This window comes from Phaethon aethereus, assembly GCF_964289735.1.
Source record: "Phaethon aethereus genome assembly, chromosome: 1".
Classification (NCBI taxonomy): Eukaryota; Metazoa; Chordata; class Aves; order Phaethontiformes; family Phaethontidae; genus Phaethon; species Phaethon aethereus.
In genome coordinates this window covers 187,494,299-187,751,346 of record NC_138575.1, presented here as the reverse complement: position 1 = coordinate 187,751,346, position 257,048 = coordinate 187,494,299, and the positions used below count along the sequence as shown (strand labels likewise).

Here is a 257,048-nt window from a genome sequence, read left to right as displayed (position 1 = left end):
AAAGCGGGTCTGCGGCCCCCACGGTCCCGGCTGGGTGTCCCGGGGCGTCCCCGGGTGTCCCCTCGCATCACTCTGCTCCCAGCCGAGCCCTCCCGGGGGGCCGGGGAGGCGTCAAGGTCGGGGGCCTGGTGCTGAGGCAGCCCTCTGCCCCCCGCCCCCCGCTCCGGGTTCTGGGAGCGTGGAACCGCTCGTTTTAACCCCCTTGGGGCAGCCTCTTTCCCCACAGAGGCGCCGGGTGGTCCCACAGGTGCCTTAAGACAAGCAGGAGCTGGGACACGGCATGGCCACCCTGGAGAAGACAGCAGGGACGTGTAGGCCGTGTCTGACAAGGGGTGCCTTTCATTTCCAGGGCCGCCACGCCTGCCTTATGGAGTAGCAGGATTTCTCTGCCCTCCATCACGCCTTTTATTTATTTATACACGGTGTGTATACTTCAGTCTTCTCGGTTTACTAGTTACCAGCATAGCCTTGAACACCAGCCAATGTATTACGACTCTTCAAGTGGCTGTTGTATCTCCTACAAACTCAACACTTTCACTCATTTGTTTCTCCCCGCTGTTGCAGCATAACAGGATACGTGGAAGCATAGGACTAGAGGAGGACGTGGGAAAAAGAAGCTCAGCCACCATCCGAAATAACGGTGTTCTTCACTCCCAGTTTTTCTATACTCCTTTTCATTCCAGCCTGCCCTTTTGAATTTGCAGCTATCATGCTTGATTACAAAAAGCGATCTCTGGGTCATCTACTTGATAAGTGCAAACATCAGAAAAGGAGTTGGATTTCACAAGAAAGGAAAAAGGAATTTGTATTTCTAATAGTTTTATTTAAAGATATATTAATTTTCTTCGTGGTTTAAAGCTTTTTCATACCAAAAAATGGCACACTGCCACCTGAGCTCTCGCTTTTGCAAAATACGTCAGCAATTTACAAAAAGTAGCACTATTGCTGAAAAAATGTGAAGTTTTACCTATGCATTTAACCAAGCCTATAGAAAAATCACATTAAGTTAAGATGGTGTACCCCTAAGCCAGGCCCAAAGAAGTGCCACAGCGGTATGGCTCATTTGAGGAACCGAAATTGCTGCATTTCTTCCAGCAATAGAAAAAGGAACTATTTTTGTTGATAGCAAGTTTATCAGCGGTCTGTTGATGAACTGCTTTGATGGTAGGAGTGTAACCTCAGAAGGAAGCAAACAAGATGACTTAGAGCATTTTGCTTTTCGGAAGGCAGCTTTCTAAAGCTGATGGTGAGAAAACAGTTGTCCAAGGATGTCTGGTCTCCTTCCCTTTGTCCCCTGAGTGTGAGATACTGCTGAGGAATGTCATACTCTAAAGGGCTGTACACTAAGAACGAGTGTCAGAGTAAGATTAGTCAGTTCCCCTCCTTTCCTCATGATGCACCGGCGGATCTCACATGATGGTTGTTTACACCTCTCGACATCTGGCCTCCTTAGCCTTGGCCATGCTGGGGCTTTGTGGCGAAAGTGGCCTGCCATGAAATATATGTCATGCTAGTGCCTTGCATTTCCTTGCTTGCTGAACCACAAAAACTGAAAACTCATATACAGGAACTTTGAGTGACTTGAAGTTACTTCTTCAGCTCAAGCACTATACGGACCCTTTTGCCCTGAAATTCAGACTCTTGCTGAGCCTTCAGCCCCGTTTTCTGTTTCATGTGCCCTGAATATTATACCTGTGACTAGATATGCAAGTATGTTCACCTCATTTCGTCCCCTGGAGTTCAAAGCTTGGTTTCCATAAGTGGAAAGCTAGTATAGGCCCCAGAAGATTACAATAACCTACTTAGGTTGAAGGTACGTTTCAAGTCTTGGTGGATAAGGAGGACAGACATCAGCCGCTGCACAGATCCCGCTAGGTCTAAATGAAACCCATGCAATGCAACTTCAGCTCAGCCCTGCCCTTTCGGGCTCCTGAATGCCAAATTTGATGTTTCACTTCTTTCTGTGAAGGAGACAGGTTTTGGCCCTTGCTGAGGAGCCCTGCCCCATATGATTTCCCTGTGTGTGAGCTCTGCTCACCAGGTTGAAGAGCACAGTTTCTGCCGAGACTGAGGTCTCTCTGTTGCTTGGCTGAAACTGGCTGAAAATCATGGGCAAAGTATTTTGCTGAAAAATGTAATTCTGTCAAAGCCAACATGGAATTCGAGGACAGATGTCAGAATCACTGAGGGTTTTTTTTGTTTTGGTTTGGTTTTTGTTCAGGGGCATGCTGCCACATTTACAGAGGGGCAAGGCAAGGATAAGCTTCGTTAGCGAGAGGTAGAGGAGCTGCCTGCTAAAAGGAGGAGTGACTAACTGTCCCCTTGAGAAGATGGGGATGTTGGGTTGGGAGGAGAGCTCACCGGAGGCAGGTCTTCGCAACCAGCTTGGGAACAGACAGTGATTCTCCTAGCTGGTCTACCAAACTCCAACGAAACATCTCCACACAGCCTGGGGGTTGGTTTCATTTCATTCTGTTTTTTTTATTTTGTTCCAAGTTGTGTTGTTTGTTTGGATTGTTTGGGGTTTTTTTATTCTTTTCAAATTTTTCCACTTAGTCTAGACATTTGGGGTTGAATTTCTTGGTAGTCTGCTCTATCTACTGTGTTCAAAGATGCCTCATCTCCCTCTGTCCCTTCTGTTCCCTGCCCTTAACGACTCAGTGAAAACTGATAAAGAAAGCAAATGTTTCATTACTGACTTTTTTTTTACATGAAGTGCATTGAAAAAAGTAACACATGCCAGCCTTTTCTAAGCAAAATATTTCTTATATATTGGACACACTGAAACACACAGATTTTGATGCCAATGCTGTGCTTAGACATTCACAAGCCAGTCCCCACCTCTTTAAGTATTTCCATTCCTGGGGAGGGGAGAGGAGGAACAAGTCTCCATTTTTTTCCTAATTTGAGGTAGAAAGACATTGAAAGACTGAGATTTTTTTACATTTTTCTGTATTTCTCCACCAGCATTGCCTTTAGCATATATCATGTAAAGAGTATACATTAATTTTCATTAATTTATGCTAACATGAAACTTTTTCCTTTTCTTGGCACATAATATGCCAGTCTAATTTGAGTAAATTCTTCAAGGAAATGTTGTTCTTCATTTTCTTCACTGTAAACAAGCCAGTTGGTCTTTTTTTTTTTTCTGTTAAATAATTTTGCATAACGTTTGAAGGTAGGATTTTATCAACATGGTTGCTGGGTAGTTCCTGCCACACAGACAGGTAGTAGCAACACACAGCAGGTCATTAAAATCATAAATGTATTAGAAGCAGAGCAAAACGCACATATTTCTCAACCTGGTAACCCTTCAGGTAGAATTGAAGTCACAGAATGAGTTAAGAAAAACATTTTAAAAATAAAGGTATATTTTTTCAGTAACATTTATACGCAAAATCCTGATAGCTTCCTTAAAACCCAGTACTTTCTGTTTGTGAGAGCATGCAAACTATTGTAGAAATTCTGCATTTCTCCCAGTTTAAAATGCCTGCTGCTTGTGACTGTCTCACACGTGGCACCCGAGAAATGTTTTTAGCCTACAGTTTTTGTTCATAGACTTTCTTTACCATGTGCATTCTCTCTTCATTATCATTATTCCTCTTGTTACTCTAATAGCCGCTTCTGCATGTACCTGTAAGAGTCAGGATGCTTTTAAACAATTCCCTGGAGTTTTGGGTTTTGCAAGGGAGAAATTATTTAGGCAGCTAGCAGAAATTTGTCTATTTTCTAAACGAAGAGCTTTGAGGAAGAGAGAAATCACAGTGAGAACAAAGCCTTGGGAAAAAGTGTTTTACTGGATCAGCAGCAGAGCTGTGGAGGGACAATGCACCAGCCACTTCATTGCCCTCCCACCAATTTTATTTCCCATTTTCAGCTTCCCCACCAGTGTCAGCATCTCCTGCTCGTTCTGTTGGCATGGACAACCACCTCAAGGCCACCTTCCAAGTGGCAGCATCAGGGGCTAACGGGGGCTGAAGTGTGTTTTCTCTTATGGACTTCATTCAGAGACATCTGGGTGGGGTGCGTTTGTCACCCCACCCCTTTGGCCACCCTCACTTGCTGCTGAAGTTGCAACAGGTACCCTGAAAGGCAGCAGAAAAACAACATGAAAGCACAGATGGCTGCAGGTGGCCATTTCTTAAATGGCTGCTAACCTTCACTAATGACCTCTGCCAGTGCCCCTGGCTGAGGGCACGTACTAATGGATTCACTTAAAGACAAGGGAGCAGAACAGAGCTGGCAGATCTTTAAGGATGCTTTCCATAGAGAGCAAGAGCTCTCGATCCCCAAGTATAACAAATCAGGAAAGGAAGGCGAGACACTGGCATGGCTGAGCTGAGACCTGCTGGTCAAACTAAAGGGTAAGAAGGAAATGCACAGGCAGTGGAAGCAGGGACAGGTATCCTGGGAAGAGCACAGGGATGCTGCCCGGTTGTGTAGGGATGAGGTCAGGATGGCCAAGGTGTGGCTGGAGCTGAACTTGGCAAGGGACGCAAAGAATAATAAGAAGGGCTTCTACAGGTGTGTCAGCCAGAAAAGGAAAGTCAAAGAGAGCGTACCCCCCGTGATGAGCAAGATTGGCAAAAGTAACAATGGACGAGGAAAAGGCTGAGGTACTCAACCACTTCTTTGCCTTAGTGTTCACTGACAGTGTCTCTTCCCACACCTCTTGAGGGGATGCACTGCAAGATGAGGACTGGAGGAGCGAAGTTCCTCCCACTGTAAGAGAAGATCAGGCTCGTCACCACCTGAGGAACCTGAACATACACAAGTCTACGGGACCCAATGAGATACATCCCAGATTCTTGAGGGAATTGGCTGATGTACTTGCCGACCACTCTCCATGATATTTGAAAAGTCCTGGCAGTCAGGTGAAGTCCCTGGAGACTGGAAAAAGGGAAACACTGCACCCATTTTTAAACAGGGTAGAAAGGAGGACCCTGGGAACTACCGACCTGTCAGCCTCACCTTAAATAACATCAGCCTGTGTTTGTCCAGCTGTGATGAACATTCTCCTTGGTTGATCATCCTGACCATTAATGAGGATATTGAAACATCCTTCCAGCTTGTATGTTAAGCAGGGCTTCCTCCCAAGTGTGTCATTAGATCTACGAGTTCCAGGGAATACTTCAGCTGAAACGTGGTTTCCTAGGAAAATGCTCCATCAGTGTCAAAAGCTTTAGTAAATCAATGTACATGGCATCTACCCCATCTGCGGGCCTGATGTGTTTGGTATTATTTGTCCTTGAAAAACCTGCATTTGTTACACCCCTCCCTGTTGTCTTCTAAGTACTTACAATTGGTTTATTGGTATTTTGGGGCGAACGGAAGTTTGTCATGGATCAGTCAGTCCTGAGTTCCTCCTTTTTCTTCTTTTTTAAAGCTTCACTTCATAATACAAGAACTGAGCTGATTAAACACAGGATGTATCTTCACCTCATTTTTACATATCAGCCAAATACCCCTGATGGAGTTTTGCACTTGTGGTTACAGACTTTGGGAAGCCTGGCACAAACTTAAGTATCTGCTTCTTTGAATTCATTCAGATCTTGCAGATGCAACTTTTTGACAAACATTTATTCTAAAAGAGAAAGAGAAAGCGTAAGGGTTATTAATGTGATGCTTTAAAATCACATACAATCTAGTAAATTTATTATATCTGAAATGCTCAGATCAAAAGTAAGCGTTTTATTTAAATAATCTCTAAGCCACTAAAGGTTTATAATGGCAAAATTGGGGTGGGGGAAAAGAGCTTTACCTCCCCCTTGACACTTAAAAAGTAGAAAGCAGGTGGCAAAATTATTTGTACGGAAAATGGAAAAAATTTAGCCCACCCAACAACTCGGCACTGAGATGGAGCCATTCCTTTTATCTTTTTATGTGCTCTACTAAGCACAATATTTGGGACCTTTCCAATTACAGCAAATCAAAATGCAAAATTCCTGTTTCGGTCAGTTTTCTTCTTGCAGTTTACCATGGTACATGCTCAAATAAAAATTAAACCGAATCTTTTTTCAAAAAAACCCACCCCTGCTTCATAGGGGAAAGAGAAAGAGACAGACTTATCCCAGTGGAGTTTTTATTGCTTGCATAAGTGAAAGGAAGAAGCAAAAATATGTGTGTGAAGTGGCGGGGGAGCGTAAGTGCAGCTGTGTGGTCATCCCTAATACATAAGATGGACTCGTGGCCATGGTCCTGATCTTCTTTGAAGATGAGCTAAAGAACAGTGAGCGAAATATTGTTGTCATAGCAAAAAAAAATATTAGTTTTCACAAGAGTTGGTGGATGTAGTGCTGAAAACCACAGAGCATTTTTGTGGCCAAGCCAGTGAGGTATATGCTTACTTTTAAGCATGCAGTTTGTCCCATTTATTTCACTCCCAGCCCATGCTGAAAGCACATACTCTCAGTGGGGAACCTTGCAAATTGACAGATTTGAGAAGAGAAATATTTGATCTATAGAAAAAGCGTGAAAGGAAGGGAGAAGGCTATGACAAATAGAGCAGAGAATGAAGGATGTGTCTGTTTACTTTTCTAAGATGATACATTTTTCTGACAGTAGCAAATAAGTCAGTAACTCGACAAATACCAATTTTAAGTAAAACCGATGCTTTTAGTACTTGAGCCAAGTATAACAAGATTAAATTGATTCTTACTACAATTCCTGTGATTTAAATTCAATTATCTCAAGGACAAATTGCTCTGCAAAGTTTTTCATAAAGTCTATTAACTTGCTTAATGTGAGTTGAAATTCTGGCACTGCTCTAATAGTGTTCCCACATTACTTTCATGGGATCCCATCAGATGGTTTGCATAGTTATTTTTACTTTTTAATAAAGAGAGGATGGCATATGACTTCCCAGAAAAGAAATACATTTCTGCTACTTTAACCTTAAGTTGTATTTCTAATTTAAGGAAAGAGTCCTAATCCATGCAACAGCCATAGCGTATGGGAGAGCTCCAAATTAACATTGGCTAGGCATAGCCAAGCCTAGTTTAGATAAATTTAAAAGTAAATAAGAGGGACATTTCTGTGTGTTTTAGATTGATAAATCTGAAATGGACAGGTGTGAATGTTATAAATACTTTTATGGAAGACTCATGGTAAAAATAATATGTTCTGAAGTTGAGGCGTCTTGTCATTTACCGTAGAGGTCACATGTGAATAATGTTCATTTTTGTTTTTAAGGAAAAACATTTTATTGCCTTACTAAAGATCTGCACAGTTAAAATGTTGATATTATTAGTACTGCAATGAGGTGTAATGAACAAGTCTATATTGCTACTAGGGCTTACAGGTGTAAGTAGATTATTAATAGAATTTACCAGTCTGCATTACTGCTGCCAAATAAAAGCATACCCAGGCGTGTACACTTCTCCCTCCTCCTTGGACTTCCCAGGGAGATGAAGTGAGACCTGTCAGATTTTTCCTACAAGAATGGAAATCTCGTGTTGCTGGACGGAAGAAGCAGCGTGCCTGCTGGTGGATCATGCCAGCCCTGCGCACAGAGGGCGTGGGATGGCGGGGAAGGCGTCTTTGGCCTCCCTGTTTGCTGGGAGCGCGGTACAGCTGGGATGCCGCGCAGCGTGGGAGGTAGTTCTGTTTGCTTGTGTCACTGTGAACAGATGCACCGGGCTGTGAAATAAATACCTGAGGAGCCAATTCTTCCCTCTCCAGGAAGGGTGGAGCAAAGCAATGGTGACTAGCAAATGCATTTTTGACCAGATGAATAGCAAAGGAGTAAATTAAGGACGAAGTTTGGAGATGCTTTTTGCTTTATGTTTTTCTGCACTCATACAGTGTAGGAATAGGGATATGATTTACAACCAACCTTTTTTTCTGCATGAGGTTTGTGAAACTTAGAGAGGCTTTCATCTTTGTGACCTGTGGGTGAAGCTATGCCAGGAGGAAAGGTTTGTGGTTTGAATGGAAAAGTACCAACCTGATGAACCTAAAAGAGACCGAGCAGATCCTGGTCAACCAGATTTATTAGGCACCAGTTTCTAAGATGAAAGCATCTGAATCCCATGGAAACAAGCAGAGAAGGAATCAGAGACAGGCAGCCTTTAAGTGATAATATCTACAGATGTCATGAAGACCAAGGGGATGGTAAATCATCAAAAGGGCAAAGAATTGAAAAAAAGTATTTGGATTGGCTGGTGAGATGAACATAAGCAAATATATTTCCAAACAGCCAAATGCAAAGCTGTGCACTTAGAAACAAAGTCTGTAGGAAACGCTTATCTTTATGAGGGATTCTTTAGGGGATGCCTTGATTTTGAAAAGGTCTTAGGGGTCATGGTGATTAATCAGCTGTGTAAGATCTACAGCCAGAACCAAATGGTGAATTGGATTTATGAGTAGAACTGGATCTATGAACAGAAGAATTTCTGGTACTTGTAAGTGAATGATATTGACTCTGTGCTTGGTACTGAGGTACACGCAGCTGTGGTAAGGTATCTGGTGCTGTTGTCCACAGTCCAAGACAGATGATTATTGTTTAGGACGGGTGCAAGGAAGAGCCTGAAAAGCACCTGAAAGACCACAAAACATTCTTTGTAGTTAAAGACTCACGGAGTTTGTTCTGATTAACAAGAGAAGTTGAGAGACGACTTAATCAAAGCTTGGAGGCCCCAAAATAGGAAAGAGGTCAAGGGGGTTCCTCACTCTACGTATGAGCTATCAGAAACTCTACCTGCTATAAGTTTAAAATAAGGGCTAGAAAAAAGACAGATTTTAAAGCAAGGATAAATTAATCATTGGAATAACATACCAAGGTTTGTGGGTCAAAATTTTTAAACAAAAAACTAGTTGTTGTTTTAAGAGTTCTCATTCAAACTCAGGTGTATCTAATGACTTGCTCTGTAGAGAACTAAATCATCAACCACCACTATTCTATGTATGTAAAATCTTCTATAGTATATACAGTGTATAGCATCTACTGACTAGATGTTATAGTCAGGGAATCTATAGTCTGGAATCACCAGGGAATCTTCTGAGTTTATAGTCATGGAAATAAGATACAACTTTTGTAGGTTAGAAAAATTTATATTTTATTAGAGCAAATAGGGGCATACAAATACCCTCATCCTGCTCCAAAAGCAATATTTTTTTGGCATTAGAGGAGGTCTGGGTCACTATAAAAACCAGAGCATTAAGAATCCTACAGCTGAGGCACGTTTTCTGCATCTTCCATCTTATGCTCCCGATGACATCCTAGATAGTAATGATTGAAGCCGTCTGTTTATTAGATATGACAGTTCCACTGATGATGGTGTTTGTAATTCTAAGTAAAGAGCAGATGCTAAAATGAAATGTCTTTAATTTTCTAACCACAGAGTTGTTGCTTTGGTAGACTACTGAGCCAGCAGTTCTGTGATCATTAATACCAGCTCTATGCGGTTGTACGTTATGTAGCAGTACAAATTTCATCAAAATCAGGCAAGAGCATATGATTCCATTTCAGTTGGCTTAGCCAGAGCACACAGCACAGTGTTTACATTCACTTTATAATTTTATGTTGATTTTATGCTGGCTGCAGGAAGACAGCATGAAGTTAAAGTTGCCTATACAGAGAACACTTGCTCTACATTCAATCTGCTAGGACAAAATTCTCTCTTCAATATATTGTTAACAAATCTGAATCAGTGGAGTGACTCTGTACCAGTATATTGCATTCTTATCATTACAGTAGCTGTGAGATCTGACACTAAGTGCCCCAAAAACCTGATTCACTGGATTGTCAAACCATAGCTTGAGAGCCAAGCTGAACTGAGAGTTAAAATGGAGACACTGAAGAGTAATCTCATTGTGCCTGCTCTCCAACCACAAATGGTAGCACTGCCAAGCCCTGGGATACCTTTAGAATTGCCAGTGATTCCTGAAAAGAAAAAAAAAAAAACCAAACAAGCAAACAAAAATCTCCAGCCAAAACAGGAACACTTTCAGGAAAATAGCCAGAGGTAATGATGGTTTACTTTGAACTTCCTGTTTCAAGTCAAGTTTCAAAGTCAAATTATGTCTCTTCAGATGCAAGCCCTTATTTGGAAGAGGTTAAATTCTCTCACATTTGACCTACATTGAGTTCTGGGGTTTGGGAGGGTGCTGTGTGAGCTGGGTGCGCCCATTAATTTTAAGGATGGTAGCAGTAGTAGTAAATGAATGATCTGCAAGAATGAATAACTTCTTTGTCAACTGGCTGAAGAATTTGAGAAACCATAAAGGTGAGTTGGTTGGAGGTGGGGCCATAATGATTATTTTATTTTTCAAAGCCAGAAGGAGGCATGGTGACAAAGATGCACTTTGAAATTAGCTTGGGAGGGAATACTCCATAAAACCCAGCAATACAGGCATCAGTATGGTCAGCGTAGGAATGAATTCTGGTGGACTGATTTTTAAGAATTAATGCCTTGGACAGTCTGGCATTATTGTATCAGAATTTGCAATGTGGGTAGCATGAGAAACAAGGACTTCAGGAAGTCTCAACAGATAGCGAACGCAGTCTTTGTGGTGGAAATCTGGAATGAGACCACTGATCTTCATGGTGGTAGATAAACTTGCCCCTGTAAAAGCCAGATCAGGTTCTATCTCATTACTCTATATTTTGAAAACAAATTTTAAAAACATGTTTCAGGGCATGGAACAGTCCCAGATAGGGGAGTGTCAATGTTGCTAGGTAGTTTTTGGAGTATTGTTCTGAAGACCCCTGAAAGCACCACTTAAGAAAAATACACAATAAGTCTCATGGTCTTTTTCTTCTTTTACTAGGAGGTCCAAGGGCTCCCATTCTTACGTAGTTTCAGAAGGCAGTCTCTCATACAGTCATACAGTACATAGGATACATCTGGCCTTTTTTTTTTTTTTTTTTTGTGGCTTATTTTCATTCCACATTCAGAAAACACATAGCTAAAAATACTTCAGGATGCTTTCCAGGGAATACCACCCATGTGTCCCTCAAGAGACTCTTCTTTAACATTCCTTAACCCACATGGTATTCAATGTTTCCAGTGACAGACTGTGCCTCCATAAATATGCTGCGTAAGTTCTTAATATGAGCTGTGCATTGCATATGGTGGAATAATTGCCTTAAAAGAATCTTGAGGCTCCAAAAGGAAGCAGTCACAGAGGTAAGAAATGCCAAAATTAAGGCAGTCTGTGCAAGCTCAATATGGTCCTGTTGTGCAAATGCCCAGTCCGAGCCAGTCTCTCATTACAGCCTGTTTTTTCCTCCTGATTCATTCCAGCTACAGGTACTTGCTATTCACCAGGTGGGAAGCTACTTGATATTTCTTTATATTCTTCATTTGTAGTAACCATTCTTAGTGGCTTGACACATTATCTTTTACTTCCCATCCATATGGGCTAAAAGTAGAGAAGTCAGTCAGCATGAACATGGTTTAGTTGACGAACCATGTTGACTCTGATCCTTTTTGCATATCTTCCTTCTCTGGTGTGGCAAAGCTGATCTTCATGGGACATGCAAAATAACTCATCTGTATTTTAAAGAATTTCTCTGCTGTGTTTCCAAACATCTCCTTGCAATCAACAAGGCCCTGGTATTCCTGACAGTGGAAAGCATTATGCCAGCCAAGCCTAGAGATGCTACCAGCTCTTTTACTGCATCAAGTAGCATCACCCTTACAACTGCCATAGGAAGGAAAACTTAATGCATACATCAGCAGTGTGTGTCCATGAGCCATACACCTTTGAACTACTGGGTGGAGTTATTTTCTTGGGGGAAGTAAAAAATCCTACTTCTCAATGTACCAAAGCTCTTCAGTGAGTATCCCGCCTTCCATCATCCTTCTTGGTGTCAGAGAACTGAATCCTTATAGCATGTGTCCCAGGGAGAAGCAGATTTTCATTCAAATGCCAGGTCCGCGTTTTTTCCATGTGCAGGCACCTATCAGAAAAAAATCCCACTACCCAAACCCTTTGAACAGGGAAGAAAATACATTGTTTGAGAAATCATTGGAAAATGACGTCTAAAGCAGTGCAAAGAATTGCTGCTGTTATTAATGATGCAATGATTAATGATTGCAAGTATTTGGCATACAGTTAACCCCTTTCATCTAGGTGTAGAAATAGAACTTGTAGGATTTGACTTCTTCCTAAAAGCCACACAAATAGCCTGTTTTGCATTGGGTTACATCAACAGATTGGGGGACAAATATGACATCGACATGCAGAACTTTGCAGAACATCCCTTAGCATTAAAACAGGCAACTCCCCCTGCCCTCTGCTAGGCTAATGGGGGAAAAAAAATATCACCATAGCTCTGAGCAGCCCTCAGGCACTCTGCTCTAGTTGTGGAAATCTTTCTGTTTGGCCTCTGGAAGGGTGAAGGAGCCCTTAATCACACCTTCCGGGGGGTTGTGTGGAGAAGACGAGCCCTACAAGGCTTCTCTAAGTCCATGTCTTCAAAAGAAGGGAGGCTTCTCAGAGTAGGGAAGGAGAACCGCCAGCTTTGCCTTCAGCTGGTGTTTTCTACTTAATGTTCCAGAATAGGTCTTCAAACAGGGCTGTGCAGAAGCTGTAAGATGATTTTTTTTTAACTATTTTCATAAGCTGGTTGTTTCCTAGAGATCAAACATGTTGCTTACTTCCATCTTACTATCTTAGATGTGACTCCTTTGAAGTGAACCTGTCTAGTAAGGTTATCCACATGTGTCTGTAGCCTCCACTTTCTTGGGGAGCCTTAGTAATCTGCAGTTACAGTGAAAAGATTGGCTCCCTCTGAGATCATGGGGTAAAAGCATGCAGAGCCTGCCTGGTGCTGATATCAATTTTACACTTTGAATAGTTGAAGCTGAGGAAGCTGCAGCTGCCAAAAAAATTGGAACATTTTAAAATTAAGGCACCACACAGACCCAGGAAAATTCCTGCTTAGCAAATTAAATGAGGACAAACAGCAAAAGAGAGGTACTTCATTACTGATTTTTTCAGCTAATTTTCTCTCAAGGGTGCATCAAGCTTCCTTTTTTATTGAATTGACTTTCCTGCTAAGTGTAGAAGAGAGGAGAAGTCCAAGACCTCAGTCGTCCCTTCAAAGCTAGTTCACCCCATAGGTGTGCATGGGAAGATCAGTTCCATCACACCAACCCCTGTTTTGCCATAAGAAGGCAGACTTTAGCACTCTTCACCTTCCGTATCTGGGCAGAGTAGCATCTTCTTTCACACTTTCTCCTGCTTCGACGTAGCCAGTGGTTTTGAATTCTCCAGGGCAAAGTCTATGCCTGAGCCAGTGAGAGTTATCACGGGGCACTGGGACTACAATGTAGAAGTGGCCAAGGAATGCAGTTATTGAGCTATATTTATCCCTTATAGGAAGGGAAGTGGAAGTCATGAAGAGAGGTATGTTGGTGGAACTGAACAGCAGGAAGGAAATGACATTTTAAAGGAGGGAAAACGCAAATGGGAATCTACTGAAGACTAGTTATTGGGAAGGGAAGACGGGAGCTGAACAGAGGAGGAGCATATGTACCCAACAGTCATCGTGCTGCCTACACATATGTTACACTTGGTGTTGTGCTCTATGTGCCTCTGCATAGCCTTCCCATCAGCAAAGAAGTGAAAAGAGTATATAGGTTTCTTTTTGACATACAGCTTTCTAATTCACTCAACCATACCAATTCCTTTCCACCTCAAGTAAGCAAGCAGATACAAGAAGACAGAAATAAATGAGAATGTAAGAAAGACACACTGTCTCACACTCTTACAATCGTCAGACTAAACGTATCATTTCTGCAGCTCCATGAAAGGCAATGAAGCTGGAATTAGTTATTCAAGCATGGATTACGGTATTGCATAGTGATTTTTAGGCATCCATAAAATGCAGTATAAACAGATGATGCTCAGTCCTAAGGGTGAGGTGTTTCATTTCTTTACTTCTGTTAGATCATGGTTATTCTGCAAGCTCAAGGAAATATCTGATTGAAAACTTTAGCACAAATGAGAGAATTATTTTGAAAAAAAGGGTGGAAAAGAGCTGCAGAGTGATAAAATGACAGTTAAAAAGTACCGCCATTTGAAGAAAGCTGGAAAAATAGTTTAGAAAAATATGGTAGAGGTGTGTAAGCCCAGAAACTACAGGAAAAACAAGCAAAGTTATTATACCCATTTTTATTTGTCGAAGACAGAAGAAAATTGGAGACATGAAAGGCAGCAGAGGCATCATGCCAGGCAACTTTCTGATGGATAATGGGCAATCCAGTCTTGTTATTTTGTGTTCTTTCTTCACCTATGCCTAGCATCCATCCATTAGGTTTTGCTGTACATCACATTCACGCCTTCAACACAACCTCAGATGGACTCAATTCTTAGATTTTCTTCCTGAAGGAATAAAAAGTTCATTGAGGTGGAGGAGAATTGGAAGTCAGTAACCTTTAATATAGAGCAGACTCCAAATTCATGTTGTTTCACAAAAAGTAATCAAAACAAAAAAAATGCAAAAAATTGGATTAGCAGGATAGAAACATAAACATTGAAGACAATAATAACAGACTTAAATTAAACGCAAGTACATAAGGAGGCTAAACCTTTCAGTCACAATCTGCAGCATTACTGCATAGATACACCGACTAGTGAATTCTGTTGTTTCTGGTTCTTAAGGAATAAATGTCACTTTGTGTCCCCTGACTGCATCTGAATTCAATAAATCTATCTGCTGCCTTTCATGCATGCAGAATGCATTTTCGTCCCCTCCGAGCCATGTTCATTGGCCAGCGTGATATAATTAAATGGGCTGCGTGACACATTCAGATCCTTGAATTTAAGCCATTAAGTATGCATATTGCATTCTCTCCCAGGAACAGGAGGAAAGGGGAGCACAAATAATAGTCCCAACGTGTGTCCCTTGCCATTATAGGTGGTCAATTGTGATGTTAAAATATTTGACAAATAATAAATAAAGATAGCAGTTAATTTCAACAAGTGCAGTCTATTTTAATTTCTTTTTGTAAAACCCTCTCTCAGTGTTCTTGGTAGTGCCTCTGTAGACTGAGAGGAGTGTGGAGAAAAACGTGCATCTCCTTCCTTTAAATGAATATAGCACCTTTATTCAATGGCAATATGTTAACCTGTCAAAACTCATCATCTTCATGCTACACAATAAAACGTTCCTTAATGCAACATGGTACTATGTTGTGACCTAGCTCACCTAGAAGGAAAATTCCACATAAACTATTTTATACCATCTGTTGCTTTGCCTAAGCAAGTTTTCCCTTTAGAAGATAACCCTTGTGAGATGTTAATTAACGTCTTGTTTGGAAAAAGTCTGAATAAACCTTTTGCATTGAACCAGTCTTGACATACTAAGTTATTTTTTATTCTTTCCCGTCTACATATTTCTTTTGACCCAAAGCATATTTTCTCCTTTTTTTTCAGAGAAGCTTGAATTTCATTCCAATTTTGGGAGAAATGCAAGCCAACCAGCTGTCAGTAAAGATTGTCCCAACTTATTAAAGACTAAATCTAAAATGAATTAGCAGTCTTTGATATTGCTCCCACAAATAGTATGGTTGCTTTTCAGCAGTTCATGTGGACATTTCTTTTTTAGAATAACGCCATTGCTAAGGTACCCACACAACTCCACTCCTGACTTGCTGAATCCATAACTTATATTTTATATCATGTTGTTTGGCATAGAAGTAGAATGAAAACCTTTTGGAAGAGAGAATGTTTTTAAGAGAAAAAGTTCTTTTCTCTATCAGAAGAATAAAAGCAATATAAAGTTTTATCTCATTGCTCACATTTTTGGCTAGATCTGACGTATCCCCCACAAGAAACTGTGGATCTCGAGGGAGAGAAGAAGGAAAGAGACTGCAACCTATTATTCACCTGGATGTTACAAAAATATCTTTCATGTGTCAACTGGTATGATGTAGGTGGTATAATTTGGCATCATTGTGCATTGCTACTCATCTGTCACCACATTTTTTAAAACCATCCCTGTCATTGGTACAGTGTCTACACACAAAGTGATTGCACTTTTTACTTTGCTGAAAAAAAACCCTGGATTTAAAAATACTAGAAACAGCTCAGAATAGGACTGACTAATCTTTACTAAAATTTATATACCTATATATGAATATATATATAATGTGATTTCCAAGTTGTTATTTTATAGGCATTTATAGAAAGAGAGGTTTCTATTTTATGGTTCATTTTATTAACCAGAAGAATGAGTTTGCAAATCTTTGCAATGAGGATTTAAAGCAAACCCATGCAGTAATATGGAACTGAATTCTGAGACTTAAATTAGATTATTAGCAGAATTGACTATTTTACAATCTACCTGGGAAAGTACTAGGCAAAAAGCTTTCATGGCACTTCACCTTTCCTTGACCAATGTAGCAATATAGGCTCGGGTACTTGGGCAACTGATCAATAACTTCACCTTGTCAGTAAATGCAATGCTGGGAAGAGATTAAGAAAAGGAAAACACAAAGGAGGGAGCGACTTTGAATAGAAAAAGAATAATGCCTAGGATCATGAGCAGGCAAGTAGTTTTAGTTGTTCATAAGTACAATAAAAAGGCCCCAATTCTTACAACATCACAGAATCACAGAATCACAGAATCGTTAAGGTTGGAAAAGACCTTTAAATCCATCAAGTCCAACCATCAACCCAATGCCACCATGCCCGCTAAACCATGTCCTGAAGTACCATGTTTACATGTTTTTTGAACACTTCCAGTGATGGCGACTCCACCACCTCCCTGGGCAGCCTGTTCCAATGCTTGACCACTCTCTCAGTAAAGAAATTTTTCCTAATATCCAATCTAAACCTCCCCTGGCGCAACTTGAGGCCATTTCCTCTTGTCCTATCACTAGTTACTTGGGAGAAGAGACCAACACCCATCTCACCACAACCCCCTTTCAGGTAGATGTAGAGAGCGATAAGGTCTCCCCTCAGCCTCCTCTTCTCCAGACTGAACAACTCCAGTTGCCTCAGCTGCTCCTCATAAGACTTGTGCTCCAGACCCCTCACCAGCTTCGTTGCCCTTCTCTGGACACGCTCCAGCAACTCAGTGTCCTTCTTGTAGTGAGGGGCCCATGAGACTATAAAGTCAGGTGGCATTTAAAGAGGTGCTGAGAGAATACCAGAGCCCTTACCCATTGAGTCTTTCCAAAAATGCCAGATTCTAGTTATATAGAGGATGAAGGGAATATTTTGTACAAGTACAAAATAAAACATGCAGATATTATCCTCTTCTGGCAGTAGGGAAACCTTGAATCTTGAGGTTGTCTAAGTTGCTTATCTGTGGCACACCTTACTATTGTGAAAATACATAGTATATATTCTAAAACTACTTGATAGCACTGGACTAACACCTGTTTTTTCCCATCTTTTAGTAGTGACTGTATGATTCAAAGAGACTGGATACACATACATTATATATTTAACTTCATTATTATCAAAATTATATAGATTAGGGATACAATTCCATTTCCATTTCTCATTCTATTTTGCCTGCAGTCTACAAAGTCTGGATTTTTAAATGTTTTTAAACTGTTTTTCAGCAGCAAAGTCCATGGGAAACTGCTTTTTACCTTGCACCGCAGAGAGCCTTTCACCAGGAGGGCACAGAGATGTGATCTGAAGAAGAACCAGGTCAGTATGAATCCAAGTCTCCCACACCCTCACACACTTCTGGGGAGACTACGATAGGAAACAAGACAATGGCTAGAAGTAGCGTGGGATGCAGTCTTCAAACCAAAAGCTCATAGAGTCAGTGTGGATACGTGTGCGTATTCCATAAGGCATCTGATCTGGTACCTCTTGGCAAGGTAACTGAGAATGTAGAACAATCAAAAATTAAGATAATAATCAGTGGTTTAAAAATCCACTAATTGAAAGGTGCCTTATTGTCATTAGAGGGTTGCTTTATTGGGTCCTAAGGGGATTTGCTCTTATTCTGCAGTACAGTATTATCGTCAATAATTCCAAAGCAAACAAGCATACTCTATTATAACTGTTTCCAGGTGATACAAGGTTTGCAGGAATGGCAAATAGTGCAGAATACAGGTGACTGAGCCCTCTCAATCATTTGATAAGCTAACTATGACAGTTTTAGGGCAGCCATGTACAAAACAATACTTTGAAGAATGAAGCAAAGCGTCTGAGGTCATGGAAGCTAAAGACTGAGCATATGCTCTCAGCCTGATCCTCTTAGTAAGGGTGGACACAATCTTTACTGTATAATAGGAAACCGTATTATCGGTGCCACTGATATAATAATGTGGCCAGCCTTGACACTGGCCTGGAGACTGTAAATGTCCAGTAACGAGTCACAAAAAAAGGATCGAAAGGTTACAAAGCTTATAAAATGGACTGAATAAATTGTTCCACCATCTAAGTAAGTTAGCCTCAATTTCTGATCATTGGAATTTCTTGCACCTTTCTCTGTTGGAAGAAAGACTCCTCTGTAACTAAATCGCTGTTCCATGTAACAGGAATTAGAAATTGTGATCAAGCTAAATTAAACTCTTGCTTAGGCAAGCTCAGAAGATTAAGCCCACTGTTTTACTTTACTGCAATGCCTATTTTTTAATCTCTTGATCAGTCTAGGCTCTTGCTATATGCTCTTAGTTTTTGTGGGAGGTAGGAACTCTTTTCTGGTATTTGTGGTTTTTGGCTATAATTAATGCAAAAGGATTTCCTTATGTCCTGAGCGAGGAGGAAAACTGTGACAAAAAGGTGGGGCCTGTTGCTTAAAATACTGCTTATGTGTTTCTTTCCACTCTTATTAGTCCAATTATTTTAGTGGGTGTGCTCTCAGACATGGTCAGATGTCTGACCTCAGACTAAGGATTATTCTGTGAAGGTTTATGCACAATTTTGACTTAATGCACTGCGAGTTCAGAGATGAGATGTTTCTGCTGAGTAACACCAAGTAAATGTCAGAGTTCTTTGAGCCCAAACTTCCCATTTTCTCTCTGCAGAAACTAGAATACAATTACAAATACTGGTATTAACTTTAAAAAGCCTGCAATATCTCAAAGCGACTTTTGTCCCTTCTGTGAAGATTAGCTACGAAGTTTTTCTTGGGTTTGGGTTGTTTTTTTTCTGCAAACTAAGCACTGAGAGCAAAACTCACTCCTTTGAGGAACCCAAAGCATGGAGGTGACTTCTGGTGATTGCATGCTCTGAAGCCGAGGAAACTTCAGTGCATGGACACAAAGCATCGTCAGTTGAGAGCTCATCTGCAGGATCCTCTCTCCTTTTTAACTCTGCTTAATTCTACGACTGAAATAAGGACAACTGGGTCTATTTTTGGTTTTAAATGTAATTTATTATGTAATTGTTGCTTGGTAAATGAGTTTGTGTGGGATACAATAATACAGAATTTCAACCTTACCTTAAAATCTGTCTTACAAATCAGTGTCATGTTGCTACTGGTTTAAGATCAGTGCTGTCAAATATTGACAAAATACAGGAAATATGTCCTTCTTTTTCAGGAAATGCTTGTATAATTGAGTCAGTAAAACTGTTCCAGCGTAAGAGAATCAGATTTAAATACTACTTACAGACATGCCTAACATAACAGCAATAAATATTAGTGGTGTATTAAGTGTTCGCTTAAATTCAGAAGCTAGCAGATGAACTTAAGTCTGTGTTAGTTTTTCTCTCTGTGCATATAACGTGACACAACAGCTTGATGAAGCATTTGCTGCTAAAACATTTCTGAAAACACTTTCAGGAAATGTACTTTCTGTACAATATACCAATCTTGGGCCTTGTGCAATACTGCACATAATGTATGTATCTGCTTTATATATTACACAAGTGTATTCACTGATTGCTAAAGGGAGGAAAACAGAGAAAACTATGCTTCTTTTTTGATGGGGATAAACAAAACTATTTCATTTTCACCAACAGAACTGATGTTATTTGGTTTTGAATCCTAAACCACTATATTTTGAATTTAAGTATATTCAAATTTAAGTGAAAATATATGTGCTATCACTAAACTGAAGAACTTTATGATCATAACCCTATACCTCAACTTTTCCTCTTTTCCTGTCTTGTTACTGGAGACAGGTTATCAGATACAGCCTGGATTCCTCATGACAACTCAACTTTGCCGAAGGGAAGAGGTTAATGGGAATGTCATGCTTCTAGTTCCCATCATTAAGCCCACAAGTTACGTACTCTTAACTGCTCTTCTACTTTGTCCTTCTTGCCGTGGTCTAGAGGATGATTCTGGTCCCACTTCCCACTGCCAGCATTCAGCCCATTTATGCCTAGAAAACTATGAGAAAAAGAAATAAAGAACAACGATGCTATGGCAGCCAGGGAGCTTGCTTTACGTGCCAGCCACTTTTTGGTGTTAGGTGCAATCACGTTTATTGCTCCAGCAGGTCTTTTCCAGGCCTAACATATAACATTTCATGTCCTTCTCTTGCTTTGTAGAACTTCAACAGTAAATTTCCAAACATTATTTCCTGCTTGCATCTGTCTGTCATTTTGCCTCTCTCTCTTCCAGTTTATTTCACATATTCTGACATGATCCAAGAAAACAACAGATGGCAACTTCATCCAAGTGGGTGTTATCCATGAGGGACTGCAAAACAAGAGCTTGTTTTCCAGAAACTTCCTGCCTTTCAGGTTAAAAGTTTTAGAACCTACTGCAATTCTCTAATGTGAGTCTCAAAAGTGAGTTAGGCTACAGTGGTTGGCTTAGGCAAGGAAAGATCTGCTGTTGACTTCAGTAAGCTGGGATTGAGACCTGCCCTCAAACAATACTTGGAATCTAGCCTCCGTTGACTATTGGATGTGGGATTTCTAATGTGCAATGCAGGAGTAGCAATGATGATAACACAGTCCAGCAGGAGAAACAGAGGTAGTATAAAGAAAAGTAGGAGAATGAGAAGTTGGGTGGTTATGTGTGAAACATCTGTTAAAAAACAGCTGGCAGATTAAAAGTCTTGGGAGAGAAGGGAAAGAGGAAAGGAAGAATGAAGGAGAGAATGAACAAAGGAAGAAAGGGGGACGGGACAAAGGATGGAAGGAGTCTGAACACAGGTATCTGCCTTAGGTCAAGATGAATTGCCCTTTCAGGGTGTCTATTTTTGTTCTTTAACTATAAGATGGACCTTCTGTTGACTGCTGAAACTTAGATGACTAATTTCTATTTGCTCAGGTTAGAGGCAACCCAGAATATAAACTGTCATCAAATAAACCATCAAGAACTGTGCTGAGTTGAGGAAGACTGGGTCTGGAAGGACCATGGTGGGTTGACCCTAAGCAAACAGCCAAACACCCACACAGCTGCTCACTTACCCGCTCTCGCATGAGACAGGGAATGAGCCAGCATCTGTGTGGGTACTGGCTGTTGGCCAGGGTCAATCCACCACAACTTTATTTGTTGGTCAGTCCTGTACTAAAATCCTTTATTTTGCCTATTCATCAGGGAGACTTTGTATGTTGGTCCAGCTTGTTGAATTAAAAGATTGCTAAATGATAGCTTACAAACCCCTGGAGCTATAAAAGCAATCTGAAATACTGCTATCATTAAACATATTTTGCACTATGCATTCCTTCCATCAAGAAACAGTAGGAATCTAAACGATGGCTCTTTCACATGGACTTGTTAATAATGAGAAATCTTTCCAGTACCAATAAATAGTGTTTGTGAAATATAAATCTCATATTTTTAGCAGAAATATTTTGCCTGAGCTAACACACTTAGCAAGAAATTAAGATTAAATACTAGATTTCCTGATACTGACAAGTAAGTAAGAGAAGTAAGAACACGGATTAAATTAATCATTAAAAAAAAAAAGGGGGGGCTTACTGTGTTTAATTGTACACGCTCTTCCTATTTCTTCCACTTAATTTTTTTTGTCATTTCAGTGTAATGTTTTTTTCAGTTTGTCTCCCTCTAGTGTATTACCCCTTCTCGTGTCAGCAGAGTCTTTAATCTTGAATTTTTCTTTTTTCTTCACTTGTACTGCATGGCTACAATGTTATTATTATAACTGAATAATCTATACACAGCAGTGCCTCTATTCTATCCCTGATGACTGCATCTTTCAAGCTTATATTTGTTCCTATTGCCCCAGGTATCAGCTCTCTGGACTACAATTCATGCAAACTATTCTCAATCCTCTTCTCACTTTAAAGAAATATAATTATACTGTATTGGTTTTTGGACATTCTTCAGTCTCCCAAATCAGTTCAGGGACTGGCTCAGAATGGAGGTCTATGTAAAGCAGCCTTTTCAGTGGTCTAAATTAGGACCTGGTGAAACAAAGTAAAGCTAGGCACAGTTAAATCACGTCACAAATATGGAATGCCTTTTCTAAGCCTCCAGCAAGTATAATCTTTCAGCAACACAGGTATATTCTAGCGCTTCATAGAAAAAAGATAGCATGGCCTACTCTATTTTTCAAAGGATCCCTCTGTAATTTGGGGAAAAAGTATATTTAATTAAAACAAACATAGAATGTGCCTTGGGCTTATTTGTATTAGCTGTATTATGATCTTGGAGTTTCTGTGGTGGATCAGGGCCCTCCTGTGTTTAACACCTATAAACCACAACAAAAAGGCCATTTTCTGCCCCAAAGACCTTACGCTACAAATGGCTGGGCAGCCAAAGAAGTGGACTCAGCAAGCAGAAGGTGGGAATGGAAGGAGGTAATAAGAACTGGCAGTGGTTGCTGAATATTATTAGCATTAGCATGGGCTGCCAAATGTCTTTGCGACTGCGCTATTTTATAGGCAGAGGAAAGGTTTCAGGTTTACAAAGGCGGATCTGAGTAAGGAAAAGCTGATGACCACTGGTACTGCTATGTCCGAAGGGGCACACCTCTTCCAGAGTACAGGTTTTTTCCTGTGAATACATTCAAATTGTACTGTTGATTTTCTTGCCTTTTGTACTCATTCCAGACGGCACTGCTGTTCAAGTAGGACATTAAATAGATTCTGTTGTAATTAAGCAATTAGCTGCACAATTAAATCTTAAGTTAGATAAAAGCTGTGAGGCGTGCTCTGTAACTGCTTGCGAAGTGACACCCAGGTTGTTTGTTCCCTGTTGATTGGACCCCCACCTTCCCTTCTTCAAACCCCTTCTAGTACTAATGGGAATAATAATTAAGAACAATAACAATAAAACTCACTGTTAAGTTCCTGCACACCGAATTACTGAGCCAGCACGCTTTTACTTGGGTGCATTGCCTCACACGGCAGTAAGCCCATTCATCTTGCACCAGCTCAGAGAGGAGAGAGGACCTCATACCTATCCCCACTCCCCTGCCTATGTCTACCTAGGAAGGGACTTCAGGTGTTGATTTTGCATGACAAATAGTGTAAGAGGGCATTAGTACCTTCCCCACGTTACCTACTGTACTACCTGCTTCCGTACCTCACAACATAATGGTGGTTGGGCTGTCAGCCACTCTTTGTGCAATATAAATCAAGGCTAAGCACACTCAGGTCTTACAAAAAAAATCCTCCCTCCCGTGAATTCATTTATTGTGCTGCATGGACCAATTCTGCTAACGCCCACCCACTTGAATAACTGTACTCATTCTTTGAAATCAAAGTATGACTGACTAGTTGCATGCAAACTGGGTTAAGCCCTTAGATTCTGAGCTTTTGAAGACAAAACTGCATCTGACATGCTTTGCAGTGCTCTTGAACTGCTTCAGCATACTATGAAGTGAAAAAAATAGAAGTAGAAATGAAGGCAAGGCTTTTAAGATGTCCTTAAATTGACCTTCAGACAAAACCAACACTGAACACTGAGAAAGGAATTGTGAATGAAGAAGAATAGTGTCCCAAGTGTAAACGAAAGCTCCACAATCCCACTTAAGCATTCTTAGAACATTAATCCATTTAAGATATTAGGACAGCAAAGGACCATTGTTCAGGACAGCAAGTGAAAGTCGAGATGAGATGGGCTACTCCTTCCAACACAGAAAGATACTGTATTTCAATTCTGAAAATATATTCAGAGGAATTTGAGATCTTTTATTATTTAAGAGGCTCCACTGGGGCCTTTAAAAGTGTTTTTTTTAAAAATCAAAAATGCTACAGCCACTTGTAAAAGAAAGAAAAAAAATCCACTTCCTAATGCACGAGCTAAACATGTGCTGCATTACTTCAATCTCCTCATAATTACTATTTTCACATTTCTTTCAATTGTCATAAAATTGAATCTTCCCAGACACTGTCTGATAAAATTATAGTCAGCTACAGTACATCAAAAAGAGCACGTGAAGGTAAGTTGCATATTCACCCATGCTGAAATTCTGGTTGACCTAAAAAGAAAGAGGCTTTTGTAACTCCTGCCTCTTCTTTTGGAATCTATCCTCACTTAGTGCAGTTAATGTTTCTAATTTTCAGTTTGAACTGTTTCATCTGAACATAACGGAGAAGCAAAACAAATAGCTTAAACAACAATCAGATTGTATAAGGTTTCACTTTGTCTCGTTTGTAAAAGACAATGCTGCTCTACTGAAAACACTGAGAATTCTAATGAAGTCACAGTTTCCCTGGAGAACCTGTGTTAAATAGTCTTCTCCTGAGAAAGTAAAGATTGTACTTCACTTCAGATATAGACTTTATGAGAGATTAGTATCAAACATTTTCAAGGTCTTTTCTTTTAGAAAGAAAATCCCATCATGGCCTCATGACAGCTGGTTTGGGTTTTTTTTTTTTATTTCTTAAAGATTTTTTAGGTCATTCTTTAAATACAGATTTAATCAATCTTCAGTTTAAAATTCCCACGAAAAAATAAACTCATTTATTCTAATTTATATTAAACACAAGAGATTATATCCGTGCTACTCTGTGCAGGATTTCAAACCTCAGACCAGGTCACTTAGAGCTATTTTAAAAACCTGCACTTCTGTGCATGCATACCCTGTGAAGGTTTTCATTCAGTATTCATGCAATGCTAATGCAGTTGTGTCGCGCAGGCCACAATGCCTCTTCCCACAGATGACAGCACAGGAGGCACAATTTGGTGTATTTTATTTACATTGACAAGGTCAAGGGGTCAGGCTGCTGATTATGAACTCTCCTGTTAGACGGACCCAGAACATATGCCAGCAGGGGATTCACTGGCAGCTCCCTTAAGCAAGGATTTAGGATATTAGTGTCTAAATGGAACAGTTGGGTGCTCACCCCAGCCTTCGTTCTGAGATGAACCTTTCACCGTGTGCCACCCACAGCTCTACCCCATGGCCAGCCAGGCAGGTTGACGATTTTTCGTGAAAGTAATGCCTAAGGAGTTCAAAGGTTCAGGAATGAGGCAGTAAGTATTTTCATCTTTTGGGATTGTGTAAGACCCACAAATGGCCTCAGGCCCTACTGAACTAAATGTTGCAAGTTCCTCAGCTACAGTAAAGTTAAGTTTTGTTCGTTGACAGCAAGCATGAGCTTGGGAGATTGCCTCATAATTTATTGAAATTTAAATAACCTTTGTGATACTTTGAATTAGCCTGCACTTAAACGGGATGACACCAAATTACAAGGGGGTCCCTGTCTTCAGAAACTTTGGCATTTTACTGATGATGTTGTGTCACCAGCACATGCTGCCAATGACCCTTTAGAGATTATTCTGTGCAATATTCTGTAGATAGCAAAATGTAATCCATCAAGACATAAGCATTAGGAAAAGCCAAGGAGTTTATAACTTAAGAAAATAGGAAACCTACCATTTCAACATGAAAATGGATAAAGATTTAAGGTAATCTTTGATCAGATATTTTGCTTAGCTCTTAGTGTAACAACTCTACTAACATTTTGTGGCTGCCTTTGAGTTGTGGGCTGAGTCTGGAAAAGCTTTAGGGTATGGGCACAGGAGACTGGGATGGAACTACCGTGTTTTACCCTGATACTACCCATCCACTCTACTAACCAGCTTTGTGTACAGTCGTAGCCCACCCCATTTATAAAGTAAAACACTAAATACAAACCAATGAAGTTTATTTAGCAGATATTTTATATCAGCATTGTTGTGGGTGAAGAACGCGCAAGAGTTATTTTAGAGAATCATGACAGCAATGAAGGACACCAGGAAAGATACCAGAAATCTTTGCCAATGAGCATATGTTTGATGCAAGTACAGCTTAATCAAATAAGCCACAAATGAGTTTATACCCTACATTGGCAATTAATTTGTATCAAAAACAGTGTGGCCAGCAGGACTAGAGAAGTGATCGTCCTGCTGGTACTCGGCACTGGTCAGACTGCACCTTGAATACTCTGTTCAGTTTTGGACCCCTCCCTACAAGAAAGACATTGAGGTGCTGGACCGTGTCCAAAGAAGGGCTACAAAGCTGGTGAAGGCACAGGCCTTCTGAGGAGCAGCTGAAGGAACTGGGGTTGTTTAGCCTGAAGAAAAGGAGGCTCAGGGGAGACCTTACTGTGCTCTACACATACCTGAAAGGAGGTTGTAGCGAGGTGGGGGTCGGTCTCTTTTCCCAAGTAACAAGTGATAGGACAAGAGGAAACAGCCTCAAGTTGTATCAGGGGAGGTTTAGATTGGATATTAGGAAAAATTTCTTCATTGAGAGGATTGTCAAGCATTGGAACAAGCTGCTCAGGGAAGTGGTTGAGTCACCATCCCTGGAGGTATTTAAAAAAGACATGTGGATGTGGTGCTTAGGAACGTGGTTTAGTTGTAGACTTGCAGTGCTAGGTTAATGGTTAGACTCGATGATCTTAAAAGGTCTTTTACAACCTAAACAATTCTATGATTCTAAACCACACACTCCCGAGTTCCTCAAATTGAAGTAGTCACTGCCCAGGTGCCATCCTCTTCAGCAGGAGGGACAGGATCTTGATGCGTGGGTTTTCTGTCTTTCCTTGAAGGGGTCATTGTCTTTTCTAGTGTTAACAATATGCTACGTATTCCCTAACTCCATTAGCTCCTACATACACGTTGTTAATGCATACTAGGCTTTATCAGGCTATGAATATCTGTGAAGCCAATGAAATCAGTTTCTGATCATCTCACTAATTTTGTATGAAAATTTTAATATCAACAGCAGTTTAATTTCAATAACCTAACAAACACTACCATTTTGCATGTAATTCTTGAACATTTGACTTCATGCAGTTCTGAAATCACTAAACTGCTACATTAGTTTACCAGAGCATTTTGTAGTTAAAAGAAATAAGAATTACAGAAATCAAAAACAACCCTTCTGCCCCAGAGTCCCAATAATGCATCAGCAGGACAGCAGAGATCCCCCTACCACTCAGACTAACAGCATGAGTGAACCAGGTCAGTATATTTTCAGTGGGTTTCATAACTATTTCTGTCAGCAGCAGAATACTGGGGGTTCCAGTGGTGTCCAGGACTTGCAAAACATAGTGGTCGTGGTGCTTTCAGCTGCTGTCTTAGCCTCATCCTTCATTACTTTAGTTCATGTAGCTTTTTACACTCAGCCCACATCCATCTAGTGGCTTCACCCACCCTCCCCCCACTTGCCCTTTGGGTTCCTTGTGCTTAATTCACCGTTTTCTAACTGTCCTTTCAGGCTTGGCTCCTCATCCCTCTGCTTTCTCAGCCTGGGGAAAGGAGGAGCATTGAAATGACATCAGAGAGTGTCTTTCTTTGTAGTGCTCCCTGGCCTTGAAGGAGAAATAAGAGGGGGAAGTCTGGCTCAACCAATGCAGTCTTTTCCTATATGAAGGTTATATTTCATGCAAACAGAATATGATGAGTTAGCTGTTAAACTATATTTCCCCAGTTTACAGAAGCTTGTGATTCAGCAAAAAATTGGGGTCATCAAAAAGCATCCTTCTGAAATGAGAATGACTCTCATAGCAGAATTCTAGCCCTGGTTCTAAAGTTTGGGAACTGTGAAGCTCTTAAACTTAGTTTAAGAACTGTTTTCATGTGTGTAAAACCAGATGTAGATTTACCAGGCAGGACAGAGGTTTTAATCTTCTTTAGCCTCTCCTCAGCTCTCCAATAGCACCAAGGAAAATAGTAAACATTTCCCTCATGTGATAGGCTGCTCAGTTGTGTAGCCTCCCCAGTCACATAAGGGTTATAGCTGCTCCTGAGTAAAACACTCTTTTTTTCTTTTCTGAAAAGTGGCTAAGCTATTTTTGTTCAAGTTTTCAAAAGAAGTCTTCAGCCTGAGGCAGAAACTCAGCATGAGAAATTTCTGCCCAAATTATTAAAGAATGGTGGAGTTACAAACTACTGAAAACAGATGGAGTGTGGCATAAGACGCTGCAGATGCCATCACTTACGGCCTTTATACTCTCTGAGCTTTCATACTGTAGCACATATACAAATGTGAATATGCAGTACCACTCAGCAGAGTACTTGTTTTTCTCACCTTCTACGTTCCTTTTTAAAAAAAACTGTACAGGTTTTATGGCTACAATAATAATCTTCAAGAAATGTACTTCCAAGTAGCTAGAGGCTGTTAGATCAACCTTCCAATATGCAATCACATGACAAGAACCTCCTTACCTCGATGTCGTTATTATTTACAAAAATCAGTAATGACTTTACCCTTCCTTGCGGTTTTAGTTCAGTGTAACAGCACAGAATAACACAGAGACAGAAGGGTCTGAACAGATACTAAGAAAATTAATGGATTGGATGTTAATTTCTTGAAAGAAGTTGTCATACAAACAGAGAACAAAAACCTTTCAACACTTAACTAAAAAGGCAGTAATTATACATTCTTCTGGGGTGGAAAATCTATTATAAACACCATTTGCAGAACAAAATCTAGCTTTGAATCTTGCCCGTTTGACAATAGTGCAGAAGGAGTAGGTGGATATTCCCATAATCATTAGATGCAAAGAAAGAAATCATGAATGAAAGCCAGTTTAGCAAGAACCAGGAGATAAGACAGTTTACATTGGAACCTTGGTATCTTATTGGTGGATCCATTTTTAAATCAACTTGGATGAAAATAGGGGACAAATTTAGGGTTCAAGTCAACAAAGTAACAGCTGTGCATTTCCATTTTTATTTGATTTATATTGTCCCAATCGATTCCATACAAGAGAAGCAGCTTCTGGTACTACAAAGACTCATTACAGTGAATTAGAATGGCTGCATGGAAATCAGTACTTACATTTGTTCAGAACTGATACACAGAAGAAGAAAACAAACCAGACTCTCTACAACTAGTATCTACAACAAGCCATCAGTGGCTACATCATTTGAGAAAACATCTATAAATCTTAAACCAAGAAAACTAATTTTGCCTAATTGAAAAGAGATACAAAAGTAACCTCTTGATCTCAGGAACTGAAGTTATTGGTAGACAAGGCCTGCCTCTGTGGCTTGACTTTCTCTTATTAGTATCACCAGATGGAACCCACACCACTAGGGAATTGTATGATAGATTTTCCTTTTTATCTCTTCACATTTTCTGGACATAGTTTCAAAGGAATTTAATGTTAGGGCTACCCTCTAGGCAAAGATTTAATGGTAAATGAAGACTGACTGACTTCTACTGCTGTCATTCAGCCAGAACATTTGAGTAAAATTGAGGCCTCGCTGCATTCAGTAGGAGATTTCCTACAAGCTTCAGATGAAGCCAGGATTTCAGTTCAGCTTGTCTTCTCTGTTCTTGTGTAGGAGAACTGACTACAAGCAGGCAGAGATGATGCATTGTTCTTTATAGTCTGCACCTGTGTCTAATTTAGCCTTGCAGCTAGAGCTACACAGCTCAAGTGGTTGACAGCTACTAGAGAGAACAGTCTGGAAACTGTCAACTCACAATGATGCTTTTTGAGATCTCACTCTTTGGAATAAGTTCTTTCCTGTTTAATCAAAGGAAAAGTACTTTTGTTAAGAAACTTCACGTTCCAAATAAGAATGCTGTTAAGCCAGGGAATGAAAATATGAAATAGCTGTTTGTTACCAGTGCTGTAAATCATCTGTGAAAGCCTTCACAGATACACCAGATGCAGACTTCTAAATCCTTCCACTTCATGACAGCACTGAACCGCTGACGGAATCTTGCTTTCCATAGAGAGGGGTGAGCAAGTACCAGATATGTAAAGCATATATGCATCAGTTATGATTAGCAAGCAAAGCAGATACCACATTCAAGCAATAATGTAATATTGAATAGCCAGATAAAATTTCACATGTGGGTATACACACGTATATACAAGAAAACCTAGGTTCTATACATTCACATTATTAAATTATACTAAATTTCGAGTGGTGTCATCACTGACAGTATCACAGAAAAACAATGCAACATTCAGGCTGTACATCCAGTTGTTTGTGTATGTGTGTATACATTCAATAAAATTTCCCTACCCGTAATTATGCAGAGAGATAACAATGTTTCTATTATAACTTTCCCAGCAGTGGTTTGAAAATCAGTAAATATAGTTTGCTTTTGCTGCAAATGGAAAGTTGGAGGCTGAACTCAAGGCTGAATTTAAAGTTTTGGAAAAGTTGACTAATTCAGAATTTTAAGACAATGCTTTAAAAAGCAAAACATTTTATAGATGCATGACTCAGGGCTGAAATTTAAAGCATTTAGCTTGACAGGTGTGTGTATATATATGTATATACACACATAGAGGTAAAAGGAGCCTTTGTACATTCACAGTTTGAAATTACTGTGAATCTGTACAAAATTTTGAAATGTCTCATTATTTCCAGCATAGCATAAAATCTACTCAGTATTCAGGATATGCGTTTAATTGCTTGCATATCTGTTAGAATTTATTACTATTTATTATTTTTTCTATAGATATGACAAGAGAATCAACATAATCTTCTAATTTAATATCCCAGATTAGTAAGATATATTCATAAATGATTCCATTGTTATTTTGCCTCATTGGCCTTCTACTCTGTTCCAACAAACCTTCTTGTTACTTAGCCTATCTTTATCTTCCAGCATTTGCAAACTTCTGCTTACAAGAAATTAGGGCAATATCCATAAAAGGATGTTTCAATTTAGTTTAGCCTGCCTTAGACACAGAAAGCAGGTTCATAGACCTATATTGGGTGCTAAGAATAGAATTTATATCCAACCAACATTCTAGCCAACGGGAACCGCTGAAGATCACGAAATCTCACCTAAGTGTTTAATGTACCTAATACCAAGCTGCAGAAATGCATCTAGGACTAGATCAACATTTGTCATAAGAGGTTTCGGGGGCTTAGAAGTCTAAGTTGTCTATGTGTAAACAGATGCGTAGCTCACTCTTTAGCGGTTGTCCTCTGGGATAATTGTTCAAGGCTGAGAACATGCAGGAAATGGGAGATTTAGTAGAGAAAAATCCCCCCAGCCCCATGGACACTGAGATACCTAAAAACTGAAGTAGAGGTGATAAAGGCGGTGACTTGACTCTGGCTTCTACCTTCTGCTAAGCTTCCTTGCCACCTTTTTACTGGTGCTGAGATCCAAGTGTTGCCTGGATTTTCCTTGAAACCAGGCTTAGTTTGTTATCATGAAAGCTTCAGCCTTTCAAAAATTATTCTAAAATTTACTCCCAAGCTTTTACATAGATCCAAGAGCAGTAACTTTAGTTGAAACAAGCCAGTTCTGAAATCTATTTCAATAACATCACCTTTTACAAAAATCTCACATCTAAGCCATGCATGTGCAAACGCACACTCCTGAGTAACTTGGCTTAAATTCTTCTTAACATATAAAATAACTTAATTCCAAGAACACAGGGGAGGGGTGGCACTGGGACAGAAAGGCCCATGAATTCAGCAGGATTTAAGAAAACAGAGGTAGGAAATACCTTTGGCGCATGAATTTACCTCAGCCACTACCGCCCACGCCTTGCTTTCCAGGGGCGTTTTAAACGTTTCCAGCTATGGAATTCAGCCTCTTTCATGTAAAAAAAAAAAAAAATCAAAAACCAAAACCACGTCGTCCTCGGAGCTGACGCCCCAACCCTCCTGACTGAACACACCGGGGGTATCGGCTCCGCGGCGGCCGGCGCTGAGGGGCCCGGGACGCCGCCCGCCATCGCCTCCGGCCACGACGGCCCGCACTGAGAGGGCCCACGGCTCCCCCTGCCATTGCCTCTCCCTCCGGAGGCAGCACAGCTCGGGGCGAACGGTGTTCCCCCCCCACCTCCCCCAGGCACCCCAGCAGCATCAAGCAGCCTCGGCCCGCGGCCACCGCCCCCGTGACCCACGCCGGCCCGGCCGCCGGTTGGCCCGGCGCTAGTTTCCGGTGGGACTTTGTGCGGCGGTGTTTCCCTTCCCCTCCCTGGCTCGGCCCGGCCCGGCGGCTGCGGCGGCCTACCCGCGGTCCATGCAGTCGCGGGTGCTATGCCTGGGCGGTGGGGCCGGGGGCCCCTCTGCGCGCAGGGTCCGCCTGCTCCTGCGGCAGGTGCTGGGCGGCGGCGCGGCCGCGGTGCGGTCCGGTCGTCTGGAGGTCAGGGCGCTGCACGGCTCAGGTAACGACCCCCGGCCTCTCGGAATGACCCGGCCCGGGCTTCCCTGCAGTCTTCCCCCGTGGCTTCCCTTGCACCGGCCAACCCCCAGGCCCTGACACCGGGCCCGGGGATGTGGGCAGCCTCGCTTTCCCCTCAGACAGGCGGCCTGAGGGAGGCCTGGAGGCAAGTTACTACCTCATGGGCTGCTGGTTTGTCCATTTTGTGCTGCCGTCCCTGTTTCTTCATATGCTCGTGAGTACTGCGTGAGAGGAGAGGGCAAAGTTCGGTCACAGGCTTGCAGGGACACTTAGTATGCTTTTCCATAGTTTCTCTTTCAAGTGTTTCACCTGCAGTGAAGCAAGGAGCAGCCCCACAGCCTGTACCTGTGAGACCTGCTGTTCTCCATCAAGCAATTTAGTACCATCTTGGGATGCTTTCTGTTTCTGCATTGCATGGCTTTGTCCTTCTGCTAAGGCAAAGCCATAGCCATGTCAGGGTTACCAAGGCTGATGTGTGTTTGAGTGTGCCTGCAGCTTATAGGGGGTTGACCTTGAGCTTGCATATGCTAGGAAGGATGACCTGAACTGTCCCGGAGTATCCTCTGGTGACCTTTGAGACAGAGGAGGGGCCTGTGCAGAGCAGAAGTGGTGTTTGGAAACGGTGATATATGCCTGTGGTCACTGCCATTTTTCTGGATTAATGCCAAAAGCAGCTAAATACAGAGTGAGTGATGAACAGCTGTAAATTAGGGCGATAGAATGACAGCAAGTGATTCTGAGTTGAGGTACACGCTAAAGCCATTAATTACACCCTTTTAATACCATTTATCTCCATTTTCATTTTTTTTGTATCTGTTTATTAGTTGACCATTTCTTTAAATATGTGTTTGATTTCTCAAAGGTTTCTCAGGAAGGAAGCCTTTGAGGCATTGATAACCATAAAATTCCTCCAAGAACTTTTGAATAGAAAATATTTGTGAAAAGTACTTAAAAAAATAGTGTTATTTATCTTAAATAGGAATAAAAGGGAACAATTTAACAATCTGTGTGACAAGCACCTGAAAACGGTAGCTCAGGACTTTTCAGCCTTTTGTTGGGATGAGTAACCTTAAGAACAAGAAGCAATTCTGCAAAGTGAAACGGTAGCAAATGCAGCATTGCTAAAAATACTTCATAATTTCCATGTGCCATGGAATGTAACTGAGTGTAACTTGGCAATATTCATTAATACACTGTATATGAATAATAGGAGTATTCCCAGTTAACCATCAAAGATGGTAAATAGTTTTGGTAGAAGGATTTAAATCTCAAGGCTCTAGACAATCTTGTAGTTTATTAAAGGCCGGCTAAGCGATAATGTTAGGGATATTTGCCCTCCCAGCACCCGAGACATTCATTATAGTGCTTCCTGTGCCTCTGAATTTGGGATCTTGGTATTAGGAATGCTGTTTATTTTTTGTGGGTTTTTTGTTTGTTTTGTTTTTTTTAAACTTATTTTGAAGATGATTGCATGTCCTCTTGCAGGCCCTATCACTCCTTTGAGGTTACTGAAGTTACAAAGAGGTGATCTGAAATTTTGTGTGCAATATGTGTTTCTGCTATTTCTATGTAGCTGCTGTAATTCCAAGTCTTGTTGTAAGCAGTGTTGTGGTTGCATGTCTCTTCCCTACTGAAAAAGAAAATATTACTGAAAGGGCTGGAAGCTGTTTACAGTCAAGTAAACAGCAAATTGTTGTCTGCCCAGTAATTTGGATCTGACATCCCTGCCAGATCGGATTTACTCTCTGTGATGGTACCTTTTAAGTGTAAAGGAGAAACTCTTCTCAGTTTTTGTCCTGTTATGTATAAAGGAGTGATGCTCAGCTTTTTAGCTTTGTTTTGTAATATGAATATGGCTTGCTGGTGCACTGGGGGCTGTGGAGGAATTGCTAGAGCTATCTAGTTGTAAAGCTTAAGAGAAATCTCAAAGTGAAAGACAGAGGCACACAGTGACCAAAGGGTAATGGGAATAGCTAGGAAGGGTTTGGATTTGCACAACTCACTTAATGAGGGAAACTTCATTTATAGTACAACACAGAAGGATGAATATCAGATTCATTTTTTAATGGAGGTTTCATGTTTCCTTCCAAAAGACTGAAGAAAAATCAAGTTTTTGTTGACTGCATAGTTATTGTGCTGAATTATTATTTTAAACACAGAATAAGCTGAACAAAGTTAAGTTCTGTATAACTCAAATTTGCTGGCATTTAATTATTTGCATCTATCTGTATGTAATGTGAAACTTTTGAAAAAATCTGACAGAATACGCAGTATCAGAGATGCTTTAAGGTGTTGGTGGGAAGAAATGCTGAATTTGGTGCAAATTGAAAAACTGAAACAACAAAAATCATTGGCTGTCAGATAGTACAGGCAAGGAAATATCTTTCGTGCTGCTGAAAGCACATAAAACCAACTTACACTTTGTCACTTGCATAGACCAAAATATATTCTAGTTTCATTCACTGTTTTCTGCAGCTCTGTCTGTCCAGGTTCTCCAGAACCTGGTCAGTCCCAAGTTTTTAATCAAACCCATGTTTAAAGCCTAAAAGATCTCAGTAATATGTACAAGAGTATCTGCTGAGTATAACAGTCAGTTGTGAAAACTGTATCAGACTTCAGAATCCTGTAATGTTAATCACCAGTGTACGGGATCTAAGTCATTGTGGTAAAAATTTAAAATCTGAAAGAAGACTATGAATGAGATACAGTGTTTAGCAGGGGTTTTGGGTACTTTTTTTTTCTGGGTCTATCACTGTCTAAAGACTAAAGACCTGGTTGATGATGGATATAAATGCTTTCCAGCACATTCCCTTTTCTGACTTTATCTGTGTCATTATCTTGTTGAAGTTCACGTGTTGATAGCTGGGAATGTGGTTCTGACAATTTTTTTTTCACTGGCAAAATGTATTTAAGAGACTTAATTCTTTCATTTTTCTCTCAACATTCCTGTTATTGTTCATTGCCTCTGTAGTTGCACTTATGGGGCTGCATTGTGATGACTGAAATGATTCCAGTGATTTGATTTACAGCGAGGCCTTACGAACAGTTGTTGCGTCAGCACAACTGAAAAGGCAGCAAATGGAGACAGTAATTTTCAAAGCCAGTTGCCCGTGAAAGTTTGTGGAGTTATGCCTGAGTTATTTCAAATTATTCTAACATTTAAGAGAGAAAAGGTTCATGGCAAAAAAATAGTGTCTTTTTTTAGCCATGCTGGTATAGCTGGAAGAAAGGGATGAGCTGTCAGGCAGGTAAGATTCTGTATGCTCTTCGGTAGGGTTTCACCATTGTTCCCATGAGTAGGTGTCAGTAAATAGCTTCTGAGTTTTAATATTGGCAGATATTCAAAATTTAAATTTTCCTGTTTAGCAACTGTTACAGTCTTGATACGTGTTGATGTGTTCTGCAAGTCGTGCCCATTTTAATGCATAAGGCTTAAGTTGAACCTACTTGGCAAACTCAGGGACTCAGGGTAGTTGCCATAGGAGGAGATGCCACAGCAAATTTTGAAGCTCTTTTGTCTATTTTGGTTTCTTTTCAGTAAATGGGAAGTTTTAAAAAAGACTCTATTGATTTTTAGTTGTAGTTTCTTTTTAGTTGAAATACATTATTGAAATACTAATGTATTTGATACCTAGGCTGAGTTTAGAATAGATTGATAGTTTGGCTTTTCTACACTGAGCAAACAGTACTTTAGGAATCTTCATATAGTTTTAAGACACTGTAAGCTAATTTTCACATAAGTAGCATTGGCCATGGAAGATTTGAAAGGAAACACTGGGGTCGTGGTGGGCATCTGTTACCATATGACTAAGAGGAGGTAGTAGATATTGCTTTCTACAGACAGCTAGCAGAAACCTCCCATTCATGGGCCCTCATGCTCTTGGAGGATATCAGCCATCCAAACATCTGCTAGGAGGGCAATCTGGCATTGTGCATGTGTTCCTGGTAGTTTCTAGACTGTATTTGTAAAAATTTTGTAATGCAGATGCCATAGAGCCTGGTCAAGGGTATCTCTTTGCTTCATCTGCTCCTCACAAGTAGGGAAGAACTGTGGCTGGTTTGGTCATAGATAGCAGCCTGGATGCAGTGACCATAACATGATTGAGTTGTGGATCTGGAGGAAGACTGGGAAGGTGAACAGCAGAATTAGGATCCTGGACTTAAGGACTGCAGGCTTTTGCTTACTCAGGAGATGGATAGGTACAGTCCTTTGGATAACAACCATGAAGAAGAAAGGTGCCCAGGAGAGCTTGAAGATTTTTAAAGAAAACTTAATGATAGCTCAGGAATGTCATGTCCCATTTCTCTAGTTTTAGGGCGATATATAGAAGCTGATGGAGTCCACTTGAGGGACACCACACCTGTTAGGGTCCTAGAGCACCTGGTGGTGACGAGAAGCTGAGGGACCTGGGCTTGTTAGGCTTGCAAAGAGAGGCCTAAGAGAGAAGAAATCTGGTTGCAACTTACAATTTATGGCCTCAAGTTGCGCCAGGGGAGGTTTAGATTGGATATTAGGAAAAATGTCTTCACTGAGAGGGTGGTCAGGCATTGGAACAGGCTGCCCAGGGAGGTGGTGGAGTCGCCATCTCTGGAAGTGTTCAAAAAACATGTGGATGTGGTGCTTCAGGACATGTTTTAGGGGACATGGTGGCGCTGGATTAATGGTTGGACTTGATGATCTTAAAGGTCCTTTCCAACCTAGTGATTCTGTGATTCTGTGAATTATAGTTACAAATAGAAGTCTAACTCTACTTAATAGTGGTGGGTAATATATCAAGAGGCAGTCATCATAAATTGGGGCTTGGGAGCCTCAGACTGGACAAGGGGTTTTTCTAGTAGTAGTGCAGCAGGAGAAGAGGTTGGCTGGAAAGGCTGAAGCATCCATCATTGAAGGTTTTTAAGACTCAGTCAGCCAGAGCCACAGCTCATCAGATCTCATCCTGGTGGTAAGCTGATGTTGAGCAGGAGGTTGGAGTAGATGACCTCCAGAGATCTCTCCAAGCAGTATTTCTAATGTGTTTTGGTAATTGATGAAATGGACAGCTTAGGACTTCTTTGACATGGTAAGCATATTAGTAAGAAATATTATGAAATGTATGTCAAGCCTATGTGGAGATCAACATATTTAAAACTGACTTTTCACACCGTAAGACTTCTGTAACTTAGAATCATCAGACTACATACCTTTAGGGTATGCTATTGGCCCAAGCAAAAAATAGCTCTCTGCTAAGAAATGATTGTAAGCTTCCTTCGTGACTGGATGTCAGAGATTTTACATTGATGTTGTTGATCCTCAAAAAGTGCAGAAAAATGGAGGAAAAGATTCACTTTCGGAGTAAACACCAAGATTTTGTTTTAATGACACTTTGGACCTTAATCGGTAAAGAGAATCATTAGCCTACAGTAGATAATTGAAAAATAAAACATTAACTGCAAAACTGAAAACTAAAAAAATTAGGTCTAACAGTAAAGTTGAGTAGAAATTGGATAACACTCAAATTTTATGTTTGAAGTCATTATTTTGGTTTCTGAGAGGGAAAGACTTTCTTTTGCTCAGGAATGTGGATTTAAGTGACTTAAGTGAGGATTTTTTTTTTGCTTAGGTTTGAGATGGGTTTTGTTGTGTAAACATCCAACTATTTCAGTGTTGTCAGTCTGCAGCATCATAGCAGCAGCAGCTGAGCTCCAAATCCTCCATATGTGAAGGCAGTGGTGGTCAAGGAGCACACCTAGTGAGCGCAGGGAAGGTGTTTCTGTCCCTCATACTCATGTTTGGGAGTCTGCCAGTACCAATATAAGATGCAGAATAGGTTACGGTGTTACCCAGTGACTGTGTGTAATGTTTGCAGCCATGAAGATGGCCAGTAAGAGCTGGTATGAAATAAGAGAAATATGTAAGTTGTGTAGACAGGGCTGCTTTTCTTTCCCAATAATGTGTTCAGAAAAGTTGAGGAAAAAGAAAAAACAAATCCTTGAAAGTGTCATTTCTTCAAAATAAGTTGGATTTTCAAGGATGAGGGCTGACACACTTTTCCATACCTATATGGATATGTGCTGGGTAAGTATCAGTTAGAAGCATCTTCCCCCCCCGCCCTTTCCTTCACACTATAATGAATTAAGAACTGGAAATATACATTTGAATGTAATATAGATTTTGAACTTTCCTCTAACAGGTGTGTTCTAATCACACAGAAATTAATGTTAGCAGAGCTTAGCACCTTCACAGTTTTAATATGCTCTTGCTTTTACTGGCTTTTGAGACCGGATGGTTGGTCTGTGTACAAGTGAATGTATAATATACAAAGATGATGGAGTGTGTTAATCTCACATAAATTCCAAACTAAAGAGGCCGAAAGGCAATAATTTCAGCCACCTAAAAACTCAATGTTCCTTGAAGCTTCATTGTAGTGTCTTATAAAAACACGATAATACAAAGATTTACACATGGGACTTGAACTGTTTGTGTTGTGCACTCAAAAAACTAAACATACATATAGATCTGTGCAGGATGTTTTCTCTCACTGTAGAATTTCTTATTTAAAAACAGCCATTTCAAATTTATTAATTTCCTTCTTTTTTCTTAATGTGTCATTTCACCAGAAAAATGGTGATTATAAGAAATAGAACTTTTTTCTGCTTCTTAAATTCTTAAATTGTAGTTTAGATATAATCTGTTTATCTTCAGATATGACCAGTGTTGCTGTAAATAATTTAAACAGAAGTGTGTTTTTTCTTCTCAACATATAGGAAAAAATAGTAGGATTAGGGAATAGTCTCTTCTTGGCAGGTGGCAGGGTGGGGTGAATGGGTAGGAAAAGGATAAGAGGATAGCTGTGATACTAGCTTTTAAATAGAAGACCAGTCAAAGGTGCCAAGCATACAATAAAGCTGCATCTCCAAGAAGCCTTCTTGCTGAGATTATAACATAAAAGCATCCACTGTGAGTCAAAACAAAGGTCCATTGAGTCCTACTATTCCGTATTGGAGAACGGTGAGTAGGAGATGCTGTGGGAGAATGAAAGCACAGGGTGTTTAGGCATGGGTGCTCTCCCAAAATGCTCTCCCAGCCTCCGGCTGCCTCCTCTGCAGCTCAGGGGCTTGGAGCTGGAGGTGGTACCTTTCTGTTCAGTAGCTCTCAATGAGCTGAGTGCAAGAAATAAGCCAGCTCACCTGAAAAGCCCTTGTCAGTTATAGTAAAAAGTAGATGTAGGTATTAATGTTCTTTTCTGTCTAAAATGTGGCTCTAAAGGAGAGAGTGCACCACGTTCAGTATGCTGCTGTTACTGGCTTGCCATTTTGCCAGAGGTACAGTTCACACCTGCCTGTTTCAGATGCAGTAGAAGGAGCTCATTGCATGTATTGAGGCTGTTTTCATATGTGTTTGTTTCAGAGAGTCTCTTCAGGATCCTGTTATTGGGCCATGATCTTTATGTGCTGCCAATTTCTGACCTACACTGCATGGGCAGTTGAACGACCTGCTTTGTCTGTATGTTGTCCACTCCCTGAATGAGATGTCCCCCTTACCTTTTGGATTCTGGTTTATTTGGCTCTTGTTTTATTTCAGCAGCCATATGTCTTTGTGTACATCAGGCATTGTATCCCACTGTTTTACTCATAGACTGTGGTACCTAAGATTACTGTCTTTTGTGTGGGAGATGTGCCCCTGGTTTCTTATCTTCACTGGTTGCGTAAGCAAGTCTGATATAGGGTATGAAGTCTCCATTGCAAAACTCCATGTGTATAGTTTTTGTCCAGAGTAGTGTGATAGTAGCTTCTGAGATGGGTTGGAGCGTTCATGGGCTATTCCATAATTTGCAGTGGAGTCAAATAATTTGGGATACATGTTCTCCAATTATGAGTCTTGCTGATTTAACAGTACTGTTTTACCAAGCAGGCTGTTGTCAGTTCCTTGCCAGCTGGTGAAACATTGGAAAGAGCCTGTTTGGGATGACACCTCTGTTCAAAGAGTTTGGAAAAGCAGTGGAAATGGAGTAACCAAACACGAGATTTTTAGACAAGTACAGAAGAAACAAATGAGACAAGAAAATATAGCCCAGGTGGAAGTGTGTGATAAGATTAGTGGGCTAATCCCCCTGTGCTCATTTAGCTAGGATAATAGACTCTGCTGTCCTGGTTTATTGTTGCTTGAAGTTCTATTAAACGCTGCTAATACTTTTGCTTTTTGGACAGATGCAAATTGGAGGCAACATTTGTCTCCGGGCAGCAACAAACCTGTTAAAAGCCAAATACACTGACTGTACGCTAGGGATTTTGTGTGCTCAGCTCTCTCCACATCTTACATATGGTTCTCTCCCAGCCCAATTTTCATGAAAGTTTATAGGGTCCATTGGTGGCTGGAATATTTGTGGAATTTTTGGACATGAGTAAAAGTGTTGATCAAGGATTAGCATGTTATGGACTGACATAAATACCACCAGAAGAGATGCTTTTTCTATTTTTCACCTAGACCAAACTCAGTTGTGTTTTTTGTTGTGTTTTTGTTTGTTTTATTTTAGGGGATTTTTTTTTTTAAGGGATTACAGGAAATCAACTAAGACTTTTCAGTACTGTGCCAATAAAGTTGGTAATTAAAATTCTTGCTATAGATGATATGATCATTCCGATGTATTGAAAAAGTCTGACACCTTGTTGTTTCGGCATCTTGTCCCTACTGTGTTTTTGGAAGACTGTGAATGCATGAGAGTATTTACAACTTGAGCTGAGGTGATTTAAGCTAGGAGCTAATTAGTCATGTACTCTTGTATCATTGCGTGTTGGCTTGGGGAATGGTGAGAAAATAAACTGGCACTAAATTCCTAAGGATATATCAGGCAACCTGCTCTTTTTAGAATGTTAAAATACTTCCTAGCTAAGCTAATGAGAGAGGTGTCAACTTTTGCAGGAAGCATTGGGCTCCTAGGATGCTTTTATCAACTGGGAGGCATTTTGGCCAATCCTTTAGCTGTTCTCCAGTGAGAAAGAGTGATTGGAGCCACAGCAGAAGGGAAAGGGAGGTGATGCTTAGGCAGTAAAATAGTTGTTCTTACTTTAAAAGTTAGAGAAGTGGGCAAAACCCAGGGAGAGCCAAAGCCTAGATTTTACTGCCTGCAGTGGTTGTGTCTGTTGTCCAATGACTCTTTTAAATAAGACATACAGTGGTTCGCAGAATGGAGACCAGGCCCCTAAGCCGTTGTGGGTCTTTCTTTTGGAGTGAGTTTCAATGCTTCAGGCTGAAGAGGGCACGGTACTCTTAGATGCATTTCAACTGCAAATTTAACAAGGGCTGGGAAATGAGCTAAAGCCCTAGACTGCTGCCTAATGGTTAACTTAGCCCCAGCTCTGTTTGGGACCATGCCACTTCTTGGCTCCTGCACAGATCTGCCAGAGGAGGGTGCTTAGGTCTAGCTCCGAGGCTGGGAAATGCTTGGTGCTGCTTGTCCTTAGGGCCAGGGATGAACCCTTGGCTACCTTTTATTTAGTGCTACTCATGTTGCCCAAATCTCCCACATTCTGGATATTGAAGCACTGTATTGTTGCGTAAAATACGGGAACAACCACCAGCTTACTGCCTTCTGCTAATATTTTAAGGAAGAAATGGGGGGCTGATTATTTGGACTTCAGGAACAACATAAAGACCCATGTGTAGACATGTATGTCAGGCTGTGAATCCTAGTCTCAGCATCTCACCTGGAAACATTCAAGGTCAGGTTGGACAGGGCTCTGAGCAGCTTGCTCTAGTTGAAGATGTCCTTGCTTATTGTGGAGGGGTTGGACTAGATGACCTTTAAAGGTCCCTTCTAAACCAAACTATTCTATGATTCTATGATTGTTGTTAAGCCCTTAAATTTGAGAGGAAATCAGCTATAATCCTTTCTTTGCTGCTTCCTGTTTGTTGCTGTGGATGATTCTTCTCTGGGTGCTGTAAGTCTAGTCCTAAATGTGTAACCTTTCCCATGGGTTGTGTGAGTCACGTCAGAACCTGGGGGTTCTCAGTCCTGTGAGTTGAGCACTAACATCTGGGTATGCTGGAAGAGAACTGCATTTAGGTGCAAAACTAGAGTCCCTGCTGACTGAAATGAGAGCTACTGTATGTATGGGAGGAGTTTTAGTTGCCTCTGTTGATTTGAACAAGGTTCCTCATCAGCATCTCCCTCTCTGATTCCAGCATTAGTCTTCCGAACTCTTTCACTCCTTACGCAGTGCTGGAGATGGGCAATCATAGACTGGGTCCTCTTGGATGGAGCAGGACGAGGTGCATATCTACAAAGGGTTTTTAGAATTGGATCTTTTTTGTGGGCTATGTACTTTCTACATCTCATTTCTGAGAAAAGCACAAGAAACAGTTCCAAAACTTGGCCTTAATTTATGGAAAGGTGGTGTAATCACAGTGCTGTGGCAAAACTGCAGCCCTGTGCAGTGGTCTTATTCCAGTAATCCTTTCCATCCTCACACATGCACTACAGTGCCTGTTGGGTAGTGAAGGTGGTATCATCTTCAGCAACAGTAATGGAAAAAACATAATTTTACTGGAGTCATCTTAGTTTCATGGTCTTTGTACTTGTGAACTCGTTTGCCTGGTCTCTTGAAAAAAATAAACGTTGAGTTTGTTACCACTCTGCAGCTCATTTTCTTGGTTTAACGGGTTTTGGATGTTGTGCTGTTTTTCTGTGTGACCGCTGCCACGTTGGTGCTCGCCCATTTCCTGGCTGCAAACTCAATTTCACCGCTGATTTCCATGAGCAAGTACACAGGACATGCCCTGCAATTTAATTTGAGCCTGCTGGTGCAGAAAGACAGATAAGACAGGCAGGTCCCAGTAAAAGACCAGTAAATAAAATGGCAGGTGCTTTAGTTTTGGTGAAATCCAGAGCAAGAAATGCTTGAGACCTCTCAAACCTCAGAAAGGTGTCAGCTTCTGCAACCATACAGTCAGAGAGTGCAGGGAAGGCCCACTGATGTGAATATGTTATTTTGTACATCCAAAAGATGCTGTTTTAGGCTGCTTGAAAACTCAGGAAAGTCATCACCCCTACAAGTGTTTCTCACTGCTATCTCTGCAGACAAAGAGGCTAAGATTTACTTTCAAGAAATCAACGATGGTAGCTGGAACATGGTTTTGTAGCCAGCTTGAATTCCATAGGTCCCAGCAAAGTTAGTTATGGTTATAGCGACAGCCACAAAAGAAAAAAACTGACGAATATTAATTAAATGAAAATTGTTCTGGTACCTGATCTATTGAAAAGCAGCAGAGCCTAATTAGTAAATGAGTAGTTCTCAAACACATTAGAGGCTGCTGTGTGAACACACAGTTAGCCTTAGCACAGCAAGCCTGTGATTTAAACTTTACTCTAAGGACATTGTACACTTAAAAAGTATCAGGGAACTAAAAGACGACTTTTTTTTCTTTTTTAGGTGATACTGTCACTATTGGAGATGTGTCTTTTAAACTCAAAACACCGAAGAACCCCGAACTTGTTCCACAGAACTACAGTAAGAATCTCCTTTCCTTTTGAATGGTTTTCAGGGCTTTGTTCTAGAAACTTTTACTCACTCAAGTCACCCCACTGACTTTATTGAAATTGTGTAAGAAATATTGTTTTGAAAAAGCATGCAATTTGGATAAGGCTGTCTTTGCTGAGTTCTTCAGTATTTCTCTGGTTCAGCTGGTTATATAGAAATCTCTTAACTTTCAAGGTAGCTTATCCCATTGGTCAGTGGGACAGTAAAGTACTATTTGTATGTTTAAATGTTTTGTTCAAGAGGGGTGTCATCCAGCAATTACTTCCAAAAATAATACAGTAATCTCAAATTGTTTGGTCATAAAGCTGTGGCAGTTTAAAATTATCACTCAGTTGCAATATGATTATATGTCCTAGGAATTCTCTGCTGTATGGCAGATGTATGGTATTTTTCTACTGTGATACTTAGTGTACCCAGATTGTCACATTACTGTTGTCAGCAAACATACAGATCTTTGCAATCCATCAAGTTACTGAGAAGTCAATTGCACAGTGATTAAAAATGCTATCAAATACTTCCAAATTAACAATGTGCATAAATATACTCACAATTAATTCACATTATATTTTGATACCTTATTAAAAATGCCATGGATTCACAGCTATCTGTATTTCCTGTTTGTTTGTTGAGAAGCTTCTGAGCTTTTCCTTTTGCACCATGTATCTGCACGTGAATCGTTCTTGAGCAGGGGGGTTGAGCAGGGTCAAGATGACCTCCAGATGTCCCCTTCAGCCTCAGCCATTCTGTGATTCTTTGATTCCTTATTTTGTAGTAACTGTGGGATACTACATCTGTGTCACTGTTGACATGTTTGATTATGGTTTCTTGACTCTCTTCTGAAGTGCAACCTTTCTTCTGAAATGTTTGTCCTTTGAGAGCTGTAGCAGGAATATAGAGGGAGATGTTGTTTGCTTTGTCTTTGATGAGTGTGAAGTCTGCCAGTGGTCTGGTAGGCCACATTGCTGGTATGCATCTGGATCATGGGCTGCTTAATTCCTATACCCCAGTAGGCATCGCACTGTGACACCTTCCTGCCAGGTGATCTATGGTACCAAAGATATCCTATGACATATGTCAGTCCATCCTGTTACAGGGTAGCCCATGAGGAAAGGGTTTCTGTTTTAGATTGTAATGACACATCCCATACCTTGTGAGTTCCCTGGGAATGTGGCCAAACAGTTGAGAACTGCTTCTCTGTATTATTACTTTTTATAGCTTCTTAAATGAACAATTTTTGCTTTTTGTCATTTATTCTGTATGCCTGTTTTCTCATTTTCATCATAAAGTAAGGATATCAGTTGTCTATGTCAATGACTAATGTGATGTTTCACATATTTATATTTCTTGTAGATTGTTTTGCTTTCTCGTTTTCTGTGCTGTACCAAATGTGTTAATTTTTTAACAATGCCTCCCTGCCTTCCCCTCTTCCACATCATGCCAGTCATTATTACATGTTTTGGTCAATCTGTGCTTCTCAGTGAGATAAATGTTAGCTCAAAGTTACTATAACAGCATCTCTTTCAGTTCTTTGGATTGGGAAGGTAAGAGAAGTATGAAAACCTTTGGTAGGGTCAAAGAATCAGAGATTTTTCAAGTTAACGGTTATAAGAAGGAAAAAGTGGTTGAAAACTAGTCTGCTATCAAAAAAAGTTATTAAAAATGGAACTGTATAGCATGATGGGATCTCAGCTAAAATCTGTTACTAAAAGTAACGTTTATTAGCACATATTAGGTGTATTAGCTATTTCTCTTTTTTTAATAATCATGGCTGGAGGAGCCTATGTCATGCTTGGGATACTATCGTTCAACAGTATTCATGTACTTACAGCAGGACTACTTAAGGTACAGAATTGTGCTTGTAAACCTAAATATTAATTTCAGCTAATTTAAGTAAGGTAGAATACTTGTGTGTTTAATAGCAGAAAATAAATTTCAAATACTTGAGGACAATTTCTTTGTATATTTAAATTTAGGATTTTTTTTTTATCCCTTAGTGCTTAAATTCTGTGGTTATGTTACTGTGAAGAATAAAGTTACATTCCTTTAGTGAAATTAAGTAGATTGTATTGGTTTCATGTCAATTATCTCCTCTTTGTGAGGCATTTAGAGAGTACATGCATTACTTAACAGAACACATTTTTTTCTTCTAAGAGTACTTTTTGTTTTGCTGTGTGAATGACTGCAGTAGATACAAGATATTTTGGTGTAAAATAGATGAATGTAATTGCATATTTATACTAACCTATAAACTGAAATGTTGCATAATTTAAAATTTTATTATAGTAACTAATATTACATTTAAATGACCGTGGTACTTACCTGATTTCTTTTAAACCAAGACTAGAAATAAGTTCATCATCCATTTAAGTGGGAGGTATTCCTGAGAAGGTCTCAGACATTGTAATGTTTTCAGTGGAGTAAGAACTAAGAGGAGGGAATTGAAGCAGTTACAGTTCATTTACTAGTACTGCATATAATACTGTTTTCTAGCTCATCATTTGTGTAGAATAGAGTGTTTCTGTTTTTATTATTCTGTTAGATAAAAGCCATGTTAAAATACAGTAATGTTGAAAGTGCATATCTATAATTTACAGGAAATTTTAGGGATGTTCTAATTTATTCTAAACTCAGCATTATTCTTCTAGGCTTAAAAATAATCTTAAAAATCTGAAAAAATTATAACACAATAAGGAATATTAATTACCTACAAAAATTAAGTACCTACAAAATTTTACCTTTGTTATTTTGTCACTTAATTGATATCAAAATACTTCATTTTTTGTGTTACCAGATTAAACTGGTTTTTAAATCTTTTTTTGAACCTTGTTACATTTTGCAGAAGTGGAGAGGATAGGTACTGCTGATTATCTTATGTTTTCATGACCTTGCTTTTCAGGTTTTATGCTAGGTACCTAACAAGTTCTGTATGAAGTACTCCATTTTGTGTGCTAATATAAAATATTAATTTTATTAATTAATTTTATTAATGATTAATTATTGCTTTCTACAACTACCTGAAAGGGGGTTGTGGCGACGAGGGTGTTGGTCTCTTCTCCCAAGTAACTAGTGATAGGACAAGAGGAAATGGCCTCAAGTTGCGCCAGAGGAGGTTTAGATTGGATATTAGGAAAAATTTCTTCACTGAGAGAGTGGTCAGGAATTGGAACAGGCTGCCCAGGGAGGTGGTGGAGTTGCCATCTCTGAAAGTGTTCAAAAAACGTGTGGATGTGGCGCTTCAGGACATGGTTTAGGGGACATGGTGATGCAGGATTAATGGTTGGACTTGATGATCTTGAAGGTCCTTTCCAACCTTAGTGATTCTGTAATTTGTTTTGCTGTTGTTGGCAAATGGCTTTTTCTTGGAAGATGATAATTAAAGGTACATAAAATCTGAATTGTTCTTATTTTTCTTTTTGTAAGTGACAAGTAAAAATGAGCCATACACAAGGGAATTTTGTTAATGGGATTTCTGTCATAACTGTGTCTGACACGTTCTAGAAAGAGGGCACTTACTTTTGCACTGCTTGTTCTTTTATCATAGAAATAAAACCTACATTTTAAAAATCTCAGCATGCCTGAAAAGCATGATTGTTTCTTTAATTATACTTTGGAGAAACTTTGTATGGCTTTCCACGATAGTTTAGATCCAGAATTGAATTGTAAGAATGTGCATTCTTTTTTTTTTTTTTTTTCCATTGAGTTCATGTCAGTGCACTGCTTTTGTAAGTGGCTTCTGGAAATTTTATGAAAATTACAATGTACCTGGCATTCTATGTATTTATTAAGCTTGACAAAACAATTCCTAACGAAGCTCTTCCAGGACACTTTTTTCAATGATGGCAAATCCTCGTTAAGGCAGGAAATGGGAAGTTCTGTTGCAACACCACGTCGGCTCTGCGGCTCTCTGAAGGTGTAAGTGCATTTGGACATTTGGCTGTAGTCATGTTACATGCAACTGCATTGAAGATAAATTTCAAACACTGTGTGTGGTTTTGTGTCAGGTGCCCTGAGCCTGACCACCCTCCCCAATGTGTGATCAAAAGTGACATGCATGTATACAAGGGGTTAAGTGATAAATCCTGTCAGTTTTGTCAGTTGAGATATATGAAAGACTAATTATCGTGAGGGATTTAAACAGAAAGTTTGTGTGTGTAATAATGAAATACAAAAAAGTAGCACTAAATCGATTTCTGTGCTTGAAAGGGAACTGTTTTAATGTTGAGGAAATTGGGGTTATTTCTCTGTAGTAGGCTCAGTCGTGCCAGCAGTTCCTCTTACTTGTTGTTCACCTGAAAAGATCAGTATTGTCTTAACAGTGACACCTCTGTGCCCTTCTCCCACAGTGGTATGCACCATGTGCTGAAGCAGGGACAAGAGTATGTGTTCAGTTATTGCTCAAAGTAGGCTCAGATTTGCACTGGAATGTACGTTCATTCTTCTCTCTGTTTACATTAAATCTGAGTGTCAGAGTGCAACACATTGCAGAGACAGGTTTTGTATTGCAGGATGACTGTAATTTTGCACTAACAGAGGTTTTTGTTGTTACATTTCTTCTTTGCTAGCATAAGGAAGGATGCCTGTTGTCAGAGATGGTGGTTATTTCAGCAGTTTGAGTTTTCATGTACTGATAGGCTACTTGACTGTTACCCCCAGATCCAGAATCTGAAATAGTGTTTTTTTGTCAGTAGAGATGTGAATGTTTTACACCATTATTCCTGTTTTGTCTATACTGAGAGTGAGGCACAGGGAGACACGGGGAAATGGAAGCCTTCACCGAAGGTCTGGGTGGAGCTCAGGAAGTGGTCTGCACTGTTCCTTGTGCCTCAAAGCATGGGTGGCTGAATTTGAACTGTTCCTTGAGAGATCTTTGTTCTCCTTGTTCTTAAAATGTACTGTTGATGTAGATTCTAGAACTTAGCTGCACACTTTGCTCCAGTAATTAATGATTCGTTTGTGAAAAAAGCTTTTTCATTTAGGTTTTTTTTGGACATACTTTTAGTTCCCTGGGGCTTGACCACGATGTACAGCATAGTTGGAAAACAGTAGAAATGATTTTCGGTCATGTCTTCTGTAGACTGAATTCTTTAACTTTTCCACATCTTCCATACTTCTGATAATTCTTCTTGCTCTTTTCTAGAATCTCTCTAACTTTTCAATGCTGGACTGAGCTGTTGTGCTCAAAAGCAGACACGATTATGTCCCTCCAGTTGGAGTCCAAGCCACAGATAACTGCTCTGGCTAGGTATTTCCCTACAAGCTGTACATCCAGCTAAGAATAGTTTCATTTATTCCATGTTTATATGTCACTAAGAGAAACTTAGTCTTCTGAATCCTATTCAGTGTTCCTTCCAGAAAGCTATTTGGGTTTACATGATTCCTTTGTATTCTCTTTTCATTTATACTTACATGGAGAAATATGATTTACTTATGTTGATCTTACATCTTCCTGTGAAGCAGTTGACTTGGAGGAACTGAGTGAGTTTATGGTCTCATCCAAGAAGTAACTTTCCGCTTTCTAAGCCTCTGCAAAGGCTCGCAACTTGTTTGCTTGCCACTGCAAGAACAAAAATTTTTGGAATGAAGACTGTTGCCATGAAAAATTTATGAGGAAAAATAGTATTCCAGTGAAAACTGTCTGTGATGTAACTGCGTTATGAGACTTTGTAAACTCATTGGGCTCTGTGCATTAGCATAAAATTGGAAGAGCAGCAATGTTTTACTTGCAAAGTGCTAAATGAAAGTAGCTGAAAGCAGACCACATAGGAGTGCCTCCCTCTTCACCTCAGCCATGCTGCCTTTTTCACCACATCCTGGGCCACTTGCTCTCCTCCTTCATTGTCACCCAGCCTGAACAAGCTGTGAAATAAGTCTCAGTGAGCTCAGTTGTTTGAACATTTCCCCTTTTTATAATATGCTTCTGTTTTTAGACAAAGGCCTCCCTCCTTGTCCCCTCCTTCCTCGACCATATTTTACAGTGTCCACCCTCGATGCTGGATGTACTGCAAACTGCTGTGGAAAGCTAAAGGACCCCCTTGGTAATCAGACAAGGGAGATCTTTTTCCCCTCGTGAACTTTTGCCTTCCCTGATAAAAGGAACCGTTCTCAGACTCTGAACATGCACTGTAGCAAAGGTTCAAGGTATGCCAAGGTCTTTTTTTATTCTGTTGAAAATTATATATATTGGTGTCTTCTAAGTGCCTGTTCGTTATTATGTGATTGACCAAACTAGAGCCATACAGGGACATAAGCGCTAATGTATTTTGTACCACATCTGGAATAGGTATTCTTGGGAATCTGTTCATTTAACTCTCTGCCTCTGAACAGTGGGAAGAGGTGGGCGTCTCCTTCATTTATGGGATTTCTTCTGTAGGTGGGACACAAGGACTTGCCAGCAGATACTGTCTGCTATCTCCAGTGAATCTTACGGCTTCAGTGAGTATAGCATGTGCCAAGAATTCAAGTATGAGTGAACTGGAAAATTTCCGAGGCTAGCATAGCCATTTCAGTCTTGGCTTTATCAAAAGCTGATTTGTGGATCAAACAAGAGCAGCTGCTGCATTTGCTTCAAAATCTATCTACAATGTTTTCTTCTTTTCTTATTTGGGGATTTCTCCATTCAGCTTCAGCTGCTCACTTTACAAAACGTATGCGCAGATTCTGCTAGGTGTTGTCCTACTTATCGCATATTACAAAGCAGTATAATGCAACTTCTTTCGCTGGCCATCCTTGATACACAGGAATAGCAAATTGTAGCACCAACTACTCTCCTGCATGTGCCAGATGGTGTCTTTGAGAACACACTGTAGAGGCTTCCTACGCACCATCCTGCAGATTAAGACTATAGGGCCAGCTACTTAACTAGTGCAAATCAGTAGAGTGCCACTAAACAGATTGTGCAAACCCAGTTTGCATTAGATGCTATCTGACTCACGGGATAATTAATAAAAATTGCTGTAATATACATGCTGATGCTTTTTTCAGCTAATTTGCTCTGTCTTCTAAATGTCGTAGAAAATGATTATATGCTGCTTATAGTAAAGTTAATATACAGTACTTGAACAGAGAGGAATTTTTTCAAGTCATGTTAGAGGAAACGTAAAAGCTTTGCAATTGACATGTCACAGTAAAAGCAGTCTAAATATATAGAAATAATATTCAAGATGTGTATGTGCATCTGAAGTTGCTTTTGGAAAGCATACTGTGCTTTGGAAACAGTTTATGCGGCATAGACTGCACGTACAAAGAAAAATTTGTATTCTTCTGATTTTAGAAGGGCATAACTGAGAAACTGAAGTAGGCCTAATATCTGGAGCGAGGTACAAATACTACATATTAGAATAGAAGGAACTGACAAGTGGAAGCTGCTGTCATGACAATTCACCCTAGGGAATGCTTGCTTTGAATTATCATTATTTGTAAGGGGCTTCCTTTAAGTGAGTTTGTAGATGGTCAGTGACTGAAAATGTATATTATAATTGATTCAGCTGCAATTTCTATGTGAGGAGAATGGTGAAGCAGTGGAACCATCATCTAGGAAATGTATCAATAATGAATTGTGTCTTTCGTGTCCTTTTCTCAAAAAAAGCCAAGTTAGGAAATGACAGGAAATTTTTAAAAGTTGCATTTTTTGTATTAATATTTCAGAGTAAATTTGGATTGTTTAAACACAATTATGAGAATATAAGTGTCCTGAAATTCCTTAAGGTTTGCAGGGGAGACATGTTGCTAAGATTTTAGATTTTTTTGAATGCTGTACACTCATGTTCTCTTTTACATGACAGTTTGTCTTGCAGATGCTGCTGAACATTCTTAAATCCTGTTTCTATTTATGGTATTGCTTTTAAGTCTGACCCGAGCTTTTTTCTTGAGGCCATCCTAAAAATAAAAAAAGATAGCTACACATATTAATGTGAATTACACCAGAGGCATTTGTAGTCATGCTGTGTCAAAGCTGTTTTTGCCATGCTTCTAATGCATGACTTTTGACATGAAAGAATTCAGTGTTTCAGCAAGATTTCCAAGCTTATTTGTCCACTTCAAGTAATGCAACTTTTTTCTTTACCGACAGCTATTATAAAAATGCGCTAGAGGCACATTGGCATGTTCATACAACAGTTAGGAGTAGTGATGAATGTGCCTCTCGGCGAGATCTCTGTCTTGCAGTCTTAACGGTACCTTTAGTGAAACACTTTTTATTTGTGTGTTGCTTTTCAGATTACTATACCTGTACAGTAGCAAAGCTTGGATAGAGCAGTTCTGCTGCTGTGCTCCACTGCCCTTTATTTCTGAAGGAATATATGTAGTAGAAACTTTCTTGATTTTCTTGAAAATCTCATAGAAAGGAATATGTTATTCTCTGTGAGGAATTTACTTGCATTTGGCCTGTTGCATGTGATATGTGTGATGTGCATTGCTTTTGGAAAACAGTATTGCAGCAAAGAAGAAAATGGTCTTACACTGATATGGTCTTACCATATCATATATAAGAACTAATCCTGGTCATGCTAATGACATTTGTTTAGAAAACAGAACAGAAAAGCAAACCTGAAATGTTTGTTTACAATTAACCTGATAATCTTAATGCACAAATTGCTCACGCATATATGTATGTTATTCCTGTTCATATTGGTGGTAAGGATATAGCAGATTTCTCTGGAAGGGGAAGGTTTCAAATGCTTTTTCTGAGTACCAGATTGAAAAATTCAGTGAAAATTTTTTATGAAGTTTTCCTTAGCCACTTTTACGCTTGAAAAATCTTCCCTGAATCTCATACAGTTATTTAATACTGTTTCTATGATCTTAGGAAAATTAATTTTAATTTTGGTATACAAAGATTCAACACTGAACTGAAACCCCTCAGAACTGCGGGACATTATTGCTTGCTGTCCTTACTCTGCCCCGCATGTACTGCCTCCCATGCCTCAGCAGAGCTGATGTAGAACCAAGGCTTGTTTTTTAAAATTTTGGCTTCCAAATGCCATAAGTAATCACACTGAAAAAAGGTAAGTAACCAAGTATTAATTTGAAGATTTCATCACCTCTTGCTCCTTTCTTACTGCATTTCAGCATTCCCGGACACTATCCTTGAGGCTCCAGCTTCAAAGCCCATCATCAGTCTTGTCAGATTGTTCTGAAAGCAACCGTATACGTGCATGCATACATAAATCTCCCTCCTGGCTTGCTTGTGTTCTCCTTCTCCTCCTGCACTAATACTTTTTGCTTATGTCTGAGAAGGGGCCAGGCTTTGCTGGGGGGGGGTATGTGAAGGGATAGAGCAATGTACGGCAACAGAAATGGTACCCTTCCTTCAGCGTGCTCTTCCTGTGTGATGCTTTCCCGTGCTGCCAACATTTGCATAGATGTGGTAAAGGTTTTAGTTTAATTATAATCAGGTTATTGCTTTTAAAAATAAAAAGGGGATGGTATTCTTAGTAGATATAAGTAGATCTGCTTTGAGTTGTTTTTTGTTATGATTTTGGAAGCTGCGTGGTATTGATATAGTGATACTGCAAGGTTTGCATTTCCTTGATAATTTAATTCTGTGTTGTATTGTGTTAAAATGTAAACACAATGTAAAGGAATGCAGTTGTCTTTTAAGAAAATAGCAAATTAAATATATCCCTGAACATTAATCTTATTCTGATGCAAGTATAGTATTTTTATTATTTTTTTAAGTTCATCACAGAAGCATTGGGATATAGGCTGGATAAATCTTTTAAAAGTTATTAATAACATATCTATATTATATTAACCGATGCTGAGAAGTCCACTCAACATTGGGTAATAAAAAGCAGTGTTTGCATTGATCAGTTTAATGTGAAATGAGAATCAACAACATGTTGTCTGGTTTTTGTTGTGGTTTTTTTTAACGATGAAATTGGGCAGAGAAAAAGGCAATGGGCAAGATAGGTATATAAACTTATGTGTAAATTAAGTAGTCTAATACAAACTCTGTGTGGAATTCCCTGCTCTTCAGCTATTCAGCTTTAGGGCAGCACACCTTTGGGTCTTTGTTTTATTTTCGGAGATGAGAACAAAAAAATGTGTGAATGGCCAGGTATCTAACACTTCTCAAAATTAATTAATGTGTTCTTCTCTTTGTCTTTCTTTCAAAGTGACAGATTCTTTGGCCCAGTCTGTAGTCCACCATTTAAGATGGATAATGCAGAAAGATCTTCTTGGTCAAGATGTCTTTCTTATTGGTCCACCAGGACCTCTCCGGCGATCTATTGCCATGCAGTATCTGGTAAGTATGTTGCTTTAAATTCTTGGAGACATAGTCATTAATGTCAGTTAGTCATTAATCTACTAGTCAAATTGTAAAAGGTAGTCCTAGAAAATCTTGCAGCAAGCTGCTTAGGAGGTAAATAAGTTTTTCCATAAATGTGCTTTCCAAAGTTCAATTTTTGTTATAGGCAGATAAGAAAGCACAGACTTTTTAATATGTTTTTTTCTGCTTAAACTCCAGGGGGGAAAAAAAAAGAAAAGAGTTGGAAAACTGTGTTACCATATGCTATCACAAATGGAGAAACAGTTTGTTCTATGCTTTATGTATGTTAGAAGATTAAGGTATCTGCCTACTGTTACAGACAACAAATCGTTTTTGCTTCATTATATAAAAAAAGGAAAGGATTTGGGAAAGGACTGTTCTGAGTAACATTTGGGAACAGTTATTGTAGGTATAAGTATTAGAAAGAGTAGATGCATGTGTGATCCTCTCTTGGAATGTGGGAAGGACTTGCCTATGTCCATCTGCGTGAACCATGGCAACACTGTGTACAAAATTTCATGTTTAAATTGTCGGTGCTCTTAAATGATCAGGAGGAGGGAGTTGTCTGCCCCAAAAGATGATGTGTGTAGGACTTTGTCTGCCATGAGCTCTATCTAGAATCTGGCTGGGCAGAAGGATCCCAAATGGAGGTGTATAAACAATTGTCATTAAAATCAGCCATTCCTTTAAAAATGAAAAGATACTAATTCAAAGACTAGCTCCCAGAGGTGAAGCATACAGGAGAAAGCTGCAAGATTTTGAACTTTGGAAAGGAGAACAAAGATTTCTTAACTCGGCAAAGTATATATGCTACTTGATAGTTCGATGCATTCCTTAAAATAAATAAGAAGAACTTGGTATAATCTAAAAAGAGGGCTTAGGTAACACCTGACATCCAGGCATGGGACATAGAATGTGTCTTGTTATTTATACCACTCTCTGTATGCACCTGAACTGTATTAGAAGGGCTGCAGCTTTCTATTTCAGTGCCATGCCAAACAACTATGTGAAGGCTGATCTCTACATGTGAGCTGTGGCCCCTTTAATGAAGCTACGTAAGCCTGGAAAACTTTTATCGACTGTTGCTGAAAGCTACTACTATGTGTACATACACAGGGCTAATTGTTGAAGAAAACTCTCCTGTATTTCATCATATATTTTTTTCCTTTAATTGTAAGAAAGTACAATTGTCCCTACCTGCAGAGGAATTGGAATAAAGGAATTGGTGGCTTTGTAACCAATAGGCAAAAGGGATTTTATATCTTTGCTTGTTATTTTCATACAACTCCATTTAAAAGCTGCCTCTGAAGAGAGATCTGTTAAATATATCATACCTTTAATTGAGGGGTAAGGGCTAAGAGCTTTTCAGCATTAATCTGTTTCCTAGCAGAACGCATGATAAACCAGATACGGAAGTAGCAGGAGCATCAGGTATAAATACATGGGAGATTTTTTTTTTTTTCCTTTAAGGTAGAAAATTCTAAGTATATCTCGTATTGAATCAAAGAAACAAAACAGTAATCCAGGGGTTCTAATTTTAAGTAGTCTATAATTTTACAATTGCAGACTGTATCTCATGACATTAAAGGGAGAGAGGATAAGAACAATAAAGTTCATGAGTGTACTGGCAAAGCATGTGCATGTAATAGTCACAACTGCATCACAGTATAAGTGTTACTGAACACTGAGAGCTGAAGCTTTTCAGTCTTTTACGGAAAACTTGTGATTTTTATTCATGATTTGCAGATGCTGATTGTTTTTCAGAGTCCAGAATCAGAAGGTTAACTTAGAGGAGATTACAGATGTTCAATGGAAAGAATATATTGCTGGTTATTATGTTTTTACAACAGGTTTGGGGAAAATAAAAGTTTATTGACCAGAAATTCAAACCATTTTGTTTGAGGCAGAGCACACTGTAAACATTTTAAAAATGAGATATTAGATTTTGTTAAGAGTTATTTCAGATCACTGTGCTGCTGCCTAGAGCTCTTTTGTACGATTATACTACGAGGCCTATTGTTAAAGTTCACTTACTGGGTTTATAGCCTTATTTTTGTAATAACTTTAGACTATTGTCCACAGGAGCTAACAAAGCGGGAGGTTGAATATATTGCATTATCAAGGGACACCACAGAAACTGACCTCAAACAGCGACGAGAGATCAGAGATGGCAGTGCTTTTTATCTTGATCAGGCAAGTTGCAGTCACATATCACCTAATTATTGTTTACAAGTAGTTTGGAGCAAGTAATGGTTTTTATGATGAAAAATTGGTATGTGAATTCCAGACTGACTGACATGTTTCTGATGCAGTTAGAAAGTCTCATATAACACTCTTGATTTCGTTATTACAAAAAATGGTATCTATACCAAAATCCAAGATTACTCTGTCTCTCTTAAGAGTATACTACAGGGTTGATTTAGGCAGACTACTTGATATGCTTCTGTAACAAGGAGTGAGATCCATTCTGTGGAAGTTAGACAAGTACATTTCTGTGTGTGTCTCTTCCCTGACACCTGTAACACGTTAGATGTACTCCTGAAATTAGTCTTCTGATCTAGTTGCATTGAAAAAGAGTCTAGTTCATGTATTTTAAGACTGCTCTGTATTGTGAAACCCAAGCACAGTAAATGGAGACAATTGGGAGATTTGATTTTGAACACTTATTGCTGATCTGGACTAAAATAATGCATTAAACACTCCTGCCATCAGTATTGCCCCAGCCTATTAGCTGATTTAGTACAACCATAGAGTGACTTAGGTTAGGTAAGATTTCTCTATAAGTTACCAATGGCATGTCTCCCTTTTGATTATGCAGGTAAAGTATACACTTAATTTAGAATGTTTGTTTTCCTAGATATCTGAAATTTGTATAGAAGTTAGGTTTGTAATTAAATAGGGTGGGTCAGTTCCTCTCATGTAGTGTGAATTTAAATGTGTTATCTAAAAGAGTTTTCAATTGTTGATGCTATAGAGGTTAATGATACCTCCATTGTACGAGTGATTTGTGGGTGGAAAGGGAGATAGGAAGAGGAGAGGAAGGAGAACCTGAAAGTTTTGTTCTCTATTTTAAAAAAATGTTTTCCTTTTTTTTTTTTTTCCCTAATTCCCGATGATCTCTTTCTCAGCCTCCAAACTTTAAAGAAACCTTTAAATAGATTTTCTTGAAACCACAGTAAATGACTTTGAGCAATGGAAGATCCTCAGAGTGAAGGATAACAACTAATCTAAATAATTTTTTTAGTTACTTCTAGGACTTCAAATAATTTCATGTTTGTCTGGGAATATGAAGGTTGCACAATATGAGATAATTTAATGTACTATACTGTGGATTAGAGCTGTAAATGGCTTCTCATTTATCAGAGGATAAGAGCATTTGTGTAGGCTGTGGGGTTAACTCATTAACTCATGTTAGCTCCATGCTGTTATGGACCGCTTTATCCTCAAGCTTGCTACAGGATACTCAAGGTAATTTACCCCTGGTGTAAGAGCATTAGTTAACTGACATTTGTAAGAGCCACTGTATCGGTCACTGTAAGAAGCTCACCACGATGTGAGATGGTCTGTTAACCCTGTATTTGTATGAAGACTGTGATCCCAATATAAATATGAGGCAGCTTGCTTCACTTTGTACAAGCTATTTTGAGTGATCTCACTCCAGTAAGAACACCCTAGGAAGATTAGCTGTCTAAGGTTAAGGTCTAAAATTACCTTTCTTCCTCAGTCTGTTGGAAATTTTCAGTTAACAGTTTTTTACTGGAATTCAGCAGTACTTCAGACCAAGACTTCCCTTTAGCAAGATACCAAAGTACTAAAATCAGTTGGAATCATGATGTCTTTTCTCAGCTCATGTATTACTTATCATATATATATAACCAATGTATGTTTAAGGTCTGAAGAGAAAACAAGAAAGTACGTCATTGGTATTTAAATGACCACTTTTAAAATATTGGAAACATGAAAGATGAATCTCATAGTGATATTTCAGCTGAAGTTTTCTAACCCTACGTTTTCGTTAAAGACACATAAAATGGTGTACATAGTTATGTTTAGAGCCATTACATATCTAATTAGAGCTCAATAATGAAGTTTTACAGGTTACACTGGGGTTTGAATTTTAATTAGTTCATTTAATGATTTTGAGGTTTGCAGATGGCTGTACCAATTCAAAACATTACAGAAGCCAGACACTACTCTTCTTTAAACCCCAGACCATGGACTATTTCAAGAGAGGAAGGCTATCAGTAGGTAGCCTTAACAAAATATTCCCAAAAGATCTTGGACTGCTCCCACTGCCATAGGTGAGGTAAAGAGAAGGTGAACTCATGTGAGGGACTGAAGATACAGGCTATGCTTTTCAGATTTACATACTGTTTCCCTTCCTGTAGAATCTCATGTTTACTCTTCAGGACACCCAAGAAAAGAAAGCTTGAAAGTCTGGTTTCCAGAACATTCACTGTATGAGTTCTGTGGATCAAATAAAACCTAGCTGTTGTTTAAGATAAATGAGGCTGTTTGCATGCAAGTCATAATATCGTATTGTAGTTATCTTACACTTTGAATAATAATATAGTATAACAAAAGCTGGCATCTTGTTACCAGAAATAACTTTCATATAGTGAATCATCAGGTTTGCAGACCCACAAAGGTTTGCAAAGTTTTCTGTGAGTGGTTGTTAAGATACTATGGTTGTTTATAGCTCTGCATTTAATAGTGACATGTTAAATACTGTAAATCGATATCTCAGAGGTTTCAAAACATCTGATATATTTTAACATGGAGTTACTGAATATGATAGCAGTTAGTTATTTAAGATGGTTTTGGAAGATGGTCATTTAGAAGCGGTGATTGACATTCTGCGTTGAAATGTATATTGAAGGGCCAGTGTATCAAATATCCTCGCATATTAGCATTTCTTAGTACTCGAGTGAATCAAATGAGAGATTTGGAGTTAGGAAGTTAGAAGAGATATCTGAAGGCAGGTGGAAGGGTTTTATTTACCTCAAAAATAGGAGACCATTGAAATGAAGGTAAACGTTAAATTATCAAATTCATTCCCAATTAAAATCGTGTAAAATAAAGGGCTTATAATGGGGTAATGGTAAATTATTTGTTTTCATTTAAGTACTGACATTAGAAAATTGTTTCCTGTCTTTATCGTGGGCCATTAATTTTGGTTTTCAGCTGTTAATTCACTGTTAAAAACCTCAGAAATGTCATTATTTCTGTTATTGAGACAACTAAGTAAGCTCTTGGTTTTATTCTGTAGTTTATTGCATGGGTTAATTATGTTGTGTATCAAGTAATTAGTTACAATTACTTTATATTACTTAAATATTTAAATGGCAGCTTCAGATTTTGCTTTTATTGATAGAAGAGCTTGTCTTGCATAGTGGTTTAGTGGATTTCTGTTTCTGTATCTCTTTGTAGTTGAGTCACCAACTTGATTGAACCAGTACGGAGATTCTAATATCAGCCTATTGTATTCTCAAAAATAAAGGAATTAGATTTGATATTTTTATGTCCTTTTTTTGCCATTTCTGATCTAGTTTTGCTTGAACGCCTCTGGTTTAAACTCTTACTACTACAGCTTCCTACACTATTAATTATTACATCTAAGGAAATCCTACATTATTTTAAGGTAGTGGATGCAATTGGGAGAGCAGCCAAGCCATTTTATTAGGGCTTGAGAGCTGTATTGCACCAGGATTATTTCACAAACCATGTTGCCTGGGATGCCTGGTTTTGTTTACCCTATGTCTTCCAGCTTTTGCATTAAATGAAACAAGCTCTGGGGAGATCCCACCAGGAGTCCTGCCTCCAGCTCTGGAGCCCTCAGCACAGGAAAGACATGGACCTGTTGGAGCGGGTCCAGAGAAGGCCACAAAAATGATCAGAGGGATGGAACACCTCTGCTGTGAGGACAAGCTGAGAGAGTTGGGCTTGTTCAGCCTGGACAAGATAAGGCTCCAAGGAGACCTTAGTGTAGCCTTCCAGTACTTAAAGGGGCCTATAAGAAAGATGGGGACAAACTTTTTAGCAGGGCCTGTTGCAATAGGACAAGGGGTAATGGTTTTGAACTGAAAGAGGGTGGATTTAGACCAGACATAAGGAAGAAATTTTTCACAATGAGGGTGGTGAAACACTGGCACAGGTTGCCCAGAGATGTGGTAGATGCCCCATCCCTGGCAACTTTCAAGGTGAGACTGGATGGGGCTCTGAGCAACATGATCTAGTTGAAGATGTCCCTACTCATTGCCGGGGGAGGTGGGGTGGGGGTTGGACTATAGAAGACCTTTAAAGGTCCCTTCCAACCCAAACTGTTGTATGATTCTAAGCTTCTCAAACACAGACCGCTTTATTAAGTGTACATTCTTTTCTGTTCAGGACAACTAAACTAACTGAGATTGGAATAAGTAGAATAATATCGTATGGTTATGAGCTCAGAAATTACAAATATAATATCATAGTTTTGAAGATTTGCTGATTAAGCTCTATCCACTGAGTGGATAAGTATGTATATCACTGTCATTTCTGTCTATACAGAATTAAACTGACTTTTGGTGTGTCTTTGAACTATGTGGACATACTCATCTTAATAGACTACTTTGCATCCATAACTGCACTAGCATCGTAACTTACACAATGATAAAATGTAAAATTGATGGTCAAGATACCAGAAAAATTATCTTCTACCATGACTTGAAAGATGTCATGTAGTAATCAATTAAACACCCAGAGTGACAGAAATGACAGCTTAAACTACCCTGTCTTTAAAATGAACGTGACACGAAATCCCCTGGAGTAGCACTACAAACACTTGAGTCTGATTTCTTTTAATCAAAAAAGATTAGAAAGAGAATTATAAAGTAAGACATGAGTGAAACCCTGGCACAGGTTGCCCAGGGAGGTGGTAGATGCGCCATCCCTGGCAATATTCACGGTCAGGCTGGATGGGGCTCTGAGCAACCTGCTCTAGTTGAAGATGTCCCTGCTCATTGCAGGGGAGTTGGACTAGATGACCTTAAAGGTTCCTTCCAACCCAAAGATTCTGTGATTCTATTATAAGGACCCCTATATAGTAGCCTCTTAACTCGTAGAAGTGATTTTGTTTTAATCATTTGCAATTCTTCTTTTATGTTTCTAAAAGTGTCAGCATTTAACTGGATTTGTTAGGTTAGCAGTTCAGACTCTGTTATCTTGTTTTGATGTAGAGGGCATATAGATGAATGTCTGTGATGTAATGTGAGGAATATTAGGACTGTGTATTTATAATTCCTTATAGATTACAATCAAGGGTGTGTTTTGGTTTTTTTTTTTATGTTTGTGTCTGTTACATATATACTCCCCTTTCTTTTCAGCTAGTATTTCCTACAGTGCGGGAAGGGGCAATACTTTGTAATATGTGGGGTTGTAACATTCATAGGCAATATAGACTTGATGGATGGTGCTCTGAATCAAAGTGATTTACAAGTGATAAGTAACTTCACCATTTTTAGGTATCTGTGAAGTCCTTAATTTTCTTTTTATTCTGCTACTCATCAGGAAGAAAAAATTAAATAATCCATCTGCCTTTTTCTTGTCTAGAAGACAAGAATTGTATAAAAAGAAGATAAAACCCTCTAAGTTTCCTTGTTTGTAGATATTTGCACTGGTAAATCTGTTCAGAAACTTAGATTGCTTGCTCCTGGGCCTGCTGTCTACCCAACGTGCAAAATATTTCACGTGTCTGGTCTAAATGTATTGTTGTACTAATATACCTGGTGTAAAGCAGCTAAAATGGCTGGACCCTGCCTAGGTGGGGACATAATCTCTTATAAATACAGTTTGCAGGCACTGTGGTAAAAACACCTGACTGTTGTATTGGGGAAGGAGTGATGGAAATAAAACAGATCATCTGATGTGTGGTAGTTCAAAAAAGGAAAAAAAAAAATCACATGGAGGAAGCTGAAATCAATGACTGGGGAAGTTAAAATCAGTGACTGTGAAATGAAAGACTGTTTCAGTTCTTGTCACGTTTACATATTTATGATCTTATTACATGTCAATTCACTTCCTAGGGTAAACTTTTCTAGCCTAGGTTTTTGATTCAGACCTCCAATAAACTCAGGTTGTTTCTTTTTTATTTGCTTTTCATTCTGTGCCATGGTGTTGCATCATGAATTAGGTGCTCACCCGTTCAGGCCATTCTTCCTCACTGAAGCGTTAACTAATGTGGACAGCTGGAGTCTCGTGTTGGACACTAGCTAGCCTGGCTAACAGTACTCTGGTATACTGTGATTTCTCTGTCATCTTTTTTTTTATTTGTTTTTGGTTTTTTTTAATACAAAAGGAGTGAGTAACAGTATTAGATGCAACGTGCCTTGTAATTTTCCATAACCTCCCAGCGGAAAATTAGCTATAAAACCCACCCAGAAAACACTTGATTAACTTGGGGAGGGGGGGGGTGGTGTGTAGGCTTAATAATGAAGATTTAGCTCCCCTCCCCATTACAGACGGAGAAAAAGGTTGACTTATTTAGTTCTTAAGTTACTCTTTTAATTTGACTAACCACGTTAGTTACTATTACATTGATTTTAATAAAACCTGAATGTCACATTTGGAATATATGTAACTCAGTATGTTTGTGGCCTAAATTGTAAAATGCAAAACTGTAGTTTAGCATCATCTACAAAGTGAAAAATTTTATAACAAAAAATAGAATACACATTTTAGATGATGTAATCTCATCTTTGAATGGCATTATACATTCAGAACTTTATTATTAAATACATGTTATTTTAAACAGCCAACACAAGATTTTACAAATATTTAAGGAAAAAGCTAACAGTAAGTTTTTATAAAAAATTGACATTGTTGCTTTGACACTGTTTGAACATGGCTTTTAATAGCCCTTTATTTTACTATTTAATTTTTGACAATGCTTTTATTTTGGCAGATGGATGTTATCGCTTCAGTCCATTAAATAGTAATCCGCTTCAGTGTTGCTCAACAGCTCTTTCCTGTTTGCTGAACTCATGAGGGAAATCAATAACTAAGGAATTAAGAGACCTTAAAACTGAACAAGTAACTTGAAAGATATTCTTTGGTAGAGGCATACCATTAGACATGCTGTTTACATATATTTTTAAAATCTAACAAAGTAGACTCCCCAATAGGAGACAGCCTTATATGCCTCACTGCCTTCAGCATCTGTTTGTACAGATCTTTAGACTATATTTAGACTATCTATCTATAGACTGTCTCTAAATTTCTAGATAATTTGCTATTTCCATAGAAGTATTATAAAAAAATTGATGATCTTACTAGTTCTGTTGCATCTTAAAGGAGTAACCTGAGGTATTTACAGTACATTACAAGTCTTGGTCAATGTTCTCTTTCTTCCCTGGTAAAATGAGGAGTAAAAGCTCATAGCATATTCTATTCTGCATCTCTGTCATTTCTTTTCCTGGTATCTTTTACTTGTTGGTTAGTTTTAATGATTTAAATTTGAAAAATTTGATTAATTGTATTTGACCCATGGAAAGAAATGTAGAAGATAACGGTTTCCTCTGAACTTTGTGATATTTGGTAGCTTGGTAGGTTGCAGGGACTCAAATTAATGTCTATCTCCCATCCCTGGAAGACAAGCTGCACCGGGGATTTCATAGTTCAAGTTCTGTTAGTCTGCTGCAGCCAGTCAGCACTGTGTTAGCTCAAAACTAGCCAAAGTTTTATGTTGTCTTTACCAGATGGTTGTTAAGGATCTCTTTTCACCATAAGAGACATCTGGACATTACATTGTTGGGATGTGTATGAGTTACAGGAGTGAATGGGAAGACTTGGGTGGGTGAGTTTGTGTGGGATATTGTGTGGGTGGTGGGAACAAGATACTGCATTGGAAGGGACATATGAAATGTAGGCTGCAGATATAGGGAAACTTCACCTCATTAGTTCTTGTGTTCACTGAGCTACTTGTACTGTTGTTTTCCACATTGTAGTTACGATTGCTGTGCTTGAGATGTCATTACAGGGAGCAAGTTTTCAGAGCAGGGGCAAGTCATCCTCTAAAAAAAACACCCCAAACTTATGCTGATGTAGCTCCTGAAAAAGAGACAATTCCTGATTACTGTTGAGCAATTTCTAGCAGTGTATTTTTTAATAGAGTTCTGAAATGTAGCCTGTACATCATATTCAGAATGTTGCCCAGGTTTGAAAAATTAAAGCCTTTTAGAGTTCCCCAAGAATCTTCCTCACGGATTTCAGGGCAACTAGAGTTTCCTGGTTTATGATAAGCATTTTCCTGAGGGAAGAGAACTACCATTTCAGTTCTGGTATTTTAAATGATACTGTTAAAATTTCTTATGCCCTTAAAACTCTTTTGCTTAGCTTTATAAAAATGTCCTCCTTTCTCTGGTATTTGTGCATTTCAGTATGTCCATTGTGGTGAGCTTTTTTCTGTCCTTCTTCCCTTTCTGACATTGTATAACTTCATCCGTGTCCTTATACACGGTGATTTATGTCAAAACTGGGGTTTACACCTTTTGCACTGCTCAAGTGGAGGAGCTCACTGTGATTCAGCTACAGGAAAGACACTGAAAGTCTGCTTAGGGTTGTCTTGTTCCTAAAGTGTTTTTGCCTTTAAAAATAAAAATATATATTCTGGTAGGTGCAGTGTGAAACCAGGGTAAGCACTCTGCATTACATATTTGTTGCATAAAGGCATTACTATGAAAGCAGCACTGTGTGAAGACTCCCAGCCTGTGGTAGCTGCAGGTATTCCCTGGAGCAGGTATCCAGGTTACCGTCCTCCCGGAGCCCTCGGACCACGGGTGGGAGGCAGCAGCGTCTGTACTTCTCTGATAAGCAAAGTAGTCCCTCGCCGCAGTTACAATAAATCAGAAAGTAAACATTTAACAGATCCCTTTTAACAAGAATTAATACTTTTAATCTCAGGTTTATCATCAAGGTTGCACAATATAAGCCCCCCCTGTCAAATTGTGGTTTATGTTAAACATTTGGAACAAATGAGGCTAGGGAGAGAGGGATGGCAGCACAGCTATTTCTGTGTTTTCATTATAGAATTATGAAGATTTGTTTCTTGGAAGCATTTTAAAAAGATTATTTTCAGTGACAGATTGCAAACTTACTTTCCTTTCTCTGATTTTTTTTAAAATGCATTTTAGTTTCCATATGAATCCATCAATACAAAGATAAAACTGAAATAATGATTCAGAGGATGCCTTGTAGTATGCCTAGCTTATTGCAAAAACTTATTACTCATTACCAACCAGAATGCAGAAATATCATAGTTCAGCCAGAGATATGTAGCTGTTTTGGTCTTAAGAGCAGACTTTATGCTATTTAACACAAGAACTTTAGAGGTAGATGAATTGTGCATTTATTTAATTATATTTTGGAGAACAATTTCCAATATCTCAGATATGCTTTGAAGATGAGAAGCACAATCTGGAAGAAAGCTAATCAGAGTAAATTAGCACCCAGATGGTGATGGTGTTATTGTTGTCACTGGGTGTCTTTGATTAAGAACTGAAAAACCATGGTTGTGAATTCAGCCATTCCTGAAGCTAATTATAAAAGGTATGTATAGGTAGGCAAAGACCATCTGTAGCATACCTTTCGAAATATTACTGTACTGAGAAATCGAATTATGAATAAAAACTTTTAATAGTTTCCAAGCTCCAGAAACTGTGTACTTTTTAAATTTTGATCCCATAAGCTGATGATCAGCAGGCAACACAGTGTAGTAGGCTGCTTCTCAGGATTGCACTGCTAATAGAGAGCATCTTCTCTCTTAAAGTTAGTGATTGTTACATATTTCCTGATATTTGCTGTCTACCCCTACAGCAGATTGCCTTCATGTACAAGTTCAGGAGAGAGACTTATGTTGATACTGGAAGGCTGTTATTTCGGCAAGACTTCATGCATAGTGTGTTTGTCTCAACATGAGTCAACAAGATTCTATGGATACTCAAAATATTTTGAAACCATATGAACAGAATGTGTATTTTCCTCTGGCTAGTAAAATTCAGTCATAAAGTCCTCATAGATTTATAATATGCAGAATCCAACCAACTTGGCAAATAAATTGTTTGTTAAAGCATATTCTAGCTATATCTCCAAACTGAGTTTAGACAAAATAGCATTTTGTTCATGCCAGGTATTGGACTGGCCACTGGACACTCAGGTTTGCTATTGAAGCAGGTTGGAGCAGATTTTTTTACTTGACCAGTGACCTTCCTAGAGAAGAATGTTAGTACAAAATTTGTCCTTTGTACAAATTTTATGGGATGAGGAGAGAGGAATTTTATGTTGCTTGTTAGTTGCCCATAGAGTATGATGTCCTGAATTAACAAAAAATAAATCAATTCACATACTGATAGCTTTTTGAAAGAATTGGTGATTCAGTGGAAGAGAAATAATCTGAGGACTGTTACTTGTTTAATGGGATCATTCCAGGTTCCTCAGATACTGATTATGAGGTTAGATATTGAAATGTTATAAAAAATGTCTTTCAGAGAAGGGAACTGGATCTGGAGATGTGTACCAGGATTTGTGAGTGCCTTTTTTTCAGTAATGTTTGCTTGAATCCAGATCAAATACAGGCAATATTTCCATCTTCATAACGATGTGAAAATCTTGCATTATGACTAATTTGCCTGGAGTTATTTATGCTTCTATACTGTACATAAGAAGCATCGAAATTGGTTAGTCTTATCATTTAGTGTTGTCTTCTCAGATGGGTCTCTGATTCTGTTGTGCACTTTGTACCATGTAGCAATTCATTTGTTGTGCTGTTCTTTGTTTCTAGTTTATGCTTATGCTTTTGTCCTTTATACATCTGCTTTCATATGTAATTCTTGGGGTTTTTTTATTCTGGTGCTTCTTCATTATTCTTTTTCATATCTTCCTTCTTTGTCCCAATTTTTGGCATCTATTGTATTCATCAGAGATTTTGATAGAATCATAGAATCTTTGGGTTGGAAGAGACCTTTAAGTTCATCTAGTCCAACCCCCCTGCAATGAGCAGGGACATCTTCAACCAGAGCAGGTTGCTCAGAGCCCCGTCCAACCAGATCTTGAATGTTTCCAGGGATGGGGCATCCACCACCTCTCTGGGCAACCTGTGCCAGTGGTTCACCACCCTCATTGTGAAAAATTTCTTCCTTCTATCTAGTCTAAATCTACCCTCTTAGAGTTTAAAACCATTGCCCCTTGTCCTATCGCAACAGGTCCTGCTAAAAGTCTGTCCCCAGCTTTCTTATAGGCTCCTTGAAGTACTGGAAGGCTGCAAGAAGGTCTCCCTGGAGCCTTCTCTTCTCCAGGCTCAACAACCCCAACTCTCTCCGCCTGTCCTCACAGCAGAGGTGTTCCATCCCTCTGATCATTTTTGTGTCCCTCCTCTGGACTCGCTCCAACAGGTCCATGTCTTTCCTGTGCTGAGGGTTCCAGAGGTCGATGCAGGACTCCAGGTGGGGTCTCACCAGAGTAGAGTAGAGGGGCAGAATGGCCTCCCTCAACCTGCTGGCCACACTTCATTGGATGCAGCCCAGGAGGCGGTTGGCCTTCTGGGCTGCGAGTGCACATTGCCGGCTCATGTCCAGCTTTTCATCCACCAGTACCCCCAAGTCCTTCTCACCAGGGCTGCTCTCAATCCCTTCATCCCTCAGCCTGTGCTGATACTGGGGATTGCCTGGAGACATGCTGGGAAGACATTACATTTGTTTTCCCTTTGCAACTGTGCTTGTGTTTAAAATTGTGTTAAAATGTAATAGGAATACAAAGAAAGACTCTTTGGTGCATCTAAATGTTTCCTGTGCCTAAACCTGCCCCGTTATGATATGATTATACTTCTGCAAATTGGAAGTAGACAAGAATGCATGGAATTTCAGAGTCTCTTACTGGTCAGTAATTGTGAACATTAGGTGTGAAGTGTAGTTAATTTACACAAAGTTACCAGCACCAGAGTTTAGTTTTACATTTTGGCTCCATGTTATGCACTTAAATCAACAGCCACATATAAACAACCAATGAAGTGAAACATATAAAAGAACTATCTTTCTATCCCAAAGGCTCTAAAGGATTATCAAGTTAATGGCTACATTTTTATTCTGGTTGTGTAGAAAACTGCGTTCCGTCAGGGAATAAAATTCCAAATATTTTAATTTTTTTCACATTTTTAATGTCTGATTATTTATAGCATTATTTTGTTTTTATCATCCATGTTTGGTTTCAGTAGACTTACATTCTAGTCACACTAAAGGAATTTACCGAGGATTAATTACGCTGCTGCCTAACTGGAGCAATGCAAAGGAATACCTGACTTTTTTCTGCATATTTTAATGTAATTGTAAATATGTAAAACTACCTTGAATGTATGTTTTCTGTATTAATAGCTGTTCTAGAATTGTTAGATGGTGTTAAAATACCTGACAATACAAAATATTATGCAACACCGAAAAGAAAGGGTGCTACATACTAATATATACTGGGTACACACTAAAATGTCTGCAAGATTTTGCATTTTATTCTCTTGGTACAAAATACTGGAACTTATTTCTGTCAGTCCCTGTAATAGTTAGGAGATAAAAGTCTAGCTCATGAATGTGTAGCGCTGTTAAGGCAGTCAGCAGTCACTCTTACTGATCACTACTTTACATGAATCTTAGTGATTTCCTACAGAAATAGATACTGTTTTGGGAAGCAATTGGAGAATCTTTTTCATCAGGATTTAATGAGATATGCAATGTTGATTTCTATTATAGTATCTTTTTTTGTATTTTCTTCTTAAGTGTGCAGTTCGTGCGGCTACTGAAGGCAGAATCCTTGTGCTGGAAGGTTTGGAGAAGGCCGAGCGGAATGTCCTGCCAGTGTTAAACAATTTGCTGGAGAACAGGGAAATGCAGCTTGAAGACGGTCGTTTTCTCATGTCAGCAGATCGTTACGACAAACTTCTGCAGGTATGGAAATGCTGTTTAGATTTTCCTTTTTTTGGTTTGTTTTCCTGTTCTTTGTAGCACTGGAATACTGTTACGAAGGGGAAAGTAGTTATGAGTCAAATAGGGGAAATCTCACCAAGGTTTCTATGTTTTTTTCTGGGCTGTCACATAGGATCGAATAGGCAAGGTGAAGACTATGTGAGAAGTCAAACTACTGCTTGTGACAACAACAAAAAATTTTCATTTGTCTTGTCTGACCCCATGAAAAAGAGTAGTCCATGTTAACCTGGTATGAAGCCTGTGTGTTTCTAAAATGTGAAAGCCACAATGTGAGAGTAACTAAAATATACTTGTGAAAAGAGATTTAAGTTGAAATTGTTCCTATGAAGTTCAGATAATGCTTCAACATTGTATTAGCCTTGTTGCTAAGCTTTTAAAATGTTAGGATACCAAAAAAGTGAGGTCAGAATGAGCTACACTACATCCGTCAGTGCTGCCAGCCTTTAATTTACAAGAGTATGTAAACAGCCAATCTAAATTATAAGAAATGGTTAGAGAATTTTCTTCTGATAGAAAACAGCATTTTAGTGTTTGCTGCCATTGCTACTTTAGCCATTTTCCTTTTTTTTGAACTTTGAATCCTACTGCTTAAATTTGGGTGGATACTTTTCAGGCTTTTGGGGACCTCAATAAATTTTATCATACGGTTTCCAGCAGTACTCCGCATCTTACTTTCATGTATTGTAGTTTCCGATCACATACCTGTCAGTCTCTTCTAACAATCTGACAGCTGCTTGCTCATGTGTCTGTCTGTCATACCTAGCTGTGGTTAGGCACAAAATTCAGACCCATGTGGCACAGGAAGGAAATTTGCAATAAGCTTTCTGTCATTGACCCTGATTGTATGAAGTTGCCAACCATGCTGAAGTATTGTAGTGGATTTCTGAAAATATATCATTATTTCTTATGCCTCTCATCTGTGGTTAGAATTCTTCTGATCCGTGCTTTTTCCAAAAACATTTTTATGGTATTTAATTAGTAGATGCAGTTGTAGGAAGCACGACTATTATATTTTAAAATGTAATTGTAATTAAAGACTGAAAATGAAAATCCAAACTTAGACAGGATTTGATTGCAGTTATGCAAAGCATCTTCCTCTCTTCTTTTTTCCTTTTTAACACTTTTCTAATGATAAAATGTTTCAAAAGTAGTGCCTCAGGCACACTGCTAATAGTATATGAATTAAATAAATCTCTTGCTACAATACTAAATCTAATACTGTTGTTTTGTTGTTTGGGGAATACTGTATTATATAAGCTAATGTTCATTTTCTCTTCTCCTGTGTGAATAATTACTGTACATCTAGGTCTGCATGAAATGTACTAATGTATGGTTTCAAGGAAGACTTAACTATGAAGTGGGAAGACTAAAGAGTGCATTTTTTGTATGCAATTAATCTGTTACGTGACAACAAGTGAAATACAACATTTGATGTCCTCCTGAAGGAGTCTAGATCTGTATTATTGCTTATAAATAAAGTATAATTTGTAAATGAAACTTTTAAAATGCAGATTTTAGTCTCCTTTACAGTATAAGAGGGAGGAAAAGGAGAAAAACCTTGCTCATGGTAACCCACTTCTCATGTTTTAGAATAAAATAAATTTTGTGGTCTGTTTATTTTCTGTTCTTTGTGAAAACAATGTTGTAATGATACCTTTTCAACTTTAACCATCTGTGGGGTCTTCAGTCAGATTGCTACAGGCCTGAAAGCTACACTTAATCAAACATTTTATCTACGTTCATTTTGGAAAAACTTGCTTTTACCATCCACAGTTTTGACTAGTTCAATGCTTTCTAGCCCCTCTGAATGAAAGATAAGAACATTAGCACATTTAGATTGAAAGACCAGGGCTGTTAGTCAGTCTGCAACTTAGTCGTCATAAGTTTTTAATTATGTAGTTTGTTTTTCTTGTTGCTTTATTTTAATTAATTTAGGATCATACAAAATCTGAGTTAGATGCATGGAAGATTGTTCGGGTTAGTGAAGATTTTCGAGTGATTGCATTGGGCCTGCCGGTACCTAAATACTCTGGTAACCCTTTGGATCCGCCCCTTCGCTCTCGATTTCAAGCTAGAGATGTTTATCATCTGCCCTTTAAGGTAAGTCTCCTAGCAGAAGAGTTGTATTATCTATACTGAGTAGGGCTAATATTTTGTCATTATGTTTTTCTCACCTCTGAAAAGAATCCTAGCCTAATAAATTTATCTTAAAGGGTATTTTTCATATTGGGGCCTAATAAATTCCTGAAAAGCAGGCTTAGAAGTGCCAAGGAATGGTGCATCAGAAAAATGACTTCCATAAAACAATATAACCCTGAAAGAAAGTTTTGATAGTATCTTCTTTTTTTTTTTTTTTTTTTTTTGGTTAATAAAATTAAGCCTGTGTCAAGGAGCGAGTAGACTCCTCATGTCTAAATTAGAGGGAAAAATAGAAAATGCCTCATACATCATAAGCTGTGACCCACAGTATGATCCCAAAATTAATTTATCTGTGATTTTATGTTCTATTTTCAGGACCATCTTCAGCTATTATATTCAATTGGATCAAACATTTCCACAGAGAGGTAATTTTTCATAATTAAAAAAAAATAATGGAATGAATGAAGAAAAGCAAAGTCCTTTCAGGATTCTGTGCTATTTTTGTATCCTCTATCACTGCATAGAGACCAGAACTGAAGTTTTTTAATATGTGTGGGTGTATGCTCACACAGCTTTTTGTATGCAGCCTTCATATAATGAATCCTTAATGCTTTAGAACTTCAATCACACCTTACTTGTGTGTGCTTGGAAACAATTTCAGCATCTTATACTATATTTAACTTTTTAGGCTTTAGTATTTTAAATATAGATAGCATGTCTAAAACTCTGTAATTACTTTTTCCTATGCAGAATTTCTCAGCTCCTGTCTTTTGCTACAACTCTCTGCTCTCAAGAATCTTCTACATTGGGACTTCCAGATTTTCCTTTAGACAGCTTATCGGCTGCAGTTCAGATTCTGGTATGTGCATACACATGTGCTGTGAAACTGTATGGGCTTAACATTTCTCAAAATTAGATCTGGAATATTTGTGTTGTTAGAAGAAGATTAACATTAACATTTGAAAAATAAACCCAGGAAAACTAAGGATGGTTTGAGGGGAAAAAAGCCCCAGTCAGATCTCTCTGGGTAGTACTTTAACCAAGTATATAGCACAATACTGAAGGACAAAGTATGGCATGACACAAGATTTGTGATGTGATTAAATGTATCTTAGTGCTCAAAGTAATGGTTTTTGTTCTGGTAAATCATCTTACTTGACTTAAGGGGCATCCACAGTTTACCTGATGACACTGAGGTAGTCAGCAGAGAGAAATAAAAATCACAACCTGGAAGTGCTTCAGGGTTAATGGTATGCATGTAAATCAAATTGATTTCATTACAAGGACACCTATTAGTCTCCATAGCCACCTAAAAGGACCCAAACCAACTACTCAAAAGTGGGTATAGGAGACAGTTAAGTTGTATGAGATGAAGCCTACATTAGGTCTTTGGGTCAGCCAGTGGATATAGAATAAAGGTAGACATAGAGGGTTCCCTGAAGATGCAGGTTGTGCACACTTGAAGGTGCAATACTTCCTGACAGCTACAATCCATAGGGAAATAGAACAACTGTGCACTTGCTGAGTTCACAGTGGCAGATCAGGCAGTTCAGGAGTAAAGCTGTGGCATTCTTTCTGCTTTCCCTGACAGGCTTTTGTCCTTTGGACTTTATAATTACATGGTAAAAAGTCAAAGTAAAACCAGAAGGTGCTTCCTGAAGGACATCAGGGAGATGAGATATGTATCGAGAGAGAGAGAGGCAGGTACTCTTTTGGTATGCGGGAAGATGTGGTCAACCCAGGAGGGTGAAATAGCAGGACAGCTTCTCAAACCCTCTCTCCAAGGTGCAGGAATCTGTAGAAATGACTCTTAGGATTTTCTGTTGTGCCTCCTGTGCATCATTTTACCTGTGGTACTGCCCAGTGACAGATTACTTTTACATATTTTATTGGATTATATACTTTAAAACATACCAATTTCTTGTGTTAGTGTGGTGCTCAGTCCCCTCAGTTGTGTTGGGCACTTAGAGACATCATTTATTTCTGAATTAGTGGTACTATATCAGATGTGAAGAAGTGATTAAAATTCAAGTTCAGAGAAATGAAACGGTATTTGGAGGGCTGTAGAAAAGAAATACATGTTGGATTTTAAAATAAATTGAAACTTTTTATTCTTTGAGCCCTGTACTGAAAAATTATTTTTAAATGAATGCCAGATGGCTTTCAGAGCAATGGAAAGAAAATGAGCCCTAAGCTATTATCTAAACTATGGAGTGGAGGAAGCATTTTATTTTACATTGGAGAATGTGAAGTGTTATCATTGTATGACAGTGTCTTTTTTAGGTAGATGAGAACTGTTTCTTTTAGAATTAGTTTTAATCACTTGGTTTTCTAAGCCGACTGTTCTGTCATTCTAGCTGCAGCATTTTTCCTTCGCATGCTGTATCACTGCCATCGTCTACTTCTAGCTTCATTGATTTAACTATTTAAAAGCGTGGAGGGAATGCATTGTAATGACTAGCTCCTTATCTTCTTTCATGGATTCACACAGTCCCAAAACGTAGTTCTTAGGTTGAAAACTCCTGCCTGCTGAAAGGGAGAATTTTTTCTAGGGTGCTGTTCTAAAGAGGCTAATTTCATACATGCCATTGTAATTATTATTAACTTGAGATAATGTGGACAAATTATATGTTACGTCTTTATATATATAGACAGAGGGTTTTTAAAATGCACTAAAGGGCTCCCTGATCCTTTAAGCAGTACATTTACTACAGTGCCTTAAATGGTTTATTTTTACTGATCTTTTCTTAATATGGAACATTATAAATAGTATTACTGATTATAAGTATGCATTGAATTATGCATTTCATAAAACATGCATCTCCTGATTTAATTTCTAAGCAACTCTTCTTTCAGTAGGGTGGCTATGTAAAACCACAAAAAAAAGTGTGTAACTGAAAAACAGTTCTTTTTATTTGAATTATATTATTTACTTTTTACTTACTTTGATGAAGGCTTAAAAAAGTAGTGCCAGTCTACTGACTGTTTTTCACTACTGTTACACACAAGTAGTCCTTAAAAATTTGCAAGTCTTTTTTGAAACAAACAATCAAGCAGTACTTCAGCTTTTTGAAACACTTTTTTCCACCATGAAAGGCTTTATGCATATGTTTCTTGAGTATTCATAAATGCACTTCCATTTCTTTCTCTATTACTGCAGCAAAATAATTGAATCTTTGTCTAGTTCAGGCATCAACTGGTAAAAGAGTTAGTACTTATAACTAACAAGGGCATGGTAAAAAAAAAAGTTGTTTTCAATTTTGTGTAGAAAGTGCAAGCGTACTTAGTCACTCATTTCTAAACAAATTGTTCAGAAATTTCTAGTAATTGATTTGTTGAGTATGAATCTGTACAATGTCACAGAATCAAAATTAAAGACTAGAAATTGCTGTGAATGAGTAGGTTATTATTGTAATATAGATTTCTTGTCATATTGATTCTTTTCGAGTAGTACCATGAAACTCAGTTACCTGTGGTGGGATTTGCCTCTCCTAACTTTACATGCCTTTAGGCACCTGAGCCAGTCACTTTAGCTTCCATTTCTGCACAGGAATTAAAGTAATTTTTAGGACATAGTTCTTCTATTCTTTAGACATTTATATTATAATGAATTGCACCTGAGAAATGCCTGTTTTGATATGATTGAACACTGCATGTAGTGGTCATTTGTATATTGCTCTTACAGTTTTATTTTAAGTTCAGTGCTATATAGGGTTTTCAGGTTAATAGCTGATGGTAGAATGAGCCAATATTTTTTTTTTAATTTGTATTTTTTATTTTGAATTAGGATTCCTTTCCTATGATGTCAGTCCAGCATGTTATTGACAGGCTTTACCCCTATAATGTTTTCCTTGGAAAGGAAGGCAGGACTGCAGTCAAAGATGCATTAAAAGTAAGTATTGCACATATATATTGTAATTCCAGGGAGCAATGGATTATGACAGTAGTTTTCCTGCGTAATGTTACTTCACTACTTCTGTAAAAAAAAGAAATGTTAACTAAATGGCTACATTATTGCTGATGCTAAAACAGTATTTGAAAAAAAACAAACTTCATAAGCTAGTAGATTTCATTATAATGAAAGGTGAAACCTCTGTGTTCTGTAGAATATTTAGACCTCAGTTCAAGACTACAGAGAAACTCTCATTATGTAAGTAGTTAATTAATTTGAAAGTAGCTACTTAATATAGTTAAGGCAGTCAAATGCTTTAAAAATACCTCTGGCATTTGACTTTTAAGAGGAGATTCTAAAATGACAATAAGTTATTTCTATGTGCATATTTGGAAATAAGCAACTTTGTAGCTAGTGATTTTTTGTTTTTCCTAAAACCAAGCCTACATGTCAGGGAAATATTTGTAGCCCATCCCATATATGGCCTTTTTGTATTGGGGCTCAGTCCGGTATTCCCTGTTTAACTGGGCTGGTCTCCTACTTGTCTTCCTGAGTTATGGTACGGACAGTCTTTGCAGTCTCCTCCTTTGAAGGAGGCCGTCCTGAATGACCTGCTAGCTTTCATGAACCTTCAAAGCTGCCTCCTGCGGGGTCCTACCTACCACTCCTCTGAATAAGCCAACCTGGCCTGAAATCCAGGATCTCTAGTCGATGTTACTTGCCTTCATCGCTCCCCCTCAGGATTTTGAACTCGCATTATTTCATGGTTGCTGACAGCCAAGGCTGCTGTTGATTGCCACATCCACAACCAATTGCTCCTTGTTTGTGAATAGCAGGAGCTGTCTGTTCATCACCCTTGCCTAGCCGGTGCAGCGCCTCTGTTGAGACTTTATTCCAGGCAGCCTCAGAAATCTAGATTGATTGTGTCATGCTGTGTTGCCCTTGCACCACATGTCAGGTTGATTGAAATTGCCCTTACGAACCATAGTCTGTGTGGAAATATCTTCTTCTATCTGTTAGCAGAGCAGTAACAGTCACTTCTGTTCTTAATATGCCTTTGTTTTAAATCCTTTGTGTCATTTTGTTTCCCCTATGAGTTATAGATGGTGAATGTCTTTATGTTCAATACCATCAGCCTCCTCCATGTTCCATTTCTTCTATTCGATTTTATGCGTCATGCATGCTTTTGATTCCTGTATAAGACACGTTGATTTGACCAGTAAAATCTTCTTTCTCAATGATCGTCTGCTTTTAAATACCTCCTTATAATTTACATTTTTCTGTGTTAATTATCCTTTTTTTGGATACTCTTCCTCATCACTACTTACACAAACTTGTCCCATTATATCGACAAGTATATATAATCTTATTTAGAATTTTATTCTGTTTGCACACAACAAATCTTGTTAAGCAATGAACCTTAAGAAATAAAGAAGATAACTGGTTGTACTGAGGAACTTCTGTTTATAATATTATAGTAATAGCAGTGCCAGAACTGTATTAAATATGGATTAGAAATTATTTTTTTCCATTCCATAAGAAATGTGAGGCAGACGAGTCTGGCAGAAGCAAGGTGATTTCTTACTCTGCCTTCCTACAGCTTTCCAAAGAGTGTCCAGCTAATATTTGCCAGTGCATACTTCTCCTGTGTAACAGAATACAGTTAGGAAATGTAGGAAATGTATTTGCAATTGATGGGTTAATCTGTGTGAATTGAATCGCTTCTTGACATCAGCTAACATTTAAAGAAAATAAAAACAAATTTCATATAATAAAATATAAAGTTTAAGCATCAGACTTGAAGACAGATATGGGAAAGTAGTAATCTACCTGATAACGTATCTTAATTTCAGGATGTCTTCCCTTCCAGTCAGCTGTTAGAGCTGAGAAGTGAGGTAGCCAGGGGTTAGGCTAAAGAGCTAGTTTTGGCAGCTGTTAGACCTTGTGGATGTTTCTCGAAGAGATCATATTCTCCAGGCACTGTCTTCCCAAACTTTATCTTCAGCTTGGGTAAATCTTTTCTTTATGTGCCTCCTTGCTCACTGAGACTCTGCCAAGACCTATTCCACATAATTCTTGTTCTTGATAATGAATTAATGTGAAATAGTGACTTATACCTTCCCTGTGAGTGAAAGCAGTTCATTACGGTGTTAGTCTTGGATGTGTAAAGATGGCTTGAAATGTAAATCTCTTGTTGAGTGGGTCTAGTTGGAGTTAAAACCTGTCTTAGGCTTAACTCTGTCTATCAACCAACATTAATTTGATACAAATGTGGTTCCTTGTGTCCAGCTAGTTAGCATTGAAAAAAGTGTTTATGGATTGCATACTAATCCAGCATCAGCAGTTATCTTGAGAGTTACTTATCATACAGAGCATTTGTACAAGGGCTACAGTGTGCAGCATTGGTTAGTTCATTAGCTTGCAACAGACAGGACAGAAGTACCAAAATAAACTTGAGAATGATGTGCCTTTGCGTACCCTTATTTGAAGTTTTTGCACTTTGGAAACTGTATCAATTTCTATTCTGATTCTTAAAGAACATCTTAAACCTAGAAGATCTTGCAAAAGAAAATATGACTTGGTTTGAATTCTGGCCTTTGGAATTATTCTGTACTTGCATGAAATATTGGCATAACATTATTTTGACTTGACAGATGAACATTTCAAATATGATTCCAAAAATTAAGTAGAAATTTATTCAAGCTTTTTCATTAGAAGATTTAGATTTAGAGAAATGACTGCTTTCAAGGAAAACAGCCTCCAGTTAAACATTCCCAAACAATGAGCTTAAGCACAATATGACGTCTCTCACAGTACTGAAGTTTTCTTTCCTGTATACTATTGATAGGCATTTATAAAGCTGGTCATCTTCATTTAGGCTGAGTTTGGTGGCTTACAAGAGACTCTAACTGTCCTGTACTTAATTCTTCATTGTTTCATAAGCTTTTAGTATTTTACTTCAAATTCATCAGAATCATCAACCCAGATTCTGGGTTTGCTTTTCTAATGCTTACATGCCCTTTGCATGCCTTTTTTTACCAGTGTTGGAAACACCCACTGTTTGTTTTTTTTAACCTTCCAATCAAGAGAATCTTTCCATCAAAGAATTGGTTGGATGGTTGCATCCAGAGGGTAGTGGCCAACTGGCCAACGTCCAGATGGAGATCAGTGACGAGTTGTGCCCCTCAAGGGTCTGTACTGGGACCAGTACTATTTAAAATCTTCATCAATGACGTAGACAGTGGGATCGAGTGCACCTTCAGCAAGTTTGCAGACGACACCAAGCTGAGTGGTGCAGTTGACATGCCTGAGGGAGGGGATGCCATCCAGAAGGACCTGGACAAGCTCGAGGAGTGGGCCCGTATGAACCTCATGGGGTTCAACAAGGCCAAGTGCAGGGTCCTGCCCCTGGGTCACGGCAACCCCTGGTATCAATCCAGGCTGGGGGATGAAGGGATTGAGAGCAGCCCTGCCGAGAAGGACTTGGGGGTACTGGTGGATGAAAAGCTGGACATGAGCCAGCAATGTGCGCTTGCAACCCAGAAAGCCAGCTGTCTCCTGGACTGCATCCAAAGCAGCGTGCCAGCAGGTCGAGGGAGGGGATTCTGCCCTTCTGCTCTGCTCTGGTGAGACCCCACCTGGAGTCCTGCATCGAGCTCTGGAACCCTCGGCACAGGAAAGACATGGACTTGTTGGAGCGGGCCCAGAGGAGGGACACAAAAATGATCAGAGGTCTGGAACAGCTCTGAAGGAAAGGCTTGAGAGAGTTGGGGTTGTTGAGCCTGGAGAAGAGAAGGCTCCAGGGAGACCTTCTTGCAGCCTTCCAGTATTTCAAGGGGGCTTGTAAGAAAGATGGGGACAGACTTTTTAAGCAGGGCCTTGTTGCGATAAGACAAGGGGTAATGGTTTTAAACTAAAAGAGGGTAGATTTAGACTAGATATAGGGAAGAAATTTTTCACAATGAGGGTGGTGAAACACTGGCACAGGTTGCCCAGAGTGGGGTAGATGCCCCATCCCTGGCAACATTCAAGGTCAGGTTGGATGGGGCTCTGGGCAACCTGCTCTAGTTGAAGAGATCTGTGCTCATTGGGGGAGAGGAGGTGGTTGGACAAGATGACCTTTACAGGTCCCTTCCAACCCAAAGATTCTATGTTCAGATTTTAGAAACAACATATAGATTGGATTTGTGTTAATAGATGAGCAAGTCCCTTTTAGCCTACTCTCCAAGTGTTTAACTTTGCAAAGTTAAATTCCAGAATTCTTCTTCATTTTTTTCATGCCGTGATTGATTTTGTGTTTACTGTCTTGATCTTATGTCAGATAAAAGCTTGTTTGTTCCCTTTGACTCATTTTTGTATTATTTGCATTCCCACTTTAATTTTACCTGACCTCTTCCTTGAAAACTGTCTCACTGCCTCACAGTAGGGAATTTTCAGACTACATAGGCACTCTCTCACAGAGAGTGGGCTAATAGTTCAGAACACTAGAATCTTCTTTCTTGTCTAGATGATTCTGTTCACTTCTAAGATATTTCTGTAGCAAATTTTAGTCTAAGGAATTAGTTGTTTCTCTTTTATTACCCCCAAAGTAATCTATAATCTTTGGGGCTTTGCATTAATGAATGCTCTTAGAGCCAATGCATACCATTGTAGTGGAATCTGTCCTTCAGACTTCATCTGTCTATCCCATCTTTCACTTGCAGTTCATACTTTGCTTCTTGTGAAACAGTTCAGTCCTCTTGTTCTTTGAAAAATTCTCTTTCCTTTTCATGCAGGGAATCTTCAAAAAAGATCAGTTGCCTTTGGCCGCCTCTTTTGGATAGCTTAGTTCTCTTGTGGGTTCAGCATAAGTGGTTATCTGCATATACGTCTCATTTAAGCTCTCTGTTCCTTTGACCAGCTGGATCACCAGAATGTTCTTTGCAGTTTCCATGCTGAAACATTACTGATCATTAGATACTTCCAAGTGGTCAGAATTCCTCTTCTTCCTTTTCATCTAATTTTTACGGTTTGCCTTTTCTCACGTGTTTCTAGGCATGCAGAATGTGGCCTGATGATTATGGACTGCCAAACCACTTCCCTTGTTTTTGGTGGCTTGTCCTTTCTTTTTTTTTTTTTCCTCTTGGGTATGAGGCAATGAGGCTGCCCACTTCTGGCTCTCCCAGTATCTCCCAAACTTTGTGATACTGAATGTGCTCAATAGTTGTCCTTCCAAACCACAAAGAGTTTTTCCTTTGCAGCTATCAACTTGGACTTTGTATAGAGGAATTTACTTCTGGCTCAGGCAGAAGTATGTTTAATGTGTTGTACATCCATTTCATGCCACTCTCTGATTCCATATCTAGCTATCGTAATTATAAATGAAGAACTCCGTCAAACAGATCTGTCATACTCTGAAATCCACAAACAGTTTTGTTTGCTGCTTCTGTCCAGGTGTAAGTGTGGTAACTTGTTTAATTACTGTATTCAGCAGCATCTCTATGCTTAAATGTGGTGAATTAAAATTGTATAAACTCAGTTAAATGAATTCAAGTTGCAGAACTCTCAACATTTTAAGGAAAAACATAAAACCAAAAAAACCAAAACCCAAACAAAAAACCACCTTAGAAATTTTAGACTCCTAATACCTTTGTGTACAGGGTCTGCTGCTGTTGTCTCCAAATCCCCCGTGTTTGATACAGAGGCTGCTGGTGCAAATAATCTTCTTGCTTGCTCGCAGTTGTTTTCTTTTGTTGGTATCTGATTAAGGGATATTAGTCTACAAGCAGTTTGCAATTTTGTGTATGAGCAGCTTTGGCCCTCTCCAAAATGCCATTAACTTAGTAAGAATATTACAATTTACTAGTGAACACAAAAGTGAGAGCATCTGTAGTTCATTTCAGAGGATTAAAGTTGGAGCATTTCTTAGAATCATAGTTTGAGGTACTACTCAGTAGGCATTCCTGTCCTCTGTTGTTGTTTAAATGTTTAATGGTATCTGAAGTAGACTTAACTGTTACAGTAAGAATAGAATTTGGTGCAGCCCTTTACTAAAGAACATTTAGCTTAAATTCATGTTTAAACATGACAGTTTTGTAGGCTCTTGTTCCAGCATGGGAATTTACAAAGTGATAAAGAGCCAAAGTTTGCATGAATGCATCTCAGTTTTTTATTTCTAAACTTTAATAGGTGATGCTGTGAATCCTGGTAGTAATAAAACTACGTGCTTTTTAAGAATTACTTTACATTAGTAATTGCTGTTTAAAAAAATCTTTTTTCTGAGAATTCTAAGGAGTTGGATAATACTCCTTTTTTTCTTGTTTACTCAGCTTTCACTCTGTTGAATAAAATGGCTCTGTGAGTTCCGTAATTTAAGTTAGTGGCTTTTTTTGTGTATAACCCTCCCTGTTATGACTTCCCCTTCCCCAACAAAATAGACTTTCTACAGGATTTTTTAGATGGTTTTCATGCTTTCTATATACAGTATAAAATAGAGAGTATAAAGCTTAAAAGAATTGGGAAAATAAATGTCCTGGGTTTTGTCCTTGATACACCCAGAACATGCTGAAGGCTTAATTTGTACAGTGTGTCCTCAATTTTCATTGTATGATAAGGCTGGGGAGCTAAGTAAACATCATGTTTGATGGTTATTTTTATTGGTAGCCAGATGTTTAAATCTGCAGTTGGTTATAATGACCTGCAGAGACAGGTGATCTATTATTACACATGCTAAAGGCTATCATCCGCTTCTCTTATTATTTCAGTCTGTCAGGCTAAGACTTGGCAAAGTCACTATATGACATTTTCACTTTACATCTGTCACTACAGTCAGAATAGGTAGATGGTATATGATCTTTTTGCTTTTGTTTTAAATGTAAAATATATAGGCCATTGAGAATATAAACATAGGTATGTGAAGTCAAAGTTGAAGTAAATGGATGTAGGACTTGAGAAGCAATTAACCCTCAATATGCTCCTGGCCCTGTTTTCAGAATGAACAGTTTAAATAACAACAAAAAAACCAAAAACAAAAAACCCAGACAGACACCTGTATTTAATAGTTAATGTCTCCTACCCCCTAATTCTGCAGCGTTTTGAGCTTCAAGATTCAGAAAGCCACTTGCTTCCCAGAAGGATTACAAAAGTAGAACGTGTACATGGAAACAAGCCCTTCAAAGCTGATGTGACGGTCCAGATTGGTGAAAAAGAAGTGACATTCCAGGTATGAATTTATATATTCATCAAACTGCATATGTTTTTAGGTATCACTAACTTTGTTTTCATCTCATCGACAATTTGACTCTTACACTTGATACTAAAACTCATTTGCATTGAATATTTTTTGGTAGTGTAACATGATATTTATTAGGAAAGCATTTAGATACTGGGATATTAGATTATGGATACGCAAGATTTTATTTCTAAATAAACTCATACTTTACTACATGTGATTTATTTAAGTTTCTTGTGTTAAAAGAAATGCTAAAGCATGGGTGAAAGAAAAGCCTCTAAATTTTAGAATTTTTTATTGGATTAGAATAACAGAAAGTACTTGTGATGCCCTTGGTGCTGCTTTCCCTTTTTCTTTTAATAAAAACAATAGTCTGTCTTTGTCCACACTTCAAATAAAATCTCATGAGTGCTTGGTAATGTTCTGAAACAGGATGTTGGGAAAATGGAACAAAAGTAATCACATCAAATATGATTAGTTTGAGTTTCTTCCAATGAAGTTTATGACCTGCTAGGTGGTGAAATAAGGTCTTATTCAGGAAACAGATGCTGATCTGAGAATTTGAAGTTAATGTTGAATTTGGAGAGTCGAGAGTTTATAAAGGTGCCTTAGTGGGAGTCAGAGAGAGATCATATTAACATTGGTGAGGAATATCGTCAGAGAGTTTGTACCATGACAAAGTGAAAAGAGGAAGAGGAGCAAATAGGAATTTGTCAGAAAAAGGTGAGTCTGTAGGGAACCGATTCAGCTCTCTTTTGAGGGCAAGATTTTTGCTTTTGTTTGACATGTAGGTGATACCTTCTGAAAATATGTCTGCAGAATGTCTCTTTGGGAACAGGAGGGCCTGAGAAGTTTGCAGGTGAAATGGTTCCCTGTTCCTGGAACAGGAAGTGGAAATAGGGCAGGTGCCTTAATGTGGAGAACGATTGAAACTTTCCCAAATTTTGGTCAAAGTAGCTCCTGATTTTCACAGTACAAATTGCTCTTTCTCTTCTGTGTTTCTCTGATGAGCAATAAATATTGGTGACTTTTGCATTTTCTCTCGCACAACCAACCTCAAGTTCTTTGCAGACCCCAATGGTGTAATTGAATTGGTTCACTTTTTTTTTAGGTTTTTTCATGAAGAGTGGGCGAAGGAGGTGTGAAGGAGGTTGTCTATTAGAAATTATATTAACTAATGTTTTTTTAAGTGAAAGATTTAGGTTTGATGGATGACAATCATCAGCAGAATATTACAGTAGTCTTGGAGAAGCGTAATCCAGTCCCCACAAAGCCTAGATTTATCACCATATAGCTTATTTAGCATTTTGATTATTTTCTTATCCCCTTACAGGTTCCAGCTGGCACTGGGCTGTTAAAACAGAATCCTCGATCAGATACTTTCATAAGGACTTCCAGCCATAATCAACTGTTGGCAGAAATGATGCAATCCCATATGGTTAAAGATATGTGTTTAATTGGAGGAAAAGTAAGAATTTAAATTTATTTTCTCCCTCCTTCCCCATGTTCCTTAGAATATAATCTAGTTGTTATTTTTTAGGGCTGTGGCAAAACAGTTATTGCTAAGGAGTTTGCTGATATACTGGGATACAGCGTAGAACCTATCATGCTGTACCAGGTAAGTAAACCATCTGCTGATGATCATGCTTTAAATATCATATATGACTAAAATATGATACACCCATGTTTTTTCTTAGTATACATTCTCTCTCTCCCTCTCTCAGTGATTTTAAAAGCTGCAGCTATATTCATGTGCAGCTGCAGCTTTTAAAATCACTGATATTCACTAGTATGGGTCAAAAAAATAAAGGATAACAAAGATTTCAAAGCTAGCAAGGTTTTCTGATCGTTACGGGGCATTTTTTACTCTCTGTTAGAATGCTCACCCAAAATCTCTTCTTATTGAAGGCCTAAAGAGAGTGAGTACTGTGCAACAATATAGATACTGCAATGTTATGACATATAAAGTAGCCCTGATAGTGCTTTCCTTCAATTTTATTGACTTCGTTGTGAATGTGAAAGAGAGGTAATCTAAATAAAATGTAACTAGAATGTAACTAGACACAGTGGTCCTTCTCCTAGCTGCAGAGAATTGACAACTCATGCTGTGATCTGGCATGACTGAGCATCATAAAGAAAACTTTGTCTTTTGTGACTTGTCCTTTTTGGATTTTTTTTTCCCTTTTGAAGTATGTTTCCTGCCTTTAGGTCAGAATGCTGACCACTTGTAATTCATGCATGTTGAATGCCTCCGGAAGACCTTTTGTCATTCTTTTTTTTTTTTTTTTGGTCCATATGCTATTTAATCTCATAACTGAATTCTCCATTGTCAACACGTTTTTTTTTTATTATTATGGAAGACACTTTCTTTATTATTGTGAGAATACATAATGGGTTTTATGTTTCTGGGGAATAATTTTTATTTCTCATGTTCTGTTGGCTTAATCTTTCTTCTTTTTTTTTTTTTATGTGTTTCTTCTGTCAAGATTGCATAATATCCTCTTACATGTTTATTTTTCCTGATGCCTAACACATGGAATTTTAATCAATATTATAAATTCTGTGCCTTTTATTTTTTTACATTTCTGTTTAGTCTGATAATTACAGTTGTGGTGGGACTGTGTTGCAGTAGATATTAGAAGATAAGGATCCATATTCAAAAATGTTGCGTCCTAGAAATATAAAATGAGGGCTGGTGTTTAAAAGTAATATATACATATTACATTCAGTGAGTTAACTTCATAGGTGCTATCAGAAACAGTAATCTTCTTCCACCCTTAGCCTAATTGTTGCTATTTTATTTATGTTGTGTCTTAGTACAGCTGTGGCTTCAAAGATAAATTTGAGGTCAAGTGTGCATTAACAGTTTGAGACACGCATAGGCAGTTGACATAGTTGCCTTAAAAAGGCAGTCATAGGATAAAATGAGAAGAAAGAACTGGAGAAGTCGTAAAGGCATCCATGGGCTTTGAATGTGGTGGCGAGCTTGTTGTTGTAGCTGCATTTTTCATGAGTTGGAAGAAGAAATTTACAGTAATTGAAAAAGTAAGGGCAGAGTGAATGTTTTTTTAAAATATAAAAATAAAAGTTTGTATTTAAAAAGATTAACATAGAAGTAGTAGTAATGGTTCCAGGAGGGTTGGAGATGCAGAAGAATAAGGGAATGAAGGTTTTGAAGCTGTCAGTTGCCTTGGAGTATGGTAAACATGGCACAGTGGGGCTGCTGTACATTTAGGGTTTTTCCCTTTGATTTAATCCAGACAGTGCTTCAGGCTTTCTCACAGCACTAAAGTTTTTTTGCAAATCTCAAGCTCTGTCATGCTTAACAGTGATCTCCTATAGCCAGTGGTCACTCAGTACGTGTTTGGAAAGAATTATCAGTCTTAGATCTTGATACACTCTAACCTCATGACAGAAACTGAAAAATTACAGGACTAAAAAGTAGAATTAATTAATTTGTTAGCTTTTCACAGTAGAGATCAGCCATGTAAGTTTTTCTCCATAACCTTGAGGAATGAAAACAGTCTCAAATAAAATATGAAGTCAAGAGTCTCCCATGACCTCGTGAGTCAAAATACACCAAATATCACAGGATTTACAGTTATAAGTGATAATTGGCAATGCTGCAGGGAAACATTAGTATCACATTTAATGAAATATGTTGGTCTCTCTTTTCCATCCCTTTGCTGCTTTAAATTTTTCCCAGACAGCATGGAGATCTCCAAGGGAAGAAATGGCCGTGGCAGATGATTTGGAAGTGCCATGGCATGTGGGGAGGGAGAGAGACACTGACAGAAATGGGTGGTGAGGTTGAAGGGTTGAAACAGACAAAAAGTGACAGAAAATAGAAAAGAGAAATATTACTGATGATGAAAAAAAGAAAGACAGCCCATTTTATGTTTTCCTGTACAGTTGAGAACCTCTCCAGAAAGGATCCCGCTGCTTTTCCTTCCCCTTAATACGGCTTCAGCTGATAAAGGCGCCGGCTCTGAAACTGCGTCTGCATAGATGGAGGCAGACAGACGACTTGTGCCCTTTTCTTGCACTTTAATGTGGCCAGGTGTGAGTGTATTTGGGTTCCAAAGCTACACAGCCTCATCAATGCAATGTTATGGTCATAGTAATACACCTGGATTCCCAGCAGTGCCTATTACCTTCTGTGCAGTGGTGTAGGTGCATAGTTTCTGAGCCAGAACTGAGCGTGTCTAGCTAGTTTGCATACTTCTCTCTGCACTTGTCACTGTAAACATATTTTTAAATCACCCCAGAAAAATAACTTTTGCAACTTGACAAACCTGCTTAAGGACAGGCACACCCTAACCCGTGTTTTCTTGCACACAATACAATATTGGATACTCACCAGCAAAATTGGACAATTATTTGGTTAAAAGCATGGCCACTGTTTTTGAACATCCTACCTTTAATTACTATGGCTTCACTGAATAGGAGCAGAAGACTTCCTCTTTGGAGATACATGAGAAGAGCTGACAATTAAATTAGTTACTTGGTAAACATCCTTCTTTCAGAGGGATCTGTAATTCTTACAGGCATAAAATCTAGGCCAAGGGCTTGAATTATTTCCCACTGAAGTGAACCTTTCCTTTGGTTTCACCAGGGTTTGAACAAGTTCAAAGGGCAGGTTTCTGTGGAGGGGCTTTTTGGTGATATCAAACAGTATCACTAAGGCAGATAAATGACTCTTTGTGAGCTCATTGTTAACTGTAAATTCCTGTGTAGACAAATCTACGTAAGATCCACATGTGTATCTATACTTACAGATATTTCCTGTGTACAATGTCTTACATAATCTCAAAAGTTTTTACAGAGAGCAGTGTATAAAAAAATGATTGAATGTAGCTGAGCTATAATTTTTCTGATAAATTTTAAGAATGCATTTGTTTTTCTTAAAATATGTAATAACATATCAGGGGCTTTGTATTGCAAAGTAATAGGATAATTTAATGACAGAATAACTGTTAAATTATTAATTCACATAGTAATTCAGCAGTGAAGGCTATTAGAAGTTTGATAATGCTGTACGTTTAGCAGATTTTTCTATTTTGGTTCAAAAAAGTGTCTTTTTGATTTTTTTGGGGGAGACACACCATATTGTCCTAAATCCATTTCTAAAATTAAGGAGGCTTTTATTTGTCCTATGGTTCATTCTTATTTTCCAGTAATTTTTGCAGGCACAAAAATAAGTAGTGGGGCACTTATCCTTGGTTTGAAGCAATAGCACTGTTTTTCTTCAGACTCTGTGAAGAAATTAATTCTTAGATTTTTTTATATATATAATGTTTACTTTTAGTTTTAATATTTGCTTCATCATTCTTTCCATGTGAAGTTGATTTAAGGGCTTGAATAGTGTGAAAAGGCATAGCTCTTCATATCGATTTCATAGGAAAAAAAAAACTTTAAAAGCTTTTATGTTGTGAGAGGAGAAACGAAAGGTAAGACCTTTTGAGCATGTAGATCATCTCTTATACCAACAGTTGGCTGAGAGAACAATTCCTGTCTCATTTGTGATACCTAACAGTTATACAGATTTCTCATTGTATGCAATTCCATGTAGGCAAATTGCTGACAACAGAAACTCATCCCGATTAGGAAAGGTTTGTTTGTAAGTTGTCTTTTAATGCGGTTAAGCAACAGCAAATGAGAAGCAGCAGCCAGCTGGTTCTTTGTGGACTGTAGTTAGGGCACTTCTGGTTTAAATTGTTTGAAATAAAACATTTTATCTCCTGGAGTTTCGGGCGGGGGCGGGGGGGTGTGTGGAAATAGCAATATTCAAAGTGATGTTATAATAGTTTTCCAGCATCTTGCTCCTTTTCCTCCCCATCAAAACCAGTCTTTTAAGCACATCACTAGTGTTTGTGTACTGTGATGTTTTTGTTTCTAGGACTTTTTTTCTTTTTTTTTTTTTTTTTTAATGACCTCATAATCTTTCGTTATAAATTCTTTCCAATTTTTTATTTGAGAAATACTAACAAAGTATGAGTCCAAACTGGCATGAAAAGCAGGAAACATAGATTTTTCACCTCATAATTGCCAAGAACATGATTAGCACTGTGAGCCATGAAAAACACTATAGCTGCTAGAGGGAGTGGAACAGAAGATATCCTACTTCATTTCTTTCCTAAACTTTTTTCCTGTATGCAAGATATTTTAGAAAATAAACAATGCAATGTAAAACACCTAAGTTACAATGACTGTTACAAATTAAAATAAGCATTAACAGAATGTTGCCATTGCCCAAATTAACAGGGGAAAAAAATTAATTCATGTAGTTCTATCACCTCCCCTCCAAAAAGAGGGATTTTTAGTGTTAGAGTATTATAACGCTATATCTCATAATGTTATATTTTTAATGTCATATATTAAAAGGCAGTTTAGAGTAAATAAATAGAAACAATAAATCACTGGGCAGGTACTTAACCATAAAACAATTCCCTTACAGAAACACAGGTGTTAGCAAATGATACTTCTTTTTAATGCATCACTAAATTGAATCTCATTCAGCCATTTCGATTACAATGTAAACATTCATTTTATTTTTTCAGAAAATGTTTTGCAGCAAAATACACTTCTGAGTTTATCTCCAGAAAATTAATGCATGGTTCTCAAGTGGTTGTTCGAATTACAGATGGACGTTCTATATAGCGTACTAGGCTCCCAAACAACTCATGCTGTTTGTTGTTCCATTCCTTCAGAGGTGAATTATCAGAAGGTGTGTTAGTTAAATATTCAGTTATACAGCATTTACTAGCTACTAAATGCACACCTCTGATGCAAGTACTGAAAACACTTATATTTTTCTCTGGCTTTGATAAAAATGTTTCACGTTCTGGTTTTAGTCTAATTCATTAATAAAATAGAAAAGAGGAAACAGCAGTAAAAAAACCCCAGAAATACAGCAATAAAATATGGTCAGGTTTTGTGGATTTGAATGTGGTACTTTAAATTACAGCAGTGTGGAAGCACTGAAGGAACCAGACTTTGTCCTGTTATTTTAAGGCTTTTAAGGAAATGTAGAAAGAGGAAATGATTCAGGCCATATGACGTAATGTGTTCTATTTTTATTCCTTAAAGTTCAAAGGGTTTATAGTTGTGAAAAGGACATATGCAAAAACTACAACTACAATGGAAAATATTTTTCTCATCTGATTTTAGGTTGTGTTCACGGCACAGCCTGAGGAAGAAATTTAATCTTCCAGGTCACAAGATGGCTATTACGTCTTTGTTGCTCTAGTGCTTACCTGTTGTAGTGGAATATCTAAAATACACATGCTGGAGGACATGCTAGATTTTGCTTTGGTTTTGATTTATCCCTTAAGCATTATTTTGTGATATGCTATGTACTTTTGATATTTTGTGTGTTACTGGCTTCTTTCTTACTCTGTGCTTTATCCTCCAATGCTTCCAGTGCATTTTCCTGCTGAGAGGTGGAATGTCATACTGCTTTGTGTTCAAGATTAATGATGAAATCTTTGCTCTTTCAGGTGACTTCTATACCAAATAAATGACTCTTGTTTGTTCCAGGTGTAAATTGCTGCCCCCTTCTGTACACAAAGCTGTGTACAAGTTGTCATATGCTTGCATTATGTTTAAGGGGGAAAAAGTAAAGCTTTTGTTCTGGTTTCAGAGAGGTGATATCGGCAAGTCTAGAACTGCCAAAGCCTATTTAACATAGCGTGTGTGTAGATTCGTGTGTGTATTTCTAATACTCTGTGGAAAAGTAATTGAAGATTTTCTGCTAATCTGCTGTGGGTGTGTTCCCAGGAAAAACAGAATGCAGTTTTTCAAGGAGAAAGCATGTACTTGTAGATGAAGAAAATAGTGCATAAATATATTCTTCTGATGAATTGATACTTACAGGACATGACAGCTAGAGATTTACTACAGCAAAGGTATACTCTTCCTAATGGAGACACTGCTTGGAGACCGTCACCACTTGTTACTGCTGCCCTGGAAGGAAAGCTTGTTATTCTTGATGGCATTCATCGAATTAACCCTGGCACTCTAGCTGTACTTCAAAGGTCAGGATGGGAGCACAGATAAGTTGGATGCATGTGATCTGTTTATTGAGCACATGCATACTGAGAAATTAAGTTCCTTCTGGTGAACGTGACTTAATAACATGAAGAATACTGTAAAGATCAAGCTGAGTATTGAAGTTTCATAGAATAAGTAATATTCAGTCTTTACATCTTTACATACTTCAAAGCAAAAGCAATTCTTTCATGTTCTTCGTAGGACTATAATCATGCAGGAAGTTTCAGGTCTTTGTAAATACAGAATGTAAGTCTGAATTGAAGAATGAGGTAGATTTTACTCTAAAGTTATGAAATCTAAAAATTAGTAATATTTGTGCAATGATTTGAAAATGCAAGATGTCAGAAAAAGCTTAAAATACTTTGAATGCGTTCTGCTTTTAAATAAATTGCTATCATTATAGTTATATGTAAAAGCATACTTTATTGTATTGCAAAGAACTCTTTCTACACATTATTTCATAGCTCAATAATAAATAAATTATTGCACAACAGAAGTAGTAATAGAAAACACTATGTTAATAATAATCTATACTGTCAGGTCAAATTTTTCTGCTATTTCATGTGCCTGCATCTTGTACTGGCTTTTGCAAACTTACAGGACATCATCAGCTTTAAAAGAAGGTTGTAGCAAAAATATTTTGGGCCTTGTTTTATTATATATGTATGCAGAAGGGCAGAAGAGAGAGTTCTGCTTGCCTTTTTTTTCCTTTTTTAGTTGGTTTAGCTTTGCCTTCTGATTTTTCTTCTGACATGCATGTGTTACACATAATCAACTTCTGCAGAAGAAAGGTAAAAGCTGGGTCTGTATGTATGTTAATCATTAAAGCCAACTGAAATATATTGCTTCAAGAAACGAAACAGAAGTATATTACAAGTATAACAAAATGGCTGTTTCGTGCAATTTATGCACACTGTACTGTTAAGACAGAATATTTTATCTTTAATTTTCTTACCATATCTGCTTAAAGAAAGTTGGCTAACTGACTATGCACTGAAACTGTTTACTTTTGTGTATTATTTTACCTCCACACCTGGATGCATCTTAAACTGGTATAACTTTTTAATATGACCCATGTTGACTGAGGTAGCTTTTAAAAAAAGTGTTAGTTGCTATAAGTATTTTTAAAAGTAATCAAAGGCTATATAAAGCTTATTCTTTATTTTCAAACAGACTAATACATGACAGAGAACTGACTCTCTATGATGGCACCAGACTGTTACGGGAAGATAGATACCAAAATTTAAAAGAAGAATTACAGATCTCTGATGAGAAACTACAGGAAAGGTAAGGCAGCTACGGCTATAGAATGCAAACAGCATTTCATCCGGTAAAGATGAAAAGCTTAGGCTCCTTTTTTTCCTTTTTTTTTTACAAAAACATCACGCAAAACGCTTCCCTATTAAATTGATAACTTCTAATCACTAAGAGAAATATATTTTAAACATCAGTTTCCTCATGAGGTTTTTTTTCTTTTTGTGGCATGGGAAAATTATATCCTGTTTAGAGTGCTTGAACTAAAAGGAAAACAATTCAATATCCTTTAACAGAAGGAGTAAGAAATTATATGTACATAAAAACATGGATAGAAAGGTATATAATAATTAATTTTGGAACATTTTATTAAGAGTGTTGGAAGATAAAGCTAAATTGAAGTTAAATACAACTTGTTACTTTCTTTTGCCTCATTAGCTAGAAAGCTGGTATTTAATTTACAACTAATATGGGGCAGGAAATCCTAAGGATGGGTTGGGACCCATTATGCTTATTCTTTTTGTTTCTTCACTTCCACTTGTCTGCTAGAAACATTCCACAGATAGAAATGTTTTCTAGTCCTCTGAGGCCATACTTGATACATAGTCAAACACTGCTGACCAATTTTAGTTAATGGGAGGGATATTGTTGAGTGTATGTCAAAACAAATGCAACCTAATATTCAGTAATATATAAGGAGCTAAACATACTGTGATTCTTAAATGGCTCTAACCTCTGAAAAAAACTGTTGAAGTTTTATGTCAGATACCAGTGCTCATACCTACACTGCAGGGTGTGCATGTGCCCAAACTTTGAAGAGGCCTTATCGGGTCCAGTAGGGATGCATTCATGATCTGCCACCCTGTTTCTCTCAATTGTCTCGCTGAATACAATTTTTTTCTTTGACCTCCTTCGTAGTCCACCCTTTAGAAAAGTTGGTTTTCTTTTACTGCCTGGTTGTTCTGTTGTTTCTGGTTCCCTTCTGATCCAAAATACCTTTTTTTTTTTTTTTTAAAAAAAAACCAAACAACAAAACCAACTTCATTTTAAGTCTTCCATAGCAATTATTTTGATTTTTTTGTAGGTATGGTGTAATCTAAGCCTACTTGTTGCAAATTGTATCCACGCTGCCAAGGCCATACACCCAGCTAGCTGGGTATTTCCTGCATTTGTTTTATTTAAGTGAAGAACTATGTATCAGGGAAGTGTTCTGTTTATCAGGATTTTAAGCCCAGACTTTGAAAAGAGAAGCAGAAGTCGTCCAAGGATCCATGATACCCTTTAGTTCATGCCAATATACTCCAAAAACCTGGACAATTCATCACACGTTAATCTTCAGTACTGCCCCTCTTCCTTGATCAAATCTCTGTCACAAGAATAGAGCTTTATATCTGGATTCTGTGTCTCCCTGTTTGTTCTAACTATAGGTCTTTTGGCAGTGGACTCCCGTATAACCTTCATTATCTGTTAGACCATGAGATGTCCAAGCTGTCTTCTTTAATGACTATTCTGCAGACCCATCTTCTTACTGTGTGACCTCTGTACACACTTCCCTTCCCTTCAGTGTCATTGAGTAATCTTTTGGTTCCACTGTTGAGTGCTAATTGTGCATTGCTTTTTAACTACTTTGGAGGCTCCAAAAGTCTTTTTTTGTCTCTCCTTGGGAGGCTGTCCTCCTTTCCTGCAGGTTGCCATGTACTGCTTTTACCTAGCCACCTTAATATTTTGCAATATAGTGTATTGTGAATTGCTAAGCTCTAAATTATCTATTTGACTGACAGTGATCTTTCACCCCCTAATCCATAAATGAGGGTTTTAAAGAGGAATACGTTTCTGGTTAGTACTTGATCTTAAAAACAAACAGAAACCCCAATGTGTAGGCATTCTTGCATCTGGAAGCTCAGTGTGACCATTTAGTGCCATCTTGGATACAGATGAAAATTCTTGGTGCTGAAGTAGCTGAAGTCCGTTGTGCTGAGAATCCGACCATGTCCTAGGTTAAACGTTCAATCTGGCCCTTGTTCAACTTCCTTCTGTACTGACTTACTCAACAGAAGCCAGGATAACGTAATGCAAACATGTATCCGCTTCTTGGTTTTGGCTATGGGCTTCTTTGGCATCAGTGAACCACTCCTCTGTAGAGAGAGCACTTCTCATCAGCCTGTGAGGAACTTAGGTGTTCCAGGACCTCATCCTGGTTTTGATCCCTTACATATTCTGAAAACATCACTACCTTTTACTGGCTCCAGGATGCGATGTCAATAGACGCTCTTTGATTCCAGGACTGCATTCCTCTGCGCTCGCCATCCGTTTCAGCAGCAGTTCCCCGTCACTGCAAGCTTCAGTACCTTCCAGTGTTGCAGAATGGCTGTGCAGAATTAGCCTTTCTCTCCAGACACCTTCTCATCAAATGATATCTAGGGTACTGACAGCTGATTTATTCACAGACTAAGAAAACATGATGGTGCTAGCCATCCCTCATTTGCCTGCAAAAGAATGCGTTGTGGAGATGTTATACAGAATATGATGTACCTTGAATTTATTAGCGGATTGTCTGGGCAAATTCTTACTTCTAAATTGTGATTGGGAGATGCTTTACATGTTGATGAGAAATGTTGTCTCTTTTTGCTATGTGTCAAAGGCTATGGCTCATGGCCGTGGCTATATTTCCCATGTAAGCGTAAGATGAAAAGAGAGCTTTACTTATCCTGATTTACTGGATTTGACTAAAGTAATTTTGGTATAGTTGCTCTGTGCCAGGCTTGCAGAATATACACTGTCATTCCCATTTCTGCTGGGACTGAATCTGGGATGTTTGATGAGTTAAGACTGTTAATTTTCCAATAAGGGAGTTCCCTATGGAAAGTGGTTTCAAGTTTTATTTGAATCAAGAGATTATTCTGACTTTTTTCCTAAATCCCACTCATTCAGCCTCAATTCTCATTTGTATATTGGGAGTCAATATGGTACACAGAATACATATTAAGGTACAAAAGTAACTTCTTATTTTGTTATTAACTTTTTTATTATCTACCTGATCTCATGTACTAATACAGTTCTTACGAGAAACAGAGGAAAAGGAAAAAACATACTGAGAGGCACATCAATGATTCAGTGGAAGTGCATGACACAGTTTTAAATGTCTAAGCAGTCAGACAGGACCTTAAATGAAGTAGCTGAAAATAGTCATAAACAGAGGAGATATAAGATGAAGAGAAAAAGGAGTATTTCTGAAGGACTAGAATTTGAAAGAAGGAAGCCAGAATCTTCATTAGGAAATCATTAGATTAGGTGAGGGCAAGGCCATCTTCAGGATTTCAGAAAAAGCCACAGCTGGAGACTGGAAGGCGACTGTGATAGTGAAGAACCTTACCATAGGTTGGAGAAACTGAGAACATGGGGTACATACTTCTTTCCCCCCCAGTTTGGGTCAGCTTTGCTGTGTATGAGTCTTCTTGATTGTAGTGACTATTTTTAGTATAGTTTGCAGTTTCTGTCTTCTGTGCTATTTCTAATTGTTCATAAATACAGAATAACTCGCTGGTACTCTCTGTTCCCTTAAGACTCACTAATAAGGTGGCCAGATGCTGTTGTAAATTACATAAATACATTTATATGTCTTTCATAATGGCAAGACAGACAACTGATAATGCTTTTTAGTAGACTACTTGGACTCAGTACTTTGTGAATGAAATTTTAAAACGGAATTTCCATTTAAATATATTTTAGAGCAAAGGAGTACTATTTCTAACCAATGAACCAAAACTTCTGTAAACATTTTTTTTTTTCAGTCTGTGTTTGTAAAAGGATTTTACACACCTAAAGATTTTTCCCACTTCTGGGAAGAGAAAAATTTGAGATATTAATTGAGAAGTTTCAGGGGATCCCTTCTTCAAGCAAGACACATTTTGTACTAAGTTTTCATGCTCCTATATGAAAATATTTGGCAGTAAAAAAAAAAGTTAATAGTTTTTCACGGTTTTAATGCCTTTAATTTTTAGTGCTTCAGTAGTAATAATACTCAATATGTGTAACAGAATAGAAAGGAGAATACTACACAATCCATCACTTAATTTCCAACCCTGGGTTGCTGTTTTTTTTAAATAAGAGGAGGATATTTCAGATCACGCTATGGTCTAATGAAATCACATTTACATACGAATGTAAACAGTATTACAGTAGAGAATGAGGATGTGCTTGAACCATGGCAGTGTTATTAGCAGTGCTGAACAAAGAGGAAAGTATTGTTTGGTTTTCAGATTGTTTTCAGGTTTTGCAGACTAAAACACTACTATTCGTAAATTAATTTGACAATTTAAAAGTTTTATTACCTTTGTAAGAACTATTAAAATATATTCTTCTTTTAAACGATGTTCATTATTGTCATTGAGTTATGTTTTCACTATTATTTCATTACATTTCTACATCTGCCGTGTCTACTAGTATTTTTCTGAGAAAGGCTTCAGACTGGTGGGTGCAATAGCTCTGTCAGGACTGACAGAGCAGTACATTTGCCCTTGTGAGGTTTTGGGATACTCCTTGGCCTGCTGAAAGCCCATAAACTACAAGGTAACCAATAGTGGGCATGGACTACTTTTTCTTCTATTCTTTCTTGTGCCAGTTTGGCTCTGCAGTTAAGTTAGCAGTCACAGTAAGGTGACATTCGCTTGTTTGAGGAAACTAAGTTTGTTTATGAGTTTGAGGAGAAGAGAAAAAAAAAAGCTGCCCTTGAGAAAGTGACAGATGGTCCTTAAAGATCTTTTACATAGAAGGAAATTATAGTTGCTGATTCCTTATTCATTTAGTGATCGTATGATTCATTTTCCTCAACGGGTTCAGAGATTAAGAGAAAGTACGTTCAAGTACTGTGCATATCCAAGATTTCAGCATAGAATTTCTTCTGTAATCATCCATTACTTCACTGAAACAGATCTTGGAAAGGCTGTGTGCTACCTTTACAGTATGAGCAGTGAAGTGTTGGTTTGTCTTACGATGCAGTATTTGAACCTGTTTGGGTGGATATCCCCCCCCAACACACGCGCACGCACACACACACAGAGATGAGAAGTCCTTGGTGTGGTGAGCAGAAAGGCAGCTATTATAGGAAAATCTAGAAGTAGGTACATAATAGGATTTTTCAGAAGCTAAAAGAAGTCAGTCATAATGCATGGGTGGTTTTAATGCCCTGCAGACAGTGGATTATTTTCCATGCGATTAGGTTGAGCGGGAGCACACAGTAGATGAGACAAATATAAAATGTGGCAGGGAGTGAATTTAGAAAGCAACGGAAGTTTTTAATTGCTTACATTTTCTAGCTTTTACTTCATTTTTTGTTGTGGGATTATTTTTTTTTTCCAATTTAGTGACTTCTTAGATAAATTAATCTGTTCATTTTAGACTGGTGAACTTTAAGAAAAACAGCAAGAAAACAACAATAGGTCATTGTGGTCCTAATATTATGACAATTCCAAACTCATAATATTTGCTAGAAAATGAGATTTATTAAATCATGTTACAGGAAGAGATGACCAAAAATAGTTTGGTTTTGCAAGGTGGCATTAGGAATACCATTCTGCACTTTTTTTTTTTTAAGAGAAGCTTCAATTGCTCAGAACCCTGTGTCAATAACAAGAAATCTTTCACTAAAACCACCCTGAACAGACTGTGTTCTGATCTTCCTCTTGAGAGCAGCGGCAGTAATCCTTGTTTGGAATTAAACACTGATGTCAAAAGAAGGACACGCATATTATTAGGAGAGTGCTCTGCTATCTGTGTTGTCAGTAAACATTTAATAAAGAGAAGGATAGAGACTCTTTGTATTAATCAACTAACACCAAATCTTCCCACTGTGTTTGAGGCTCATTAATTTAAAAGGTGTCAAGTTTTTAACAAGATACACTTACTTGGCCTTCATCTGCAAAGAACACAAGATGGCAAGGATTTATTTTTTATAAGATACAGCTCCATGTAGGAGTTCCATATTATAGTCCTTTAGAGACTCGATCTGTAATACAGTGGAACAACTTTGAAGCTCCTCAGTTTGTGCTGATGGAAGCTGGGAACTTTCAGACCATTGCAGCATTAAGTAATTTGTGGCATTTATTTTAATAATACCCTTAGCTTGACATTTTCAATGTTGCAAACATCAGTCTAAACAATAGGCTTTTGAAGCAGCCAAATAGTTTTATTCATGTTTACAAACTGGAAACCTACAGCAGTGATGTTGTGATTTGTCTAAGTCTAGAGAGTACATCAGTGACTTTAACTGATATCACCGAGTTAGCTTGCCCTGACTTTGCATCTCCTCTCCTCCCGCTTTTCCCCATGCCCTCTCTGGCTGTCCCCACCATGCCCTTCAAGTTAGATAGTGATGTGGAGATGGCACAAGAGAAATGTGTTCCCTTTACTAAGGAAAGCTGGCTGCTACTTGTGTTCTCTTTCATGGTATTGCTGAAGGATGAGAATTGATCCTTTGAATTGAGATTGCTGGAAGAGAGTTATTTTTCTTCTTAATAATGGAAGAGTCTGGAATTATATGTATTTATCCTATCTAGGAAACGCTTTCTTCTATAATAAGGTTGGCTAATGTTCCCTGACCTTCTTTTATGCTCAGTGACAGTGACATTCCCATTGGTTCCTCTTTCATGTGATGTTTTCAGACATCTATTTCTATTTTTATCATTCAGGGAGTAGCTTCTAGGCTTATGACTTTCAGCTGAGAATAACTTATGCCACCCCCTGTGTTTGCTATAATCGCTCTGTTGTATCACGGGTTTATTGTTGTGACGAACAGATGAGCCAACTATGGGATTAATTTATGTTAATTTATGTTTAATGGTCATAGTCTGTCTTCAGATTTTCTTGCTTATGCCATTTTCCCCCTCAGTTTAATCAGGAAGAATACTTCCCTCCAAGTGTTCTGATTTCAAATGTAGTAATTTATATGGGAAATGACATAACAGGTATATCTAGCAATATAAGCTAATTAAATTTCACTTGCTTTTTATAAATTAATGTCCCTTATTTTAATAAGACTACCATGAAATTAATTGTTGAAAACAGGCCTTCCTTGCACAATTTGACAGGTTTTTGTATCTGACTTGTTATTGTCTATTATTTCTGCTGCTTCTTGAGATCATGCAATTGTGCTGATTGATGAGTATCAATGAATTCCCAGTCTGAAGAGGTGATAATATTACATAGATAGGGGAGACAAAAGATGTGAAGAAGGCAAAGACACCAAAAACTGAGGCAGCGGTCTTCTACTGCCCTAACACATGCATCTAAAAGTTGTATATTTAAGTTTGTGTTTGATCACAGTAAGTCTCCATTATCTTCAGTGGAAAGAAATAGGCAGGTGTCTAAGAGACTGTCAGTCACCAAATCCTGCATTGTGAACTAGGGGACACTGACTGAAGCTAGCAGGTCAGTTCCATAAAGATTTAAAAGATAATAATAACAACAGTACCTTTTACAACCATGAACAGTGCACGTGTTGCCACAGGAAGTTGTGGAGGCGGATAGGATAAAGAAGTTCAGAAAGGGATTAAACAAATTTGTGGGTAAACAGACATTAAACCGAATAGAGATCTACTCTCCAATGTCTTTGAAGATGTGATTGTGGGTGCCAGAAGAGTTTGAGGGGGACAGACCAGGTAGTGGTTAGGCTTATGTGCTTTCCCCAGGGAGTATCTCCAATTGTCGTAATCAGAGACAGAACACATAGCGAGGTGGATGAATTGAAGGACCCAGCAGGCCATTTCTAAAGTTCTTTTAAGTGTTAATCTGCTGCTGAAGGCACCTGTCTCGCCATGCTGACTCTAAAATGAGCCAAGGGTGTGGTGAGGTGACTGGTTTGGTCTTTGAAGTATAACTTTCAGCAATATTATGAAGTCAGGCATATTAATCCCACCCCAAGAGTCTAGGTGATTTTCCAAGGGCCACAAAGAACATCAGTAAGGGGAATGTTCCTAAACTGTTACTAAATCCAGCTCTTCATGATATCTATGCCAATCTACAGTGTCATCCTTTATGTCAGTCTAATTGAGCAAAAGAAATGTCTTTTACTGCAGCTACTACCATTACTGCAGCTCCGGTAGATCTTGTTGTCTCCCTGATTTGCCTGTGAGACATCCTGCTTTAGGTAAAGCACTTGTGAAAGTCCATCAGAGAAGTGAGATGTGCCCATTTCAGACATACAATGCAGTAGACTGTAGCTTAGTTGCTGGTATTTGTTCATCTTGAGGCATGCAGGTTCTGTTGCAGATGAGGAGATTTGGGTACCCTTCTGAGCATAAAAAAATTGTAGATTTATAAAATTGCAAGTCACATGATGCAGTCCTTGTCTTTTTTTTTTTTAAATAAAGTTGCATTGCAAATGATCTGAATAGACTCTGATATGATTCGGTACAATAATTCTTTTTTTCATCTATTGTAAAAATTAAATTCACTGCTTAAGCCAGGTAATGCATTTTTAAATTCTTTTTTTTGCAGGTCTATCTTTCCTATCCATCCTTCTTTCAGAATAGTGGTCTTAGCAGAACCTCCTGTAATTGGAAGTAGTACCCAACAGTGGCTGGGTCCAGAGTTTCTGACGCTGTTTCTTTTTCATAATGTTCGACCTTTAAGCAAGAGTGAAGAAATGGAAGTTATCAAACAAATGGTAAGTACATTCAGTATTTTAGACACTTACTGACTATTGCTCACAGAACATGATTATTTACTACATTAAAAATATTTTGCTATTTCAGTGTAGCATAAATGAATCTCCAATTTCAAAGTTTATCAAAGCAGCATATCTGCTTATCTTTTAATGGTATTGATATAAAGGAGCATTCTTACTGTGATATTAAATGATGCTATCATAGAAAAATGCTCTTTGTCAAAACTGTATTCCTTTTTGGTTGACATAAAGCAACTGCAGCAACTCTATGCTCATTGCATCTGGGTATAGCTGTATATGGAGTTTGCATATCTTGCAGTAAGATTAATGCTGTTTTTCTTTCGAGCAGATTCCAAATGTACCCACTGTTGCTGTGGAGCAGTTGTTGTCATTAACACACAAGCTTCGGGAGACAAATGATGCCACGGTGAGCCTTTTTTTTTTTTTTTTTTTTTTTTTTAATTTACTTTATTCTACTGTGACTGTTTGTTTTAACAAAGGCTGGGTGAAGCATGCTAAGCTATAGCCATTTCAAAGGCTGCTTGATTGGAAAACCAGCCCCAGAAAGTTATTGCTGGCAATGACTACACCACTTACTGTAGACTTTTCTGACTTATGATGTACATTTTTAGCATGTGCATAAGTAAAGCTTTTAGGAAATTGCCCAAATCCCAGAGAAGCCAGGCAGAACAGTACACATGTTGTCGGTGGGTTTAGATACATGGCTCACAGTGAAACATGCTTGAGGTGCCTTTTAAACAGGTATGGATATAATCATGTATATCCAAATATTTTTTGATCACTTCGCTTTAGTCATTGGATTTTTGATAACTGAAATTCTTGGGGCTTTTTGGGCAATGGGAACTACCTAGCCATTATAAAATGCCAATGGGCCACAGCAAAGACTCAGAAAAGGGAAAGCTGCAGAGCTCTTGGCTGCGTTACTTGCTAGAGGCTATTCTATTAAAGCAGTATTGTCAAGAAAAATAAGTTCTGCTGACATAGTAACCACTAAATTCTTTAAAAAGATACAGTCAAATCATGGTGAAAAGAAAAAGGAATTATTGCTATGGTGACTAAAGCAGTGTATGCCTTCAGTGTACCTAAAATGTAAAACATTTGTAGTGGAATCCAGCAGTTTAACTGGTATACAAATGTAATCCATTCTTAGTTTTCATCATTTTAACATGGGTAATAGTTTTTACAGTATTACTATTTAAAAAGCTGAGAGATGCTGTTATGCTCTTCTGAGCTTAAAAAAAAGTAAGTAAAAAGGTTGACTTTTAGCTACACCTTTGGGAGAGTGGTGTTGTTTTATCTATTTAGCCTCCTACACCTAATGTATACATGTATTGGTTTTGACATATTTGGACACATACCATACCTGAACAGACCATTACAAAAATGCTTTCCAAATATGTGGATCTCTATGGCATTGCTAAATATCTAAACGAAGTATATGATATTGGATGAGAAGTGAGTCACAGTACGGATTGAGAGAGGGTTCTTGTAGATCAGCAGTGACATGAGACATGTTGGGAATAGCACACCTGTGTAGAGAGATGAAATGTGTGCCTTAGGTATGTCAGACTATTTATAGAGTTGCTTGAGTAAGTAAGCCTCTGCCAGGGACTATCCTGAAATATTAACCATTGTTTAAAGTGATTTTGTTAACAATAGAAGAATACCTGTAGACTGTTCAGCCTGTGGGCGTTGTCTGCGTCATTGTAATTGTTTGCTTGATTTACAATAGAATCTAGAGACCACAATCAAGATCCTGTTGAATTAGATGCCTCATGGATATATATTACAAAGACTCTCACTAACCCAATTTTGAGTTTACAGTTGTTCAATATAAAATATTAAAAAGAACAAGTAAGAGAAAAGAGGAAATTTTGTTCCCAAAACTTTAACTGCCAGTTCCAAATATTCAGACGATGTGATACAGCTTTTCCTCTGTGCTCCTGTCCTCTATGATTATTTATTTCAGTGCAGGATATGATGCTGTATATTACACAGACTTTAGAATGCCCATGTCCTTAGAGATTGGGTTTATCAAGTGGCACAATGTATGGAATACGTTACCTCAGTTACTATCCACAGCTGCCATTCTCCATCAGTGCAGTCCCATAGGCTGTGACTTAGGAGGACTGCTTACCTGCCAAAACTTAACTCCACTTGGGAACCTTTCAGTTGTTCAGGATACTTTTGGAAAGAGAATATAATCTCCAAAGGCAGCAAGGGTTCTAACTAGTGAGCAGGGATAACAAGGATACAGCACTTACCCCTCTCCCTTGCCCACTCTTCACACGTGGCCAAGTAGGTCTTCAAATAACACTTGAAATGCCATCGTTTACATCACAGTGTCCATAATGCTGGGTGTTAAACTATGATGGTTCAGAAGATGCTTCACAATCTTCCATCAGTGAAAGCAGGAGGAGCAGGAGTAATAATCTTTGCAGTGAGCCCAATCTAAATCATTCTTGCTCATTGCTCAGAGCTATGCTAAGAAGTATTATCCTTTGCTTTCTCAGCAGTTGAGAAGAGTTTTGTACAATTTCATAGAACTGACTTTTTAAAGAATATTAATGCCTGTTTGTCAAAACTGCATTTTTCCAGGGGAAAGAATTGGTGTTACGACATTTCTCATGCTTAAAAATTATGATGGGGGGAAAAATGGCTCTGAAATTCATGGTGTTGCTTTTCTCTATTTTTTTCCCTAGATGGCAAATTCCAGGATTTTTTTTCCAGATAAACAACATAATATATTAAGATAATTGTAATACAGTTAGAAATCATTTATATGAACTAAAACAAAATGTTTTGAAATTGCCTAATTAAAATATTTCACTTGACCCAGGCAAAGTATGGGGTGGCTTATCAGATCACGCTCATTGTTATGTGTTTCCTGCTAAAATAAGGGACCTATTTGTATTAGATACCTTCATCCGGTAGATACAATTATAGAATGATTTCTTTCTCAGTCTTTATATCTCTCTTTAAATGCACCATCACTTCTTTTGTTTTTTTTAAATTTTGCTGTATTTGTTGAAGTCTGTTTTCCCAGGCGTTGAATCACTTTTGTAACCCTTTGCTGAATCATGCCAGTTTTTAGCATTTATTTTAACATGTGGACAACAGAAAAGGACGCACTGTTCCAGTAATGGCCCGCCCAGAAGGCGTGTGCAGAGGTGATACAGTCTCCTTACTGCTGCCCAGTGTTGTCTTGTTTATATGTCCAAGAATCCTGCCAGACCCTTTTGCCAGACCGTTACACGGGGAGGTCATATTTGGTTTGTGAAGAGCAGGCGAGTTTTTAGGACATTGATCCTTTTACAGTAGCTAACCTCCTTTTTATTGCTAATACTGTTTAGTGTTAGGTTTTACATAGCAAATAAAAATCAATTATCGGCACATTTTTCTTCCTATTGCTTATCAAGTGAAATCGTAAGGCTAATCTTTTGATGACATGATTTCCATGGCAGCAAATTGCTGCAACAAATAAAGAATTACAAGCTTGCAGATTAGAAAGGACAAGGTGCTGTAGGAGGCAGAAAGCACTTATGAACTAGGAGAAAAGTTTAAATAATTCCTTTTGGATTACTTTTTTCTTCTGACTTGTTCGGTTTAAATCCCTGAGATCCAGTCCCAGATAATTAAACTACCTTTTATTTTTTGACAGGCACAGTCACTGGCTTCATCTTTATCTACTCGACAACTATTACGAATTTGTCGTCGACTGTCACAACATCCAGACGAAAGCCTTTACTATGCTGTTAATAAAGCCTGCCTTTCCAGGTAGATGTGCTAGTTTTGGTGGAAGTTCGAGAGCTTCTTGGTCAGTTGCTGACATGCGCGATAGCTTTTAATGTGTTTTAGTAGATAATATGATTGCTGCCTTGCTCCCTAAAGTCTGTCATTTCTTTAGAAGTATTTCTGTGGTATCCTCAAACCTAGGAGGTAAGTAGAAATGACTTTGTAGTCTTTGCTCATCCTTACGAAGATATTTCTCTATATAATATAAATTAGGTCACCATTATCAGCATTACTTCACTGTCTCAAAAGACTCAAAAGTGGAGTTATATTAATGTCTAGTGTGACTAGGTGTTCGGTGGGAGGCTTGGGCTTCAGTTCTAAAAGCTGTATGTAGAAAATTTCTGAACATGTAGGTTTTTTTGTTTTTCAGTTTTTGGGGTTTTTTTTCTTCAAAAGAAGGCAAATTGTAATTATCAAAAGGTTTGGAGAACTGAAAGGACATAGTTCTGAAAACCTCAGAGCTCACTTTTCCCTTTGGAACCTGGGGTCCAAGTGAACTGAGTCAAGAGAAAAGGTGTTTCTGAAAAAAACATTGTTTCTGTTGTAGCTCTTACTGGCAGTGGAATGAGGATATTACATACTTCCAATCCTAATCCATCCTACATTACAACCCTGTTGCAATGTTCGATAACACTGAAGTCTTTTAAAATGAGTAAACAGCCACAAATGTAGTTCATTGCCTATGGAAGAAGCTCAGTTTCTCTCCTTAGGGAGAGGTGAAATGTTGAAGACTATTTGACTGTCAAAGGAATAGTCATTCAGGGTTTGGAGGTCCAAGTCAAGCTTCATACTGATTTTAGATTACAGAAAATACTGAAAAATTAAAAAAAAAAAAAATCCTTAAAATATAACCTCCCTTTTATTTTTCTACATTTAGGTTTTTACCAAACCTTGCCAGATCAGCTCTACATAAAAATCTGCAGGATTCTCGTATTGAGACAAGTCCAGATGACACAAGGAAACTAGAGGAAAAGGATTACACATGTAAGCTTCTGCCATCTTTTGTCCTGCTCTTAATGAATGTAACTCAGACGATTGAGCATATAAAGATGTATTAATTATCCTTGAGATTAAATGTAGTTTGCTCCAGTTATATCCCTTTGACTTTGTTGTATCAGAATGCAGTGCTGCTGTTGGTATGTTGATACTTTTGTATTGTCTGCTGTATTCACAGCTCATGGAAAATTTTGTTCTCCATCATGTTTCAAGCATCTCCCAGTCTATAAGATCCATGGCCTCATGGTTTCTTGGACTGCTTTTTTTTTTTCTTCTCTCTTTTTTTTCTTTGTTCTCTTGTAAAAGTCTTGGGTTATGTTTTGCTTTCATTCTGGCACACACTTCTTCATTAGTTTCCCTTTTTATTCTCTTTAAATTGCTGTGGTTGTTACATGTTGCCTTTATCAAGCAAGTCTTTATTTCTTTACCTCATCCAACTTGTATTTGTTTGCAGTAGCCTTCAGTGCTACTGCCTCTGCCATTTTTGTCACTTCTGCTTTCTTATTCCTGCATGACCCCTGCTCTTCACGCTAGCTGTATATCTTTTCATATCTTCTGTCAGGCAGCACACTTTGAGCAATTTGCCATTTTCCATACACTAAACTTTTCCTTAATTCTATTTCACCAGTGTTATCTCTGCTGTCTTTCTCCTGTATGTTTAATCTCAGTTTTGTGATGTATTTGACTTCTGTGGGCTTTTTTCTGTTAGATCTTTGCAGTAGTAAACACACCTTTATTTTAATTTGGGTTGGATTCTGTTTTTATAGATTTTATTTGTGTGTGTGTGTATAAAAATATGTATGTAAATACAGGTATATTCATGTGCATTATATACAATATAATATATATGTGCAGCCATATATATGTGTATATACATATATACGCACATGTACATATGCAGCCATGCCATCCATGTATTACTATATCTGTATTTGCATTTTATGTATATATAAAACCAACATATATGTAAAATAATTTGAACTCTTGCCAGTTGTGTGATGCTACCTGCTTGCTGTTCTTCTTTTTATCTGGACACATCCCTTGAATTTTCTTCATGTTTCTCTGTTTCATGCCATAAAGAATAATAGGTGATGCCTATAGATGCCACATAGAATAATAGGTGAAAAACTAAAAACATCTGTCTAGAAATTAGGCTATTTTCAGTTTTACGCCATACCAGATTAAAAAATCAGTGGCAAAAAATTATTAGTGTTTTTATCGCACAATATTATTGTTTATACTTAGTTGTTATTTCCCGAAGGACAGAATTTATGGTTCTTTTGATCTAAGAAATGTTTCTAATGTACTTTTTCTCTCAGAGCTGTGGTTGAAGGTTATGTCAACAAGTGCAAATTTAGCCAGTTTTCACCAAAATGTTAAATGTGCCCACGTTCTGGCATTAACCCATTTGAGCAAAAATGAAATACTGAAAGGGAGAATCAACAGTGACTCTATATTGTTGCGGTTGGTTGGCCCCGGCTCTCAGCTGAGCACCCACACAGCTGCTCGCTTACTCCCCTCCGCACCCCACTCCCCGGTGTGACAGGGAGAAGGAACAGGGAGAACGAGAGTGAGAAAACTTGTGGGTTGAGGAAATGTAGCCTAATGATATTAATGATATTCCAATAATAAAATGAGAATATGAAATTAAACCAAGGCAGCAGTCACAGCTTCTAGTGTTTCGTATGATACTTTTCCCATAAGGTCACCTATTTGTCATTTATTGTAATAGACCTCTTTGCAATTTTAAAGAGAGTTCAAATTCATGATAATGCAACCTCTTGTAACGAATACTCTTTCAAGCATTCTCTGTCTTTAGATAGAAATCATTTACCGCAACCCACGGCCTTGTTAAAATTTGTAAATCATCACTTGCAAGTGTTTGGCATTGATTGCATGTCTGCCCAGGGGATGCTGTAAGTAATGCATTTGCTTGTTTTCTGAAAAATGTCTAGGTGAAATAAACAATGGGATTCTGAAGATAGGGTCTGTGACGATGCCAATTTATAACTCAACCGAGAAAATGAAAGTGCCTGATGTTTTGTTTTATGAAAATCCACAAGTGAGTATGAATCTCTGGCTTCTGACGTACAAAAAGCTTGTTAAATGTGTACTAATGTGTATGCTCATATATATTAAATAATGTACTAACTAAATTTTAAGGGTATATTTCTGAAGTAGTTTCTTTAGGATTTGATGCTTCAGATGTGTCTTCACCAAGCCTTTATGAACAGATTGTAATATCCTGTTGAACATGCATTAAATATGAAGCAACAGTGACTGAAACTGAATTTCATTTAGAATTATTTGATCAGATGTTGTCTTGAGTGAGGGGTTTTTTTGTTTGTTTGTTTGCTGCTGCTGGACTGATCCCCTCTTTGGGCTGGATTATTGATTCCATCCTGAGACGGTGTTTTACAGGCTTGTCACATGAAGTTGTACCTGCCTTTTATTAGAATTAACACTGTGTGTTTGAAAGTAAGGCGAAGAGTAATTAGTTATTAGTTATTAATTATTTGAATTAGTTTAGCTAATTAACTAGTCATTGGTGTTAATTAGTTCATAGTTGTAAAGAGTAAGAGTAATTAGTGAACACAATAAAAGGGAAGGGCTTGTTGACTCTTTTTTTTGGGGTGTTGTTTTTCCCCCACCCCTTTTGTAGAAGTTGGTGTACTGCAGCTTTCTTCTCCATCTAGCATGGAAGCCTCCAAACTGTCAGACAAGGGTATCCTTAGCAAGAGAATTACCCTCTGAGTTACCTTTAGAATATTTTGCCTCAGAATAGAGAGCATGACCTTGGGAAATATTTTTCTTTTAGGAGCCTGGTGTGGGTTTGCTTACTTTTCCTTTCCTGTTCTTTTTTCCTCCCTTGCTTGCAATGTCTCCACAGAAAGACTATGCTACATGGGTATCACCTACTGAAGGTGATGACAGGCTGTGCAAGGGGAACAGATGACAGTCTTCTTCCTCTTCCCCACTAACATTTCATGTGAGATTTTGTTCCGTGTTGCCATTTCGGTAAAGTACTTAATTTGGCTCTGCTGGAAGTCTTGCTAGGACTTCTATCTGCATTGCTTTTTCCACCTTCTTGGTTATAGCTTCCGAAAACTGTACACAACCTGTGTTCAGATATGATGTATCTGTTTTATTTGGGCAATGTCTGTTAAAAATGCTGCAGAGAATGAACTGCTCTGTATCTGTCCCTGGTAGCTATGCACTCTGAATACTGAAGGAAACAACAACCAAATACCAGTCAGGTTAGCTGTTCCTATTTCTAAATGAATTCTACTCATGCTTTCTGTATTGCTAGTTTGTAGTTCGGTCATTCAAGTGCTGTAATGATCGTTCAGCAGAACCTGCTGGAGAACAAATTTGATTTATGAGTCTAGTGCAATACTTCCTCTCCATTATCTAAAAACTACAGAAATAAACTGAAACAGAGAAAAAAATATATTCTCAGCCTTTTGCAGTGCTGCACAGTGTAATGAAATACATAGCTTTTGCCTCTGTGTGTTTGTCTTGAAACATTTCATGTTCCAGTGGAATTTGGCATTGCTGTGGAACATTGCTGTTGGTCTACAACATGTGGCACAGGGATGAAAATAATTTTTTGGTGGTATGCCAAATGCCACTTTCAGGCCAGACTTTGGGGAACATGGATTGATAAAGTTGACATGATACTGATGTGTCTACTTACAAGTCCTTTGTGTAAATAATTAATCTGAAATGTCTGTATGCATCCTAATACAATGCTAATTTAGGTCCTGGTGGGGAAAAAAAAGTATCAATACGTAGTATATCTTATGTGAAAGCTGTTCTGCAGCGCAGCTGTAATGTCCCCTTTTTTGTGCAATTTGGGATCAAAAAGAAGTCGTCAGAAGGAAGTATTCATGCCCTGGCAATAAAATGAAAAAATGTAATCAGTGTGTGTGGTAAAACTGACTTCCTAGAATTTATGCTGTATGTGGTCAAAGTTATTCTCATCAGTTATAAATTTCCAGTGTATACACATGCCAGAAAATATAGTAATTTGCCTTGAAGTCCTCTCCTTAAATTGTGTATTGAGTATTCAGTAGTCTTTTGACATGCCTGGTTAGGATTTTGTGGTATTAAGCTGTGTTTACAAGAGTTTCTTCCTGCACCCCCATCCTCTGTTCTGGACAGATTTGGAAACCTAAAACATCTTTTACATAGTTAGAAACTGAGCATTTCTGTGCTCAGAAATTACAGGCAAGCTACTGATTTTTTTAATTTTACTTTTTTTACATCAGGTACTAGAGATGAGGTGATAATATGAAAAAAAGTGTGTTTATCTAAAGGCAAGCATTCATTTCTCTAAGTAGGTTGTCTGACCTACTTACAGCTGACCTATTTTTACTAGATACAGTGGAGAAATACACACGACTGTATTGCCAGCAATAAGCAATAGTCTGCATTACCACATTATCCTTAAATCCTTTTGATCCTTTTAAACAAATTATTTGTGAGGAGCAAGATAAGGTTAAATGATGTACAGTATGTGTTACCTTTTATGATATTGGATATATGTAAAATACACCTCAAACGCTTTTGCTTCAATTAGGCAGTCTAATTTAGAAGTTGTAACACACATAATAACACACAAAACAAATAACACACTTTTAGACTTGAGCTTGCATTTTCCTATCTTTGTTTTCCTTGAAAATAAAGTTTGATTAGAATAGAAAAGTGTGTTTTTCATTAAGCTAGACCTGCTGTTTAATCTTTAATAAAATAAATATGTATAATTTACATATTCATGTCAGCTGCCTTTTATTCCCTCTGTCTAGTTTCTGTAAAGTTCTACCAGGATACATTTTGCTTCCTCCCAGTACAATTGCTGGAAAATTGTTATACACATATTAATGAAAGTTCTTACACTCCAGGTGACAAGCATTCAGCTAGGCTAAAAGGAAATGCATTAGGAATGATTGTGGAGAACTAAATGTATTTAGGGAAATCAAACTCTCAGAATCAGCTGGAGCACAGGAAATACATAAGGAGAGTTAGTATTTTTGTTTCATTGTTTTAGTCACTGGATAGATTGCCTCTGCTATTATTGGCTGAGAGACTCTTGCTATGAAATAAATAGCAGTAAGTATAAAGTTAAAAAAATTTTGGCCCCAAATCCTGAAAGTAAAGTTCCTGTTGTACTACTAGCATTGTGAATGCATAAACTTCGGAGTATAAAAACAGGGGTGAAATTTGTGGTTTTCTGTCTCTAGCACATGATGGTAATGGAAGATATGCTAAAGGACTTGCTGCTGGGAGAACATCTTCTTTTAGTTGGCAATCAGGTGAGTTAAACATTTCTTACAATTTTTTTTTTACATTGTTATCAGAGTAGAAAGTCAAAACATTAATAGTAGTATGTAATATCATTACCTTTAAAATCTTCAGTTAATGGCTTTGGCTATCCTTCTTGGCTATGTATCAAACCTCCCCGTTAAAATCTCCAGTGGTAGATAAGAGGTGTACACATAAGTATTATCTAAATCTTGTTTATTGATAGCAAAGTATTCATTTTCTCTAAAAGAAATATAGATTCGCTTTTTTCTTTGTCTAGTATCTTTGTTGTTGGAGACTTTACTGGTGAGATCATGGGGGCTGTTCTGTTCTTTTAGTTGGTTTTTGCTGTTTCGTGACAGCTTCTAGCAGTTTACAGGCTCCCCAAGGTGAGGTATGGGCAGATGTTCTCCAGTTGAAAATCTTTGTTCTTCAGAACCGCTAGGTGACCTGAACAAAATTATACACTTTGCCAGTTAGCTCTGAAAAAAAAAAAAAAGAGCTTTTATTATTATTTCTCTATGTTTGAACTTTTCAGGAAAGTGATACTTCCCAAGCTACCAGGTTAGTTTTTCCCTCTAAAGTAATCTTCCTTTAGTTTAGCTTTCTCTTAGCAAGGATACAACAATTGTCTAGCAGATATTTCTCTTTGTTTTGCAATAGCCTTTGGAAAAAGACTAACACAAAACACTACTGGTCTAACCTGTATGGCAAGGAATGTGAAATGCTAATGGTTATTAATGTGCATATATTAAAATTACAATGTACAGTTACATACAGTCTATCTTTTAGAGTCCTTGTTAATAGCTTGAATTTACAATGATGTACTTGAAACCTCTGTAGACCTTTGCTGGATGATGCCAGCTTCTCCCAAAAGTTTTGATCTTTTTGTAAATAAAAATTAATCTGTTTCATAGATGAAATAAGATCTATTTATTCTATTTCATAAAAAGTGCTCTCTATGCCAGCTTCCGAATTGGTATTGAAAATGCTATATAGTACTGATTGCCTGCAGGAACTACTGTCAGGGAACAGCAAGAGTGAGCTACTCACACCCCTCAGTGAGAGGGGAATGGAGGCAGAAACAGTGTCCTTAGTGACAAGGTTTGCAGTGTCCAAGCAAGAAGAGAAGGTCTGAGGACAGCAGCCACAGTCAGCCAAGTGCCTACAGGTCACTTGGCAAGCCCTACAGGCTGCCAGACAGGTCCCTGGTGATGGGGCAGGTCTGAGGCCAAGCTGGGAAGTGAAGTCAGCAGGTCCAGGCTGGGATCAGCGAGGTACAGGGCCAGGCACAGCATCGCCGCATTGTGGGTTGGGAAGGAACTGAGGAAAGGGCCTGAGTGTAAAAGCAGCTCCCAAGCCGTGGGGGGCAAAGGGGACCCCAGTGAGGCAGCAACACCATGTCAGAGCTGACCTTCAACATAGGCAAGGAAAACCCTGGAGGGAGGCAAGAGCTTGCAGAGCCCAGTGGTGCACTCAGGGCTCTGACACATGCTTCATATGTTCTACTAATTTGGCAAAAAAATTTTGAAGAGTGTGTGAGTACAATTTTTAGGGTATAAGGTATTTTCCCAGCAGTGGTATACTCATCTTTAATAATTTAATGTGTGCCACATTTTCTCCAAGCATATGAAACTCTTACTGAAGACAGTGTTAAAAGATTTAACTGGGTTGAAGTGTTGGAACATACTGCTTTGATTCTGGACATCAGCTCAGCTGTATCATTAGGTTGGAAAATCAATTGATTTACTGTGATTTCTCTTTGGCAAATCGGTAATACTTACAGGTTTTGTTTTTTAATTGCTAACATACTTCTGAGTACTTCCAAATTTACTCTTTACTGATTTGTTCCACTGTTTTTTTGTGTGACTAAAAAAAAGCCAACTAGCCTTTTCTTTTTGAAATACTATTTTTAAGTTTGAGCACTGTATTTGCCATTCTGCAGTCTTTTAGGACCACACCAATCATTCTTGATTTCTCAGGGATGATCACTAACCATTTAGAAATTGCTGGCTATTTCCTTACATATATTACTGTAAATTTCTGCAGCATGTGGTGAATCCTGTTCAAGTACTTTAAAAGCAACCATATTACATCAAAATGCTTTCATGTGCAGATACCTTCCCATTATTAGAATTTTCATCGTCTTTTTGTAAAGCAAATGATTAAGAAATAGGATTTTTTACTGTTCAGTTACTTTAACAGTTCAGGCTGTAATAAGGAGGTAGGGTTTTATGATTGCTTGATACATATATCAGTGTGTACCCACGTTTTGCATTTGGAAGAAACAGATAATGTTTTTGTGTGGAGATACAAAGTACTGTTTTGAGTTCCTTTCTCTTGGTGACTGAGTGAATCATGGAAACTCAGTGTAACTAACTGACAGTTCAAATACTCTGAACCTGAGTATTTCAAAATATATGACTAATGTCTCTTTGAATGCTTGTGTCATTTCCTAGATATTTAAATGAGTTGGCATATACCTTAGAACATAATTTGGTCCATCAAAATGATAACTACATAAGTGAGTATCTTCATTCAGCTGTGATTCAATGTGCAAGACTTGACCTGTAGTCTTTCTTTTAGAGGCTGGATTTGGGTTTGCTTGGTTGACTGAATGTGGTTTTCCTCTTTTCCCTCTTTTGTTTTCATAACACATGTTCAGACACAAAACTCCTGTTAGGTTAAGACCTCTCTCTTTATTTCAAAGTCTGTAAACATAGTCTCTTTTGTGTATTCTTTTTAGTTAAGAGCTGCCTGGTGAGAGTCCTTTTACCAAGATTGTTTTCAAGATATGAACTTGGACAATCAGTATTTGAAATTCAGTAAATTAGAATTAAATTATCTTGGTGGATATTGGGAACTAACTTTCTTAATGAAACCAAGGAGAATTTGAAGACAAGTTTTAGATACTGGCAGGTATCTTTAGAAGTGTTCAGCTTCTGAAGTAAACTACTTTATAACCCACTTGATTCATGTGTGTTCCCTGGAGCTTATATGGCCCAGGATTTCACAGTATAAATGTATTATATGAAATATGGCTTCATCTAAATATTTTTTTACATTGGTTGTAGATTTTACCAGAATGTGATTCCATTTCATATATAAGCAAACAGGCTTCTTTGGGTCCTTGGGAAAGGGCGTGGATAGATATGAATTTTCAGCTATGAACTAGCTTCCAGTTAAAGGAAATGCCAGTATTTTAAATATGGCTTCTGCTACTGCTTCCTGAATGAGCCTGTAGTCTGAGTGTGAATGAGACTATCTGTGACCACCTATAGTTTCTCAAAGCAGCTTCTTCCTTGTCTGAGAGTAAGCAGCTATTGATTACTTTCAAAGCAACAAGCAAACAACAGCAAGAATCCTGTTTAGTAAAGGTTACTTATTCCAAACGTTGCAGTGACTGTTTATTTAGTCATTACATAGAGCTCTTACAGCTGCTCCTGAGCTTCATGAGACAGACTGGAGTATTTATTCTTACTACTAAGGAAAATTTCGAGGCTGTGTTTTTGTGACATTTTTCCTGATGGACATTGTGCAGTTCATAGATTGGCCACTACTTGATATGTTTTATCGTCCCTTTGAATTTCCTGTCTTTGGCAAATAGGAGAGAAACTATGTTAATAAATAGAATTTGTTTATGTGGAAAAACTTGAAAAATAGCAATGACTGAAACACTTTTACTTTTGTCTCAAAATTTTAAATTTTACGTATAACGTTTCCTAAATTGTTGCATTTGGAAGTTGTGTAAAGAGAGGTGTTGAATGTTTTCACCTTTATTGGTCATAGAAGAAGTAATCTTAAACATCAGCTGTCTTTGAAGATACCAAACAAAATATTGATAGTTATAAGGGATTTGTGGTTTTCTGGAGAGAGAAGGCTCACAACCTGTCACTTCTGAATTATTTTATAGCCCTGAAGTTCTAAAACACCTAACCACATGTTAAGCAATATTGAAATATTTTATTTGGCATTCTTCTGTTGCCATGATTTGTAGTATGAACTGTTCAGATAGATGGTCTCATAAATTAAGGAGGTTTTGTCATAGCAATAATCCTGAACATTTCTGAGTTTAGGGCACAGTTAGCCTACAAGTAAATATTGAATAACAAGTAATGTAAATTTTGGCTTTTAGAGTTACTCTGTTTTCATTCACTGTATAAATATGGCATAACTATAAATATTATAAATGTGAATATAGTACATAAATATCTTTAAAATACACTTCTGCCATGATCTACCATGAGTTATCTAAAACAGCACAATTGGCAATTTTATGTAGCAGGACAAATGCAGCTTGTACGAGGTCCAGGAGTTCTGCCATGCCCTGGGAACTGCATGTCTTTATTAATGTTTCACTAGCCCTTATCCATTCCATAATGTGTCTTTTAAATAATAGATATGTTTTATTTTGGTTTACTAGGTACAGACAATATTCTTAGGTGCATTTTAGTCAGCATAGGCCATTCTGCTTGACAGTACCCTGTCAGCGTCAGCACACAGTGCTTGGCCTTCTACACTTACATTGTCTGTTATAGTCTCTGCACCATTTTCAAAGTGTAGAGCGTAGAAATGAAAAGTGGCTGAGTGGACACTACTGTCCATATCATATAAACGTTACCAAAATTATAAGGAACGTTCTCTTCATCAGTCTTCCAGAGGAGTGGACAGAGGAAATTCAGTGTACATTGGAACAACCTCAGTGTTCCTCAGAACCATTCCCTATTTGTCATCTTTTGCTTGTTCTTTTCTTTCCAGAATTCACAGTTTCTCTTTTGTTGTGTAGTTTTCTTCATTGGCAACCTTTATGGTTCTTTCTAAAGTATTTGTTACTAGCTGGTCTACCCTTGAAAATGAAGTACTTGTGTTACCAGTATCCATCCTGCTTTTATGGTAAATTAATTAAGAAGGGAGAGCTACATTAAAAAAGAAAAAAAGACAAAAAAAAGACAACAGATGAAATATGTATTCCATTCAACAATTATTAAGGCTTAATAGATGCTGAAGTTCCGCATCTTGTTCTGGCTTTCCTATTGCCTATGTTCCCTTTTCAACAAGAAATACAAAGTTGATAATCAATAAGAATAAGCAGAAATGCCATTCAGTTACTGATTAAATTACTGCTGAATACAGAAAGCATATAAATTTTGTCCTTCATTTGATGGTGTGGAAATTTGGATTTCGTGTCCAAAATTGCTCCGCCTCTACTTCCCCATGTACAAGGAAAATAATTTGCAAGGTGATAAAACAAGCCTGTTCCTGAATAGCTTGTAGTCTAATTAGATGATGTATACATACGGAAAAAACAGAAAGAAATATGAAATAGCATAAGAATGAAGAATTCTTAAAGGTGCTCAATATTGTTGTAAATAATTTGAAAGAAGATCATGACAAAATCTCTGGCAGCACTTAGTAAAAATGTTGATGTGAGGCCACAGTAAGTAGACTATCACAAATACATTAAAAGAACTTAGAAATGTAATGGCCTTATGGCACATTTGGTAATTTATTTCCCTGATAGAAGAATGTAATTTCATCCTTTCTGCTGCCTTTCTTCAACTGAGAGATCAACTTAAATGAACTCTTGGGCTCCCACTAGAAATTTATTTTATTCTTGAAGAATTTAGTAGGAGAAATGGTTGAGTCTGTCTTAAAGTTATTTAAAAGGACATGCTTGAATAGATCTTTCCTTCTAAGATAATATTATTCTTCTTATTGTGAAATTGAATTAAGTAGGTACTGAGAGTATAATAATATCAATCACTAGAAAACTTGAAATAGCAAATGCTTGGCATTTGCCTCTGTTTTCTAGAAATAAAGGACTTTGTTTTCCTGCTTAAACTTGTGTAAAAGCAGACAGCTTCCTCTGCAATGAAAGAATATATTGTCCTAAACTAATATATTATTATTGTTGTTGTTGTTGTTACGAGCATGAAGAAACTGAGCTCCTAATGAGCTAAATTGGGCCAAATACTACGGTATTTTTTGCCTAAGGAATTCTGTGTGACAGTTGTGGAAAACTCTGAAAATACATCTCCTGTCCTTGCTAGAGTCGTAATAGTATGTGCACGTATGAGAATAGGCATGCTCTTTAAATGTGTCTCTGCTTACAGTATTGTTTTCTGCCTTTACAAGTTATACTGAAGAACCAGAATTTAAAAAGAATCAATGAATTGATTTTTCTTTCGGATGCTTCTTCCCACTGTTTTTTTCTTTCTGTTGTAAATTTTTCATATGCTCCTCTCCATTGAACCACAATCGTCTTAACTCGCTGGATATGTGAAGATTGTATTTAGCCTGACAGGGCTCTGGGTTGAAGGTTGTACTTAAAGTGAGAAAAAGGCATAAACTCTACAAGCTTATCTAGACCTGTAGTCAGAGATGTATGCAAAGCATTGCATTCATGATTTCTATCAGGGAACTAAGTTTATTTGTTCTTATGGAACATAAGAATTTTTAAATCACCATAATTTTTACATGCCTCAGAAGATAAACTCGTAATAAAACAACAAGATACTGAACCACCAAACACTTACTGTTGTGGCCAATAAATACATAGTTTGCAGCTGGGGCAAGACTTAAATCACCACTGCTTTTGTGTGACTATTTTCCTTTGTAACTAAAATCCAAGCAAGGTAGCAGCGATAGGGTCTGTTGCATAGTCCTCTGGTAGCAATGTCTGGAGTCTGCTGGTGGCACGCCTTCTGCAATTATTACACTGCATTATTCACATCTCTTCCAAGCAGGGAGTGATGAGCTTAGTAACACCTGGAGTGTTTGAGAGAGTTCTATATAGGTGCTGCCTGTTGCTCTGGTGATAACAGTAATTTTTTTTACAGTCAGAAATGCATCCTCTGGTGTAAAAATAGCAGCCTCAATTGAAATGCGTGCATTCTGCATGCAAATGTTTTTGTTGGCAGAAACAAGCAAGCTGTGGGCATGGAAGGTGGTTCAGTGCCAGACTCAGTGTTAGAAACTATGCATTAGCAACAGTGTTCTCATGTTCTTCATTTTCATTGTTCAGCCATAAGTTTTTGTGATAATGATGCTATCAATACAAGTCTTTCTATGAAGTCACAAGCTGAGAACTCTGACAAGTGGGTTCTGTATACTAAAATTTAATGAGAAGTCAAGATTGTCTTTCATTCCCTAATAGTACATTTTAAAAATTAATTATAAACAAAATTTCCTAAGGTGAAAAAGGGATAAATGGCTTTTTTCACCAGTTTCAAACTTTGTTTCATTCTTCTGTAAGGAAACAGGCACTCTGCTATGCAGGGTGGCTGTGTGCTGAAATGGAAAAGGTGTGATTGCAGTGCCTCAGCTAAAGGGCAGTGCTGGAGAGCACAACACGGCAACTTCTTCAACTGCTTCAGTATGACCCGCAAATCATTTAAAAGAAAATAAGAATGAGGCAGCATGGTTCAAATTTTTTTTCCAATAGTATTTTTTTTCTAAGCAGCAAACTATTAATTTTGAAAACTCAAGTCCAGTGCTTTTGGACTATAACTTTATTGACTTTAGTTGGGCTGTGCAGGGGAGGAATTTGTCCCACTACTGTAATAGCTGCATCCTGAATTGCAAAATGCCTCCTGGGACTTGTAACAACCTTGTTTATATTTGAAACTGCAGTTACTGCTAGAAGATTAAGTCATTTTATCCTTGGTAACAAGTGTTTACAATGTCAGGAGAATTTTTAACTAAGGGATTATTTTGCCTTCTAATTGCATAATTTCCTTTTTGTTATTCATTAGTGCAGATATTTACTTCCCATTTTTACCATTTCGGTTGCCCCATATGTCTGACAGAATAAAAATTGTCTAATATTTGCTTTCTGAAATATTTTTATTCAGTTCAGCTGAAACACCAACACAGATGTTCTTTTCTCTCTAATTAGCATATGTTTATATTTCTGTTAAATTAAGTAACTGCAATAGTGCATATATAAATAACATACAGCAAGTGTTAATGGCAAACTGGTTTGTCCTCTGAATGTTACCTTAGGCTGCAATAATTGCAAATTTCATGAGATTACATTCTGAATCCAGTCCAAATTCAACTCAGTCTTTTAGTATGTTCATATGAAAGGTAGTTCTGATTCTTTCTGCTTAAATACTTGACTGCTAGCTATGTGGGTGCCCAGAAGATCCAGCTTGATCCTTGGCACTGGGTGTAGATTCAGGGGAAAGGAGGGTAACTTTGTTGCCATTTTGATCACTTCTTATTGCTGAGCTACCAGGAACTCATTTCAGATGTTTTTTTCCCAAAATGGGAATTCCCAAATGAACATTTCTTGTTCACCTGAAGAAGACTACCAGGCATATTCTTTATCCCATGAAAGTCAAGTGAATTTAGAATAAACGTACTTTCCTTGACCATACATTAATGACTATTACTTAAGGAACACACTCATCCAAGCTCTTTTTTTCAGTTTTTTAACGGTGCTGAAGAGCCTTCTGAATAGCTTTGGTCTCTTCCTTCCTTTCTATTATATTGTGCCTTCTCAGTACAGTAGCTGAGACAAAGAGAAGTGGTAACTTGTCATGAAGTAGGAATGTGGAGGGATGGAATCAAAAAGCTTTGACTTCAACTTTGCTCCAGCTACTGTTGCCAGCCAAGGATTTTATGTGGTGCACCACAGCCTCTATGAAGGCACATAATGTACTCTCTGAAGCAGTTCAGTCTAGAAGTTGGGCAATGGTAACGTGTTTATAATAGCTAAAATCTGGTGGGAATGCCTTTGGCTTTTGAATACTGTACGCACCTTTTAAAAAAATTACCATGTTCTGAAATTGAGGTATATTTAAAATGAAATAAAAGGAAGTGTGTGGGGAGCCTGGTGCGATGCACAAATACAAATGAAGAAAGGGCAAGATGTGGTTATGGCACAGCTCCCACTGACTCTGTTACGTTGGTAACTGTGCTCTTTCCCTTCCTCCATAGTGGTCCTTCACCATGCTTGTGTCCTCTGAGCATTCTCTCAGAAGTGAGGTGCACTCCTCTTAATACCCATGGTGAGAACAGCATGGATAGAAATACGCAAAACCATCTATTTGGTCCTCTTTCTATTGGAATGGAAGAGGGAGAAAAAAAATCTAGCTGTAGTTGGGAAAATATTCTTTTCAGGCATAATTTTAAGAATCTATCATAAACATAAAAACCACATGTGCTTTCCATTAATGCACATGAAAGCCTTTTTTTTTTTTTAATTACAGTAACCATTTTGTTTGATATTAAGTATGTTTTACATTGATTCAATATGTTGATCTATTTCTTCATCTTTGTACTTGCCACAGCTGGCTGGAGTCCCACTCTGCAGTGAAAAGGATGTGTAGCCTGCTTGGGATTGGTACAGAAACTGCATGCAGACATCTGCCCAGTCATCTTTAGCTCTCTTAGAAAAAGTAAAGGAAGCTGCTTTCAGCATGGGTGTTTTGTGCTTGGTATTAGCAGTATTCCTGTTTATTAACCCATTTATGATTTTAAGTATCTGACTGCAAGTAGTAGAAAACACGTAGGAATAAAACTGTTGGTGTGCCCTACTAAAGGATTCTTACCGTGTTTCTCCTTCTGATGATTCTGATGCAATTCATGAAGTTGCATATTTCCCTCCAAATGGATATGTTCTTTGAGTTCCTGGAAGAATCTGGTAGCACAATTTCATCCCCTGTTTCAATGCAGTGGAGAACTGTGTTTCCAGTGACAGTTTTCAGAAGTGACTGGTGATAGATATTAAGCGTGTTGCAGCTTCTTACTATACACCTATGTGTAAAGCTGTAGATTCTTCTGAAAAATGAGATGAAAGAAGTTTTGTGAGGAGGCATGTGGCAGAGCACTAACTTCAGTTGGCTTTCCTGTGTTGGAGTCGAGTCTGAAGTAGAATCTAGGTAGTTCTATTTTTGTCAGGTCTGCAGTATTTTTCCCTCTGCTGTCGTAGTGAGAACTCTCCTTCCATGATTTCAGCTACTACGCATATGTGCACGATTCTCCATTCTCATAAATGTAGTAAGATGAGAGACTGTGGTCCCATTTTGAGAAGCTTAAGCAGTTTGCAATTCTGCAGCTGGCAGTTGCCATCTTTCAGCTAGAACTTAAATGTCATAAATGTCATAACTTGCAGCTCTGGATGCTCCTATTCTGTTTCAATGCCAAGTGAAACAGATTAGCGAGTCTCAAGTTGGTTTAGTCTAATCTCTTTAATCTTTCTGTGGGTTATATTTATCTGTTTCACTTTACACTGGTGTGGACTACTAGATGCATTCATGCAGTCAGAGTGAGAATTTCAGCAAAGGGGACAGTGTCTTGTCAAACAGCTTTTGGCTGGGTTACAGTTGAACTTTTCTCTCTATTAATTATTTTTCTTTTTCCTCTGCAACTGTTGGCAATCTCACTGTCATTCTGAGCTCTCAGGTCTGCAGCCATGTCCTTGCAGGAGGGATAAGAATTTCTGCATCTGAACGGTCATCTTTGTCTGCATATACATTAGCATTTTAGACCTGATCAGAAATGTACTTTTGAAGGGAATCTCCTTACTGCAGTTTGCTACGTGTCAAAGAACGTATGACCTGGATTTTCTTAGGATGACACTAAAGTGGATGATGTTCTCCAGCAGCACACTTAATTCATGCCCTCTGCTAATTCCTTCCATGGGACCAGGCTAGGCCTGTGCTGAAGTACCAGCTCCTGAACCGCTTTGACTTGACAAATCCACTGTCATCATTCTGCACAGCTTGCTAATGCAGACATCCTGCAATAGGGGAGTTATAGTTTGATCTCCAGTTTTATCTCCAACCCAATTCTGATTCCATCTGGGCCTTTTCTGGTAGCTCCAGTGGAATGGGATTAGCAAATATTAGCACGGCAATGCTCTAATTCCATGTGACAGCTACAGGATCTTTCCTATGACCACCGAGAATTACCTTTTTCTATTAAGTGCAAGCCATCTTCCTAGGACTCACAACCTCACACTACCTTTGTGAAATAAAAGGGCTGGAAAAAAAATTGAGTTAGTTAAAAGGGTGTGTCGGCATGTGTGACATAACTCTAGGGATGCAATCCCATTTCTGGTTGTTCTTGGTAAGACAGATAAGTATTTTGCAAAGAGATATTTTGGAAATATATAGGCATGCTGTCATCAGATGGGATCCACCTTTCTCAGAGTGGGGAGGGGGTCTTTGCTCACAAGCTAGAGAGGGTTATAGACAAGCTTTAAACTAGATTTGAAGGGGGAGGGGGATAATACCAGGCTTGCCCATAACAAACTGTGGGATGACACACCAAGGTTAGAGTGACAGCATGCTAGTGAGGGCCCTCAGCCTGTTGCCCTGAGAGGTACTGGCTACACTGCAGCACACTTGAAGTCTTACAGAGATGAGCCAAGGGCCCCTGAGTTAATAGGAGCCAAGAGGGAAACACCAGTGAAAGTTTCCCAGTGGGGGTGATGAAACCCTGGCACAGGCTGCTCAGAGAGGTGGTAGATGCCCCATCCCTGGAAACATTCACGGTCAGGCTGGACGGGGCTTTGAGCAACCTGTTCTAGTTGAAGATGTCCCTGCTCATTGCATGGCGGGGTTGGACTAGATGACCTTTAAAGGTCCCTTCCAACCCAAACTATTCTATGATTCTCTGATTCTGTGACTGTGTATATATATATAGATGTGTAAAAGAAAATATATATCATTAAATTGTGTTGAGAATTCTTTGATGTGGATTGAAATTGTATTTGCCTATAATGGAATATGTAGTGTGTTTTAACAGTTTTAGAAAGCTGTCTTTTCTTTGTTTATAACTCTTAAATGTGTACAACTATATTATGTCTTAATATTATATTTATTTACTGCAGGGTGTTGGGAAAAACAAGATTGTTGACAGATTCCTTCACCTTTTAAACAGGCCCAGAGAATATTTACAGCTGCATAGGTAAGAGTATGTTATGATTCTATACTTTGTGTTTATAATCTGATTTCCCATGTTTTAAAACTCATGTTTAATTTGTTCTTACTGTTTGAACAGTAAGACTGTATTATGGTGGGTGGCACACAGACCACAGGAATGTGTCTCTTTTATAGGCCGAGGCAATAAGGTGACAGGCTGAGGAGCGGGTACGAGAATTTAATGCAGTCACATTGGTTAATATAAGGGAAGTAGAAGTCAGAGAGTACTGATGTTAAACCATGCTCCAGAAGAAAGTAATATTTTGCTGTCATTTCTGGAGAGATTTCCCCAGGCATGACATACTACGTGAGGGGAAAAAGTTCAAAGGTGCTTGTTTGAATATATTGCTCATTAGACAAGAAATATTTTACATAGTAAAGGCTTTTTGGTATTGTTTTTTTTCTTTGACACTCCTGTTAAGCACATGTATTTCTTTCTCACCCATAAACTTTTGGATTAGAGAACGTATTTTTTTCATATCCTAAAAAATGGACTTCAAGACAACAAACCAATTGAGAATAATTCGAAAGATGAAATAATATCCAATTATCTGCCTGCTTTTTATGACATGAACTTTAAATCAATAAATTGAAATGAAAACTAAATATGTCTAGAAGGCTGAGTTACAATTGAACTGCATCCTTTTTCAGCTTCATTCCTAATCTTTACCTCCCAGTCTTCAACTTCCTAGCTTAATCACCCTGTCTTTTTCCATAATCATTGTTTTTTAAATATTGCTAATAAAAATGTACATGTTTGATATTTTGCCCTTTAACAACACAGCCTGTGTAACACCTTCTTTCTCACTTTCTGGCCCAGCTTTTTGTCTTCAGATGACTTATACTTGTATTCCTGATACTTGGATAGCTCTATCGCATCTTGTTTCTGTAGCTCTTTTCTTTTATACTACCTCTCCTAGACTTCCATCACTTCTTTGTGAAATACCACTTTTGTAACCTGCTACTTTCAGCTTCGTGTTAACTTTTTTCCTGACCCCACCCGCTCCTTCTGGATAAAATACACTATCATTTCTGCAAATCCAAATTATTTCACAAAATACTACAGTATTTCTGTCTTCCTGTGTGTCTCTTTTTAAAATTGTTCTCCAGTCAGGTGTGGTCAAGCAGAACAGCGCCTTAACATAAATTCAGATAGCTCAGGAGAATGTTGTATAGACATGATGCTTATGTGACAATGGGACTGTAGAATGTATTAGTTACAGCATGCTAGTTGCTAGGAAAAAAAAAAGTGCTTTTTTTATCTAGTCAAGGCAAACTTCTCTAGGCTCTATAGAGTACTGTTTATGGTTACAGGATTTAGAGATCGATTGGAGTAGAAAACAATGAGCAGTCCTGTGCAGTTCTAAAAAAAAAAATCCCTGAATATAGGAAAATCAGAAATTTCTATTTCCTGGGTAGCTTTTTTAAAGACTTTGTGAAGAACTCAGTCTATATAATACCTTGTTAAACACAATAGGGCATTTAAACAAGGATTATGATAGTGCACACTTTTGGATTACAAAACAAAATAAAAGCAAGTTTACAAAAAACCCCAAAACAGTTTACTACTAAGCTTTTAGATATTTTGTGGGGAGAAATGCAGTCAGTAGCTTATGACATAGATGTATTTTATTAGAAACTATGTTAGAATGTGCACTTCGTCTTTGATAGCCCTGGGTGTTTCTTCAGATTTCCTAGCTAGCTACCATCAATACTGTTAAGTATGCCAACAGGAAACCTTTCTAAATGTCATACTTTCAGTGGTGCTTATATACTTGAATTACAGCTCTCAAGAAATTGAACATTCAAAGCATGCATTTTAGTTGATTACCGTGTAAGGGAAAGGAATAATGTTAATGGTTTCTTCATGAAAAATGTGGAGGCAGTTCAGCATCAGATGAAGGTGGACATTATCTGTCAGAAATGTGTCTGACAGATGGTACCTCATTAGGCCTTGGAACTTGGGTTGCAGACTCTTTAGATCCACTTCAACTAGTCTCTCTGGAAATGAGTGTGTACTTGTCAGCTGCATATCCTGAGGCTCTAAGTTGCTAGTGAGGTAGTGAATCTGTCAGAAAATGAGTGACGATGACATCATGAGTTCTTTAATTTGCCCATATCGACTGTCACTTCATATAATTAGCTCTAAAACAAGTAATATGCATGTATGTGTAACAATGCCAGTATGCAATGGGTGTTGCAACTGAATAGTGTCTGCTCTGGAGCAGAGATGTATATCCTTAGCTATAGAATATCCTTGTTGGTGGCTGTAATTAAGATGTAGCCAGAGAAGAAACTGCTGGAGTGCAAAAAACTGTAAGAAGAGCTTTAAAATTCATGTAATGAAGATCTTTACTAAAATGTAGTGTTATGTAATGAATAAAAGGACTGAATTTCAGAAGTAGCCTGATTTATGAATCTAATTGCCACATTTCAAAACCTGGGTTTTTTAAATGGTATTTAAGTGCCAAAGTCATGAAGATATTCCATAAATGTTTACTTTCAATAGCTTGTGAGGTAAATAAGGACACAATACACTGTGATGTAGTGTAGTACAATTTGTTATGTAATGTAATTGATGTAGGTGTCTTTTATAGAGGAGTAACTCACCCCTTTTGCCAACAAACAGGAACATAAAACAACTAAAAATGCCATCAGATCTGGTTTGATTTTGGTCGTTGATTGTTTGGTTGGGGCAGGGGTGGTTTTTTGTTGGTTTGGGTTTTGTGGGGGTTTTTGGTTTGTGGTTTTGTTTTTTATTGTCTTTATGAAACAGTGTAAAGAGTTCTGCTGATCTTACACTGCATGTGTTCAGTGACATTCAAGCAGGGAATATTTGCCTTAGAGGCAATGAGCTATTATGAGGAGTGATTTTAAAATCTCACATTTTATGTCTTATACTTCAAGATGATGAGAGGAGATAGAAGACAGAAAAAAGAGAGTGCTTTTCCTTAAACATCCTTTCTGACATCTGTATTTACTTGCTCTACCACTGATTCACATGGGAAGGGTCAGCCTGACCATAAGGTTTTGATTGCTTATGGAGTTTATAAATTCTTTTTCTTAACCTTTGTTACAGCATGTCATTGAGAAGTTTTATTTTCTTCAAATTGTTCCATCTTATAAATTATTTTGGGACCATAAAAGTGAAAATCTTATTAACTGGCAGATATCACAGAATCATAGAATGGTTTGGGTTGGAAGGGACCTTTAGAGGCCATCCTAGTCGAGTTGTGATTAGATTTAATAAGGAAAGAATTAAAGAAATACGTTTGCTTATACATTATTCAGAAAGTTGGCTGCTTCCTCTTGCATACTTCCTAATACTAGGAGTTGATCAGGAGTTTGGTCAACTCTCTCACTGCATTAATTGTGGGCTTACAGGACTCTTTCTGAAACAGGTAATTTGTCATAGGCTCTGCATAGCCTCTCTCTAGAACTGTGTTCATGAAGCGTCTTGCTGCTTTTCCATGTTAAGGAAGAACTTTTATCTGCCAGGATTTCCCAGTCACTCCTTTCCTACAAGAGTAAGTTTTAGCAGAGAAATACTAAATTTTATTTACCCTTCAGGAGTGGTTGTCTCCATTTTGTGCACCCAGAGCACCAGCTACCTGTTACAGAACAAACAACAGCGTTACCTTACCTCATATTAAACTTCAAGATTTTACTGCTTTCACCTTGAGCGTACATTCATCATGCTACTAGGAAGGTGAAAACCTGAGGCCTGTGCAGTTGCGGGCCAATGAGAGATCTGTATAGAAGTCAAACACATACCAGCTGACTTTCTAAGAAACTTTGATGTTCTCCAAATAAATACAATACAGGGTCAAGTATTTTTGTTTCTCCTAAATGCATGAACCCTGGAAAATCTCAATCATTTTATGAACTTTGCTGTTACCACTTTTGCCATCTCTCATGTGACTGATGTGGAAAGAAATTTTGTGATTCTACACAAAAATCTGAAGTTAAATTTGGTAGACTAAATTGTACATATGTAAAACAAATTTCATTGAATCAGGAAAACGACTTTAATGGAAACTGATAATATCTTGCTTTAAATTACTAAATCTCTTGGACAAAGATTCCACAGAAGGAAGAAAAAAAATTTAAAGCTTTAGAGAAGACTCAGGCAAGAACATGTACCCTGTCAAGACTATAAAATCCTTCTTAGCACTGATGAGAGTAACAGATAAATAGAAAAATGTAAGCTCCCAGCTCTCCTGCATAAAAACCTCAGAGGAAAGTATCATGGACTTTAGACTATTGACTCCTTTGATGTGATCAAAGAAAAAAAGATGAATTTTACTTCTCTTGTCATCAAATGAGTAACTAATTGCACACAAAGAATGATTTTTCTGGAGTAAAATGTCCCTTACCTGTCATTTAAATGTTTAGGCTTGCATCTATTTAGAATTAAGTCATACTGTCAAATTGCTTTTTAAAATTTAATGGCAATGATTTCTCTTCCTTGAAGTTACTATTTTTGTATAGACTATATTACAGAACGACATTATTTATCCCTTTGTTTCTAATGCAAACTTGACTTATGGTGCTCTCTTCTTTTTTTTTTTTTTTTTTTTTGTTTTTAAATTGTGAAGAGACGTCTAACAGAAAGTTTCCCAAAAGCTTACGTTCTGACTAGGAAGCTGTAAAAGTCAGTGACTCCCCTTTTATAGTAGTTTCTGCTAGTATGAATGAGGCACTAGGTTTTACATGCTAAAGGCATTTGGATTAACAGAAACATTAAGGTTTTTGAGTCATATGGTCTTATCTGATCTCAGCTTTCATTAAAATACACTTCTAGTCTTTAATACATGAGCTTAAAAAAGGGAGAAAAATATTTACATGTAATCTGTTCTCGGCTGAAAGCTTAACCTAGGCAACTAAAGAGAACTGGAAAAATACTGTGGAGAACAGATAGTGTCCACTCAAGACCTCTGAAAGCTGCCATCTCTGTTCTGCTGGGGTTGGATTGGCTTGGCTTTAAGTCATGTAGCCAAAAAGAGCAGCTGGCAACAGCAACCCTCTGAAATTATTATCTGCTATCATGAGTTGTGCTCCTGATTGCTCTGATAGCAAAGAAAAGCCTCTCTGTCTTGGTAGTCACTTTAAGAAAAATTAATTGTGGAAAGAACATCTATGTTCCAAGCAGCAAATTTGCTTGGTTCAGGGAGGCAGAATTTTCATTTTTCTGTGTCACTACTTTAAAGAAAAAGTTTGGTATATGTTACACTCCTTGATTTTTTTTTGAGGTATTCAAAAGCTGTCTGGGCATGGTCCTCGGCACCTTGGCTCTAGGTGGTCCTTCTTGAGCAGGAGGTTTGGACCAGATGACCTCCAGAGGCCCCTTCCAACCTCAACCACTTTGTGACTTAGCAACAATTTCTGCCAGGTAGCAGCTGGATAACCCCAGCTAGCTCTTATTCTAGGTAGGTTGTAATAACACATCTTGTTAAATCAAAATTGTTCAGCAGAAAAAAAAAAGAAAATAAAGGTTTAAAATTAGTTTATCTTCATAAAATTAGATAATCCAGCAGTGGTTTTTCCATGTGGGGAGTCTGTTTGTGGTGTCCTTAGCTGATGCCCAAATGTGTCAGTATGGAACAGTAGTTAAAGTTGAGAGAAATAAGAAACAGCTTCAGACTCACCATTATTTTCAGAACAAGAAAAATAACCTTTTGTGTAATGAGGTGGTTTGATAAATTCTAGAACATTTATTTATTGCTATGATATGAGTATAAATAATGAGCAGTTGTTAAGCAGAAGTTTCTCTGAGTGTTTTCTGGCTTCACTCTGTCTCAGCCATAGATCAGCAATAGGAAGTCCAAAAATTGCAGCCCACCATCTCCTCTGCAGAGTGTCTATCACAGGTGTTCCTCTACACAATTCAGAATGTTCAGGAATGAAGAGTACTGATCCTTTCCATTGCAGTGGCAACTTGGTTACTCGCAGCTAATAGGAGAACCAGATCCCCCCTGAGCAACTACAGATGTGACCACTGAAGTCATGATAACTAAAACTAGTCAACCTCAACTCTGATGTCTTCAGTATGTAGATCTGCAGTTACTTAGTTGTGTAAGAACATAGATCGCTTACAGAAATAGAAGCTATTGATGAGTAGAATGCAGTGTCATCTACATCAATAATTTATTGATGGCTTATGAATGGATTTTCTGCTCCTCAGACCCTCAGTGAATCTGCAGAAAATATGAAATGATTAGTTCTGTTCAAGTGTTCTCTTTCTGTGTATCAAGAAAAGAATCTTCTAGGAAATCAGGTTATTGTAAAAAAAAAAAAAAGAATACGAGTCTTCGTGAAGTCATATGACAAAAAGAGGAAGTGTTTTTTGGTGTACGAGAGTTGATCTCTGTAAGGTCGAAAAAGTTAAAACTGCTTATAAATATGGTTTGATAACTTTCCATGAAAACAGAAAATATAGGAAGTTTTCTTCTTTAGCTTTCAAATAAAAGGGTGTGTGCCTTTAAATGAGCCATATGAAGTCTTAGTTCTCCATTTGATACCTTTTCTTACAAGTTGAGATCACTTTTTTCCCACTTTTCTAGGCATCAACGTATATGCTAAAGGAATTTGACTTTGTTGTAAATTTGATGTTTCATGACTGTCAACAGAACACTAATTGCTATAGAAATTCTGTTTGCTATCTGATAATCTTCCCGTTATTTTAGAAGATATTAGTCTACCTTATTCTGTTTTTCTAATGTTATATGTCCTTTCAAAGAGTCTACCTGTGGTATTGCATCTTCCTGTCAAAGTTGCTGTGTTTGTTCTAGTGACTGATGTTTGGAAAGTGGGATACAGGGTTCATTTTAAAAATCTACTACATTTTGTGTTGTGCCTTTTCTAGTTCCCTAATAAATTACAGTAATGTGATGATCTTTCCTTCCAAAAATTAACTGAGTTTACATATGTTGTCCTTTTAAAAATAAACATAATTTTGCCGTGATCTTTAACAATCAAATTAATGGAGAGGTTTGGGGTAGGAAAATGAGTTTATGGTGTCCCTGCAAGCAATACTTACTACAAACTGTCCATTAATCTTTAGATGTTAATTTTCTTTCCCTCTTTTTCAGCACATGTAATCAGTATAAAATCTAATTACCTGTTTCCCCTATTGAGATCATTTAAAACTACCCTTTCAGCTTTATTGACTTCAGATTTTTTAAATTCTAATTAAAAAAGTTGTTTCAGAAGGAATAACTTCCTTTGCCCAAGACACAGATGAACACCTGATACTATAGAATTATAACTTACTTGTTCGCATAATTGCATTTTGTTATCTTCTCTTGAAAGAATATAGGACCATGTAAAACAATTTAAATGCTGATATAACTCTGCAGGTCTGTTTTTAAAAACGAACAACCCAGAAAAGCTATCTCTGTAGCAGACTTGTTGAAGAAAGTGCTCTTAAGCTGCACTGGTTTATTAGAGGAATCCATTGAACACAGTGAAGATGTGTATGTTGTGTGTTTTTATGTTGGCAGCCACAAAAAAAAAAGGCTAGGTAATTTTTCATGATGATTTTGAGTCATGAATGTGTATGTCTAGAATACTTTCTTTTAATGTTGCACAGTAACCTTATAGTATGTGTTTTATTCTTTACACAGATGAGGTTTGAAAATAAATAAAAAGATAGAATATTTTTGTTACAAAGATTTATGTTGTGAAGTGTTGAATGTATTGGCTAGCATATAATAGGTGTCTGTGGTTTTTTACTCATCGTTGTTTTTCCCCCTTTTCTTAAATACATTTGTAATCAGTACAGAGTTGCAGTGCAAAGCTTCCAAGAGTTCATGCAAGCTAATGCTCTCCATTTCCAATGTTAGGTCTTCATAAGCTGGCTGGCTAGCTCTGCTATTGTCAGATTCCAGGTGTTAGAGAGGTACTTCATTTGTCTTTTTGTGGGAATTGAATTCAGCTTGAATATCCTGCTGTGTGGCTGTTACGGAGAAACAGCTTAGGTTAGAAGACCCCGTTGTTTCATTTTCCTCTGAAGCTGAAGTAACAGCTTCTCGCTGTTTACTCAGTGAAACGTATTCTTATACACAATAAGGGGAGCTGTAGGGTGTCATGCTTCTTCATTTATGGATTTTACAATTAGGGTTAGTGAATTTCTTATGTTATAACAAATCATGTGAAAACGTTGCATCTCATTTTGAAAGATGGGTCATGTATAAGTAATTCTTATTGATTTAAGCATATAACCTGAATTAAACTTATAATTCCTTTTGGCCTTTCTTCTGCTACCCACAGTCATACTGAGTAATGAGTACCTTTATACTTTTATAATTTCTTGGATTTTAAACAATTACATATTCTGCTGAGTAGCTGTAACCGCCTAGCAAAAAAAAAAAAGAGATTCAATTATCAGTGCATACAGATAAGTCACAAAGGCTTTACAGTGTCATTTTAACAGAGAAATAAGACGGTTGGCTTTTCATATACTTCAGAATTACTTAAACATAGTGGTCAGATCATGCAATGCAGTGGCTGTATGGTAGGTTGGCTAAAGAAATTCATTTGTAAATGTCAAAGTCATGCTGATTCTTTCTTTGTGTTAAGATCACCATCAGGGTAATCCATGAGTGGATTAGCTTAACCAGTTAACAGCTTCAGATGGCACTTGGCCTAATTATTTTTCAAATACTCTTAAAATTAGGTCACAGCAGACAGGTATATTAATGTCCAATGTAATTGGGAAGGTATATATATCTATGTACATAGGCATTTAGATAGATAGATAGATGGATATCTCACAGAAATGAAGAACAGCAATTATTAGAACACGTTTTGTGTCTCTGATTTTTCCTTTCAACTATCGTAAAATTACATTTGAACAGTAAGAGGAAGGAGAAACCTGAATCTGATTTACCTACGTTTGTTACCATGAGCAACAATCCTTAAAACACAAGGTTGCCTTCCATAGATACTCTCTTACTCCTTCAGCCTCAGTGTAAGCACGTACAAAAGGCAGCACAGTATTCTTCAGCACTTTTGAAGATGGAGTAACTCCAGTGAATATGGATGTTTATAATGTTAACTAAGGTCCTGACACTATGTCCTGTATTTGGGCATAAGCCTCCTTGGGGACTCAGGTCTTAAAACAAAGCACTGGAATACCTTTTCCTTTCCTGAAGTTCAGTTGATAATGAGTAAATTATATAACAGATCAAATTCTGTTTCGGTCTTTTGGGGAAGACAAGTGTCAAAACATACAATGAATATTTGCAGATACGTCATATAGACGTCAGTAACATTTTTAATGAAGAACGTCATGCATTGTTTTCATTTCTTTAAAGAAGCATCTTTCAGCCGGGTAGTCCCCCAGATGAACTAACACAAATTTCAGGAGAAGAGGAACATCATTCTCCTTTGTCCCTTAATTTTTCCTCCTAGCTAGTTTCAGCTCCTTTGTCTCACCACGGGATATCCAGAATGCTTGAGAGACTTACTTTTTTTCTATCTTTGCCTCCCGTCCTGCCCTGTTTCAGGGTCTATCGATAGAGGTATTGAGCTCTTCCAAACAACTCCAAGTTTTCATTTGAAAAGAATCTGGGAGGAAGTTTGTATCCCATGAACAGAATAAGAAATGCTGAACTCCTTGATTGAATTTGTGTAGAGGAGAATTCTCTTCTAAACAATAAAGAGCTATGAGGAGCAGTTCCTTTTCTCTCTTTAAGAGAGTAATTATTTTAATTCAATTATTTAATAGAATTTAGGTAAATCTTGAAGATTGACAGGGGCAGAATGGACTGAACAGTCTCTGTGGTTGATGGAAATTTCTCCTGCTGCATTTCGTAGTTCTTCCCTGGAAATAAGGCATTGCTGGTCAAAGAAATAGTAACTGTCATAGACTGGTATGTTCCAGTAAGTCTATAGACCTCATAAAAAGCTGCCTTTAGGTTAAATAATGCACCAGTAGCAAAAAATAAATAAAAGTCACTGATGTGAGATAATAAACAAAAAACCATCAAAAGAATTCTCAGAAGTCCCGCTATGAATTGAGTGGTATTATCATAAGAGCTGCTGAGTTTCAGTAGGAGATTTTTTTTTTTGGCCTCCTTTGTTTTTTTGTTTTGTTGTTTTTTTTTTTTTTAATGTATGGAGAGCTTGTGAGGATGGCTTGCTTGATTAAAAAATACTTTCTCAGGAAAGACATTAGTGAGCTTTTCATATTTTTCTTTTACAATCAGAAGATGACAAATCAGTTCAGTTAAGTAGAATGACAGTATGTCAGACAGCTTTTCTCACTCGCTTCTACATTCCCACAGTCTTGGCTCTTTGTGTCAGAACTGTTTTCATCTTGAGTGCCAAATGTGATGAAATTAGGAGGTTTTGATATTTATGTCTTTGTTAGAGCCTAGTTAATATTAAGATGCTAATATTAATAAGTGAATGTGAATTACAGTTTTTAGTTCCTTTCCTGTGGGAGTGAAATTCTACAGTCTAATGTTTTGAGTGCCAGACATCTTTTACATTTAGGAAAATCTGCATACCATATTATTCAGAAATATTTCAGACTTAGGTTATTTTTATTATTCTGTATTTCAGTGTCTTTACATCTACATAATTCATTACAAGGTGGAAATTTAAGAGTAAAAGAAACCCTAAGGAGGCAAATTATTTTTAGCCATTCTTTACTGTGTTCAGATCATGTTAGGTTTCTGAAGAACAGAAATTAATGACATTTAATTGCATAGCTTATGCTTCTGAAAGGAAAATAACACTTACCTGTACTAATCCTGGCAAAATCATTCTTATATACATGGCTGAATGTAATAGCCTAAGCAAGTACAGGAGTTTTGCATTCACTTACATCATCAAGCCATTGGAATTAATATTTGGCTGTATATTTAGCCTCTGTAATAAATAGCAAATCCACTGAAATACTTCCTTTAAAATATGAGGGCTGAATAGCAACAAAGGAGAAGAAAGGAGGGAACCACAGACAAAGTAAGAAAAAAAGTTAGAAGCTAGATTTAAGATGCCAACTGTTCTTTCATTTTGATACCTTCAAAATTTTTTTCTGATTTATGCAACTTTTATAATAGCACTTAAGTAAACTGTAAACTCTTCTAGTGTTTCTTTCCTCCAAAGATATGGTCAACTCTGTTTTCCCTGAAGAATGAGATCACCCTAAGGATTTCTGTGGGCTGCTGGTGATACTAAGCACAAGTTAGTAATAAGTGATCTGTGCAGAGCCAGAGGATTAACTAGCTCACCAAAAGTAAAATACACTATTTTGTGTTACAGTAAAACACCATTTGGCATTTGTGTCTTTTCTTCCATCTCTGCCGGTGCCCATCCATGCCACCACTAGAGATCTTCCTTTCCCGCCATGCTCTGTTCACTTGATTTTTTTCAGGTATTGTCTTTTAAGTGCAAGTTTATGATCTGTAAAGCATCCTGTAATGCTTCATCTTCCTTTACATTATTCTTGGCCTATGCTTTCATTAGATACTCCCATTTTCTCACCTTTCTATTACTTTAAAGAGATCACAGTTCAGGTTTTCCATTAATTTCCACTTTTCCATTAATTATTTCTGAGTAATGAGTAACCTGTGACAGTGCCTTCATATACGCTACAGTTTGATTTACAAATTTTAAAATTCCTCTATATCTGCAACTGTATAGTCTTGAACCAAAAATGATAACTGGTAATGGAGGTAGGCTGATACATACAGTCTGAGAATTTAGCCCCTAAACAATCTGTGTTCAGGAAATAAAAGTCGTTGGTTTATTGTTATTTTTGGATCCATTATTGATTTCTCTGCCCAGCATAGAAATGGGTAGAAAAGCAGGATGACAATGGAAGGTTTGTTTTTATGTCCATGGTAGGTTTTCTAAGATAATAGATTAATGTTACTGCTTATTTTAGAGGTTTAAAAAATTGTATGTTTTAAGTGAATACAACATGAATATAACTATTTTGAGGAGTGTTGCTGCTTGTGACGGGCCGCATTTGGCAGGGTTAAATGAAGCGAAAGTGGTCCCAGCTTTGTAACCTTTCCCCTCCTGGATTAAATGATGAAGTAGCTAAACATTAAAAATCTCTCTTCCCACCCTATGCTTTATTCCTGTGCATGGGAAATGCTGGGATAAATCAATCATGAGTTTAAAGCTGAAGAAGAAATTATTAGTTATTAGGGACAGAAATCTTGCTGACAGCAGTTTCAAATAAAGGAAATGTGCATGTTATGCTGTAATTGGAAGCTGGCCATTTAATAGTTTGCTGCAAACAGTACTGTGTTTGATTTCCTGTACCCATGGAGCTTATCAGAATATTGTTGGTTTGTTACAAGGTGTTAGAAAATTAAAGATAGAACTAAGGTGGATATTTGGAGCAGTGAGTCAGCTTAGCTTAAGCAAACAGTACTGCTGTACAGCATGGCTGTGAAGGGTAAGAGATTTTTGTTGCATCAAGTCTCACATGCAATGCAAAGCTTATCAACCTTACCTATCGACCAGCACGTGGATCTCCAGCACCGTAAGCGAGGCTCTCCTCCTAGATTTTTATCACATCCATCATTCTGTTGACGCAGACTAATCCAAATTTTGAACTACAGGAGGGAGGAAAGGGATGGCATAGCCTACTTACCCTAAGACTGAATTGCAGATCCTGTTGCCCATGAAACCATGGAGTCATGGGGACTTTCTGTCATCACCCAGCCACCCATTTCTTAGCTCATTGATCCCTCTGAACCCCGAGGTAAGTGGGGTTGGTTTTACAAATCTTGACAAAGGTTTTGACAAGTATGTGGTACAGTCAGGAGGGGTTTTCCCTAGGTTATGGACATAATTTATGTAGGTAAATCCAGTGTGGTCATGTCTGTTGCTGGGACTTTCTTAATTGGAACTGGTTTTTATTTATCTGTACATTCAGTGGTGGTTGAAATAGATGAAAATAGTGAAGATTAAGGAATATTCTCATTACAGATTTTAATTAACACTTTTAAATTTGAAGGAAAAAAATCATTTGAGTAATTCAAACACAAATAGAATTTCAAAAAGAAATACTATTCTATTAAAGCATCTGTCCCATCTAAGAGCTTACACTGTCCATGATATAAAATGTAGCAAGTGCTAGTAAAAATTATTCCGTCTGGTATCGTTTAGATAGAACGAAAAAGAACCAATTTTTAGAACTCCACATGAGTATTTTTAGTCTTTTTTTGTTTTCTTGGTGATATATGGAGAAGATTAAGTAAAACATTACTGATTTGACTATGATACTGCAAATTCCTGTTTGGTTCTTCTGGAGAGATTCTCCTGTTTGCCATGTAAATGACAGTTTAAGGATGCTTAACTAGAAATAGTAGTAACAGTAGTAATGTGGTACGTGGAAAAGATAGAGGTTCATTTTTCAGTGTTTTCATTTCCAGGCTTTATGAGAAATTGAGAACTACCATGAAAGCTCTGGCAGAGAGAGGGATACTCACCTTTGACCACGAAGCTACGTTGTTCTCAGTTCAAGTTCTTCAAGAATTCTAAAAAAAAAATCTTTTTTCTTCTTAGAAAAAGAGACCCTTTTTATTTTATTCTCATTTTATTGTAACTAAAATTCCTTTGTATTTTTAATTAATGCTGTCCGTTTTTCCACATTTCAGGGATACCACTGTACAAAGCCTTACCCTACAACCTTCTGTCAAAGACGGTCTTATTATATACGAAGATTCACCACTGGTCAGTAGGAACATTTGGATTGTATATTTGTGAATGCTTTTCATTTAAAACAAGCTGGCTTTTCAAATGAGAAAATTCTTTGTGATTTGATTACTTTCATGGCATAGTGACTGTGGTAACATTTCATTAACTTTTACTTTGGTCACATTTGCTGCATTTGCTGTGCCAAATGCCAATAAGATGATATTCTTGGGAGTCTGCACGTACAAAATGAATATGGAAAATAATGTGGTATTAACCTGACACATTCCAACTGGTAGAGTGGTATTTTCCTCCTCCTCTTTTGTAGTATTTCACACCTACCTGCTAAGTTGGACTCCAAACAGCTGTTGCAACCATTCTTTAGTTCTTTCAGCTACATGTTGACAGTCTAGGTACAAACTGCTTTTGCTCTTCTCTGTCAGCACTCCAATTCATTCTCAGTCAGGCTCCTCACTTCCCTCCTTAGCACAGCCCTTTCCATCCCTATCCTGAAGACACAGAAACACCCACCTTTCTTGTCTCACCTTCCTCCTCTCTGCTACAGTTCGGTCATAGCTTATCCCTGTTCTGAGTCCCCTTCTTGTCTCAGTGCCACCAAGATGTCACTACTACTGGCTGAGAAATCAGTAATTAAGTTTCTTGCAGGTTTTTTGGGTAGTTATGATGTTTTCATTCTTTTCTCTTCTAGGTAAAAGCAGTGAAGTTTGGACATATTTTGGTAATTGATGAGGCAGACAAAGCACCAACAAATGTTACCTGTGTCTTAAAAACTTTAGTGGAAAGTGGGGAAATGGTTTTGTCAGATGGAAGGCGAATTGTTGCCAGTAAGTAGATAGAAAGCGTTTTGATCATTTACAGTAAAATATAATGTGTTGCCGGTTTTCAGCAATTACATTACTAAGTACAGACCCAAAAGAGTCCAAATGGAAAAAGTACTTGATGCTAAAAGGTTAACAATTAAAGAATTTACAGTCATTTTCTTTACTACTTCCGCAGTAGCCATGAAGCTTTTCTTAAATTAGCATTCTGGAGAATTTTGCTAAAAAATTAAAAAAACAAAAACAAAACAAACAGTCAGTTGACCTCTCTACTTCTCATTCACCATAAGAAATAAACATCTAATTGACCAAATTATGATCTTGGTTATGCCCATCTAGACATATTGAGGTATAATTTGATCAGATCTAGAACTGAAGATATGAGTATATCTAAGGTTGAATTATGAGGGGTTTCATCTAATCAGATATTGCATATGCTTATATTATTTAAAGATATCCTGTAGAATGAGAGTATTTTGTAATTTAATGGAATTTAATTCATATGAATTGCAGGAACTAAATAATTTTCATTATTTTTCAAAGAAAGACCATGTTTGAAATGCCCTCTTGATGTTAGTAAACACTGTAACTTACATAATGAGTTTCTTTTTAACAATATTGGGAACAGTGTTTGAGTGGAGTAATCATTCAGCACTTGCATGGCACAACACCCGAGTTTTGCTTGTCGCTATAAACTGTAGATGGGCATATTTTTAAATATCTTGCTAGCCAGTCTCAGTTATTACTGCAGTTTTTTAGAGGAGGTTAAAAGGATTCCCAAACACCGTGTGCCACTGGCAACATGTTGCAAGGGAATAAGTGGGGCCAGTCTGACTCATTTTGGAGAAACAGTCTTCCCATGTATGAAATCACGTGTCGCTGGCTTCTCACAGATTTTTGTAATAACCAGGAGGAATTTCAGTCCTGTGTTCCCAGATCAGATAGTGTCAGACTCACATAAAAACACATTTTATTCACCATTGGCTTCAGCATTTTGGTGAAATTAAATATGAATAGGACATGCAGTTCCCACTCCAAGAGCAGTGGATGAATTTTTACCTTTTTTAAATGAAACACTTGAGTTGAATTTTCATGAAACAAATTATGAAACTTTAAAATGAAACCTAGAACACTCATAGCTGAATGACATGCAGAGTAGCTATTGAGCCTTTTTTTGCAACTGTTCTTCTAAGAAGAAAGAAGAATATAATTAGATTAGAAGAATCTTCTAATGCTAAGAAGAATTCTGGTAGTCTATATTTAATTCATTCATAATTGCAAAGCTTAAATATGCAATTAATACATTTTATTTCTTTTCCAGATCATGCTCATGTAGAGGGGAGAGAAAATGTAATAGTTATTCATCCTGATTTTAGAATGATAGTTCTAGCAAATAGACCTGGATTTCCTTTCTTGGGTAATGACTTTTTTGGCACATTAGGTAAGTGTTTCATATTAAATGGTGATCTTTAATAGAAATTATTACTAGAATAACTGTCTTTTATTCATTAGATTTCATGAGGAGAAGGAGTCCTTATGCATATTTGATACCTTGTGTCACGTAAGACACTCGAGATTCAGTTTGAAGACTTAACATGTAAATTTACATATCTTAATAAAAGTGCCTGAACTTGCCCTGAAGTGAACAGCTCTATGTGGTCATCTGTTACAACTGTTTTGTTTTATGGGATCTGGAAAAACACAGCAGACAGACAAAGTTACAAGAAATCTTTGTTAATGAGCATATATTGTATACAAATATAGCAAAAACATGAACTGTAAGCAGCTTGTTACCTGACATCAGTGGTTAACACAACTGCTCACCATTTTTTTTCCCCAAATCAAACAAGCCACAGGCCAGGTGCTGTCCTCCTCAGTAAAGAGATGGGAGCTTGATGGATGGTTCTTTTATCTTCTCTCAGCAGTGGAGGCTACTGTCTTTTTTGGTGTTGGCATTAAGCTACCTGCTTCTTAAACCTCATTAGCCTCATGCACATGGCTGTGTATGATAGGCCTTTGTTAAAATATATGTATTTGACAAGACATTGAATTCATCCTAGTTTCAGGTAAGACTATCAAAATTTCACATGTAAGTTTTGCATATCAACAGGAGCCTCATTTCAGAAAGTTCCTGGTAGGTCCTAAAAATCCTGTGCATCAGCAAAGATTCCCCACAGCTTCCTCTCACAGCAGAGGCAAGAATATACATTGCATAAGGGCAAGCGATGAAGAATTCCTTGGCCTGTAGAGTCCAGCGTTAGTCTAAGTGGGCCTCTGGCAAGGCTTTGGCAGTGTTAACACCAGGGCTACAAACTGAGTAGCCCTCTAGACTCCACTGACTGTGTATCTGTTAGCTTAGCCATTCATGTGCAGGCACCTTAATTTATGTGGTTTTAGCTGTTAGCTTTGGCTGTAATGCTTATTCTGCAAGAAATAATAATGTACTCATAAAAGCAGGTGCAAACCCAATTCCGTATTGCATGATAGCTTTTTGTTTTTCAGATGTAGTTCCTAGTGAATGAGCATTAGGTGTTAGAGACTCATTGGCTCTGAATTTCACCCAGCTATGTTGCCCCAGGATGTTTTAGTATAGGCTATTTCTTTTTAATGACCTAATTTCCCTCCTTACATGGACCCTTTAAGCAAAATTGATCATCTCTGCATAATTGCTTTTGGCCAACATGGCAGATGGTTGGTTGAGGTTTTAGGATTCTTCATTGATTTTGTTTTTCAAGCATAGGGACTTTTCTGCTTTTAATCCAAATCCTTTTTCAGCAGGATCTGATCGTGCTTCTGCAAAGTTTTGTATGACTGTTAAAGGACTCTTTATGAATAAACTCAATTTTATAGATTATATGATTGGGGCCAATAGAATGCAAATATACAGAAACAATAGCTTGCCAAATTTCTTAACATACTTCAAGACAGACAGAGAGTAAAGATAAATCCAGTATTCCCCCTAGACCTCTCAACTGGGTTTGCATTAGGGCATTCCTGCACATCAAGATTTTGTGGGTGGACTGTAGGATGGGGACTGGAGGAGCAAAGTCCCTCCCACTGTAAGAGAAGATTGGATTCGAGACCACCTGAGGAACCTCAACATGCACAAGTCTATGGGACCTCATGAGATGCATCCCAGAGTCCTGAGAAGTGGCTGATGTAGTTGCCAAGCCACTCTCCATGATAATTGAAGAGTCCTGGCAGTCGAGTGAAGCCCCAAGAGACTGGGAAAAGGGAAACATGGCACCCATTTTTAAAAAGATAGCAAGAAGGACCCTGGGAACTACCACCCTGTCAGCCTCACCTCTGTGCCTGGGCAGATCATGGAGCAGATCCTCCTAGAAGCTGTGCTAAGGCACAAGGAGGACAAGGAGGTGATTCAAGACAGCCAGCATGGCTTCACCAAGGGCAAGTCCTGCCTGACCAACCTAGTGGCCTTCTAGGCTGGAGTAACCACATCAGTGCACATGGGAAGAGCTACGGATGTTGCCTATCTGGACTTCCATAAGGCCTTTTGCATGGTTCAACACAACTTCCTTCTCTCTAAATTGGAGAGATACGGATTTGGTGGGTGGACTGTTTGAGGGGTAAAGAATTAGTTGGATGAACACATCCAGAGGACAGTGGTCAATGGCTCAATGCCAAGATGGTGATCGGTGATGAGTGGTGTCCCTCAGGGGTCCGTATCAGGACCAGTACTGTTCAATATCTTCACTGGTGACATAGACAATGGGATCGAGTGCTCCCTCAGCAAGTTTGCAGATGACACCAAGCTGAGTGGTGCGGTTGACACGCTTGAGGGATGGGATGCCATCCAGAGGGACCTGGATGAGCTTGAGGAATGGGCCCATGTGAACCTGCCAAGTGCAGGATCCTTCAACAAGGCCAAGTGCAGGTCCTGGCCCTGGGTTGGGGCAACCCCCAGCATCAGTACAGGCTGGGTGATGAAGGGATTGAGAGCAGCTCTTGCGAGACGAACTTGGGGATGCTGGTGAATGAAAAGCTGGACATGAGCCGGCAATGTGTGCTCGCAGCCCAAAAGGCCAACCGTATCCTGGGCTGCATCCAAAGAAGCAGGTCAAGGGAGGTGATTCTGCCTCTCTACTTTGCTCTGGTGAGACCCCACCTGGAGTCCTGCATCGAGCTCTGGAGCCTCCAGCACAGGAAAGACATGGTCCTGTTGGAGCGGGTCCAGAGGAGGCCACAAAAATGCTCAGAGGTCTGGAATACCTCTGCGGTGAGGACAGGGTGAGACAGTTGGGGTTGTTGAGCCTGGAGAAGAGAAGGCTCCAGGGAGACCTTCTTGCAGCCTTCCAGTACTTCCAGGGGGCTTATAAGAAAGATGGGGACAGACTTTTTAGCAGGGCCTGTTGCGATAGGACATGGGGCAATGTTTTTAAACTAAAAGAGGGTGGATTTAGACTAGGTCTAAGGAAGAAATTTATCCCAATGAGAGTGGTGAAACCCTGGCACAGGTTGCCCAGAGAGGTGGTCAATGCCCCATAGATCCCTGGGAACGTTCAAGGTGAGGTTGGACGGGGCTCTGAGCAACCTGCTCTAGTTGAAGATGTCCCTGCTCATGGCAGGGGGGTTGGACAAGATGACCTTTAAAGGTCCCTTCCAACCCATTCTGTTCTATGATTCTAAGATTTCCCTGCATCCTGTTGTGTTTTGACGGTGTTTACAAATTGGTCCTGTTTAATCTGTTATTCTTTCTTTAAACCTATTTTAATTTTTTCCGCTTTCATTTGACTTTTGTTTCTTCTTGAAGTTAATTTCTCCCTTGTGATCACCTTCATTAAGATGACAGGAGGGATCTCCATGTTTCTGGGAACCTTGATGTTCTTCATAGCAAGTTTGTCCTTCACAGTTTGTCTTGTTTTGTTGGTACTCAGCATCCTCTTTAGCCACTGCTTTTCCATGTAAGGTGCTGTGTGAAACTTAAAGGAGCTGTTGTGATACTGTCTCTTTATAAATTACTGAACTGCATACTTTTTTTTCTTTTAGGGGACATTTTTAGTTGCCATGCTGTTGATAATCCCAAACCACAGTCTGAACTGGCTATGCTTAGACAATATGGTCCTAATGTTCCAGAGCCGATTCTTCAGAAACTGGTGGCTGCTTTTGGAGAACTCAGGAGCCTGGCTGACCAAGGAATTATTACCTATCCCTATTCAACTAGAGAAGTTGTGAATATTGTAAAACATTTACAGGTACAGTATGTCAGATTTCATTGAAAACCTGAGTTCATCACTACTGTTTTTTTAATGCTTGAAGGTTTTTTTTAGAAAAAGACAACATTATGTTCATGCACTTTTATTTCATTCTTATTAAAAGTTTTACATTTTGAAGGAATCATCATATTCAGATTTTCAGGTAGTAAGGATCATAGATATACACAGGCAGATATTTTTTCCCTATGTTTATTTACAGATATAAAAAAATCCCTTGGGAGTCTGTTTTTCTACTATGTGAGAAAATATCACATTCATACTGTGAATACAGTATGCAATGTTCATTCTAGCCTTCATTACAAAATTCCAAAATACAGCACACAATACTTCCAGGACACTGCAACTGCTCACTTTAACTGCTGCCATAAAATTTTAGTTTATAATCATTTCCTGGGGAAAACAAGTTCCTGCTGCATAACAGTGATACATCACTGGTGGAATTTTTCTAAGGAAAATTTTAGATGGATAACAACTTAGCAAACAGTTACATAGGATCCATGATTGCACGCATTTTAACTGTAACAATCATGAATTCTGATTTAATTATGTTCTTTTTATTTTAAAGATTATAGCAGAGAGTGACTTCTGTCTTTATAAATCAAAGTACACTTTTTGTCTGAAGTTTTTGAAATATGAAGTGTCTTAATGGTCTTTGAGGGATCATTGCTGTTTTGTTCTGGTTTGCTCTGTTTATAATCATAAAATCAGTAATTTGTTAATTTCTAGACTATTTCATTAATTACTGAATCCTAGATTTAAAAAAGATTAGTGGAAATATTATTGTAATTATTAAAATTATAATTTATCACAAATTATTTGACCTACTGTTTCCATGTTTAACACTGCATAGCATAACAGGGTTGCATGATGGTTTTGTGTTTGTGCTCATGAACATATTCACATGTATTCATCCATATACACAGACATTTAGATCCTGCAGCTTAGAATTACTACTTTTAAAAACCTTCAGTTCATATAGATTTCTGGGGAACATAGGGTTTTGTACTTTGTACTCTGTGGTCCCTAGGGTGCAAACAAGGTCTTGAGACAAAGTAAATTGGTGCTGCTCTGAAATCAATAATATAAAGACAAAATAATGCTATCTTTATATACTAAGGTTATATATAAGTTTCTATGTACACTAAGGTTTAACAAAATTTAGACCTAAAAGCTGAGGAATGCATCCAAGCAAACACATAAGCAAAGTAATTTGTTAGGCTCCATTACCAGGTGACATTTGTTGGTATTTGTTTACCAAACTGGTAGAACATGTACATGCTGATCTCTAAACACAGAGTTATAGTTGAAATGAAAGTGGAAAAAAACCAGACTTGAGGAACAGTTGTTGTGCTGCTGAAAAGCTGGTGCTTTAGGGTTTTTGTTAAACGAATTCCTCCCTGTCTTCATACTCTTTGGCTGTCCCTGCCTTCCTTCCTAGCTTCTTTCCTTCATCAGCCATCTCCAAGTAATCTCAAGTTGCCCTGTCTTCTGTCACCAGTGGGTGTGGAAATATAGGACTTAATTCTTTTTTTCTTTGAGTGTGAATGGCATGTAATTGAAGATTGGAAGAGCTGCATTGCTAATTGTCTGAAGGTCACTTTCCGCTTCTGTCTCCTTCCCTTAACCAGATTCAACCTGGACATTGGGCAGGGAAGTTTCCCATCTGCTGTTTTTCACCTCTTTCAAAGTCAAATGTAAATATCCAAATAAATCTCCGTCATGCAGCTTTGATTTCTTCTGTAACGTTTGTTTTCAAGATCCCAGTCTCCTTGAGAGGATGCAACATTTTGTTTACTGTAACTTGTTTTTCAATCTGAATAATAAAAAGGCTGGGAGTAGCCAAATGTAAACAATGAATATAAACATAATGGTTATTCCAAAGTAAGAAGCTTTTAGGTCTTCAGGTAGAGAAGAAAGAGGAAGGAGGGAAATGAGTCAATAAAATTGCTGGTCCTTAGGAAGGAAGGAGGGAAGTTAGTCATGTTGTTAAACAATTTCCCTTACAGCAGTTCCATAGCCTCACTCTCTTTGTACTATTGTGTTGATTTTCTTTCATATAATTTTGGAATTTTTTCTTTCGGCAGAAAAGGATTGGATGTTTTGGAGAAAAAATTGCTTTTGATTGCTGTTATCTGAGAGCGCATCTGAGCATCGGGACTAGTCAGTTAAAAAATACTCTGATTACATCAACAAATTATTAGGCTAATCTCTGCACTCTGATTAATTGTGGTCTTCATCGTAATAGGATTCTGTCTATAGTGTAGTTGCAAGAGTATCTCCCCATAAAAATTATGCAAGTAGGGAACCTGTAGCAATTTAGTTGCAGCTTAGATACTGCATTCAGAGCTAGGTTGCCTCTATAATAACTTTTTCTTAAGGAAAGGGTTTTTTGCTGAAGCTCAAGGTACCAAACTAGTTTGAAGACCCGAAACTGCAGGCACGGGGAAAGTTCTCTAATGCAGGTGCCTAACTTGGTTGCTGCAACTATATCACCCCACAGATTGTATAGGGAATTTGGGTCTTGCAGCTCTAGATTGCCCGTGACCTGAATATAGCCTTTTTGTTTCGCTCACCTGCAGTTTTTAAGCCTGTGTCAAATGTCAGAAGTATTGATGCTAATAGTGGCTTATAGGCAAGCTGAGATGCTCTGCTCTTGCTGCCTTGCGTTACCATACGCTGCCCGTAGCTACCGGTGTATGCTGTGACTGCTTCTCTGCAATCTGATATGCTAGTTTCCACGAGATGTTGTTTTGCAACATCAAGATTCACTCCATGTCCCTGGTAGATGTCAATCAGGCAAGCCACGTTAGTCCAGATAAAATGGAAATAGCTTTTTTACTGACTCTATTGAGTTTGGGAAGGCTGAGATTTTTCTGATAGGCCTTCTTTTTTGTTTGCATCTGAGATTGCTTTCTAATAGTAGGCACTAGTATAACAGTTTTCAAGCAGTAAATGTCTAAGGTACCTTCTGGCCCTGAAGTCTCCTAATCATCAGGCTTTTAGGCCTGTTCAGTAAGCTTTGGTGCTAAGATAGTACATTTTCCTGTTCAGCCTAATCTGGAAAGGAAACTAGGCTTATCAAATCACAGTTTGTATCCTTTGCTGCCAAACGCACATCAATAATAACCTTTTACACTTTTGGCCAACCACAGTGAATCTCAGTTACCAGTTTTCAAAGATAATTAGGTTTCTGCTGGTTTAATCAAAGTCAGCGGCTATGTGACAGAGAGGAACAGATTGAAATTAGTGTCCCTGTGAATGAAAAGACAGGGAGAGAATTCAGCTGATTTCCTTGGCAGTAGACGATGCCCACTAAAGACACGAGCACTGGTTAATCAATTGTCATGCCCGTCGCTCAGGATGAGCCATAGATGTGGTGCTTCTTGCCGTGCTGACAGGACGACTGAGGAGGCACAGAGCGAGCCGTCGGTTTTCAGTGAAAAGGCATCGGGGATACGGGGGGAAGCCAAGGGCATGGAGGAATGAGCTGGTACGGAGAGATCTGTTAGTGTTCGTGGGGGCAAGGTGGGCCTTTGGGATGGTGCTGGCAGAGTGGGAAGCGTGACGGCATCTGAAGGCACTCGAATATATAGAAAAGTGTGTGGTAGTGAGAACACAAGGTAGAAATCTAAACCAAAAATCTGGACTCGTTACAGATTGGATACCAGATAATTTGTCACTTTGTTTTCAGGGTAGTGGTAGAAGTACAGTAGACCTCAATGTGTATAGCATATTTTAATTAAGATTCTGTATTTGTACTAGGAAACTACTATTTTGCTGATAGCTTTTAAGCAGTCTGTAGCAATACATGTACTCATGGAAAGTTAGATCCATAAAAATACGGATTTTTCACTAAGCTGAAATCTGTCACATTCTGTATCAAATAAAACATTATATATATATGAATTAAAAATATATATATATGAATAAAGATATAAAAGTATTAAAAGCAAAACCTGTGTTACTTACTACTTTAAGGAATAGCCAGGAATCTAAGCTGTGAAAGCACTCTAAGGTACACAGAGGTGTTACTTGCAAGGGGAAGAATCAATGAATGAGAACCAGACAGACTGATGAGAGATCAATATTTTCTCCAGTAATCTGGTTTCAAAAATCAATAGAAACCAAATGATTTTTTTAAATGTTAACTCAAACATTCAAACTTTTTTTTCCTCTTTTTCTTCAAGTGAGGTGCCATTGCCTTTCTTCAATAAGCAGTTGTCCAGGCAGTTATTAAAAAGTGGTTGGATTTATTCTGATTGAAACAACAGAGTTCTGATTTTTTTAATAACTGAAGTAGAGGGCCTTCTGACAAGTGGCTTGGGTTCAGAATACCTTTTACTGACAGCAGCAATCAGTTGTACCTGAGGAAATAATTTTTTATGGTGTTCTACTGATACAAGAGGCATGGAACTATTGAAGCAATTCATTGAGGAGAAGGGTGTTGATGTCAGATGTTATGCAATGATTCAGAAAACATCCTTGAACATACTTGAAGACTACTAGTGAAAACCAGATAACACTTGAAGCACTTGACCAAGGTTTCTGCAGTATCTGGTGCAGGGCATGTAAAAGAATAGGTCATGAGTGAACGAGATAGTTTTGTGCCAGTTTCTTGGTTGTGTTTTACAGTGAGAAGGGAAGAACACAGAAAATGCAGTATTCATCACTGTAAATGTTCTAAAATAATTACTTAAGGAAAGGGTTTGGTTATATAGAGTATGCACAATTCTGGACATGTTTTGTTCTTATGATCAAAAAGAAGACACACTTGAAAACAGACTTGAGATAGGGTCCTGCACACTGGCTACTAAGTAGCTTTACATGCTGTTAAACTTAACAGTGATGTACATTTTTATAAGTCTTGGACATTTTTTTTTTTCCAATATGATGTTTACTTTGACTCCAAGGTGCAATTTATATTTTAGAAATTAGTACTTTCACTACTAAACATTGTCACAAACTTTTGGCATTTATGTTACATGGGAAATGTTTACACAGTCTTTAGTTAGAATAGCAGTTGGGAGAAATTTTATTTTTAGTACCTGTTTCAATCAGTCAGGAATGGACATTGTAACCAGGATGGCACAGGCTGTAGAACAACTTCATATTATCCCACAAAAAATTTGTGTTTTGCTAAGCTGTAATAATGCAGAGCTCCTAATAGATTCCTCATGGACAGGTTTAAAAAGTAGGACATAGTCTAGCGTGCTTTTATACCAACACTAGTACTGAAATATTCTGTGGCATGTACACCACAGATTAAAAAAAGGTTTGTACAAGCCTATTTCTAGAAGTGGTATTCCATTCTACCACAGTAACTAGCTAATTTAGTATTGCTTGTGTCACAGATATTTTATTTCAGGGATTAGATATTTATTAAGTTGGGAAAATACTAAAAACCTGACAGGCTGATGTTTGATTAAGAATACACATCAAAACATCTATGCAAATTTTCTGTTTTCTTCTATTTCAGTTTTTATGCACATCTCAAATATCTTTACTTTTAATACATTTATAAATTTCTCCGACACTTGTGTAAGTCTGTTTTTCAAGTTTTTGTATCGGTCTTGCTCACTAATGGGGAAAAAACAATTAAGACTTCAACTCCCTAAAATACTTCTTCACATGTTTATCTTCATCACTGTAAATGTGCCATACAGATAGGGGCATCCAGGTCCTTGTCTCAAAGATCTAGTATTTGAATGAAAGGCGTATGAAGAAAAAGTTAAAGGTTAAATATAAAAACCTTCTCATTCCCCTCTCTCACCAATAAAGGTAAAATAAAGCAGTTAGGTGGTAAAGTTCTGGCATAGATAGTAAATTGGTGATTTTTTTTTTAAATTATTTTTATTTTATTTACTCCATTTATGCCTTAAAAGAGTAAGATGATTTTTTCACCTCTTTTCGTAAAAGAGTATCTGTGAAAAGGCCCAGTGACTTAGCTGTATCAACATGTTCAACTTAAACAGCTGTTTTTATCAATGGCAAGTAAAATCTAAATTTCGCACAATACATATTCTGTTCAAATTACCTAAATGTTCCTTTAAAAAATAAGCTTATTTAAGCGTGAAGTTATGGCTGCATACATTAAGGTCCATGTTGATTGGAATCTGCCTTAATTTAAATAGGGACAGGTACATGTTTGCTGTTGGAATTTCAGGGTAAATCAAAAGACAGTGGAAGTTACTGACTAAACACTTGGAACCAGTTTGTGGAAAGACTAAGCCAGCTTTTCACACCTTTAGTGTCTGCAGGTACCTAAAAAACCTGGTTCTTCATTTCAGTTTATTCCTATTACACGAGTTCAACTGACTGCTCAGTCAAGGCTTTTTAAGTCTTGCTGGCTCCTAGGTCTTAGGGGGAAATGAGAGGCAGGAAAATGTGTTTTCTTCTTGCAGAGCAATAATTAAAAGGTATGGGAATATGTGAGTGGCAGTTCTGAAGCCCGGAAGAGCACACTGGCCTTAAATCATCAGTCCAGTTCAGTAGCAAAACTTCCTTTGTTGGAAATACTAATGAAAGTTTGGTAATTTTTTTTTTATGTACACAGCACATTTCGAGTAGTATTCTTCACTAAGAAAACAAATGGTCGCACATCTTGAGTGAATTTCTGTTTCTACTAATACTCATCATGATCCAAAGTAATTTTTATTAAGTAAGCAGTGTATCTTCTGCTTTTCTATATTCAACGCTGAGAATCAGAGTTCTTAAATGTATTGTGTAGTCGAATTATATGAATATATATGTATTTCTGTCAGATCTTTATGGTTAGCAGAAAGCAGTTGCAAATTTTAAAAATACAGGCTATGTTTAATTATATGTCCCAATGATTACACCCTTTTGTTATGTGGATAATGAAGACAATTCTTTAAAACATGAATGATGTTGATTATTTAAATAATTGTCTCTTGCTTGTTTGTTTAATTCAGGTTTAGTGTCAGTAACTTCATTCTGACTTGAAGCAATGTACCCTCTTTATACTGGAAGCTAAAAAAAAAAGATAACTTGAGTACTTGTCTAAGTTGAGCAAAGTTATTGTTCTAACTATTCATTATAGAATTATTTTATTATATGCTGTAACTTAACAGATATTCAATAAAAGAACTTTGGGCGTCTTTGTTTCTTCACAGAAATTTCCAACTGAAGGACTGGCAAATGTTGTTCGAAATGTATTTGACTTTGACTCCTACAACAATGAAATGCGTGAAATTTTAATCAGCACTTTGCACAAATATGGGATACCCATTGGAGCAAAACCGACCAATGTACAGCTGGCCAAGGAGTAAGAATAACATAAGATATATATTAAGAAGACAGGTCTCTCATGATCACTTTTTTATAGTGTGTTATCTTGCTGCTAACTGATTTAAAAACCACCTGGAATACTTGAAGTCAGTCCTCCTCTGGTTCAAATTTATATTCCTCCCAATAAGTTACAACAATATAAATTACTTTATGATAGACTATTTGCTTATTACTAATATTTAATCTTTAATGTCCATGTACATATTGATAGCTTGTATGGTAAACAGATCTATATTAATAAAGGGAAATACTTGTTTCTTCTCCTGTGTTTTTAATTCAGTTGCAACACATTTCTGTCATGTTATTTATCACCTACATCAGGAGCAAAAAAAATAAGTTGTCTTCAGTGGTAGTGGGATTTTATCTTTGATACACATAAAAGGCTCTACAGAAGTACTTCTGCAGAATAGGACAATGCATGTAACCGCTAAGAACCATTTTTGTATGTGTCTGTTTATCAGTTACCAGGTGACATATTACATCATATACTTTTTCAGAGGTTAAAATCAAAATAGCTTTTTTTTAAGACTAAACTAAATTATGAAACAGATTTAACTCTTTATTTTCCAATTCACAGATAACAGGCTTAAGTAGATCATATTGAAAAGCAGTTAGAAAACTTACTCTGGCTTGAACTCTAATACATAATTTATTTACGGAGAAACAAATATTTCCCTTTCATGAAGAAAGCTTTATGGATATATGGAAAATTGAGTTTGCTGTGGGACATACATATTTTATATTTGCTAAGGAGGGACTGATTCTTATGACATGATGACTTGATATTAGGTGTCTATGTGTAGGTTTCTCCTGCTGGAGCACCACTGTTACTTTATATAACATCCTACATATAACTATTAAAAGAAGACTGGCAATGTAATGACTGTGGTGTACCTTTTAATTTTGATGACAGAAGAATTACATGCCTAGGGAACCAGTACTTGAGCAACTACAGTGTCTGTCAAATTGACAGTACACACTGGAAAGTCTTGCTGTAGTTTCTTTGCTAAAAGTCACCTGGTAATTTCTATTTTAAAGAATTATGATGTTTGTCATAGTTTTTGAGAAATTGGCACTTTATATAATTTTTGGAAGTACTAGATGTGAGTTTACCTGGGTGGATTGGAGAGAATTTTAGTAACGACAAGGTCAGAGGTTTAGGAAACGTAAGAGGAAGACTGCTGTAATTGTGAACTCTTCAGTTTAGAAGTGAGGAGATAGAAGACAGATCTGATCATATTGAATTAGGGATAATCACCTGATCATTTTTAATCCATCACTGAGGTTTTATAGGACAGGTTACACCAAGGATGACAGACTTACAAGACCCCCATAAGATGCTCATCAAAAACTTCACTTGACTGGCAGCTATGAGCGTGTACTCTGTACACTGAAAGCCAAGAGGAGGAGAAACTACAGGAGCTGTTCACACATAGTTGATAAAAGCAATTTTTTTCTTAGATCTCACCATGCAAGATTGCGACTAGGCTGACCGCCTGGCTCTGATGATCCAGCAATCTTAGTCTCAGTATCTCACTTCCATCCATCACAGCTGACATTTCAGGTTACCCTACTTGCTCCATTCCAAGACAGCCTTGCTCTTGGTCATGAGATTTAACCCTGTGGAGCTTGTAAGCCATCTGGATCACAGCTGGATCACCTTGAATTACAGACATATCTTTTAGGAATGGTTTAGGCACAGTTGATTCTGCCTTGGGGCAAAAGAACATCTAGATAATCTCTCCAAATCTATTCCAGCCCATATTGCAAACTCCTGTGATGGACACAGTGAGGCAATTGGGTGTGCTGTTTGGACCACTGCAAAAAAGGTACTTCCTGAAGCAGCTATATGTTTAGAACTGACCTCCTCTATATTGTTTTCCAGGAATTTGAGATTAGGATAATGGTGCTAATCTAGTCTATCCCACTTCCTTCAGAAAAGATGCAAGTTAATCTAAAACCTTCTTAAGTGATTTTTGTCATGTTTCATGCCTGAAAACCTTCAGAGGTGGAGTTCTGTAACCTCCCAAAGCAAGTTAGTCTTGTTTCTAAATATCCTTGCCATTTGAAAGTCACCTCTAGACTAAGCACATCCAGTTCTCTCAATCTTCCCCCTTTTTAAAGGTCTCTGGTTTTTTTTTTTTATTTTTCTTTTATGCTCACCCTCTCCACTTGATTCATGTCCGTCTTTAAGCATTTTGTGTGAAACTGGGCAGGTTAGTTTCTGCTAGAGCTCAGAAGAGTAGTGTGAGAGTATAGAACAGGGATGTATTTCATGCAGCAGTCCCTTTTAAAAACCCCAGCAGGTTTGCATTTGTTGCAATTTTTAACTCATGTCTAGTTTTCTAAACATGAACTTTCTGTGCTTACCCCATCTTTGCTTTATGTAATCAACTTCCTTCGTGCTTACACTTTTCTTACTGTATTGTATTTTTTCAAACTAGTTCTCTGACTTAGCAAGATCACTTTCAGTTTTAAGCTTGTTTTCTGCTCATAGTCTCTCATGAGTTGGCAATCTGAAGGTTTACTAGGTGTGATGTCTACAGTGTCCTAGTGACAACAGCGTACCCCCACGGAGGTTCGTTTCTGTGCTCCAGTCTTAATTTGCAAGACTTTTAAAACTCACTAGCTAGCATAATAAATTGCTCAGTGGTTCTATTAAGTAATGTGAAACCTAGGATAATAGTCCAAACCTCTTCTGCCTGAGGATGTTATCATACCTGCAGCAAAATGATTGCTATTGATAAGAATAGAAATCCTGTACAATTAAGAAGCTTTTAGAATCAGATGCATTTCCAGGAGATTCTAGGACAGGAAAATCATTATACTGAAATGCGGACTCCTTTATACAGGTAGTTTCTGGCATGTCTTAGATCAAACAATTTGTGAATTTTTATTTTCTTTTTAAAAGTTTTGGGGATGTCTGTCACCTATTACTTAATCTAAACGAAAACTTGAATAAATCAGCATGATTTAAATTGCTGCTGTAAAAATAACTGCTGTAAATGTAAGAACAAAAAGATCAGACACACGAGCAACACATAACAATGCAGGGTCTCAACAGAAGGAACTTTGAGGATTGTATCCAGCTGAAATTTAACAGACGGTACCAGTATCCCTTATGGGAGTTTTAGCTTAGGCTCTGGAATTAATATACCTAATCTTGGAAGGAAAGATTAGGTGGTGTCTAATGACAATTTAGAAAAGCATTCTTGCAGTAGTTGTTTTTTCAAGAGAGAAATTAATTTGTGGATGCTAATCTGTTTATTTCCAAAAGTAGTATCATATATGAGACCTGTAAAGTAATGCTTTACTTGGGCTTTTTGTTTTCCTTCAGGGCTTTTTTTTTTTTTCCCCAAATAGGATGACCATTCTTCAAGGCACTGACATGTTCAGTAGTGTCAGATTATAACATCATGATATTGTCTGTATCTCCTGGTATCACCTGTTCATAGTTTATAATTTTTATCAGTATTGTGTATAAAGCAGAAGGCTTGTCTATGATGCTTTGCCAATATGTAGTGGGTAAAATGGATTACTCATTGTACTAACTCATCATCCTTCTTTACGTACTATTATACTTTGTTTTACCCATTGACATCTGTTATGTTACATTTGTCTGAACTCATGTTAATCTGCCGTTTTGGTGCGCAGTTCAGACCATTTGCAATTCCTAGGTAAAATGGCATTCAGCTCTAATTCTCGCATTTATCCTTGATGAAATTGCCGTTCCATATTTCTCCTCCTGTCGCTATCCAAATCCAAGTGCTTGCTGTAACTTGAATATTCATTTTATATGAACTGAATTTTTTATGTGTAATGTGAATATGTAAATGTTAACAGCTTTAATTTTCTCTTGAGACTATTTTATTTTCCCAGGTAATCTGTAGTTAATTGTTGGACCTGTCTCATACCATATGTGTCTCTTGTCCATCATGTGCATCTTGGGGGAAGCGGGGCAGAGGGGTCAGTCTGCGCTTGACGTTCAGGGAACGGGACGCCTAACATAAGACTGTTATGTATGTCTATTACTTAAATTCTAATCAAAAGGTGTTTTAAATGAAGTATGGAGATCAAGTTGGTAAGGAATTTTCCTGGTTTCAAACTATATCTTACTTAAGTCCAAAAAAGTTAGGTGGGATAGAAGTCTCTTCAGCTAGATAGAGAGCTGTTACTGAAGTCCTTGAATAATACATTCTGTGCCAGCACTGAGCTGATTTCCAAGATCATACATTCAGCACCTTTGTTGCCTGTCATAGTTCATGTCCGCAGCTATACTAGTACGATAGCTGGCTGTAGAGGATTTGCATTCAGTAGAACTTCAGTCTTACAAGATTCATAGCTATCTTCCAGTATGTTCTCAGAAAGCTAAATAAATAACTTTATAAAGGAGGTTCTATTGACTTTTTGAGCAGAGATCTTTGGTGTTTTGTTTTGTTGTGCTGCTTTTTAATTAGCCTGAAGTGAACTTATTTTCTAAAATCAGAAAGATACAAATTAAAAGAAATTGTGTTCTGCAGGTGTCACTTTGAAAAGTTTTCCAGCAGCAGAAGCCACTAGAGAATTAGCTTTGGACAGATTGTCTCCCTTTAGACCGCTGTGCATGAAGAAAATCAGGCTAAATAGTAATTTTTTATAGAATTGCCCCATCAACTGTAGGTCCTGTGCAATCACCATTTCTAAACAAAATACCTGCTTATATAATCATTTCATAGACAGCCGTGATCTTGTAGAAAACCAGGATGTAAAATGAAGAATAAATAAACATTACAAAATATTTCTAAATTTTCCTTAAGCAACAGACTTTGACAGATCCATAATCAAAGAACTGATCAGGAATAATTCCTTAGAACTTACCTTTAAGTCTTGGCTTTCTTACAAGGTTACTGCAGTCTGTTGTGTAGTTTTTCTGTTCTAGAAACCCTTTCCAGCTTTTGAGGAAAGCAAAAATCATGGATCACTCCTTACACCCCAGCTGGAGAGAGCAGTGGAGTTTCAGTACCATTCTTAGGCAGCCACTGCACGTTTTACACCCATCAGATCTCTTTGCTTTGCAGATTTTTGCCTCTGGTGGCATTTCCGTAGTATTCTATCTGCCTTTTATGTAAACAGCATTTGGTTAACTAATTTGAAATACAGCAGTGTGGCAGGAGTGCCTTGTGAAGCTTTTTACTAGTACTGTCACTTCAAGTTATTTTCAAAACTTGCTTGTTACTTAGAAGTCCTGGGAAAAGAAGATAATATTCCTCCTTTGCTCCATATCATATATATTCACTAGAGGAAAACTGTTAAGATATATACACATGTTCAGTGTGGGCATGTTGTTCCAGTCCTTCTGCACTCTCACTCTCTTCTGAAAATTATTTATGAGGCACACTGGTTATAAGACCTTTAATGCCACCAGCTTCTTCAATACTCTTAGCCTTTCTCAGACCAGATTGATATGAGAGAGCAGTGCGATGGAGTAAAAAGGAATTGTCATGCCCTGGAAGAATAAGATCCCTATTACTGTTGACAAAGAATTATGAATTCTTTCTGATTTATTCATAAATTCTTATCTACTTTATTCTTACATACTGATCTTTGCTGTTCGTGATGCCTTGGTCTGCTGCCCCAGAGAAACTAAATAATTCAGAAACAGGGAAGAGAACAAAACCTCAAGAATCTAGGAGAAAGGAGAAATCCGTTTTCCTGAGGGAAGAGAGGAGGAACCGTTAGCAAAGCAAATCTCCAGAAAACCGAGCCCGAGTGGAAATGTTTTGTTTCTTTGGCAATGCAGTCTGTAATTCTGTTGCTATATAAAGCAGGGTATTTGGTTAGAGCTGGTTTTTAACATATGTTTTGTTTTAAAATTTAATAAGTGTTCATGATTATTAGTGAACCCGTTGATTTCTAGGATGTTGTCCATGGAGGTAATGTGTAAGGAATTAAAACCAAAGTCCAAATCCTTGTGGAAGTTGATGTTCCATTGAGCTAACGGGAAACAATTCTTGCTGATTATAGGCATATCAGAGATTATGCTACTTGGAGTCATCACAGCAAAAAAAAGTCTTCAGTTTCTTTTTGCACACAAGACAGTTTTGGCTCAAGACATAACCAATGTTTTGCCAACAAATCATTTTGAAACCCAAATGGAAGCCTGAAGTAAAATTCCAGTTCGTGGATAAACTGACATTTAGTTTAGTGACTTGACTGTTTGCCCATCTTCTGACTGCATGAATAAATTTATCTAAGAATTGTTGAAGTAGTGCATCCTGAATGGTTTTTTTTTTTTCCTAATGCTGTTGAATGTTGTAATCTACAATATATTGTACTTACATATTTTTTTTGAGTCTGGATTAATTTATTTTATTAATTTGGGAAGAATCTGGCCAGACTAGCTAGGTGTAAAGAATGGAAAAATACAAAGTGAAGTGAGGAAGAATGCAAAATAAATCACTCTTCAAACATCGGTATCTATTGATATTCTTAACTAGGCAACAAACAGACAACAGAGACTCTCCTGGTTCTTAGTCAAAGAAAGGGAATTAATGAGATTCACTTTCCTCATTACATGGGTGAATGGCGTATTGCTGGCAGATGGATATTTATCTATAATCTGTAGCATCCAAACCATTTTCTGTTTGCAAAAAGTGTCTTTGGCTACCTGACTGCCATGGCAGATTGTCCAAACGCAGACTGGGGATGGAGGCTGAGTGACTGCCTGCGAGTACTGGCTTCTCCAGGTTGCTTGAGATTTGGTGTCAATATACCAGTAAGAAAAGTTAATGCAGCTTTCCTATATGAGTTGCAAAGATTAGATGATATTAGTATTCATTCCCCAAATTTTCCTTTAAGTTCTCAGTGGAAAAAAAGTAACAGTAAAATTCCCCAAGATTCAAATATATATAGTCCAACTGAAGTTTTTTGATTTGGGATCCCTTCTTTTTCTGAGAAGAATACCAAGAAGCAACGAAACAAACCTCTAATATCTAGAGGGGCCGAGTTGGTTGGTGGGGAGAGGGGAAATAGTTGTAACAGTAGGAATGAGCATCATCAGACAAGGCAGAAGAGACCATGCACAGACTTCTAACAAACAGTCTAAGAGAACTTCCTTAAAATAGACTTTGGAGATATTTATAGAAACTGGGAGAAGGAATGTCTTCTGTTCTCTTGCCAAGTCCTGTAGCTGTACAATAATGTGCAACAGCCTGTAACACAGAATGTAGTTATGATAGGAGGTCTCTTTAGGAGCAATTGATCCCAAATAAAAGAAACCAAAAGCGATGAAATCATGAGCTCGAAGGTATTCATGCCAATTAACGAAGTCAAACTGCTTTCAGTGGTTGCAAATCACTTTGGAGGAAAGAGATAAAAATTGTGTTGTCCCTATTTTGCTGTCAAGCTACTTTGTCATATGCCAGGATTTTCTTTTCCTACCTAAATGAGCTTTTCTGTGGCCTGTATATTTCTTCCCTAAATAAAAGGTACAAAAATTAAGAAACTAGACCAAGGCAAGCAACTGAGGCTTTCAAAGATGTCCCTGTCCTTTCTGTAGACTGTACTGGTCAGAAGTTAATGGTATATACTCTCACGTCTGTATTCCTTTGCCTTTGTTCATGTGAGCAGTGGCAAAATACATGGAAATAATTTGTTGAACTTTTATTGCAGTGTTTACTGTGCTTATTCTGCTGGTTTTTTAGATGTGTGGCACTGACCAGAGTTCCTTTAAGTGATACTGTCACGCCCTGCCTGATCTGAGTAAAGCAAAGCAAGAGACGGTTTGGATATATTTTATTACAGATCTCAAATAATTCAGACGGGCAAAGTTTTCCTTTTGAGGCCATATTATATGAATTGCTGCTTCCTTTACGATGCTGCTTAGGTTGTGACAGTACTAGTATTCCAGAAGGCTACAATTTTTGTGATTTAAAACATAAAAGAAATGAAATATTTTAGTGAGGAAGCATTTTCTACAAAAGAATCTTCAGATCTGTCTTGTTGGAAACATGTAGTTGTTTAAATGATTTATTCCATATCCATTGCTGGTTAATGAATGTAAAAATTCATTTGTTCCTACATTGTTTGACAGACTGCCATTACCAGATCATAAATTTATGGGCTACTGGAAAGTCGATCAGCCAGGGAGTGCACGACAGAAACTGCTGTGTCCAACAGAAACTCAAAAAATAGATGTAAAGGTTTGTCTTTTTTTAAATTCATATAATACTGATTTTATGTATTGGGATGCGAAGAATCTGAAATGTGATTAATTTCTTCAGGAAAAAGAGTATATACAAAGTGTGGTCCTTGTTACCTGTTCTTGGGCTTTTTATACTGACTAGAAAAAATGTTTTTGTATACCTAGCCCTCACAATGTCAGATGTGCTTTAAAATCAGTACATTTGGTCAGAGTTTCTTGGAAAGAGGTTTTTGTAAGGATATTGAAAATAGCATATTTGAAGGAACCTTGTAGCTGTTTTGGATGCTTGGACGTGGCTTGTTTCAGGCCCTAGATCTCAATTTTTGCATAAGATCAGAGACTGAAAAGAAAGCTGTTTTCTCTTTCTGTTTTGCATGCAACTGAATTCTTATGGGTCTTTGGCACTGCCAAGTTTGAGTCTGAACCTTTGGTACAATTTGATCTGCAGCCAAAGTTTCTAAGTCCTTTTCAGCTTTGAGTTCTTGGCTTAACTTCAGTAATTATTACTCTAGTGAATAAGGAAAAACCTGAACTCTTAATGTGATGTAGGGGGGAGATTTAAACTTTATGTAATAAGAAACTGCCATTGATCTTCTTTGAAACAAAAGTATTCTGATTTTTCCCTTGTATGGACTTTGTTTTATCAGTACATGATACCTCCTTTGTGCCACTGAGCAGTAATAACCAATAAAAGAATAAAGAGGAAAGGCATGATGGTTTCTATACTGTAAAGAAAATGGCAGTATGGACATTCAGAGAGCTTGCAGAAAAGCATTTCCTTTCCTTTTTATTTATTTAGTAATTGTTCTGTTTCTATTGTTAATATTATCAAGTCTTGAAGACAACTTCTAGATTTTCATAAAGAGTGGTGAGGAGAATATTTTAGCAAGCCCTCATTGTTATAATTTGTTCTAGGGCCCTGTGTACTTAAATATTCAAGGATTTCCACTGGAACGACATGAAGCCAGGTCCCTTAGTTTCACAGAAGAACTCGCTTTTTGGACACTGCCTTTGGGTGAAGTTAACTTAGTTTGCGATGTCACAGTCACAAAAGGTGCAGTAAGAAAAGCTACTAACTTTTGTAATGATCACCAATATTATAAGTACATGAAATATCCTGGAGACGAGGAAGGTTTGGGCTGTTGACTTCATACGCGCTTGTCGATAGCCAGTGGTAGAATATAAAAGGGCAATATGAGGGATTCTAAGTGTAGTAACAACACTTCAGTGCATTTACAGCAGTGTGTATTTTTAGGTATGTTTGCAATGGAGTATAGGAATAATACTAGGAATTGGAATATGGGAATGGAGGATATGGAGTATGGGTATCTTTTCCACTTTTTTTTTTTTTTAACAGTAAGTGAAATAAAAAAATAATCAGCTACTGAAATTGGAGCATAATTTTCACTGAGTCACTGTGGTCTTTGTAAGGATATGCATCTTTCTCAAACTAAGAGAAGGGTATGTAATTAACATAGAACACAGCCACAAAATTGCAAGTCGGTTTAGTTTGTATGTTCAACATTGTATTACTTCACAAAACCGATTCTTTGACTTTTCCTCTTTCAGTTCAGTTTTAATGCAAATCTTCTTACTTGCAGAGTGTTGTGCTTTTTTCTCCTGTGCTTATACCGATGAAAATTATTTCCCACTGGATCAAGCCGGCCTTAGTTACCTATACTACTTCTGTCCCAAAACTGAATTGCATCACTGGGAACATTCATAAGCATTTTTAGGGTTCATCATTAAATATGTCTAAGCTTTATTGTGTATTATAGACAGGTTGCTAGTGATCAATACTGGAATGATGATTTTTCTGCTTGTAGCCTTAGTTTCAAATACACCAACAGACTTTTATGACAGCGAAACAGAAATTGGGTGGCTTTGTACTGATTTCAAGAATTGTCTGAAATGAGTCAGGAAGGTGCTATATGTGAAAAGTTCCATGCAAAGTTTGCATTCGTTCCATGTTTAATTATTAAATACCTAAATGGAAAGGGAGGATGGGATAAAGAAGGAGGGAGAAGCAAGATTATAAGCAAGCAAAAACATCTGGATGGGTTTTGTATATACCAGCAGCTGTCAGGCGCTGCAGTCACGTCTACACAAATGTGCATTGGGCTGTGTGTTTGAAGAGTTAATAGCGTTTCATTAATTTTATTTTATTATTTCAGAAGAGGAAGCTGAAAATATTCTTTACGTTACTACGTGCAATCCTGTTTCTGTGTACTTCATGAACGTTTCTAGTAAGAGTGGATACTTTGTGGATCTTTATGACCTCTTCCCAAGAACAGTTGGAAATGTCTGGCAGCCTTTTGTGACTGTGGCACCTCTGGGAAATCCACTCAAAGGTCAAGTGGTTCTACATGAAGAGGAGGTAAAAAAACCCAAACAGCTAAATGTTTAGTGATGAGTAAAGGAGTATCATAAGGGTATGATTGCTGAGGAGTCTACCTCTGTAGATTGAAATAGCATGGATAAGCCTACCCCCTTCTGAATGTTCTCTTTTTTGCTATACTTGAAGTTTGGGAGTTGCCTTCAGCTTTAGTTTTTATGTGGAAATTTTCCTCTTGCACTTTTTAGTTGGATAACGTCCTTTTGCGTTAATTGAAGCTGAGTTCTACCTGCTTATTTTATTTCTCTTACTGATAGAGGGAGATTGGCCTTCTTGGGAGAAAGGGAGATAGTGAGTTGAGTTTGGGAGTCGTAGTCAAGCAGCATACATTTGCAAAGTACGAAGTAAGGTGTTTTATGCTGTGGACTTAAGTTCTGCTCCAATCTTGTCCCCTTTTAACTTCTCAAGCAGTACATGAGAGAGACATTTTCTGAGTCACAAAGTAAAATGTTGCTTGTATTTGCTTCATTCAGTTATTTTTGGTTTGTTTTGTGAATCCTGGTATTTCTCATTCTGTACCATCTGAAGTACTAAGACTAGAAAGAAGGCTCTGTAAGTCTTGACATCTAGTGTATCAGCAATGCAAATTTAGAACCACTGACGACTTCAGTTTTGGTTTGACTCAAGTAATTTTTTTAAAGTCAAGTAATGCATACTTTCCACATACTTTCCACTTTCCATTACTATCAGTGAACTGATTGGAACGTTTCCAATTCAAAATTTCTTTGCCCAGGAGTGGGAAGAGACAACAGTTGATACAATGCTGCTGCTGTTCATTTCTTAATATTAGTAATAGGTTATTATATTACCTACCAGTCATAGTGGTTTGACATGGGCAATTAATTTGGTTATTATTGTTGGTTGGGTTTTCCTTTTCCTTTTGTTCTGAATTTCTTTTCAGAGGGTCTGAATTTTTCGATAGGTGAGAGACTCCGATCTAGAAGAACTTCCCTACACTGAGTTGGGGTTTAAGTAGTTCTCAGTCATTTTATAACTAGTGTCTCTGCAATACCGATGTTCCAGAAACATTTGTCAAGTGTTGACGCCACTTTCTGGTCTCAAGCACTACAGATAAACTGGATACCTTATGAGAAACACAATTCTTCCCCCTTTGCTAGAACTGCCTTAACAACTGGAAAAATATGTTTCTAAGTTACCTGCTTATGGTGATTGCCTGTGCAATTGTCTTGAGCAGCTAAAGAAGTACCATTTGGGCTATTTTGAGATGCACATAACACACTTGTTTGGTTCTAAACAGTCTGTGGCCTTTTTTGGCTAAGTCAACCCAGGAAACTGTAAAACAGATGGCAGTCTATCTCATGCCTAAGAATGTTTAGAATGTCTCACACTTTTTTAATATAAAGCCCAGCAACATTCTTTGCTTCCTAGGTCTCTGAAATTCCTAGCGTGAAAATAATTGTCCTGCTAATTTTTATTTTTTAACCAAATCACAGTAACATCTAGTGTCAGCAGTGAAGTTTTTATGAAAGGTTCATCCGTGAAGCTTTAGGTAGTTAACTCTGTGACTGGTTTTGCCTGTCCTCATGGAATATATTCTTCAGTGGCAGTACCTATTAAACTCTGAAATAAAGTTTGTTCTGTGGAGAGAATGTGGTAGCTCAGTGCCCCTTTCCAGATGACTTCAGCTGAGCTGTAACCTCCTGTTTTTCTCTGACAAAGCTTAAATATTGACAGTTTCAGTCTTGCCTTTCTTAGCAAGTGCTACAGGTGAACAAATCCTGTCTGAAAATAAGCCTGTTTACGCTGATGGAAAGTAATACAGAATTACAATACTCAGAATGATTTGTATTATCTTAGGTCTTCTTACACAGTGTTAATATGAAGATAGACCTTATTCATTGAGTGTGAAAATATGTTTCATGAAACCACAAACTTGTTTGCAAAATGTCATTGTATACTTAGGACACCGTTCAAAAGTAATTTTCAACTTCTTGAGTAGATTAAATAAGCATCTTGCACAGAAAGAACGATGAAAACTTATTCTCTTGTGTATTGCATGTTTGTATCCATAGACTACATTAGTAATTTATTTGGGACTAGTTTTTAAATGAGACATCAAAGCACAGGTCAGCCAAACGCTGCTGTTGTAGTCTTCACAGCCACTGCCACTCTTACTTGTGTTAGGGCACATGTGTTAGGATCTCTGCATTTCTAGTTCCCGATGAATAAAAAGAGAGGTTCTCCAGTAGTTTAATTTTTCCACGTGGAGCTTAGGTTTTATTCCCAACTCTTCCTGAAGTGGAGCCATGGAAAAGACATGTGCTTTCTTTGTGCACCTGTGAAATGTGGTGGATATTGTTGTATATGAAAATAAATCCATTATTATTGACGTTAGCAGGTAAGCCTGTAGTCTAAGCTAATCATCCAAGTAGCTTCTCTGTCTGCTGGGAAGATAAAGGGGATCTGCAAGAGCAGTTCATCCCAGCTAAGGAAGAACATGGTGAATTGCCCTCTGGAGGTGCCTCTCTCTTTCCACTGGCTACAGAAGGAGCCTTGACAGCTAATGTAGTCAAAATGCCTGCCTTCAGGTGTACTAAGGTCACTGGCAGCCGTAACCTTAGAATCTGCAGCATTCACATGTTAACACAAGTAGATGAGTGGCACATCTGTATTTTGGGCAGGGCTCCAAGGGTTAGCTATTTGTGCTAAGGTTGCATCAAATAGGTCTTCAAGAAAAAAAAAAATTAATGTAAATGATAGATGTGATGCTTTAGAGGTTTGTCAGTGTGTACTTGCAAAACGACCAAGAAGTATTAGCAATATTTGTAGAAATAAGAAGTTGCATTTATTAAATAAATAACAGTCCACTTGATAGCTGATATTTTAGAAATAATATAATCCATTAATTAAGCAATACCAAAAGCTAAAGATTTTTCCCAATTTTTTGTTTTAATAAAGGTCTCTAGAGAATGATGTTTCTGACTAGGTTATAAAAAAGAACAATTTTAAATAGATGATAACCTTATTGGAAAGGATGAGGTGATGATATTGTGGCTTTTCAAATAAGCTTGTGTGATTTATTTCCCAGATGACATCCATTTGGATTCAGTAGAGCCCTCCAGTGAAACAAAATGAAACATCACCGTTCCTTCCTGTTCTTTTAAACAAAATTTTACGAAAACTAAACTCTGCTGAAGGCATGTAGGTTTGAGCCCCAAGCCATAAATTCTTGTACAGACTTTTTTCACTTGAACCTAATGAGCAATCTGATATATCTGTATCTATGCCCATATATTTATAGCATCAGGTTTGTTACATGTGTATCACTCAAGGGGTCCTTGACTGACAGTAATAGAAAAGGTGCTTGTGGGACAGGAGGCGAGGAGAGGTACAGAGGGGTTACCCTGCCAAGCGAAGAATCAGCCTCATCTGAAGCTGAGAGGTGAGAAGAGTCTGTGTTTGAGAGCTTGCTCGCTCAGGATGTGAGCATCGAGGACAGAAGAGAACAAAACTGACAGTGAGTTCGGGGAGGAAAATACAAGAGGGTTAAACTGAATTATTTCTACGGTCCCACTCTGAAATTGGAGTGTGTTCCTTCCCCTAGCTCTCTTCTCTGTCTGTGAGACCATAAGGAACAACTTCCCATACCAGCAAAGTGAAATCACAGCCCTGTTTCGTTTAAGGACTTTTAAGAGGAAAATGCTGGCTAAAATAAAAACAGCAGTAAGGAAAGGGACACTTTGCAGTAACTAAAAATAAAGGCACACCACTTCACAAGATTGGTTATTGCATCTGTCCAGAGTTTGGAATTCCAGACACTGGGGTCGGGAGGTCGCCCAGAGGTTACTTTTCTCCCAGTCAAGAACAAACACAGCGGAATTGCACACCAGCGTCTTTTCCCAGCCCACTTGAGAGTTGCCAAAGCTGCTCTTGGATGTGTTCGCAAGTGACGCAAAAATCTATTCTTAAACACAGACAGAATATACATCAGTCACTTAGCACAGAAGGAAACCATTAACATCAAAAGGGGTGGAGTAGAGAGGCTTTTTATATTACCAACAGCTCTCATAAATTTAACGCTAAGTGGAAGAATGTAATCGATTCGTATGTGTTCTTTATCTCACGTGGAAGGCTAATGCATTGCTTCAGTACAGCAGTGTTGTTGCAGTATAAATAAAATATGGCAGAAAACCAAAATCCAGAGCAGATGCCCTTTTTTTTTCCTGAACCATGTTTCTATAATTTTTGTTTGTAATACATAAGCAAACTTCTTTTTTTAGAAGTATTGAACTCTAGCTGAAATTCCCAAATGCCCCAAATAACGTGGTAATATTTTAAATGCTTTACCATATTTAGCTTCAAATGACTGTCATTATTAAATAAAGTTAATTCCCCCAAATAATCCTAGTGAAAGTATGAAGCGTACCCAAAAAGAAAAAAAACATGACTCAGATTGTTTGTATTTGTTTTATTTAGGAGAATTTGTGGGAATTTATGTTTTGCTCCCTTAACGTCTATCGTGCGTTATTGCAGATGTTATACGTAGAAAGTTTACTTTTAGTAAGTCCTTGCAGAACCTAATGTTTCCTTGAATGGCAAACAAAAAATTCAACCCAAGGCTTAATTAACCTGTTCTTTTGTACCTCTGAAATTTCATTCAATGTGGTTAAGGTTGGCCCTGAATCATTGTTCTCTTGAATTCTTAGTTAAGAAATCTGAGAAATCTGAAGAAGATCAAAATTTAGCATATGATATTTTCACATGTGATACATGGAGGACGCTGGCACCACTCTGTTCAGTATCCTGTCTGCTTCTGATCTTCATCCTCTTAAGTCACCCTGCTGTCCTCCAACAGCTCTCCTACCTCTGACACTGTAAGCCTTCTGAGCCTGCAGGTCACAGAAGGATTGTCACACATGGGGATATTTAGTGGGCTCCATGGTATCAAAAGTATGAGCTTGGAAAGAAAGTACTAAGCCATTTCTTCTCTCACCAGTTTTTCATCTTCAGTGTAACTTAAGTAATGGGTACTTTAGAGGAATGCTAAGAAAACATAAAAATTGAAATGAAATATTTTCGTGATTTGACAGAACAAAACTGGTATGTCTCTCACCTTTAGCTGACTACAGCTTGGACATGTAAGCCATACTAGTCTAGTTCCTAGAGCTTATGCAGAAGTGAATATGAGATGTATAGATAAAACTTTATGGCAAAACTGGAATATCATTCCATCCCTTATACTTAAACCCTATACTTAACCCGTACAATTAAATTTCTCCATGATCTTTGAAATAAACCAAGAAGATTCAGCCTGCGTTTTCCGACAAAATCTAGATCATCTTTTCAAAATGTCCTAAGTTGCCAGAGTTGCAGAAGTGCTTCAGATAGATTTGTTGTAGTCTCTTAAATGGGCTTGAGATGTACATGGATGTGCTTTTCATTTGCAGAGCAATGTTGTGTTGTTGCTGGATACAAATAATGGTGCCCTTCGCCGACTTTTGCTCTTACCAGATGCTCAAGAGTCTCCTAAGAGAATGTCTTGGTGGAGCAGCAAAGAAGAGATGGTGAGGAATAGCACCTGCCTCTATTATACTAAGTTGTTTCTTTAAAGCAAAGCTCAATATTGGAAAAACTGCCCCAGGATCATTTATCTTTCTGTTTTCACAGTCCAGGCACTTAATTGTTTACTCTTATGTATGTTTAAATGCCTTGCACATAAAATAGTATTATTATGGAATAGTGATATGAAAAATATAAGCAAGTTGTATTGTCTGAGTATATGTATCTTTAAAATATCCCTCTTTGGAGCTAGAACTGGGAATAACGGAACATTTTGTTACAAGGGATTATGTCCAAAATTATGAACTCAATTATGATGCCATTATATGATTTGGGACAAGGCAGGCTAGGTAGCATTTTGAGAAATAATTAATGCCGTGAATTATTCTGAATAAAGGAAAAATGTAGTATACTTTCAGGGGAGTCAGGGAAACTCACTGGGAAGAATGTAACAAACACTAATTGCTGTATGACATATTTTTGTACAGGGCAACTACAAAATGTGCCGGGAGTTTTCACACAAAAACTGGCTGGTGTTCTACAAAGAAGCAGGGTGAGAGTAAATTATATCCTTGTATTATATTGATTTATAACAGATCTCCTCATGTACATCCCTATCTGATTATTCTTTTCTTGGCTTCCAATTTTACAGAAACCACCTTATTGTACTGGATGTATTAGAGGGTCAAACTCATACCATCTCGCTTCCGATCAATCTGAAATATGTTTTCCTGGTGGCTGAAGACCGGTGGCTCTTGGTGGAAAATGAAACAAATCAGTTAGTTAAGCCTAGTTTTCTTGATGGCATTATTTCTTGCTTGCATCTTGTTTATGTTCAGGAGTTTCACTCCTGGTCTCAGAGTTGTTTTTTCAGTTTGTGACTGGCTAGACCTAGTGTTTAAGGTGCAGATTTGTTCTGGTCAAAGTGCAGGTAGGCTTTTAGAGTAGGAAATGAACAGGATACGCCTGCCTAAATTCATGCCTCTGAAAATCTAGACTACCTTTGATTGTATGCATGTTAGTACTGTTTTTTACTGAGGTGGTATTGATCTTTAGAAATGAGAATGTTGGTGGACCTAGCTTTGGAAATACAGCCACATCATCCAGTTAGTGCCTGCTTGCTTTACTTTCATGGTGACGTGAAAGAAATGTTACTCTGCTGTTTTATTTTGATAAATGCACAGCAAATAAAAGTGTGTAAACAGTTACCAGAACACAAATCTGCCACTTGCTGGCTTACCCTTTGCTATCTCACAGATGTTTGATAAATCATATTTAGTTTTAGCAAAAGGTGTTGATAACCTTGTTTATATAGAATGTTTTCGCTCTTTCAGAAGATAAAAGTCCTTGTCTGGAGTTACAAGCTTAATCAGGAATTATTATAAATGTGTATCCTTTACAGGAAATTTCTTTTAACCAAGCGTGCCCATATGGAAGCTGAAGACAGTGAGGTTTGCCAGCTGTATGCATTGAGTGAAGAGCCAGCTGACATGGGATTTGGCTTAACAACAGGTATTGAATGTAAGCTTGGCTTGTGGGTTTTTGGGGGTTTTTTTAATCATTTCTGTGTTTGCAGCTGCACAAGAAAGGCTCTTTTACTTTAAAGGTCTGGGTAACCTTCTCTCTGATTCTCTTTTTGTCCTCCCCTTACCATGTTTAGTTAATAATAACTTTTCACAAAGCATGGCAAATCCCATGCTCAAACTTCAGGTTGTTTGAATAAAGCATCTTTGTTTCATTGTAGCGTTTAAAACCCTCAGTCATGGACTTTTTAGGAAATGTACAAGCATACAGAATGGAAACGGAAAAAACACAACTAGACAGGAATTAGAACATAGGAATAGAAGGGACCGACTATGTTGATGAGTCCAGTCTGTATGTCTGTCACACGCACTCAGATGACCTAGAAGACATTTCCCAACACTTGTAAAAATACAAAAGACCTCCTGTGAGAAAAGAAGTCACAGGTTCTAAAGTTCTGCAGATAGCATGCAGGAGACCATTGAGGCCATCACACCTGTGTTAAAAAGTAGGGGGTGTTTGTTCAGTAAAATTCCCGGATGGTGCTAGGCATTGAGGCATGTCTTAGCTACAGAAGGCAGCAGAAATCTCCAGTGGTCATCTTTCTGTCTGGTAAGATCTGCCTGTCTTCAGATCTGATGACATTTTCAACCCTAAGCATTTGATCACTGTGCACAAAATCTTTAGTCTACATGGCTTAATAACACTGGAAGTACATGTGCATCCCACCGAACAGTTTATAGGCTTGGGCCTATCTCCAGTGTGTCTCAGAGAAAAAAAAATAGAGAAACCACTTTACATCTGTTAAAGAGGGAAGAAGTTTCATCCTGGTCCTTGTGGCTAGCATAAGTATGAAGAATGAGATTAACACAGTGTAAACATGATATAAGCAAATGTTATTGACAAATAACAAATATGGCTTATTTTACACAAACAGCAACAAACTGGATACAAAGGATTCCAACCACAGCTTAAATGTCTAGGATCCTTTTTATCTCTTGTAGTTTACTCTATCAACTTATCAAGCTCCATCAGAGCACAGTAGTTTCCTTCCTCTTACTACCTTATTTAGAAACCATTATAGAGTACGATCTTCAGATGGGTAGAAACGCTATTATAATTTCCAGCCTCAAAGTGTATGTGGACAATTTATTGCTGCATGCTGTTTGTGCTATTCTTATCCTTTGTTATCTTACTTCTTCGCTTCCAATTTAAAAAGTTACCATATCCCCTCTCCACTTTTTTCCAAATCATCCAGCAAACCCCGAATGTAACATCTTCAGCCTGTTCTCATTCTTTGAGGCAGAACCTGTGGCAGGACAACTAAGAACAGGTAGACCAGTGTGGGTTTTCCACTGACCCAAACCAGTAGCCCATTCATCCTTTGAGGGAGGAAAAGATTTTCTCCCACTGCCAGGTAAACGAGATAGTCTGCCCATTGAAGTGAAAACAGTGTATGCTGCAGAACTAAAGATAGTGGGTTCTGACTGTATTGATAATTTGAGGCAAGATAAAGAGCTGTTAAAGTTGCACGGAATAAAACTTAGTTTTCCTTAGCTTAAAGAAAAAGAAAAATAGACCATTACTTGCCAGAAATGTGTTACAAATAACATTATTTAAATTGCAAAGACAGCAAGACAGCTACCGAGAAATGTTGCGTTGACATTTAACTGTGCAAACCTACATTTTGCCTATTTGTGCATTTGCATTATAAGAATCTTTCATGAGATCACATGCTGTTCTATTCCATAGGCTTCCTGCCTCATTTACACAATAGAGGGCAAAATCAAGTGGTATAAGCAACTACAAAGCTAGTATTTCCTGATTTTAAGTATTTAACTTTATAAAAATAACATTATTTCCTGACTTTTTTTCTGTGTTATAGCATAGTATAATCAAATCTTCTGCTTTTTAGTAATTTTATGCTCAAAGTAATAGCAGTGATAAGTGCTCAGCCCCCTTACAGTTAGTATTGTTTCCTATTGCACATCTGGATTTAATGATGTTCATTTTGTTTAATTTCCCTGTTTAGTGTCAGAACTGTGTGTGCCGCATGCAGTTTCAAGTGACCAGCTATCTTCCGAAAACCTCAGTGCAGCTGTGGGACAAAAGATCAGCTCCCCCAACAGGATTTTCTCAGATGAACATAATTATGCTACTATTGTTATTGGTTTCCCAGACCTCCTGGTAAATGCTCAGAGTTATTATACAATGAAGTAATATGATCTCATTTATTCTGTAACCAGTTAAGTACCTGTTTACCGAATGATGTGGAAAAAGAAGGAAATGACAGTAAATGACAAATCCATGTAGTGCGTACCACTTGATAGGGTAGTCTAATCCAGAGGGATTTCTGTGGAGTTTGAAATAATAAGAAATTGGACAACATAATGTCTAGCACAGACAAAGTTCATTGTAGGTAAGTTCTGAATAGTGTTGGCTAGAGAAATATTTTCTAAATCATGTGTTTTTATAGATTTTTAATTAAATATAACCACTGAGGAAAAGGACATCAGTATCATTTTGGACTGTTCAGTGTGAACATTTTGCTCAGTGTGCAGCAGCTGGCAAGACTCTAGATTTAAGAAAAAGAAAAAAGATACAGAAAATGGGGACAAAACTATGTAGTCCCTTCACTATTTAATAGTGTAGTTAAGTGTAAATACTGTATGTATCTGTGCTCACTCCGGTAACACAGTTAGGAAGGGACCAGAAAGGAAAGTGAAACTTAACAGTGTAATGACTAAGGCTGTTGCAAGGAGTGGAGATAAACATAGGGAAAATAAAAGCAGTATGTTCTTTGGATTTATTTATATTAACTACCTGATGATACATAAAAAGGGTGGTCCTTATGGAATAAATAATTCTATGCTACGTTTGCTTAATAAATTGGAGCAAACTAGAAAATTTAACTGTTAACAGACATGAATTTTTGGGAAAGCCAAGTGATGGAAGAAAATACTCTGAAATTCAAAATGATTCAAAAGTGTTTTGGTCAATAAGTCATTCCCTATCTTTGCAATTAGTTACTGAGTTTTACTTGATCAGTATTTATATTACCAGATTGATTATACTAATTTTCCTATTATTTATGATAGATGTGAATTTATTGCTGGAAAAGGGAGGTCGTCTAGAGGAGGGAGTACTAAAGATGCTACACACTTCAAAACCAAGACTGGTGATAAAGCGTTTTGCTCTCCCTGATTTAGACCAAGGCCCTGTCATTCCTTACACATAGTTTTAAATGTCCATGTGAATGTCAGAGAGGGAGTTCTAAAGGTGAATGTGAGGGTGGTGGGACAAAACTTTTAGTGTTCATGGTGTAGGTGTTTACTATGAACAAGGTATCTAAGCTCTTACTCATAGTAGCAACGCGCAGCTGACCAAACGTAGAGACCTTCATCGATGTAAAATGATTTATTCTCTAGGCTCTACTGACTGTAGCGTGAGATGAAGCGCCTGGCTCACGTGCAGACACCTACATTTATGTCTCTGAACCTGGAACCAAATCCCAGCCTTAATGCCTAGCTTTGAATTCATTACTGAAATATCTGTTTGCATTTATCTACATTAGTGGAAACTTAGATTATGGTAACAGTTTGTTACATAGTGTGATTCCAAATTAGGTTATTTCAGTGCTTTGTGTTCCTGGTTCAATGTGATAAAAAACGTTGATTCAACATCAGATCTTCAAAGAGTCTCAATTCCTAAAACTTGTGTAGGTGATCTGTTGTTTTTCACTCCTATAGGAGTTTTTAATGACAAAATAATCCAGGTCTTTTCCTTGTCATGTGGTGACATGAGAGGTAACCGCAGTAACTCCATTTGATTTGAAATTAGATAAGAAGTGGAATTTATCAAGAAACGTTTGTTCTTAGGTTCGATAATAGTAACATTTTGTTCAGTAGATTCCTTCTCTCTTGCAGTCTCCTAGTGAAGTGTATAGCTGGAAAAGAAACTCCTCTTTGAGTCACAAACGTGCTTCTCCTTCTGATCCATTTTATTACGGAGCCCGGAGGAAAACAGGAGCTGCAAAACAAACCAATTGTGTAACTTTATTGGCTTCTAATCAAATAGTCAGAATTTTAGCACCTGGAGATGTACCTTTGAAAGACATTTACCCAAAAGGTAAGAGGTTCATATACTTTTGCTGCAACAGCGGTACACACTTGTTTTTGTTTTTTAAACTGCAATCGCTCCTGAATTTTTCCAAAAGGTTTTAAAGAATCACAAAGCAAGCATTTGAGGAGGAATGAGAGTAGTTGCACTCATTTTCAAAATTAATTTGAATCTTACTAACATGTTGAAGTATAATTCTGAGGAATTAACAAGCTACCTAGACTGTGAATATCCCAGTAGATGGGTTCTTCCTTTGTCTGCCTGGGGAACCAGCTACAGGAATATGATCATTCTAGTTCAGCAATTGGCCTTCAGCAGAATAATAGAAGTTATTTCAAGAATGCATGTGAGCCTGGCCACTTCTGTGTCCTTCTCTTCATACTTTCTCAACATTTGCAGTCATTTTGTTAGGGTTGTTGCAGGGGACATCCCTGCCTCAGCCTTGAAATCTTTTATGGACCTGTTGTCCACAAGTTTGTCTGGTCCCTCTTTGAACTTGTGTGTTTCCACAGGAAGCTCAGAAGCTCACTACACTCTGTGATCAATGATCTCCTACCGGGTTTATCAAGTGCCCCTCGTTCTAGCATTGCAGGGTTGGGTGAATAACAGTTCTGCGTTCACCTTAACCATCACCTTCATGATTTTGTAAACTTCAGTCACATCTGCCAAACTGAAGAGACCCGGGCTTTTTAGTTCTTCTCTTGTTGCTCATGCAACATTTACATACAGCAAAACCATCCTCCACTTGTACACTAATAAAGCAGATATAGACTACATACCTTCAGCTTCTTTGTGCTGCCATGCCAAGCTTTCTGTATCATTGTATCATTAGCTTGTTCAGCTAGTAACTAAAAATATACCAATTAGTGCTAAGTAACGGCATTTGTGAGTTTTGCATTAATTACCTCTAGAACTCACCAAGGAAAGGTCACTATCAAAAGAGAAAACCCCCAAAATATTTGTATGTGGTAGAATGGCAGGGTTTTTTTGATTGATCAGCACAATAAAGTATTAATGATTTGTTCTGTTTGTGAACTCTCTGTCCCAGAATAAATGCTTTATTCAAAATTAACTCCCTTTTACAAAATAAATGATCTAATATGTCTGCCCACATTTAACACAGATTAACTTTTCTGTGTAGAGAAATCCTTTCATTTACTACTAAAAAGATAAAACATTTACTTGACTAAAGAAGCAAAGTCAAGGATATAAACAGGGAAGAAAACTGAAGTTACCTACATTTGTAAAGAAAAGGTTAGCTTTTGAAAAGACTAAACTTAATAAATCATAATTAGAGTTAGCATGATGATCTTAGAACTAATTATACCCCTTCAGGCTCTAATCTTCTCATACTTTAGACACTGCTGAAGGGTCAAACTGGGTCATTTTTTTTTAGGCCTTCATGGTAAAAAAAGAAAAACTAACTCTGAAGTGGATGGTATAACACTTCAGAAGGTAAATCTTCTAAGCTTTTGTTAAAATTAGTTTATTAATTTGGGAGTGAGGGAGGGATACAGTGCTTCCAAATGACACCTAAAATCGAGATCTTGTCAGTTATTTCTAAAAGTCTGTTAAGTTGCTGTGGTATATAACACTTTATAATGCTAGATCAATATAATTAAAAACCAGTGGACATTCTTCACGAATCCTGGATACCAGTGACCTGAGCAAATTATCTGTCTGAGAATTGCCTTCTGTCAGAGCAACTTAATTTATATCTCTTGTTATAGCTGAACAAGTCACTAACTTTTTTTTTCCCTCAACTATATATTAATGACTAGTGATTGATAGCTTTAAATTTGTAGAAAATTTTATGAGGTATGGTTTGTACAGTGCTTTATGGCTATTTAAGTTGAAATATTTAAGGCCTTCTTGAAGTTGATTTTTCTTTTCTAAATGATGTTTTAATTTATGATTTAGCAAAATTATCTTAACTGAATCATGTTCAATCTGACCTTACTGATACAATTAAATTGGACCTGATCAAAACTAGGTTTTGTGTTCCATAGCCTTTTTTTAGGACTTCAGACATCTCCATTTATCAGATAATGGTCAGTTTTTCTAGCGGAGGAGGAGCTATGAGTGGAGTCCTGCAGAGACCTGTGCTACACAGCATGGTTGTGGGGGAAAAAAAAAAAAAATGAAAAAAAGAATGAACAGTGAGGTGACAATGTTTGAATCATAGAATATTTGGGTTGGAAGGGACCTTTAATGTCCTACTCCCCTGCAGTGAGCAGGGACATCTTCAACTAGATCATGTTGCTCAGAGCCCTGTCCAACCTGACCTTCAATGTTGCCAGGGATGGGGCATCTACCACCTCTCTGGGCAAACTATGCCAGTTTTTCACCACCCTCATTGTGACAAATTTCTTCCTTCTATCTAGTCTAAGTCTACCCTCTTTTAGTCTAAAACCATTACCCCTTGTCCTGTCACAACAGGCCCTGATAAAAAGGGCCAGTTTGATGTACATGAAGGATGAAAGAAAGAGTCCTAATTCTACATCTAGAATGATGGAGCTGATCAGATCAGGTCTCAGGACCATGGTTTTGGTGTTATGATAGATAGTTTCACTAAAACGTCGGTTCAAAGCTGAGCAGCACTCAAAAAAGCACACCAATTGTTAAGAATTACTAGGGAAGAAACAGAGAAAAAACAGAGAAAATCTCTGCGTTGTTGTGTAAATCCATGTGTCCTTAACCTAGTATTGTCATTGTTATGGCATGAATCCAAAATCTTTCAAAGTGAAAAAGGGAAGACGGAAGAAGAGTCATGCATTCATGTACATACTTGGAAGGTGGGATTATAAGGTACTAGTCCTTACTGTGCCCATTTGAGATCCAGTATTTGGAAGCCTTTCTGCTGGGCTATTGTTTCTTCTGGAGTTTGCCTCTCAATCTCACTAATTGACAGAATTTTTAATTGAATGCATATTTAATTGCTACCAGTAGCTGGTTAACAGTCTTGGTCCCTTGGAGATTCAATGTTACTTATTCCTGATTATGCTGCATAATTCTTGGGGGCCTTTGGGTGTTCTGTGATTCTGTGCTTTGTGCTGTTGTTTCTGCATTGGAAACCTGTAGTTACTTACCTACAAAAGTTGTATAAGACTTTGTTTGCAAGTCTTGGTATCCTTTCCTGGGAGATGATATAGTAAAGCTAAGGCATTCTATTACATAAAATCAAGTATGTGGCAGTCCCCTGAAGTTCTTGTGCAAATGTCTTGTGTTGCCTTTGAGAAGTTGTTTCATATTTTTGGTTTGCGTATCTATCATGGTTTCTTTCTCATCCTTTTGGACAACTGGTCAGTTCTGGCACCCAGCATTCAATTTCTATTAATAATTCAAAGTACTCAGCCAACCTCTAGTGTACTCCAATATGTATTACCAAAACTGTTCCAAGAACAACAAGCAAAGAAGTAATTTCCTTTATGTTTTATTGGAACTGTAAACCAGGATAATAATTATGTTTGAAAAGAAACTATAACAAGTAATAATTTCCCAAAAACTGCCAAATAGATGTAGGGCCACAAAATATAAACTTAGACAAGAGGTCATGGCAGAATCCAGCAAATAAGTACTAATGTTTATTCTAAAAACAAGGCTATAGAAATGAGGGCTACTTGAGAGCAAATATTTACTTGGATTCTCATCACTTTCCATATATTAATATAAAATAACAGTCTGTTACTGAGTGCGTATCTCTATTAGTGTGACAGTAACTGGAACAACATGTAGTGTAACACACACAGTTACAGGAATAACCTCAACACATCACTGGGTCCACCTATTTATATAGGGACAGGACGACATGTTTAGACTCTTCTTAACTGACATTTGTCAGACAACTGGCCTATTGCAATGCTTCACTCTCCTTGTATACGAAAAGCTTTTCCTAGTATCCGTCTTTTTTGATGTGAACAAAACTGAATACTTCATGTCACCTCCAGTCAGGATAATACTGCTCTCTTTACAAGGATCTTTTCGATACCATGGGGCATGTGTTTTTTCAAAAAAAAAAAGTCTCTTTTTAAACGAACAAAAAGAAGTTAATACCTTATATTTGTCCTTATCTGTTCTAAGCTCTTTGTCATCCCCAGTACTATCTTGTGTGTCTAGGTTTTCCTTGTTCGATGTTTGATGTTTGAAGTTTGATGTCTAGAGCTGCACATAGCTATTCTTCATTGGGCAAAAGAGGAACAAACTGCACTTGTTTAGGTCTGATGTTCATGTTTCATCATAAGATTCTTGACTGCAGTTCTGGGGCCTGACCAGTTATTCCTGTCTTGCATTTAAACATTTGATTACCTTTTCTTCATCTTCCTACTCTGCAAACCTTTGTCTTTTTGTAATTTTATTTGGTTGATTTGTGTTTTCTCTCTAATTTATTAACTTCATTTTTTATTCTTATCCCACAGTTCTACCCCTTCCAGTTCAGTATCAGCTCTCTGTTCTGAATCTTCATCAGAATTTTTAATGTGTATCTTACTCTCCATTACTGCTGAAGGAGAGCGCACATTTCAAAACAGTAACAAAATCTAGGCAAAACAAAAAGTGCTCTGTGGCCCACAAACATGCATTTTTCCAGAACTTTTTTTCCTATTTCCAATGTGTTTGATATTTCCATTTTTATGAAGATGAGTAAAGTCAACAGATATACTACTCTATATATGCAAACTATAGATATGTAGATAGAGTAGGTATGCATAAAGTGCTGCTGTGGGTTATTCTTTGTGCTTATTTGAATTTTAGATCCCCTTATACTGCTGATCTTACTGGTATTTGCTGTGTGCTATATGCAAGCATTAACACTTCTGCAGGTAACATCAGGCTCTCAAGGAGGTAAAAGATACATTTCAGAAGGAAATCTAGACTTGCTTTCATCTTGTGACAATGGTATTTTATAGCCATACTATGGAGTGTAATTCAGTCTTCTGGTTTCTTTTCTGAAAAACTGAGGTTCCTCCATTTATTCCAGGCAGATGAAAGCCAGCTCCTAACTGGAAGCCACTTCTGAGCCCAGGCAGAGCATACTCATATGTTGGCAAAAGCCAGTGTAGGTGCACACACACACACACAAATTTATTTCTGAGGGAGGGACCATAGTATTAGCTGTATTCATTAAACTGTCTATAAACAGAATATTAAATGCCTGATAGTTTAGGGCTACTTACTGTGAAGTTATAAAATCTTTGCATACTGAAAATCTACCTGCAAAAAGTGTTCAATTTAAGGCAAGAACATTTAGGTTAATATTATAGAGACATTTTCAAGTGGGAATCGTAAGCACAATGTTGTGAAATGTTCCTCAATATGCTTTTAAAGTCAGATACACAGCTGACATTATCTTCTGTGACGGATAAAAGCAGTGAGTTAGGGAATGCAGTAATGCCTGATTTTGTGAGTAGGGCTATATTTGTGTGTAATTTTGACATTTCCTATACAAATTGTTCTTTTATAATTGTGCCTGTCTGGTTGCTGACTATCCTAATAGTAAAACAATTCCATATTTGCAAGTTATACTCTTGTGTTGAATGTGAAAGCTTATCATTTTCTGACAGGTACTGTATAATGAAATGTTAAAATTTAATCTGCTAAATGTAAATGCAATAACCAGTTAATCATGCAGCAGGAAAATAACATGTTTGTTTATTTTCAGATGTCACTCCTCCACAAGCTGCTGGATACTTGGAAGTAACAGATCTTAACTCAAAGAAAATCAAATACATTGCTATTCCTAGGTAACTGATTTTATTGATTAGAGCAACCTCTGTCTTACAGGAGGAGCAAAGAGAATTTAGTGTGTATTATTACTTCAGGACAAGCAAATATTTCTTCTGATGTGGAAAGTAATAAGAATTCATACCTTGTGTGTAAAATTCTGCAACTGTTGCAGCATATTTTTGTCAACATTTTTTATCTATTTACTAGGTGATACCAATGAAAATGTAGCAATTAATTAGTAAATATGAAAGGTTTTTATCTTCTGATTTTCATTCCCTTTGCTCTTTCCCCCTCTTCACCCAGTTTATCCTATACTCTCATTTTGTTTTGCAATCTTCAGTTTCTTTTCCTTTTTCTCTATCTTTAGGGTCTAACAAAGACAGCCAGAATGATCCAGTGCTAGGTGTTAGTAAACCAGGAATCAAGTTCTGGTCCAATATAAACTTCACCTTGAAAATAACTTGAGCTTCTCTATATTTTGGTTCTCCCTTTGGAAAGTATACATTTCCTCACAAGTATCTTGTATGATACATTAAAATAGCCAGACTATGTGGCTTCTGTTTGGTTTTAACATCTGTCTCACCATTGTAGCGCATATTTGCAAATGTTTTATGTTATAAACATATATTTTGCTTACAAATTGCCATCTTCCACTGCAATAATAATAATAAAGGGTTTTGTTTTAAACAGAAGTCTCTCAAATTTGCATGTTTAAATAGCACTTGTATGAAACCTACACATCAGAGATTTTACACTTTTTTTTTTTAATTCTATCCATTTGATATTGGTTTTGAGAATATTAATTGATTCTCATTTAAATTAATTCTGCTTTATTAATAATCTGTTGAATTTTTAATTAATAGAGAATTAGTTTTGGACTGTTCACCATTTTATAATTGATCCATTGCCCTACATCTTACACAGTCATTCAAAAATGTAAGGCATTAACATAGAAATAGTAAGGAATCACACTTTATTTTACACTAGGATTTTATTTTATTTTACACTAGAAATTACAAAAATGACAAAGCCAAACTTCAACATCATGACCCTTAACCTAGTATGAGAATTTAAGCTACTTATGGCAAATCTGAGAAGTCCAAATTTTAAAATATGATCCGTTAAGAATTGATAAATGAAGTGACTTTTCATATCCATGAATAGTTCTGTGCTAAAATCTAACCACCTTTCCTCCTTCTGGCATAGTTAGCCTGGTCAAACGCTAAAATAACTCTTCTTCAGTTGAATTAGTACATGGCGATTTCAGTCGTAGGTAGAGGCGCATGTGTTACTGCTTCTTTTATCTTTGAACATTATTAATTTTAGTATTAGTGGAGGTTGCCAAGTCATTATGCATTGTCATTCAATGCGTATGCATTGTCATTCAATGCGTATGCATTGTCATATCAAAAGTACTGAAAAAATGCAAAGAATCTTTCCTACTTTATCTAAATTTCGCTTAATATTATGTAGCTCTTATGCCCTCTCTCTCAGCAGTAAATTTTTGTCTGCAACTTGACTGTTTAAAACAGTGCTAAGACTGTCTGTGCATAAAGCTCTGTCATCTTTAAATGGGTGTTTAAATCTTCATTTTTTATTAAAGCACTAGAGAAAGCTGTTCCTTTAAGTTGATGGAAAGATATTTTCCTCAGTGCCCAAGTCATGTTCTTTCCTATTTCTTTTGTAGTTTTGTATTTTTCTATAACATAGTTTTAAATTTTTCATATTCTTTGTGGGTTTTTGTAAAGACTGTTTTCAGATGGATGAGATGTAGCAGTGGGTTAGGCAACACGTTCCCTTACAGCCTGGTCTTTTATACTGCTTTTTGTACTGACAAATATCTTTTGGTCATATCCAGTTTCAGCAGGTGGAATGTTTCAGCTGAAGTAGTGGGTCTATAGGGCTTAGTTATAGTCTCTCATGGAATGAAGATGTAATTTCATTTAATTGTCACCTTAACTACAGAAATAGTCATCCTCTTTTTAATTGCAGCTTCAAGAAAAATCACATTAATTCTTGTTTTGCAGATCACAATCTCTCGCTCCGTATACATCTTGGCTCTCTAAGATCTCGGACGCTGATGCCCTTTTGGCACCACTGGGCAAAGTAGGTTTGGTTAGTGTGGACATGGGAGGTGGTGTGAGGCTTTGGGAGACCGGGCTGGACAGCCTCCAGCGGTCGCTGCAGGACTGGAGGAACATGATTGGCCAAGAAGATGGTCGTCCTGTGCAGGTAGGAGTTTACAAAGCTGAAGTGAAAAACATTTCACAAAATAAGTTGCAAGTGAGTTTTCAGCTCAGAGAGGGGTCGAGGGAGAGCTGTGTTGAATAACACTGTGAAGTGGAAATATGCCTGGGAGAAAAACTGAATAGATGTCTTCACTGAAAAAAAAGACACAATAGCTTAATTAAAAAGCTTATTTGTGACCCCTGTAATTATGGTTACTGACAGTCTCTTTGTCTTGCAGTGTTTGTATTTTTTGCCAAATTCCAGGACATTTAAATGCAAAACAATTCTGTATCTCCTGCTGATTTTTAACTGCTACTTTCAAATGGAAAATAATGAAATTAATTTTTAAGGAAAGCATATACTTTTCCAGAGTTCAAATACTTGGAAAAAATTACTGTGTTTGTACTTCAGAGAAGAAACTTGAAACCTAAGTGGAAGATGCCATGAGTTCACAGTAGTGCCTTTGGCTAATTTCGAAAATTATCCCAGTTGAGCAGAGTCACAAGGGTCTCCACACAGCTATGGTCTCATGAGGAATGTTTAGGTAGATGTTGGAAATATACAGCATACATACGTATGCTGTGTGCGTACGTATGTATACACATATGTATACATAAGTGTTAATGTACTGGCTAATATATATGATCACCATTGCAACACAGAGGGAAAATTCAGGACTGTTCAACTGCATCTTTAATTTCTGTTAGTGATTGGAGAGGGTATCACTTTACTTCGAATAACTAGAGTGTGCTTCAGGAGGACTTCGCCACTTTGGACTAGGAAAATCTTGCCTCTGTCTACCATTGCAGTTATTTCTGTTTCATGAATTTCTGTAACCACTTCCACAGTACATTAGAACAGGAAAACAGGATGAGTCTTTTCTAAATTAGATCTCTCTATATTTTTATTTACAAGGTGTCCAGATATCTCAAGTGTGAATGAGATTTATTAGGCCGAAAACATAGCTGCTCTTTCACTTTTCCTACTCTGACCTCCCTTTCTACAAGATGTTCTGCAGTTACAGAAACTTGTGCAAGAACTAACATGTTCTTGTTCCTGGACCTCAGCAAATGCCTTTCATAAAAGTCATGAGAAAAGGAAACTGTTACCCAGTAGCACGGTTGTGTAGATGCTTGTTGCTTTACCAGTGCCATTTTTATTACCAATGCAGTAGCACTAGCACCATCTTATGGTCAGATACAGTCGGTTTACACCAGCCCAATTTAATCTATTATTCAAATTGACTGTAGAAATGAAAATTGAGCCAGGGGGAACCGTAGAGTTTTATTTGTTTTAATAGTTGTTTTTCCTTCTTTTTTATTCTTTGGATAACTTGTAATTTCATTCAACAGTGTTACTGTACTGTCAATCATAGTCAACTAAATATTAGAGAATACTGGCTTGGAAAGTACACATAAGTCATTTAACTAGTAATATCAAGTAACCATTTTAAGAAAAGGCCAGGAAGTTTTCCCACAGTCACAAAGCAGTTTTCTAGCTCTGTTGTGGAATTTCTCTCTCCTGACAGCCTGCCTTTCTAATTAGTAGGCACATTCCAGTGTAAAGTCTTCTTAGAGTATTTTTCTTCTTTCCTCTGTCAACACAGCGTATAAAACTCGTCAGTGGTTTGCCAGAACTCAAAATGGCATACTGTTTGATTTGAACTAAAGGGCTGAAACAAAGCCTCCTATGTGATCTTCAGACTTCTGTTTCTCTAATTTACGTGCTTTGCTTTAAATAGAAAGATATGAGACCTAAGAAACTTTGTTTAAAAAGGCATTACAGAGCAATAAGCAATAAATTAAATCTTTTATTTTATGTACATCTATAATAAGGTAATAGATACGTAGTTGCTGTGTAAACTCTATACTTTGCTATTTGGAGATGAAGGCCTTCACCTTTCCTACTTAACTCAATTTTTCAATGAACGTAGACATAAAAGCAGTACTTTATTAAGGCGTTCATTTTTGGAAAGAAAAGGATCCTTTAGCTTGAAAACATACTCATGTAGATTCCCTGTGTAAGGTAAGCATAGCAAGAACTCCAGTATTTCATGTTCTAGAGCCAATTTCTTTGCTAAGAAAGCTGCAGCTAAATGTTTCCTGATACTTGTTTTTACTGAATTGAAGATATTTTGAAGCCACGTTCATTCAAGTGTATGAAAATCACCTTCTTTTGTATAATGTTTAATGTTCATGCTCATATTATCTTGGAGTCTAACGAGGCATCTCTAATTTCTTGACTAAACCCATCATTTCCAATCATCTTGTAGCTCACTTAATGAAATTGTCAGTGTTCCACATATCACTAGAATTCATTCCCCATCCACCTCCAATTTCCCCTTCCCTAAAATCTGCCAATGATGCATCCCACAAAGCTACTATAGGCTTGGCAAAGCTTATTAGCCCTTCATGGTGATGTTTTAGACCAACGTGAGACCTTTCTAGGTGGTTGGGAACCACTGGTCTGCAAAAACACACAGAATCTCTCTGAAGCTTCCTGACTTTTGAGAGAAAAATAGAGAGTTTTCAGTATAAATACAGATTCAAAGAACTGGAAACAAATCTTCAACTAGGCTTCAGTTAGAACTATTGGTAGTATCTTCTAGGGCTGCATTTTGGCTTTCACAAACACATTAGTTCTCACAAATAGGCTGGATGTACATAAGCAATGAAACAGAGGAAAACAAACAGCTGTTCCATTTATAATCAGTAATTAGGCTCCCTTGATAAAATGTCATGGCAGTCTTCCAAGTAGTCAACATTTATTTTGTATTGTTGATATAGAGTCATAGAATAGTTTGGTTTGGAAGGGACCTTTAAAGGTCATCTAGTCCAACACCCCTGCAATGAGCAGAGACATCTTCAAACAGTTCAGCTTGCTCAGAGCCTTGTCCAACCTGACCTTGAATGTTGCCAAGGATGGGGCATCTATCACCTCTCTGGCCAGCCTGTTCAGGTGTTTCACCACCCTCCTTGTGAAAAATTTCTTCCTTCTATCTAGTCTAAATCCACCGTCTTTCAGTTCAAAACCATTACCCCTCATCCTATTGCAACAGGCCCTGCTAAAAAGTTTGTCCTCATCTTTCTTATAAGCCCCCTGGAAGTACTGGAAGGCTGCAATAAGGTCTCCCTGGAGCCTTCTCTTCTCCAGGCTGAACGCCACCAACTCTCTCAGCCTGTCCTCACAGCAGAGGTGTTCCATCCCTCTCATCATTTCTGTGGCCCTCTGGACACACTCCAACAGGTCCATGTCTTTCCTGTGCTGAGGGCTCCAGAGCTGGATGAAGGACTCCAGGTGGGGCCTTACCAGAGCAGAGTAGAGGGGCAGAATCACCTCCCTTGACCTGCTGGCCACACTTATTTGGATACAGCCCAGGAGTTCAAACTGCTGAAGTCTTGAGATTACAAAAATAGTTTCTGGAAATATGGTTTATGTTTACATAAGTTTGCATTTCTATAGGCAGGTCAGAAATTTTCTTCATTTATTGAAGTTTTAAACTCAAAATATGACTACAATATTCTGAAATTATTAAATTGGAGTGCCTAAAATACAAAATCTACATAAAATACTGGATTTTCTAAAGCTATGAACTCTACTGGAATCCAAAACTTGTTGAGCTTTTTCACTCTTTGGTGTTTCTGAGAACAAGGTCACTTCATTATCAAATATCTGAAAAGAATTTGAAAGACAATTTATTTTTAAAAACTTGCCCTGAAAGTTTCATGGCAGTAGACAGACATTTTTAAGTTTGTGTTACTTTTTGCATCAAAGGGTTATTGATAGAAATTAAATTGAAAAAGCACTGATTACATTCTGATACAGTTGGGCTGTTGTTTTTCAGTAAGCACTGTTTACCGTTATGTCTCATTTAGATAAAGTACAATGCTTGCATAAATATAATTAAAAGGTGCATCATTTAGAGGTATTCCAATAGATGGTAAAACGCTGTGCCCTTTAGGCACCTGAAATTTCCACAACAGCATGTCTTTCATTTATCCATGATTATCAGCAAAACCATTTATTTCTGTATTCCACTTAATGTTCTCTTGCTGTAGACTGTTGCTCAAAATGTTTTAAGCTATATACAGATTAAACGCAGAATTTCATTGTTTTCAAAAGTCCCAGTACATGCCCAAACCTGTTGGGTGCATAAAATGTACTTGGTCAAAGATTACAAAAGTATTGGCTTGTAATTAATGATAATACATATCTGAACATTGAAATTGAATCACAACATTTTGGCAGTCCTTGTGTAGTCCTGATCTAGACAATATCACCATGCAAAATGACATCGCAAAGCTGAGGGTAGTCTCTTGTTATTTCAGTACCAAGATTGTCCAAAGAACTGATCTGATTGATTAAAAAAAAAAATATTATTGTAATCTGAGATTTCTTTGAGGTTTATTTTGATGGGGGGGTTTGTATCTGTATTGTTTGATCTATGCATGGAGCCTGCAGTAGATGCATCATCTCTTATGTCCATGAGATGAGTTTTTGAAACCACAGTGCTGTGTGTTGTGGCTGTATATAAAGGCCTAATGCGTTAAGTAGTTCCAATTCTTTTGATTTGCTATGGACTCTTCTCTCTCATTTTTAGTATAGCAAGCCTTCGTCATAAACATTTAGGTACTTAGTTGGAAATGAAATCATATTTTCATCTAAGCGAATAGTTAACAAGAAGGAAAAAAAAAGAGAGAGACCGTTCTATTTTCCCATCTTTCTGCTTTAATTCTAAAACAGGAGCACAATCTCCTGGTAGATTCCAGATCTTAAAGTTCAAGGCCCGCAGTACACTGATTCTTCAAGGATGGTTATTGCTTACATCTCTTTGGCCTGTGACAGAGGCCCGCTCTACATAGGTGTTCTGTATAGTGTGTGTTTTCTTCAGAAACTTAAAAATCTGAAATGTTTGGCTCAGGTTGTATTTGCTGTGAGAGCTCTGGCGGGTTTCTTAAATGATCCAGATTCAGCCAATAAAACGTCAAGATCACACACTGTAGGACTGAACAGAGGAAAGATACAGCACATGCGAATTGAGTGGGCACCCGGCTTGCTGGTGTTTAAAAACAGATAAAGTACTTCGCATTGATAGCTCAACTACCAGATGTTTCTTTTGCTTCAGGTAGTAAAAAACACCTATACTCCCCCATGAGTAAGTGCATGCGCCATGTAGAACCTGAATAATAAAACACCTCCATCATCCCAGCTCTTCAGTCTCAAGACAGATGGGCAACACTCAGCTTAAAAAATCATGTACTTTGTAGGTACATGTAGGTACACTTTGGTCCAAAGGAAGTGTCTACAAGAGACACTGACACCTGCTCAGAGCAGTTTTCTAGCCAGTGGGTCAACAGCTCAAAACATTTCGACAGCCCGCGTCACTGAAGACCACTCACATAGTGTCTATCAGTAGTAGTCCACCTATTGGGGGAAGACCTTTATTTGGACAATTCCTTAATATGAAACCAGGCCCTCTGAGAGACAAGAAACAGCCTGGAAATGTTCTCTCCCTTTTTTTTCTCCCCACTTTTTTTTTGTGACTTGACCTGGTCTGTCTGTTTTCTAGCAAAAAGCCAACTGAACAATTAAGTCGCATTGGAGTTCACAGCATCACAAAACTGAGATGCTGGAATGAATCTAGAAGAACACATGAATGAGAAAAAAATCTTTGCTTGCTTCTCACCCACGGTTTGAACAACAAATGCACTAGGGACAGTTCTGCAGTAGTTTGTAGCAATTCATGCAGTACTGGCCCAGCTTCATTCTCTTAGAAGAGGTCCTAGACGTGGACAAATTCAGCATGACTTGGATATATTTTGGATATGTTTCAGGCCTTAGCAGTAAAAGGAGACATGAATGAAAGGTGTGTAAGAATAGGGAAGGCTTTAGATGAAGGTTTTGGGAGATTTCATTCAAGATCTTGTGCCCTGAGGAACTGACTGAGAGAATAGTTTTCTGTCAAAAATGAATGCTTTTAGTCTCAAATTGCGATTCCTTTTCCCAGTAGTGCTAGAAGCATGTTCTTTTGGTTTCTGCTGTGACTAGTTAACATTGTACTGATATAGTGTTTCCACAAAGCATGAATCATTGTAACTACCTAAATGGAGAAGTGAAAAAAATATTTCTTCATCCATCCATAACCATTTCCCTTTAGACACCCCTAAACATTTAAATATGTAATTATTGCAGCATCTGGAGCCAGTAAGCGTTATCATTGCTTTCCAGAGGAGGGAAGTGAGACATAAGGAAGGCAAGTTGCTTGTTCAAGTTCACCCTGTATGTCTACACTGCACTGTCAGATGTGGGGTAAATGCTGTATACACCCATAAGGATATATAAACATACTTTGTATCTGTGTTGCCAAGCTGAGTAGCTTGAATGTCCTTCAATGCTGCAATCAGTACAAACATACCTTAAATAGGGCAAAAAAACACATATAAGTGCAGTGCAGCCAGCTAAGAAAACAAATGTCAACTCCAGATAGCTCGAAGTTGAAACATACTTAGCTGAGTATAGACATACTCAGCAAAACTCATGAAATGCAATAAATATTTTTCTCAGATTTAAATGGCTGTCTTCACGGTCATATAGCAGTGCTCAAAAATGATAACAGAACACATAAGTTATTCTGTGTCCTGTAAACAGCTAGAAGACATGAACATATGGTTCATGTCAGTAATGTAAAAGGGCAATGTATATTCATTCATCACTAATAGCTAAAAAAATTAAGGGTGGTTTTTTTGTGTGTCTTAACTGCTCAAATCATGGTGCAAGGACTTTTTGCTAAAAACACCGTTTTGATGAGTTCAGTAACACTCAGTAGTAGTTCCCAACATGCAGACTTTCTTCTGCAATCCATCAGTTAACCTTTAGATCTGATGAGGGCAAAGGCAAACGCTAAGTAGCTATTATGGGATGCCAGGTCTATCATTAGAACTACATTTAAAATGTGTTCCTGTCCTACCTAGACTTCAGTTAAAGCCTGTGTTGAACGGGAGTCGAAGTTGAGTACATTTTTAAAGTAATGGTAACAACAAAAATGTCAAATTTATTGTTGAAGTTAGAAGAAACACAGTCATTCGTAATGAGGTAGAGGGGTGCACATATGTAGTTGTATGCATATATATGTTCTCACACATATATATTTACGTATGTGCACACATCCTTACACACATTGATATACAAACACAGAAAAATTCCTTTTTTTGGCCAGATGTCATACCTGGATGTTGACTCTCTTGAATTAGAATTGCCTCAGATCGTCATAACTTTGCAGGTACCCAGCCCCTCAGGGACTGTGCTTCATAATGAACAGGAATTGGAAGTGGATTTAGAGGAAGAGATTTTAGACCAATTTAGGAGAAAGATCTTGGGATCACTGTGTTACAGATATACTTAGCCATGGGGAATGCAAAATCTACGGAGGAATTTAAAAAAGAAGGGGGGGGGGGAAGTGTCATGGTTATTAACAATCTTTGCAGTTTGATTTTGTATGGCCATTGTATGGTCAGAAGAACAAAGGCAAGGGGAGGGTGGCTGATCTGTAGTAGTGCTTTTAGTCCTGAATTAATTATAGTTAATTTTTTAGAAGGACTTTTAGATTTGTTTCTTCCATTCCCTCATAGTGCTGTTACAGAACAAAAGCAATGTTGTGTAGCACCTTTGAGTTTTCATAATATGATGACAGTGCTTTCCTTAGAGGTTTTTGAAAATCACCTGTACAGTTGCTGTGGAAATAAAACATTAACAACAAAAAGATCCAGAGAGTCTTGCAAACGCTCTCATGTATATGAACTGAATGGCTATATTTTCCTTTACAGCAGTCATGCCTTGGCTTATTAATGGCTAAACCCTTTGAAAACATGCTTCAAGTTCAACTAACTCATGAGTTTTCATTCATCGAATTGTCTTATTAAAATCTTAGCTTGTTTGTCTCCGTTTCTTTCTTACAATTTTTCACCAAAACCTGTGCTCACTAAACACCACGCAGCCTTCCATGAGCGTGGTGGAGTATCACGAGATAAACATTTACCTCCCAGAGAAGGATACATGTGGTCAACTATACACTTCACCCTGCTTCTTTTTGAGACTGTATTAGATTAAAAAAAAAGAAGCAGGTATATTGTACTTAATAAATAAGGCTTAGTTTTTACAGGCAAAAGCAGTTCAGCTTCACTGCTTTAAACATTTGCATGGACTTGCACATGAGCAGCTCCGGCAGGTTGCTGTGGCTGTGCTTGGAAATATGGAAGAGTAACACCAAGGAGGAGGAGTAGGATCTAGCACCAGACTTGTAGGCATTTCGGTGTCTACTGAGCTAAGCCTGTGAGCTCCCACTGTAACCAAGGGAGCCCGCAGAGCTCACCTTGAAGGAGACGCTGCTGTTTGTCCTGCTGTGTGGCTTTTCAGACGCCACTGCCTGTAGTGGCACCTCCGACACCTGCCTTCCCTGGGAAACCCCTGCATTTAACTGCCTGCGGTCTGGAGCCAAATCCCATCCTTGCTGCGCAAGGCATTATTTCTGGCTTTAAGGAAATGGATTCGTAGGAATGGAAGGGGGTTTCCCTTATGCCTCTTTCTGTTATTTGGGCTGAGACCAGAAAATATGTAGTAGTTTGATTCTCTGCTATCTTTATGAGGAGCAGATGAGGGAACTGGGGTTGTTCAGTCTGGAGAAGAAGAGGCTGAGGGGAGACCTTATCGCTCTCTACAACTACCTGAAAGGGGGTTGTGGCGACGAGGGTGTTGGCCTCTTCTCCCAAGTAACTAGTGATAGGACAAGAGGAAATGGCCTCAAGTTGCGCCAGGGGAGGTTTAGATTGGATATTGGGAAAAATTTCTTCGCTGAGAGAGTGGTCAGGCATTGGAACAGGCTGCCCAGGGAGGTGGTGGAGTCGCCACCTCTGGAAGTGTTCAAAAAACGTGTGGATGTGGCGCTTCAGGACATGGTTTAGGGGACATGGTGGCGCTGGATTAATGGTTGGACTTGATGATCTTGAAGGTCCTTTCCAACCTAGTGATTCTGTGATTTATTCAATTTGTATTCCCCTCAACTAATCATGCACAAGTCAATTGTTCACACTTGAAGTGCATTAATATTTTTGTTTTTATTGAGCACATTTTTCTTTTGATTTTCAGAAGCTGCAGTTTGTACCTGAAAATCTAGGGTAATGCAAGTTAATTTGATCAAATTTATTTTTTAGAGTGGATGTTCATCTGAAGAATAATTGATTCAGGAGTTTCAGTGATCCCAACTTGTTTGTATTTACTGCTCAGGATCTACTTTAATCTATAGTGACGATTTTTAATATTTTTTTTTTCTTTTTTAAAAGTGACATTTTACTTTATAACCTTTTAACAAAAATCCAGCCTTTTCCTGATGTTAAGACTGAACTGGGCAAAGCTGCAGTTCTGGATTCGAGATACAAGCATGACTAGTCCTCCCAGGGTGCCTAGTCCTTCACCCCACCACCACCCCCAGGTCTGCATTTTCTACTTTAGACGTGGTTTTTCTCACCACGTGAGGGCACCGGTGAGCTAATAACAGTGAGTTTGCTCATCTCTTAAACACTGTCGGTACAAACCCTATAAATGATGAAGAATATATGGAGTGGAGAGTTTTTGTAAGTTTGGAATAACCACTCGATGGCATTCTGCAGGCCTGTGCGGGATCCTGAAAAACCTGAAGTACTGCAGATTGCGCAGTTATCTAGTCAATAAGGGGATTACAGGGTATAGTGCGATAGCGTTTGCAGTTCCGAGATCCATGAGCCAAAACCACAGAGTTTAGGCCTGTGAGCTTTTCCTGGACTGCATGATTCATTCTAGCAAAGTGAGGAGTAGCTGACGTGTGCCGCCCCTTGAAACAAGGCGTTTGAGTGCGCGGAAACAGAAGACTCGGTAAGTTCGTATTTCTAAAAGTCTCCACTGGCTAAAGTAATTCAGATAAAGATCATCAGTTCTCCGTCGGATACTTTTTCTTATATAAATATCCCCAGCTGAAATGAGGCCCTGGCTGGAAGCACTATACAAACACGTCTAAAATACATTCCCTTTCCTGAAGATCCTCCAGTCTAATGAGGGCAGACAGACAAAAAGCAGGAGTGGAAATAACTTTAACTTTCTGTATGGAGCAGGCTGATCCAGCACAAAGTTTTTCTTTCTTCCTCTGACCTTCCTGTGAAAGCCCACAGCTCTCACGGGAGAAAATATAATCGCCTCAACACGCCGTCTTTCGGATCTCGGAAAGTCTGCAGCAGTGCACGTTGCTGACGTAAAGGCTGGAGCTTCTAACACCGGTGAAACCCTGCTGTCCCAGTGAGACAAATGCATACTAATAATTCTGCCCTTATGAAAGTTGCTCCCTAATTAATGAAAGGACAAACGTAGTGAAGATTTAAATCGTCGGATCTTTTACTGTAGTGCTAAATATTGGAGGCTTTCCTTTAGAAAACAAGACAACATAGTTGATCCTTAATAACTTACGCCTCTGCTCCTTAAGGACAGATTTGACAAGGTCCTAGGTCTGTAGAAAATGGCTTTTCTGCTTCCACATGTAATTTTTTTTCAACTTCCTTTTGACTGTGCAATGTCCCTGTGGTTTTCTGTTCAGAATATTCCAAATTATCATAGTGTGTTCACTTATCCCATCTTTCTAACTGTTGATTATTCAGGGTGCTCCAGAAGAAATGGAATTCAGTGTTTTCCAAGTTTATTGATCTTAGGAGGTGTGTAGTAGTCATGATAAATAACCAAGCTAGACATTGTCTGTCTGCTCTGGTTATATTTTGTAGTGGATTATCGTACTTAAAAAGATGATGACCTCACATCTTTTGTGATTCACTAGGCAAATTTTAATAATGACAGAGGAAAATGGAATTTACACAGGTGTTAACATAACAGAGGATCTGTTAGATGGAAGCAAATGTATGATATTCTCTCATTACTTCATTTAGTTTATCCAGCTTTTAAGTCACAGAGTACATATTCATGAACAAAAGACTCTAATGCGTCTACTGCCGCAGGGTTTCTGAGTTGGTTCTTAGAGTGACAGCATTTAGTTCAAAAGGCCCACAGCACCAATGGCTGTATTTTATATATAGCGGTTTGGGTTTTTTAGCTGGTGTATAAGAACTTCATTTGCAAGCCAGATACCCCTTTTTCCCTGTTTCACTCCAAATCTCCACCTCTTTCCCCACCCAGATTCACTTTTATTTTACAAATCTAAAATTCCATTAAAGCTATGATGCTTTGAACAGTTTTGGTATTTGAGACAGGAGTTTAATGCCTGTATGAATTTTAGAAGCCAGAGAAATGTTCACAGGAGTCAAATACTGCATGAAGCTTCACTAGTTCATTTTGAATTCTTGCAAAGTCTTACAGACAAGATAGAAAATCAAAATGAAGCCAAAAGGAGTGAAGAAATCCTATTAAACGTATTTTATACTGGAGTGTGACTAATGTTTTTTCACTTCAGGATATAACTGAAGACAATGTATTTCATACATTATTATTGTCTTGTCTAATACTGAATATCCCTTTCTTGTGAAAAATTACTTGTGGGCTCAATCTTGCACTGTTGATGTGCATAGAAATTGTGCTATTAATTTTTAGCACACAGATAAAAGCTGTACGTGATAAAGTACAAGTAGAAGTAATAGAAGCTATTAGATTTTTTTTGCCTATTTTTGCCTTTCACTAGTTTCTGTAAGTAGATTATAGAACATTTTCTTTCTGTCTTTAGTAGAATCAATTTTACAATAGAATGTAAAACCACCACAGGTAGCAGCTAGATTAGCCTTTGATTTGCCTGATGTGGAACTTTTATAAAATCTTTGAGAAAATAATGTGTATATTCATACTGCTGATAAAGAATGTGCTGGAGGAAAGGATGGTCTTGTGACCTGTTAAATGCAGCCTAGGGTAATACTGAGGTTTTAAGGCTGTTGGCAGGGGTGGGGGGAGGGATAAAAGAAAACAAAGATTTTGTTTCAGGGAAAAATCAGTCTTTTGCACATCCACTGAAATACATTCTGCATTCATGCAATACATTTCCTAATCCTTTGTGCCACTGTGGGATGGATTATTTAATGCCTTTTTCACCTGGAGAATAGTTCTGTTTTGTTAAACCAAAGTCAGTCTTCTTTCGTAATAATGTAGGGTTGTGATAAAAGATTTTTCACTGATTTTGATGAAGAATTTAACATCTCCCAAATCACCTGTAGCACAAAAGTCTGAGATGTTTTCAGTTCTTTTCCAGCAGTGATCTCCTGATATATGGCCACTCTTTGTCCACAGTGCTAAAGAAGAAAGCAAGCTATTTAAGGAAACATAGATATTTTAACTTTACAGTATTTGTAGTGGTTTTATATTCATGTAAGTCATATTTTTAAACATTAATTTATTGCATTGTAAGGAAAGTAACACATATTCTTCATTGACCATAAACTGCCTTGTTTGATATACCGTGCATTAATGAAAAGGCAAAATAGCAGATTAATTTTTTCCCTCCGTGTCCCAGGTATGTTGGGATAAGAGCAGATATCTTCTAATTTGCATCTTAGCCAGGTTCTTTCCTTTATGGTAAAAAGAGTAAATGAAGAATGGGATCTTTCCAGCCTAGATATTGCCTACATCTGCCTACTTGCCAGGGCTGTCTAATCATGCAACTAATTAATCTGTTGCACACCTCCAGAATTTACATTAAACTAAGCACCCAAATCATGTGAACTGTTTTTCTTTTTAAAAATCTTCCTGTGTAAATATTCTCTACAGCTGTAAATAAGGCAGTAGTGACCCTATTTGCTTGTATTTTGTAAAATGATGTTTTGCCCGTTTGTGTGTGTTTATTAAGTTGTGACAAGTGAAATCATACTGGTTTCAGTTTTGGTACATGTTTTTCATAGAATCTTAGTTTGGTTTGGAAAGGACCTTTAAAGGTCATCTAGGCCAACCCCCCTTGCAGTGAGCAGGGACATCTTGCACTAGATCAGGTTGCTCAGAGCCCCATCCAACCTGACGTGGAACGTTGCCAGGGATGGGGCATCTATCACCTCTCTGGCCAGCCTGTGCCAGGGTTTCACCACCTTCATTGGGAAAAATTTCTTCCTTCTATCTAGTCTAAATCCACCCTCTTTTAGTTTAAAACCATTACCCCTTGTCCTATCACTACAGGCCCTGCTAAAAAGTCTGTCCCCATCTTTCTTACCAGCCCCCTGGAAGTACTGGAAGGTTGCAGTAAGGTCTCCCTGGAGCCTTCTCTTCTCCAGGCTCAACAACCCCAGCTCGCTCAGCCTGTCCTCACAGGAGAGGTGTTCCAGCCCTCTGAGCATTTTGGTGGCTTCCTCTGGACCCGCTCCAACAGGTCCGTGTCTTTCCTGTGCTGAGGGCTCCAGAGCTGGACGCAGGACTCCAGCTGGGGTCTCACCAGAGCAGAGTAGAGGGACAGTGTTTGTCCTGGTTTTGGCTGGGATAATTTTCTTCCTGATAGCTGGTGTAGTGCTGTGTTTGGGGTTTGGGATGAAAATGACGTTGATAACACACTGATGTGTTTAGTTGTTGCTGAGCAGTCAGGGACTGTCCAGCTTCCCATGCTCTGGCCGGCCAGCGAGCAGGCGGGGGTGCTCGGGGAGCTGGGGGGGGCACAGCCAGCACAGCTGACCCAGCTGGGCAAAGGGATATTCCATACCATATGGCATCATGCCCAGTATAGTAACTGGGGGAGTTGGCCAGGGAGAGGCTGCGGCTCAGAAACTAACTGGGCATCGGTCAGTGGGGTGGTGAGCAACTGTGCTGTGCATCGCTTGTTTTGTATTTTCTTTTACAATTTTTTTTTCCCCCCTGACCTATTAAACTGTCTTTACCTCAACTCACAAGTTCAACCTTTTTTTTCCTGATTCTCTCCCAGTCATCTCACTGCAGGGGGGAGGGTGAGCGAATGGCTGTGTGGTTGTTTTAGCTGCCTGCCAGGTTTAACCACAGCAGCGTTGTACGTGGAATGATCCACTGAATGCTTGAAAGGGTTTAGTGGAAAGGTTGGTTACTTCTTTTTCACCACACAAAACAAGGAGGTATTCTATCTATTTCTGTTACGAAGGTTTAAAATCCTATAAGGAATTCCCAGCTCTGTTCGAATGTACCCAAAAAGGGTAAGAAAAATTTGATTTGGGGTGGTTTAGGGAATGGAAATAACAGTCCGTTTTTTAAAGTACAAAATGCATCCCTTTACACCTGCAGGATGGTAGCCTGGAATTAGAGTATTTTTTTCTGCCTTTTCCCTTTTCTTAAGTTGAATCTGGAGTATTAAAATAAGCGTTGTGTCTTGTATTAAGAGAATTAGATATTTGTTAGTCCTGGCAGGGCAGATGCATTAAAGCTAAGAGAGGAAAGTTCTGTTCCCCTGTGCATGGGGCAGCTCACCCCCATTAGAAAACAGAGTTTCTTCCTCAAGTAGAAACTAGCTTTTGTTGCTCTGAGCACTGCAAAGGAGCTTTTCTGGCAAGCACTCCTGAATGGGAGGCACTGACACATCCTGTGCCCTTCAGGAATTTTAATGAAGTTAACCAAATCAGAATACTAAAATAAGCTGCTGTATTAAAAGACCATCTACTCCCTAGCCAGCTTGCTGTGTTGAACAGAAGCCTATCGTAGACAAGGTAGGGTGACAGGAATATCTATGACTGAAAAATCAATCTACATCAGAGGCATGCATCCCAGACTGCATCAAGGAAAAAGTCCTTCATGTTTTACTGAAAGCCATCACTCATTTATTACTTTTCTATTCAAAGCTAGAAGGATTTTCAGCCTCAGCTGACCTCTGCTTACAAAGTCTAAAGGATGCTTCCAAACATATAACCATGAGTTCTTTTTCTGCCAGCAGTTGAGTCTAACTATATGTTCTGCACCTTGTGTTAGAGACTCAGCTTTTTACAAGACAGTAATGGAAGTATGGGCATCTAAGACAGTGAGAGTCATTGGTTGTATCTCCTGCATGAAACTTGACGAATAAAGAGTATTTCAAGTGGGAAAATACAGGAAGAGATGAGATTCTCTCTCTTTCCCTGTCTGCAATAAAGATAACTCCTGGAATTTCAGTCTTTAATTTATTGTAACAGACTTGAACAATGAGGAGCTGATGTATGGGCTTAAAATGCATGGGTGAGGAGATGGCAGTGTTGAAGGTCATGAATACTCTGAAACATGAATGATTGAGTAATAGATATACTGAAATGTTCATTTCAGTTGACCTTGCTAAGTGTCTTTTGCTGATGAAATTGGATACTATTATAAACCTGTTAATAATAGAGAAATTAATGTATATTCAGTTCAGATGTGCTTTGAATAGTTCCTTAAAGGCATCTCATAAAAAGTCAGCCAATTCAATGAATTTATGCCATCAGACATGCAAATATGACATGCTGAAGACTGGCTGTTGTTTCTTTCATCATATTTATTTGCTTGGCACAAGAAAATCGAGGGCAACTAGCACTTGTTAAGACAGCTCATATATCAGAATGAAATGTTGATGTTAAGCGTGGGACATAAATCATTTTAATAATAGGGTACAGCAGCCCTCTCTGTAATTCACACACTTCTGTTAATGGGTTATTTCAAGCTCCTTTCTTATAGTTACCATGGTGTCTTTTAGAGGAATTGCACATTGTGTCTGGGTCATCTGTGTGATTTTCAACCAGTTCAGCTCCTGTCTTTTACTGAGGGATGATAAAAGTATCAAAAGGTGATGTATGCCAGTGCTTCCTTAATCTCCAGGGGTTTATTTTATTAAATTAGATGATTTCACATCAGAGTTCAGTAGAATTCAATCCCACGTTCACTTAAGTGGCATGAATGTGGTTCTAGATCTACTTCCAAACATTGTTAAGATTTGGTTACTACACAATATAGTTCCCCTACCATAGTTCACCTGACCAGCCCAAGTCTAGACAACACTACCAGCCTTTGACTCATCTTCAGAGAGGCTCCTATTACAGATTGGTATGCATTTAATAGATGTTTGGCATAAATATGATTCAGATGTGAAACATCTGATTTCGTTGTGTTGTTGAGAACATTAAATGATGTAACTGGCTCCTCTGAGCCTTTTTATCTTCTTTACATTACTCTGTGAAGGATGGTAAGATCACTTAGTTTCCAAACTGAATGTGTTTGTATTCAGTTGGCTCTTAGAATCCCAGTGTTGTCAGGAAAGAAAAGTGTAGCCCTGTAAAACTGTTTCAGCATCCAGAAGGAAATGATACAGAACAAGTTGTTCACATACCATGTATCTTTCACTGAATGTAAAATGAGTGTTCAGTTCTATTCCTGCCTGGCTGCCCTTGCTGCCGGGAGTGAATGGATGTGCAAGAGGCAAGACCAGAAAATTAGGTCAAAGCTTTAACAAGTCTTTGTATTTGCTGTTGTTTCTTCATTTCCTTTACTCTGAAGCACTTTCTTCATACCTGTGCCTCTTCAGAGAAGCACATTCCTTTAGCATCTTTCTGACCTGCGGTCTTCATACTGTTCTGATATAATTTTTTTATTTGTTTTCTTCATTGAATTTGGAAGACCTACAGAGTCTCTATCCACAAAGTCCTTCCGAATGCGCCTGTTACCCATTGATGTTAAGTGCCTGAGTTTGTAATAGTCAAAGAAAAGAAGAGAGCAAAAATGTCATAAACCAGGGACATTAATGATTACTGAGAATTTGGACTTTATAGAGAATAAAGTAAGACTCACGTGTATCCCAGGAGAGGATAGCAATTGCACTTCTTATGTGCTGAGAACTTTGAAGAAGGACCCACCCAAACAGACAGTGGAAAAGTGCTTTTATGCTCTCATCGTGAATCACCAAGAGGTATAAACAAGTTTAGATAATGCACAACTGACACATGTGTACTGTGGGTGTTTTGGAAATTGTGGTTATTTTGGAAATCAGAAGGAAGTCACAGAAGGAAAATTTCACAGTTTTTCCAGCTATTCTACTCTGACCCATACCTCATAGCTGAAACTCAAGGCTACTAGACTGAACTCATCCATTGTTTTACAAAGCTGTGATACGCACACCAAGCAGTGTGGAATTTTCATAATAATGCAGTAATGAATAGCGCCTTTCAGTGCATGTATAGCTAGAAAGAGCACAGATTTCGCTCAAAAGAGACACTTAGTCAAAACTCTCACTGAAAGAAATGAAGTTGATAGAAGTCTTGCAAATGGAAAGTATTCAGGAGGGGACAGATGAACTTTTGAGCAAGCAAATTATTTATATATTTGGAAAATATCCATCACAACAGTAAGATAAATCTCAGTAGGTTTAGAAATCCAGTCGGACAAACTTGGAAAAGTTACTATGGATTTCTTAGATATGTTTGAGCTTTTTCTCTACTTTCAGTACTTGTTTTTCTTGTCTTCTTTCTCACTCCAAACAAACTAGATTTTTCCCACTGACTGTCTTTCAGTTTGCCAGGTTCATAATGCGTCCAGTTTTGGATCGTCTCCCTTAAATCTACCTTTCCAACAGTTTCTGACATGAATTCCTCCAGCCGTCAGAGATGTGGCTTATCTATGGTTCTTCGATCTCTTTGTATCTGTCTAAAAGTTTTTCTCTTCATTTTTTTCCTCATCCACATGTTCAGGCTCAGTGATTTACTGTTTACTTCTTTCTAAAATGTATCTTCAATTCTAATCTAGATATTTGGTAGTCTAACTTCTACTTCTAGAGTGCCTTCAGAGCAGAGAAGTAGTTAGTTGTAAAATCACTATGAAAGACTTCCATGGAGACAAGGATGGGGAGGAGAAAAGCCTGATAAGTCACTAATGGAATTATCTAAGACCTCAAAGGAAAACCAGGAAAGTAGACCCAGAAGATTTTCTGCAAAAGGCTCTACAGTGTGCTAATTTAACACAGTTTCTAAGTGTATGGTAAATTTGAAAAACAATTACCCCAGCAAACCAGTGCTAATAAAAATTGGTTGTTAAAATATTCAGATGTAGCAAAATTTTACTACTTTCTGTGTGCATAGATGTTACTTAAGAAACAAGTAAATGAATGAAACTGCTGCAATTCACTGGCATGACATTTACACCTCTGGTGGTGGTGTTGCATTCTAGTATCCTTAAATTTTCAGTCAGTAAGGAGATCATATTCTTAAGCTATGATAGATTGTACCACTTGTCTCTTTTTCTCTCTCAAGCAATTTTTTTCAATGTTTTAATAGAAATCAAATGTTGGATGTTCTGCTGTCCATTTAAGAACAGTCACAAATCATTGTAAAATAAAAGATTTTCTGTTAATCACATACTGCTTTAGAACAATGCTACTGTAAAATAGGTGTATATTAGAAACTTGTCTAGTGCATATGTACTAGAAATATTATTTGTGAACAACTTATTATATGTGAGAAATACATGTGAGCAACAAAGCTCTTTTGTCTACAGAACTTTCCACTCAAAATGTAAACAATAGTTGCATTTCAAAATGTTTAGTGAACTTTTTCAACTAAAAAACTTCACAAAAATAGAATATGGTATTTGGGTCACTGATTATGATTATATTTGCCTCCTAGAGCTTCCTTTTGCAGAATTTTGAGTATTTTTCTTTGAAGAACCCAGAAGGATAAACATGTAAAAAATTTTCCATAATGTTATTGTTTCTCTTTACAGTATAATATTTTGTTTCGATTCACGAGGCTGACACTACTGTTTTGGTTTTGTGATTTTATTTTAAATTCAGTTCAGTGATTTTTGTTGACCTGAGTTTCTGGTAGTTTTAAAATCTACCAGTTATGCAAAAAAGAACTGTTTGTTTTGGAGGAAATTTCTTAAACCAAGAAAGTATATAAGCCTAAGGGTAACATGCTGTTGTGGTTAAGTGTCTTTCTTCCTATACAAATGTTAAATTAATGTAATTTATCAGATTAGATCTTGATTTTACACTAATAACATGGTTCACAGAGGATGTATTGTACCTCTTTGAATTAATATAAATTCTATAAAGAGAAAGAAAATGATGTTTTGAATAGCTGCCAAGACACTGTTGTTAGAGCACATGTTTTCAGTTCAAAAACATGTATGGAATTCATGTCAGCATTAAGTTGAGTCTGCAAGACAGTGGATTCAAGGATTAAACTTCTCTACAGTCCCAGTGAAAACCCTGATAATGCCAGTGAACTTCTGAGAAGGCAATGAATTGTAGTTATTGGGGCACATAAATTCATCAGAGTATTAAATGTATTATGGTAGATGAGAAGAAAGTTAGTTTATAGAGGTTGAAGATATCAATTTTACATCTCTGTCATTAAGTTGCATTAAAAAAAATAAAGTGGCATTAAATTATAGAAGATTAGTAACTGAAGGGCAGCTTACACATGAATCATTGATTCACTATGTGACTCAGAGTTTGTGACGGGAAGGAGTATTTTTACCTTCAGTCACCCACTTAAATCCAGCCCCAGCCTAAAGTGACTCAGCCCTGACCGTCTGACAGCTGTTGGGTGTTCAGCTGTGCGGTGAATCGATGGGGAAAGTGCAGTCAGTGGACAGGTGTAGAAAACCCATCACTGTAGGCTTTTGCGGTCATGGCAGGGAAGTTACGGATTACGTGAACGCGTCATTTGAACCAGCCATTTACTGACGAATTTCAGAGAAGAGCACGTCGTTTCTTTAGTCTCTGTTCACGAAAGGAGGATCAATCTGCCCATCAATAAAGAGTGTGCATGAAATTCGTAAATCGATGTCTAGTACTGTGGATGTACAATCCTATGAGAAGCATTCAAAGTGCAGATGATGCTGTCTACAGGGGGATTTTGGATTATGTTGGCAATTATCAATAATCACTTTTCTAGTGTGGATAAGATCTGAATGCACTGAGTGGTTCAGATGTGGCAGTAGCCTTAGATCTGGTGTGGGTTATAATGTGCCACTCAGGAGCCCTGTTTTACTCTGCTTTATCCTGTTGTCCTCATCATGTGGGATGTTGCATTCACTGAATTAATGTTTGTCCTACAGCTCTTCAGCAGACTTAGTACATTATTATTATTAGGTTGTTAGCGTGGTTTTCCTTGCTATAAGAGAGATTTACAGGTCTGTTTTTTGTTTTACAGATAACCATTCAGAGGGACAGTGGTTTGGATGTCAGTTCCCCCAGGCATGGAAAAGTGGATCCAGACAACATGCCACATGTTGGTGGAAATACTTGGGCTGGTGGAACAGGTTTTTCATTTTTTTTTTTAATGCATCGTTGAAGGATGTCTAAGGGAGATGCTGTGCCAGTCAAAAATGGATTTATACAAGGCCATCCTCTGCTTAGAGTGCAGTGTCGCTTTATTGCTGGATGTCTACTTCAATTACATTTTGTTGTCATTTCTTTTCGTTGGCCATATAGAGAACCAGAAGCTTGCAGCCAGAGAACCTAGGCTGAGTCATTTGCCATTCTCTTAGATGTCTCTGTAGCCGCAGCCATTTAGGTAGTGTAGGCAAGAGGAACACAGAATAGGCAAAATGCCTCCTGATTCTAAAAGGGCATGATAGTAATCAGTAGATAAAGTGGTTTTGGGAACAGTGTAAACCAAAAAATTCTAGGGAGAAGACAGAGTCTGAATGAATGGCTTTAAGGACCAGGCGCTTTGAGGAGATGTGCAAGACATACAATCTACAGTCCCCTTTGTACAAGGTGGAAACCATTATGAAACTGGTCTTAAGGGACTATAAACACAGGTATTCCAGAGGAATTCCTTTTCACCATGATAGCTGTTTGATTTTGAAAATCTTTGGCAATAAATATTTCTACTGGGAATTGTTGGTGAAATTTTTGGGACGTCTGTAGACATGACAGTGGAATCTTTAAAGGAAATATGTTCTTATTTATTATGGAATGATTATTTTTAATTTTTTTTTAATCTCAATCCTGTTAGGTGGGAGAGACACTGCTGGGTTAGGTGGCAAAGGTGGGCCGTATCGACTGGATGCTGGACATAGGGTTTACCAAATATCTCAAGCTGAAAAAGATGCTGTTCCTGAAGAGGTTAAGAGAGCTGCTCGAGAGATGGGTGAAAAGGCCTTTAAACAGAGGTAATGTGAAAGTCTTTATTTTCCCTTCCCTTTCCCAGAATAATTTGAAAAAGATGGCTAAAAAGAATTTTCTTCCTTAACTGCATTTATCAGCTACCTTACTCTGATCATTATCATTTACCAGAGCTTGCCAGCATGTGTTTAACTGTTCTGGACAAGGTGTATAGAATGTTTTATTGAATTAACTGTTAAAATGACTGTGTGATTTGGTAGAGTAAAACAGAACTAGGTTAATAAGGAGAACGATGTGACTATTGATCTTTTTTAAAAAGGGTTCTACCATATGAAAATTTCTTTGAATTATGATTAATCCAGATTGTATGTTGTTAGGAATTGATCAGCTAACAAGTGTCTTTTGAAATGGACCATTACAAGCAATTTGCTTCTGATTGAAAGGCCTATAGCCAAATGGTGAGATGATGTGAACTATTAGAGCTCAGCAGACACTTCTACACAAACCACAAATCTTCCCAATGTTAGTGTAGTACTTGATGACTAATCAACTGTTTCCCAGACTGTGCACAGAGATTCAGATTTCTTCCACCAACTGAACTCTCAAGTCAACCTCTGGTACTTTGCATTAAAAAATCAAAGTGTATTGATAGTCATACCAAGTGAGTTTTATGTTTCAGCTTGGGACATATTGCCACGTGAGTATCTGAAAGTAGAGAGTACTAGACAGAGGGTAAAACATCAGAGCAAATAAATTTAGAAGCATCTTAATCAGCTCGTGTTTTGTTACTATTAACAGTGTGTTTCCCAATAGGGGGCAAATCTGGGTGCTGTGAGGAGCAGGTGAGATTGCCATTTGCTTCAACTGATGTGTAAATAATTAGGCTGTTAAGCATAGAGCACACACTGTACATGAATCACTGTATTTAAAACCAGCAATTTATCTATTGCCTTCTGGTCAAGTTTATTTTTTAATCATGTTTTAATTACTAAATTACCTGGAGCATTTAACATTGCTATTAGAGCATTAGTGATTAATAAAGACAGGTAAAATATATAGATTATGTCAGTGCTTGAAAAGACAAGACCCTAAAAGGCAAAATACCTTTTAATGGTGATTTAATTTACACAAGCAACATGCAGAATTTTAAATTAAAAATAGTCACTTAAGATTTGTTTTCCGGGGGAAGGCAGAGCTTGTTTTGCCTTTTTTTCTGGTGCTTTATGGGGTGGGGGTAGGTGAGGAGCACTACTTTTAACCCTTTCTACATTGCCATTCTTCAAAATTGCTTATCAATTGCTTCATAATGCTTCGCTTCAGGATACGGCATGGTGGTGTTGGGTTGATGGTTGGACTTATCTTAAAGGTCTTTTCCAACCTTAATGATTCTGTGATTCTGTGATAATAGAAACAATCAGTACATACGGTCTTGGATACTGTACATCTCTTTGTGCATATGCACATATACACACATGGCATGCTTTAACGATTTTCTACCTGCCTATATGGTGGTTTGCAAAGTTTGTGCCAGGGGAAATTCCTGGATACTGCTATGTGTTGTGGAAACAGTGCAGATGTGTCCTGTAAAATCTGAGTACCTGCACAGGAGATAACAATTCATGTCCTGCTAAAACCATGTACCAGCTGTAAATGTAGCCTATTCTGAAGCCACATTTGATTTGGATTATTATTCTGTACCTCTTGCACAATTGTGGGAACTAAGAGATAAAAGTTAAGAATAGGGAGGTTGAAGTCATCAGGCTGAAGAAAAAAAATGAGGAGGAATGCAGATTTCACTGCTTGCTTTATACATGGTTATCTAGACGTGAGAATTTTAATATGAAAGTTATTGATTGTTTTCCTGGCTAGATAGTACTTCTAGTGGAAAACATTTTAATTTGCCATATTTCAGTAGAATGAAGCTAGCAACTACTCTTGAATAGATGCAGTATTTTTCATGGTATTTTTCTGAACTAGCTTTCACTGTGGATTGATGTAGAGTCTGGTAAAGTAAAACTGCACCTGAGGCGGATTTTTGTTTGAAACAAAATGTTTTCTTCATTGATATGAAGATAGTGAACTCCATTGGCAGGATCCATGAAATAAAGTGTATAGCACTGAAAGTTACCTTTTCCTGCCTCTAATGAATAATAGTTGGCTATAATGACTATGGCTATGCATTCAAAATAGAAAAAGGCATAGTCATAAAGAGACTACAAAGACAACAAATTTTTGATGTTTGATTTTAATATTACCATTATTAGGCTAGACTAGACAGCAATTTTGATCTGGGCCTCCCTTGTTTCATTCTCATATATAGTATATGTTCCAGGGTATTAACTTGTATTAAAAAACTTGTCACTAGAATTACTTTACTGTCCATTTCTAGTTCATTTAAAAATCAGTAATTTCAAAGCAGACTGAGTGAGATTTACACTGTTATGAAGTGCTTGTGTTTGAAATAAGCTGTGCACAGATAGGCCAATATGTTTTAGCTCAGGGCTGAACCCAGCCACGTGCTGGGTGGTAGGGTGGGCAGATACACAATACTGCCTCGCTGCATGATGCTGGTCATGGAAAGCGTTGGACGGTGCTCACTCCCAGCATATCCACCTGTCCCCTAGTTCATTCTTCACCATTAGGCCTCTGTAATTAAATTTCAGTGTGGCTTTCACTGGTTTAAGAGTTATCTGCTTAGCTACAATGTTGAGAAAAATGATACAGAACTTTAAGTGGGCACATCTTAACTTATAGAAAAAGCATATATCTGTTTTTACAGTGCAGATGTTGCGTTCTCAGTTAGACCTCTGAACAGAATAGCGTTCAGTGACATGACTAATTTCTTTGAGAGGGAGCACATTTTTGTTAATGTTCATTTAAAACTTCTTTGTTTCAAGGTTTCAGCATTTTATGAAGTACAAAGATAGGTATCTGAGACAGTTACTAGTTGTAGGTCTTCAAGGACAGATTTTATAGTGTACCTTTACTTAACCTTTGTGTTAAAGCATGGATCATGGTATGTTTAAAATACTCCGACGATGAAGTAATGAATAGACACTCATGATCCTTTTATGTACAGATAGCAACACCTGAGCCATTAAAACCTTTAGAATTTGATCACAGTTTTCAGAACATCTGATTTGCTTCCTGAACATTAAAGCAGATTAGGAAAGAGGATTAGTAACTTTAATAAGTTTTAATGTAATGCAATCCTTTTAGACATTGGTGATCACCTGTCTTTTCAAAAATTCACAAAAGCGGCTGCCACTACTGTGATTTGTCTCTTGTGTCTGGTTATTACAGTCTGAATTTGCCTGTTATCAAGTAAGCTTGTTATTTACATATGTAAATGGATGACATGCTTGTTTCCTAAACTATTCTTAGCTCCCTGTTCTTTGCTTTAGGTTGAAAGAGATTCAGATGAGTGAATACGATGCATCAACTTACGAAAGGTTCTCTGGAGCAGTCCGACGTCAAGTTCAGTCACTCCGCATCATCTTAGACAATCTGCAGGTAACCTTAGATTCACTGATAAAGGAACACAGTGAGCTCATTACATTCGGCCACAAATACTATCCTGCTAATATTTTGTTGGCATCTCACGGTCATACCTTTGAGGGCTAAAAGCAGATTCAGATCATAACCATGGTTAGGATAAACAGTCTCATATTCAAAGGCAGCTTTTAAGTGGATCCCAGTGCTCATATCTTCAAGTTACAGTATTCCCATACGACATCTTACAGAGATTACTTACTTGTGAAAGAAAATACTGTGCGTTATTAAAAGAATATGTGGTGGTGTGTAGATCACAGCTTTTGTCTTCACGTCTTCTCCAAAAGACTTTTGTAGCTTGGAAGTGCAAATACAATAGATGCTACAAGAAACACTCACTTCAGGTCATAGCTCTACTGCATATGCAGCTGAAAACATGAATTTTTCTCAGGTTTATTTTTAACTCTTGTTAATAAAAAAAGGTGTAGCCCAAATCTAAGTGGAAGCTGACCAAAAACACCAGTTTGCCTTTCTTCTAGTAATTGGTCCTCTGGTTGTTCCAGATTTTATTAATACTAGTGTTCATATATGGGGTAAACAAAATTAAAAGTGCATTGTTTCTAGGAGGAGTCTGCTAATCTTCAGTGAAAATTAAAGGAAAACTAATTTTACTCCTTAAAAGACATCTCTGATTAAAAATAGTTCTGTTGAAGGCTACCAACCACTGGTATACATATACCTTAGTCCATTAGTTAGTCACTGTGCTGTGTCTAATCTGTCTCCTTACTTCAGCAATAAAACTGAAATATAGAAAGAAATTACTCTGTGTGATCGACAGACTCCTCCTGGGTCCAAAAACCCAATCCTCTGGTATTGCAAGTAAGAAAGGTAACATTATTCTTTGCCTTACTGATATCTTCAAGCCATTGTAACTACAACAATGCTACTATAATCTCATATATACACGGAGAACTGTTAGCTGGTTTTTTTATGAATGCATCAATTCAGAGAGCTCCTTGTAAAATGAACATTTAAGATGGTCATGATTAGGTGATTCATGCACCTAATATGTGTTTCAGTTCGGGACATAGGCTTTTGGCTTGTAAAGACTGATTTCAGTTGAAAAATTTTAGATATAAATCTCAGGTTTTCCTACATCTTTTATATCTCAGTGCTTTTTTTACCATGTTTCTAGTAGACGTGCCATTGGAAGCACGTGCTAGGTGTGAAGTGAATAAGTGAATCTTCAATTTCAAGTCTTTTCTTAGTCTGCCTTATCTATACCTTGGAGCCAAAATTCTTACATTCAGGGGTCACATTAATCATAATCAAAATATAACATATTTTAATATAAGGAGACATATCCTGCTGCTTTGTTAAAAAGGTCATTTTAATATGAAGGCAAAGTCTTATAAGCCTCAATATTTTATGAGACTTTGCTAACTTCCTGGCAAAATCTAGCTAACCACAGAGATAGTAAATGTACTTTATGATAAAAAGCCAAACTCACTGAAATTTGGAAAACTAGCTTGTAGAGTAAGAGCAAATTTTTAGCTTTATAAAATTTTATACAGATTTTGGTAGGTTTTTTTATTAGAAGATGCACTAGGAAAATTAAGATAAAAGACAGCAGGAGTTACCTAATTGGAAAATGCTTGCTGTTAATTGGGAAGCTGAGTCCAAGCACGTTTCATGTTATCTTTTTGAGAAAAAAAAAAAAAACCCTTATTTGAATTCTTCAGCATGGTAAGTCATTCAACCCTGATGAAGGACTATGCTTCTGTCTTACCTTTTTTCTGGATAGTGCTATGTACACTGTGGGTTCTTAGCTAAAACTGTTTTCTTTCTGTTATCAGTCAGACGTTCCTCATTTCTCAAATAAGAAGTCAATGGCACAGTCAGTGGCAGTAAACTTTGCAGCTCAGATGTCTGTGTGTTTTTAACTTTAAGTCCCAAATTACCTTCTCAGTAGAAAACACTTTTGGCTTTTTAAAAATGTTTGAGTTTGCTTTGTTTCAAACTCAATGTGTTTGCATAACAGAAATATATTGTCCGTTCTTATTTAACCTGGATTTACCTTTCAGCATATGCCTTTTTATTGTTAGGTTTGTGGGTTTTTTAAAAATATGTTCCTTTGATTAGATTTTACATACCAAGAATCAAGAGCCTGGGATTCAGGTCCAGTTGTCAATGGCTCACAAAAATTAGTAGCAGCAGAAAGAGATGTTGGAATAGACTGATCCTTGAAAGTAATAAGTACAGTCTGAGAACGTCATTTCATTGCTCGTTTTACTTTGCATAACTCACTGATCTCTGTCAGCTCTTTGAACAACATGAACAAAACTTTATGAGTTGTCATTTATCTTCTGTAGAAGTAGCAAAGCCAAAAGTCCAAGAAATCTCAGGCAATGGTGAGCTTTCTCCTCTCTCCTGATGCTGACCAAACCCTGAATAACGCCTGTCTGTCTGAACTTCAGATTCAAAAGCTTATGGTCAGTCAGTCACTCAGAAAGGCCTTCGTAGACTTTAGAGGACTTGGCTTCCAGAAAATACTTCTCTTTTTATTGATCATTACAGAGGGAATCTGGGGCAACTGTCCCTGTAACTTCTGAGCATCATTTAGGCACCTACATTTAAACTAAGCAAACCTGAACCCAAGTCACCGAGCCTACTGGGGCTCTGTCTGATTTAGACCGTGTGGGAACTGTCTGGTCATAGCAGCAAGAATAAAATAGTGGCAGTCCTATAATAAACATGGCTCAGAGAGCTGACGCTGCGGAAAACCCTGTGCCTCATCCATAGTAGTCTTCTGATTTCAGCAGCTAAGGGAACATATACATAATGTTTTCCCAGACACAAATGCAGACCACAACTGGCAGTATTCCATACCATCCTGTACTGTTACAAGTTACATATTTAGATCTGAATACTTCACATACGCAACCTTTTCTATGATATTTATAGACATCACAGTTATATTTTGCGGGATTTTTTTTGTAAATATGCCTTTGATATCTTTCAGTGAAAAGAATTACTGCAGTGGTGTTATTGTGATCAGCCTTTGCCATGCTGATAAGATATGGCATCTAGCACATTTTTCAAATTTCAAAAGCAACACAATGTATATATACACAATATTTTTTCATCAATATGGTCGCAGTATATTACAATAGTAATGACTTGTATGCCCTTTCTAGTAAAATATCAAAGCAAGGTATATATGTAAGAGTTCTGTTTTTCTCTTAAAATTGTAAATGCTTGTAAACTTATGGTGCTTTTAAGCTCAGGATAATTATATATTGAAAATGCTCTGAAGCTTTTCTGTAATATATATGTGCATTGTATAACACACGTGCTTAAAGGGATTTTTTCAGCTTTTATAAAAGGAAATAAATTCTTAGCAATTTTGCATGTAAGAGGCGGATGCTAAGTAGTCTAAATAATCTTAGCATTGATTTGGAAAGAGGTTGGGTCAGATTCTGTAAGCATTCTTTCCTATTTTAAGAGAGAATGTCAACTCTGTGTTCCTCCAATAAAATTTCAGCTCAAATACTGGCCTTTGTTGCACAAGCTTCTAAAGGTATTAAATGGTTTTTAACTATGCCCATAGTTAAAAGCAATTTTCTTTTCACACTGCTCTTCCTTGAACAACAAATAGCCACAAAGCTAAAGCATTGTCAATGAAAATAGTAGTGAAATTAGTTGAGAATTTGCCTAAGGAAACCAAAACTTTATAATCTTCTGTTGTTTGTCCCTCCTGCCTACTGAAAGGAAGCAAATAACAGAAATTCGACAAAACAGCAGCCTTAAGGAATCATTAAGGATCTACCTTTTTTCCAGTACTTAGAGTGGCTAAGATAACTAGGAACAAAGTCATCTCATCTGCATCATCCTGGAAGATGCATGACTCATTTTAGAGCAGCTCTGCTCACTCAGTAGCATGTTGTCTCCAGGAGCATTTTTTTAATGGTTGGTTGGAGTGGTATTGAAATTTGCCACGTGTTATCCTACTGTGTTTTTCACAGCAGAACTCCTATAGTGTGACACTTTGGTGGAGCATGTAGAGGTTACCTGGAATTTGCAGGTATCTTCTTGCGATGTTACACAACTCTTCGGGCAACAAAGGAATTGATGATCCTATGGAAGAAGGGACTTCAAATTTCATCCCAAGAATATTTAATGATAGTGGGAACTACTAGTTGGTGGTACAAACTCACGGATGCCCCACTGCCAAAGTGGATTAAAGCTAGGTTGACTGTAGCACCACGAAAATGCATCAGAGGGAACAACTGACTGAATTCACAGCTTAGGAAATCATTTCCACTTTCCCTTTCTGTGATTTACTGAGGTTTCCATGTGTTGGTGTTGGTTTTGCCTCCCATCAGGAAGCTTCTGTAAAGCTTTTGACACAACCTAACTAAAAAAACTGTGTGTGTCCAGCTACGTTAATTCTATACTGTAAAATTAATTAATCAAAACATTTTCCCTGTGGCTTTGTATTCTGTCTGCCCACTTATTTTCTTAGGTAAGTGGTCCATTAGTCTGGTAACTATAGGCAATAGGCAGTAGTTCAGAACTCCTTCTTCCATACACATCAAAAAGAAAAACTCATAAATTTTGACCAAAGCAAAATGAAAGATCCTCTGAGTCTTAAGAAGCCATCATCTGACTGCTCAGACTGGACAAAAATATAAAGATTCATACTCTCAAATCCCAGGCCTGCAGTTTACTGGGGATTTGTAACGTAACACTTCCTGCTGATCAGAGCGCAATGGATTTTCATTCCTGAGAGCCAACGTTTAAGGCAGTTTGTGTCCTGCTGGATATTTGATTTGCCTCCAGCTGCTGACCAGCAATTTTCTGAGAGTGCAAATGCATTATACATATAAATTTAAAATCTTCTTTCCTTGCTGGGCTTACTATTAGGATGAGCAACTTCAACCTGAAGACTTAAGCAGAAATGAAATAAACCATGAAACCCATATATGCAGACCTTACTGTCTTTAGATGGATTTTAGGTATTATGAACCATGATGAAGTTATCTTTTGAAAACGTTCTTGAATATGTTCTTTATAATATTAAAACACTTGAGTCTTCAATGTTAAGCACTTCAGTGTTAAGTGCTTGCCTCTATATACAGGAGTTCAATGAATATTTGAGTTCCTGGATTGTAATGAATGTTCATTAAGACAGGCTGCTGTTCATTAAGTACTTTTCAAGACAATAAAAAACACATTCAGTGGACTGTCTCCTGGGTATCATAATTTTCAAGGGTTTTATTTTAAAATATAAATATCCTTGTTACTGGTGTTACTTCAGAAGAAACCACTTACCATTACATAAGGTAAATACTACTTAGTTTTACCTTTGAGTCACCCAGTGTTTTTTTCTTGCACTGCTTGGGTGGAGAACACATAACAAATGGTCAGTTATGCATGTCTATCTGGTTGTATGTGTTTCTACACAAGCAACACAGATTTTCAGCACATTTGCAACAAAAAAAGGTTAACATTCCCGCAGTCTGCAGTTAAACTGCCATATATGAAACGACTTAAAGATGACAAAATTACAGAGGGAACATGTTCTTTGTCAGTGTTGATTTTTCTTTCAGAGATAAAGAGCAGGACAGCTATGAAAATGTGTTCGGATTTCTTTGACTTATGCCAAAACTATCACATCATTACAAAGGAAATTAATTCATACGTCATGTTCAGTATGTCCTAAATTGCTTAAAATCATATTACTGAGTGAATTAAGGTTTCTTTTCTGTTGTAGGCCAAGGGTAAGGAAAGACAATGGCTGAGACACCAAGCTGTTGGAGAGCTAGATGATGCCAAAATCATTGATGGGCTGACGGGAGAAAAAGCCATATATAAACGACGGGGAGAACTTGAGCCACAAGTAAGTATCCAACAAGTAGCATGGAAAGGTAGGGAAGCACTTAACCAGTTTGCTGTTTTCATAGTGGCGGTACAAATCTAAATGGAGTTTCAGTGAGTTATAGGGATGAGAAACTCAGAAGATTCTTGGGAAGATTGGGAAGAATATTGGGAAGTCCCTGAGACAGAGGCAAGCACAAGATGAAAGATTTGTTTCATCTCCATACACATGTATTTGCTATTTGCCACTCTCAGAGAGAGGATGCTGATCTAGGCAGTCCTTTGTTTTTATGTTCTTATTTTATATTTTATATTTTATTGAGCTGAAGGCAATTAGCACAAAACATTTTTTTATTTGTCTAAGAAAAAGGAAAATATTTTCTCACTAACTTAATTTCATTTAATTTTCAATAATAAATACCCTGATACCCTGAGAGGTTTTTTAAAAAAAAAGCCTTTTACAAATGTCTTCTCCTTATTCCATGATATGCAAAGAATTCCAACTTCCACAGATACTTAGATTTACAAGAATAAAAATTATAATGCAAAAAAAAAAAAGTGTGAGGAAAAGCCATTAAGATACAATAAAGTTGTCTGTCCTATGGCTCAATTCAGCCATTCCTTGGAAGACATTATGGTTATGCCTGTGTGAGTCAGCAACAGAGAAACCACTTGAATCAGACCAACAAAACCTGGCCAAAATTGGTGGGGCTAGTCCATGGTATTTAACAGTAATACTTAATGACACATTGCAATTTTTAACTACACTAAGAATTTTTTTTTAAATAGCTGAATATGACATCTTTTTGCACGTCAGCTACCCACATCTGATGAATCCCTGGTATTAGTTTTTTATGCTACTTGGTCCTGATGTCTGTTGCTTCGAACAGTTTATGGAACTTGGCAGTGCCTGTGTGAAAGATCAATAACGGAAAACTGATTAGATCTTCATTTCTCATTTTTTTCAGAATGTATTTACTCAATGTATCAGTTTTAAGACTTTGTAAAAATGGTTCAATTAGGAAAAAAAAGGACACCTTTATGTTTTGAATAAAAAACAAAGAAATGTAGGATTTCATGGGCCTCTCTCTTGCTTTGTTTTTGGGAGGACAAGGATGCCAAAGCTTACTAAGAGCATAATTAAAAGAATAAAGCACACAAATGCATGCAACCCTTTACAGGTAAAAGAAATATTTTAGACATTTGTTTTTAATGTGACTGGGTTTTTGCTAGATCGTCTTTAATAGCCTTATACTTGAATACAGATTCATCTCATTGCACACTAAATAAAACACCTCCCTTGAATGTACTGTGCCAAAAATTGTTGAAACAGATGGGGATTGTTTTCAGAAAAAAAAAATAATGGTTTCAGCATCAGAATGAAGAAAGTAGTAGTTAATCAGAACAAGATTTCAAACATTTTTGGAATGTGATTAACCTCAGCAGACAAGTTTTTACAGTCTTATACGGGTCCCTGCTAGTACTGTAAGCCAAGGAAAAGCATTTCCATTATAAGCCTTGGCAGAAAGAGCAAATTTGGGAGTCTCTTTACTGAAATAAAATGTTAAGAATCAAAACTGAGACAGAAAAAGTATTTTCCTGACAAGCATGCGTGGAATTTTTCAAGGTATTTTCTTTCCAGTCATTGAAGGAGAGCAGAAAGAATGAATTGAGGTATCTGTTAAGTAACTGGTTTGAAACAGTTAGAAAAAAGTTTTAAATGTTTTTGTTCTTTTTCTTAAAATAATCAGTGTTTGCTGGATAAAAGTTTCTTGCTTCGCAAAGAGTTTTCTCTCTCTGAAATGTTTTATCCTTGCCGATGTTTAGCTTTCCCATTTAGACTGGGTTTTTTTCTGCTGTGTTTCCCTGTCAGCCTGGGAGCCCCCAGCAGAAACCTAAACGCTTGCGCCTGGTGGTGGATGTTTCTGGTAGCATGTACCGCTTTAACGGGGTGGATGGACGACTGGAACGCTCCATGGAGGCTGTCTGCATGGTCATGGAAGCTTTTGAGAATTATGAGCACAAATTCAAGGTAATTGCAGCTGGGCTAGGAACTCTGTGGTTATTGCACAGGCTGTGTGGAGCAGTGGAAAAAGTGTTTCAGCAGTCAGTCTAGCCAAAGAACATTATTCATTCCCGCAAGGAAATAAAGACATTAATCTGTTTCTAGCAACCTGAAAAATAATACTAGTGAATGGATAAGAAACATTACAGGCTTCAGCAGGGGACAATTCAATCTAAGACTTTTAAGTCTTTGATTTAGTGAAATATGTTGCCTTTTTCTGTATTTATCTGTTTATTTACTGCTTTGAGCAGACATGCTTAAGTCTACAGAATACAAGTAAATATGAGCTTCAGGACATGCAAAGATGCCCAGCCTTTCCATCTGCCCAGAGTACAGACAGTAGTACTTTGTCATGGGAAAAGACCAAACTTCTTTGTCCATTACTATTGTTCTCTTCCAATTACCTGAAAGCAAGAAAATAATTTCTTACACTGAAAAATAGCCTGCAAAGGAAATGTAAATAAATTTTATACCCTTTTTTGTTTCAGTTAGCCTAAAGAAGGTCTAGGGTATGTTTCTTTAACCTTAAAAAAGACAGGAATAGCGAGTCTCAAGTTAATTCTTGACAATGTTTAATGGAAGAAGAAAGATGTCCAATGCCTTTACTGAAGAGCATCTCAAAACGAAGACTTAAAATACATCTGAACAAAATGTAAAATCTCCTAAACAAAATTAATAGAAAACTTAGTCCAGATGATTTCAGCCAGGTCTGCTTCACATTCTTCCTCCATCAGCATAATCCTACAGATTTCTGTTCTTCCATAGAATCTCCTATACAAAAACAGGCCATATGGAGGCATGTACTTGTAGAATGTCTTCTAAAGTGCCATCATTCAGACTTCCATTTGTCAAGGAAAAGGCTATAAAAGGAGACAGGCATTATGTTTTTAGCCTACTTTCCTAAGGAAATGAGGCGTGTGCTATCATACTTCTGGCAGTCATGCTTTCTCCCCTTTAAACATGCTTAAAGAGAGTATGTTGTCCAGTTTCAGATTTGAATCAGTGGTTTTGTTCCCAAAGGCACTAAATTCCTGCAAATGTCATGAAAATAGGCCAGATAGATAGAGAGTTTGTTTGTATTCCTGTTGGAGAAAAGTGCTGTAACCGTAAGCTTAGACCTTAGCCCAGAGAAGCTATGTGGGAACTCAACTGTAATTAAGCAAATCATGGGAAATGAGGGATTTATTGGTTCAACTGCTCATGTGTCTTCAGCTCACTGATAATAGAAAAGCTGATGACAGATATTAACAGGCAGTGTAATTACACAACACAATTTGTGTAACTTGGTAAATCGGGCATATCTGAGCAACATGCATATTAGTATGGCCAAATGCAAGATCATCCACAAAGGAAGACAAAATAGAAGTAGTGGACACAAGGATAAATATGATTGTTTGGGTATAGTCAACATGGCTTTTGTAAAGAGAAGTAATGCATTTTGAACCATGATAAGCAAGGTTGGTTGGTAGAGTCTCCGTAGCCAAAAGCATTTGACAAAGTCCCTCACCAGAGGCTCATGAAGAAACGATACAACTTTGGGGATAAGAGGGAAAGCCTTCAGATGGATGAACTAATGCTCAAAATATAGAAAACAGACTAAATGGTCATTCTTTAGAGTGAAGAAATGAGGCAACGTCACTGGTGGAACTGCACTGGGATTTGTGCCAGAGCCCATGTTGTTATGTTGTTCTGTATATTCATAAGTGATCTGTAAAAGGGGATGGGTAGTGAGGTGACAAAAGTTGCTAGTTGTACCAAGTTATTTGGGAATACAGACGCTACAGGGAAAGAAAACGCCACAGGCTTGGGGAGGAGTGGCTGGAGAGCTGCCCGGGGGAAAGGGACCTGGGGGTGCTGGTTGACAGCCAGCTGAACATGAGCCGGCAGTGTGCCCAGGTGGCCAAGAAGGCCAACAGCGTCCTGGCCTGTATCAGGAATAGTGTGGCCAGCAGGAGTAGGGAAGTGATTGTGCCCCTGTACTCGGCACTGGTGAGGCCGCACCTTGAATACTGTGTTCAGTTTTGGGCCCCTCGCTACAAGAAGGACATTGAGTTGCTGGAGCGTGTCCAGAGAAGGGCAACGAAGCTGGTGAGGGGTCTGGAGCACAAGTCTTATGAGGAGCAGCTGAGGGAACTGGGGTTGTTTAGTCTGGAGAAGAGGAGGCTGAGGGGAGACCTTATTGCTCTCTACAACTACCTGAAAGGGGGTTGTGGTGAGGTGGGTGTTGGTCTCTTCTCCCAAGTAACCAGCGATAGGACAAGAGGAAATGGCCTCAAGTTGTGCCAGGGGAGGTTTAGATTGGATATTAGGAAAAATTTCTTTACTGAGAGGGTGGTCAGGCATTGGAACAGGCTGCCCAGGGAGGTGGTGGAGTCGCCATCTCTGGAAGTGTTCAAAAAATGTGTGGATGTGGTGCTTCAGGACATGGTTTAGGGGACATGGTGGCGCTGGATTAATGGTTGGACTTGATGATCTTGAAGGTCCTTTCCAACCTTAGTGATTCTGTGATTCTGTGAAAGGGAAATCCAGCTGCAAGAAGTTGGAGAAGGCCCTGGCCATAAATGGTGACTGGGAAATAAAATGGCAGATGGTATTCACTGCTGTTAAATGGAAAGTGCTGCAGATGGAAGAAAACAATTCTGATTTTCAATACACAGTGAGGAAGTCTCAGCTATCTGTTAGTGCTCACTCTCAGCTATATATTAGTGCTTAACAAAGAAATCTTGTAATTATGTTGTATGGTTTTTGGAACACCCAGTGCCCACCAGCTGTCAAAAAAGCTAATTGAATGTTAGAAACTATTAGCAAAAGAACAGAGAATAAAGCAGAAAGCATCAGAATGTTGCTGTAAACAACCTATAGTGCATTAACATCAGGAGTAATGTGTGCAACTTTGGTCCCCCATCTCACAAAAGTTCTTGTAGAGCTGAAAAAAAAGAGAGGGTGGCAAAGATTACAAAGGGTAAGGAAGTGTTCCCATACAAGAAATGGCTAAGTAGGCAAGAACTGCTCAGTTTGGAGGAGATGAAAATCAAGGAGCTGAAAAAATCCTGAGTAAAATGGAAATGGTGACCAGGGGACAGTTGTTCATTCTGTTCTACCTCAGCCATTCTGTTCTCGTTTTGGACAATGGCTTATTTTACATTTACACAATGGGGGACGGTGGCTTAGAAGGTGATGACACTGAAAAAAGATGTAGTGCAGTGGTAGATAACCAGGTGTCCTTATTTTCCGTACAGCTTTATAGCTGAAAACCCAGACATGACCCTCAGGTGCATGGTAAAGGAATAACATGTAGAAGTAGACAGACAGACAGCCCACTGTGCAGAATTAGTAATATCATTAAGAACTGTCTTTAGTTCTGGGATTTTAAGATCTGTTTCATTACCTTTCAAATCCCCCTGTGTCTATTACAGATTATTATATTTTGCTTGGCAATTGTTGCTATTGGCCAGTGCTTTGCCCTGCACATAGAAACCCTGTATTTGGCTGTGCAAATAGTTCAAAATGCAGTTAGTTGTAACAGTAAATGTGCCTCTCTTACAACCACTTGCCATTTATAAAAACACTTATACAAAAACCATGTGCAGTTGTTAGGTGTGAAAATTGCCGATCTTTGATGATAGTAAGACAGGAGGAGTAATGTTACCCTTACAATCTCTGAGTCAAGAGAACTGTAAGGCCAATTTTATACTTAAAATAACAGTGGTGAGGAAGATGCTGTAAATTTTAGTGACACACCAAGGAAAAAAAGTTGTCATCAGCTACTACTTCTGTTCAACTTCAGTTGACTCTGGGGTAACTCTCCTCCATTTAAGGGCTCCTTCCACTAGATAGAGAACTTTGGGGGCCAGTAACAGCCCCTTGATTCAAGGCTGGCCAGATCCAGTGTGAACTCTCTCAACTTCGGAGCTGCTTACATCCAGGAGAAGAAAAGTATTTTTCTTCCTCCACATCTCTCTGTCCTGCCTCATTGGGATTTGATTCACTCTAAGCGTAATATCTACAAAAGTAGACCAGAGATGACTAGGACAGCAAACAAGATGTGACCTTATGTGTCACTGGCCACTGAAGTCATCCCCCAAAACGAGCACAAACACAGGCATTTATTAACTAGTCATGTTTGAACCATATTCTTGACATGATCCAGTAATTAGGCTAAAGTATCTCTTTTTAACCTACATTTCACAGTCGTCTCATATGAGAAATCTCCCATGTGAGTGCTGATCACAGAATCATAGAATCTTTGGGCTGGAAAGGACTTTTAAAGGTCATCTAGTCCAACCCCCCTGCAGTGAGCAGTGACATCTTCAACTAGATCATGTTGCTCAGAGCCCCATCCAACCTGACCTTGAATGTTGCCAGGGATGGGGCATCTACCACCTCTCTCAGCAACCTGTGCCAGTGTTTCACCAGCCTCTTTGTGAAAAATTTCCTTAAGTCCAATATAAATCTGCCTTCTTTCAGTTTAAAACCGTTATCCTTTGTTCTGTTGCAACAGGCCCTGCTAAAAACCTTGTCCCCATCCTTCTTCTAAGCCCCCTTGAAGTACTGGAAGGCTGCAATAAGGTCTCCCTGGAGCCTTCTCCAGGTTCAACAACCCCAACTCTCTCAGCCTGTCCTCACAGGAGAGGTGTTCCACCCTTCTGATCATTTTCATGTCCCTCTTCTGGACCTGCTCCAATAGGTCCATGTTGTATGCAATGAAAAATCTGCAATTTGTTGCTTTTTTTCTTTCTTTTCCTTATCCTCTTCTTCCCTTCCAAGGGTGGTTTTATGAAAATAGACTTTTTTGACCTTTAGATATGCCTGCTGTTATATGTTCCTGTTGTAGCCCCATCTGCAAGGGTCAAAACAATATGAGCTGCAAATTTGAGGGGTTTCTTGTACAACATGTGTTGAACTTAGGGGACAATCACGTTTATTGAGCAAAGCGTTCGAAGGGGATTCACACAGTAAAGTTCCCTTCTGCTGTCTGAGTGCAGTTCAAACTTTGGAAACCAATTCTTGGTTTAAGATCAGTTTTCTGCTGGTGCTTGATTTAGTCCTCTGCTAAATAAGTTGCGAATTAATCGGATGGGCTTTTCCTTGGTTGTTTCATCCTACTGGCTGAGCTTTCCCCATGTGTGGTACCCCTTGGTATCACTGATGATGTTGATTGTCTGATTGGTCTTTACAGCACTGAAGGAAGGTAGAGAATGTTTTCGCCCTGCCTTCTTACACAGAAGAGCTAAGTATTGGGTATGTGACTGTACCAAGCAGGTAACAACGTTATCCTTCATGAAAAGTCAGACAAATGCCAGCAGGTATTTGTCAACTTTTTATGCTTGCGCAGGACAACCTGCCTGCTTCCATTTCCCATAAGTGCAGGCAGTGAATCATTCCTTGTCAAGGGGGAAATGGGAGGCTGATCCCACGGTCAGGAAATCCATTTAAATTAACAGCCATGTATCAAAGCCCTCCTCCAATGTCAACTCATCCACGCTTCCTCTGAAGTGCTTTATTAAAGAAAAGAGTGGGAGTGACTGAGGTAACAGAAGCCACATTCTCAGTCTCCTCCCAATAATGGAAGTTAGATACGTTCCTACAAATGCCCCTTGACCCCTTTAAATGTGTGGAGGCATCACTTATATGTGTAAGTTATAAGAAGCAAGTTATTTTGCAGGATTAGAATTCTTACATCTTTTGTACATCTCATTTTAGGGGCCAGTTATTTGCAAACGTACAGAAGGGCAGTTTGTTCTTTGTTTTATCTGAGGTAGTAGTATGTCTGTCACACAAACCATATGGTTTTATATCATCCCTAATTATCGTCATTTGCACACATGATGGCAGATTTAGGAGGCATGTCCAGTAATTTATCCAACAGCAATTTTATGAAGCCTTTAAAATATTTTAAGTGGTTCAATAAATAGCATGTTATGTAACTGGCAGGAAAAGCCTGAACTGTTATTTATAGCAATACTAAAGGGATACTGCAGATTTGATATGCCCATTTCAGCATTCCCCATTTGTAGAATTTACTATGGAGGCAGCACCGTTAATTCAGGAAAAAAAGAAATGTTTCATGTGCTTGGCAGAATAGTTTCTTTTAATAATAAAAAAAAAAGTTTGAAATCAATTCAGAAAAAAATAATGTTCACTGTTGTCCAGAGATTAATTTATAAAGATCTAGCCCTCTGGAAGAGGCCTGTTTAATTCACACTGCCTTTTACATTCAGCATGTGTCTTCTTTCAGCTTTTGAAATGCCTTCAGAAATTAAACCTTTTGGCATGGCAGCTGCAGAAGACAAAGTCTTCCATTTTACCCATTTTAGGTAGCAGCCACCATCCATTCAGTGCAAAATGTGACAGTGGGATAGGGATTGTTTTAACCTGTAAGGAAAGAAACCAACAAAATGATGCTATTTCGAGAGATGTGTTCATGTATTGGGTACTCGCAGCTCTGAATAGAGCAGTCCTTGTCTCCATGTACCTGAGGCTATGGGAGAATGAGCCGCTGTCTATCACAATAATAAATTAATTCAATTAAGCCTGCACTGTGGCAAACAAGTATTTTGCTGCTGGATTTGTCTTGAGAGCCTATGCTTGCAATCTATTTTGTAAAAGAAAACAAAAGTAGGTTCCAAGTAAGACTGTATCACAACTCTTCTCTCACTTTTAGCTCCATCCACAGAAATTCTGCTAGGGAATTCATGAGAAAAATGCATCGGATCCCTGCTTCTCAGAGGCCCTTTTTCTGTGCTTGTCTTTAGCTCCAGCACTCATGCAAAGGAAGGAAACTGGTTTTGACAAAGTGTACACGTGCCTGAATTTGTTGGGGTTCCCCGCTGGCTGGGGCTGTGGAGCTGTCTGCACCTTTTCTTTAAAATGAGCACACCAAGATAACATCAAACCACTACAAGTTCCTTTTACTAGAACACAAATTAGAAGAAGGTAATAATTTACTGAAAGAAAACCTGGATGAAAGATTTAAATCCTCCTTCTTTGCCCTTGCAGAGTGGGGTTCTTTGCTCCAGTTTTACTCTGGCCCAAACTCTGTTTTGCTAAGTTGTGGTAGACTCCACACATTCCCGTGGGGAAACATCTCCCTTCTGTCACCTCTGAATCTTGGCTGTGAGCCTGCTCCCATCCCTCCCTCCCAGGGAGGGTCTCCCAGGCTGCAGTCTTACGCTGACTTAAGTCAAGCCAAGCCAGTACTTTGCTGGGGCACAGGTACTCATCCAACCTCGCAGTTTGGGGAGCTAAACTGCCCAAAAGCAGCCTCATGGTCATTAGCTTTTGGCCACTCCTCGTCCTTGACTTGACATCCAGAGGATCAGAGGACCCTGAGGACCAGCACGCGAGGGCTGGTGACCACAGCACTTCTCTTCCGCAGCACGGGTGCTCAGGCATGGCGAGATCTCACCCTGCTTTTGGGAAGGCCCCACACTTGACCCAGAATGCAGCAGCCAGGACAGAGCAAGCAGGTATTTCTTCCCTGCTGCCTCCCCATACTTTTTTAATCACAAATAGCATACTAAACTGTCGTCAAAGAAACAAGGAAACAGGTAACATCTTTTAAATGTAAGCAAGGCACAGGCATGGGCGCACACGGAGAATAATAACCAGCGAGCCAAGGAGGGAGCAGACAGGACATGATGTTCCCAGGTGAATGGCTTTATGTGCCTGTGATAGTTTGCTCAGATCATTTCGGCCTCGCTTTGCCTGGACCTGGGTTGTATGTTCCCGCCTCGTGCAAGAATGTGGAGGGGACCCAAGCGTAGAGTCAACCTCTGACATTTCACCTAGGAGCTACAGCAGTTCCCTTTACACAGACTGTCACGCTGAGTTTACGCCCAGCCTTTTTGAGATGAAGGGTTGGTCCATTATTAGTGCGTGCCAAGAACCGAAACGGTATTGCCAGATAGCAACGTTTGGACTATTCCCATGAACGCAGAGCTGATACCAGGACACCTGGTGGGGGAGGTCCATGAAATGCTGGGAAGGAGCTCATTACGAAGGAATCAGCCTTCTTGTTACGCAGGGGAATGACAGCATTTTTCTTTACATAATTAGGCCATTGATTTAAAAGTTATACTGAATACAAAACTAGCGAAGGACATGCAGAGTTTCGTAATTAAGAGCCTATCCTGAAGATCTGTGGACATGTCTGACATTGCATAAGAACCACATTGGCGCTGTGTATTTTCTGCTCCATTAAACCTGTGCTTTATGTAGCTCCTCTGATTTGAATAATCTCTAGTTTTTAAAACAATACACATGCGCGCTCTCTTTGTGTGTGGTTCACATTCTGGATTTATTCCTGTATTCAGAAGTATGTTGAATGTAACCTCAACATTATTCTCTAAATTTGTGTATTTTCAATTTGCCACGTCTTTTCTCCAGGAAATATAGTGGTTTGGGGAAGACAGAAACACCAGCTAAATATTCATCAGGAAAGAGAGAGTCTGAAGCATTACTGGTGATAAGAAATAGTTTTTGAAGAGAAAGCGTGTGTCAAACTGGAAGCTTGGTGTGAGGCTGAGTAGGAAACACGGGAAATGGAAGAGCTGAGGAGAACAGAACTGGGAAAAGCCAATAGAGCAGAATGAAATGGGAGTACGTGGGGACTAGGTTATATAAAGATTTCCTAGGGGAAAGAAGTCTGGTTTATGTGAGACTGTCATAAAATGGTCTGACCCTGGGTGATATAATGTGGCATGTTTGCTCTTTGCAGAGGGAGGTATCACCTTTAAACATGTTCCAGCTGCTATAGCTTTCTTTTACTCTTGATATGTTTTTAACCAAATTAGTGGTATGGAAACAATTAAAAAGAGCTTTGTCAATAAAGAATGTCATTTCTCCAGTCTCCAGGACCCAACTTATACCAAATAAAGTAGTCTTCCATAGGAAAGAAAATTCAGAAAGTCTTTGAGGATGAGACCCACCTTTTATCAAATGATTATATGGGAATTAGGGATGGTGAACCCGGCAGGAACCTGAAAGCAGCGCTTGAATAAAAGATAACAGAAAGGCAAAATATTGCACAAGGGCTCCCTGTTGACTAACATGGTCCATGCCAGCTAGGCAGGGGCAAATACAGGCATGTTCATGTTGAGGAATTGCCAGCTCAGGTCTCTCTGGGCTCAGGATCCATGTACCGTGCTCTATTATTTGTTGTAGACAGCTCTTAAATCCGCTTTTGTCCTGCTCATGAATTCTCCCTGTGGTAACTATCACATCCACAACACAAAGGGCAGGTCAAGACCTTGCCATAACTCAGCTTGTCTTGGTTTTCATGTACTGACAATAAAAATCTCACATAAAACAAAGGCCTTCTCAATATTACATTATTTGTTCAACAAGATATTTGAACTATTACAGCTCTACATGTCATGTTTTTGCAGCATCTTTCACAGGAGAATGATGTGCACACCATGTCCTTTGAAAACGTACAGAGACTCTTGGAATTCACTTCTCTACATACTTTCAGCAATAACTTTGATCTGTTACGCAGAAAAATAAGGAGTGCTGATTTTCAAAAAAGAAGGCTTGTAGGAAGTTTTTTTCAGAGCAGAATGAGGTCACAAAAACGATCCATCAAACATGGGAGCTACTCTCAAACAATGCGCTTCTTGTTTGTCAGACTCAAGAGGACAAAAATTGCTACTTTAAGAAAATAAGCAGACAATGTGAGAGGGCAAGGTCTTGATCTTATGCATCACCGCTCTGCAATTGATGGGATGATGTGAAAAACAGACCATGGAAATAAGTAACTGTCCTTTAATTTCATTATTTAGCAATTCTTTTCCATGTTTTCATGTTGGTGAGAAATTGCAAGTAGTTCTCTTAAGCACCTCATAAACAGAAGCAGGGAACAGTATTTGGGTTTTCTTGTTGAAAGCAAATTGCCTTTGATCTGTCTTGTGTCATTGTGATCCAAGGGCCATTCATGACTAACAGATGACTGATGAAGTTTCTTTCTTGCAGTATGATATTGTTGGACATTCCGGAGACGGCTTCAACATCATCTTGGTTGGGAGTGACAAAGTTCCCAAGAACAATAAGCAAAGATTAGAGATTCTTAAGGTAAATCAATATTCTTAAGGTAAATCCTACTGATAAGTGATAATGGATAATTAAGCATTTGATGACCGCAAAGATAAAATTGTGGGTAGGCTGCAGGATGCAAAACATAAGGAGAGTGACATAAAAGAAAGACAAGAAAATGAAATCTGTGTATTTGCATAAAGCTGAAACAGGACCTTTCAGAGACTTAGCAGAAAACAAATTGTACCAAAACAGTAGGAGCTAGATATGCCTTTTCTGGATTGCTGTACCATAAATGTGTCATTTTGACTGCCTGTCAAAAGCTATAGGAAGTTCCAAACATTATACAGTGATATAGATAGTTCTGCCTAGATAATGTGGTGATATTATTGGTGCATAAGTGACTAATTCAAACTGTAGAGGGATTCCAGGTCACTGATTTAGCCCGGTACCTTCAAAAAGTGATGTGTCACAGTAGCAGTGGGAAAATGTGTCAATGCTAGACTCAAAATGTGTTAAATCACAATTGCAAAGTGAGTGTATTCATCAAGACTTTACTTCAATAGGATGCAGAAAATTTGAGTATATTGCAGGATTTATTTATTGGTATATTGCAGCTTGATAGGTTATAACTGTGTATTTGAGCTTCCTTCAAAAAGTATTTTTAAAGGATCAGCAGTTACTTGGGCTAGAAGGACTGGATTTTCTAATGTCTAAAATTCCTTGTCTTCTGCACAGGGCACAGCTTCATCAATGCAAACAGTGTATTTATTTCATAAAAGCTCAAACAAACCATTTCAGCATTTTTAAACCTTGCTGCCGATGACAGGAGTCAAATACTTGGTAACAACTGTAGCACTATTAGGGTTTGGAAGTCTAGTGCAAATTATAAACAGGCAGGAGCTGGTCACAGTATTAGGAAACTAAGCCCTGTTTTCTTCCTTAAACAGATAGGAATGTAGCTACTCAAACTGTGGCTGATCAAAGTAATTTTACCTTCCTTAAGGTCCAGTCTAATTCTGTGCAAGTGTGGATTTTGTTTGTTTGACCTGCTGTGTTTTTAAGAAGTCATGCCTGTCTTAAAATATGATGCATTATGTACAAAAAGCTGCCTCTTCTGTAGTATCTAGAGTACTGCCCACACTTCTGAAGCATCCCCTAATATAGCATCACTGAATATTTGCACCTCACTGTGCCACCTGAAATGAATGTTTATGAATAAAATCATCTTACATACTTCCACTTGGTTATGCTGTGCACACAGATCATGCATGCCCATGCTCAGTTCTGCATGAGTGGAGACCATACCTTGGAAGGGACAGAGCATGCCATTCGTGAAATCGCCAAGGAAGAGGCTGACGAGTATTTTGTTATTGTCTTGAGTGATGCAAATCTCGAGCGATACGGTATTCGGCCATCAAGGTTTGCCCAGGTCTTGACCACGAATGCTCAAGTCAATGCTTTTGCCATATTTATAGGATCCTTAGGAGACCAGGCAGATAGGTAAGTATACCTGTTTTATCCCTAATATAACTTTCTTTGTTTCTATTCATCATAAATCTAAACTATGCTTTTATTGCAGAGAAGTTAGGCATAGTTGCCCATGCTGGTGTTCTGCACTAAGGTTTTGATTGTAGGGTCATAAAATCATAGAAAGGTTTGTGTGGGAAGGGACCTTTAAAGATCACCCAGTCCAAACCACTGCCATGGGCAAGGACATCATGTTGCTCAGATACCTGTCCAACCTGACCTTGAACACTTCCAATGATGAGGCATCCACAACTTCTCTTGGCAACCTGTTCCAGTGTCTCACTACCTTCATTGTGGAAAAATTTCTTCTTTCTATCTATCTAGTCTAAATCTGCCCTCTTTAGTTTAAAACCATTACCCCTTGTCCTATCGCTGCAGGACCTGCTAAAAAGTCTGTCCCCATCTTTCTTATAAGCCCCCTTGAAGTACTGAAAGGTCTCCCTGGGGCCTTCTCCAGGCTCAGCAGTCCCAACTCTCTCAGCCTGTCCTCATAGGAAAGGTGTTCTACCATTTTGGTGGCCCTCCTCTGGACCCTCTCCAACAGGTCCATGTCTTTCCTTGTGCTGAGGGCTCCAGAGCTGGATGCAGGACTCCAGGTGGGGTCTCACCAGAGCAGAGGGGCAGAATCCCCTCCCTTGACCTGCTGGCCACGCTGCTTCGGATGCAGCCCAGGAGGCGGTTGGCCTTCTGGGCTGTGAGCGCACATTGCCCGCTCATGTCCAAGTTTTCTTCTGTCATTCTGGGGTTTTTTGTGTACTATCAAGCAGCAGCTTTGACTTGTGTCAATAAGGAGACTGGTTCGTGGGTCCTTGTAGTTATGGCCAGCTAGTTCAGAGCGTTCTGAGCATCCAAAGGGAGCACCTGAAGCTGTCCTCCCACTGGAGGATATGCACTGTTCCCGTATGTAATATCACTCACAATCATGACGGAGACATGGTGCCTTTGCCATCGCCCAGTACGGGGTTTGAATGCATGTGGGCCTGAGAAAGGAGCTTAAAACAAGAGAAGCTGGCGTTTAAAGGTCTTTGGCACTTGGTCTTGGCAGTCAAAACTGCCAAAAATTTGACTCTCATACTCCCCATGTGTTAGAGACCTAAATTCTTTGGAGAGTCTGAGCCAATGTGCCAATTTTTAGTCCTACTACGTAATTTTATTTTAAATTGTTTGGGCACAGGGAAAAATAAGGAAATTCTGTCCCAGGTGATGTTCCATATCCACCAAGGACCAGCACATGCAACAAATAAGCCAGTATAACTACAAATATCAACAGTGCCTTTTCTGCTTCTGTTCGAGTCTGCAACTAGAGCAGAATGAGAGAAGGCCCAAAGGGAATTAATTGGCCCTCAATACATAGTTTTCATCAGAAAAGGGTTGAAAGACAGAGCTGCACAGCCAGCTTTAGTCATGTCTGCAGGTCTGCACATCAGAGTTGCTGTTATGCATGAAAAAAGAATCCATTCTGGAAGATTATAATTACAGAAGGTCCTTTTACTTCTGCTAGGAATTAAAAAAAAAAAAAAAAAAAAAAAAAAAGAAGCATTGACCATATCCTGCTGTGTAAGAGGAGATCTTATAATTGCCTTGTTCACTGGGTACGGAAAATGCACACAATGCTGTCGCTGAAATGCATTTCTATGTACGTGGAAGTGCAGAATTAGAGCCTTCCTGTAACTGCTGTGGGGGAAGGAGAAGGGAATTCTCTGTTGCGGCTTTTTTAAAGCTCACTTTAAAAGTGAGACTTAACTTAGCATTGGAGAAATGGTGTGGAGCATAAACTCCTTTAAAAAGCAGTGAAAAAATAAATTCCAAGCTTGCTGACTGGATATGAGGGAGATGGGGTTTGTAATGTGCATCTTGTTTAGCTTTTTCAAGGGGAGTTAGGCTGTGAATAAAAACGTGCCAGGCTAATATTGGCAGAAAAATATCTTTCCGTGTAATCTGCTGCGATCTCAAAGAGGAAATACGGGGAGCACATTTAGAAGCAGTGGAGGTGTTGAACCGAAAGAACTGTGGGTTCACGGTAATCTATTTAGAGTAAGTAAATATCTTCGTTTCCAGAGTAAATCTCTAGCTGCCCTCAGAAAACCAGTTGAGGTAATACTTCATGAGAGCACTGGTACCTTGATCAAAATGGACTTTTTGCATGTCAGAAAGAGGGTGTGAATAGAAATCTCTAGTAACAGTCTCTATTGTCTTGCTGAAAGGACCTCTGTAACTTAGCTGCTCTCAATGTTTCCTCCCACTGCTGCTTTCCCAAGCCTTTAATTGTGTGGCGACAGCGATGTGGATTGGGAAGGTATTCAAAAGGAAAAGCATCCATTCTTAAGGAACCCTGGCTTGTGGCAGGGAAGATAATTTGAAATGGTAATTGTGTCTTGTCCCTCATTCTGCTCCTTAGGCTGCAGAGGACACTACCAGCAGGTCGGTCTTTTATTGCCATGGATACCAAAGAGATCCCCCAGATTTTGCAGCAGATCTTCACATCTACCATGTTGGCAAGTGCCTAAAGCATCACTGATGTCACGGTGCGTGAATTCAAAGAAGAAACCCACTCCCGCTGGAGATACAAACCCTAAAGCTGAGGATAAACACAGTTACTAATAAAATACAGGCTGTTCTTTAATAAGCAAACCGACCCAAATCTGCACGACAGCCGAGCTGTAAAATTTCACCCAAAATCTCTCAACCGACTTAGCACGTTCAAAGAATTGCAGCGGGGTGGAGGTGTATCGCAGGATGGCAACAGAGCGAGTGTTTTTCCGGAGGGACAAATAAAGAAAGGACAGTTTGTGATCGTTCCTCTGCCTGCCGTGTTGCCAGCACTGCAGCATCATCTCACCCTGTTTTATTAAACACGGTTCGCTGGGATTTGATAATATTATGCAAGGCAGAGCCAGGCAATCTGTTTCAGTGTTTTGTGTGCATATGTTTGAATGGGTAGTTAACTCCATCTCTGATTTAAACAGGACTGCTCTCGTCGGGCAGGAAACCCTTCCTTCCTCTGCTGTTGCTTCCTTGTCCTGACGGGCGTCGGGGCTTCACCGCTGGATGCTGGGAACAATGGAGCAGTTTGGAAACACTGGCCGTGGCGTGTAAACATTCATTATCTGATCAGGCATGGTTCTCGGAGTTGTCAGATCTAGAGAAAGTGGCTGTTAAGAAGGAAAACAAAACAAAAATAGATTCTTTCAGTTCTGCCTATGAAAAGTAAGGGGAAAGGGTCAAAACGGTCTTAAGAACCCAACAGCCAGTGTTCCCAAGGAGGGGACTACTTTGCATGACCGATGATGCTGTCCTGCTGCGCTGTTGGCCAGAGTCCCAGGGATGCCCTCAGTACCTGGGGGTGCCTTTTCGGTCGGGAGACAAAATTGCTACTAATGCTTTGCTAGAGCCTGTTCTGCTTGGGTCTTTTGAAGATGAAACTGGAGGAGAGATCTTGACATGCGAAAATAAATTCTTTTTTATAAAGGAAGAGGAAAAGAATCTATTTTTATTTTTGCAACATATCTGTGTTGGGGTATATTTAATATCCAGGTTAGTTATAAAGACTTATTTTATAATTCAATCAGCTGGTGTTTGGCTTGTCCCATGAGGCGATAATCCCTCTTTGTCTACTAAAGAATAGATGTCTTGTAGTGCATCAGGCGCACAGAAATACTTGAAGATTTGAATGTATGGTTTAACTAAGCGGGAGGGTGTGTATCATTGCTGATACTCTGCTGCTATTAATTTGAGGGTAACTGAATAGGAAAAATAAAGGGATAAAAATCTGAAGTAGGAATTGCGGTACTTCGCTTCTAATATTTGTCTTAATTCTGCCGTTGCTCAAACTACACTGTGAGCAGTATTTCTGGAGGGGAGGAGGTAAATTTATTTGATCTTGTTAAATACAACCGTCGATGTCTTAAAGGGTCCGGTTTCTAGTGGTCGTTCTCTATCAGTCCTACAGCAAAAATCGTTACCAGAGCATCAAAAATGTCCCGTATCTAGGATGTGTTTCGAAGCCTGGCCAGCTTCGAAACTCTTTATGGCAAGGGAGGGCGGAAGATGTTTTTCAAAGGCTTGTTAGTATTGTTATGATAACTATATATGTGAAAACAAAGAGGTTGAAGATGCAGTTCCTGTTTGGAGAGAAGGGAATTGGGAGGAGGAGGTTGCGAAGGTTATCCCTGGCTGGGACAAATGCATGTACATGCACATATGTACAGATGCAGCTACTGATGGGAAGTACGCTTTGAAATGTAAATGTCTTGGTCTGGTAAATATATGATGAGATGCTAAATGCAATAAAGAATTGGCATATTAATAATTCTGTTAGTAAGTGTGGTTTTGCATGGAAATTCCTGCAGGACCTCAGCTTTTATTGCCAGCAGTCCTTCAAAAAAGAACCATTTCATTACAGTTAATTATCAAATATACTGTACACTTTCTAGATTACTTAAGTGGATAAACTTTCTCACCACAGATTTACAGTATAATACTGTTATCTTTATTGTAAAAATTTAGTGTTAAATAAGGGAAACGCTAAGGTAAATCCAATTTTAAACCTTTTGTTTGATTATCCCTGGAAACTGTATTTCATCTCATGCTATTTAAAGTTGCCTTTCTGCAGTGCTTGGTTTTATTCTTTGTTTCAGGAGATGTCTGTGGTGTTTCAGTTCACATTTCATGGGCCCGCAGGATACAGCCATGTCTGGGGCCAGGCCAGCCGGGAGGGCGGCTGGGAGGGGGTGGAAGGACTTCCCGGTAGATTTTGAGAGAAAGGGAGAAGAAATCAATGATTCCCCCCCCCCCAGTTCAGAATGAGGGGGTTTGGGTTTTGCTTTTAACAACGCTTCATTGCAGAGCATATTTGAGTATTTAGAGCGTCTCTCTAAATCGTTACAATTCAGGGTGAAATTCTCCCCGGGCCGTGCGTCTCTCACCTGCTTTAATGCCCATCGCTACCTCAGGGAAATGAAAGCAGCAGCTGTGCCTTTCCCTGTCTCTCCAGCACCGGCAGGGTTATTTCACTGCTCAGAAATTCAGCAAGCACTCTTTTTCCGTGTCCCTGGGATTTGCAGAGCTTCTTAATGTGCGTTTATTTGTAATTAGTAAACGTGCAAGAGTAACTGGCTTTGGTTAACTAACAGCAGCGCCAGCGACCGCTCTCGCTGCGACACGTCACCAGCACGTGTCACTCATTCCCTCTGAAAGCCCATTCAGGTATTTTTCATCCCTTCTCACAGTTTATTAAGGCGCTCTCACACCCATCGGTTTTTACGAAAAGGCACTGTTTCGGCGAACGGGTAGAGCTGCCGGTTGGAGCGGGTCCCGACCTACCCCTAACGCTTTAATAGCATTAGCCACATCCGCAGTAGTGATTTTAACTACCTCATATAATGCGGATTTTGGTCTAGTTCTGTTTATATACGCAATGTGTTCATACTCACCAGCTGGTTAGTAATGGTACAAAGTCATTTAGGATTATTATTTAACTGAGGTGCAAAAAAAAAAAAAAAACAGTAAGCCCAGGTAGATGTGATTTCAGTCAGAGCAAAGCACGTTCAATACTTAGAGACATAAGGAGCCTCGTGCAACTACATGTAAAAGTGATGGGTTAGAGCGAAGTGCAAGGAGAGTTCAGAGGGACTCATAATCCTCAACTCCAGCAGCCTTTTTTTTTTTTTCATTTCTTTCCTTTACCATCGCTAGGTGTCAAATGTGATTGTGATTGTCATGCTAGATCTTACCCATTAGCCTGATAAAATTAAGACCAATCCTAATCCCTGATCAAATATACTGGTGTAATATTCCAGCAAATGAGCACACAACAGGAGATTTAGATACTGTATTATATGTGCTAAATGGAACCAAAAAAAACCCCCTGATACTTAGTACAGGTATGGGATGCAAGAGTACTGGAGGTTTTCTTTATCTATACAGTTAAGATTTTTTTTTTAATTATTACAAAACAAGTATTAAAATAATTTGGACAATTAAAAAAAACCAAGCCATTGTGCTGTGTTGGCTATTGCACGTTATCGTGTTTATTAATAAATAATGTCCCTATAAAAATCAGAATGTACAAGATGCTTATTGAGAAATAAAAATCAAACCATGTATTGAATCTGGAAATCTGATTTGAAAATATAATTGTTGTACAGAACCTCTAGATTAGAAAAGGTTCAGAGTTTAGTTAGTGCTTCAAATAATACTGTTTTAGTGTAAATAGGTAAAGCTCTTCAGTTTGTCCACTGTAAGTATAATGGAAGTTGGGTTTTGGCTCCTAGACAATTTTGCTTCTGGAGCAAGCATTTATTTTGGCCTCATTTAAAATTAAAAAAAAAAAACACGAAACTAAAAAATCCCTTGGATTTTGTCGTTTACTATTTTTTCTGCCAGCATCTGGAGAGACCAAACAAGCTCTCCTGCCCTGACAATGAGCCGTTTAGAAAAGGGAGGTCAACATTTCTCCTCACCCCCTGTGCAAAGTATGGTAACAGCACTCAACACATGGAAGCATCTTACACAGTCCACTACATGTGGAAGACATTTTATGCAGTGCAGCAGGGGTCCAGCAATCCCTGAACATCACACAAGGTAGGTTACTGTCTTTAACCCTGAATTGGTGCTCTGGGCTTTATAGTTAGTGAGTGATGGATATTGATGCCCAAAGCATTTGAGCATTTTGGAGTAGTCCAGTGGAAGTCAAGACCCTTCTGTATCAGTTGAACTAAAATGCCTTGCACACCATGTGGGACTGTGCTATTTTGATGCTTTTTCCAAGACAACTGGAAAAAATCCGTGTAGCTGTTTGACATGACCATGCTCTTCACTGGGAACGTTGGTGATCTCCCAGCTCTAACTCAAGGATGTGTGATTGATTGATTGTTTACAACAGTTTGTAGCAAACAAATTCCCCCAGAAAAAAATAACGCTTGCAGAGCAAACTGTTCAACTGGAGAAGGATTCCATCTTCTAGGAGATGGGCTTTACAGCAGGCATTTTAACCCTTAAAAAGAGAAAAGGTCTGTCTTTATCACCAGTCAGGCACTGATTCGTAAGCAGACTATTTTAGAATGTCCTTATGCAAAATTGCTGCATGAATACAATTCTATCGGCTTATTTCTCAGTGTGCACACTGCTGCAGTGTGATGCACAATATCTATTCTGTACCAGCAAATCTGAAAAAGAGGAAAACTAAGTTATTCTCTGATATCACAAGCATTAAAAGGTTATTTGTATTGTTCAGTCTTCAAACAAGTTAAAAAAATACTAGAGTTCATGGTGTCATCAGAATAAACAGGTAACAAATTGCCTAACTCAGAAGTGCTTTTGCTTTTGAGATTGTTGTGACTGTGAACAGCATCATCACTGAATAAAATGTTCTAAAGTCAACTACATTTTCTGGAAAGTGTATGTGGGAAGATCTGAAGAAGAGATTCATCATTCTTCAAGATGAAGATGTTGATGAGGGTTTTTTCCAAACGTGAGGACAGCATTATAAAATTTGAATAACTTCTTTTTCAGGACTGTCTGTTCTTTAACTTTTAAATAAGCATATGGAAATCTACTTTAAAAAAACAAATATCCATAACATTACTCACAGCATCATTAGTCTGAACATGTGGTACTGGTTGCATGTGGAAAAATTCTGTGTCCTCCACACTACACCTGTGTAAGATCCTATTCAAGAAAAAACTAATCATCAATCACAGTAGGTATACAGATAGCTGGAAATGTAAAAAACATTTCTGATTTTGACCCTGGATTCCCCAGCCACCACTTAAAAGTTTTGCTATGGACAGGCTGAGCTGTGCAAAGCCAGGTAGGGCTGGGAACTAGACCCTGACCCTGCTGGCCTGATGCTGCAGATCCCGACCGGCTGGGTGTCATCTGGCACCAGAGCTCCCCCAGTTCAAAAGTAACCATAAGGGAAGAGAGCAAGGAGGGCAAAAAAGGACAAATTCCTCATTTTCAACCTGCTCAGCTTCCTGAACTGGCTTGTCTTGAGCGCCAATGCAAGCACGGGCAGGAGAGAGGTGGAAACATGAAGGCGAAGGAGCAGGGCTGGGAAGATCTGCCAGGCGTGGCAATAAAATTACCCGCAATAAAAACCACAACCCAAAGGCAGGAGAGGCTCGGCAGAGGAGGCACATTCAGCTCGCAGAGCAGGAGCGAGATGCTGCCGCGTCATGGCCAAGACCCGCGGCAGGGATGACGCAAAGCCATCCTCACACAGGGAGGGTACGCTCAGAGACAGAGCTCTGCTTCTAACATCAGCACCACCTCTGAGCCATTATGGTGCCATTGGCTTCAGCCCTCCAGCTCTGGGCTTAAGCATCCTCCTCAATAACGGGCAGAAAATAAACTCCTTCCCTACCTCAGGCTCAATTCAGGTTGAACTGAGGCTTGTTATCATCAGACAAAACAGTGGCGTGGGGACTGGACTAAAACATGTATGTTCCCTGAATACTAATTTTGTGAGATTTTTTTCCTTTTTAAATGCATGCAAGTTAGTTCCTTCTGGCGCAAGCCAAAATTTTAAAGTCCCTGGAATCTCTTACTGAGGATGGAAATGTTCACTGAGCACCTATAAACTAAATACATCCCACAAATATGAAAAAAGAGAGTCCTTTTTATATCAGGACCTGATACAAAACCCATTCTTGGCAACAGCCTTTATAGTTCAAATCATTAAATGAATATTTTATGTTAACTTCTCTGGCCAGGCTCTCTGAGTAGGATGACAATATTACATGCAGACGGTGGTTTAGAAAAAGTCCAAAAATAGCATTGCTTGGTTAAGAAAATGTGTTATACGGGAGTGATATGAGGAATGGTGTCTCAGATATTTTTGCTGTCGTCATGGCAAAATCATACTCCATGCTATCTGTACCAACATTTGCATTTCAGCTTGGTTTTGTTCGACATCCGTAAGGTCACCAACTATAGTTTCCAAATTGAGAATTATAAATAAGTTTGGGGTTTTTTACAGAAATACAATCGGGTAGTGACAGGGATGCCCCCATGCCATGATTTACAAAGAAGCGTCGTATCAAGGAGCAACCTTAGGTTGCCTCATCCCCTCCTCCTCTTTGGGTGGTGCAGGGAAGGGTAGTGCAGGGACAGATTTAGCCGGGGCAAGGACAACGAGGCATCTCCACTGGCCCGTGCAGTTCATGCTCCTCCATCCAAGCCAGTGACTCCACCAGCCGCTCCTCTCCTGCCCCTTCCTTCCTCCCGGCTGGGTGTTGTGTCCACCCAGGACTCTGCCAGCCTCATTTGCTGCTTCTGGCTCGTAGGAAACACCAAAGTCCATTTTAATGAAAAGCCTGCGAGCTCTGCACTCAGCAGCAGAAAGTGCAGTGGAAATTTGATACACCAAAATGACTTTTTTTTTCCCCATCTGAATTGTCTAAAACCGTCTCACTCCCTGCTGTCCCCAACCCCCTTGGTGTTCCTCACCATACGGAGGGTGAACAGGGAACACTGAAACTCCGTGTCCTCTTTCTCTGCTGTCACAGTGAGGGGAAAGGACTGAGTACCTCACTGCTTCCCTTTAGCAAGGAGTCACGTAATGTGCCCAAAATGAGCAAAATCATACTAGAGATACAGCTGCCATAGTCCTCCTCGCTCCCTCAATTTTCTAACATCATCCCCTTTTGATGTGGCATCGTTTCAAGAGAGCAAGCCAGATGCAAGAGGAAAAACAAGACCTTACGTTTGTCAATATATTCGCTGTAAGACCCTGGCTTAAGGACCCTATTTATGTTTCCGCACGGGCTGAATGGGCCAAGGGCTGATCATGATGGCGAGCGTGGGGGAGGCATGCCAAACTCGCCGTAAGCTGACATCCGAGGGCAGCAACCGTATTGGGAAGAGAAAACACCGAGAGAGGCCCCCGCCTCACGGTTTACGCTCGCTCAGGGGCCGCGCTGACCTGGCGCAGGCGGTGCCACCATGCCGCAGCCGCTCCCCGTGGCCTCGCCGACGGCTCCTCTGGGGTTACCTTCTCATTTGAAGAGGACAGAGATTGTTTCCTGCTCCCGCCAACGTAGCTTGCGACAGGGAGGAACGCCGATTTGCTGTGATTTCACAAATCTGCTGTGAAGGTCGTAGCTGGGCACTGAACAGGCGGGGACTGGTGGGACGTTGGAGTGGGGACGGTCACTGCAAGTGCCGCTGAGGGAATTTTTTAAGTCACCTTATTCTCCCTCACGCCACCATTTTTAAGTCACCTTGTTCTGCCGTTTCACTCAAGAAGGTCTCCTTCTTTGTTATGGTGCATTCAAGAGCTCAAAACTCTCTTCTCCTTTAGTACCACCTCAGGAAAAAAGCTCACCATCTCCCCCAGTCACTCCTCTCTCTGCTGCAAATCGTCCCAGCAGACCAAAGAGCCTCTGCAGGCTCTAGTCTTTTGCAGGCAGGACAGGTTGGAAGCAGAAGATCTTAAAATACACAAGATCTGGACTAACACAGCACAAAACCCGTGCCGCAACACTAGGGAGCCAAGCCCTGAACTGCAGCGTGCATACGCAGACATGGGCCGGCGTTAATGCTGCCTGTGCATTGGATGCCAAGAAGTACAAATTCTTTTATTTAGGTTTTTAGCATGTGATATTATAGCTCTAAACTCATTAATAAGTTTTATAATGCAATGAAAACAGAGTCCTTTCTCCTCTGCTTTTTAGCTATGAGACCAACTGTGAATTTTTACCCGCGTGCAAATGAATAGATAAACTATTCAGCTAGAGAAGAGCTAGATACTGCCAAAGGCCAAGATATCATTTAAAACTAGTCTCTTATGTCATTAATCCAGTACTCAGACTCACAACATATATGCAAAGCATCTCTATAAATGCAGCTCGGTGATTTACAAAGCAGTTGAAAGGTTCTGGTGCTGTAACTTGAAAGCAGGTCAAAACTTATTGGCCTTTCTCTTTAGTACACCCCCTAAGGTGTACTACAGCAATCCTACATCTCAGGATTGACAGGTGGACGTACAGTTTCCTTACACACAAGTTAAATCTCAGTCACTAGTATATGCAAGTCCCCTAAATGAGACCCCCATTCCTTTCTCCGGGTGGCCTGACTAAAAGATTTGACAAGCGATTTGCTAAAGCAAGCCAGTAATTCACGCTAAGCACATTAATGCTTAAGCCTGACCCTTACAAGGAACTACCACGTGAGCCGTTTGAGAAGCTATTTGCATAGTCCACACAGCACACCTGTGATAAAATCCGTTACAGAAATTGTAGTCAGTGTGTGGTTTTTAGAAGCTTCCTACTTCTCTAGCGCTGGTGTGCACCCTCGCCTGGAGGATGTTGCCTCAGTAATGTGATTTTGCAGGGTGGAAAAAAAAGGAAGCAGCTATTCAGCTGTTCTCTGTAAAAAAAAAAAGTCAAAAGATCCTTCCCTCCACCACCAAAAGCGATGAAGAGGGAAGGCGGGAGAGGAGAACTCATTTTGCCGAAATAAGTGAGGACAGAAATAGATACGAGCGGGCTGGCTAGAAAGTAGTGGGAAATGATCCAAAGGCCAAGCTGAGGCAAACAAAAGCAACTAGTCAAGAATAAGTGTGCCTAGGCACAGGCTGAGACAGAAGAGACCCTACAAGAGCTCTTCTCTGTCTCTATTTAATCCTCTCAAGTGCTGTGGAGGGCGGCTCTGAGTAGGCGTCGGACTCCAGACTTGGTGTCTCGGCATCCCACCCCAGCCGCTCTTCCCCAGCCGCTCTCACCCTTCGAGGCCAGCGCTGCTTTCGGCTGAAACCTGCTCAGCACATACTCCAGAAGCCAAACGCATCTCTTCGGAGGGCCCAGGGCATCCTGCCTGTCACCCCACAGCCTGCAAAGCCCAGCCGCACTTGAGATGATGGCAGACAGCAAACCAAAAGGTCACGAAGCTTTTTCCATTGTCGTGGAGGAGTCTGAAAGCAGCATTATTTAACTCATCTGTCTGCTCTTAACAAAAGGCACATTGTTTCTCTGGGTGATTTCTTCTAGGAAAAGCAACTGTGTGAATGTGAGAAACTTTGGCTGGCAAGGCAGTGAATGTCAAAGTTTAGTTGTTTTTCCTCAAAACAGGAATCCAGCATCTTACAGGTTTAAAAAAGCAAAAATCAACTCCCTTTGAATTTCTCAAAGTTCACACTCCATCCGAAACTAGGTAAGTGTCCTTCGCTTGGCTCTTAAATTTTTCTTAACCTCCAGAGTTTTGGATGGACCTGGACCTACACTGTAAGGAAGCAGTCTCCAGGCCTGAATCTCCATTTCCCTCCAGGCATCGATGCTCATTGCCGCTGGCTTGGACCCAGCTAACGTGCTGAACTACCCACATCCCTAACTAGTGATGTAACCACTAACGTTGTCCTCTGCTTTAGGGTACAGCTCACATCAGATACTGTTTCTTTCCCATTTCTTAATCTCCTGCTTGAGTAGGATCACTGCAAGTGGGGAGAATTCGTTGGTTTTAACCTTGTTATTTGGGATGTTTTCTTGTGGATGCTCCTCAGCCAGCCTTGTCCACAGTGGGGTGGATATACCAGAATCACAGAATCATTAAGGTTGGAAAAGACCTTTAAGATCATCAAGTCCAACCAGTACACTCCCAAGCCCCTCTAAGGCAGGAATGCCTCATGCAGGAAAGAGTGGGGGAAAAATGAAACAAGCAGGGGCTTTCTCAGAGGGCATTAAAGCGTTATGCCACCAGATTACGTTAGGATAAGGCAGGAATTAAGATTCTTGCAATAAACCCATGATTAAGACAGTTTTAACTTAACAAGGGCTAGTGCATACAAATATTTGAGTATTTGAATATCCCTTTCTAGTAACTGAAACTCCCAATATCTTTGCATCAGTCATGGAGCCTTGGTTAACACTGAAGGGCACCAAGATGAAGCAAACTCCTCAGGGATGCAAAGTCAGAGAAAACGTACCCATAGGCATAAAGTTAACTAGTTCCATTACACATAGTTGGGGTTTGAACATTCTTTGCAATTCAAATGCTGTGGAGTTTGTGAAGACACAGCTGTCTGTGCAGTTTAACCTTATTTTTCTGGAAAGCTAGTTATTTTATTACTATTTATTTTGCTTATGGAGAAAACTCAAAGCAAAGAGACATCCTACCATCAGCCAGATGCGATGCTACCTAGGTGTTAGTTTTGGCACAACCTAATTGCAAGTGCTTTAGGCAAGGTCCAGCTCTGTCTTGCATGCCCACCTGATGATGACTCTCTTCATTTAGGCTGATGGGCTCTGTTAATTTATGCTACATGTACCTCATGCATATTAAAAAAAAGAACAAGGAGAGAGTAATCGGAGGATTTTGAGGGGTTATCTTTTCTCTCCTGGGTGGGCATGGCAAACATGTTGGCTCACATCAGGGGCCACCAGGCACCAAAGGGCAGCAGGATGGCAGCCCTCTGGGACAAATGTGAGAGGGTCAGCTCCAGCCCCCAGCATGCAGAAAAGCAGAAGGAACCTAAGGACGCAGACAAGTAAGAAGCTCAATAAGATAACTAATCCATAATCCAAGGTCCTGCTGGCTATTCAGCAGAGTGCTAGCACACACTAACCTCTTTCTGGGTTTGCCCAGACTTAGACCCCACAGTCAGTGGCCAATTCATTTTTATGTATTCCTCCATCTTTTTAGCACAACTCTGTCAGAAAACCAAAAATTTCTCTCCAGCTCTTCCAAATGCAAGGACAGAGTTTAGCATTAAAACCGCAGAAATTACAACTTGCAAGCAGACACCCCGTTATGCTCTTGTGGTCACCGTCTGAGTTTTGTAAGTTTTGTCCCTGAAAAGAACCAGCTCCTTTGTCCAAATAACTGGAAAAAATTGGAATATAACAAAAATACCCAAAAGATCCCCTTGCCTTGGAGGTAACCCCATCCTCCTTTGGGTGCAGACCACCAGCCGTTGCCCAATGGCTGCCAAGTGGGCAGGTGGGCCAGATCCACCCTTCCCTTGGCTGGGGGAGCACCGGCATGGTGCAGACCTCCATGTCAGGCACCTCCTACTGCAGGGAACTGGGTGGGCACTGGGGCAGGGGAGGCTGGTGGTGGGCACAGAGCCTCCCATGCGCCTGCTTCCCCCAGGTGAGCCATCCACGTCTGTGTTTTTAGCACTTCCTAAGCCCCGTGAGTCCAGGAAATCCCAATCGCTAACCAATCTTTCATTATCTTAAAACCAAAAATCCTGTTAATGGCTTTACCTCATACCCTGCAGCTCTGGAAACCTGCCCAGCTTCTTCTTGAGTTACTTACTTCAGCTGATGGTTTTGGCAGGTTTTTCCCCCAGATCTTGGCTACTGTTCCTTGAAGAAACTGCACCTAACCCTCTTGTGTTGTGGTTGTCTGTCCTCAAGCCTGGCTCCATGGGGCATTTATTCCTGCACCGTTCATAGACTGAAAACTGAGCAAGCAATTAAACAGTGCAATGGACAGAAGCTCGCAGGTACCTAAAACCAGTTAATGACTTCACCATGTGTTCATTAGTTACGAAGACATTTCCATGCATACCCATACAATAAAAACACTGACCGTGTTTAAACCTGCTTTCCATAGCCTAGTCTAAAAACTAAGTTTTATTGCAGTGGTTCTCCCATGACGAGGCTGAAAGGCACAGCCCTCCCTCCTGCGAGTCCTTAAATCAAGTTTAATGAAGTTCCCATTTACAAGCATCTCTTGTGCCATTAGCTGGCATGCAGTACAGGAGACAAAAGCCTTCAGAGACAGCACCTTACCCTTTATTAAAAACATTGTTAGGGTTTAGTTTGGGGCTCTTTGGAAGGTCAGTGGGTTTTAATGACAAAACTTGGTTCCAATCCCAAAAGCCGAGCAGGGGCTGTGCAAAGCTGGGGCATAGCCATGGACAGCTGGGGGAGAAAGCAGCTCTGAGTCTCAAGCTGAGACATCATCCATCCAGAAAGCATATGGGAATGTAGGACAGGGTTTCAGTTCCCCAAAGAAATGCATTTGCAACAGATAAAACATACTGGGCTTCTACAATTGTCTCCTGTGTGCTTGGGCTCAGTTCAACCATCTTTTATGAGGTGACACCTTTGGGGATTTGCATCCAACCAAAGTTGCCCATGATTTGCCCTTCCTGGCATTGTGGTATAACCACGAAGGGTCATGCGTCAGCGCCCGTTGCTTCCTCAGCTGCATTTTGAACCAACGGCTCAAACGGCACAAAAATGCTGTTTTCAGGCGTGGACAACCTACAGGTGGGTGCCCCACTGCATCAGCTGCCACCATCCCCAATGCAAAACCCATTGGCAATGGTGACAAGGACATGGGAGACCAAGTCATACCTCCTAAGAGAAAGAGCTGGGTTTTCTTTATCCCTCCTGAGACAACACAGAAACATGATGCTCTTTAAGGGGCTCAGATAATTTGCCCCTTCCAAATTTTACTTGCAGACTTTACTCTACCACATGTCTCCTTAGGAGACCATTGCCCCCTTGAGCCAGGTGGGTTGAAGGACTCAGATGTCTCTTGGCCCCTGCTCACAGCCCGGTGCTATTTCCTCTTCATCCCGAGTTAACAGCACAAGCAAATCTGGGAGTCGTGCTCGAAGTACGTCAGCTGCTGCATAATGGCATATGAACAAAGAAAACCCGTGTTCCCAGGCCTGGCATCTCCCAGCAGAACAGCCTCCTCTTTGTGACTTCAAAGAGCCCAGTGCTATTTATGGCACTTCAGTTTCTATTTTTCAGCAATTCCATGTTCATTGAAAAACAACTTTCTAATTTTGTAATGCCACACAAAAAAAAAGCACAGACAGGATGGATTTGTCAGCTGCTACTGCCTGTAAAAAACAGAAAAAACAGTAATTTTACCACCAAGTTTTCCATCAGTGAACCGTTCCTCGCTCTTCCCCAGCACACATCTCTCTCCCACCAAAGACCTTTTTCAGGTTCTACCTTGGCAGGTGGACAAGTACGTCACCTCTGGCAAAGCACTTCCTCAAAGGAGATGGACACATTGGGAGGAAACGCACAGGGCAGGACTCACAGAAGGTTGTTTTACATTTCCAGGCTTGGAAAGAGCTGCGAAGCCCCACTGACATCTAGGGTTAAGGTTTTTCAAGATGAGACTGGCAAACCTGTTGCATTCTTGGGTTGCCCCAGCTCGTTACAGCTCTGCTTACCCATACTTCTGGCCATACTTGTTTTGCTGTGCACAGAGGGAGTATTTGATTATGCCTACATGATATACAAGTTTGTACACCACCATCTCTGAAACCACTAGGCCCTGCATACACAGCAGTACAAAACAGAAGATGGAAACTGTCATGTTTCTGTCCCTTTGCATTGGACAATTTCATTACAAACCAAACCTGTGGCTTGCCCTTACTTGCTGAGTATATGTGGGGGCTTGTGTAAGATGACAGTGCAGCTCCTGACCTTCTGGGAACCTTGCAAGGGACATCATTACTTTGCATTTATGGTGATTGCGAGAAGGGGCTGCATGTGATTTGCAGCATAGAATCACAGAATGGTTTGGGTTGGAAGGGACTTTAAAGGTCGTCTAGTTCTACCTCCCCGCCATGGGCAGGGACATCTTCAACTAGACCAGGTTGCTCAAAGCCTCATCCAACCTGGCCTTGAACACTCCCAGGGAGGAAGCATCCACAACTTCTCTGGGCAACCTGTTCCAGCATCTCAGCACCCTCACAGTAAAGAATTTCTTCCTAATATCTAATTAAAGCATATGTGGCCAAAACTAGTGTCTCATCGTTGGGGAATATTTGAGGAGAAGGAAGGTGAGAATTGGCTCATAATGCTGTGAAAGAGCTACAAAAGGGCTACAAAAATAGCTGGAAATAACTGTATGACTGTTAATGCTCACCATGGACCTATGTAGCTGTCACATCTGCTTGAGAGGTCTAAGGGGAAATCAAAGAGCTTATCTGAAGTCCAGAATGACTTACTGACCACTTCCTTAAATCTCAGGCTAGAAGAGAGCAAACTGAGAAATTCCTACCAGATTTAACAGCATCTCAGAAAGAATCTTGTCTAGATAGTGGGTATCTACACACCAACACAGACAGTGGCACACAGAGCACCTGGCAAAGCCATAGCCACCATGCTTAACCCTGATCATGACTGAAGAAACACTTCTTTTTCCCCTTCTGAGCTCCAGCTTAATGATGTTGGAGCTCCCAGTTTTTATTCAAAGATCACGAAAGACTGTTTGGAGACCCCCTTCTTTTTAAATGAAGTTTCAAGTCCTTCTGGTTGCAGGGAAAGTTTTAAAAATATGCACAAGTCAAGCAAAGGCTTAAAATGGCATAAAGTAAAGAAAAGAATAATATTTCTGATGTCTGCTCTGAAATCAGGTTTGACACAGTTTGGAGTCTCATTGATGTGTTTTGAATACTTGTCATAGCTTTAGCTTCCTAAAATGATCACGTCTAAGGAAGGCAGACAAAAACATAGATGACTCTTTCACCTGAGCAAATCAGAGGCACCGTCCTGAAAGATAACATGATTTTTGGCTAAGTATGTGTGTCCTCAGTGGTTTGCTATTTGACCTTTCTTACCAAACAGCACTTCAGTGGTAGGATTGGGAGCTATTCCCCTAGCAGTTTTTTGAGCCACTTTGTCATTATTAAATATTTTAATATCCTTTTAAAATTCTCTCCAGATTTCGTATTATCCACCGTGATGTGTTTTTGCTCCTGCTTAGTTGGACATGTCCTCAAAGACTCCTACTTGCATGAGTCTCATTACCACTAAGGGGCAAGCCTTGGACCACCAGTTTCTAAGTCTTTCAAAAGTCTTGCAAAATCAGTATAAACTTGTTCCAGCTGGGGCATTTCACAGCTGGACTGCTGGGAAGATCTGGAGAGCTTTTTTTTCCCACTCCATGATGCCTCAAAGTCCAAGGCAGCTGATGGGTATGGCTGGAGAAGATGCTGGAGCATTTCTGGCTTTCTGTTGGGCCAAATGGGGAAGAGGAGAAGCTTGAGGCTGAATCTGCTGGCAGCCTCATGTTTCCAAGGCCAGAGCATCATTTGTATTTGACTCAGTGGACTTAAGACAATATCAGCTTTCGCCAGAGATCATGTGGGATCTTAGTGTAAAAGAACAAGCATCTGGCATCCAAGGTGAGCATGTTATTAAGGTAGGATCAAGGGTCCTTTTAGACTGAGCATCAGAAGATAAAAATGAGGGGACATACTCAGCACAAAAAGCTCAGCAAAGGCATGCCATCAGTTAATGTATCAGACTAACTATCCAGAAAGACACAATTAGATGAGCTGTAGTTACTTGAAGTCACACAAGCGTACAGGAACAGGGCTAGCAAAATAAGTGACTGGTGTAGATCACGTGTATGTGGTAAAATGGAGATGACCAGGTTCTCCATTAGCTGCACTCCCCTTCGTGTGCTCTTAGCACTGTAATTAATGATGCTTTCCTCCTTCTGCAGGATATATCGTGTTGCCAGAAATCCTTCCAGAGCAGGATATATAATTTAGTCTTGTCCTGCCAGCGCTGCCCCATCACATCAACGCAACAGCCATGAGTCCCAGTCTGGAGCTCTCTGCAACCTGAGTCAGATCAGGGGCAGCTCTGGATCAAGGGCTCACTGCAAGCAGAGAGCGTGATGAGCCACATCATCCCTCACCAGACTCCAGCCTCTCCGACAGGGAACACCACAGCCCCGCGGTGCTGCCACTTGGCCAGCGAGCAGGGATTGATAACCACCCCCAAACCCAGGGCCAAGGACCACCTGGCGATCCCCCTTCCCACCACGCCGGGCATTTCACAATGTCCATGTCAGAACATGGTTTTTAAGCATTAGCAAAGTACAAGAATACAAGTAGCTGCGGTAACTATGCCACAGATTTTTTTTCTGCCTGACAGTGTCAAAATTTGTGTATTCAAATCTAAGCCACATATGTAAGTGATGGAGCAACGAGCTGGACCGACCTCCTGCCTTTTGCTTGGCTCTCAGTGTTTCAGCAGTGACAGAACTCAGCCACGTGCATCCCCCTCTGCTTCCATGGACAGAGAGAAGAGGTTGAGCATCTCACCTTCTTCCATGCCTCAATTTGTTTCCCAGCTGAGGATGAATCCTCACAGGAAGTCACAGCACTGCCTGAAAGGAAGGGGACATTTCTCTTCCCCTGTGAAAATGCTCTGCTCTGCCCAAGCTCACTTGGGTTTCTGGTTGTAAAGTCACACCCAGTGACTCCTGCTACTCCTGTGGTTTTGCTTCATTTAAAATGAAAAACAACTTCAGATGTCTAAACATTGGTCATTTAGATGGTTTGCAGCATGATTAGTTCCTACCTCACAATAGTTTTAGATGGGGTTATTTAAAAAAAAAAAAAAGGAGAGAGAAAATACTCCTACTATGGCCCCACACTCATCTGACACCGATCTGGTGCACCTGCAGGTCCCTGGCAAGCAGGAAAAGGACTACAACAGATAGAATTTTCAACCTCCTTTATTCACACTGTTGTGTGCTGTAGCTATCACCTCCTTGATGGATGCAGCAGTTCAGTGTGAGGCAAAAAGAGATGCTATACACTAATTTAACTTTTTTTTTTCCAAACCCAAGCCCTATGTTTGTGAAGCTCTAAGACAAAATGCTGTTATTCTACAGCTGCTCTTCCCATGCAAAGACAATATGAAGCTAAATCTTATGTTTCTGTTGCAGAGGTTTATCTCCATGGGCACCATGGTAAAAGTGGACTGGAAAGACTGCCAGCCAAGCCATGGTGCACATATCCAGGGTGAGAATATACTGGTTTCCTTGCGGTCATTTACTGCTAAGTCTCCAATTTTTTGCAAGGAAAAGAAATGGTTACAAGCACTGAATTTTCTGTCACCATTATCGACACGTTATGGGAGTGAAACAGTATCTTCTAAGCACTGATTTCAAATTTTTTCGTAAAAACTTCTGTATCGCAGTACTTTTAACTCTTAAAAGCCCAGTGGTCATTGGGGCATCTTTGAGCACCGAGGAGATCCTTGCCTTTGCGCAATAGCGGACACCTCAGAAGGGATCCTTGGATGGCAGCGGCGAGGAAGGCGCTTTGCTGGGAAGCAGAGAGGTGTTTGGGAATGGGGTTGGGTTTAGGTGCTGACCCAGGGGCCAGCACTTCCCTCCAGCAAGGTCCTGGGTCTCAGAGCCCCAAACCGGCTCGTTGCTCTGCCTGTAGGCAGCTGCGACTCCTCACCTGAAGCATCTTCTCCCCCTGCCCGGTTTTGGCATCCACAACTTGCAGAAACAGAAGTTTTTGTCAGCGACACCAGCAATGCAGCCAGTAGTCTGAAAGCCTTGGGAGCCGTTCCATGGAGAACTTTTAAGATCGGCTGCTGCCAATGTTCGGTCACAGAGACAGGACCCTGCCTCAGATCTTGGGCTGCAGACAAGACACAGAATACAGGCTTAGAGCAGAAATACTGGAGGAAATCCTAGGGTGTCCGTTAAGCACAGAAAATGAGAATAAAAGCTCACGACTGCCTTTTAATCCTCGTCTGACACGTGAACTCAATTCAAAATGGGGAACTTGGCTGCGGCCTGCAAGGGGACCGAGGAGCAACTTGGCCCACACGCAGTGCACGGGAGCAGAATTTGTCCAGGGGTGTTGAAATCCGCTTCTCGAAGTCAGCATGTGTTTTGGGGTGAAAGAAACCCAAAAAGGGCTCCGAAGGGAATGACAACTGGGGGCTGCACCCAAAAAGGGAGGAGGCACACCTGTGGTGAGTCTCCCCCTCCCGGAAGAGCCATGCTTGCTCCCGAGGCGTCTTTATTTCAAGCAAAGTCAGTCGCTCCTGAGCCAGGCCAAAGCAGCTCTACATGGCCGACGAGGCGGAGGAAAACGTTCACGCAGCCCTTCCCAAGCAGGGCGGGTGACGACGTCCGTCTGCAGCCCCGGTCCCTTTTGAAGAGCTGTTCCTCCTCTCTGGATCCTAAAACCCAGAAGTGGGTGGGAAGGAGGTGGAAAGGGAGCCGGAGTTCGAGCTGGAGTTCAATCCGGAGCGGCGCAGCTCCCCGGGAGGGATGCGGCCGCCCCCGCGTCCCTCTGCAGTGAGTCGGCGGCCTGGAGGACACCCAAACTGCACCACCCCAGCTTGCGCGCCGCTGCCGAGGCCGATCCTCCGGCCGCAGGAGAGCCTGCCAGCCCCAATTCCTGTTCCCGGAGTAATTCGTCAGGGGGGCGAGAGGAGGGAGCGCGGGTGACAGGAGAGGAGAAGGCTGGGGGGTGGGGAGAAGAGAGCGGAAAGAGGTCCTCTCCCAAGAAAGCCAGAAAAGAGCCTATGCATGCTACGTAAATAAAGCCTACTTTTCTGTCCCTAGTACTGACACGTGTAAAAATAGACCCTGTGGCTGTGCCTGGCCGACGGAGTGCCTGCAAGAGGTGTCCCCGAGGGGGGACAGACACTCCTCAGAGACCCCCTTCATGCCAGGATGGAGGCAGAGAGCTGCAGACACCCGCCCATTGCCCCTTCCCACACCCCCTGCAGACCCAACAGCCAGATACGGACAACTTAGTACCACCAAGGAAAGGGCAGGATTCCTTCACGCACACACCCCTCAAAACTCTCTATTTCCTTTCACTGACGCATCTCCTAGCCCTCAAGGGTGCAAGCTTACCAAAAAAAATGTAAATGGGAGGGACTATGCCTGCACATTTTATTAAGAGAGAATACCTGTGTGTATGTAGGAGGGGAAACCATCCACTCAAGCTTACTTGCCCAGGGAAAGGACCCCTTTGAAGCCCATTATTTCAAACAGCCATCATTTCCCTAAAATTGTCAGGGACTTGGGTTGATTTGGCTTGCAGATGGAGACTGCCAGGAGAGGCTCTCACATGGGGTCAGGTGTAGGATCTCAGCGCCTTTTGAACATCACTACACAACAGGCAGTGACTTCAAGCACGACGCTGGCGCTAAGTCACTTCAGCTTCTCGTCTGGGTCGCTGAGGTTTCACAGTCCAGAGTCAGCAGCTTTCTCAGCTCTGGTTAAAGCAAGTAGTGAGCTAAATAGGAAAAAATGGTCTGAAGCCAAGCCTTTAAAAGCTGAAATGACTGTGGCTTACACATAATCCACCACTAAAGTAGGTCTTGATTTTTATTGAGCTGGCTCCCCAGTGGACATTGCTGCCTCGGCTGCTTCAAATTGCATCAGGCGGGAACATCACACTACGAGTTGTTCGCAGCTTGGATTGCGCCTTCATTACTGAAGGAGCGAGCCAACAAGCCAGGTAGATTCAGTCTTGCCATGCAGCCACAGCTCTGTGTCAATATTTAGGTGTTGTTTGGGCAAATTTCTGTTAAAAGCAGTTTATTTTTCTGAAAACTTTGGCCAGGAACTAAATATGCTGGAAGGGGCAAGACACACAAGGCCTACCCATTGGTTTCTTCCCTCTGGGTGAGTGCCGGTGGCAGTAACACTGTAATCCATCTATCCAGCGTATTTGAATGTGATTCAGGACATGTTTCTGCCAATCCACCTTTGATGGTACCAAATGAGGGTACCCATGCCAGAGGACACAAGGCTTTTAGTGGGTTTTCATTCTACGACTCCTACCGTTTCCTGAACCTCCCTTTACCTTCTGCTAGAGGAGGAATGGTTTACTTCAGCTGGTAGAGGTTGAGGTCAAACTGCCTTTAAACCAAGAAGTTAACCTCCAAAAGGGCTGAACATCGTACCCAACAACTTTAGCAAAACTTAGAAGCCGTTAGTGATGCCTGTCTGAATCTGCAGGGAGCTCAACACAGTAGCAGATAGTGGTAGGGTCCCAAAGCAAAGGCATCTTTGCTCCCTTTGGGGATAACCAAGCACCCTGGAGCCTGTTCTTCACGCAGCCCAGAAGGGGATGGGATGGCCCAGGCAGCAGAGGCAAGGTCCCATGGGGATTGCAAACAGAAGTAGCAGAGAAACACTGACCTGATGAACACATATCCACACACTTACCATATAAATATGTACTTTTTTCCCCTCTACTTCTCCAATTTCATGAAATTAGATGACAGCATCTGCATATAGGCTAGCAAATCACACACCACGTGAACTGGGGCTGTCTGGAGATTTTACATCTTTTTTCCATTAGGAACAAGAGACTGTTGTACTTCTGGCACTGAGATGAGCTGAGGGCATCAGTTTCCATGCAAATCCCTATGATATCAGCCTGGTTATGGGGAAAATAAAAGTTCAACAACACAGCAGCTGGAGAAAAGCCAAAGGATAGGCAAAGCGAGAGGCTTAGCCCTTGTCTGAGCAAAACTAGAAGTTTGATTTTCCTGCCTTCTCCCTTTAGCTTGGTCAGTTTGCAACCACACATTGCTACCACATAGTAGTGTTCCTTCTAGATAAAAAGTCTACATTTGCAAGGCTGGCACATCTGTCATCTTGCCATTTGGCCCTCATAAAAGCCAGGACAAATCAATATTTATCTTGAAAGTATTTATTACAAGAGGCAAAAGATACAATGGAACTGGCTTTGGGAAATAATAGTCCATAAACTGTAGAGGAAACCATCTGAAATTATATCAGTGATTTAACAGACTTACTGCAAATGCATTTTTACATACAGATATAAAGCAGGAATTATGCTTTTGGGATCCCAGTTTCCAGTCTGTTAGCATGGTACCGCACGCAAAGGCACGCTGGCTCGCGTAGTCCTTGCTCTGGGAGCTCTTCACCGAACTCTTTCACCGAGAAGGCAAACCATTGCAGTCTGGCACCCTTGAAATCCCATCCACCCTTTTCCTTGCTTCTGCAGCTTCACCTCTACTACTGAGCTCTCATTTTAAGGATAGTCACTCTCATATTTTAGGCCAAGCTTTTATACATGTGTGTGTATATATGCATACATATGCATGCCAAACCCCAAAAGGAAAGGATTTCCTTGAGGAACCGGATCCATTCAGAGCCTGTTTCCCATTTTGGATATCGTCATCACCACACCAACTGCTCACCCTTGGGTAGAAAGAGAGAATAAGCCTGAGAAATAAGAGCTGCCTGAAAATTTTTCATCAAAAGCTAGATGTGTCGTTACAGCGCAATGGTTCGAAATGGAGGCACTCTGAAAGTAAAAATTCCTGCATAAAAAATTGCTCAGGGAAGGTGTCCAGAATGTTTGGGTGTTTTTATTCTCCCTCCCCTCCATTTCATGAGGTGCTAATGATGACACGCCCCAAGATAACACAGAAGCTCAACCGACCTATTGTATTTTGAGTATCAGCCAATACTCGGCACCAATTTAAAACACGTTTTTTTAACGTCAGGTTTTCATTATACGGGAGCCTAGAGACATTTCCAAACAAAGATGTTATTCAAAATGCATAGGGAAGTCTGCCTCTTTGGCTTGGTAACGTAAAATTTATTTTTAGGCAAAAAGAAGGCAGTTTCTGAAAGGTCACCAAGCAAGCACAATTGGCAGATGCTGAGGTTAGCTGAATGACTCCTTATTTAGTCCTCACCCAGCCGCGAGGACTAGGGAAGAGAGGCAGATGGCCCGGCCATCACTGGGAGAAAAGCTTGTTATAGTCTTAAACACAAGCCCATAGACTCCAGAAATGAAATGTGAGTGACTATGTATGCATCATATTAAAGAAATACTAAAACGGAGCTGACATTTTAAATATTTTCCAGTTGAGATTGCCCACTATTTTAGTGCATGTTCCCTTCCCCTCCATCCCCATCCCCGATAAGGATAGACAAAGCAGCCCATACACCCAGGGCCTGTCCTGTGAATTTGGGCCATTTAAAAGAAAAGGAAAAAAACCTAAAAGACAGCAAATGCCAATAACTTGGTGTCAGTTGTAGAAACTTGTGTGGGAGAAAAATCCTCCCAAAGATGCAGACTGAGCTGCAGATACTGCTGCATGTTTTTTTTTTTCTTCCTAAGGGATAAGGAAAACAAAAAGCCTAATAAAGGTAAATGCTATGATCTGGCTGTCTTTACGTGCACGTTTAAGGTGACTATGTCTCACGATAGGAGAATTTAATAATCTGGGGAGAAAAGTAGTGTTTTTGCCTGCTACACAGTTCTTTTAGATTTTTTTTTTTTGGTGAATTTCAGCAAGGGAAGGAAAAGGGTGCAGAGATGAAGCCCAGAAGAGATCATGTGTACCATGGGAGTTTACAAAATCAGTTCCTACACCCCCACACGCTCGCACCCTTCTCAGGATCATCACAGTCCTATGCCCACTCCAAAGCATGGGCAATGCTTTGATGTTCTTCTTCAGGCTGGAGGGATGGCAGCACTTTAGCACCAGCATTTCACAAAGATATCTGTTCTGAGATCTGTGGGGCAATGTGATTTTTATGGCATTCTAGCAAGGCATTTCACCCGAGGGCAAAGCAGAACTGAAATGTGTTGCCAAACGCAGATGCTGAACAGAGATGATTTGACACTTCACCCCAGAAAAAACAAAGAAGGTAGCGTTATTCTGCCAACAATGAGTTTTTCCACAATTGTCTCTTTTTTTACAGGTATCTACTTTAGTAAGATAAGGCCAACTGCGCTCCTGTGGACGTGAAATCTCTGAAGGCATTGGGATATTTAAACAGGATTGTCTGGGCTCATCTCTTCTAACAATGCTGGTGACCAGCTGAAGCTGAAGATGGTCTTTGCTGGAGCTGAAGGAACGCCCCCTCAGCAACCAGCTTGCAGGTCAGCTTTGGGACCCAACTGAAAAAGAACACCATGGGTCAGTGTTTCTCGAAGAAGACCCACAATTAACGTTTAACAAGAGCTGGAAAGACCTCTCAAGTCAAGAGAAGCCACCCAGCCATCTGCCTGTATGGGACTGTAGGGACTCTGGCCTTGTGGACATGACAACGGTGAAAAACCTCCATGGCAGAACAGCTCGAAGACCTTGGAGCCCCAGAAGGCAGCACAGCTCGTGTCTGCTACCCACACCAAGCACCACACAGTGAGGAAAGATGCAAGAGCATCCTTGGGAGAGTTCTCCAGCACCAGCGGAGCCCTCAGATTGCAGCTATTGGGAGACACAGAAAAGTGACAGCAAGAGTTTGAAAGCACCCATGATTGATGCTTAAAACTGACATGCAGCAGGCCAAAATGATACTAAAAATGATACCAGCGCTGAAAGCAATAAAATATAAACAGATAGAATTCAGGGTGCGTATGGATCAGCTTATAGCCATCAGTGTACATTCAAAACAAACATACGGGAGAATATTCAGCCAGCACTTGAGAGGATTTGGTGAGTATTAAACAAAATGGAGATGGGACTTTGGCCTGTGAAAACCAGCAAATTGTCTCCAAGCAGCTCTGTGAAAAGCCAAAACCACTAGACTAATGCAAGGCAAAAACATTACTTCTCTGAGGTGCAACAAACATGTTTTACCTCTGAAGTTATACTCAGCAAGCAGCACAAGGTGGCTGAGAGGATGGGACCGTGCCCCTCACTGAAGTGAACTCATCACAAGGACTCTTCGCAATCAGTTTTGCTCATGTTAATTCTGACACAGGTGCTTGGGAAATTCAAAAAGCTGCCAAGAAGCTGTGCGCACTTCCCACATGGACATGCTGCTTTAGAAAGCAAGTAACTTCCAGGACAGACACTGGAAACTGGAGATGACTTGTCAGCACAGCTGCTGGACAATCCCAGGCAACCATGCCATGGACCAGCCTCTGGATGAAGTGACCATGGTCACTTCATGGAGGAGTCACAGAGTCACAGAAGAGTCATATAGGAGTCATAGAGTCATAGAGGAATCATGGAGTCATGGAGTCATAGAGGAGTCACTCATAGAGAAGTCACAGAGGAGCCAGCATAACTATACTCACATTATGAAGCCAAGGTTACGCATCACCAAAATAATATTTTTCAGGCCTGCTACCAAATTCTGCTATCCAGAAACCTAAAAGCTGGGTTTGGTGAAGCTGATGGGATTCTCAATATCAATCACAAGTAAATCGCAAGCAAATATAATTTCATTTACACATAGACTTAAAAATGTTAACAAGTTGGAGTGGCCCGCTGGATGTATCTTTCTGTAGCACAGACTCTGTGATGGTAAAACCTTATATTTTTATCAAGTGCATTAAGCAAAGCCTGAACAAATGGACATGCCAGGATTTCCTCCCTCTAACACAAAAGCCAAGTGTAACGCTAAACCTCTTCTCATCAGCATGAAAGAACATTAATTAAAAATCCTGCGGTTAAAGCACCCTGCAAAACAAGACAGGGGAAACAGAAAACTACATGAGGCAGGAGAGAAAGTATGAAATCGGATCTCAGAAAAACCCTTACACATAAAGCCCCTTTCTTATTTTATTGCTTTTCAGTGCTCGACGCTGCTGTAGTGCAGGCAGGACGTGCGCAAGGCTGCAGCTCAGCCAGAGGTGCCGGTGCGGGGCAGGAGTGGGGCCACCCCACAGCCCCATTCGGCCACCGAGGAGGGATGAGATGAGGGAGCTGCCGTCCCTCGTTTCACTGCGAGGCACCAACGCTGCCGGGGAAGGCCAGAGTCCAGGAAACAAGAGTCTGACGTCTTGTTATATATGCACAATATTTACTCCTACACTTTTCCTATGGCGCTCCCACTCAGGGGGACGGGGCCAGCTGGGATGCAGGAGATTTACAATCCTGGAGAGATGAGCAGGGTCTCATTAGCTCATCTCTGGCTCTGCCTGCTTTCTACCTCTGAGGCCACAGGAAAGGGGCTCATGTCTCTCGCAGCACTTTCCCACAGAAGACCATGTGAACGTTGAGCCACAAAAAGGGGGTGAGGGAGGAAAAGGAGTCTGCGACCTCTGACTGCCTCTCTCTCTTTGCCTCCTGCCTTTCTGCAGATGGACCGGCTGCTGGGTGGGTTGCAAAGCTCATCTTTTGGCCAGATTTGAGAAGGGAGCACTGGAGGGAGGGGTTTTGCTAGCTACAAAAGACAGCAGAGGGAAGAGAAGAACTCATGGGAAGCATTTCACATTAAGAGGTACCTTGCACAGTTGGTGAAGGTGTGAAGAACTACATGGTCTCTGCTGAAATGCGCTGCTGAAAACACCAAGCAAGGATACTAATGCTGTTTTGGACAAGTTTCTGGAAAGCGCTTGAACTCCGTAACTGCCTCCCTGCAATCCACGTGGCTGGAGCTGCCCAGTAGCAAGCTCAGAAAAAACCACCAAGTTGCTTCTTTTAATTTTGTTCAATGAGGGCTCAGGAATGCCAGAGACACTTGCTAGGGCAAGGCATTTCCTACAAGATTATTTAAAGCTGCAGAAGTGCTGCAAGTAAGAGGCTCTAATCCTAAACCCAGCATTAATGGAGCCTTCAGACCCCTGACACCACTGGTTGCCTTTGGCTAAGCCATTGAGCAAATGCCAAACTTTCACCGTCTCCCTCTAAGTTAGGGTTGCTGCATGCTGGAGAAATCTGCCTTGTGCTTTAAAGTGGTATTTATTAGAGCATGCCAAAGAGCTTTGAGACTGCGATGTGTAGCTGCTAATGTGTCATAAACTACTGCTGTATTGGCAGCACGTCGTACCAGCTGTCAACAAAATAAATTATCTGGGATGCTATTTGGAGACTGAGAACTAAGCTGTTCTGTTTGGCCTCTGAGAAAAACATGCATTTTGTTTCACATCATAAACTCTATACATAAACAAACATAAAGCTACTGATCGTAAGTCAGTTTTCGAAGAACATAAAGCTATTAAACTGTACACAACCTTCAGACACAGTCTATGAAGACAGATTGCCAAGATCAGAGCTTAACATTGTGCAACAGCTCACTGAAGTCACAGCTCGGAAGTGCAAAATATTTGGGGGTATAAGCTCTTAGTGCTGCCAAGACCCACGGGAGAACAGCAACAAGCCCCATCCACTGTCACGAATCACCCTACTTCTCAGAGAGACAAAGCGGGGGACAACATGATCACCCACTCAAGTTTAACCTAGATATTGTGCTAAACATCCTGAGATGTTTTAAATAGTGTCCAGAAATTCCTATTTGCATTGCATGAGAAAATTAACCCCCCTCACTATTTGTAAGACTTTCTGGAGCACTGATGGAGCCACCAGCCCAGCTATGTACTGACACAGAGAGCTAAATCCCAGCCCACCTACAAATTTTGCCATGGACTTCAGTGGCATCCATTTGGTCCTCAATCCATTAAGCTGCTTGTAATGGATAATTAACTTAGAAATTATCTGCAGTTGAGATACCCACTAGCATTGTCCTAGAATCCTTTTTTTTAAATAAACCCCAAAGCCTTCAGACACCCTGCTGCCCCAGCACGGTTGGCCTGACCTTGAGCGCGAGGTGGGGAGGCAAGGTGCGTTAGCTGGCTGCCGACGCAGAGCACCGGCCGGGAGTGGCGCAAGAGAAGACCACACTCTCGGGGTGCCTAAAGCCAAAAAGCAAATGCCTGGAGGTCAGCGCCTTGACACCCAAGCACTGACCTGGGGCTCCCCTTTGTCATCCTGCTCGGCACGGTGCGGGGGCCAGATGCCCCAAGTCACAGGGCTGAAGCAAACCACCGTGCTTGCACAATGCGATGCAAACCCCCCAAAAACAGGTCACCCTGGCCAGTTGGGTGGTTTTGCCTCTGCTCTTCTAGCCCCACAGACTGTTACACTCCAAGACCAGTTGTGGGCAGATTTATTTCAACGTACACACTTGTCTTTAGGCAGCTGGTTAAGAAGCCCAAGTGAAAAGCCTGCTTATCCACAGTCTTTTGCGATATTCCCTGTAGCAAAGGAACATCATCAGGGGATGATCCAGCCTCCCTCTCCTTGTAATGGCGACTGAAGGAGCCAAGGGCAACACCCTAACATCAGTGTTTTATCTAAGTGCTTAAGTCAGGCGGGATCGGTCCTGACCCGATTTGATACGCTAGCAAGATTTGGGTTTTTTTGAAAATGTGAAGACTGCATGTATACCAAAAGACCATGATTTGTTTTTTGAGACAAGGACAATGTTCTTATTTATAAATACCGGTCTGAAATACATTATAAACAGATCCAAAGGATGGTTGTCAGTATTACAGCCACGCACTATGGAGAAGGCAACACTCATTTCCAGCTTCAAGCCCATTTAAGTATCCCCAAGCCTCCCAGAGAAGCCAATGAGCTCTGCATGCCTTGGGAGAACGGAGGCACAGGCCTCTAGTCTGTAGTTTTTAAGAGCTGAACTGATGAACACTTTAGTTTCGAAAACACAGACATGAAAGAGCAAAAGCAATCAAAAGCATTAGCATCCCTTTTTATTGACTAGCCTGTTTTAATCCCACAAGCCAAGCATTTAACTGATAGCTTTGAATCTCTAAGAAAGAAAAGGACCTTGAAAAGATCTGGTTTAGAACTCCAAGATGATGAGATATAGCAGCGAGGATCATCTTACATTATTGTGAAGTTATTTAGACAGCTAGAGCTGTTAGCCAGGCTGCACTGAAGTCAGTAATGGAGAACGTAACATAGAAAGCAGGAGTTTTCCCCGTTGAGAATACGGAGTTCACGCTGTTAGTATGCAGAGCTGGATTTAGTTCAAGGACTGCTGCTGTCATACTGGCTGTATGATACTTGCTTTGCTCCCAAACATCACAACACTGGAAGTTTCTCTGCAGCAGTCTAGCAGATGTCATGTCTAGCACATTTAGGCACCTTCAGATAAATGAAATCTCACATAAGATGGGCTTCAGTGTGGTCAAATGGTCAACCGGGTCTATCTGAGACAAACACCTCCTGAGATGAACTCCATCAGAGTTCCTCTAGAGAGACCTACACTGGGTGGACCTTTCCCACTGGTGAATTCTTTTCGCTTCACAGACAGTGTGAAGCAGCTGGACAAAGATCTAAAAGCAACAATTAATGATTCGAACTAAAAAAATCTGTGTTTGTAGACACCAATGTTTCCCAGAAGCAGAAGCACTCTCTGGGGGTTTCCCCTTTGCAAGCAACCACTACTGAAACCAAGGCTTAAATGAATCTGTGAAGCTGTGAACATGGTTTCTTGTCCCCTCTCTGATGCTTTGCATTAGGCAACCCTGCTGAAAATCAGTTCCATGCCCAGCGTGTACTGCAAAGCAAATACCAGTAATGAAGGAGCAGAGAAGGCACTGGGACAACAGGCTGAAGGAGCCGGCAGGGGTTGAGCCCCTCCCTATAAGCAAGCTCCGTCACTGCCAATGCAACTGTTTTCCTCCCTCCCAAAATCTCACCCGCCTGTCAGTGCATCAGTAGTGGCTACAGACACACATGCAGCCAGGGAGGAGGGGGAAAATCCCTCCTTTGTCTCTTCCTTCTCTTTTATTAAGGGCTCAGAAAAATGAGCACATTACCAAGCTTAATGAGTTACCACATATCAGCTGAGCCTGGGTGATGGCACCCAGGACACACAGAGTCAATAGCAAACCCAAGATAAGACACATTAGCTCAAGCCTCAGTGATGGAGGTTTAAACTAATCCATTTAACCTTGAATTTACAACAGGTAAAGAGCATACGTGCAAATGATTGTTGCACTTCAGCTTACACAAGCTGTGGCAATACATCTGCTTAGTCTAAGCTCCTCGTTTCCATTTGTGGATACGTGGCAATGGCACGACAGGGCTGAGACTCTCTTCTGAATCCAAATTCAGCACAAGAGGGAGGTCAAAATAAGGATTAAAAAGTCAGGCTGGTCCACAAGGACAGTGCAGCCTCTAGCAATGCTCACTGGGGATACAGTATTGCAGGAACTTTTCTCAGCAATGCATTTTTCAGTGTCATATGTAATTAGATGACGAACTTAACTCATAAGCATACTCCAGTGAAATGCAATCTACATTAGTGCCTTCCTTCTGACACAGCAAGACATTCAAAATTGAGCATGACAAACTGGAGGGAATTCAGACCAACAGTTCCACAGAAGACACACAGATTTTGCATCCGATGATGTCCACAACTGCTGTATAAGCAAGCAGAAGTCTCCACCTGTTCATGCATAAATAAGATTAAAAAACACAAACAGATGGTGACTTAATCCCCAGCTGACATTACACAAAATGAGGAACACGCCTTGCTTTAAACCTTTGCTTATACCAGAAAAATCTTCAAAATTGGGTGTCCGTAAGGACAAAGTATTGCCATTCCAAAGTACTGTACTAATTTGGCGATAGCACTCTATAAAGGGAGACATCCAACTTTAAATACTGATTATAGACCCAGAGTGTTCGACAGGATTGAGCAACAATGGAACATGCAGTGGGAAAATGGAAAACTCATGCCCAATGCCTCCAACAATCCAATCTGAGGAAGAGAGGAACAAACAGCTGCCCATCTGCTCCACACCCCACGATGGCTCGAGGTGGCCTCCTCCAAAACTCATGGCTTATTTCCATACTGCTTTGACTTTGCCAGAGCAAGCCTACCTTGCTGCTCAAAATGGGTTTCCTGCTGTGCAGGCACCTCTGAGAAGGTCCCAGAGCATGCAGCAGCACATTACTGTCTCAGACTTGAACCATCCTACCTTCATTCACAGATTTTAAAGTTCACCTAAAACAACATGAAACTTCACCCTCCTAAATCAGCACACTCCATTTCTGTTCTAAGGGACAATTTACCACCTGAACCTGCAGTAGAAACACTGAAGGGAGTTCTTCCTCTTCAGAAAAATATTTCACTGTCTTACATTGCCCTTTTGCCTGAAAGGAGGAGAAAACCCACACACCTACCTCAAGGTTATTTCAGACTGATTAAAACGTACCCAGTGAATAAAACTGGAAAAAAGTCCTATGGTGTTTAACAAGATCCAGATGCTTTGGTCAGTTTTTAGAAATATCCAAAACAGGGAAGATGGATTTGCATCACTCTCATGGTGTTCCCATTAGCAAATACCCAGCAGACTTTCCCCTAGCTCCAGAACACCGGTCCAAATCCATCCTTTAACGTCCCTAAGCAACTGGTTGGTAGCTGTGCCACAGGCACAGACACATCCTTCTCCAGGCAGACACACTCTAAGATGATAACAGACCAAGGTTCTATCTGAACCACTCATGCAACTGCTCACTAGGCGGCTTTGTTCAAAATAAGACCTGGTGTTCAAACAAGCCCAGCTCACTTGGTCTGAACGGATTAGAGAGCAATCGCATGAGCGGCTCAGACAGCACAGTCAAGTGTAATGCCTGCAGCAGCTGGAGGGGAGCTCACATAATGGTATCTCCAGTGCCCAACGCATATGGAAAGAATTAGGTTCCTTGTCAAAACACAGGTTCACCTTCCACTCTTTCAGCATAACACTGATGACCAGGAAGTCTTTTTAGAGTTGTAGACTGTTTTGGACCCAAGGGTCTGGTATCAGAAACATCCAGACACTGATGTATTTTCTTGGTGCTAGAGGATCTCTGTACCTTTAAAACTGTGGGCCTAATTATCTGACCTCCCAACTAGTACTTCATGTAGAATGGTATGTCATTTCAAAGCTAGCTTTTACACAGGGTTTGAAATAGGTTTTGTCATTCAAATGTCTAAGTCAGTGTTATTTCATCTGTATTAAAGCAAATCTGAAGTAAGTTTGACCAATTTTATTATTTTCCTGATTGTATTAATTTTACATAGTACAAAACTCTCTTATTTAAGCAATTTGAAAAGAAAAATATGAATTTCCACATGAAGCCAACATAATACATTTTGCCTAAAAGGAAATACACCCTTTTCAGATATTGTAAAGCTTCATGTTTTCAATAAGAGCTTAATTTGCACTTACGTTTCAGAGTTCACATGTTCATATGCTTTCAGACATCTGTATTCCAGTTCAGGGTTTATTTGCATACAAAAATATATTATAATGGAAAAAAGCATTAAAAGTTCTTAACTATATAAAATTACAAATATATTTTTCATAAAAGCAACTTTAAATTAAAATTCAAGCTATATTTTAAAGCAAA

At 38.9% G+C, this 257,048-nt stretch overlaps 1 protein-coding gene across 1 annotated transcript; it reads left to right on the top strand.

Moving 5' to 3' along the window:
• Window positions 1-31,420: 31,420 nt before the first annotated feature.
• VWA8 (von Willebrand factor A domain containing 8) lies at window positions 31,421-225,701 on the top strand (the record flags this gene model as incomplete). Its single annotated transcript, XM_082001198.1, has 45 exons — window positions 31,421-32,382; window positions 43,812-43,889; window positions 54,035-54,165; window positions 56,272-56,382; window positions 68,982-69,149; window positions 71,124-71,288; window positions 71,703-71,752; window positions 72,078-72,186; window positions 75,115-75,219; window positions 82,289-82,420; window positions 83,763-83,897; window positions 83,970-84,047; window positions 90,305-90,465; window positions 91,655-91,768; window positions 100,229-100,397; window positions 100,747-100,824; window positions 104,080-104,195; window positions 105,091-105,197; window positions 107,165-107,271; window positions 110,453-110,524; window positions 122,356-122,432; window positions 136,072-136,147; window positions 136,818-136,953; window positions 138,269-138,388; window positions 141,955-142,160; window positions 149,315-149,466; window positions 157,561-157,669; window positions 158,587-158,725; window positions 159,846-160,048; window positions 165,475-165,591; window positions 166,075-166,139; window positions 166,239-166,364; window positions 166,989-167,098; window positions 169,140-169,294; window positions 171,034-171,235; window positions 176,883-176,964; window positions 178,975-179,179; window positions 199,276-199,384; window positions 200,086-200,242; window positions 203,600-203,708; window positions 209,464-209,589; window positions 211,441-211,599; window positions 221,605-221,703; window positions 222,929-223,167; window positions 225,593-225,701. Exons 1-45 carry the CDS (start codon window positions 32,238-32,240, stop codon window positions 225,699-225,701), a joined length of 5,718 nt encoding a protein of 1,905 aa, XP_081857324.1. The 5' UTR covers window positions 31,421-32,237.
• Between the last annotated feature and the right edge of the window lie 31,347 nt (window positions 225,702-257,048).